Raw genomic sequence first — 227,500 nt, forward strand, 5'->3', positions numbered from 1 at the left:
TTGAGAAACCATTTTTTTAACGTTCATCTCTCAGTGCATTCAATCTTCAAAATGGTCTGTGGTGATCATACATACAATACAGATGCTGAAGAGATTATAGGGATTAAGTTGAAAACCACTGAAGTATTCTTTTAATGGATTGCTCATGTAGCTTAATTAGTTTCACTTGTGGAATTGCAATAGATAACAAACCCTATGTGAGAATCTATACCGTGTTATAGGTTAAGCACTACTTAAATTTGTGCGTCATGTGTGGTGAAAAATGATACACGAAACAATTAGGAATTTCAATCAGCACATTAAAATGTTATGACCTGTTTGTTCATTTAAATTTCTCTTTGTCCTTTTCTGTCATTATAGATAGGTCTGTTATGTGTGTGTATTTGTGTGTGTGTGTGTGTGATTGAATGTGTTGTATTATTGGGAATAGCTGAGGCTGCACTGAGGTGCTGCGGTGTAGAGTTGCAGCAATGTGTCCTCTCTCTGAGGGGATGACAGAGACAAGCTTTCCCCCCTGCCTCCACACGGCTGTGCTGTGGGCTGCTGTTAGCATCCTAGACAACTCAACTCCCCATCCTGCTGATTCAAGATCAGCTCCACACACCTATATGTCACTTTTTAACATTGTTAGCGGGAACTTATACTGAATCAACTCCAGGCAAAAAGGTATGAGAAGAAACTTGACATAGAAAGAGCTAAATAAATAAATAATTCATTAAATCTGATCAGAAAAAAATCTATGCAATGGACTGTGTTTGATTTCTATTTTAACCTCTGACTCATTACAAGTTACAGTACCTTCTAATTGTGTCAGCATGCTATAGATTCATGTAGAGATTTCACAATTTAGAAAAAAAATTCATTAAGAATTTTAACTCATACATTTACTGTGATTGTGGTTCACAAAAATTAAAGGAAGCATGAAGGGCATTAGTATATATATTGGTATAAGGTGTCAAGAGGTGAACTAGAGAGATGAACACCAAGATACTATTCCATCATTTCTTGCTTTGATAATCGCTGCTGTGATCGTTGTTCAAGCTCTGTGTAACACATCACTCCAGAATCTTCCTCAGGCATTCCATTAAAATCTGGTTACTGTGAATGCCATAGTAGATAATTGACATCAGTTACATCCTTATCAGTCTAGTCTGTTAGCCCTCGGGCACTGTGGGAAGGGGAGGAGTCATCCAGGAAGAGACCACTCCCATCAGGATAGAAATGTTTCATCATAGAATAATGGAGATTGTTCAGAAAATCTTGGAATTGATTTTCACCGTTGATTACCTTTAAGGGGACCAGGGGGCACAAACCATGCCAGCAAAATGCCCCCCACAGCATAACAGAGTCACTGCTTTTAACTTTAATTTGTCAGCCATCTCCAGCTAAATATTAGCCATGTCAATAAAACATTGCTATGGGTAAATAAATAAAGAAGAAACTTATAAAACAACTTATGAAAAATTATGATATTACTTTCTCTGGAGTTTTTTTTAAAGCTGATGTAATACACATGTTTATAGTTTCTGTCCATGTCAGTATAACAGTATACACTGAATAATATTCAGATGCATTTGAATACAATTGAATACAATTGTAAAATACAAAAGTAATTGGTCAGCTATATACTTAATTATATTTTCTATACCTTCTATGAAAATATTCTTTCTTTCTTTCTTTCTTTCTTTCTTTCTTTCTTTCTTTCTTTCTTTCTTTCTTTCTTTCTTTCATATTAATATTGCATACAACAGGGATTTTGCACTCTAAAAAAACATAGGACCATATGGTCTTAGGCTAAAATGATTCTTTTAGGGACACATACACATCTCATGAACCCCTCCTCCCAACTCTTCGGCTTTTAGCGCATTGATGACATGATGGATTTGGACTGAAAAGAGCACAGTTTGATTCATTTTACCTGCAAGGACCATGTCTCATCTGCAAATGCCTTTCATATCCAAATGCACACCATACATTTTTCAAATTGACATCAGAGGAGAAGCACACCATTTACATGACAGGTGGCAGATTTTTTATCCCGCATTCATTAAATATTATCAGATTTTTCTATTATCTATAGAATATATCATGTAATTTTTTTTAATCAGGAATTATTTTTAGATTTGATATAAAATGAATCAATTTCAAATGTATTAATAATAATAATAATAATAATAATAATAATAATAATAATAATAATAATAATAATAATAATAATTACATAAAATATATATGTATATTATACAAATACAAATTTACTATAAATACAATTTACTGTATAATCAATTCAATACCAACAACTGAGTAGGAAGATTTTACACCCAGAATAATATCTGATCTAATAGTTGCTGCAGACATTTAAACATGATGATTTCAAGTATTACAAATGTGTAGAAATCCCACTATATGTTGCATGCACTTTTTTATATGATCCAAACTGTTGACCTTCGGTCTGCTTTGATGTGTTTGTGGTTAATGTGTGGGTTCCTCCCACTAAAGCTGTACATGGTCAATAAATAAATGACGGTTTAAGCACGAAGAGTTACCCCAGACCTCTTTTGTTCTGTCTCTCTATTTCTTTAATTTTCACACATTTACTAGCTTATAAAAATTACTCTCTCTCTCCCTCTCTCTCTCTCTCTCTCTCTCTCTCTCTCTCTCTCTCTCTCCCTCCCTCCCCTCCTGTTGCTTTTTCTATCATTCAACAAGTTGCATCTTTTAATTCTGCTATTAATGTTGAATACAGTTAGTTCAGGACAATAAAAAATAGAACCGATAGACAAAAGTATCATCCGTGCAATGCTGCTATATTGTTAAACTTTAATAAACATTGTCATATTTTGAATAATAATAAATATTGTCAACTTGAATATTTGAATTTGGCTTTACACTGTATGATGTTTGGTCTTTTCTTGGTCATGAGAGATTAGTGGTATTATAATGATCTCATGGGTGAATAATTTAATGCCAACCAAAGATGGCTAATCACACACATTTCAGTTAAAATGTCAGCATGATTGCTTCTATAATACTTTTTCAAAACGCCACCAACAGACGGTAAAGACTGAAAGATGGTTTAAGACGGTAAAGATGAAACAAAACAACTGGATATCCCATAGTGGCAATGAAAAACATGGGAATAATATCCCTATTAGCTCACAAGCTCACTTTGAAGAATGCTTTTTTTCCTCTGTGTTTTCTGCATGAGCTCAGATTTCTGATTTATGACCTAACATGGGTGTCGTCATTTTAATCGCAGGTCAATCCTTAGTGTATCATCATAATATATTCTGACATGGAGAGCATATTTTGTTGTCTGTTATATATTTGTTCAGAACTTTTGATCCCTATGTCATAAGTATGACCGAATCGTGTCACATCATGGCCGATTGTCATGACAGTTTATATCCGTAATGACTTTGTCACTGTCAGCATTATCAGCATCAGAATTAGGAGGAATTTACACATATGTGGTATTTGTTTTAGTGATTGCATGTAACATTTAAATGTAAATAAGTTAAAGATATAGATATGGGAGTAAACTAAGCTAAAATATATATGATAAATAATTTATGCTGAAGAGGATGTATGTATAATGGATTACAGTTTCAGGCTAAACTGCTAAATTAATTTTCATGTGCTCACTTGTGTTAGCTTTGATGTTCTGAATCTTCTGTCAATAATTAGTATTGAGAGCTGTCATGTATTTTCTGAGAGTTTAGGTCACAAATGGTGAACAAAGAGTTTCTAAAACATTTGAAATCATATATTTGGCACTAATGGCACTCTAGTCAATATGTGTGCATGTAGGCTAACAAGACACTGTTATATCACTCAACATACTCTGTTAGGGCTGATGTCAGGACATGTTGATGGCATTATAATGATACTTTAAAGCTTAACAAAACATCTCATGACATGAGATGTAGCTCGAAAGCATTAGTCAGGATGTGTACTAAAATTGTAGTTAGCCAATTTGATGATTTAAGGTGGGTTAAATAGAAAATACTAAATAAATAAAAGAAATTAAACATTTAAAATGTACATTGTTGAAACAAAGAGTGATGATAATTAAGGCCTAGTTTTTATCTTCTAAGCAATGGTTACACAAATCTGATTTCATTTCTTTCCTCGCTGAAATGTTTGCACTGTTAAAGTTTAACTGAGCATTTAAAATCTAGCCTTATTAAATAACATCATAATTAGTATATAGCTGATTTCATATATGTGCTTCTACACACAAGTGATCCCTACAGCCTGCTTCATCCCTACCACACCATTGCTCATGTCTAAGGTTAATCTAAGCACCCAGCTGGATGCACTGCTGCCTTTGATGACCTTTCTTAAGAGACAGCTAAGTGCCATGGCATCCCTGTGTTTGTAACATCCCCAGTTTAAACCTTTGGTGTGGTTGGCGAGCGTCATTAGCAAGTGCAAATGGTTCGGGTGCCTGCAGAGTGTTCCACGCAAACTCGCACTGGTACGCATTTAGGTACATTCCCTTCTTCGTGCACTCATCATAGATGGAGGAAGAACGAGAAAGAGAGACTCAAAGACAGACAGACATGAGAAAGAGAGAAATAAAGAGAGAGAGAGTATGTCAGAAGCTAGAATCTTTGGCATTCATGCTTGCGTTCACTGTGGCAGCTCTGACATGCAGTCAGGCAACAGCTGGGGGGCAGTTACAGACACCATGGGTGTGTATGTGTGTGTGTGTCTGTCTGTGAGTCACACAGCTGCCTCTGTTGGCAATTCATACCAGAGAGATTCCTGCTACTGAACCGGCCCGAAAACAGTCTACTACAGTATTTAACCGCGGAACTTCTGTTGTAACTGTTACTTTCATAACTCTTATTATTGTTATTGGTGGTGATACCATTTTCCTCTTGTAACTTATCGTCACAACCAATTTTCTACATTTTTTTTTACTATACACTATAAAATATAAGTACAGCATGTCCTGGTAAAGACTGTATTAGCTATGGATAATGTCATTTTGGATATATATATATTTTTTTTCTATTTGAAATTAGCAGTTTATAATATGCCCCAGCCTTATCATTACTATGTATGTCCTTTAAAAAAGTTGCAGATTGGAGATTTTGTAATTTGGAAGGAACTTATTTCAGGGCCAGAAAATAAGTGTACAAGAGCCATAAATACACAAATTATCCAGATCCATTGCATGCCAATATTAAAATTCACCATTTATCTGATGTATTGTTAGACTTAGATGGTTATTTAAAAACAATTGGGAAATTACAAACCACACCTTTAAAGTTTTTTGTCCATTTGTTAGCACTGATGAAGCTGACCAGGTTCACTATGGCATTTGACCTCATGAATTAACATAGAGACAAGCTGACTGAGCACAGGATGCATGGCATTCCCAACATTGAGTACACTGTGTGTGTGTGTGTGTGTGTGTGTGTGTGTGTGTGTGTGTGTGTGTGTGTGTGTGTGTGTGTGTGTGTGTGTGTGTGTGCACGCATATATGGTGTCCATCTCAGCTTGGATAGAAATTCAACTCTCATAGCACCATTAATGTGCATTCAGTTAGCCATGTTCAAGTTCAGTGTTAGTTTTATTTATTTATTTTTTTAAATAAATAAATAAATAACCAGCAACACTATTTCCTGAACCTGGACCACATTACATCACAAAGCCTACTTAGAAATGAAATGTATGTCCTACATAATGTTATGTTTTAAATATGTTACATCACACACCATTCGATTTTAAAATACACCAGGGAAAATGTGACATTTACTTATCTTTCATTCATACATGAAACAAAGGAATGGCTTGGTGACTAAATTGGTCAACAATTTAGTCAACAAAAATAAAAGGTTTTGTGTGAGAGAAACTTTCCATACATGTTACATGTTGCATGGAACAATAGCATCACAACTCAAACATAAGACACCAATCATGTCTGAGCTGATAAATAGCGTGAACTGTTGAACCAGTCCTATAAGCTTTTGTGGTTGTTTGCTGTCTGGAAGAAAAATAAAATCAGCAAGAGGCTTCTGCATGTTCCTTTATTTTTGTCTGCATTTCTATAAAATCTTGTTCCCATGAGGCCAAGTGGGTGATTCTCTGATTCTCGTGTCTTGTGACAGGGACCCTTGGCCTTCCCCCTGCTGGCAAGATGTCACACATAAATGAAGAGCAGCACACAATTCATTATGAGGACACGTAGGTCAGCCTTACTATCTAATTATCATTCCATGGCAAAAAAAAAAGGCAGACAGCAAAAGAGAAAGAGAGGGAAAGAAAGTCTTCACTCTGTTCTTTCTCTTTTTGCAGAGGGCACATCGTTCTAACTCAGTGATCTTTCTGTTTGAATTCTGACCTAGTTCAGGTCATGACAGCAGGAGGTATCTCTAACCACTGTACTTTTACTCATTAACTTCCTCAAAATGCCTGTATAATCACACACACACACACACACACACACACACACACACACACACACACACACACACACACACACACACACACACACACACACACACACACACACACATCCTGTTCCTTGAGACTAGCCACTACAAAATAGAGAAGCTACAGATGGGCAGTAAAATGCAGGCCTCTTGGGCTCCTCATTAGACCAATACATATTATATTTTTCTTCCTCTCTGTAACTAAATCAGTTGAAGTTTCATTTGAAAAAAAGAAAACACAAACCCTTTACTCAGTGTTCCATTCAAAACCACACCCCCAAAACCATGCATTTGTGCTGCCAAGGCTAGTACACTAAAATACTAGTGTAACAGGTGTTGCTTTCAGAATTGACTAGTAAATTTATATAAATTAATAAATCTAAGAACAAAAATATCAAAACAATTCTCACATCAAAACAGAGTGAATTAGCAGTTTTTTTAATTGAATATTTGGTACAAACAGTACATAGTAAATATTAAGTCATTTTACACAAAGGTAAAGTGAGTGCACAACTCACTGTGCTGAGCAGGTATTATAGAGTGTTACATATACACCACACAAACACACCCCTACGCAAGCAGGCCCAAACAAACGCACAATAACTTCTGACCTTCTAACCTTGCACATGCAGTTTCCACTGTATTTGTTTTCTGTTTATGTTGAAACGCTTGGACAACCCTCTTGGATCCGTTTTCTTGTTTGGCGAAGTAAAAGGCTCCTGAATGCTCAGCAGTATAGAGATGGAGAGCGGACAGTGAAATTGAAGAGGCTAGCAACTCTTTATAAATAGGTCTCGCCCGTTATGATGCTTCTCACGGAGTAGAAACGCCGCTTCTGGATCAGTTCTGACTGTCATGCTGCTGTGAATGAGATTAGAGCTGACAATCTACAATCTGGGTTTCTTTAAGACCAATGCAGATCTCAGGTCTGCCTAGGAGACTGGAAATCAGTACACTGGAGAGTCACAGCTAACATTTACAAAAGTTTTAGAATGCATGAGCGAGCAGCAAATGAACCAAATGTACCATACTGGAACACTGATGATTATAATCGGATCCAAACAGAAGTTGAATCTGATCCTGGATCTGGGCTCAACCCTGGAATAGTTGTGATATCAGAGAAGGCAATACATGATCAGACATGAATGAGTTGCAAGACAGGAGGCCATGGGACACCTGTCTGGATGTCCTGCTATTTAAATGGCTGATTTCCTCTTTGCTATGTAAAATTGAAATAAAAAAAGATCTTTTAAGGGGGCTTTTAATAGTTAACAAGTCTACCATTTAAAAATGGTTTAAATTGGAACTTTTTCCTTAAATTGAAAATAACATTAACTTTTAAGTATACCCCCAAATGGACATGCCAAGCAACTATCAGGAATTAGTGTGTCATTAATTAACAATGAACAATCACAACCTTTTTCACTAACTTTACTAACTAATATTACAGTACATGTAAAAAGGAAAGCATGCATTATATTTGGAGGTAAACTGCCCAATCTGGCAACACTGTTGAAACGACAGTGGATTGAAAACAGGATATGAATTTGAATGTCTTTACACCTGACAGGCCAAATGATCATTTGAGTGCTGCATTAACCATCTGAATTAACCCCTGCTGCTGAATAAACATTCACAGTGTTAACTAGTAAAATGTGCACATTGTAGGTGTCGTAGCTGTATGTGTGTTGTTTGCCGTTTTTGTTTGTTTGCTTGTTTGTTTGTTTGTTTGTTTTTTGTTTAGGTTTGCTGAAAGGTTAAAATTTCTGACTATAGAATTTTTCTGGCTGTGAACATTTTGTGTAGAATTCAGTGCTTATCATTATTTTTAGTGCAACGAAATAATAGATTAGTCCCTACTCTGATTACTGCTGATTACTGACTTAACTGGATTATTATGAAAGGCTAAAAGAGATCATGGTAAACTATGGTATGTTGATCTACATTTAGATACTTGATATTTAGTTTCTTATAATTAAGACTTCGACTGAGGACGTGACATTTTAAATACTCTGTTTCGGCCTACATTACCATGTCAGTCATTTCGAGAATACAACGCAATAGCACAAGCTAATGACTCATCTAGGAGGTAAAATGAAAGACAATATTTACCATATTTCAGGTTTAATTCAGTAATTGTAATGACTCATTACTCCAGTAATTGCTGCTGTTCTGTCTTTGGAGGTGTGGCTGAACATTGACTTTCAATTCAGGCTTAAAGACCATCAAAGCTACTTATACTGAAGAATATTGAAAAAGATATTTAATACTCTCATTTTATACTCTGTATATATCTAAATTTAAATAATGTCACATTTTGTTTGATACGCTGCAGTAGCTTATACACTCTGTTTTTATGTTTCAAGTTATTTTTAGTCTACGATTTCCCTTAAAAAATAACATTTCCTGCTTGTGTGTGCTACGATTTGAATCGACACAAAACACAAATAAACAAATGACTAAAAGAAAATGTTGAGCTGCAAAAGAGAAGTGACGCACAGCAGGACGTGTAAAATGCGCGTGGTGGTCTTTTACACTGTTCTGCAAACGAACAAGCTGAAAATTCTTTTCATTTAATTCAATTGAAGAAAAAATAACATCTTGGCGAAATACGATTTTAATAAATCCAAGTCGGACTTTTATTTATGTAGGGTAGAATTTTTTTTTAAATATCTAATACCTAAATATATTTTTCTCTCCTATTATTCACTTATTCCTGCAGAAGCATGCACATTTAGTTGTGTATATTTTTAATACACAAAATGCTGCGTGTTTATTTTTCTTATCGCATATTTATTCCGTTTGGCGTTTATCAATAATGTCATTGTATTAGAAAATTGACCCTGTTTTAGTTTTTTAAGACACTACAGGTATCAGACAGGCTTTTTTAATCTCCCTGAAACAGACGCACTTCCTGCGTCTCTATCCGTCTCGTTAAATAAATTAAGAAATTGCGCAAAATACCGTTTAAACGAATTTTTAAAGAAGTTTCTTAATATAGAGTTCAGAAAGAAAACAAACGATCTCCTGTCGGACCCTTTCCATTGTTTGTATTAACACCACACAGCCATGCAGCGTCTTGATTCTGTTGCTGTTTCAGGGTTTTATTGGTTAAAAAATACGACTGTGCGCATCGGAGGGGTGTCGGATTAACAGGCACCTCTGTTTGGATTTGGTGATTTCTGTTATGCAACAACTTTATTCTAAGTGCTTAAAATAATGTAATCTGGTTAGGTCCTGTGTTCGTCTTTTCGTTCGAACCTTTAACAACATCACTAATTTATAATAGGCAGCTTGGAATAGAAAAGGAACCCGGTGAAAAATGGATGTAACTCGAATCGGACAAATATTCGCATGTTTTTACACCCTGTAGATGATACAGATGATAGGATAATGCTGTTAAATGCACAGGAGGCATTAACAGAAAGGAGACGGGTAAAAAAAAAAAAAACAGTTCAGTCTCAGAAATAAACTGTATTTTTTCTTGTCGTTAGGGTTTTACCATCAAAAGTCTTTTTCATTCAGTTGTATTTAAATAAAAACGTATTTAAAATAAATTTTAGGTCAGTATTTGGACTTTCTATGGATGATGTTAAAGCTTTACTCTAAAGTACCACCACATGCATCCTCTTAGCTGAATGATACATATTAAAGATATACAGTTGAAGTTCCAAATATGAAAAAAGCATAATATAAACTATGTTTCAACTGTGCATTAAATTCATATCCGACAACTTCCTAACATTTGTGTCGGCTTGTCTAATACAGCATAAAAATAATTGATTGTTGTCCTGGACTGTGGCACTAGACTGGAAGTTCATGCGCGTTTCATGGTTTGCGTTATACATCCACACAAGAAGGCATTAATGGACTTGTCCTCCCCTTGGTGTTATAGAACATATACACCTATATGGACTGACAGGTGACACCAAAGCTCACAATGACCTCTACAAAGATGGGCTGTGTGGGTTTTATAGGCCTTCACCACCAGGGACCGATGCTTAACATTTTCAGTAGTGTTTGCTCTTGGGCTGCTCACTTCCTTTTAATTCTTAGTGCATGAAACTTTAATGAAAAAACTTTTCCCTTTCGCACATTCGGCTTCATGAGATGTAAACCTTTGATGTAAAATAGAATAAAGAAAAAAAATTAACTAAGCAATAAGTCTGTGGTTGATTTTAAGTTGTAAGGGTTTTTTTTTTCATCGATGTGTATTTTCATACTGTGAGTTCCACCAAGTTCCAAAGTCATGTTGAAACATCCATCATGAGAAATAATGCCTAGTGGAAAATCTCAACCACTTTGTCTGTTCTCCAGTTTGTCTTTTAGCACCAGACAACAAGCTTTTATTGGTCACGCACTTGATCTAAGATTAAATAGCTGCACTTAATACAGGGGGATTTTTGGGTGAACGACCTACATAGAACCGAAATGTTTCCTTAGATTGCATTCATCTAAACCCTATTTTTTTTTAAGAGGGAACATTTGTCCTATAACCCGTAAGTTCGAGCGCTTGACATGCACACAGCTTTCTGCATATAATGCTCTAAAAATAGTACCAGACAATAGAACCTAAAACATATAAAAAGCTTATTGAATACCCTCTAGAAATTACTGAAAATTCGGATGAACTACACACTGAACCCGTCCGGTTACCTGAGGGACAAGTGGCAGCATTTATTGGTGGTCGCGCGAAGCCAGGGGTGGGGAAAGGATTGACAGCAAAGCGGTAAGCAAACTTCGTGATGCAACTCGGCTGTAACAGCGAGCTATAGGGCAACCGAATGCGAGTACCATTTAAAACATGCTCTACCACTTGAAATAGCAAGTATAGGCATCACGAGAACGGAGGAAACGTTTTCTCTCCGTGCATTGATCCATCGGTTTCGCTTCGGCAGGGTGCGCGCGCTCTGTACTGACAGCCAACACATACCGGCTCAACCCCTCTCTCTCTCTCTCTCTCTCTCTCTCTCTCTCTCTCTCTCTCTCTCTCTCTCTCTCTTTCACTCTCACACACTCACACATACACACGCAGGCACGCACGCACGCGCTTGCATTCACCACGTTCAGTTTTTCCATCACGGAGCCCAGTGGTGAAGAATTGCCGGGCCACTTGGTCTACCCACCTCCCGCGATCCGTCTACACCAAACCTTTAATGCTGCGCGCTAACTTGGCCGTAATGAGGGTGCGAGCGCTGGAGCACGTGACCTGAGCTGATCCGCCGGTTTTGTTAGGGTGGAGGATTTCTGGGTTTGTGTACATAAGGTCGTGTGGTTGTGTTTCTCTCTCTCTCTCTCTCTCTCTCTCTCTCTCTCTCTCTCTCTCTCTCTCTCTCGTTACTCCAAGTGCCACCGCTCCGCCTCCTCTTTTCGCAACATTGACGCAATGTATAAATGCTGGAACAAAAGGACAACTTCCTTGAAGCTTGGCGTATAATTGCAAAAAAAGAGAGCGAAAGACAGAGAGAGAGAGAGAGAGAGAGAGAGAGAGAGAGAGAGAGAGAGAGATACAGCCGAATTGACTGGCGCGCGCTAACCGGATCCCGGTGTTCCAGTTTGCTGGAATATTATTTCAGATTTTCGGCTCTCCGCTCCGTGCACGTTACGATGTGATGCCTAAGCTTATACGCGCTGCTTTCCAGGTTTCCACCACTGAAGTAAGTATCATTATACAATCGTAAATCTCTTTCCCCCCCTCCCCCCTGTGCCCCCCCCCCCCAAATAGCCTATATATCTGTGTAGCTGCGCGTTTGTCGCGAAAAGAAAAATGCAAACCTTAACGCGCTTTTGTTGTCGGGCTTCCTTTACAAATCCACCGTACATGTAGGTGTGTTTTCATGCACTGTGTTAATATCTGAGGATGAAGTTGCAAGCCTTGTTTCCCGGGCAAACCCGACGGCTCTTTATACGATCTGTAGCTGATCAGAATTCCTCCAGGAGCGGAGGAGGAGGAGGTAAACAACATTACGGAGCGCATTACAGTTGTTGTGCGTAAAAATAAAAAGAACGGCGCTATTTTTTATTTGTGTGTGTGTGTGTGTGTGTGTGTGTGTGTGTGTGTGTGTGTGTGTGTGTGTGTTAGGGTCTGGTGGCTGGTTTCGGGTACGATTTGACACAAAAGAATTGAGAAAATGAAGTATAGCTTCCGTGGTGTAAATGGTATAAATGTGAAATGTTACATATTTTGACTGTTTTATTCTGTGCGCGGTTTGAGTTCAATCCCCAGGCGGAGGCTTTTTTTCTGCGTAAAACCGGTGCCGGTTTTTTTAATAGAGCTCATATTGAAACTAAGGACAACGGCGAGAGGTCGAAATTTTTACGTATTTTCACACATGTTGCTCATTTCCAGAGCTTTGTGTTACACATAGAGGTTTATTTATGAATAATCCGGGCAGTTTTTTTTTTTAATCTCCACCGGCTGACTTTGCGAAACAAAGAAGCGAGGAGATTTTTTTCGCTCAGTGGAGAGCTTCGGTAAAGAAACGGCTAGACTGTTTACAATAATAACAGGATAGTGGTGACGTCGGGTAACGGACAGCGCTCTCAGCCAGAGGAAAAACTTCTGAGGCATCAACAACGTGCTAAATTTGGACAGGGGGGTTACATCATCGTGGTAGAGCTCGAAAGGCGGGACTTCCGGTCGGGTTTGAGTTCGTACCGCTGCCGCTGGAGAGAGCTGAGAGAGCAGGCAAGGCTCGTTCGTCAGCATCTCAGCTAGAATGTCTCTAACACGCATGGATTTCCAGATAAATGAATGCGTAAAAGATTTTTACTTGCTGGAAAAATGATGCATTCATATATAGTGTGTTTAGAGTTGGATCTCTAGAGTGTGTTTATTCTCGACTTGACTGGTGTCCATGCAGCCTGAGACATTTTAACATTAATGTCCCAGAAAAAAACATATAGAACCTTTATTTTATTAAGCAGAACATTTCAGATTTTGTGTGTGTGTGTGTGTGTGTGTGTGTGTGTGTGTGTGTGTGTGTGTGTGTGTGTCCACTCAATACACACATAATATATCATGGTACACAGACCATAATAATAATGTCCATAATAACTATAGCACTCTTTAAAACAGTGTAAGAAACAGATTGAAATAGCTTTGAGTCAAGATATCTCAATATCGTTCATAATTTCACATGTATTGGAAACACAAAGTGTACATTGGTTACAATTTTCTTCAACCCTGTAATTAAGCCTGTGTTATAAGTGTATTGACATCCTTTTAATATTCTTCTGACCGGTTCGAGGCCTTAAATCCTTTGAAATCCTAAAGCTTTAATATGTCTTCCATATAAACTGATCACCAAGTTTAAGAGTTCTGAAGTACACAAAGCACTGTGTATTTTGGTATGCAACTAAAACATCAGCAAGAAAAATCACGACAGATTTTACACTGTCACATTATTGTTTAAGTACACAGACATTAATGATCACAATAACACATAATTTCAAGGTCAATGTCCTTGCAAATTACCGCACTGAAAAAGAACTATATCAAGCACAGTGTGCACAGTGATATAAAGAAGCATTTTCCCATGTTACGACTGTCTTCCTGTCAGGACTGTGCACAGAATACCCTACGTTTCTTGAACACTTAGTGGAACATAATTGTAGTGGTAGATAATTAGTACGTAAGAAGCTTTGTTAGTGCTTTTGCCAACACATTTTTATCTCTCCAATACCTATTTTTGACAGTATTTGTGTGATGTATCAGTTAAATGTTAGTTTACTGTGAACATCAACAGTGTAATAAGGTACTCGTTCTGCTATGAACCTCGGCTTACTAGGCTAGGTGTACTATTTTCCTGACCAGACCTGGTAGTAAAAAGGTTTTGGTTGAGTAGATATAACACATTGTGTAATCCACATTCTAATGTTGTTGTAACACTATGTATTTAGAGATCAAGACATATACAGTATATATGTAATGGCTTCAACATTTTGGGGAGCATTATGATCAATTTACAAAATTCAGCATCAGATTTTAAAGAACGTCAGTAAACACTGATAACTTTTTAAGATGCATTTGTGTCTTGAGGGTTAGGAGATGTAATCAATGAGACTCACTTCAAGCTTGAACATATTATAAATGCTCATAAAGACTTTTTTGTTCATGTCATGTAATCAGAACGGTGTCACATTTGTAATCCACACCAGGACTCTAATTGGTGAAATAAACCAAATAAACCAGCGTGAGTCAGCGGTCATGTCTTGTTAGGCCAGCTCACTTAACAGGGGTCAGAGGTCGCTGTTGTGTTCTCAGGCTTGACCTGCAGGCGTCTATTGGCTTTTGATGGATGTTGTCGCTTAAGTGTGCAGCTTTGGCCTCTATAAAAGGGGAGGGTGTGTGTTGGGGGGTGACGTGTACCCACACTTGCCCCCTCCCACACTGTTTAAGGGAGATCATGGGGTGCAGCTGTGACAGACAACTTTAGTCTGGGGAGGGGAGATGGCTGAGCCTCCTCAATGAGAACAAAACCTTTTCTCTCTCTTTTACACACACACACACGCACACACACGCTTGCCCCTTACAACTACGCCTATTCTTGCACAATAAAGCGGAGTCTGACGAGTGACGGGGTGCATGAAAGTTCACTTGACATGCAGCAGACTTGGCTGTGTTTCTGGTGGTGAGAGAGCAAAGTTAGTGCAGTTCTGCAGATGCATTGTTACCTTAATTGTTTAAATCTAAAATAACTGGATCACTATACCAGTGCATCCAAATCAGAAATAATTGTATTTATTAAATATACCTGGTTTACAAAGGGTTGTTGTCATACTGCAGCTAATGTACAGCAAAGGACCGTCTAAACTTCTAAACCTCATTTCTATAGCTAACAGCTGCTGTTTAACAGTGATATACAACAGTTGTTGTTAAGATCCACCTTCCATGATTGAGAGGGCCTTCAAACACAGCTGTAATGAATTTCCATGAGTCACTGATGACAACGACATCTCAGAAGTGACAGCCATGTGGATCTCCAATATCCATTACAATTAGTGGTGCTAAACATGTGGTGGGATTTATGCCACATGTTGTTGCTGGTGGTCTGAATTGATGTTTTTTTTGTTATATCAAATAAACTAGAATTGACGCTACCAAAATAACAAACAAGAAACCATTATTAGGCCATTGCAATGCTGACCTTGCTTAACCACGCAGTATATGAACATAGCCCTCACCTGTCCACAGCATACAACAAGCATTCAGATAATAATAAAAAAAAATCCTTGTGGACTTTTTTATGTAAGGGCATGTAAATAAAACATCTGCACACATGTACTGGAAAACATTTTATTGTACTGTAAGGAGTGTTTACAGCCAATTAGATTGGGGTAGGAAGTGAATTATACATTATGCTATGAAGCAATTTATTTTGACCTTTTAAAGATATAAACAGAGGTCTAAAGGAATTGTAGCACCAAGATCACAGATTATGGCACAGGCCCCTTTAGACATTGGCATGTTGTGTGAGGTAATTATCAAAAATATAATGAAATATAACGTATAATAATAAAGTTTTTGTATAAGTGAATATAGTTTATTTAGCAGGAGACTGTTAGCAGTAGACAGGTAGATCCAAACATAGATCAAATTATATATCAATATATTGATGAAATATATGTGACAGAATACTGCTGTGTATGTTTAAGCTGTGATTTCATTGAATAAATTGTGACTAACTTTGGGCACCACTCAGTCCTACTCATTGTTCACACTCCAGTGCAGATCTCAGCTATGTCAAACCAAGTGGAAAAATTTGGATGTGTTCTTATAACCGGCATTTCTTTTTAAACAGGTCTCCTTTGTCACTATGCCATGCTTGATGAGCCTGGTCACAATTTAAGGTCACCAGAATATGTGTTGCACTATGGCTGATTTTGCAAATCAGTTGATAATGTATTGTGATTCAGATTTTCAGATAATATATCATGAATCATAGTTTCATATCATTTTGAACAGATATATTATTGTTGTTCATAGACATAAACAGTCAGGAGGTGCTGGGCACATCACCTACACTTTGTAAAAAAAAGTATATAAACTTAAAATTAGGCCGTAATTTGATATGCTCTGCCAAAGTGATCAATTAAATGAATAGAAGAATTAGTGATGGAAAACAAAAAGGTGTGAATAAGAATTAAGTTCTTTCTTTGCTTATAAAGAATACTGGTTTCCAATCCATTTGTGATATTTAATTTGAATTTATTTTATTTAATTGTTTTAATTTTTCACTATAAAATTTACATTCCAAGAAATATCTATGGTTTAGGGTATGGATGAATATTTAGTGCTTATAAAAATCATGAATCTACATAGTCCATGTTATATAATAGCATAATATAACATAATAATGTACCATAAATTCATTCATGATTAGTATGTAGTTCTGACTATTTTTGACAAAGTTTAAGAAATTCATGTACATTTTTTTAATAAGAATGCATGTAGAAAAAAGACTGCTTGAATAAAAGATATTATTATGTAGATGTCGCTGTTGTATGTATATCACTAAAACACACATACAGAATACACATTTCCTTTAAAATTAAAAAACAAGTCAAAATAGAATTAGAATTAGTTGTACTGTGTTTATTTATAAATTATAGACCGTATTTATTGTCTATTGCATGTTATTCATGTATCATATTGCATATAGATATGTATATGTTTGGTCATATGACAGTCACAAAGCAGAGTTTACAGTTGAACAAAGGTGTATACCAGAATATGAAGAAAGAGAGCTGTGGTTTGATGGTGCCTTAATGTTCAATGTAAAACCAGGCCTGCAAGTCTGGAGCCTCGGCTAGTTATGACAAAAGTTAAAAGGCTATTTAACATTGACACTGTTGCTGCAGATTATTTCGCAAAAATAATAAGAATTAGTAACTATATGCCAGCAAAATGAAATGTATAATCTGCCATCCAAGTGTGTCTCAGGTCATTTTTTTCTTTTAGATAGATAGATAGATAGATAGATAGATAGATAGATAGATAGATAGATAGATAGATAGATAGACCTTTATCGTCATTGCATAGTACAGGAACACAGCAATGATATGCAGTTTCGCATCTACCATAAGGACATAATATAATATACAGTATATACAATAACAAAAATGTATAAAAAGAGTAGTGGTTACACTGAAGACATATTGCACATAGGTAATATTGCACACTTTTCAAAATTTCTGTTATTGCACATGTTTAAAATACTTTGTTATTGTTTATTATTGCAGTTAAACAGTAATAACAATGTATATTATGGTGACTGGTTCACTTGGAGCAGCTTTGAGTGTAATATATATAGGTATATACGTAAACATATGTACAGTGTGTAATACATATAGGTATATATGCAAACATGTACAGCATGTAATATATATAGGTATATATGCAAACATGTACAGTGTGTAATACATATAGGTATATATGCAAACATATGTACAGCATGTAATATATATATAGGTATATATGTAAACATATGTACAGTAAATAAATGTAAAGGCTATAGCAGTGCAGAGACTTGTGGACATTGTTGAAATGTAGAAGTAAATGGTTCTGGGTTATGGCATTGAAAATATGTGCAGACATTGTAAAGGAACAACAAGTAGAAGGTTATAAGGTTATGGCATTAACTATACTGCACACTATATAAAACTATACTATATAAAAGCTGAATATACAGGTCAGATATATATATATATATATATATATATATATATATATATATATATATATATATATATATATATCAATTTCCATTTATTCATTCATTTACAGCATTTGGCAGAATATATGAATGTATATACAGAATACAGAATGTATATACAGAATGTATATATAGATACACTTAAATAAAATAGTGCAGATGTACTATTTTCTCAGGAGATCAGAAGTCCTTGAACCTCACACCAATACAACATTTAACTGACTGTATATTACAATCACACCCCCAGTGTCACCCATATGAGGATGGGTTCCCCCTTGAGTCCGGTTCCTCTCAAGGTTTCTTCCTTTACCATTTCAAGGGAGTTTTTCCTTGCCACTGCTGCCTGAGTCATCTCAGACTTGCTCATAGGGGAATAAATACATACACACTGTGAACTATATACATCTAATAATAATCTAGAATTTTTATTCTGTTAATTCTTATTTCTTTTATTATTCGTTAATTCCTTTATCATTAATTATGTTTACCTTCTGCTCTGTGTTTATGTTCTGTAAAGCTGCTTTGAGACAATGTCTATTGTAAAAAGCGCTATACAAAAATACAAAATAAACTTGAATTGAATGTTTGTAAGGCACAATATGTGAAGAGAATGTGGAGTATAATAAATACAGTATGTAATATGTACATTGTATGTATAATTGTACAGAGGTTATATACAGTATTTTTACAGTGTTCTAACAGTTTAGCATAGAGTTCAGTAGTGTGATAGTGGATGGAAAAGAAGCTGTCTCTGAACCTGCTGGTTCTGGTGCAGATGTTAAAGAACATAAAGGATATTTTACACAGATGACCATTAGTGAGAAGGGATACATTTATTTACATTAGTCCATAAAGATATGTCCTGATGGTTTTAGCCTAATTAACCTCAGTGCTACATGAGATTACAGGCTGCTTTCATGATCCTTTATGTTCTTTTCACTTCATCGACGCTTGTGATTGAGGCGACTTTGGAGTGAAAAGAACTCTGTCAAAGACGCACAGACAGTAAAAACGACTCCATTCGAGTGAAAGTGTGTTAGTTGCCAGAAGGAAGAAGAAGAAAAAACAGAAAAGTCTGCCACCTTCAAAGCACTTAAAGTCAGCCCATGTTCCCGGCATGCACATGCGGGTTTGGGGGCGGCTCCTCTCGATTTGAATGAACAGTCAGTTTCGGCGCCATTTTCGAGTGAGCCGCGATAACATCAACATTGACTACGCAACAGAACTCCTTCCCGACACTGCGCATAATGGAGAACAAAAAAAACCCTACGATTTACCTACGAGCAGAAAAGAAAAAACGGACACTTTGGGTTGTTTTTTTTCCGCGCGCGTATTTACGCACAGTCATCGACGGCCCAACAGATCAAGCTGCTGTGAACTGATAGGAGGAAAATACTTTTTTTCGAGCTGCGTTATGGAAAAGGAGCTGCATTTATATATAGGGAAAAAAATCTTAAAATTATCAAGCGATGCTTGGAAAAATCTGGAAAAATTCTGGAAAATGCAGCAGCGCTTTAAGGTTCGGTTTTGCCGTCGGTTTACTGAAGAAACGGTCGTTTTGGGTGTTTTTTCCAGCTTCGATTTTGAGCGGGAGTAACGGATGTGCTGGTGCAGTCCGCTCGCCTTGATGCATTCAACACACACACACACACACACTCTCTCTCTCCACTGACAGCCGAGCCGCATAAACTACTACACCACACTCACCCAAACCGGGCTGGTAAGGCTTTCCAACCTCATTTACTAACTAACCTACATGTTTGTGTCGAGTTTGTAGACAACGCAAAAACAAAAAAGAGCGGGATGTGAATCTAAAACCGTGTCGAAGCATAAATTAGTGTTCAGGGGGAGTTTCTTTAAGGCTATTTTGCGCCATTTTACGTCCAGCCACGCAGCGTCTGGGGAAGTTGCAACAAAGTCGCGTTGGAGCTCCAATGTACCGTGTTTACGCAGCTCTCCATATAGTCAGTCATTACTACCAAGGTCTCGTTAACGTGACATGATTGTTTCAGTGTGACACATTGACGTGTAACTTTTCATCCAGGAGACTCTGAAATGAAGGGGAAACAAAAAAACACTGCTTTATTGAAATGATGTATCCAGCTTATAGCTTGTGTGTGTGTGTGTGTGTGTGTGTCTTGGTTGGTTGGTTGGTGTAAAGGAGGCAAATGTGTTTCTATGATCTGTGATGGCTTTGTTACTTTTAGTGTGTGTAGATTTGTTTAAGCTGCTTTTAGTTTGTGACCTGATCTTAAGTCTTTGGATTAATTTTTGTTTTCTGTCATAAAATAGAGTTGGGTCAGTTTAAAGCTAATCTATCTGTTATATATTTGATCTTTGGATTTTATATTACTGTATGTGGACTGATTATACTGATTATTGGGAAAAATGGGAAAACACTCTTGTGGGTTTTTGTGTGTTTTTTTTTTTTTTTTTTTTTTTTACCACATTACAAGATCAAGGAGTCTGATATATATATATATATATATATATATATATATATATATATATATATATATATATATATATATTAGTTGTGTAGCTTATAATGTGTAGGAGTGGTTAATTGAGAAAGTGCTAGAAAAAGAAGTTTCAGACTTGGCAGAGAGGTGTGTGTGTGTGTATGTGTTCCATTAACCGTTCAGCTCGGGCCCTGCTTGCCCCGGGTGTGTGTTGCGCACCTGGAGACTCCCCATGTGCCTTCAAAGTGCAGAAATATTGCAGAAATATATTTAAATAATGAACTTTTTTTCCCCACTTATGTGTAACCTGGCTTGTCTATTCTTATCCTGCTTGTATATAAGACTTAAATGGATTCACACCACCTAATGTATACACAGGAATAACTAGTATTGAACTGTAAAAATAATTATTATTAATAATATTAACTTTTGGCAAGAATTCTTTTGGTTGTATTAAGACCTTAATAGGGAGGGACTGTATTTATTTATTTATTTATTTATTGATTGATTGTACTTTAACCTTTAACCTCTAACTATATATAATGATACTGTAGAGGTTTAGGGGAAAGTCATTTTTTGAACCAGGTCAGATGGTTTCAGTTGTAATATAGTTTACTAGCATTCAAAAAAACAAGTTTCCAGTTGTTATTCTATTGTTGGCCTGTGGTCTACACACACATACACATAGTTTCAGGCCTGACGTTCTACACTTCTTTTTTTTTTTCTTTTTTTTTTTACCATAATTAGTGTTTCTTGGATGTCCATGTAACTTTTAAAAATTTGTCTCCTTAGTGAATATAAATTCTCTTGACTAATTATGTTGGAAACATAAAGTTAAAATTTTTTTTTGTCTTTTGTTAAAAAAAAATTGTAATCAACACAAGTTTAGATGCTAAAGTGAAATATTACCACAAGCTGAATGTTGGCCAAGTTATTGCGTGTCCATTTGTTGTTATTGACAAGAGGGTGATTGAAATATTTGCTTTTGAAATTGCATGAAAAACAACATGGTGTGTGGATCCTATTTCCTTGTGACAGATCATAAATAATACATGTAGCCACACATAATTACTAGGTGAGTGTATTACACCCTAATACTCATGTAGTAAAAGTTAGATATCTTTAGTGTGTGGGGGTGTTGTCACAAAATAAAAAGAAAAAAATTCATTTGGTTCTCAAATTAGAAGTGACTAGAAAAAAAGTCACCTGGCATGTGTCCCATCTCGATTTAAATAATAATTATACATTAAAAATAGTAACACATGCTTTCTATTTTATTCATTTCTATTTGTTAACAGTTTTACTTTAAGCTTATTGTTACTGTCGGTTGTTTGAGGAAGTCCTGTGTAACTAAATATACTCACACGGGTTACACACCCTTTAAAACTTGTGTGCACACACACCAACACACTTTCAGTGATCACATTAACATCTGTGTATAAGATTCTTAATTTCTATTAGACAAAAATGTTATCTCTATTGACACAGTAGGACATATTAGTAAGAAAAAAAAAATAAGTGTCAATAAGAAAGCACTCACCTTAAGGCCTTATTAAATAAGAATATGATAGGTGTTAAACTGATATTACCATGGTAACAATTACTTTTGTTTATGTGTTACTTGTTAAGCTAAACGATGACAGTTTTCTGGGCTTAATACTGACTTGTTCAAATTTTGGACGAGTTTTATGTAGCTACCCTTCTGTTCTCCCTAAAGTGTAGCCCTGATCTTGGACTTAAACCAAAAGTGTAACCTAGAAAGTAAAATGTGCTGTGTCCAGATATTATTCTATTGCACAATTGTTGTGCTGTTTTTGCTGGAAATATAATATTAATAATAATAATAATTATTATTTTTTATAAATTATTTGGTTTTGGGTCTGGACCAAATTTTGGAGATAAAAATACACACACACACACACACACACACACACACACACAATGTTTCAATATTTAAGCTCAGGAGTGACTTTTTTGTGATTTGTCTTACAAACCTTACAAAATATATGTTTAATAATCTTGTTTAAAACCAACATCATTCTAAGCTATTTGGTATTTGCCACAAAAAAAAAAGTGTTTGTTGTATTTGTCTTATTGTCCATGACACAGGCTTCATAATGTAGGCCTTAATCAGAACAGCCATTTTCTTCACTGAAGTTAAATGTTTCTTGCTGTTAAGTGCAGCTTTACACAAGGTTAACCCCAAGCTAACAAACATTTCAAAGCAATTTGTTATATTATACAAAACATATATAAAATATTTCAATTATGAATTTAGGCAATATTTAAACCTAGTACTTGATTACACTTATAGAAAACACCAACCAATGCATTTATCATATATAATAATAGACAGAGATGCATTAAATGCAGGTGCACAATGTGATGTAGTAAGAGTTGACGATTTGAGACCCAGGTGTCCCTCGTCTGTCCTTCTCCCTCCTCGCAATCAGGATGGCTGTGAAAGAGAAGTCCTCAGTGACTGTATGCTATAAATAAAAATAAAAATCTTAATTAGATCAAAGCCTAGCAGTAAACAATTAAAAACGAATAATTTATTTCTAATTGTTTTGTTTGTGTGCATATTTTTAATTTGTATTATTTATTTAATTATTTATTATTATTATTATTATTATTATTATTATTATTATTATTATTATTATTATTATTATTATTTCACTTTGCTTACCATGCAAAATAGTTACAGCACAAAGTGATGACATTCGGTTTCACCTATAATTTTACTCATCAGGTTGACACCGGTTTTGGATATTTTTTCAGAATTATTGTGAAGACATGGGGAAAAAGATTACATTTTCCCACTAAGTTCTTTTATGGACATCCACCCTTCACATGCAGCCTTGTTGCAGCACAGCCACTGTGACCAATTAGTAGAAATAATGATCACCAACGATGACTATTGGTGCAGTGAAATACCACACAATTCTGTTCCCCTCAGATTAGTCAGGCTTCAGATAGACTTGTAACCTCCTGGCAAACGTCCAGAACGATACCCTTAAAGTGGCTAATACAGGCCCATCCTGCTTCATAAAGCCCAAATGTCAGTTCATATTAGCTAGAATGATATGACTAAAGTTTTCACCGCTCATTTACGTATAAGCTATACAATATTGGGTTTTGACTCAAGTGTCTCTCTAAATTACAGAGAGGCTATTAATGTTTGACAGATTTGTTGTTTAGGTCACAAGCATCACTTTTTTGCTGCAGTTCATAGTCATCTCTGTAAATCTGACTCAAAAAATTCTGTGACCTTAAATCTTGGAATTGTACTTCTATTCGTAGGTGTTTTTTTTTTGTTTTTTTTTTGTTTTTTATAAGCATGAGTGAGTAAATTGACAACATTAATAGTGTGACATAAATTGACTGAAATATTTTTCTGAAATTTGGACACTCGTGTTGAATAAAATGGAGATTATGTAGGACAATGATATACTTTTGTTTTATATATATATATATATATATGTGTGTGTGTGTGTGTGTACAGTATATACACACACACACACATATATCAAGCTATATCCATTTACACCCATCGTAACAAATATTTGTAATAGAAAAGATTTGCTGTTAGTAAAGCGCCGCTTACAAAATGTATACAGCTCTCTGGATTGTGACGTGGGGTTCAAGTTCTAAGGGCTGTGTTCACTTCAAAGGGATCACGTTATAATCTCCCTTTGAGAGGAAGCTTCTCTTGTAAATAATACAGACTGTTCAAGCAAGCCTTTTGATTTGAGTCTATCATTGCCTTTTTTATTATTATTATTTTTATTAAGTGTCCATAAACTGTTTATATCTATACCCATTTTTGTTTACTCTTTATCACTAGTCAAATCTGTAAAAAATAAAGAAAATTTCACTCTCTAATTTAAAAAGTATTTTTCATGTAAGCATGCGTGTAAAATTCAAGGAAGTTGGTTAAAAGTAGTTTGAACATTAAAAAGATTTGCATGTTATTTTTAAGGCCATAAAGTGTTGAGAGTAGGAAGCCTTTGAAGGTCAGCAGTGTGGGGGTGGGGCTCAGTTGCACAAGTTGGTTGTCTGTGAACTCATCATTTGCTTCAGAGGTTTTGGCCCTTCAAGTGTGTTTTCGGCGAGTGAAGTGCAGGAGTGAAAGTCTCGACGTGATTGCCAATTACAGAGCTGCGTGTGCTCTGAGGAACATGTGGCTCTGATGTAAGCATGCTGCGTTAGAGCAAGTCCTCAGTACAGCACGTGCTGTCTGTCAGGACTCCCCCTCTTCTCTGATGTTATTAAGGTAAACGGTACTTGGTACTTAGACTGGCTTTACCTTTGAGGAGTGAGTGTGTGTGTGTGTGTGTGTGTGTGTGTGTGTGTGTGTGTGTGTGTGTGTGTGTGTGTGTGTGTGTGTGTGTCTGATGACTGCTGGGACTGAAAGCTCCAGAGAGGCCTGTATGTACCCTCTAATTCCTGATTTACACCCTTTTTAATGCTAATACAAGTAATTCATTTTATTTTATTTTTTAGACCTAATAGTAGTTTCATTTGAGTTTAATGTGTCCTTGCCCTTTTTTTTTTTTTTTTTAACTGAAGGGTTTCTGGTGTTGTGTGATAAAGTGGAAGTGGTGCAGTTTGAGAAATGATCAGAATAAATAGGAAGTTGCAGAAACGTTTGTGGATGGTGTGTTTGGACATTATGGTGCACTACAGTCTGATCATTGTTAATACTTTGATATAAAAAATGTAATAAAAAAAAAGCTCTGATGCCACACACACACTCATACACATCATGCAAAAGTTACACTTTGACACACTCGGTACTTTGTAACATGTCGTCCCCCTTGCTTATGACTTTAGTAAAAAAAAAAAATACTGTAGCAACTTCCCTTTTTGTGGTAGGAAGTAAAATGTTTTTTGTTGTTTTTTTTGGTCTGTAAGCTTTGACATACACAGTTACAAACCCGAACACACTCACACACTACTCTCTCAGCACCCAAAAGGTTACACTGCAGCATGATGTAAGAAAAAAAAAATTTAATTTTATACAATCCACCCAAATTGCAAAAGGATTTTAGCTTGACTAATTTAATTACATTTTATTTTATTTTATTTATCTTTTTTTTTGTACTCTGGTTGCGGATTACTTTGATATGGTGGTGAAATACCTCGCAACACATTTTCGCACCCTGATGTTTGTCTTAATGGTTGGGTTTCACTGCTGCTGGTTAATAAATGCACGAACACAGCATTTAATTCACATGAGTATAACTAAATTGCTTAAAACTAGTAGTTTTTAACCAGGGTCATGTTAAAAGTGCTGCTGTTAAGGTCAGAATGATGACTTGTCGATTTTCTAGAATAATAGAAATAGATTTCTAGAAATAGATAAAAAAGAACAGAAGTTTGTTTCGGTGCATCCGCATTTACCAGATTTGTATTATTTTTGCTCATTGAGTGAAAGTCAAATAAATCTTCTGTTCAAAGTTAGTCTGTTTAAAGTTTCTCCAGCCATCGATATGGCTGTGTCACCTTAAGAGTTTTGACTAAAATAAATCTGAAAATTTTAGGATTTTTACATTTTTTTTATTTTATTTCTACTAAACCAACCTAACACACATACTCACTCACACACACACACACACACACACACACAAAAAGGAACGTTTTTCAAGTGCAGAAAAAACTTTCTATACACACACACAGAGGCACATAGAAACTATAAAACCATGAATAATCTTAATCGGTGCATGCCACAATTGTTGAAACCATTTACCTCATGTGTTATTGCCACGTGTAGCTGTGAAAGTAGCTAAAACAGATATAAACCAGTCACTGAATGGTAGCAGAAAGACAGGCCAGTGATGTGAGTCCATACATACCAGTAATGTGTTGTTTTTTTTTGTTGTTGTTTTTTTTTTCCACAGAACTATTAAAGTGCACAGTTAAACACACAATGCCAGCCAAAGGCAGCGGCATCTCTGAACCATGCCATGGTAAGATTATTTAATTTCTCTAAATCATATGTTGGTGTGTGTGTGAGAGAGAGAGAGAGAGAGAGAGAGAGAGAGAGAGGCTCCTGAGCAGCTACACATTGTTCAAGGGTTTATGTCTGGGATGCCCCACGTTCAAGAATAGTGTGTACAAAAATATACTTAAACAATACATCAACAGCTATCCATGAACAGCGAGTGAGATTGGATATCTGATGTATGTTGGAGTATAAAGAAAATCCACAAAACAGATTATGTAATAGTAATTGCTGCTGTCTCAAGGAGGCAGGGGGGGAAAGCAAGTCAGGGTAAATGCTGTAATTTATCTGTATCGTAGAGCGGCACCTAAAACCGACCACATTAGCCCCTTTTTTTGTCCTCTTTATACAGTTGACAGTGCATTTCCCTGTCTGAATTCACTCCACAACCACATGTCTGTATTACACAACTGTCACACAAAGAAACAGATGCGAGATTGATCAGATCACTCAGAGCATGAGCAATAATACAGGCAATATTGCTTTGATATTAAGATTCTGTTAAATTTTAGAAATTTTCCATTAGTAATTAAAGTTGATAGTTTTCAACACTGTGACACCACAGTGTGGGGAAACCTGTCAGTCTTGTTTAGTTAGTTTGGTGAGTTAGTGAGGCAAAAAAAAAAACAACATTTAAATACAGGTGTGCTCTTGTGTGCTTTTGTTATTTCTATGGAAGTGAACAGTTGGTAAGCTGTAAGGTGTTGTGTACAATAGGCTTGCTGAGGAGAGGGAAATGCCTTTAGGCAAAAAGGCTGTGTGTGTGTGTGTGTGTGTGTGTGTGTGTGTGTGTGTGTGTGTGTGTGTGTGTGTGTGTGTGTGTGTGTGTGTGTGTTTATCAGTTATTTACATGACATGTGAAGGCAGTACTGATAAATAGAGAGTCACCATTTTAGAGTTGTGCCTGATATAAAGCACTAACTTATTCGCTGTAACTAACCGGTTATAAAAATATGAATATTATTGTTTTAAACATGGGTCTAATTGTGAAAGGGTTTTAATAGGCTTACTTTATCCTTTTTAGGTAAAGAAGAGCTTTTATTTTCCGATTTAGTCATTTACAGAGAGATCCATCATTTTTTTTAATTCCACTTTCTAACCTGTACAGGAGTTGGTTAGAGTTTATTTCACTTTCAGTACAGTTCGAGTGGGTAGAAGGTGGTGAGGACTAATACACAGATTTAAAACGGGTTCAGATCAAGTCTAGTGATCAAGGGTTTGTTATATTACTTGCACGAGCTCCGGCTCATTCTGACTCATGTACATGCACACAAAAATATTAAAAGCAGTGGATGAATTTTAAAGTCATTTCTTTTGTGATTTTGAAAGTGATTTTTTTTCTTTTACCATATGATGTACAGACCACACCTTTATATTTCAATACAGTGTTTTAAAAAAGTATGAAATAGTCAAAGATAGTAAAAAGGTAGTGAATTAACCTTATAATTGTGTGTGTGTGTGTGTGTGTGTGTGTGTGTGTGTGTGTGTGTGTGTGTGTGTGTGTGTGTGTGTGTGTAAGTGTAAAAGATGATCTTAATATATAAATGTGCTTGTGGTGTTTAACTTTAAGAGGTGTTGTAAAAGCAGCATCACCACCATGATAACACAGTGCTGTATTTTGTCTTGATGGTCTTATGTTTGGTCTCCGGTATCTTCAGGCGCAAATTCTGTTGTTCCATGTCATTATTATTATTATTATTATTATTATTATTATTATTATTATTATTATTATTATCTTCACCCTGACATCGGCGATTTAAAAAAAAAGTTCTCTCTTTGGTCTTTGTGCTTGCAGGGTTGGAATCCTGTCCGGTTGCGCGCGCGCTTTCGGGTTTCGGTCGCGCGCGAGTGCGTTTGCGCTTGCGCGCGCTCGCACGGGGGGCCTGGCGGTGCCGTAGCAGCACAGAATGGTTTGTGAGTTTTTTTAAAGAGGGTGCAGGCCGTGCTGTGCTGCGGCAGCAACACCGGGACAAACGCGCTACGGGAATAAAAGGAAAGTGTATACAGAAACGGTAGTGCGTGTGTGTGGGGGTGTGCGGGGGGGTTCTCCTGACCATCGCCGCGACTGGCTGCCTGGCTGTAGCAGCACGTAAATATTGGAGTTAAACCAATAGTGAATCCTCCAGTATTGACCGTGCTGCTGAAGTTAGGCGGGCCGTTTACCGTCTCCGTTCTGCGTCTCCTCGCGCTGCTCAAGTCTCAGGCACGGAGAAGGGGAAGGTGAGGTGAGGTAGGTCATCTCTCACTACAGTCTGCCAACAACCCTGAAATATTAAGTCCGACCACCTCCTTCAGCACTCTGATCACTGCCGGGGTTTTAAAGCATGTAGTAGTTCTACTTCACATAACATTTCTTTCTACAATGACCCTTGGTTCAAAATTGATTGGAAGTAATTGCATATATGTATACATGCATGTCTATAACCTTTTTATGTGTCAGAAAAGATTACTGTGGGTTTATAATTCAATGACAGATTGCAAGGAATTTATACAGATGATTTATTGTGTACAAAAAGAAAGTTACATCCAAATAAAGATGAAGATATTTAGAATTGGTTGTTTTACTGTGTAGATTATATAATACACTACAATGGTATTACAAACATATATATACTATGCTGTATGCTATCATTCATATTAACAGAAGAATAAATGGTCAAAAAAAAGCAGACATTTAAAAGCCTTTCTGGACATGAACATAATTGGTCTGAGCAATCAATCTTAGCAAATAACATCAATAATGTTTTAAATATACATCGCTGTTGATTGTTTAACACATGACATTATTGTCTCAAATAATATATATATATATATATATATATATATATATATATATATATATATATATATATATATATATATATATATATATATATATATATATATATATATATATATAACAAATGCATCATGCCCTAAATAACACAGCATCGCCATCTTCTGGGAAACCTGAAATTGCCTCAGGTTCTCACTTTGCTGATTATTTATTTATTTATTTATTTATTTATTATTATTTGTTTTTGTTTTTTTTAATTGGGGATTTTTCCACATGCATGTGAAATTTTGGTTTAATCACTTCTGTGATTTGCCATTTTTTGTACTTTTCTCTGTTTGTTTTGATACATGCGATCCATCTGCTTTACAGAGGTCGTTGATAAGAATATTTTGAGTCTCCCTTCTCTCAAAAGTGTAACACTCAATTTTCTCTTCCGGAGAAACTGTGCGTGTGCTGATCAGGTGAAAGCCATCCCTCAGAATCGTGTCCACCAGCAGGCCAAGAACATTTGTGGCATTGAGTAGTTTTCGTTCATCTGGTTCGATGGTGACATATCTGTAAAGAAAAGAAATTAACAACAAAAACGAGATGGGAAAACAGATGTGCTTGCACATGCTATCTGTCACCAGCGTACATCGACTTGGTTAACTTTATTGAGATATCAAATAAACATAAATAAGATGATGACTTCTATCATATATTCATTTAATTAAAATATAGTAAAGTGCATCATAACACTTATAGTAGATTTGTATGCAATGCTAGTTTATATTTTCTCGCCTCACCTTGCAGACAACTGTTTTCCATCAGAACAATCAGCACCGCACTGAAAAACGAGGTCATGGTGCGAGGGTCGACGCACTGGAAGAGGTTCCATCAAATTCTGAGTGAGATTTTTGGGTTGTTCAATGAACACCGATATTCTTGAAGCCAGCGCATCAAGAGTTGTGCTCTTGGAACTGAACACCTTAAAAAAACTTTGAGCATCTTGAATGACAAAGCGAAGCTCAAGGATTTCGCTCTTTGCATAGCAGTTGTTGCTGCGCAGAAAATCAGAAAGAGCGCTGATGTTGTAAAATTCAGCTTCACGCAACAGTCCATCAGTCTCAAATTCACCTGATAAAGTGATCCGGCCGGTCCGCAGATACTCCATTATAAATCGAAACAGCCCCCAGTCTCTGTCAATGAACACTTGGCTATTTACAACTTTAAACTCGGGATCTGTTTCATCTAGCATGTGTGCAAATCTTGACTGTGGATGTCTTCTAATCGTTGACACCTTTGTGATGAAAATTTGACCTCCAACGTTAAATGTAATAAAATCCTGGCCTTTCATTTTTACAGAGCATTTGATTTTTGAGCACTACCAGCCTGCCATAAGCTAATATACTGGGTAAGTGTCGTATTGTTTATCCATTACCTAGCAACAGTACGGACAGGATAAACACCGTATCAACAGCAGTGACGAATGAGGATCGAGTTATTGCGATCATTAATTACCCTGATTTTTAGGTACACTCTCCCACTACATATAGTACATTTACTATGGATCTTTTACCTAGAAGGTGCAGGTAGTCTACGTATTGATGTTTTACATTGCAAAGTTCATTTTGCTGAAATATTGTCCAGATAAACTTTTGTATAGATTTAACATACCTTAGAGATACAAAGAATAAGTGCATTGCACCAAAAACAAGTAAAGGTGCAGTTTTTTACTCTGTAAAACTGTACAAATCAAACATTATTGGATTAGTCAATGGATTAATGCATCCTTTTTAAATGCTGTCACATTGATTAGACTCAGACCTGTTTAAGTGACAGGACAATACTCAGGAATGTGTGTACAACTTTGTCGTGTCCAGGATGGAAACTGTTAAGACTTAGTGCTTATTCTAATAATATCCAAAGATATTGCTGTGTGTATGTCTTATAACCTCATGCACTCTCAGAAATAAAAGTACTGAATTACTGGATTTTCTTGTTTTTGATTAAGTAGCATCCTCCTTTACACATCATTTACCTAGAAAGATACCAGCTTTAGCTTTCAATGTTTACTGCAACCGCTGCAAAAAAATCTTCCATGTGAAAGCTATATTAATGATATAAAATATAAGGAACCACCTTAGCGACCAGGAAAAGTATAGTTCAGTATCCAGATTGTTTTTTTGAGAATCCCGTGATTTTAATTCTGAGCTGATTGTAAAGCTTTTTATGTGATGAGATGCTTTTTTGTGTCAAGAAAATTAATAATGGTTGCAGAGGGGAAAATGACATGTCCTCGTTCCAGAGATGATGACTCAGCTCACACACACACACACACACACACACACACACACACACACACACACACACACACACACACACAGCAAGAGAGAAGAAATGCGCGCGCAAGAGATTCTGATTGCGCGCGCGTTTTAATTCAGTACTTGGATACCGATACACTAAATATATATATAAATATATACACACACACACAAAAGTCGGTGCATATATTTGTGCCATGTCCCTGCCTGCAACTTTTAGGACAGGAACACTGGATAGTTGTGTGCACTCTCACTCCATACCTGCAAAATGCATACTGTCATGTTCCCATAGTTATCGGTATTTACAGCAAACAGCAAGAAATACAGCTGTTAAAAGTATATAGCTCATAAAAAGATGTTTTGGTCTGTAAAGGTCTGTGACTGTGCATTGGGTAAAGGGCAAAGAAGTGCATCTGCAGCCCAGCCTTAGGGTATTTACAGATGCGACATCTAGATAGTAATCTTCAAACACGACAGCAGCTCGACTACAATTCAAAAGAGAAAGCTTCTTAGCAAATCAGTGTTTTTTTTTGTTTTTTTTTCCAAATCGACTTTCTCGATCGTTTGAAGAAGCCGCCTCGTCTGACATCAAAGTAAAGACTTCACAACATCCCACAGCTGCATTTTGCCTCCTGCATCATCACCTAAACATTGGTGCAAAAAAGTTGTCTTAAGTTATTCCAAATCTCTGACCAAAATGCTGCTATAAAGAAGCAAAGATCAGCCCTGGAACAAAGGCACAACCTGGAAATAGATGAAACTCTTAAGACCAGACACATCATCACAATCACACAGCATCAACCTACTGTACCTTTTTTCTTGTCCGTTTACCTTGTCTTCTGTTTACTGCTAGCCCGAAATGATATATGCATGGAACCGTGGGTTAAAACTATAAAAAAAAATGCTGAAAGAATTGGTGTAAAAACAGCACTGCTTCCAGTTTGAGGCTCGGTGTGCGCGCGGGGTGAAGCGCAGCGCGCTGCTATTGGACAGAAACGGCGCGCGCCAGTTACTAAGGCGCTTCACGAGCGTCATCATGGCGACTGTTGCTGTGCAGATTTCAAACATATTATTGAGTGAAGTTCGTCCAAACTATTGCTTTAAAATACTCCAAACACTCGGATACGACACAAACAAGTAAGTGAGCTCTAAAGCTGCGCATTAAACAGGTCTAAAAACGTTCTGGTTTTTCTCCGCGGTTCAATAAGAGGTGTTGTTGCTATGCAAAACTTAGAATTCCGAGTCAAATAATGTGACGTCACAGATTTTAATGTGAATTTGATTCATTATTTGATTAATTTGATTAATTTTCAGTGTATCTCCAACTGATATAACAGTTTAGTCAAATAAAAACTATTTCTAATATATCTACCAATGTTTACACTTCTGGAAGGATTTATTTGAGTTTTCTGCACATAAATAATGACATTAATTAATAATAATAATAATAATAATAATAATAATAACAGCAGAAGCACAAAACAAGAACAAGAATAAAAATAAATATGATTCCAACAATCACAATGGACACTAGAGGTCGCTGTTTGTCTTCTCGTGACTTAGCACCGCATTGACGTCATTTCCGGGTATTTACAAGTACGGATATGAATCCGGGGGCAAAATGACCTCCGTTAGAGCGATAAGCAAATAGATTTTTGTTTATATATTTCAAGTGCCGCAGATTAAGGACGAATCCACGTGGTATTAACAGGCGAGGGCTTTTAAAATCATCATGGCGGGTTTGTTTTCGTGTTGTTTTGATTGCTGTGATGGCGGAAGCTCTGGACACGTCGCCCTGAAAGAAATGCCAACGGTTCAGCTGGACACCAGTCACATGGGTAAGACATGTGTTGAGTGACAGAACATTATACAGGAGAAATCACACATGAGACATAAACATCACACAGAGATGCCTGGCCTGTAAGTGCACTTTGTAGGTAGATTTGTACCCAGTACGTTTTTCCTCTCAGGTTTTATTTATATGTATATTCTTATTTCCGTCTATACATGTCTGATTATACCGCAGGCACCGATGTTGTTATTGTAAAAAGTGGGAGGAGAATATGTGGCACAGGGGCCTGTCTCGCAAACGCCCCTCTTCATCAAAACAAGAGCTACTTTGAGTTTAAGATTCAGTCCACAGGTAAGTTTAAAGTGCACACGTTACACCTGTTTACACCTGTTACACCTGTTTACACACACGTTACACCTGTTTACACACACGTTACACCTGTTTACACACACGTTACACCTGTTTACACACACGTTACACCTGTTTACACACACGTTACACCTGTTTACACACACGTTACACCTGTTACACCTGTTTACATGTTACACCTGTTACACCTGTTTACATGTTACACCTGTTACACCTGTTTTCACGTTACACCTTTTACATGTGTTACACTTATTACAAATGTTACATCTGGTATATGTGCTAGATGTATTATAAGTGTTAATCCTGTTACACTTGTTACACGTTACACCTGTTACACATGTTACACTTATTACACATGTTACTCCTGTTATATGTGCTAGATGTGTTACACGTGTTACTCCTGTTACACTTATTACACGTTACACCTGTTACACGTGTTACACATGTTACACATGTTACACCTGTTGCATGTGCTAGATGTGTTACACGTTACACTTATTACATGTTACATGTGCTAGATGTGTTACACATGTTACACCTGTTACACTTATTACATGTTACACCTGTTGCATGTGCTAGATGTGTTACACCTGTTACACTTATTACATGTTACATGTGCTAGATGTGTTACACATGTTACACCTGTTACACTTATTACATGTTACACCTGTTGCATGTGCTAGATGTGTTACACCTGTTACACTTATTACATGTTACATGTGCTAGATGTGTTACACATGTTACACCTGTTACACTTATTACACGTTACACATGTTACACCTGTTACACTTATTACACGTTACACCTGTTACACGTGTTACACTTATTACACGTTACACCTGTTGCATGTGCTAGATGTGTTACACATGTTACACTTATTACATGTTACATGTGCTAGATGTGTTACACATGTTACACCTGTTACACTTATTACACGTTACACCTGTTACATGTGTTACACGTGTTACACGTTACACCTGTTGCATGTGCTAGATGTGTTACACATGTTACACTTATTACATGTTACATGTACTAGACGTGTTACACATGTTACACCTGTTACACTTATTACATGTTACACCTGTTACATGTGCTAGATGTGTTACACGTGTTACTCCTGTTACACTTATTACATGTTACACCTGTTACACGTGTTACACTTATTACATGTTACACCTGTTACATGTGCTAGATGTGTTACAAGTGCAACTCCTGTTACACTTATTACACGTTAGACCTGTTACATGTGCTAGATGTGTTATACATGTTACACATTTTACATGTGACAAACAATTAAATTTAAAATGTTAAATGTTTAATATAAAATAATAGATATTATAATAAAATAATAGAGATGACATTGGCCATGAAATTTCATGACTCAACCATAGAATGAGAAAATTCCGTACCAGTGTGTATTGGACAAATAATCTTTTTGACAGTGATACATAATTGTTAATAGTCTCAATTATTTCAAATGTTATTAAGTCATCTGCTAGTTTGGTGGTAATTATTTCACCTTTGGTTCCTTCAGGTGTTTGGGGTGTAGGGGTGGCTACACAGAAAGTTAACCTTAACCAGGTCCCAATGGGCAGAGACGCACACAGCCTGGTGCTTCGGCAAGACGGAACCGTGTATCATAATAACGAGGAGAAGAATCGGTTACCGGCTAACAGCTTGCCACAGGAAGGAGATGTAGTGGTGAGTTTCTAAGGCAACAAGGCTGGTACGAGATAATTAAAGCTGACTGCAGTGATGTCATGTGCCTAATTCTCTATGAACATTTACGGCAACCGTTATTTTATAACTTAATATAACAGACAATTCACTTCAGAACTGCAGAGTGAACAGAAATTCACTCAGACAATTGATTTCAGAACTTCAGGAGTATCAGTAAGAAATAAAACACAACAGGGTGTCCTGGGAGCGGAAATTAATCAGTGCAGCCCAGCATGAGGTTCCTGTTACTACTCTGAAGCTCACTATATTGCACATTATTCAGTGTATCCTCAGGTGTTTTTATTCCTCTTAGACCACAACAATTTGCTAATAATTTACTATAATTGTACATTTCTTTTTTTAAATGATGCCATGTTTTTCCCTCTACCTCATTTTTCTGTTTATTTGCAGGGCGTTTCATATGACCATGTAGAGATGAATTTATACCTGAACGGGAAGAACATGAACTGTCCAGCAGTAGGCATTCGAGGAACTGTTTTCCCAATAGTATATGGTGAGGCAGCATGTTGTAGAAGCAGATGGTTTTTCTATGAAATGTAGTTTGCCAAATATGCATTAGTAATCTTTTTCACGCATACATTGGAGCATGAATTCATTTAACAAGTGTTTTATTTTATTTCGGTGCTCTGAAAGAGAGGTGACCAGTTTATTCGTTATTGCTCAATATTTACTGAATAAGCAAATCAGTTCTTACACTGGAGAACGCTTCCATAAATGTTCAATAAACTAGTCTTTTTCCAGAAATCATTATCATGTCAACAATTATATTTTTCTTTGTTAATTAGCACCACATGTTTGAATCTTATTTATATTAGCATATATTATTTGCGTCCCACTATAAAAGTCCACGTGAATGATCTGTTACTATAGAAATGATGACAGATTACAATGAGTACATTAAGTATTATAAGATGTCTGTCACTGTCAGTTATCAGAGCTGCTGTTAAAGAAAATGACTCAACACCATCTGTCCAATCAGAATTAAGAATTGGTATAAGACTGTATGAACCCTCTATTACTCTATATATATGTTAATTCAGTAGCATGAATGATGTGTTGATGTGATTTTGTAAATTATTTCATTTTGTGTTTCTGCTCCCCCGTCATGCAGTGGACGACAGTGCAATTTTGGATTGTCAGTTTAGTGACTTCTACCATCCTCCTCCTCAAGGCTACCAAAAAATTCTTTTTGAGCAGCAGATCTTCTGATCATCAGGCGACTCTGTGCACATCAGCTTTCCAGACAGCAGTCATCGTGTCTACTCCCACTACTGCGTCTCTGGGGAAGTCCAGTGGTGAAAATGACGTGCTCCTACGATTATGCAGATGATTCTTTACTCTTGCAGTTTCAAAAGTGGAACTGAACAGTGTTATATCTTCAGTAATTTCTTTGGTGATGTAAAATCTATCCATATTGGCGGTCAGAACAATCCAACTTTGCCCTAATTTATGTATTTAATTATTATTAGGACTCCAATTACGTATCTGCACAAAATCTTCCAAATTCTTCCCACTTTGTTTTGCATTACAAATAATGTGCTGCTTTAAAAGAAAATGGAGCAAGTTGAACACTAAGCTAATCTGGTTTTACTATAATTTTGTCAACTGACATGAGACATTAAAACTAACCGGAAGTCAAATGTGAATTGTATTCGCAATATTAGGAAAGTTTCCAAATGTGGAATCATACGTTGTGCCTATTTATGGATTATTTCATATTTTTGAACACAAATATTTGTACTGTGTTAGTACGAAACAAGCCATGACTTACGTCTTCTTGAATAGTACATATGTGTGAGTCACATGGTTTCACCAAATGTCATAAGATGGTAGTATCGGTTAATTCAATACATATTGTCCATTATTAAACCTTTTTTCTTCTTGTCAAATGCTTGACTAATTAATGCACCTAACAATGTAATAAGGAAATTTTTGCAGGAAAAAAAACCTGTGCCTATATATTATATTGTCTACTATATTTGGTTTTAAGTTATTTTAAAGTCTATATTGTGTGCACTGATTAGTCAGATGATGCTTGTGATTATGTTTGTTGGGACAGTAATAAAAAATATTAATGTTTGTTAGTGTTTGCAAATCATTTTTTAAATACACACGCATCAGTTAAACTTATCATTTGCATATCACTTGTTAGATCAAGATTTTAAACTAATACATTTATCTTTGATTTTGCCATGTGCAGGATATTGAACTATTGATATTGCGTTTTGACGCATACTCTTCCACATTTTTGGCGCATCAACACAACACTGGATAAACGAGTCATCCTGTAGAACATGCGCAACATCTACGCAGGACTGACGTAAACGATGTCCTGTACGCTTTTAGCATCGTTGCTAACCTCTAACGTTTATCTATCGTGGCATAACTTTGACTATACGTACGCTACAGAGTATAATAGTAACTGTGTGTATATTATCCTGACATAACTCATTAAAAAGGGAGTTATTTATTATTCTGAAAAAGTTTCACGGTTTCAGCGCTTTGCTCCTCCTCTTTACTCCTCTGCTCCAGCCCCATAACGTTGTTACGTCGAGTTATTTTCTTTTCCCAATTCCTTCCGACTAATCCCGCCTCCTAAACCAGGATTGGAGTTGCTATTCCACTTCCTGCGTTTTAATTGGCTACCGGTTTATACATCTGCGCACGAACGTAAACGGTCCAATCGAATTCAAGCTTGGTGCACCCAATTAACGTGGAAGAAGGCGGGACTTCACTGAAAAGCGGTGGGAAGAAAAAAATAACGCTGTCACGTCTATTCGCCCGTGGTTCACTTCTCGAGTTGGGTGTCTGAGCGGAGCTCCGCCAGTCGGACTTACACACGGAGAAGACGCACACAGCCATGGCAGAAAACGCCGGCTTGGAAAATCATCGCATCAAGAGCTTTAAAAACAAGGGCCGAGATGTCGAGGTGAGTCAGAAACCGTGTTGTTGCTGCTGCTAGCTGATCTGATTCACCGCAGTACTGATTAGCATTAGCTTTTTTTTTACTCCGATTCTGAGGTGATTTTTTGAGCTTGAATCCGGAATCTGCTTGAGTGTAACACGCGGCCTACACGGAAAGGCCTCATTTACACTAATCATACATCTCTAGACGTGCACAAGCAGGACTATTTGCTGTTAAACAAGGTTAATAAAACGGAATAAGTTGTTATTTTGTCGATTTGTGTGTGACCGTTGAGCTCGAGCTGCGTTCGCAGTGACCGTTGAGACCGAGTTTAGCTTAAAGCGGCTAACGCAGATTAGCTAGTTTACCTCGTAGCCGGTTACGTGGTTAGTGAGAAAGAGAGAGTTAGTGTGAGTGATTTAGAAACCGTGTAGTTATTCTACATGTCGAGGTTTTCATAATAACACCGAAGCAGATATGAAAAGGAAAGCGTTTGAGCCGGTGAGCTTAGTAGCTAACCTGTTAGCAGTTACTAACTAGTACCGTTAGCTTAATGAAATGAGCGGCTTGGGGAAGTTATTGGTTCAGCTGTAATGATTCAGTGCTAGTCATCAAAAGCTTAAGAGTCTCGACACTGCCAGAAAGCCACGGTCACAATCTCCTCGGTGCTTAGATCGTGTTCTCTCGTAAGTCGCTCCGAATGAAACCTAACCGTCTGCCAAATGAATAAATATCAAGGCTTTTACCGATGAGTCGATTCTGATTCGAAGGAACCGAGCGACTCTTTGAAAGCTTCTGTTGTCAAGATATGGAAAATAAGAGCCGCGATGGACGGTATGCTTTCAGATGAGTTGTATTTTGTGTCCGTGTATTTAGAAACAATCAAACTGGTGTTATTGATGGTTTAAAGACTCGATATGATCCAGCTTTGCTTTGCAGCTCAACCGTGCTTCTGTAGTAGAACAGATTACATATTTAGCTGGTTAACATCGTAATTACACCAAATCCTACATTTACACTAACGCGTGACAGGTTCGTTTTTCACTGTATGAACTGTAATAAACAAGGATTTGAATTGATGTAACAGTTCCATCTAAATGACACAGTAAATCAACCAATCTGAGAGAATGACTCAAATGATTCATCAGACCAATCCTGTGCCATGTGGTCCGACGTTTCTTTAGTTCACCCAGACAGAGCTTAGTAAAAAAAAAAAAAGAAGTATTAGACATTTAAATGGGATTGAAAACATACAACCCATGGGTTATATATTATCCAAGATGTCCTATATAGAATCATTCTGAAGAAAAATAAAGCTTTAAAAGAAGTAGCAGAGCTGGTTAGTTATGTAACATGTTTATCAAACAACTAAATTTCGCTCTACATTCGTAGTCTCTACACACCTGTGAGAGAGACCACAAACAACTTGTCTTTTGTACGAAGGATGTAGATTAAGGAGATTTGAACCTGATGTAATGTCCTTGTTTTCTATTTTTAGTATTTTTAGGTTAGTTCTACTGAGCATCTTGAATATTGGTGGCTCTACATGCTACATAACGTGGACACTGTTTCCACAGGAAGTAAACATCATCATTCGTGTGTACAACCTCAGCAAGCATCGGTACAGCTTACATGCAAGAAGGCGTGGAATTACAATTCCTGTCTATTGTATAGCAAGTTTAAATGTGACTACAAAAGTGCAATAATTTCTTCCCATTTCTCAACAATGTGTGTGAGAGAGAGAGAGAGAGAGCATGGAACCTGTTATAAGTTGTTTGAGTGTCTATACATTGGCTGTATAGTCAGTTATCCGTAATAGTTTGAAATATCTTATCTTTCAGCAATGGAGTGAAATCTGGTTCATAATTGTTTCTAAAAGATTTTATAGTATCTGTACATCATGAAGCTCTTCACGTAGGTCGGTAACATAAACACATTCCCGTCTGTAATAATTTATTCCTCATAAAGATGCATACGTACACTGTAGAGCTTAAGTTACAAATACATTCTGTATTCATGAAGAGTTTATAAACTTGTTCTGCACAACGGAATATTTTGCATGAATTCCCTTCATTATTAAGTAAATTGTGAGAAGGTTTTTTTTCTCATCACCATGTCGGGGTTCTTGCTGGTAGCAATCACACAAGCTACAAATGCGCTAAAAGAAGACTAGATGTATTCTGTGTATCTGTATGTGTATCTGTGTATTGTTTCTGTCTGCAGTAACAAACGAGAGGTTTGTTTTTTGATGTGTACAAGCTACTATGCACTATGAAGCAAAAAAAAAAAAATCGCTCTTCCTCTTGTTTCAGCTACAGTATTTCAGGAATTCAAGTTGCAGTCCAGTTCTCACACAAGTCACATCAAGATGCTTGAGGAAATTTCTCTGTGAAAGCTCATTATTAGTTTGCTCTTTAATCTGAGCACCCGGAGTTCACAAGCTAGCATTTTCACCGTGTGTGCAGCCTTGTTGAGATCACGTTGACAGCCTGGTTGAGAATCGCTTACATAATTATGAAATAAAGCTTTAGCTGAACAAACAATAATTAACTGATGATTGACAGTATGTGGAGACTTGTTTCGAATTAGGAAGTAGCATTGTAATATTTTATTTATCGAACAATATATTCAGAAGGCTGCATATATTTCACAAGCCAGTATAGTAGCATCCTTACGTACTAGTTCCTCGGTTGAAAAACAAACAGGATGCCTTGTGAACCAAACCCTTACAGCCTGTCAAATATTTTTAAGCGGAACAATACAACAATTTAACATTAGGCTGGTAACAGAAATGCATGAGAAACTGGTGCTTTTTTATTTTGCTAATTATATTTTAATTATATATTAAAATTATATATATATAATATTTTAATTATATATATTATATAAAACTTTAAAAAAAAAAAATGCTCCCGTTGCACCCACATTGGTGTGAATTAATTGATGACCGAAACTTTTTCAAATTGAATCAAATCAAGCAAATCATGGCTCAAATGGATTTACAGTCAGCTAAGTCAGTTTACAGTCAACTCTTCTGCAATATTGGATAGACTGCCCTGTATTTATTGCTGTTGTGTTGCTAACAAGGTGAAAATAATCACAACAGAGCACCACCCTTAGTGCTTGTAATGGCCGGGGTTACGAAGGACCCATAAGGTGATGTTCAGGAGCAGAGAAAGCTTTAATGTATAAGCCATAAGCAAACGATACAAGATTCAAATCTTGATTAGCACATCAGGCGTGTGTTCACAAACGATCAGCAGTCTCAAACACTCACGTTCATTCTCTCAAACACGCACAGATATGCACACTGTGCCATTATGTACAGCTCAGCAGTGCCAAGCTGTCATGTCACTAGGGGAAGCTTCAGGCTTCTGGCTTATGGAGTGTTTCCCAAATGCTTTGCCCTGCTTTCAGCCCACTTCTCAGTCTGACTCATCTCACTCGCGCACACGCGGCTATATACAGTATTTAAACGTTATGCCAGGCTGAAGGGTTGCACTGATGCTTTGTGCACGTGATTAATGTGTTAACATGCAGCTCTCTAAATAAGCTCTGCTAAATATTATTTAGTAATAATTATTAGTAGTAATTATTATTAAACATTATATTCATGGTCTGTATTTACTTCATTTCCATAAATGAGCAAATCAGTTGGTTGGAGCTATGGACTGTAATCACGTGACGTCTCTTCAAGCTAATACACATCTCTGTTGTAGTGACCCTAGTCATGACTGGGAGTTATGTGTGGAATTCTCAGTAAACATGTTCTGTTTTTTACTCTGACTTCTTAACAATCTGCTTTCCTTTTGTTTTTTTGTTGTTGAATTTTTTTTTAATAACAGATGAATATATATCACTGCATTGCAAATGATTTCCTTAAATGTTCTGGTATCTCTGAAGCTGATGTCGATATATGAAAGCTCAGATTATGGTTGATTTCAATATACATTTTTAACAGCAATTCTGACATCAGAGCTCAGGTTGACTTGTATCTAAAGGAAGAAACTTTTATTCAATTTAATATTATTTCTATAGCAATTGCTACAATGGATATTATTAGCTTTAATAGCAATAAAGAAATTCAGAATATAAATAATAATGTCTTTACAGGATCAAAGATGTGCTAGCTAGCTACATCAGTAATCAGTCATTAGCTAGCCTTAGCCCCTGGGTTCACGTTTCTCAGTTGCCTAGCAACCGTGTTCTCACAACTTTTAACCACTTGACCAGCGAGTTTGTTTTTCATTTCTACTTCGAAAACACAAATTCCATTTAGCGTTTTTCTTTTTTTTGTGGTTGTTGAAAGGCTGCAGTTTGTGATTAATGAACCGAGCGAATGGCCGTTCTGTGCTTTTTACCACAACACAGATTAATGCTAACACACTTCTCCTCAGGCGGCTGGACATTTCATTGTGATGCTCCTAAAGATGTCCAGATTCTACTTTTCTTTCTGTCTGTCTCTTTCTTTCTATTACTTTGTCTTTCTGCCTTTCTTTCTATTACTTTCTTTCTTTCTGTCTTTTTCTCTCTCTTTCTGTCTTTATTTCTTGTCTTTCAGCCTTTCTTTGATTTTTTTTTTTCCCCCTCTCTTCTGGTCTGTTCTTTCTGTGTTCATGGCATTTGGATTGCTTAAGTCAGTGCTTAGGCTGCAGTGCTGTAACCTGAACTAAGATGCCCAGTCATAAGACCAAAACCCGATCTCTCCCTCTGTCCCCCTTGTGTGGAATCTCCACGTGTTCATTCCCGTGTTCTCCCCCCTGAACCAGCACCTAATACCCGCCGCCACCTCTTTTGCTCTTTTCTCTTCAGTTCTAAACAACTGTACATTGTTGATAAGCTCATACACTAGGTTGTCATCAGCCACCTTGTCTTTGCCAAATGGAGCTTTAAAATAAATAAAGAAACATTTTAAATGTGTAGTGAAGTGCTTAGTTTGCCCCCGGGTCATGTGAATTGAAGCTGACAGGAGATATTATTCATTTCCTGCAATGCAGAGCTGTCATTCCAGCAATACTGTGACGGGCTACATTAGAATTTAGAACTAGTCTTAAGTCAAAACTCTCTAGAGAAGGATTGAGGACTGTCATAAGACATGCATTCACCAGACAAAGCCACATTTTACCCCAGAGCCATATCAGCAAACACGGACTGATATTGTTTATTCGCCACTAAAACGTGCTGCTCAATTTTCATGATTAATTCATATAAATGCCATTCATCTATCCATCCCTACATACATACATACATACATCTATACATACAGTATATACATACATACATCCCTACATACATACATGCATACATCTATACATACAGTATATACATACATACATCCCTACATACATACATACATACAGTATATACAAACACATCCCTATATATATATATATATATATATATTTATATATATATATAAATAAATAAAGTGGGTCAAGGTAAACCGGCAGCTTTATCATTGACCGAGCCTTTGAGTAAAGAAAGGTGTTACTATAACTTGGGGTTGTTACAGGTTTAAAAAGCCAGCTGACCAACTGTATGTAAATTATATTTCTACGTCAATTCACTAGTCAATTGTAATTTCTGACCCCGGCTCTTTTGACCGTTGACTCCACGTTTTTTTTCACGATGTCCCTGTGCTCATAATTTGTTAGCAACAAGCTTGGCTGCTCTCTCAGATGAATGATGTGTGCTTTCTTTTTCAAACAGCAAACTGTACAGTCAAGTGTTTTTAACATAAACAAATATGTCAGTGTTCTAAGTCATAACTTAAAGATCATGCTTGTGTATACAGAAAAACTAGGAAGTTTTGTTTGTATCGGATGCTGTGCCGATTTGACGTCACGCCTTAAAAGAGGAAGGAAATGGAATAGTTTGAGAAGAGCACTTCATGATAGACTTCTCTGATGTAGTGGCATGTCGTGATATGACCGAGAGCTACGGCCCCTATTTGCTCTGTCGAGAAAGAAGGATTCGCCAAGTTGTGCAAAAGCAGCAATGACGCCATTTGTAACAGAGTGCAAGCAATGTGGTGTTTTTTTTGATAAATATCTCTTCTTGGTTTATGCTTTATTTAGAAAAATCTGTTTGCACTTTTTGCAGTAGATGGTGCTGTTACCATTTTTGCACGTCTATTTCCAAATACATGTCTAATGAACAACTTTTAGAAATAAATGAATAAATAATCTTTCAGTTCAATTCAATTGAAGCATACATAGTGCACTCGCACTACCAAACGACTTTTAAGTACATAATGCTGTAAAGCTTTCTGTGATTTGTGCATGAACAAGTTGCATAAAGAAGTGCAGAATCATCAAGTTTACAATGAAGCTTGATGCCAAAAAAAACGTAGAAAAGATCGGACGCTGCCATCAGATGGTGAGGAAGACACTGTATGCAGACTGACATTTGAATTTCATGCGCACAGGTTTCATCAACTTTCTTTTTTTTTTTTTTAAGAAAAGAGGTGTGCGTGTGTGTGTGTGTACAAGTCCAGTAGGCACTGTGCAGTTTGCTGCTTTCCAGTTCTTATAGGAAATGTGTAAAAGTAATACTCGCTATGTGAGCATGAATACTGAGTGAACCGAGCAAATCACTAGTGTGAATGTGAGGATTCTGAGCGGTTGTGCTCAACATGCGTTTGGTGCAATAGTAGCTGCTCGGTTTATCCAGACTTGCGCGACTGTGGGGCTTCTCGGGTTGCTATGACTACGGCTGCCGGTTGCCTCTTTGTTCTGTGAAGTAGCCAGTCTGGGACTTGTTTTTCATCTCATTGTGGATGCAGCTTTACACCTCATTTGTTATAAGCCTCTCTTGCCCCGGCCTGGACTGGTTTTAGTGATTCATGCATATTATGAAAGCGCTGCTCTGTAAAATTCTCTCCATCTCGAATAGCAAAGCTTTCCCTGGGCACTTCATTTACTAAGTCATAATTGTACGACTGTGCGTTTTATCCCCTCTTCAACTCTGAACAGTCTATAATGTGTTTTGTTTTTGTTTGTTTTTTTCCCCGTTTGTTTTTCCATATTGATTTTAGTTCTTTTTAGTTCAGTTTAGTTCATTGATTAGATGAACATCATGTTAGAATATCACCGTACGCTCTGCTGTAAATAAATGATGCACTATCAGGAGAAAGTAAACAGACAAACTTCCAGGTTTGTAGGAAGGGGAACCTGCTAGAAACGTGTCTCGTTGATTTACAGACTGGACAGTTTTATGGCGGAGTAGAAGTGTTGATTATTTTATATCATGAATCACTCTGAAAAATAAGTAATTCCCTCTTCTTCGCTTTTCCTCTCTGCTCTTCTCTTATCTGCTAAATGAAGCACAGATTTATGTAAGGAATTCCATGTAGAAATTAAGCTTCTGGTTTTTTTTTTTTTTTTTTTTTTTTGAAGTTTTAGCATTAACACTCTGCTGTTTCTTCTCTTTCAGACTATGCGAAGACATCGTAACGAAGTAACAGTCGAACTAAGAAAGGTAAGTAAACCTTGCAGCTTCCTCAACAAGGTTCAGAAAGGATTCATTAGTCTTACTATCGAGCACAAGCGTAAACTCCTGATATTCTTGCTATGGGTATTTCTTTTCTCATAAATGTCAGGCTCATCCGAGTGCACCGAAGTCTGTTTTATGCTAGTTGCCCCACGACTCTGGGTAAAAATAGAGCATGTTGTGACCTCCCCTTGTTGATGTAAAAGCAGTGAATCATTAACTGTTTCTGAGAGAAAAAAATGACCTCGGATGTTATTGGAGAGCCTGAAGTTGGGAACCTGAGGCTGATCACAATTTAAATCCTATTCACCTTTTCACTAGTGTATATACACCCTTGGATTTTTCTTTCTTTTGCTAAAATCCTTCCATGTGTTTAATTAGTTAGCTTAATTAAACCGACGTAGGTTTGAAGGGATTTTTTTTTTTGAAGGCTGATCAGAAAATTTATGATTCAGTTCCGCTCCATTTGGGTGGAGGCGTATGTGGGTGGATGTGTAGGTGGGTGAAACAGGAGAGACCACATAGGGTCCTTTTAATCTGAGCTCGGCATGAGTCTCCTCAGGTATCTCGTACACTTCGGTTTGTGACAACAGACTGTGTGGTGTTGTCTGGAGTTTGTGCTTTATTTCAGGCTTACAATAAAAGGTTATTAGGTTGGTTTTCATTATTTTAGCAAAAGTCTGCGAAGCGAGTACACGTCTGACATTAAAGGGGCTATAAGTAGTTTTGAAGCGGCAGTCTCGGGTCTTAACTTTGCCTGAGAGATATTACAAAACCACACAGGATTGTTCCATTTGGGAGGCTTCATTGCTATTGATTATTGGCTTGTTTTTATTAAGTAAGAGAAAAGACGAGTATTTAAGCAGATTTCTTGATATAATTTCTGGAGGCTACAGTAAAGACGGCCGATGTTCAGACGCAGCTTTCAGGGCCGCTGCGATTGTCCATGACTTCTAAGAAGCCGATGAGAGAACGATGAGTACTGTGGAAAAGAAAAGGGTCCAGGAAAGAAAATGGCCAAAATGGGTTCTGGAGACAACGAAAAGATGTAAAGGGTTAAGATTTCTCTGTGAAGAGTTCTTTTGCACAGTAGGGTTTGTTGATTTGATATCATTATGTTAATATGTTGTGCTTATCATGGTATCGTGTTGTGAGCTGTGCTGTTTGTTGGTTATATGACTCCAAATCCTTCCCCAGAGTGTAGTTTTAATTCAGATAAACAGGTTTACACCAAGCTAGTGCTACAATTTGTGATCCAGACTCTTGGTGTAACTTTAGGTCTGCACTTCTCACTAAATTTTAATGCATCAGCTTATTACAATGTAATAGACCATTAGTTTGTAGGTGTAAGATTTGGCATGTTCAGGAGGACATAGAATTTTATTTATTTATTTTTATCCTTTTGCCTCAAATTATTCTCAACCTCGAGTGATCTGGAATTTTTTTTTCTTTCTTTTTCATTAAGATGTTTTGTGTAAATTTTTTCTGTCATTGAATTCAGACCCAGCGCAGCGGGAGATCACGTCAGAAAGATGACAAGACCAAACTCAGTTAATTACTAAAAATAATTATAACACACTGTGGCAAGAAACATAACTAGACTGGCGTAAAAACTTAATTCTCATTCATCCATGTGCTGTAACTGGTCTCAGGACGTGGAGTTTGATCAGAGGCCGCATGATTTATCAGCGTCTACCTTTAATCGCAATCACAGTTCACCTCAGACCGCTCCTTTAATCAGACTGCAATAAAATGATTAGACATCTTACTTTTGTGTGTTTTGAAACAAGGCAATTGTTTCAAGATCTTGAAGGTTTTCAAGGTCTCTTCAGTTCTTTCTTTTTGTTTACTGCAGCGTTGTTTTACAGCACTTTTTTTTTTTACTATTTGTATTAAGCTGTAGTGACACAGTTCAGTTCAGTGCAGTGCATCCATGATAAATACGGATAGATTACAGATCTGAAAACTTGAGTTTCAATTTTAAAACGCTCTCTCTGCACAATAGCATATTGAAAGGTTTTGAAATTTAGTTTTTAAAGTTCTGGCTGCTTTGTTTCTGTCAACATTTAATCTCTGAACACGTGCAGCAATGTTGAGAAAAAGCAGAGTTTTTAAAACAAATACCGAGCTGGAGATCTTGCTGAAGGTAAACAAGGCTATAAAGTTGTTTTGAGTCGAATGTCTGCATCACATGGTTAACAATGCATCTTTGTTTTGGAAATATCTGTTATCTAAGTCCACACTACGATGCAAATGCTGCATTTACAACTTTGTCTACTTGGGAGAGTTTTTGGTGGACAAAAAAGCTGCAGCCTTGTGGTTGGAAGGTCAGTCAGGTTAACGTTAACTTTAATCATTCAGATTGATGTGGGCATGGCCTGAGTCTGGAAAACTTGTTTTGAATTAAACCAGATTTGTTGAGGCTTACTGAAATAAAGCGTTTTCTTATTCCGAACGTTTATATCCTTATAGCGGGCATTTTACATCTTTCTGTGTCTGGTACCTTCTGGAGTTCTCCTGTTCTCCTTCTACTGTGAATGTTTTTCTCCTTGATGTATTCCCTTCCCAGCCTGGACCTCTTTAGCACTGTTGCTATTGGAGCCTCATCCCAATACTTAGGTACTTGTTTTGGCCCAAAGCCAGAATGAGGACCCTTTGCAATGCTTCATGGGGGTATTTGATCCTCTCTATTGTTCACTTCAATACAAATTTGTTATTATACCACTACAATGTAATGAACAGCCTCCTTGCTGCTCTCTTTGGTGCAGAATGCATCTTAAACTCAAACAGCACATGATATCCTGGATGCATTACTGTAGTGCAACAAGTGCAATACCAGACCATGACATCAGTGCATAACTATGCATGAATATTTAAAAAGTGCAAGTATATTGTGTATTCAGAAGGAGGTGGAGGTAATACTGTTGCGTGACATATGGTTGGGTTAGTCAGGCATGATCGTCGCTTACAGCACCGATTGCATGAATGACAAACATGTTGCACAATATTGGCTAAGTGGATGACAATATTGCAACAGTTCTAATTCTGACCAGCAGCTTGACATCTTAAAAAGCAGTGTCTGTAAATGTTCTTTATGGTTGGTAGAGCTTACCAGATGATGCAGCAGGCTACGCAGTGCAGAGCATTGTGGTTAGAGACAGTGGAGTTGCTGTGCAGTTCTGTTGTAGTTGGTCACTGTGTTCTCCACATCAAAAGAAATTGGTGAGGATGTGGTCTGTAGTTTGATCTTCCATATCCCCCTGAGGAAATGATGCCATTGGTGAAGATGAGGACAGGCCATGAGAAGCCTTGAGTTGCAACCTTAAGCAGGAAGCTGTTTCGTCTCTGTGCTTCACACACTCACTGATCAACACCTAAAATCTTGCTGAGCTGGATTTAGGTTGCAAGTTATTCTCAGCGCACAGGTTTACTAGAAAGTTTACTTCCTGCCTGTAGGTGGGCTCGTCACAGGACATTAGTGAACAGAGTACACAGCCCAAGAATTCAGGATGAGTGTTGGATGTGTGGTCAGCCATCATGACCGACTGAGTGCAGCCACTGAATATGTTCAAGATCCAGAATACATCAAGGCATAAACGTTTTTGCATAAACATTACACTTGTAAAATGGTTGAGTTTTTGCTGAGGTTGTCTTCTGTCAGACAAACTGAAGTGAGCCAGGTATGCTGACGATGATGTGTGCCATGACTAATCTCTTCGCTTCATGTGATTTGAGTGCTAGTCATTCAGACAGCAGACTCGTTTGATGGGAACAGTAGCTTCGGCCATATAGATGTTTATCATCACAGCCTTCTAGCTGTTCTGTGCTTGTTCCAGCCTTCCGTGTGCTCACTGTCCTCAGGCTCATCTTATATGTGGACAGTGGAAACATCAGAGGATCTTATGGCTGTTGGAATCAAAGTCCGCCTAAAATGTTTTGAGTTAATTCAGCCATGAGCCATGAATCAGACTTGAAGGAGTCTCCAAGCTGCAGCTCTTTGCAGACCTTGTTTTCGATGTTTGCTGTTTCAAGCTCTTTTTCATTGCCAGTGCTGTGAAGCTCCAATGATTTATCCAGACTTCACTTTTCTTCCAGTCAGTAAAATTGTTATACACATTTGTCTACGAAGCCAGTAAGCAGTAAAGTATACTTGATAAAGTTAATGCATCCCTGGCTAGCAGCCTCTTTGAACGATTTCCATTCCTCAAGGACAGGTTCAGGTCCAAGCCTTCACAGTCTTGCCTGTAGACTACAAGTGATGGAGCTGCAAAAACAGAGGTGTCCTGATTGATCAAAGTTGGGGTGGGGGATTTCTTTGTGGCAACATAGGCCTAACCAGGGCATACAGACAAGAGAAAAATGACAGCCGGTTCATTGAACTCACCCGCTGTGAGTACAGTAGTGTCCTGAATCTGCAGCCCACAGAACCGTTCCAATCTCGCAGCTGTTTCAGATGTTGGACTAATCGTTGCTGGAGCATGTTTTGACAGGAAGCAGGATTTTGAACAGCAACCAGGCAGTGTTGAGGCTAATAGCAGATCTGTGAAGCAGTGGTTTCTGGCTATAAAAGGCTGTTTGGATGAAAGAAAGGGAATGTGGATGCTTTGCGTGTGTAGTACAGAGGAAGAACTCTCCTCTAAGCTCAGATTCCCATCAGCAGTAAGATCACGTACCATACAGTAGACCCAACAACGCACCCTGAAAGAATGGCGAATAAAGTAATTACGTTATTGGCCAATAAAATCAACCCATACTAAGGATTAATCTGCATCAGTGTCTTTTATGCCAATAAACCAGTTAATGTTTTGTTTTTTTAAATAAATATATTTTTTTTAATTGTGCTGGGTTTGCCTTTATTTTTAATTAAGAAAGCTGTAATAGGAAACCCCGTTATGATCAATGGATCAGTGTTGGAAGTTCATTCCATTTATACCAGTGAGGTTTGACTGCTTAATTGTTCCAGTGGATCAGTGACCATATAAATGTGCACACATTTGAGCAGCATTGTAAGTATCCCATAAATAATCACCTGTGTTCTACCGTTCTCCTCTACAGAACAAGAGAGATGAGCACCTACTGAAGAAACGCAACGTTCCCCAGGACGAAAGTCTCGAGGACTCGGACGTAGACGCAGACTTCAAGGGGGTGAGGATCTCCTCCTGTCTTTTCTCACACTCGACTCTTTCCTTACACTTTCTGCAATTTTATCCTCTCGTCACTGGTTTCCTCTCCCTGTCCGTTTTCTGTCTGCAAGCTGATGGCAGTAAAGGTTACATTAATCTTGTGGTGTATAATCTTTTTGTGACCCTAGATGTTTGTCTGAAATCATTATACCTAATCATAATATTTCTCCCTGTTTTGTTTTTCTCCTTTTTTGTATTTTAGCAAAATGTAACACTAGATGCCATCTTACAGGTAGGTGCTTCAAGAGTTTTGTCTGGTTGAGAAAGTTGATGGATGGTGGAACATGATAAATGCAGCACAGTCTGTACTCTCTACCTCTATAGCTCAACCTTTTGCTCTCTTTCTGCCTCACCTGGTTTCCCTCTTTCTTTTAGAATGCCACCAGTGACAACGCAGTGGTACAGCTCAGCGCTGTACAAGCAGCCAGGTTAGAATTGTGTGTTTGTTTGTTTGAAGAACCTTGCTAATTGGAGGATCAAATACTGATGTGAATGTCACAAGCGGGCTGTTTTATTGCCTATACCATGTTCTGAAGAATGTGATCTTTCTGTGAGCAGAAAACTACTCTCGAGCGACAGAAACCCTCCCATCGATGACTTGATAAAATCTGGGATCCTACCCATCCTCGTCAAATGCCTGGAGAGGGACGACAAGTAAGTTTCCCAAATACACCACTCCAACATATCAGGCTGATTGGATAAATGAGATGGATGGATGGATAGGTGGAAGAATGGGCAAGTAAAACAGTGGATAGTGTAAGAGAGTGTGTATTTGGAGCGTGACGAGATTGAGTGTTCGTCATTCTATAGTGCTTTTCAGGCTTTTCTCTCCCCTCCCCCAGCTCTCTCTCTCTCTCTCTCTCTCTCTCTCTCTCTCTCTCTCTCTCTATGTTTCAATGTCTCTTGTTTTGAATAGGTATCATAGTATATATGTATGTTCTCTATCACCAGTTTGACAGTTTATTGAAGAAACAGTACGTTATCATAAATACAGCATTATGCTAATTTGTATTGTCCTACCAGACCATTGTTTAGCAGAGGAACCAGTCGTTTCCTCTGTAGCCAGACGTATGTGGACATCTGTCCCTCACACCCATATGCAGGTCTTCCCTTAACTGGTTCCACAAGGTTCGAAGCACACTATTGTATATGATGTCTTTGTATAATTTAGTATCACAGTTTGCCTTCAGTGGAACTAAGAAACCCAAATATGGAGGAGTCCAGCATGACAATGCCTCGTGCACAGCTCTCAACCTACTACTGCTACTTCCTGTACGGTGGCTTGTGTGAACACCAAGCATTAATTAGCATCTATAATAAGATCCTCATTATGTCTAGTATCAGAAGACGATTACATCACCATTACAAAACCGTGATGGCGAATAGGTTTTCTGTTAGATTCTAGGATTAAGTGAATTTAGTAAAAGGTATTCTCGATCCTCATATTGTTTTTGGGTCTGTAGGGAGTCTGGAGCTGCTCCTGATCTTTTGATCTCTTTCACTGGGTCATTTCTCAAACTGTCTACGCTTTCTTTTTTCTCATATCTCTCTCCAGTCCTTCGTTGCAGTTTGAGGCTGCCTGGGCTTTGACTAACATCGCGTCAGGGACCTCGGCACAGACGCAGGCTGTAGTCAAATCCAGTAAGATGGCTGCTTTCCAGGCTCTGAGCGTTTCACTCAACTATGTGAACTTTCATTTCAGCTGACCTCTCATGCTTGCTTTTTTCATTGTGTGTGTGTGTGTTTAGATGCTGTCCCCTTGTTTTTGAGACTGCTGCATTCCCCTCATCAGAATGTGTGTGAGCAGGCAGTGTGGGCTCTGGGCAACATCATTGGTAAGTTATCACCTCTCGGATGCCTTGTACTTTAGGGGACTGACAGTAGATTAAAGATTCAGCTAGCTAGTAGATCATTTGTTCGTATGAAGAATCTAACAGCACAGGGACAAGAAGACAGACCTGAGTAATACGTCGCAGTCTGGGAATTTAAAGGTTTATTTAAAATAATTAACAAACTAAAGTTACGAATGTCTTCAGAAACATGGTGAAACTACTCCTTTTATTTATTTTACTTTTTTTTTATTTTTGGGCATGGTTTGAGTCTAGTAGAGTATATTTGTCCTTTTTTAAATTGTGTTAAACAAATTAATTAGTTTACATAAAACCAGACTTGGGAACCAAATGAAAAGAGTGCAAATTTGTGCACGTGTGTTTGACCTGTATAGGTGATGGGCCACAGTGTCGAGACTATGTCATTTCACTGGGCGTGGTCAAACCCCTCTTGTCGTTCATCAATCCCTCCATCCCCATCACTTTCCTGAGGAACGTCACCTGGGTCATTGTCAACCTGTGCCGAAACAAAGACCCGCCCCCACCCATGGAAACAGTACAGGAGGTGTGTGTGTGTGAGAGAGAGAGTCTGTTTGGTCTTTAATATTTATTGTAATATGGGTCGTGCTCTGCGTTATCACACACTGTTATCCTCTTTAGAGACGAGACGAGCGTTATCAAACCACTTCCTGTTTAGAACTCGTTAGGTGTCAATCTATAAAGACTAGTCAGATTAATACATCAGTCTTTCTCTTGAACAGATCCTTCCTGCCCTTTGTGTCCTCATATACCACACAGATATAAATGTAAGTACGTTCATTGGTTAAAAAAAAAAATGACCGAGGTTTGGACCAGACTAAGTGAATACTGAGGTTTTTGTTAAATTCACTTTCTTTTTCTGTTCAGATTCTTGTAGATACAGTATGGGCTTTATCATACCTAACAGACGGAGGGAACGAGCAGATACAAATGGTCATAGACTCAGGTGTCGTCCCCTTCCTTGTCCCCCTGCTCAGCCACCAAGAGGTCAAAGTTCAGGTAAATAAACAGAAAAATGATCTGTAGTATGACAATTAAAAAAAAAATGCCTTCACATTTCCATATAGATCATTTTAGTAACTCCTTTTATTCAAGAGCAACTTAAAGAAGTGCAAAGTCTATGTTGTGAAACAGATCCTCAAGTTTGATTCTTACTCAAAACTGTGAGATTAAATCCCTTACATAGGAGTGTCTTTGAGTATCAATACAGCGAAAAAGAAAATTGCATTTATTTCTCATTTGAATAGCGGTTACAGATTTTTAATTGAGATTAATGTCAATGATTTCCTCACATACAGTGATGTAATTTCTCCAATATTTCTGGTGCCCAAGACTCTGTAAATAGTGGATTTGGGTCCCTAACATCAGATCATGTTGCCTGTTATTTCAGAAACTCCACCTTGCTGTAGCGTTTAGAGCTTTTAGCCTGAGCTGTGTCAGGGTCAAACGAGTGGCGAACTCCCGGTATAGACAGCCGTTTTCCCTGATACAAGTGCAGCTTTCTATTTCCACTGATTGTTTTTTTCCTGTGAAATTAAATAATGGAATCTGTAACTTTTATATTTATTTTGTATAAACAGTTCTACAGTAATGTCACGCATACAAATACGACTCTGGGTGGTAAAGGAATGTGTAATTATGTCACCGTGTAATGTAAACATGCTAGAAAGACGCTTTGTAACAAAAATGAGTAAAGGGATTGTTTCTTTGTTTTGTTGTTTAAAGAAATTGCACCGTGATACTTATCTGCATGCTTAGGATATATTGTTCTCTCCCTCAGACGGCTGCACTGAGGGCAGTGGGTAACATTGTGACAGGGACGGACGAGCAGACTCAGGTGGTGCTCAACTGTGACGTGCTCTCTCACTTCCCCAATCTGCTCACACACCCCAAAGAGAAGATCAACAAGGTGCTTACAGTACGAGCACGACGTATATATACTTGCAATATAACCTGCAGTAGGAGATAACCCTTCTTTCATCTAGCCTATGAATTCTCATATTTGAACACTGGCTTTCTTTCCTCCAACTTTATTATTGGACTAAGACATCTGCAGGTCACTCTCCAGAGACACGTCCAGTAATTAGCCAGCATTTGAAATATGGTTTTATTTTCATTTATTTTTTCTGAATATTATTCTAATACTTTAAAAACATGGACTACGATTAGGATTTTTGGCCCCGTGTGTTTTAAAGATCTCCTCTAAGGATGCAAATGATCTGACTGCGTCTCTTTACACTCTGGTATTCTCCAACAGGAGGCTGTGTGGTTCCTGTCCAACATCACTGCAGGGAACCAGCAGCAGGTGCAGGCAGTGATAGATGCAGGGCTCATCCCCATGATCATCCACCAGCTGGCCAAAGTAAGAGACATAATTATCCTTCACCGAATCTACAACCGTGCCGTTCTCGTAATAATCTAACATCAGATGCTAGAAAGGTGCAGTTTGTATTCCATGATCCCGATGAATAATAAACCGATCACGTTTTTCTTTCCAGGGAGATTTTGGCACACAGAAAGAGGCCGCGTGGGCCATCAGCAACTTAACAATAAGTGGAAGGAAGGATCAGGTTTGTGTTAACTTAATGCACAGTGATTTATAAAGCACGGTATATCAGAACGAACACTAGATCAGTTCCTGTTCCTGTGTGCCCTGATTAACAGGTGGAGTATTTGGTGCAGCAGAATGTGATCCCGCCTTTCTGCAGTCTGCTCTCGGTGAAGGATTCACAGGTGGTACAGGTGGTCCTAGACGGGCTGAAGAACATCCTGATCATGGCCGGTGAGGAGGCGAGCACCATCGCTGAGATCATTGAGGAATGTGGAGGTAAATGGAGCACAGACGAGCTCACCTACAGGCTGGTTTAAGGGTTAAAGCCCTTGAACACAATATTTTATATTTCAAGAAGCTTTCAATAAGGCATCAGAAGGCATGTTAGTTCTTGGATCCTAGTTTAAGGAGTTTTTTTGTTTGTTTTTTAATAAATCAGGAATAATTGTGGCAGTGTTTGTTTCATTAAACATCACCTATTGGTCAACCCCAGTCTTTTTTTCGTTTAAATATTCATTTTAGCCAGTAAGTAAAATGTTAAACACCACATCCTGATTCTCAGCCTTCATGTATGCTGTGGTACACCTGCTGGACCAGGATGTTCCTTAAAATGTTCCTGAAGCTTAATGAAATTTCTCCTACTGTCTGCTGCCATGTGTAAAACTCATGCAAGGTTTAAACCTTATCTCTGTTCGTCAGGACTGGAAAAGATTGAAAACCTGCAGCAGCATGAAAATGAGGACATTTACAAACTAGCGTTCGAAATCATCGATCAGTACTTTTCAGGGGACGACGTGAGTATCTCGATGTGGCATTTTATTTAAACAAATCTTTATTTTCTTTGATGACGAGTCGGATATATGACCAGATTTCCATTCCATTCTCATAAGACAAAAATATTCCTCTTCCTCTTTTTATTCGATTAGATTGACGAGGATCCGAGTCTGATCCCTGAAGCCACACAAGGAGGCACGTTCAACTTCGACCCGACATCCAACCTCCAAACCAAGGAGTTTAAGTTCTAATCGAGCCAAGTTAGAACTCTAATCAGGCGGGATCTCCTGCTGCTGTCCTTCCCCGCCACCCCTCACCACGATCCAACCATCACCTATCAACCTGCAACTCACTAACCTGACAAAACAAATCACGATGCATAAAAAAACTACAGGTGTAATTTGCACTGAAGGATACGAATATCTCTCTTGAGCGTCACCCGAAGTCAGAGTGAAGTCTACACATTTCGCAAGAAGAGCGAGGAGACGACCTCTTTTAGTCACACTGCAATTGCCAAAAGGAAAAAAAAAAAAAATCTGCTGTTTTGCTCACTCGCACATACACAAAAACAGACTTGAGTCATATGTGTATCAACATTACTAGAACTTTCTATTGTTCTTCTACCAGCCATCATATCAACCGATTTGAAAAATGAGAGGGGAAAAGAAAAAAAAAGACAAAATAATTTTTTTTCCATCAGTAATTATTTCTCTCCTTCCAGCAAATTTCACATCACAGCCCTGATGTCGCAGTCGATGTTAATTCCAGAGCACTAGGACAGACACCCCACATTAAGACATCCAGCCTCTGCTCTGCTTAGCCATGTGGAACATGCGTCCCCTCCTTCTGAGGCGTCTATGGACTAGTCTGTGGTGCAGTTCTTTCAGCAAGCAGGGGTCAAGATATATATATATATATATATATATATTTTCTTCTTTTGTTAAATTGTGTGCAAATAGCATGTACGCTAGCACTGATCTGTCTTTTTCTTTTATGAAGTCATCATGAAACGATGCGTGATGGAAAGTGAAAATAACAAAATCAAGAAATCGCACACAACAATGTACATATTTTAGTTTACCCCAAGCGGATTAACTTAAAATATAAACGTCCCAACAAATTTTTTTTTTTTTTTTTTTTTTTTTTTTAATAATTAAATCATGGCATGGTAAACAGTGCCATGTGAAAAGAGGAACTGGTGGCAGGTGGAGTCAACATTAAACTTAGCAATTCTGAGGGATGCTACAGTCCCTGTTCAAAGTGTTTGTGGACTTTTACAACCGTGATGAGGTTCTGGATTTTTGAGTATCGCTCTCTTGACGATTCAGGATTAATTCTTCAATTTTTCTGCTTCAGAAACCAACAGATGTTTATAATAAGGACAAATGCCAAACGATCGACATGTTCACGCGCAATTTTAACAATTCTCCCCTTCATCACACATGGAGAGTATATATTATCTCTGTTTAAAAATAAAACACCACCATGGGCTTAAATCATCAGCAAAGCGAATCTTTGCAGAAGTGATTGAACTGTGATTATTCTTTCGTTTTCTGTGGTGGAGCTTCCACGTTTGCAGCTTTGATTCTGTCTTATATGCACATTTTTGTCATCCTTATATGAATATTATTATTAATATTATTTTGGCTAAATGTACTTGGAAAGCGACATTCGCTTAATATGTATACACAAGCAAAGGAAAGTGGAGCTCCACGGCAGTGCAGTTTCTGTTTGCTAGATTTATTTGCTACAAAACATAACTGTACAAACTTAAAAAAAAAAAAAGTATCTTGTGTAAAGTATCACAGAAAAAGCTGCCACACGTTTGACGTAAACGTTTGATGGGACACGTGAGAACAATAATAACATTGTGTTACTCATTCACAGTTAATTGGGGACTTTTGTATTCTTTTTTTTTTTTTTTTTTTTTTTTTTTTTTGTCTTTTTGTTTTAAGATTCAGTTTGTTTGTGAGGGCAAACATTTTTGTGTTGGAATGGGCTTTTTAACTTTTGTGACTGGACAGTTGTGTGTTTTTGTCCCTTAGCATGTAATTGTAAAGGGATGTATGGAAAAACAAACATTTACATTTGGACTAATGTAGTTGTGGTTTGGCTGCAGACTACTGAAGAGGATATGAGGACAAATAGCAGCCCTGGTGGGTGTTCTTTTTTTTTCTTCTTTTTTTTGGGGGGGGGGGGACTTATTCATTTATTATTGATGAACAAAGGCCTGCATAGGTGTGAAATTCATGAACTTATGTAGACACTTATTTAAAACAAAAAAAAACGAGCCACTTTAAAGATTTTTTTTGTCTTGTATCAGAAATGAATACAAGCTTATTGCTGGTTGCAAGATTTTTACTTGCTTAAGAAAATATGGGGAAAAAACTCTGAAAAAAAACTGCGACAGATCGCATTTTGGCCTCCGATTGTTTGTATCTTTTTATAAATTTTAGCATTGAAACACTCTTTAAGGTGGCTCATCGTATTTTTTTTCAACTCCTGTGCATATTAAAGATGAACGAGTTGAAATTCATTGTGCCTTTTTCTTTCATTTTGACTAAAAGGACTAAAAGCAGAGCAAATCTTAGTGCTAAGCAGTGGAGGTGTTTTTAAAAAATGGGGTTTGTCGGGTGTCATCTTTCTGCCTTTTTTTTTTTTCTTCTCCTTTTCCTCTTCCTTTTTTTTTTTCCATTGAGCCATTTTACAGCGAGGCTCTTTGCTGTGCTCTGGACTATACAGAAATTCTATTTCAATTCTATGCTGATTCTCCTGGCTGACTTGTAATTGTTCCCTTTCACTCTCCGCCTTCATTCACACGTTTTCCCCTATGCACTACCACGGCCCACAATTCCACTGCTATCCACCACTTTTACAAATCTCCATGGCAACACGACATCTTTCACTCCTCACTCCCTCAGGACGTGCTTTATGTATCGATTATTCTAACCAAAATAAACTTGCTGTTAGCCATCTGTTCTTTATTGCGCTGTCCTGTTTGATATGTTCAGTAGTTGCACTGCACTTTTTCTCTCTCCTGTGTTTGCATGTGGAGCTTTTAACTGTGTCTTAACAATCGGTTACCACTGTACACAATGTGGAACCTCTCAAAGTAGGAAATGTTTTTTCTTGCTCTAGTCCTTCAGCGTTTGTTGCATTTAATGATGCAATTTTATGGGGTGACATGGCTGCTGTCCAGGGTCCTGACCTATATTTTCCTCTCAAACAATATGGCCCATGAGTGTTACAATTGGTGTATCGATATATTCCCCAAAAGACCCAAGTCTATAAATATCTACAGGTTTTTGACTAAAGGATATGGTGCGTTAATGGTGCTGTACATTGTGACAAGCTCCATCTTGTAGCCTGAGTGTGTGTTTGCCCCTTTGACAGGTTATTAACTGTGCCGTGAGCCCCAGATAATTTCATTTTCTAGTTCCTTTTGGGTCACTTCGGTGGTACCAGGAATGTGTGTGGATGATTGACCAAGGAATAAAGATAGTCAAAGAGAATGTGTAGAGGAAATAGTGTAGAGGGACCAAAATTCTTGCTACAACCAACGCAACGAACCTCCGGCTTCTCAATCACCCGTCCACAGTCAAATTCAGGAGGTTTTGGTTTGAGGCAGGAATACAACAGAGGATGATGGCAGTTCATCACAGGTCCCTGTCCACACATCTACGCACTCTCGTGTGTATGAGCAGTTTACAACTAGATTTGTAAAATTCGTCGCGACAAACGATGTTGGCTTTGATGAGGCAAGTATTCGCAAAGGCCCGTGCTTTTTGGAGGTGAGTGGACATAAGGGTCAGTGTTACTTTTGGAGGCAAGTGGACAGAAAGATAGGGTGAAAAACATTTGGAGGCAAGTGGAGACGAGCATGTGACATCCGAATACTCCTGAGGAAGTTCCCCTCATTGGGCTGAGTGTTTTTGTGTCGCATGCCGATGTTGTGCATATTTTGGGGGTGGGGCTGCAGCACAACTGGAAGGCCAGTCAGTAAACCAATTTAAACTTTTGTTCAGTGTCACCCTAAAGGAGCTGGCCGAGTTCGGTGTAGATAGTTCTAAAGCTTGCCGAGTTATAAACCTCAAGTTTATAATGGGAGTCTATGGGGAAAAAAGGCCAATTTGAGACACGGTACCGGAATTACCAGTACTCGGATCGCTTAGAAAAATAATAGCAACAAACTTCAGACCAGGGTCTACAACATATAGCCCTAGGCCGCATTAAACTTTATAAATTTTTGTCTAAGCTTAAATAGGAAAACAGAATGTTGGCTTCTACAAAGCCAACATAATAACTGGTCTACGTAACCGTATATTTTATGAGGTGAGAGGAAACCCTGGCTGTGAGCTCAGGATTGAAACTGGGATCCTGAAGCCGACATCACCCCGTACTGGGAAGCTGGATATAAAAGGTCCTTGGTAATAAAGATCGTCCAGGAAAATAAATGGTTGTTTACTCAGGACCTTTTGGACTCATCTCTGATTTGAACAAATCCAAAATAAACAATGATAACCTATTTTTGCGTTTCGCTCTAAAATATTCTCTGGGGGAAAAAAATCCATACCAAATATGTCTTTTGGTTCAACGTTTTTCACTTCTACCTTCAGATTTTGCACATTATCATCTAGTACTTGCTAATATTATGAACAGCAGCTATGTTAATCCCTGTCCACTTCTTCTCTCTTTCTACCGATCCTGGGGCATCCAAAAATTGTACCAGCTCCAATTGTCTTCCGTGCGATGAAGATGTTGGACCTCCACTGAGATGAGGGTGACTCTGTGAGGATCCTGAGGCATCTAGAGATCTTACAGCTCCAGTTAGACTCTGCTATACTAAAGAGGAGACATCAACTTCATGTGGTCTTTTGCATCAGTACAACATTGATGAGACTGTATATTTATAATCACACCCTTCAGTGTCACCCATATGATGATGAGGTTCCCCTTTGTGTCTGGTTCCTCTCAAGGTTTCTTCCTTCATTTCCAGGGAGTTTTTCTTCACCAGTCACCTGAGTCACCTCAGACTTGCTCATTGGTGATAAATACAAACAAATTTAAATATATCTAACATTAACCTTGAATATTTGTATTATATTAATCTTTATATTATTCTTTATAATAACCGTTTGTTCTATGTTTATGTTCTGTAAAAGCTGCATTGAGACATTTTCAATTAGAAATGAATTGAATTTTGGACTCTGACCATCTTTTTTTTGGGAGGAGCTAAAAGTCGAAAGATGGTTGAACCAACCAAGAAGAGAGAAGAAAGTTCATTCGTTGATTCCTCATATCACGTCCTTGCAACTTCTGCTTAAGTTCTGTTTGATGTAAAACGCCTGGAGCCGGGATGAAGGAGGATCCTGCACTTTTTACCCCAGTCACAGTCGTTTCTCTTCTCGCTTGCACCGCACAGTTTGGCGTCGGTTTGATTTTGGCGCAAATCTGCGGCAAAAAATGTTCAGCAACCGATAGGTGGGTCCTGGTCTGGTTGTTCTACGATGCCATCGTCCACTTCACTCTGGTAAGTAAGTGTGTGTAGTGTTTAGATCAGGAATTAGAGAGGACGTCAGTCACATGTTTTGTTTTTGGGGTTTTTTCAGGAGGGTTCGTTTGTTTACATGTCACTGGTCGGAACCGTTGCAACATCAGATGGTATTTTTGCCGAGTTGTGTAAGTGTTATATCGCATGCTTTTTATAAAAAATGTGCAAGGTCTGTTTTTATTGTCTTAAGTTTAAATAAACCTGTTCGGGTGAAGCTATAGTAGTTTAGTCCACGTGTTAAAATAAGAAAAGTGCTTTGGGCGCTATCTAGTGGTGAATAATGGTAGTGTGCGAGTGGGTAAAAGGCTTTATAGAATCTTTCCAAAAAAGAGTGTTTCTGTGGCTTTAGGACATGATTCATGCTAGAAGAAATGAGACGTAGGCTTTGAAGACCATGGAAGAGATTAGATTTAAAGTGAAAATACAGATACAGTGAGTCAAAATTGTAATGAAATGTTTGGAGATACTGGTATTCACACCTAAATCTGAACAAACCTTTTTGAAAATTTTGAAGAAAAAAAAAAAGAAACAAACAAATCCATAAAACATTTAAAACTTTAGATAGTAAAACTACATGGTAATCGTTTAACAGGAGAAAGTGAAGGATTTTACTTTAATAAATGCAGTCCTCCATCCCTCCACACTCCACCCTCATGTACACAAGCTGTAGAGAGGTCCATTAAAACGACGTCCAATAATAAAACCTAGTCTGTACACCTACATAGTCTGTGTGTCATTACTAAATAATTTTTAGTTAGAGCTACAAAAACTATAAAAAAAATATATACTGTATGTATGTGTGGGTGTATATTTTATATATATATATATATATACACACATGTATATGAATATGAAGGCATATTGTAATTACCAAGGTTAAAGTTTTTCCTGTACATTTGGTATTGTCCAAATATAGCAGATGGGCTGATTATTATCGCAAGAAAAATCTGTTAATATTCGGTGAAAGAGCTTTGTGTTTGAGTGTGTATTTTATATGTAAGCTAAATTAACTTTGACTGGAATCCTGTGTGTTGCTCTTTAGTGTGTCATTTTAAGCCAGAAACAGCAGATGCTTTTGCAGACACACACAAAAAAGACATTTTAACAAAGAACACATTGATAGCTTTATCTGTGCCTCACTGACCAGGTACCCTTGATTATCACCTTTCTTGAAGAGTGATGACCTGTTTAAGGTGGCTTTAGTGTTGGTACAGAATAGGATATGGACTGTCTGGGACTCCCTGAATGCAGGAATGAGAGTGTTTGCTGTGTATCATATCTTGTAGGGAAAGAATACGGGAAGGCAGATCAGCGCTGGCTTCATTCAGACCCAACCATCGTATCCTTGGAGCTGCTGACTGTCGTCTTGGACGGGTTTCTAGCACTGGTTTTGGTCTACGCTATTATTAAAGACAAGTATTACAGGTACAAATGGCAGCAGAATTTCTAATACAAACCTTACACAAAATTCGGCCTTAAGATAAAATTCAGCACAAAAGTTAGCATCCTCTTCTAGAAGAAAACAATTTTATTTTTTAAAATGTTTTTCTCTTTTTGGCTATCATATAAATATTCTCAAATAGTATTGCTGTCCCTTTTTTCCACATTCTCTGTACTGTTTGTTTTTTGTTTTTTTTTTAACTCAAGATCATTCGTAAAATATTGGTATGTTTATTAAATTATTTTCTTTGAAAGAAACTTTAAAATTTTTTGATTTATTGAAATCAGATTCAGGTATCTGTGTTAGTTTTGTTTGTTATTAAATTTAGTTAGTAAATTGCACACTCTTGTAGAAAGACTGATGTGCACTTAAACTGAATTCTTTACAAAAATAACAAAACTATGGAGTAAAATCCCAGTCATCTCTATGGGTGAAAAAAAGTAAGACACAAAGTGAGCCTTCTTGTGTCATCACCATACACCTGTGTAATCTTTAACACCATCACCGTCTGCTCTTTCTATACTTAAGGCACTTTGTTCAAATCAGCCTGTGTGTGTGTGAGCTATATGGAGGCTGGATGACCTTCTGCCCAGACTGGCTTATAGGAAGTCCCAACCTGAATACCAAGAATTGGCTCTACCTATGGGTCTACCTGGTCTTCTTTAATGGAGTGTGGGTTGTGGTGCCTGGACTCTTGCTTTGGCAGTCATGGAAAGATCTACAGAAATCACATCAATATATGAAGAAGAATAAGAAGACGTAGATATGCAGGTTTGTCTGTTTGTTTAGACAGAAACATTGAGAGACAGAACAGTGACAGTGAGCAGATTCTGAAATGTGATTCCTTATATTGTCCTTATATATAACTCATCTGTTTAGTTTAGCTTATTCTACATCATGATTTGTAATGTTGGTCCAATTTGTATTTCTATGTAACTATTTTATAACTATATATATATATATATTTTCATCTTCTTTTGTATGGTGACCTTGAGTGTTCAGAAAGGCACCTTTTAAATAAAATGTATTATTATTATTATTGTTAATTTTTGTGACTTTGTCAGATATTAATGCTTTTTATCAATTGTAAGTGTACCACACAGTGATTTTTGCCCTAATTACCCAATCCTAACAGTAAGTGGATTATTTGTCGGTTCGGTTAATGGATCTTAACAATTGTGGGGGGTTTTTTTTTGTTTGTTTGTGTTTTTTTTTTTTTTTAAATTATTGCACAGATTTGCTGTCACACATGAACTCATTATGAACTTGATTACATTTTAATAAATAGTTGTTTAATAAATTCTTTGGTGAACAAAAGACAAAGCATATGACTAAGTAAATGATAAGGTGTACCTGAAACACACCCATGAAGTTACCTCTACCTCTTAAACACACACAACACAGCAACATGTTAACTTTAAAAAAAAATTAACATGTTAATTTTTTTATATTATGATCTTTGTATTGCTACAGTCTATAATAATTTACTTAAACCACCTAGTCAGTATAATGCATTAATATGTACATCAGTTTATCCTAAGCTATTCACATAAATAAATCAGACATTGCTTTATTACACATCTTTGGTGCCATTTCTCTACCATTTTTTTTTTTTTTTTGGTATTCAGAATTCTGGTTATTCTAACACTTCATATTTAATATTGGACATGTTTATTGAAGCTATATTCCTTCACTGTTTCTGAATCAGTTTAGCCACAGACAGGAAAGCCTGGTGCAGTCCCAGTCCTTTCAAAGCACTACATGCCTGGATTTCCCAAATCCTTTTGGTGTAGCTCTCTAAATCCAGCTGTTGGCACACCTCATTTAACTCCATTGAGTCTGGTAGGTCTGTTTTATTAGCCAAGACCATCAATGGAACATCTTCCAGGTGCTGGTCACTTAAAATGCTCTTCAAAGCCATTTTTGCTTCCTCCATGCGTGTCCTGTCACTGGAATCTACCACGAACACCAGCGCCTTGCATCCTTCCAGATAGTACCTCCAGTTAGACCTCAGACTACCCTGTCCACCTACGTCCCAAACAGTCAGCATTGTCTTCTTGTTCAGCTCTAAAGTGACCACGTTGAAGCCAATGGTAGGTGATGTTTCCATGATGACCCCTCGGTGGAGCTTGTAGAGCAGAGTGGATTTCCCAGCAGAGTCCAGGCCCATTAAGACCACATGGGGCACCTTTTTGAAGTTTTTGTCCTTGGACTGCTTCTGAAGATTGGGCCCCATTGTATGTATTCCTTGATACGATGTCAATAACCTGTTTTGTTTGAGAGGAACACCTACCTTTTGCCCACAGGAGAAATATGTCAACAGTCTTCAGAAAGGAGTTGTTCAGAGGAAACCAAACACGAGTAAAGAGCTGCACTGAAAAGCCACAGTCTGTTGTCATATATATACACGGCAGTTATTGCAACATACCACGTGACTTCAAGTTAGTCAGCATTCCTCTGGACAAAGGGTGGAACCTTTCCTATGTACAATGCACATTTAAAATGACGGGAATCGCTCGATAAATTATCTGAATCTTCACTTTGCATTAAATGATTTTTATATTGAAATAAACAATCGCTTGATGATCGAGTAAACAAAACATTAAAGCTCTTTAGTTTGGTATTGTAAACAATGTAGAATAAACTATACCATCAATGCAAATTAATTAAAACTATTAAATTAGTTTACAGGGTAAATAATTAAATATTTAAGGTGTTGGGCTACCCATCAGAAGGTTGTAAGTTTGAATCCCAGGTCCACTGTTGGGCCCCTGAGCAAGGCCCTTAACCCTCAATTGCTCAGTTGTATAGAGAAAAGAATTAGATAACTGGATATAAGAGTGTCTGCTGTAAATGTACATACTTTTTATAAAGCAAAACGCTAGTTTGTTTGTTTAGATTATTCAGCTTCAAATATAAATTTTACATTTCTCTTGTTTTGTTTTTGTTCATTAAATGCACTTCATGGTCTTTTCTTTTGTACAGTCAGACTGAGTGGGATGAATGGGATTACTGACTGACGACACACACACACACACACACACACAGAGAGAGAGAGAGAGAGAGAGAGAGAGAGAGAGAGAGAGAACTGGTAACATTAGAACGCTGAAAACTGTAGAAGCCGCAGTCGGTAATATTATCTGAAACAATCAGCTTTCGTTGTTTGGTAGGTCTCTCTCTCTCTCTCTCTCTCTCTCTCTCTCTCTCTCTCTCTCTCTCTCTCTCTCTCTCTCTCTCAGTTCTATCCAGTTTGCTGATGGAGCGATGCTGTAGGTCAGTACCTCAGTACTATACGGGTTATGATAGCTAATAGCTGTCTTAGCTAACAGTTGTCTTTCTGGCTAGTTATAAAGCTGGCTAGCTAATGAGCTAATGTAGTAGCTAATACGTTTGCTAATGCTAACGTACACAGCGCAAGCTAACTCTGTTATTCAGTTAGCTAGTAGCTTGTGTTAGCTGTTGACATATTTGTCGCATTATTGTTGTTTTTCGGTTGTATCCTCACTTCCATCACTAGCTCATCGCATATGGACTTCTAGACTTTTCAGTAATAAGCTTTCAGTGTTTTCTAGTATCGTCAGGTCAGAAAGCTAACAGGATTACATGACATTTATATTACTGTTCTCTAAACAAAGGCTTATAGATAAGAGATAATACTGCACTTTGGTGTCTATTCATCTTTGCGTAGATTTCCATGGATATTGGACAATGTGTTTATTGTGTAAGAGTTCAGTTGCTGTACTGCGTAGAAATCTAATGTAAAAGTGACCAGAACAAAAACATGATCACAGTAACATTACTATAAATATACCTTCAGTTATGTTGTATTTGATTGACAAAAGTCAGAATGTGTCATTGTGCTTGTGTCAGTGTCACAGATGTAGAGATTTAAAACTAGCATCAGTTTAGTTTGGAGGGAAATTTTCCAGTATCTATGAAAGAAACTGGAAGAAATTTGCCAACCAGCGAAAACAACCACTGCATCTTATGGAATTGCTGCTCAGGCAATATCACAGGGCAAACAAACACATCCAGAGGAAAGCTATCTGCCCTCTAAATAACCACCCCTCGTTGTCACAGCTACGTACAGGTTTTGAACCCATGATCTCCCAGCTATAGGCACAATTTCTATATTAATGTGCTCTGGCAATCATCTTTCTGTGGTTGACCCTTTAACAAAAAAATCCACCAGAGCTATTGGCAGCCATTAACATGAAAAAACATGTAATGATGTGGGATGTACTGACTGGAATGTATGTTATTTTGTAAATGTCTGGTTATGATTGTAGTTCTGCTGTTCTGTCTGTACTTACATGTAACTTTTGTGTGTTTAGTGTTAGCAGTGGCGGTAGCCACAGTGCCTCTTCTAGTGTTGTATCTGCTTCTGCCCCACCCAAACCTGTTTCCCCTTTACCCTGGAGCTTCAACTGTACAGCAATGGTGGATGTAAGCAAATGGCCCCTGTTTAGCATTCTGAGTGCACAGGACGCTGCGTCAATACGTCAGGCGTGCGTGTTTGGAACATCTGCCAATGAGGCGATCTACATCACCCATGATAACGAGGTGAGTGTGATGTGATGTGAAGTAGGATTCATAACCCAGTCAGTTAGAAGGAGGCTAAGCAGTACCAGATTAGAATCAGGTTTATTGGCCAAGTGTGTTGAGATACACAAGGAATCTGGTTCCAGCTGTTGGTGATTCTGAAAAATACAGACATAAATAACACTATACTATACATTTAGCTTGGACTGTACATCAATCAAATCAATTAATTACAATCATATTATTGACCTGCATATGAGTTTCATTGTATTTACCCAGTTCATTCTAGTTATTAATGTAAAATAAAGTCTCAAACTACATTCAATTCTTTTGATATTGTGCTTATATGGAGGAATCCTGTGTATTATTGTTGTTTTATTGTACAGGTCTATGTCTTTGGGCTGAACTGCAGCAACTGCCTGGGCACAGGGGACAGCACAAGCACCATCGTCCCTAAAAAGCTAAACTGTCTGAGTGGGAAGAAGGTGGTCAGTGTAAGCTATGGCAGTGGGCCACATGTGCTGCTCACAACAGAGGGTAAGTTACTAACACTGTTACTAAGATTCTCGCTAAGCAATTAGGTTACACCAGCAACTACATTAAAGACACAATTGTGTATTGCATAAAGAGAATGTGTACTACTTGCGGTTCTCATCACTATGGAATGTTTTCCAAGGGACAAAACAAGCTGTCCAAAAAGTCTGGGAACCAATTCTCATAAATTTACATATACTAAGTTATATTTATTATCTATAAAATAAGCTTTACCTTCTCTGCTCATCATGATTTCGTTGCTATTCTGAATATACTGAATATATTTGCTCAATCTATTCACATTTTCCTGATTTACAATACAATACAGTATGTAATGTCAACTGTAAAGCAAACTGTTGTGAAACTTTAGGGCTGTTTTGTAATTTGGGGCTAGACTTAGTTTCAGGAAATGAAAGAAAAAAGAGTTACGTTTACCTCATTTTATCACATGTGGATCAATCATGAAAATGTCTGTATAAAGATATTTATATCACCCAAGCACATCCAAAATTGTGAAATATTCTAGTGCCAGTATTTTGTCTTTTCTGATCAGTGCATCGTTTGGCTCTGCAGAAGGCCAGCTGTACGCATGGGGACATAACGGATACAGTCAGCTAGGGAACGGTACCACCAATCAGGGAGTGTCTCCTGTGCTTGTATCTACTAACCTCCAGAACAAGAGGGTGATCGAGGTGGCTTGTGGATCACACCATTCAGTCGCCCTCACCCATGATGGAGAGGTGAGAGTCTGAAGTCTGAGCTGCTGCCTTTAATATTAATAGTGATTTCTTTATTTATTTTTTTACATGGGTGGTAAATCCAGGTTGTCCAATAAACCCACATGATCTTAGTGTTCATTTCATGCAGTACAATTTTTCGCAAGCATCATAGGTCAATGCATGTTAAAAAACATAATAATAATATATTGTGATAATAAATTACTTAAACTGCTTCAGCCTCACGTCAGATATCTGTCAGCTTGGCTGTTTAGTGACATTGTGCTTACTGTAAGTGGGAACTTGTGATACACGACTAAAAACTTTTAAAACTTAATAAAACAAGTATTTAATAGTTGTTTGTTATTTATTGGTTTGTACATCACTTATCATTTCAAATGGTTGGTCACCCAGGTGTTTGCTTGGGGCTATAATAACTGCGGTCAAGTAGGATCAGGTTCCACGTCCAACCAGCCCACACCACGCAGGGTCTCCAGCTGCCTCCTTAACAAAGTAGTGGTCAGCATAGCCTGTGGTCAGACTTCTTCCATGGCGGTAACGGACAACGGAGAGGTAAAAGCGAACATGCCATAGTTTTAATTCTTCACTTAGTCCAAAGAGATGTACATATTTTCATTTGTCAGATTTTGAGCAGTATCTGGTACAATCATAATCTCAGTGACAGACCACATCATCATCAACTTTTTGTGAAGTCATTCTTACAATTCTATCATGTCTGTTTTGTTTATGTTTATATTTTTTGTATGTTTGGCTGTGTGTGCCTGTGTGTTTTAGGTGTATGGTTGGGGATATAATGGTAATGGACAGCTTGGTTTGGGGAACAATGGAAATCAGCTGACACCATGCCGTCTAGCAGCGCTGCAGGGTGTTTGCATCATGCAGGTCATTTTTTAGTTAAAATTTTAACTAAAAAATAACTAAATTTTAGTTAATTGGTTAGTATATTGTAATGAAACCGTTGTATGTTGATGCAAAGATAAATCTCATTTAGCTTATTGTATTGAGATAATGGTTTTGCCATGTGTTTCAGATAGCCTGTGGTTATGCCCACTCACTTGCACTAACAGACGAGGGACTGTTATATGCATGGGGAGCCAACACTTATGGTCAGCTTGGCACAGGCAACAAGAGCAATCAGCTTAGCCCTGTTCAGGTCATGGCTGAAAAAGAGAGGTATGACGGTGGATTTGTAGTTTTGTAGTACTTTTTTGCTTGCAGTTATTTTTGTTTTCTATTTTTCTAAGTGCACAAGTCAGGCTATTATGACTAAATGCTGGGTGTGGCACACTGAGATAATGACAGTGTGTCTGTGTGTGTGTGGATGGTCAGCATGCCAGTACTTCACATTGTTGTGTCTTGGATCCCTTTCCTGTCAGCTTGCTCTTGTTTTCCTCTTCCCACAATTGCAGGAAGATAGCATTTTATATAAAGAAAAATTTACTGAGAGGAATTTTGGACCTAAAGTCTGTTCAGGAATGCTTTAATATGGTTCCTCGGCTGGTTTTTAGCCTCTGATGAGTTTCCTTATCTATTCCCTCCCTTTCCTCTGATTATTCTTTAGGATTGTGGAGGTAGCAGCCTGTCACTCCACACACACCTCGGCAGCGAAGACGCAGAGTGGCCGGGTGTATGTGTGGGGCCAGTGCAGAGGCCAGTCCATTGTCTTACCCCACCAAACTCATTTCAGCTGCACCGACGACGTCTTCGCCTGCTTTGCAACACCGTCTGTCATGTGGAGACTCCTGTCCATTGGTGAGTCTGGAGAAGCTTAATATTACTGTGAGATTGTTGAATAGCTTTTCATGGTCCAAATGTAAGAGGATCAGAGATTTATTCCAGAAGCATATCAGTTCATGATCCTGTACAGTATGATGACGGTGATGCATTTTTTTAATATTTTTTTCAAAACACATTTTCAGCTTCTCTCCAGGTCACAGTTGAGCCCTGTATTGTGTGCCTATGTGTCATCTTGCTAAAGTGTATTAACATATCTTTTACTCTGCTTGTAGAGCACGATGATTTCCTGACCGTGGCCGAGTCTCTGAAGAAAGAGTTTGACAGCCCTGAGACTTCAGACCTGAAATTCAGCATAGAGGGCAAATTCATTCATGTCCACAAAGCAGTGCTTAAAATTAGGTGCATGCTTCACTCCATTACACTCAATGTGGGAAGTGAGATTAGTTCACTGGCACTAAAAAGTGTACAGTGTTTGTTTTTGCCATGCAGAGGTTGACATTATCAGAGAATTTGATGTCAGCTTGGACATAGAGTCATGGTCTGACTTGAGCTTCACATCATGTGAAGAATAGTTTTGCATAATATTATTCCAGTTGCACTTCATGTTTTTATTATTTACACTTCTTTGATGTTTTTTGAAAGGACAATAGAGAAGATTTAGTACAAAGGTTTAGCAAGCGTTTTGCATATAAAATTATTACTGAAATGGTTACAAGAAGCCCTCGTTTCCAGCTACAACAACTCATTTAACTTTTTTAACACAACAACACAGAACTTTATACACACAAAACACATTTCCGATTTGCTACCACACTGCGATCATGTCTTTATTTGGTTCTTGTATGTTTGATTTGATCCAAGTTTGAATGAACTGTTCAGCTGTGACACCTGACATACAAACACACCATGATTTGCTTTCTCAGATGTGAATACTTCAGATCCATGTTTCAATCCCATTGGAATGAAAATATGAAAGAGGTGATTGAGATCGATCAGTTCTCCTACCCAGTGTACAGGTCCTTCCTCAAGTTCCTCTACACAGACACAGTAGATCTTCCTCCAGAGGATGCCATTGGTGAGTGCAACATGGAGCATGAGAAGTTTCTAGTCCATCTACACACAATTCATATGTACATGGAAAAAAAAACAAATGTTAGAATAATTATCAGTGTACAATATTTCTGTGTCCTTAACTGGCTATAACCAGCAAATAAAAAAATTGATTAAGCATTGATCATTACATCACTGTTCACCGGTCATTTTTTGCCCCTTTTGTTTATTTTCTGTGCAGGACTATTGGATCTGGCAACTTCGTACTGTGAGAACAGGCTAAAGCGGCTATGTCAGCACATCATAAAGCGGGGCATCACTGTAGAAAATGCTTTCTCCCTGCTTTCTGCTGCAGTCAGATACGACGCTGAGGTACAAATGACCCACCTGCTCTTACAGGACACACAAAACTTCTGGCTCATGACAAGTTTAACTTTCTTTGTCTGGGTTGTCTAAAGCTTTAAAAATGCACAGGTAGAACTGTTATCTGTGTGGAAATGTGAGTGAGCCATTAAATAAGCACTGGGTTTCATTTTGATGATGATAAGAAAAACATTTGCCCAGCTCTTGTTCCTTTCACCCTGTGATGATAGATTTTCACTGTTGCCCTAGAGATTTATTCTAAATTGGGTCGCTGTATTAGCTCTAGAATAAAAACAAAGCTTTTTATTCGGTATGTTTAAGCACATAAGAGACTTTAATATTGTTTGTTATGAATTCCATCGTGTACTGTACTGCACACATCAGACTGAGGGGAAACTATGATCTTTCCACAATGTGGAGCACGCAGATTTGTGGGAACAACGACAACTTCTGCTGCTATCATGACAGCTATCTTACAGTCACCTCACATTTGGAGAGAAAATAAAGACACTAGCCACTCACATGTCTGTTATGTGCAACCTGAGGGTAGAGCACCACGTCAAAGCTGAGATTAAATTTAGTTCAAAGAGAAAAATAATCGTAAACTTGTTCACTACCACTTTTTACCAGGGTTCCAGGTAATGGAGAACTAGTTTTGAGTGTAGGCGATTTCAGTATTCATTTTACTGTAAGTCCACTAATCAGTCTATTTCGGGCAGTGGTGTTTAAACTATATGTAAAGGCTCTGGGTTACTGATCAGAAGGTCAGGGGTTCAAGGCCTTCTACAGTGGTGCTATATCATGTCTGTCTCTCTCTCTGCACTGACCCCAACTTTCTAACAAGGGGATATGCAAATAAATAATCTCACTGTACTGTAATATATATGTGATAAATAAAGGCTTTTACTTCTTATAATCAGTCATGATCTCTCTCTCTCTCTCTCTCTCTCTCTCTCTCTCTCTCTCTCTCTCTCTCTCTCTCTCTCTCTCTCCCCTTCTCAAATAGGATCTTGAAGAATTCTGCTTTAAGTTCTGTGTGGACCATCTGACCGAAGTGACTCAGACTGCAGCATTCTGGCAGTTTGACGGGAACATGCTGAAGGAGTTTATCTGTAGAGCCAGCCGCTGTGGAGCTTTTAAAAACTAAATAACCAGCTAAATTTTCCCATGAGTGCATCTGTTACTACAAACTCATCCGCACCACTAGAGGGCACTCGACTGTTACAGCCTGCACTTTGAGCCCTTTTGCTTTATTACAGATATCCCGAGAAGGAGAATTTTTATTTTAGTTCTATTTAAATGCACAGCTCCCGATAGTTAATGACTGCACAGACATTATTTTTATTTTGTATGACTTAACTTGTGTTTGTTTATGGTAAATGCTTGTGAATGTGTAAAAAAGGAAAAAAGTCTTTTTTTTGTCAAATGTATATATTGTACAGGTTTTGCAATAAATTTAAAATGAAGTGATTTATCCAGGCTGCAGTGATGTAAGTTATTAACTGTTATTAAAATTGAAAACAATTAAACGAGGACTGAGTTTTGTTAAACATTGTGTGTTTGCATGGAGTTTTCTTTTCCATGTTTACGGTAATGTCAATTTGTTAACGTTTTTTTGTGTAAGTCAGGAAAAATATTGCGTTTAAAGTCACTTAGTCTAGGAAAATATCGACTTTTAGAAACTATTTTAGGAAACGAATCTGAATTTATAATGTCATAATAGTAACATAAACTCAAGACTTCATTGGGATGTAAATTTATTCATTTAACATGTTCTGCACTAATATAGCTTAAGTCATTTGTTTTGGTCAGTGAAGCAGCTGATATCCTTTAAGAATAAATTCCAATTAAAAACATGGCGATGCTATTACAGGAAAAAAACGTATATTCCCCACGAGCTAAGAAGGAGATGATGGGGGAACTGTGCTGGGGCTCTGTGTTGGACTAAAAGGAGACTTTACAGACCAACTCTCCCTTCTATTATGGGAAATGTGAGATCTTCACCTAACAAGATGGATGAGGTAGTGGCTCTTACCCGGCATCAGAGGGAATTACGGGAGTGTAGCATCATGCTGTTCATGGATTCATGGCTAAGTGGTGCTTCAGAGGCTTTTACAGAACGAATTATACGTTAAATCTGAAAAATGTGAGTTCCATGTTACAAAAAACACCTTCTTGGGCTTTATTTTGGCAGCAGGGAACTTTCCGATGGATCCAGACAGAATCAAGGCTGTTAGGCATTGACCTCACCCCAAGACATGTAGGCACCTCCAGCAGTTCTTGGGATTTGGCAACTTTTATCGTCGATCCTTGGCTATAATTCAGTCACAGCACACCTGCACCAGCTAACTTCCCCCCTTCAACTCTACTCTTGGAGACCTCAAGCTGAGCAAGCTTTCAAACAACTTAAGCAGCTCTTCACCTCTGCCCCCATCCTCACCTTGCCGGATTCCACTCAACAATTTGTGGTGGAGGTTGATGTGTTAGATAGCAGTGTTGGGGCTGTTTTGTCTCAGAGGGACCCCAAGGACAATAAACTTCACACTTGTGCATTCTTTTCTCGTCATCTTTCCCCATCCGAACGGAACTAGACCATTGGCAAACGTGAGTTACTGGCTGTCAAACCCGCCGTGGAGGAATGGCTTCACTGGTTGAAGGAGGCTGAACAACCTTTTTTGGTCTGTACGGACCACGAGAACCCTGAGTACCTTCGGACAGCCAAGAGGCTGAAGCCCCGACAGGCTCGTTGGGTCCTCTTCTTTGGGAGGTTCAACTTTGCGCTGACCTACAGGCTGGGAGCGTAGGACGGAAAGCCGGATGCTCTCTCTCGTCAGTTATCCCACGATTCTGTCGAGGCCGCCGCTTAACACATTCTTCCTCACTCCATCGCCATTTGGCCCTTTGACTGGGGAATTAAATTAAACATTTAAAAATTAAAAATTAAAAAATTAAATCTTCACAAATTAAAAACCGCGACCCGGCTTCGGATAAGCGGTAGAAAATGGATGGATGGATGGATGGATGGATGGATTCTCCTGCCTCCTGAACAGACCTAGAAGTTTCATCATACTACTTATGTGCTCTGCTTCTACATTTAAGGCATTTAGCAGACACCCTTATCCAGAGTGAATTACATTTTATTTCAATTTAAACAACTGAGGGTTAAGGGCCCTGCTCAGGGGCCCAGCAGTGGCAGCTTGGTGGACCTAGGAATCAAACTCACAACCTTCAGGTATTTGGCAGGCCAAATGTGTGCCAAATACTGATCCCCTCTATATCCACATCCTGCCAAAAACGGATCCTTTTTATATCCACATCCTGCTAAATACTGATCCCCAATATATCCACACGATGCCAAATACTGATCCTTTTTATATCCACATCCTGCCAAATACCGATCCCATATATATCCACATCCTGCCAAATACTGATCCCCTATATATCCACATCCTGCCAAATACTGATCCCCTATATATCCACACCTCGCCAAATACTGATCCCCTATATATCCACATCCTGCCAAATACTTATCCCCTATATATCCACATCCTGCCAAATACTGATCCCCTATATATCCACATCCTGCCAAATACCGATCCCCTATATATCCACATCCTGCCAAAACGGATCCTTTTTATATCCACATCCTGCCATATACTGATCCTTTTTATATCCACACCCTGCCAAATACTGATCCCCTATATATCCACATCCTGCCAAATACGGATCCCCTATATATCCACACCCTGCCAAATACTGATCCCTATCCACACCCTGCCAAATACTGATCCCCTATATATCCACATCCTGCCAAATACTGATCCTTTTTATATCTACACCCTGCCAAATACTGATCCTTTTTATATCCACATCCTGCCAAATACTCATCCCCTATATATCCACACCCTGCCAAATACTGATCCTTTATGTATCCACATCCTGCCAAATACTGATCCTTTACGTATCCACATCCTGCCAAATACTGATCCTTTTTATATACACACACTGCCAAATACTGATCCCCTATATATCCACATCCTGCCAAATACTGATCCTTTTTATATCCACATCCTGCCAAATACTGATCCTTTTTATATCCACACCCTGCCAAATACTGATCCCCTATATATCCACATCCTGCCAAATACGGATCCCCTATATATCCACACCCTGCCAAATACTGATCCTTTTTATATCCACACCCTGCCAAATACTGATCCCCTATATATCCACATCCTGCCAAAAACGGATCCTTTTTATATCCACATCCTGCCAAATACTGATCCCCTATATATCCACATCCTGCCAAAAACGGATCCTTTTTATATCCACATCCTGCTAAATACTGATCCCCAATATATCCACACGATGCCAAATACTGATCCTTTTTATATCCACATCCTGCCAAATACCGATCCCCTATATATCCACATCCTGCCAAATACTGATCCCCTATATATCCACATCCTGCCAAATACTGATCCCCTATATATCCACACCTCGCCAAATACTGATCCCCTATATATCCACATCCTGCCAAATACTTATCCCCTATATATCCACATCCTGCCAAATACTGATCCCCTATATATCCACATCCTGCCAAATACCGATCCCCTATATATCCACATCCTGCCAAAACGGATCCTTTTTATATCCACATCCTGCCATATACTGATCCCCTATATATCCACATCCTGCCAAATACTGATCCCCTATATATCCACATCCTGCCAAATACTGATCCCCTATATATCCACATTTTGCCAAAAACGGATCCTTTTTATATCCACATCCTGCCAAATACTGATCCCTATATATCCACACCCTGCCAAATTCTGATCCCCTATATATCCACACCCTGCCAAATACTGATCCCTATCCACACCTCGCCAAATACTGATCCCCTATATATCCACATCCTGCCAAATACTGATCCTTTTTATATCCACATCCTGCCAAATACTGATCCTTTTTATATCCACACCCTGCCAAATACTGATCCCCTATATATCCACATCCTGCCAAATACGGATCCCCTATATATCCACACCCTGCCAAATACTGATCCTTTTTATATCCACACCCTGCCAAATACTGATCCCCTATATATCCACATCCTGCCAAAAACGGATCCTTTTTATATCCACATCCTGCCAAATACTGATCCCCTATATATCCACATCCTGCCAAAAACGGATCCTTTTAATATCCACATCCTGCTAAATACTGATCCCCAATATATCTACACCCTGCCAAATACTGATCCCCTATATATCTACACCCTGCCAAATACTGATCCCCTATATATCCACATCCTGCCAAATACTGATCCCCTATATATCCACACCCTGCCAAATACTGATCCCCTATATATCCACACCCTGCCAAATACTGATCCTTTTTATATCCACACCCTGCCAAATACTGATCCTTTTTATATCCACACCCTGCCAAATACTGATCCCCTATATATCCACATCCTGCCAAAAACGGATCCTTTTTATATCCACATCCTGCCAAATACTGATCCCCTATATATCCACACCCTGCCAAATACTGATCCCCTATATACCCACATCCTGCCAAATATTGATCCCCTATATATCCACATCCTGCCAAAAACGGATCCTTTTTATATCCACATCCTGCCATATACTGATCCCCTATATATCCACATCCTGCCAAATACTGATCCCCTATATATCCACATCCTGCAAAATACTGATCCCCTATATATCCACATCCTGCCAAATACTGATCCTTTTTATATCCACATCCTGCCAAATACTGATCCCCTACACATCCACACGATGCCAAATACTGATCCTTTTTATATCCACATCCTGCCAAATACTGATCCCCTATATATCCACATCCTGCCAGATACTGATCCTTTTTATATCCACATCCTGCCAAATACTGATCCCCTATATATCCACATCCTGCCAAATACTGATCCCCTATATATACACATCCCGCCAAATACTGATCCTTTTTATATCCACATCCTGCCAAATACTGATCCCCTATATATCCACATCCTGCCAAATACTGATCCCCTATATATCCACATCCTGCCAAATACTGATCCTTTTTACATCCACATCCTGCCAAATACTGATCCCCTATATATCCACATCCTGCCAAATACTGATCCTTTTTATATCCACATCCTGCCAAATACTGATCCCCTATATATACACATCCTGCCAAATACTGATCCTTTTTATATCCACATCCTGCCAAATACTGATCCTTTTTATATCCACATCCTGCCAAATACTGATCCCCTATATATCCACATCCTGCCAAATACTGATCCTTTTTATATCCACATCCTGCCAAATACTGATCCCCTATATATCCACATCCTGCCAAATACTGATCCCCTATATATCCACATCCTGCCAAATACTGATCCTTTTTACATCCACATCCTGCCAAATACTGATCCCCTATATATCCACATCCTGCCAAAAACGGATCCTTTTAATATCCACATCCTGCTAAATACTGATCCCCAATATATCTACACCCTGCCAAATACTGATCCCCTATATATCCACATCCTGCCAAAAACGGATCCTTTTTATATCCACATCCTGCCAAATACTGATCCCCTATATATCCACACCCTGCCAAATACTGATCCCCTATATACCCACATCCTGCCAAATATTGATCCCCTATATATCCACATCCTGCCAAAAACGGATCCTTTTTATATCCACATCCTGCCATATACTGATCCCCTATATATCCACATCCTGCCAAATACTGATCCCCTATATATCCACATCCTGCCAAAAACTGATCCCCTATATATCCACATCCTGCAAAATACTGATCCCCTATATATCCACATCCTGCCAAATACTGATCCTTTTTATATCCACATCCTGCCAAATACTGATCCCCTACACATCCACACGATGCCAAATACTGATCCTTTTTATATCCACATCCTGCCAAATACTGATCCCCTATATATCCACATCCTGCCAGATACTGATCCTTTTTATATCCACATCCTGCCAAATACTGATCCCCTATATATCCACATCCTGCCAAATACTGATCCCCTATATATACACATCCCGCCAAATACTGATCCTTTTTATATCCACATCCTGCCAAATACTGATCCCCTATATATCCACATCCTGCCAAATACTGATCCCCTATATATCCACATCCTGCCAAATACTGATCCTTTTTACATCCACATCCTGCCAAATACTGATCCCCTATATATCCACATCCTGCCAAATACTGATCCTTTTTATATCCACATCCTGCCAAATACTGATCCCCTATATATACACATCCTGCCAAATACTGATCCTTTTTATATCCACATCCTGCCAAATACTGATCCTTTTTATATCCACATCCTGCCAAATACTGATCCCCTATATATCCACATCCTGCCAAATACTGATCCTTTTTACATCCACATCCTGCCAAATACTGATCCCCTATATATCCACATCCTGCCAAATACTGATCCTTTTTATATCCACATCCTGCCAAATACTGATCCTTTTTATATCCACATCCTGCCAAATACTGATCCCCTATATATACACATCCTGCCAAATACTGATCCTTTTTATATCCACATCCTGCCAAATACTGATCCCCTATATATCCACATCCTGCCAAATACTGATCCTTTTTATATCCACATCCTGCCAAATACTGATCCCCTATATATCCACATCCTGCCAAATACTGATCCTTTTTATATCCACATCCTGCCAAATACTGATCCCCTATATATCCACATCCTGCCAAATACTGATCCTTTTTATATCCACATCCTGCCAAATACTGATCCCCTATATATCCACATCCTGCCAAATACTGATCCTTTTTATATCCACATCCTGCCAAATACTGATCCCCTATATATCCACACCCTGCCAAATACTGATCCCCTATATATCCACATCCTGCCAAATACTGATCCCCTATATATCCACATCCTGCCAAATACTGATCCCTTTTATATCCACACCCTGCCAAATACTGATCCCCTATATATCCACATCCTGCCAAATACTGATCCTTTTTATATCCACATCCTGCCAAATACTGATCCTTTTTATATCCACATCCTGCCAAATACTGATCCTTTTTACATCCACATCCTGCCAAATACTGATCCCCTATATATCCACATCCTGCCAAATACTGATCCCCTATATATCCACATCCTGCCAAATACTGATCCCCTATATATACACATCCTGCCAAATACTGATCCTTTTTATATCCACATCCTGCCAAATACTGATCCCCTATATATCCACATCCTGCCAAATACTGATCCTTTTTACATCCACATCCTGCCAAATACTGATCCCCTATATATCCACATCCTGCCAAATACTGATCCTTTTTATATCCACATCCTGCCAAATACTGATCCTTTTTATATCCACATCCTGCCAAATACTGATCCCCTATATATACACATCCTGCCAAATACTGATCCTTTTTATATCCACATCCTGCCAAATACTGATCCCCTATATATCCACATCCTGCCAAATACTGATCCTTTTTATATCCACATCCTGCCAAATACTGATCCCCTATATATCCACACCCTGCCAAATACTGATCCCCTATATATCCACATCCTGCCAAATACTGATCCCCTATATATCCACATCCTGCCAAATACTGATCCCTTTTATATCCACACCCTGCCAAATACTGATCCCCTATATATCCACATCCTGCCAAATACTGATCCTTTTTATATCCACATCCTGCCAAATACTGATCCTTTTTATATCCACATCCTGCCAAATACTGATCCCCTATATATTCACATCCTGCCAAATACTGATCCCCTATATATCCACATCCTGCCAAAAACGGATCCTTTTTATATCCACATCCTGCTAAATACTGATCACCTATATATCCACACCCTGCCAAATACTGATCCTCTATATACCCACATCCTGCCAAATACTGATCCCCTATATATCCACATCCTGCCAAAAACGGATCCTTTTTATATCCACATCCTGCCATATACTGATCCCCTATATATCCACATCCTGCCAAAAACTGATCCCCTATATATCCACACCCTGCCAAATACCGATCCCCTATATATCCACATCCTGCCAAATACTGATCCTCTATATATCCACACGATGCCAAATACTGATCTTTTTTATATCCACATCCTGCCAAATACTGATCCCCTATATATCCACTTCCTGCCAAATACTTATCCCCTATATACCCACATCCTGCCAAATACTGATCCCCTATATATCCACACCCTGCCAAATACTGATCCCCTATATATCCACACCTCGCCAAATACTGATCCCCTATATATCCACATCCTGCCAAATACTGATCCCCTATATATCCACACCCTGCCAAATACTGATCCCTATCCACACCTCGCCAAATACTGATCCCCTATATATCCACATCCTGCCAAATACTGATCCTTTTTATATCCACATCCTGCCAAATACTGATCCCCTATATATACACACCCTGCCAAATACTGATCCCCTATATATCCACATCCTGCCAAATACTGATCCCCTATATATCCACATCCTGCCAGATACTGATCCTTTTTATATCCACATCCTGCCAAATACTGATCCCCTATATATCCACATCCTGCCAAATACTGATCCTTTTTATATCCACATCCTGCCAAATACTGATCCCCTATATATCCACATCCTGCCAAATACTGATCCTTTTTACATCCACATCCTGCCAAATACTGATCCCCTATATATCCACACCCTGCCAAATAATGATCCCCTATATATCCACACCTCACCAAATACTGATCCCCTATATATCCACATCCTGCCAAATACTGATCCCCTATATATCCACATCCTGCCAAATACTGATCCTTTTTATATCCACATCCTGCCAAATACTGATCCCCTACACATCCACACGATGCCAAATACTGATCCTTTTTATATCCACATCCTGCCAAATACTGATCCCCTATATATCCACATCCTGCCAGATACTGATCCTTTTTATATCCACATCCTGCCAAATACTGATCCCCTATATATCCACATCCTGCCAAATACTGATCCTTTTTATATCCACATCCTGCCAAATACTGATCCCCTATATATCCACATCCTGCCAAATACTGATCCTTTTTACATCCACATCCTGCCAAATACTGATCCCATATATATCCACACCCTGCCAAATACTGATCCCCTATATATCCACATCCTGCCAAATACTGATCCCCTATATATCCACATCCTGCCAAATACTGATCCCTTTTATATCCACACCCTGCCAAATACTGATCCCCTATATATCCACATCCTGCCAAATACTGATCCTTTTTATATCCACATCCTGCCAAATACTGATCCCCTATATATTCACATCCTGCCAAATACTGATCCCCTATATATCCACATCCTGCCAAAAACGGATCCTTTTTATATCCACATCCTGCTAAATACTGATCACCTATATATCCACACCCTGCCAAATACTGATCCTCTATATACCCACATCCTGCCAAATACTGATCCCCTATATATCCACATCCTGCCAAAAACGGATCCTTTTTATATCCACATCCTGCCATATACTGATCCCCTATATATCCACATCCTGCCAAATACTGATCCTCTATATATCCACACGATGCCAAATACTGATCCTTTTTATATCCACATCCTGCCAAATACTGATCCCCTATATATCCACTTCCTGCCAAATACTTATCCCCTATATACCCACATCCTGCCAAATGCTGATCCCCTATATATCCACATCCTGCCAAATACTGATCCCCTATATATCCACACCCTGCCAAATACTGATCCCCTATATATCCACACCTCGCCAAATACTGATCCCCTATATATCCACATCCTGCCAAATACTGATCCCCTATATATCCACATCCTGCCAAATACTGATCCCCTATATATCCACATCCTGCCAAATACCGATCCCCTATATATCCACATCCTGCCAAAACGGATCCTTTTTATATCCACATCCTGCCAAATACTGATCCCCTATATATCCACACCCTGCCAAATTCTGATCCCCTATATATCCACACCCTGCCAAATACTGATCCCTATCCACACCTCGCCAAATACTGATCCCCTATATATCCACATCCTGCCAAATACTGATCCTTTTTATATCCACATCCTGCCAAATACTGATCCTTTTTATATCCACACCCTGCCAAATACTGATCCCCTATATATCCACATCCTGCCAAATACGGATCCTCTATATATCCACACCCTGCCAAATACTGATCCTTTTTATATCCACACCCTGCCAAATACTGATCCCCTATATATCCACATCCTGCCAAAAACGGATCCTTTTTATATCCACATCCTGCCAAATACTGATCCTTTTTATATCCACATCCTGCCAAATACTGATCCTTTTTATATCCACATCCTGCCAAATACTGATCCCCTATATATACACATCCTGCCAAATACTGATCCTTTTTATATCCACATCCTGCCAAATACTGATCCTTTTTATATCCACATCCTGCCAAATACTGATCCCCTATATATCCACATCCTGCCAAATACTGATCCTTTTTATATCCACATCCTGCCAAATACTGATCCCCTATATATCCACACCCTGCCAAATACTGATCCCCTATATATCCACATCCTGCCAAATACTGATCCTTTTTATATCCACATCCTGCCAAATACTGATCCCTTTTATATCCACACCCTGCCAAATACTGATCCCCTATATATCCACATCCTGCCAAATACTGATCCTTTTTATATCCACATCCTGCCAAATACTGATCCTTTTTATATCCACATCCTGCCAAATACTGATCCCCTATATATTCACATCCTGCCAAATACTGATCCCCTATATATCCACATCCTGCCAAAAACGGATCCTTTTTATATCCACATCCTGCTAAATACTGATCACCTATATATCCACACCCTGCCAAATACTGATCCTCTATATACCCACATCCTGCCAAATACTGATCCCCTATATATCCACATCCTGCCAAAAACGGATCCTTTTTATATCCACATCCTGCCATATACTGATCCCCTATATATCCACATCCTGCCAAAAACTGATCCCCTATATATCCACACCCTGCCAAATACCGATCCCCTATATATCCACATCCTGCCAAATACTGATCCTCTATATATCCACACGATGCCAAATACTGATCTTTTTTATATCCACATCCTGCCAAATACTGATCCCCTATATATCCACTTCCTGCCAAATACTTATCCCCTATATACCCACATCCTGCCAAATACTGATCCCCTATATACCCACATCCTGCCAAATACTGATCCCCTATATATCCACACCTCGCCAAATACTGATCCCCTATATATCCACATCCTGCCACATACTGATCCCCTATATATCCACATCCTGCCAAATACTGATCCCCTATATATCCACATCCTGCCAAATACCGATCCCCTATATATCCACATCCTGCTAAAACGGATCCTTTTTATATCCACATCCTGCCATATACTGATCCCCTATATATCCACATCCTGCCAAATACTGATCCCCTATATATCCACATCCTGCCAAATACTGATCCCCTATATATCCACATTTTGCCAAAAACGGATCCTTTTTATATCCACATCCTGCCAAATACTGATCCCCTATATATCCACACCCTGCCAAATTCTGATCCCCTATATATCCACACCCTGCCAAATACTGATCCCTATCCACACCTCGCCAAATACTGATCCCCTATATATCCACATCCTGCCAAATACTGATCCTTTTTATATCCACATCCTGCCAAATACTGATCCCCTATATATACACACCCTGCCAAATACTGATCCCCTATATATCCACATCCTGCCAAATACTGATCCCCTATATATCCACATCCTGCCAGATACTGATCCTTTTTATATCCACATCCTGCCAAATACTGATCCCCTATATATCCACATCCTGCCAAATACTGATCCCTTTTATATCCACATCCTGCCAAATACTGATCCCCTATATATCCACATCCTGCCAAATACTGATCCTTTTTACATCCACATCCTGCCAAATACTGATCCCCTATATATCCACACCCTGCCAAATAATGATCCCCTATATATCCACACCTCACCAAATACTGATCCCCTATATATCCACATCCTGCCAAATACTGATCCCCTATATATCCACATCCTGCCAAATACTGATCCTTTTTATATCCACATCCTGCCAAATACTGATCCCCTACACATCCACACGATGCCAAATACTGATCCTTTTTATATCCACATCCTGCCAAATACTGATCCCCTATATATCCACATCCTGCCAGATACTGATCCCCTATATATCCACATCCTGCCAAAAACTGATCCCCTATATATCCACACCCTGCCAAATACCGATCCCCTATATATCCACATCCTGCCAAATACTGATCCTCTATATATCCACATCCTGCCAAAAACTGATCCCCTATATATCCACATCCTGCCAAATACTGATCCCCTATATATCCACATCCTGCAAATACTGATCCCCTATATATCCACATCCTGCCAAATACTGATCCTTTTTATATCCACATCCTGCCAAATACTGATCCTTTTTATATCCACATCCTGCCAAATACTGATCCCCTACACATCCACACGATGCCAAATACTGATCCTTTTTATATCCACATCCTGCCAAATACTGATCCCCTATATATCCACATCCTGCCAGATACTGATCCTTTTTATATCCACATCCTGCCAAATACTGATCCCCTATATATCCACATCCTGCCAAATACTGATCCCCTATATATACACATCCTGCCAAATACTGATCCTTTTTATATCCACATCCTGCCAAATACTGATCCCCTATATATCCACATCCTGCCAAATACTGATCCCCTATATATCCACATCCTGCCAAATACTGATCCTTTTTACATCCACATCCTGCCAAATACTGATCCCCTATATATCCACATCCTGCCAAATACTGATCCCCTATATATCCACATCCTGCCAAATACTGATCCCCTATATATCCACACCCTGCCAAATACTGATCCCCTATATATCCACATCCTGCCAAATACTGATCCCCTATATATCCACATCCTGCCAAATACTGATCCCTTTTATATCCACACCCTGCCAAATACTGATCCCCTATATATCCACATCCTGCCAAATACTGATCCTTTTTAAATCCACATCCTGCCAAATACTGATCCTTTTTATATCCACATCCTGCCAAATACTGATCCCCTATATATTCACATCCTGCCATATACTGATCCCCTATATATCCACATCCTGCCAAAAACGGATCCTTTTTATATCCACATCCTGCTAAATACTGATCACCTATATATCCACACCCTGCCAAATACTGATCCTCTATATACCCACATCCTGCCAAATACTGATCCCCTATATATCCACATCCTGCCAAAAACGGATCCTTTTTATATCCACATCCTGCCATATACTGATCCCCTATATATCCACATCCTGCCAAAAACTGATCCCCTATATATCCACACCCTGCCAAATACCGATCCCCTATATATCCACATCCTGCCAAATACTGATCCTCTATATATCCACACGATGCCAAATACTGATCCTTTTTATATCCACATCCTGCCAAATACTGATCCCCTATATATCCACTTCTTGCCAAATACTTATCCCCTATATACCCACATCCTGCCAAATGCTGATCCGATATATATCCACATCCCTGCCAAAAACGGATCCTTTTTATATCCACACCCTGCCAAATACTGATCCCCTATATATCCACACCCTGCCAAATACCGATCCCCTATATATCCACATCCTGCCAAATACCGATCCCCTATATATCCACATCCTGCCAAATACTGATCCTTTTTATATCCACACCCTGCCAAATACTGATCCTTTTTATATCCACATCCTGCCAAATACTGATCCCCTATATATCCACATCCTGCCAAATACTGATCCCATATATCCACATCCTGCCAAATACTGATCCCCTATATATCCAAACGATGCCAAATACTGATCCCCTATATATCCACATCCTACCAAAAACGGATCCTTTTTATATCCACATCCTGCTCCCCTATATATCCACACCCTGCCAAATACTGATCCCCTATATATCCACATCCTGCCAACAACGGATCCTCTATATATACACACCTCGCCAAATACTGATCCCCTATATATATCCACATCCTGCCAAAAACTGATCCCCTATATATCCACACCCTGACAAATACTGATCCCCCATATATCCACATCCTGCCAAATACTGATCCCCCATATATCCACATCCTGCCAAATACTGATCCCCTATATATCCACATCCTGCCAAATACTGATCCTCTATATATCCACACGATGCCAAATACTGATCTTTTTTATATCCACATCCTGCCAAATACTGATCCCCTATATATCCACTTCCTGCCAAATACTTATCCCCTATATACCCACATCCTGCCAAATACTGATCCCCTATATATCCACACCCTGCCAAATACTGATCCCCTATATATCCACACCTCGCCAAATACTGATCCCCTATATATCCACATCCTGCCAAATACTGATCCCCTATATATCCACATCCTGCCAAATACTGATCCCCTATATATCCACATCCTGCCAAATACCGATCCCCTATATATCCACATCCTGCTAAAACGGATCCTTTTTATATCCACATCCTGCCATATACTGATCCCCTATATATCCACATCCTGCCAAATACTGATCCCCTATATATCCACATCCTGCCAAATACTGATCCCCTATATATCCACATTTTGCCAAAAACGGATCCTTTTTATATCCACATCCTGCCAAATACTGATCCCCTATATATCCACACCCTGCCAAATTCTGATCCCCTATATATCCACACCCTGCCAAATACTGATCCCTATCCACACCTCGCCAAATACTGATCCCCTATATATCCACATCCTGCCAAATACTGATCCTTTTTATATCCACATCCTGCCAAATACTGATCCCCTATATATACACACCCTGCCAAATACTGATCCCCTATATATCCACATCCTGCCAAATACTGATCCCCTATATATCCACATCCTGCCAGATACTGATCCTTTTTATATCCACATCCTGCCAAATACTGATCCCCTATATATCCACATCCTGCCAAATACTGATCCTTTTTATATCCACATCCTGCCAAATACTGATCCCCTATATATCCACATCCTGCCAAATACTGATCCTTTTTACATCCACATCCTGCCAAAAACTGATCCCCTATATATCCACATCCTGCCAAATACTGATCCCCTATATATCCACATCCTGCAAATACTGATCCCCCTATATATCCACATCCTGCCAAATACTGATCCTTTTTATATCCACATCCTGCCAAATACTGATCCTTTTTATATCCACATCCTGCCAAATACTGATCCCCTACACATCCACACGATGCCAAATACTGATCCTTTTTATATCCACATCCTGCCAAATACTGATCCCCTATATATCCACATCCTGCCAGATACTGATCCTTTTTATATCCACATCCTGCCAAATACTGATCCCCTATATATCCACATCCTGCCAAATACTGATCCCCTATATATACACATCCTGCCAAATACTGATCCTTTTTATATCCACATCCTGCCAAATACTGATCCCCTATATATCCACATCCTGCCAAATACTGATCCTTTTTACATCCACATCCTGCCAAATACTGATCCCCTATATATCCACATCCTGCCAAATACTGATCCCCTATATATCCACATCCTGCCAAATACTGATCCCCTATATATCCACACCCTGCCAAATACTGATCCCCTATATATCCACATCCTGCCAAATACTGATCCCCTATATATCCACATCCTGCCAAATACTGATCCCTTTTATATCCACACCCTGCCAAATACTGATCCCCTATATATCCACATCCTGCCAAATACTGATCCTTTTTAAATCCACATCCTGCCAAATACTGATCCTTTTTATATCCACATCCTGCCAAATACTGATCCCCTATATATTCACATCCTGCCATATACTGATCCCCTATATATCCACATCCTGCCAAAAACGGATCCTTTTTATATCCACATCCTGCTAAATACTGATCACCTATATATCCACACCCTGCCAAATACTGATCCTCTATATACCCACATCCTGCCAAATACTGATCCCCTATATATCCACATCCTGCCAAAAACGGATCCTTTTTATATCCACATCCTGCCATATACTGATCCCCTATATATCCACATCCTGCCAAAAACTGATCCCCTATATATCCACACCCTGCCAAATACCGATCCCCTATATATCCACATCCTGCCAAATACTGATCCTCTATATATCCACACGATGCCAAATACTGATCCTTTTTATATCCACATCCTGCCAAATACTGATCCCCTATATATCCACTTCTTGCCAAATACTTATCCCCTATATACCCACATCCTGCCAAATGCTGATCCCCTATATATCCACATCCTGCCAAAAACGGATCCTTTTTATATCCACACCCTGCCAAATACTGATCCCCTATATATCCACACCCTGCCAAATACCGATCCCCTATATATCCACATCCTGCCAAATACCGATCCCCTATATATCCACATCCTGCCAAATACTGATCCTGTTTATATCCACATCCTGCCAAATACTGATCCTTTTTATATCCACATCCTGCCAAATACTGATCCCCTATATATCCACATCCTGCCAAATACTGATCCCATATATATCCACATCCTGCCAAATACTGATCCCCTATATATCCAAACGATGCCAAATACTGATCCCCTATATATCCACATCCTACCAAAAACGGATCCTTTTTATATCCACATCCTGCTCCCCTATATATCCACACCCTGCCAAATACTGATCCCCTATATATCCACATCCTGCCAACAACGGATCCTCTATATATACACACCTCGCCAAATACTGATCCCCTATATATATCCACATCCTGCCAAAAACTGATCCCCTATATATCCACACCCTGACAAATACTGATCCCCCATATATCCACATCCTGCCAAATACTGATCCCCCATATATCCACATCCTGCCAAATACTGATCCCCTATATATCCACATCCTGCCAAAAACTGATCCCCTATATATCCACATCCTGCCAAATACTGATCCCCTATATATCCACATCCTGCCAAATACTGATCCCCTATATATCCACACCCTGCCAAATACTGATCCTTTTTATATCCACATCCTGCCAAATACTGATCCTTTTTATATCCACATCCTGCCAAATACTGATCCCCTATATATCCACATCCTGCCAAATACTGATCCCCTATATATCCACATCCTGCCAAATACTGATCCCCTATATATCCACACCTCGCCAAATACTGATCCTTTTTACATCCACATCCTGCCAAAAACGGATCCTTTTTATATCCACATCCTGCCATATACTGATCCCTTATATATCCACATCCTGCCAAAAACGGATCCCCTATATATCCACATCCTGCCAAATACTGATCCTTTTTATATCCACACCCTGCCAAATACTGATCCCCTATATATCCACATCCTGCCAAATACTGATCCTTTTTATATCCACATCCTGCCAAATACTGATCATTTTTATATCCACATCCTGCCAAATACTGATCCCCTATATATCCACATCCTGCCAAATACTGATCCCCTATATATCCACATCCTGCCAAAAACGGATCCTTTTTATATCCACATCCTGCTAAATACTGATCCCCTATATATCCACACGATGCCAAATACTGATCCTTTTTATATCCACTTCCTGCCAAATACTGATCCCCTATATATCCACACCCTGCCAAATACTGATCCCCTATATATCCACATCCTGCCAAATACTGATCCTTTTTATATCCACACCCTGCCAAATACTGATCCCCTATATATCCACATCCTGCCAAATACTGATCCCCTATATATCCACACCCTGCCAAATACTGATCCTTTTTATATCCACATCCTGCCAAATACTGATCCTTTTTATATCCACATCCTGCCAAATACTGATCCCCTATATATCCACATCCTGCCAAATACTGATCCTTTTTATATCCACATCCTGCCAAATACTGATCCCCTATATATACACACCCTGCCAAATACTGATCCCCTATATATCCACATCCTGCCAAATACTGATCCCCTATATATCCACATCCTGCCAGATACTGATCCTTTTTATATCCACATCCTGCCAAATACTGATCCCCTATATATCCACATCCTGCCAAATACTGATCCTTTTTATATCCACATCCTGCCAAATACTGATCCCCTATATATCCACATCCTGCCAAATACTGATCCTTTTTACATCCACATCCTGCCAAAAACTGATCCCCTATATATCCACATCCTGCCAAATACTGATCCCCTATATATCCACATCCTGCAAATACTGATCCCCTATATATCCACATCCTGCCAAATACTGATCCTTTTTATATCCACATCCTGCCAAATACTGATCCTTTTTATATCCACATCCTGCCAAATACTGATCCCCTACACATCCACACGATGCCAAATACTGATCCTTTTTATATCCACATCCTGCCAAATACTGATCCCCTATATATCCACATCCTGCCAGATACTGATCCTTTTTATATCCACATCCTGCCAAATACTGATCCCCTATATATCCACATCCTGCCAAATACTGATCCCCTATATATACACATCCTGCCAAATACTGATCCTTTTTATATCCACATCCTGCCAAATACTGATCCCCTATATATCCACATCCTGCCAAATACTGATCCTTTTTACATCCACATCCTGCCAAATACTGATCCCCTATATATCCACATCCTGCCAAATACTGATCCCCTATATATCCACATCCTGCCAAATACTGATCCCCTATATATCCACACCCTGCCAAATACTGATCCCCTATATATCCACATCCTGCCAAATACTGATCCCCTATATATCCACATCCTGCCAAATACTGATCCCTTTTATATCCACACCCTGCCAAATACTGATCCCCTATATATCCACATCCTGCCAAATACTGATCCTTTTTAAATCCACATCCTGCCAAATACTGATCCTTTTTATATCCACATCCTGCCAAATACTGATCCCCTATATATTCACATCCTGCCATATACTGATCCCCTATATATCCACATCCTGCCAAAAACGGATCCTTTTTATATCCACATCCTGCTAAATACTGATCACCTATATATCCACACCCTGCCAAATACTGATCCTCTATATACCCACATCCTGCCAAATACTGATCCCCTATATATCCACATCCTGCCAAAAACGGATCCTTTTTATATCCACATCCTGCCATATACTGATCCCCTATATATCCACATCCTGCCAAAAACTGATCCCCTATATATCCACACCCTGCCAAATACCGATCCCCTATATATCCACATCCTGCCAAATACTGATCCTCTATATATCCACACGATGCCAAATACTGATCCTTTTTATATCCACATCCTGCCAAATACTGATCCCCTATATATCCACTTCTTGCCAAATACTTATCCCCTATATACCCACATCCTGCCAAATGCTGATCCCCTATATATCCACATCCTGCCAAAAACGGATCCTTTTTATATCCACACCCTGCCAAATACTGATCCCCTATATATCCACACCCTGCCAAATACCGATCCCCTATATATCCACATCCTGCCAAATACCGATCCCCTATATATCCACATCCTGCCAAATACTGATCCTTTTTATATCCACACCCTGCCAAATACTGATCCTTTTTATATCCACATCCTGCCAAATACTGATCCCCTATATATCCACATCCTGCCAAATACTGATCCCATATATATCCACATCCTGCCAAATACTGATCCCCTATATATCCAAACGATGCCAAATACTGATCCCCTATATATCCACATCCTACCAAAAACGGATCCTTTTTATATCCACATCCTGCTCCCCTATATATCCACACCCTGCCAAATACTGATCCCCTATATATCCACATCCTGCCAACAACGGATCCTCTATATATACACACCTCGCCAAATACTGATCCCCTATATATATCCACATCCTGCCAAAAAACTGATCCCCTATATATCCACACCCTGACAAATACTGATCCCCCATATATCCACATCCTGCCAAATACTGATCCCCCATATATCCACATCCTGCCAAATACTGATCCCCTATATATCCACATCCTGCCAAAAACTGATCCCCTATATATCCACATCCTGCCAAATACTGATCCCCTATATATCCACATCCTGCCAAATACTGATCCCCTATATATCCACACCCTGCCAAATACTGATCCTTTTTATATCCACATCCTGCCAAATACTGATCCTTTTTATATCCACATCCTGCCAAATACTGATCCCCTATATATCCACATCCTGCCAAATACTGATCCCCTATATATCCACATCCTGCCAAATACTGATCCCCTATATATCCACACCTCGCCAAATACTGATCCTTTTTACATCCACATCCTGCCAAAAACGGATCCTTTTTATATCCACATCCTGCCATATACTGATCCCTTATATATCCACATCCTGCCAAAAACGGATCCCCTATATATCCACATCCTGCCAAATACTGATCCTTTTTATATCCACACCCTGCCAAATACTGATCCCCTATATATCCACATCCTGCCAAATACTGATCCTTTTTATATCCACATCCTGCCAAATACTGATCATTTTTATATCCACATCCTGCCAAATACTGATCCCCTATATATCCACATCCTGCCAAATACTGATCCCCTATATCCACATCCTGCCAAAAACGGATCCTTTTTATATCCACATCCTGCTAAATACTGATCCCCTATATATCCACACGATGCCAAATACTGATCCTTTTTATATCCACTTCCTGCCAAATACTGATCCCCTATATATCCACACCCTGCCAAATACTGATCCCCTATATATCCACATCCTGCCAAATACTGATCCTTTTTATATCCACACCCTGCCAAATACTGATCCCCTATATATCCACATCCTGCCAAATACTGATCCCCTATATATCCACACCCTGCCAAATACTGATCCTTTTTATATCCACATCCTGCCAAATACTGATCCTTTTTATATCCACATCCTGCCAAATACTGATCCCCTATATATCCACATCCTGCCAAATACTGATCCCCTATATATCCACATCCTGCCAAATACTGATCCCCTATATATCCACATCCTGCCAAATACTGATCCCCTATATATCCACACCTCGCCAAATACTGATCCTTTTTACATCCACATCCTGCCAAAAACGGATCCTTTTTATATCCACATCCTGCCATATACTGATCCCTTATATATCCACATCCTGCCAAAAACGGATCCCCTATATATCCACATCCTGCCAAATACTGATCCTTTTTATATCCACACCCTGCCAAATACTGATCCCCTATATATCCACATCCTGCCAAATACTGATCCTTTTTATATCCACATCCTGCCAAATACTGATCATTTTTATATCCACATCCTGCCAAATACTGATCCCCTATATATCCACATCCTGCCAAATACTGATCCCCTATATATCCACATCCTGCCAAAAACGGATCCTTTTTATATCCACATCCTGCTAAATACTGATCCCCTATATATCCACACGATGCCAAATACTGATCCTTTTTATATCCACTTCCTGCCAAATACTGATCCCCTATATATCCACACCCTGCCAAATACTGATCCCCTATATACCCACATCCTGCCAAAAATGGATCCTTTTTATATCCACATCCTGCCATATACTGATCCCCTATATATCCACATCCTGCCAAAAACTGATCCCCTATATATCCACACCCTGCCAAATACTGATCCCCTATATATCCACATCCTGCCAAATACTGATCCCCTATATATCCACATCCTGCCAAATACTGATCCTTTTTATATCCACACCCTGCCAAATACTGATCCTTTTTATATCCACATCCTGCCAAATACTGATCCCATATATATCCACATCCTGCCAAATACTGATCCCCTATATATCCAAACGATGCCAAATACTGATCCCCTATATATCCACATCCTACCAAAAACGGATCCTTTTTATATCCACATCCTGCTCCCCTATATATCCACACCCTGCCAAATACTGATCCCCTATATATCCACATCCTGCCAACAACGGATCCTCTATATATCCACACCTCGCCAAATACTGATCCCCTATATATATCCACATCCTGCCAAAAACTGATCCCCTATATATCCACATCCTGCCAAATACTGATCCCCCATATATCCACATCCTGCCAAATACTGATCCCCTATATATCCACATCCTGCCAAAAACTGATCCCCTATATATCCACATCCTGCCAAATACTGATCCCCTATATATCCACATCCTGCCAAATACTGATCCCCTATATATCCACATCCTGCCAAATACTGATCCTTTTTATATCCACATCCTGCCAAATACTGATCCTTTTTATATCCACATCCTGCCAAATACTGATCCCCTACACATCCACACGATGCCAAATACTGATCCTTTTTATATCCACATCCTGCCAAATACTGATCCCCTATATATCCACATCCTGCCAGATACTGATCCTTTTTATATCCACATCCTGCCAAATACTGATCCCCTATATATCCACATCCTGCCAAATACTGATCCCCTATATATACACATCCTGCCAAATACTGATCCCTTTTATATCCACACCCTGCCAAATACTGATCCCCTATATATCCACATCCTGCCAAATACTGATCCTTTTTAAATCCACATCCTGCCAAATACTGATCCTTTTTATATCCACATCCTGCCAAATACTGATCCCCTATATATTCACATCCTGCCAAATACTGATCCCCTATATATCCACATCCTGCCAAAAACGGATCCTTTTTATATCCACATCCTGCTAAATACTGATCACCTATATATCCACACCCTGCCAAATACTGATCCTCTATATACCCACATCCTGCCAAATACTGATCCCCTATATATCCACATCCTGCCAAAAACGGATCCTTTTTATATCCACATCCTGCCATATACTGATCCCCTATATATCCACATCCTGCCAAAAACTGATCCCCTATATATCCACACCCTGCCAAATACCGATCCCCTATATATCCACATCCTGCCAAATACTGATCCTCTATATATCCACACGATGCCAAATACTGATCCTTTTTATATCCACATCCTGCCAAATACTGATCCCCTATATATCCACTTCCTGCCAAATACTTATCCCCTATATACCCACATCCTGCCAAATGCTGATCCCCTATATATCCACATCCTGCCAAAAACGGATCCTTTTTATATCCACACCCTGCCAAATACTGATCCCCTATATATCCACACCCTGCCAAATACTGATCCCCTATATATCCACACCCTGCCAAATACCGATCCCCTATATATCCACATCCTGCCAAATACTGATCCCCTATATATCCACATCCTGCCAAATACTGATCCTTTTTATATCCACACCCTGCCAAATACTGATCCTTTTTATATCCACATCCTGCCAAATACTGATCCCCTATATATCCACATCCTGCCAAATACTGATCCCATATATATCCACATCCTGCCAAATACTGATCCCCTATATATCCAAACGATGCCAAATACTGATCCCCTATATATCCACATCCTACCAAAAACGGATCCTTTTTATATCCACATCCTGCTCCCCTATATATCCACACCCTGCCAAATACTGATCCCCTATATATCCACATCCTGCCAAATACTGATCCCATATATATCCACATCCTGCCAAATACTGATCCCCTATATATCCACATCCTACCAAAAACGGATCCTTTTTATATCCACATCCTGCTCCCCTATATATCCACACCCTGCCAAATACTGATCCCCTATATATCCACATCCTGCCAACAACGGATCCTCTATATATCCACACCTCGCCAAATACTGATCCCCTATATATATCCACATCCTGCCAAAAACTGATCCCCTATATATCCACACCCTGACAAATACTGATCCCCCATATATCCACATCCTGCCAAATACTGATCCCCCATATATCCACATCCTGCCAAATACTGATCCCCTATATATCCACATCCTGCCAAAAACTGATCCCCTATATATCCACATCCTGCCAAATACTGATCCCCTATATATCCACATCCTGCCAAATACTGATCCCCTATATATCCACATCCTGCCAAATACTGATCCTTTTTATATCCACATCCTGCCAAATACTGATCCTTTTTATATCCACATCCTGCCAAATACTGATCCCCTATATATCCACATCCTGCCAAATACTGATCCCCTATATATCCACATCCTGCCAAATACTGATCCCCTATATATCCACACCCTGCCAAATACTGATCCCCTATATATCCACATCCTGCCAAATACTGATCCTTTTTATATCCACATCCTGCCAAATACTGATCCCCTATATATCCACATCCTGCCAAATACTGATCCCCTATATATCCACATCCTGCCAAATACTGATCCCCTATATATCCACACCTCGCCAAATACTGATCCTTTTTACATCCACATCCTGCCAAAAACGGATCCTTTTTATATCCACATCCTGCCATATACTGATCCCTTATATATCCACATCCTGCCAAAAACGGATCCCCTATATATCCACATCCTGCCAAATACTGATCCTTTTTATATCCACACCCTGCCAAATACTGATCCCCTATATATCCACATCCTGCCAAATACTGATCCTTTTTATATCCACATCCTGCCAAATACTGATCATTTTTATATCCACATCCTGCCAAATACTGATCCCCTATATATCCACATCCTGCCAAATACTGATCCCCTATATATCCACATCCTGCCAAAAACGGATCCTTTTTATATCCACATCCTGCTAAATACTGATCCCCTATATATCCACACGATGCCAAATACTGATCCTTTTTATATCCACTTCCTGCCAAATACTGATCCCCTATATATCCACACCCTGCCAAATACTGATCCCCTATATACCCACATCCTGCCAAAAATGGATCCTTTTTATATCCACATCCTGCCATATACTGATCCCCTATATATCCACATCCTGCCAAAAACTGATCCCCTATATATCCACACCCTGCCAAATACTGATCCCCTATATATCCACATCCTGCCAAATACCGATCCCCTATATATCCACATCCTGCCACATACTGATCCCCTATATATCCACATCCTGCCAAATACTGATCCCCTATATACCCACATCCTGCCAAATACTGATCCCCTATATATCCACATCCTGCCAAAAACGGATCCTTTTTATAATAATAATAATAATAATACATTTTATTTAAAGGCGCCTTTCTAACACTCAAGGTCACCGTACAAAAGAAGAAGAAAAACAACAAAAAATATAGTTATACAATACTTACATTAAAAATTGGACCAACATTACAAATCATGATCTATAATATGCTAAACTAAACAGATGAGTTTTAAGCTGAGATTTAAATGATGAAAGAGAATCAATATTACGGAGCTCAGATGGAAGTGAGTTCCAGAGCTGAGGTGCAGAGTAACTGAAAGCTCTGTTCCCCATCGTTAAAAGACGGACAGAGGGAACAATGAAATGAGTGGAAGAAGAAGACCTAAGAGTGCGAGTTGGTTTTGGAGTATGAAGAAGATCAAGAAGATATGAAGGTGCAAGATTGTGGATAGCTTTAAATGTTAGAAGAAGAATTTTATACTTGATACGAAAATTAATGGGAAGCCAGTGTAGCTGTTCCAGAACAGGTGTAATATGATGGATAGAGGGAGTACGAGTGATAATACGGGCAGAAGAGTTTTGAACGAGTTGCAGCTTATGAAGGGTTTTGTGAGGAAGCCCAATAAGAAGAGAATTACAGTAGTCAAGCCGGGAGGTAACTAGACTGTGAATAAGAGTGGTGGTAGATTGAGTGGTGAGAAAGGAACGAAGCCTATTGATATTTCGAAGGTGAAAGTATGCAGCCCGAGTAACATTATTTACATGTGAGGAAAAAGAAAGGGTACTATCAAAGATGACACCAAGACTCTTAACCTGAGATGAGGGAGCTATGAGAGATTCATCAATGGAAATAAGAAAATTCGAAAATTTGTTAAGCACAGTTTTTGTGCCTATAAGGAGAAATTCTGTTTTATTGCTATTTAGTTTAAGAAAATTTGCTGAAAACCATGATTTTATGTCAATGAGACAATCAGAAAGAGCAGATGGAGGGAGTTTGGAATGTGGTTTTGTGGAAAGGTAGAGCTGGGTGTCATCCGCATAGCAATGAAACTTAACCTGATGTTTATGAAAAATATGACCAAGGGGTAAAAGGTAAGTAATAAATAACAAAGGGCCAAGAACAGAGCCCTGGGGAACACCAGAGGTAACGGAAACTACAGAAGAGGTGAATGATTTTAGTTGAACAAACTGTGTGCGATCAGAGAGATATGAATGAAACCATTTCAGAGGCGTGTTGGTGATGCCAATAGTGGAAAGCCTGTCTAAAAGAATATCGTGGGAAATTGTATCAAAAGCTGCACTCAGATCAAGGAGAAGGAGGATGGATAGTAAACCAGAATCAGCTGCTATAAGCAAATCGTTTGTGACTTTTAATAGAGCTGTTTCAGTGCTATGAAATGGGCGAAAACCAGATTGGAATTGTTCATATAGATTATTGCCAGACAAGTGGATATGAAGTTGAGCAGCAACAACTTTTTCCAAAATTTTAGAAATGAAAGGAAGATTAGAAATAGGACGAAAATGATTAAGGTTGTTGGTGTCCAAACCTGGTTTCTTTAGAATTGGAGTTACAGCAGCTGTTTTGAAAAGAGAAGGAACAGCCCCAGTGGTAATGGAAGAATAAATAATATCCATAATAAACTGGGACAGAGAGGAAGCAGTAGCCTTAACAAGGACAGTTGGTAAAGGATCAAGAACACAGGTTGAAGATTTAGATTGATGAATAAGTTTTAAGATATCATCAATTGTGGGCAGAATAAACTCAGAGAACAATTGTGTAGGAACAGGTAGAACTGAGACACATGGAGTAGAAACAGGAGTGGCCATAAGTTGACGATGAATGCCTTCAATTTTTGAGGTAAAGAATGATGCTAAAGTATTGCAGAAATCAGATGAGTACAAATGAGAGGGAAGTGAGTCGGTGGGTGTTGTAAAATTTTTCATTAAGGAAAAAAGAAGCTTTGAATATCTACATCCTGCCATATACTGATCCCCTATATATCCACATCCTGCCAAATACTGATCCTTTTTATATCCACATCCTGCCAAATACTGATCCCCTATATATCCACACCCTGCCAAATACTGATCCCCTATATATCCACATCCTGCCAAATACTGATCCCCTATATATCCACATCCTGCCAAATACTGATCCTTTTTATATCCACATCCTGCCAAATACTGATCCCCTATATATCCACACCCTGCCAAATACTGATCCTCTATATATCCACATCCTGCCAAATACATCCTGCCCCTCCTTGAACCACCACCTTATTGTGGTGGAGGGGTTTGCGTGCCTGAATGATCCTAGGAACTATGTTGTCTGGGGCTTTCTGCCCCTGGTAGGGTCTCCCAAGGCAAACAGGTCCTAGGTGACATGCCAGACAAAGAGCGGTTCAAAAACCTCTTATGAAGAATATTAAAGCAAGGACCGTGACGTCGCCCGGTATGGCGCAACCGGGGCCCCACCCTGGAGCCAGGCTTGGGGTTGGGGCTTGCTTGCGTGCGCCTGGTGGCCGGGTCTTACCCCACGGGGCCCGGCCGGGCTCAGCCCGAATGAGTGACATGGGGCCGATCTCCTGTGGGCCCACCACCTGGGGGACATGGAATGTCACCTCGCTGGGGGGGAAGGAGCCTGAGCTGGTGCGGGAGGTTGAGAGATACCGACTAGAGATAGTTGGGCTCACCTCCACGCACAGCTTGGGCTCTGCAACCCAACTCCTCGAGAGAGCCCAACCCTCTCTACTACTCTGGAGTTTCCCGCGGTGAGAGGCGGCAACCTGGTTTGGGCTTGCTCATAGCCCCCCAGCTCAGCAGCCATGTGTTGGAGTTTACCCCGGTGAAAGAGAGGGTCGTTTCCCTGCGCCTTCGGGTTGGGGAGAGGTCTCTCACTGTTATTTGTGCTTATGGGCCAAATGGCAGTGTGGAGTACCCGACCTTCTTGGCGGCTCTGGGAGGGGTGCTAGAAAGTGCCCCAACCGGGGACTCCATTCTTCTACTGGGGGACTTCAATGCTCACATGGGCATCGACAGTGACACCTGGAGGGGCGTGATTGGGAGGAACGGCCCCCCCAACCTGAACCCGAGTGGTGTTCTGTTATTGGACTTCTGTGCTAGTCACAGTTTGTCCATAACGAACACTATGTTCAAGCATAAGGGTGTCCATCAGTACACATGGCACCAGGACACCCTAGGTCGGAAGTCAATGATCGACTCTGTGGTTGTTTCATCTGACCTCCGGCCGTATGTCTTGGACACTCGGGTAAAGAGAGGGGCAGGGCTGTCAACTGATCACCACCTGGTGGTTAGTTGGGTTTGATGGCAGGGGAGGAAGTTGGACAGACTTGGCAGACCCAAACGTACTGTGAGGGTTCGCTGGGAACGTTTGGCAGTCTCCTGGCAGAGAGATCTTCAACTCTCACCTCCGGCAGAGCTTCAACCAGATCCCGAGGGAGGCTAAAAATATTGAGTCCGAGTGGACCCTGTTCTCCACCTCCATTGTCGACGCAGCCGCACGGAGCTGCGGCCGTAAGGTCTCTGGTGCCTGTCGTGGCAGCAATCCCCAAACCCGGTGGTGGACCCCGGAAGTAAGGGATGCCGTCAAGCTGAAGAAGGAGTCCTATCAAGCCTGGTTGTCTTCCAGTGAGGAAGCAGAGGCAGAGGGCTCGGTTGTGGACTCGTCGATCCCCCAAGCTGAGGTCACTGAGGTAGTTGAGAAGCTCCTTGGTGGCAAGGCACCGGGGGTGGATGAGATCCGCCCTGAGTACCTTAAGTCTCTGGATGTTGTGGGGCTGTCTTAGTTGACACGACTCTGCAACATCGTGTGGCGGTTGGGGACAGTGCCTCTGGACTGGCAGACTGGGGTGGTGGTCCCTCTGTTTAAGAAGGGGGACCAGAGGGTGTGTTCCAACTACCGGGGGATCACACTCCTCAGCCTCCCCGGAAAAGTCTATGCCAGGGTACTGGAGAGGAGAATTCGGCCGATAGTCGAACCTCGGATTCAGGAGGAACAATGCGGATTTCGTCCTGGTCGTGGAACACTGGACCATCTCTATACCCTCACCAGGTTGCTGGAGGGTTCATGGGAGTTTGCTCAAGCAATCCACATGTGTTTTGTGGATCTGGAGAAGGCATTCGACTGTGTCCCTCATGGTGACCTGTGGGGGGTGCTCTGGGAGTATGGGGTCCGTGGCTCTCTGCTAAGGGCTGTATCCACACCCTATATGACCGGAGCAGGAGTTTGGTTCGCATTGTCGGCAGTAAGTCAGACTTGTTCCCAGTGCATGTTGGACTCCGACAGGGCTGCCCTTTGTCACAGGTCCTGTTCGCAGTCGGGGGCCGGAGGGAGTCCGGTTTGGGGACCACAGGATTTCGTCTCTGCTTTTTGCAGATGATGTTGTCCTGTTGGCTTCTTCAAATCAGGACCTTCAGCGTGCACTGGGACAGTTTGCAGCTGAGTGTGAAGCGGCGGGGATGAGAATCAGCCCCTCCAAGTCCGAGGCCATGGTTCTCAGTCGGAAAAGGATGGCTTGCCCCCTTCAGGTTGGTGGAGAGCTCCTGCCTCAAGTGGAGGAGTTTAAGTATCTTGGGGTCCTGTTCACAAGTGAGGGAAGGATGGAGCAGGAGATCGACAGGTGGATCGGTGGATCTTCTGCAGTGATGCAGTCGATATACCGATCTGTTGTGGTGAAGAGAGAGCTGAGCCGTAAGGCGAAGCTCTCTATTTACCAGTTAATCTACGTTCCTACCCTCACCTATGGTCATGAGCTTTGGGTCATGACTGAAAGGACAAGATCCCGCATACAGGCGGCTGAAATGAGTTTCCTCCGCAGGGTGGCTGGGCACTCCCTTAGAGATAGGGTGAGGAGCTCAGTCACTCGGGAGGAGCTCAGAGTAGAGCCGCTGCTCCTCCACATCGAGAGTGGTCAGCTGAGGTGGCTCGGGCATCTGTTTCGGATGCCTCCTGGACGCCTCCCCGGGGAGGTGTTCTGGGCATGTCCAACTGGGAGGAGGCCCCGGGAAGACCTAGGACACGCTGGAGGGGCTATGTCTCTCGGCTGGCCTGGGAACGCCTTGGTATTCCCCCAGAAGAGCTGGAGGAAGTGTCTGGGGAGAGGGGAGTCTGGGTGTCCCTGCTTAGACTGCTGCCCCCGTGACCCGGCCCCGGATAAGCGGTAGAAAATGGATGGATGGATGGATCCTGCCAAATACTGATCCCCTATTTATCCACATCCTGCCAAATAATGATCCCTATCCACACTCTGCCAAATACTGATCCCCTATATATACACACCCTGCCAAATACTGATCCCCTATATATCCACACCCTGCCAAATACTGATCCCCTATTTATCCACACCCTGCCAAATACTGATCCCTATCCACACCCTGCCAAATACTGATCCCCTATATATCCACACCCTGCCAAATAATGATCCCTGTCCACACTCTGCCAAATACTGATCCCCTATATATCCACACCCTGACAAATACTGATCCCCTATATATCCACACTCTGCCAAATACTGATCCCTATCCACACCTTGCCAAATACTGATCCTTTTTATATCCACACCCTGCCAAACACCGATCCTTTATTCATCCACACCCTGCCAAATACTGATACCCTTATATATCCACACCCTGTCTGTGTGTGTGTGTGTGTGTGTGTGTGTGTGTGTGTGTGTGTGTGTGTGTGTGTGTGTATGGTCAGCATTCCAGTACTTCTCCACATTGTTGTGTTTTCCTGTCAGCTTGCTCTTGGTTTTCCTCCACTTCCTGCAATTGCAGGTAGATAGTATTTTATAAAAAGAAACATTTACTGAGATTCAGTCAGTCGCAGCAGAATGTGCAAATGGGAGTCTTGATTCAGAGAGATGACAATTCACAATCTTTTATTCACTAGTAGACAAGGATTTAGGCTTCAGGGGCGGACAAGGCCATAATAAACAAAACAAGCTTCCTCAGAATACCTCTAACAAACCAAAATGAAAGAAAATAAAATACAATCATTACTTACCTAACTCCCTCTCAAAAAAACAATATAATAAAGATTTTCAAAATAAATGGCGTCGATCCCCCTACATACCTTGTCACAATATGTTGGTATGTGTTGAATAAAAGTGTATTATAAAATTATCTGGCCAACAAGTCAAAATCAGAGTCCGTAACCATAGACAATATCAGGCATGGGTCAAGCACAAACAAATCTATCAATTGAAATAATAAACAAAACAAAAACTCACAGGTTCAACACACTGAACACAAACTTACAATCTTTCTCTCTGATATCACAATCAACAATAAACGAAATGGATTAACACTTAAAGGATATAAAAGTAAAAATAAAAATGAGGTTTAGCTTCTCTCCAAGTCACAGCTGAGGCCTATATTGTGTGCCTATGTGTCATCTTGCTAAACTGTATTAACATATCTGTTACACCGCTTGTAGAGCACGATGATTTCCTGACAGTAGCCGAGTCTGTACACTTTTAAACACTGTACACTTTTTAGTTCACTGGCACTAAAAAGTGTACAGTGTTTTTTTTGTGCCATGCAGAGGTTGATATCATCAGAGAATTTGAAGTCTACTTAGATGTCAGCTTGGACATAGAGTCATGGTCTGACTTGAGTTTCAAATTACATGAAGAATAGTTTTGCATAATATTATTCCAGTTGCACTTCATGTTTTTATTATTTACACTTCTTTGATGTTTTTTGAAAGGACAATGGAGAAGATTTAGTACAAAGGTTTAGCAAGCATTTTGCATATAAAATTATTACTGAAATGGTTACAAGAAACCCTCATTTCCAGCTACAACAACTCATTTAACTTTTTTAACACCACAACACAGAACTTTATACACATGAAACACATTTCCGATTTGCTACCACAGTTGTCACACCTGACATACAAACACACCATGATTTAAAGTAACCAAACCAAATGATGTTGTCAGGATCCAGCCCAGACTTTGGCCATGTGTTTCTGTTTATATTCACTAGTCTGCCCCGCCCTTGTCTAATCCTCCCCGCCTCTGCACACCTGTTCCTCATGTGTTAATTGTCTTGTGTATTTAACCGTGCTGCATTGCCTATTGCAGTTGAGACAAATTAGAGGGATTCACACTTTGATCAATCCACATCTGGATCAGGCAGCATTCAGCAGCATTCAGCATCATAATGGTTGCAGTTGTTTTGGTGCAACTTCAGTCTACCTCAAAAGTGCTCCAATGGAGTCAGATCTGATGACTGAGAAAACCACTGAAGGACACTGCACTGAAGGACACTGCATTATTATACTGGATTTATAGCCATTAGAAAATGTGAACTTTACCGGAAGCTGCTGGATCAGATCTGCATCAGATTATTCTGTACATTGCTGCCACATGATTGGCTGATTAGATGAATTTATTAATGAGTAGGTCTACAGGTGTTCCTAATAAAGTGCTCAGTGTGTGTGTGTGTGTGTGTGTGTGTGTGTGTGTGTGTGTGTGTGTGTGTGTGTGTGTGTGTGTTTTATATAAATTTATTACACAAATATTTTATAAAAACAAAAGTTTTGGTTGGTGTGAATTTTGGTTGTGATTTTATGAACATCACAATTTTCTTATTTAGTTTTTATATATTTCTATTATAACAAGGTTTACGCAGTTAAGGTTAAGACATTTTTCTTTCTACAAAATCTATGGAGATTAAAAACTGGAGTTAGATTTTCTTATCTGTAATCTTTAGAGATTATTCTGGATAAACACTAACCTTAAACTCATGTCATCTGCTTTTTATTATATTTTGGTTCATTTTTGTGGAAGCTGTTCTACATGTTTTATACATGTTTTTAAGCAATTTACACTTAATGCTGTATTCACCATCAGTATCATGCCAATAAACAGTTATTTGATGAAACACTTTGGAATGTGCTGAACTGAAAATAAAGAAAACCTTAAACTCACCAAGGAACTCATTCATCACAACACTAATTCTCTCTGAACCTTTTGTTAGAGATATACCTACCATAGATATCTGTACATGTAAACCACGTCACATTAGCATTAAGCTAATGCTAAAACACGTCGTTAACATTCACTCGGAATGACAGGGACATACGAGTAAACGTAGCACTTCTTCTTGTTTAACACTAATCTCTACATAATCGACGTATACATGTTTTTAGAGACTTTATAAATCATCCTTACGTTACTTTTTTCCGGGTTCGAGGACTGAATCTCCGGGATAGCGAGAAGTCCGTCTGCATCAGAGGTTATGGAGAGAACGGAAAGATCTCGAAAGTGCGGGATCCGAATATTGCCGCGAGGGCGTCGATTTAGTGACGTCAGCGCGATCTCATTGGATACCTCATAATGTGAGAACATTATAATTTACATATTATAATTTTCATATATTATATTCATATAAAAAGAAAATAGACAATGTAAGTCGCTCTGGATTTAAGGGTGTGTGCTGAAATGTGAGTACTTTTTTTAATGCAAAACACTATTTGGTTTGTTTAGATTATTCAGCTTCAAATCTCTCTCTCTCTCTCTCTCTCTCTCTCTCTCTCTCTCTCTCTCTCTCTCTCTCTCTCTGTCTCTCTCTCTCAGTTCTATCCAGTTTGCTGATGGAGCGATGCTGTAGGTCAGTACCTCAGTACTATACGGGTTATAATAGCTAATAGCTGTCTTAGCTAACAGTTGTCTTCTGGCTAGTTATAAAGCTGGCTAGCTAATGAGCTAATGTAGTAGCTAATACGTTTGCTAATGCTAACGTACACAGCGCAAGCTCATTCTGTTATTCAGTTAGCTAGTAGCTTGTGTTAGCTGTTGACATATTTGACGCATTATTGTTGTTTTTCGGTTGTATCCTCACTTCCATCACTAGCTCATCGCATATGGACTTTGTTTGTGATAAAGACCTGTGCTGTGAGCCCTTTTTATCACATGTGGATCATGTGCCATTATCAATCTTGAAAATCTCTATATAAAGATATTTATATCACCCAAGCACATCCAAAATTGTGAAATATTCTAGTGCCAGTATTTTGTCTTTTCTGATCAGTGCATCGTTTGCCTTTGCAGAAGGCCAGCTGTACGCATGGGGACATAACGGATACAGTCAGCTAGGGAACGGTACCACCAATCAGGGAGTGTCTCCTGTGCTTGTATCTACTAACCTCCAGAACAAGAGGGTGATCGAGGTGGCTTGTGGATCACACCATTCAGTCGCCCTCACCCATGATGGAGAGGTGAGAGTCTGAAGTCTGAGCTGCTGCCTTTAATATTAATAGTGATTTCTTTATTTATTTTTTTACATGGGTGGTAAATCCAGGTTGTCCAATAAACCCACATGATCTTAGTGTTCATTTCATGCAGTACAATTTTTCGCAAGCATCATAGGTCAATGATGTTAAAAAATCATTAGATAGTAATGAATTGCAACTGCTTCAGCCTCACATCAGATATCTGTCAGCTTGGCTGTTTAGCGACATTGTGTTTACTGTAAGCGGGAACTTGTGATACACGACTGTAAGCTTGAAGGGTCATTGTTCCCCTTTAGGCTCCAGCTAAACCAGGTAGTGTAAGTTTGAATATGTTTGAATATGCTTGTTTTTAAATCAATAGTTCTTAGTTTATTTGAAAACATTGTGTGTGGTTTTTGTCTGTAATTTGTGTCAACAGAAGGAAATTCATGCTAGAGTCTGTAAAGTTTATCACTTTAGTTCAGTTTATAAATAAGGCCAATATTATAGCTGTTTGCAATTTTTTTTATTGCAACTAATACGTTTACTTTGCAATAGAAATGTATTAATAAAGCAGTTTTTTAGCCAAAATGCTGCAATGTTTGAAATGTTTTTGGTTTAAATATGTAAATGACCTTTTTTTTTTAAATTTCAAAGCACTTAATAAAACAAGTATTTAATAGTTGTTGGTTATTTATTGGTTTGTACATCACTTATCATTTCAAATGGTTGGTCATTCAGGTGTTTGCTTGAGGCTATATTTACTGCGGTCAAGTAGGATCAGGTTCCACGTCCAACCAGCCCACACCACGCAGGGTCTCCAGCTGCCTCCTTAACAAAGTAGTGGTCAGCATAGCCTGTAGTCAGACTTCTTCCATGACGGTTACTGTATGCTGATAAGCCTTTTGTTGCTGTTTTTCCCAGATACAGTAAAGCAACCCCGAGTGACCATCCACCTGATCTCTGAGTGAAATTATTACAGCCAGACACACAGTCTGTGTGGATGGTCAGCATGCCAGTACTTCTCCACATTGTTGTGTCTTGGATCCCTTTCCTGCCAGCTTGCTCTTGTTTTTGCTCCTCTTACTGCAATTGCAGAAATATAGCATTTTATAAAAAGAAAAAAAATTACTGAGATGAATCTTGGACCTAAAGTCTGTTCAGGAATGCTTTAATATGGTTCCTCAGCTGGTTTTTAGCCTCTGACGAGTTTCCTTATCTATACCCTCCCTGTCGTCTGATTATTCTTTAAGATTGTGGAGATAGCATCCGGTCACTCCACACACACCTCGGCAGCGAAGATACAGAGTGGCCGGGTGTATGTGTGGGGCCAGTGCAGAGGCCAGTCCATTGTCTTACCCCACCTCAACTCGTTTCAGCTGCACAGACGACATCTTCGCCTGCTTTGCAACACCGTCTGTCATGTGAGGCCCCTGTCCAGTTTCAGGACAGAGACTGGTACTGATGTTCAGAAGTGAGTCCTTGATTTCTTTATTTTTTATTTATGTTCAGAAATTATTCCTTTATTTATATGTTCAGAAATGAGTTATTTATTTGTATGTTCAGAACTGAATCAATTATATGTTCGTGAGTCATTTATTGATTTGTTCAGATGTGAGTCATTTACCATAAAGGATTTATGGCTAATGACTTAGCAGGACTAGACATTATATGAAATGATAAAATACATGTTGACCTTTTTTCTGAAGGAGTTACATGATCAGAGACAGTGATCACGCCACGTCAACATTAATATTGTGTAAATCACAGCCTAGCAGGCTCTAACCTTGCACTTTGCTCTCTGTCTGTGTGCTGCTCTCCTTCACGTTAATGATGTCATCCTCGCCGTTGACGATGAACCCGTTTCTTCTAACCCAGCTTTTAAACTATTAAACTCTTCCATCATCAGCAGCACTTTTTATATTTCTCTTTTAGTCTGGACATGTGGATAGTGTACATTAAAAAAAAAAGATACTACTACAATTATAATTTTAGGTAAAAGACAGGACTTATACAATAAGGTACAATATTGATAAGGAATAGAATTATTATAGAGTTACAGATTATAGATTATTTTATTCTGAGTGGAAAGCCTGGGATCAAGATTGAACAAATGTGCAGTCTTTGGTCAGTCCATTTGGCTGTTTTAAATATGGACAGTGAAAACTTCCAGAAATTGCCTACCAAATTTTGCAACCAAAAAAGATTTCAATTGGAATTTATTCTTAAAGGATATCAGTTGCTTCACTGACCGAAACAAATGACTTAAGCTGTATTAGTGCAGAACATGTTAAATGACTAAATTTACATCCCAATGAAGTCTCGAGTTTATGTTACTATTATGACATTCTAAATTCACATTCGTTTCCTAAAATAGTTTCTAAAAGACGATATTTTCCAAGTAACTTTAAATGCAATATTTTTCCTGACTTACACAAAAAAGTTAACAAATCTACATTACCGTAAACAGGGAAAAAGAAAACTCCATGCAAACACACAATGTTTAACAAAACTCGGTCCTTGATTTATGTTTACTTTATTCAATTTTAACAACAGTTAATAACTTACATCACTGCTTTATTTTAAATCACCCTAATTTTAAATTTATTTCAAAACCTATACAATATATACATTTCACAAAAAATAAACTTTTTTCCTTTTTTTTTTTTTACATATTCACAAGCATTTACCATAAACAAACACAAAGCAAGTCATACAAAATGAAAATGTCTGTGCAGTCATTAACTATAGGGAACGGTGCATTTAAATGTGCAGCTTTGTGTCCAGCTGGTTGTTTGCCTAAAATTCTCAGCCAATAGGTCTTGTAAATTAAGCACTGAAACTTCAACTGAGCATCCATGGAATTTCTGATTAAAAAAAGAGGTTTCCTCAAGTGGACATGCGTAGTGATGTATGTCTCTACATACGGAATGCAGTGAATTAAAGACTTTGCTAAAGTGTCATGATCAACACTGGAGCAGCGAACATGAAGACGTGCTCCAACTGAAATGAATAATAACTGAAAGAAAACTCCCATTAATCTCTCTTGTTGCTTTAACTCTGGCTCTGCCTATTGGAATGTGATGTCATTGAGGTAAGGATTGGGGTTTAGTGTTGTTGGGGGCAAAAATATTGCACAATAATGCATTGCATAGCAACATGATTTAAATACCATTTAGTGTTATTACAGTAAGTGTTATTCAGTTCCCACTACAGTCCAAACAAGCCCAATAAGGCCAGCAGGCATGTTAAGACATTACCGTGACTCTACACTGTCAATTGTAAATTAAACACAGATTCCAGCAAGGATTATAGTGTTAAACACTGACAGGTTACACATCTCTGTAACAGAAGTGAAGATGACCTAACTGCCATTGTCAAACCAAGTGCTGTAAAGTCTAATGGACAAACCGTGTCTATTACTCTGTATTAAAGGTGGGGTGCATGATGTTTGAAAGCCAATGTTGACATTTGAAATCACCTAAACAAACACGCCCCTAACCCAAATGGGTCCCACCCCTGTTTTGATAGCACATGCACCAGACAAGTATAACCCAAGTATAACCCAGACAAGTATATAACCTGCTGGGGCAGCTGGCCGAGGGGTTATTTTTTATCAATAAATGAGCTTGATGAGTAATACTATGGTAATACAAATGTGTTTTTGTAGAACTGTGTGTTATACCATGAAAGGTTTAGCTCCATTTCACGCAGAAGATGTTCAGTTCTCTCCAGCGCTGGAAAGCTGCTTCTTGCCTTACCGTAAGCCTTTTTTCACTTTTATCAGCCATGTCAATGTTTCAATCGATTTCTGCTAATGTGAGACATGCGCACTGAGCACTCTCTCCGCCGCATATTGACAAGACGCGCCCCTTTCTGCGAGACGATGGCCCGACTCAGTTTTCTGAAGCATTTCTCAAACATTGTGCACCCCACCTTTAATACAGTATCTACGGTGAAACAAAAAACTCCCCATAAAGAAAAATCTATTTCTTGTAGAAAGCAGCTATTAAAATAATTTCAACAACCCTTCATAAAAAAAATTGTTCACACCATGGGGATAAACAAAAATTCTCCTTGGATATTTGTAATAAAGCAAAAGGGCTCAAAGTGCAGGCTGTAACAGTTGAGCAGAGTGACCTCTAGTGGTGCGGATGAATTTGTAGTAACAGTTGCACTCATGGGAAAATTTAGCTGATTATTTAGTTTTTAAAAGCTCCACAGCGGCTGGCTCTACAGATAAACTCCTTCAGCATGTTCCCATCAAACTGCCAGAATGCTGCAGTCTGAGTCACTTCGGTCAGATGGTCCACACTAAACTTAAAGCAGAATTCTTCAAGATCCTAATTGAGAAGGAGACAGAGGGAGAGATCATGACTGATGAGTACAGTGCATTGCAAAAGTATTCATACTCACTGAACTTTTTCACATTTTGACACGTTACAACCACAAACTATGTATTTTATTAGGATTTTATGTGATAGACCAACACAAAGTGGCACATAATTGTGAAGTGGAAGGCAAAAGATAAATGATGTCCAAATTTTTTTTTTTTTTTACAAATAAATATCTGAAAAGTGTGGCATGCATTTGTATTCAGCCCCACTGAGTCAATACTTTGTAGTACCACCTTTTGCTGCAATTACAGCTGCAAGTCTGTTGGGGGTATGTCTCTACCAGCTTTGCACATCTAGAGAGTGAAATTTTTGCACATTCTTCTTTGCAAAATAGCTCAAGCTCAGTCAGATTGGATGGCGAACGTCTGTGAATAGTAATTTTCAAGTCTTGTCACAGATTCTCAATTGGATTTAGGTCTGGACTTTGACTGGGCCATTCTAAACAAATGCATATGCTTTGATCTAAACCACTCCATTGTAGCTCTGGCTGTATGTTTAGGGTCATTGTCTTGCTGGAAGGTGAACCTCCGTCCCAGTCTCAAGTCTTTTGCAGACTCTAACAGGTTTTCATCTAAGATTGCCCTGTATTTGGCTCCATCCATCTTCCCATCAACTTTGGCCAGCTTCCCTGTCCCTGCTGAAGAAAAGCATCCTCACAACATGACACTGCCACCACCATGTTTCACAGTGGGGATGGTGTGTTCACGGTGATTTGCAGTGTTAAGTTTCCGCCACACATAACGTTTTGAATTTCAAAATGTCCCATATGGGATTTCTTATGGCTTGAGTGCACGACTAATAGTTGTCCTGTGAACAGATTCGCCCACCTGAGAACCAGCTCCTCCAGAGTTACCATGGGCCTCTTCTCTGATTAATGCTCTCCTTGCACGGCCTGTCAGTTTAGGTGGACAGCCATGTCTTGGTAGGCTTGCAGTTGTGCCTCACTCTTTCCATTTCTGGGTGATGGATTGTACAGTGCTCTGTGAGATGTTCAAGGCTTGGGATATCAATTTTTAACCTAACCCTGCTTTAAACCTCTCCACCACTTTATCCCTGACCTTTCTGGTGTGTTCTTTGGTCTTCATGATGCGGTTTGTTCACTAATGTTCTCGAACACACTTCTGAGGTCTTCACAGAGCAGCTGTAATTATACTGAGATTAAATTACACACAGGTGCACTCTATTTACTAATTAGGTGACTCCTTAAGGCAGTTGGTTTTACTGGATTTTAGTTAGGGGTATCAGAGTAAAGGGGGCTGAATACAAATGCACACCACACTTTTCAGATATCTGCGTGCTCCCCATTGTGGAAAGATCATAGTTTCCCCTCAGTCTGATGTGTGCAGTACAGCACATGACTGAATTCATAACAAACAATATTAAAGTCTCTTATGTGCTTAAATAAACATACCGAATTAAAAGCTTTGTTTTTATTCTAGAGCTAATACAGCGACCCAATTTAGAATAAATTTCTAGGGCAACAGTGATCATCACAGCGTGAAAGGAACAAGAGCTGGGCAAATGTTATTCATATCATCATCAAAATGAAACCCATTGCTTATTTAATGGCTCACTCACATTTCCACACAGATAACAGTTCTACCTGTGCATTTTTTAAAGCTTTAGACAACCCAGACAAAGAAAGTTAAACTTGTCATGAGCCAGAAGTTTTGTGTGTCCTGTAAGAGCAGGTGGGTCATTTGTACCTCAGCGTCGTATCTGACTGCAGCAGAAAGCAGGGAGAAAGCATTTTCTACAGTGATGCCCCGCTTTATGATGTGCTGACATAGCCGCTTTAGCCTGTTCTCACAGTACGAAGTTGCCAGATCCAATAGTCCTGCACAGACAATAAACAAAAGGGGCAAAAAATGTAATGATCAATGCTTAATCTTTTTTTTTTTATTTGCTGGTTATAGCCAGTTAAGGAAACAGAAATATTGTACACTGATAATTATTCTAACATTTATTTTTTTCCATGTACATATGAATTGTGTGTAGATGGACTAGAACCTTCTCGTGCTCCATGTTGCACTCACCAATGGCATCCTCTGGAGGAAGATCTACTGTGTCTGTGTAGAGGAACTTGAGGAAGGACCTGTACACTGGGTAGGAGAACTGATCGATCTCGATCACCTCTTTCATATTTTCATTCCAATGGGATTGAAACATGGATCTGAAGTGTTCACATCTGTGAAAGAAATGACATAGTACACATTTTAAATAATAACGAACACGAGTCTGATAAGTGTTTTCTGTACTCTACATCTGTACTATGTATATTGTATTAGATATTTAAGAGATATTAAACCTACATCATTTGGTTTGGTTACTTTAAATCATGGTGTTTGTATGTCAGGTGTGACAGCTGAGCAGTTCATTCAAACTCGGATCAAATCAAACATACAAGAATCGCAGTGTGGTAGCAAATCGGAAATGTGTTTCGCATGTATAAAGTTCTGTGTTGTTGTGTTAAAAAAGTTAAATGAGTTGTAGCTGGAAACGAGGGCTTCTTGTAACCATTTCAGTAATAATTTTATATGCAAAACGCTTGCTAAACCTTTGTACTAAATCTTCTCTATTGTCCTTTAAAAAAACATCAAAGAAGTGTAAATAATAAAAACATGAAGTGCAACTGGAATAATATTATGCAAAACTATTCTTCACATGATGTGAAGCTCAAGTCAGACCATGACTCTATGTCCAAGCTGACATCTATGTAGACTTCAAATTCTCTGATAATGTCAACCTCTGCATGGCAAAAACAAACACTGTACACTTTTTAGTGCCAGTGAACTAATCTCACTTCCCACATTGAGTGTAATGGAGTGAAGCATGCACCTAATTTTAAGCACTGCTTTGTGGACATGAATGAATTTGCCCTCAACGCTGAATTTCAGGTCTGAAGTCTCAGGGCTGTCAAACTCTTTCTTCAGAGACTCGGCCACGGTCAGGAAATCATCGTGCTCTACAAGCAGAGTAAAAGATATGTTAATACACTTTAGCAAGAGGACTTGTAGGCACACAATACAGGGCTCAGCTGTGACCTGGAGAGAACTTCAACCAGAAAAAAAAAACAGTTCAATGTATTTTGAAAAAGAAAAAAAAAATCACCGTCATCATACTGTACAGGATCATGAACTGATATGCTTCTGAAATAAATCTCTGATCCTCTTACATTTGGACCATGAAAAACTATTCAACAATCTCACAGTAATATTAAGCTTCTCCAGACTCACCAATGGACAGGAGTCTCCACATGACAGACGGTGTTGCAAAGCAGGCGAAGACGTCGTCGGTGCAGCTGAAATGAGTTTGGTGGGGTAAGACAATGGACTGGCCTCTGCACTGGCCCCACATATACACCTGGCCACTCTGCGTCTTCGCTGCCGAGGTGTGTGTGGAGTGACAGGCTGCTACCTCCACAATCCTAAAGAATAATCAGAGGAAAGGGAGGGAATAGATAAGGAAACTCATCAGAGGCTAAAAACCAGCTGAGGAACCATATTAAAGCATTCCTGAACAGACTAGAGGTCCAAAATTCATCTCAGTAAATTTTTCTTTTTATAAAATGCTATCTTCCTGCAATAGCCTGACTTGTGCACTTAGAAAAATAGAAAACAAAAGTAAGTGCAAGCAAAAAAGTACTACAAAACTACAAATCCAGTCATACCTCTCTTTTTCAGCCATGACCTGAACAGGGCTAAGCTGATTGCTCTTGTTGCCTGTGCCAAGCTGACCATAAGTGTTGGCTCCCCATGCATATAACAGTCCCTCGTCTGTTAGTGCAAGTGAGTGGGCATAACCACAGGCTATCTGAAACACATGGCAAAACCATTGTCTCAATACAATAAGCTAAATGAGATTTATCTTTACATCAACATACAACGGTTTTATTACAATAAACTAACCAATTAACTAAAAATTTCAATAAATTTGTGGATTTTGGATAGTGGCTGGTATAAAATGAACAAAAATGACCTGCATGATGCAGACACTCTGCAGCGCTGCTAGACGGCATGGTGTCAGCTGATTTCCATTGTTCCCCAAACCAAGCTGTCCATTACCATTATATCCCCAACCGTACACCTAAAACACACAGGCACACACTTAAGGAGCCAAACGTACAAAGAATATAAACATAAACAAAACAGACATGATAGAATTGTAAGAATGACTTCACAAAAAGTTGATGATGATGTGGTCTGTCACTGAGATTATGATTGTACCAGATACTGCTCAAAATCTGACAAATGAAAATATGTACATCACATTGGACTAAGCGAAGGAGTAAAGCTATGGCATGTTCGCTTTTACCTCTCCGTTGTCCGTTACCGCCATGGAAGAAGTCTGACCACAGGCTATGCTGACCACTACTTTGTTAAGGAGGCAGCTGGAGACCCTGCGTGGTGTGGGCTGGTTGGACGTGGAACCTGATCCTACTTGACCGCAGTTATTATAGCCCCAAGCAAACACCTGGGTGACCAACCATTTGAAATGATAAGTGATGTACAAACCAATAAATAACCAACAACTATTAAATACTTGTTTTATTAAGTATTGCTTTGAAATTTAAAAAAAAATGGTAATTTTCATACTTAAACCAAAAACATTTCAAGACATTGCAGCATTTAGGCTAAAAAACCTGCTTTATTAATAAATTTCTATTGCAAAGTAAACGTATTCATTGCAATAAAGAAACTGCAAACGGCTATAATATTGGCCTTATTTATAAACTGAACTAAAGCGATAACCTTTACAGACTCTAGCATGAATTTCCTTCTGTTGACAAAAATTACAGACAAAAACCACACACAATGTTTTCAAATAAACTAAGAACTATTGATTTAAAAACAAGCATATTCAAACATATTCAAACTTACACTACCTGGTTTAGCTGGAGCCTAAAGGGGAACAATGACCCTTCAAGCTTACAGTCGTGTATCACAAGTTCCCGCTTACAGTAAGCACAATGTCGCTAAACAGCCAAGCTGACAGATATCTGATGTGAGGCTGAAGCAGTTAAGTAATTCATTACTATCTAATGTTTTTTTAACATGCATTGACCTATGATGCTTGCGAAAAATTGTACTGCATGAAATGAACACTAAGATCATGTGGGTTTATTGGACAACCTGGATTTACCACCCATGTAAAAAAATAAATAAAGAAATCACTATTAATATTAAAGGCAGCAGCTCAGACTTCAGACTCTCACCTCTCCATCATGGGTGAGGGCGACTGAATGGTGTGATCCACAAGCCACCTCGATCACCCTCTTGTTCTGGAGGTTAGTAGATACAAGCACAGGAGACACTCCCTGATTGGTGGTACCGTTCCCTAGCTGACTGTATCCGTTATGTCCCCATGCGTACAGCTGGCCTTCTGCAAAGGCAAACGATGCACTGATCAGAAAAGACAAAATACTGGCACTAGAATATTTCACAATTTTGGATGTGCTTAGGTGATATAAATATCTTTATATAGACATTTTCATGATTGATCCACATGTGATAAAATGAGGTAAAAGTAACTCTTTTTACAGATTTGTACTCTTCCTTCTTTCAAGTCTAGCCCCAAATTACAAAACAGCCCTAAAGTTTCACAACAGTTTGCTTTACAGTTGACATTACATACTGTATTGTATTGTAAATCAGGAAAATGTGAATAGATTGAGCAAATATATTCAGTATATTCAGAATAACAATGAAATCATGATGAGCAGAGAAGGTAAAGCTTATTTTATAGATAATAAATATAACTTAGTATATGTCAATTTATGAGAATTGGTTCCCAGACTTTTTGGACAGCTTGTTTTGTCCCTTGGAAAACATTCCATAGTGATGAGAACCGCAAGTAGTACACATTCTCTTTATGCAATACACAATTGTGTCTTTAATGTAGTTTTTGGTGTAACCTGATTGCTTAGCGAGAATCTTAGTAACAGTGTTAGTAACTTACCCTCTGTTGTGAGCAGCACATGTGGCCCACTGCCATAGCTTACACTGACCACCTTCTTCCCACTCAGACAGTTTAGCTTTTTAGGGACGATGGTGCTTGTGCTGTCCCCTGTGCCCAGGCAGTTGCTGCAGTTCAGCCCAAAGACGTAGACCTGTACAATAAAACAACAATAATACACAGGATTCCTCCATATAAGCACAATATCAACAGAATTGTATGTAGTTTGAGACTTTATTTTACATTAAGAACTAGAATGAACTGGGTAAATACAATGAAACCCATATGCAGGTCAATAATTTGATTGTAATTTTTCAGTACAGTCTGGACGTATTTTGGTACTATTATTGTAAACCACATACAATGAAAGGCTGTTGTTAGACCTTAAGACATTTCTTTTAAGTCATTATTACATCTGGCGCTATGGATGGCAGCCTCGGCACGACTCTCTTAACATCGGGCAGTTCACTCCAGACCCTTTTTCACCAGTTTTTATAAACCCGGAAAGTTTTTATTTTAGAGCTCTTAGTTGGAGGAGCAGCTGAGACCGCGCTGGCGCGCTACAACATAGTGGATTTAGAACTGCGCTCCCTGCGTTCACCTGGCAAACCTATGCTCATTGGCGAACAAAATATATGAACTGATTCTTTTTAACAAAACAAACAAAGACCTTCTCTCTGTTTTACCAAAACTTGGCTCAGTCATTCAATCCCGACAGTGGATTACTTCTCTCGGGCCTCCACTTACACCGAGTGGATCGCATAACAGAGCAACAGTCAACATGGGGCTGCACTACATTCCGCAACACCTTGACTGCCCGGAGACATATGCCCGGATTCTGTTTGTCGACTTCAGTTCAGCTTTTAATACAATAATTCCGGAAATTCTCCACTCCAAACTCCTAAAGCTCACTATACCCCCTGTCATCTGTCAGTGGATCACCAGCTGACAACAAACAACAGGTGAGACTGGGAGGTATTACCTCCAGTATTCAGGCAGTCAGCACTGGTTCTCCTCAGGGATGTGTCCTCTCCCCACTGCTATTCTCCCTCTTATACTAATGACGTCATTTCTAGCAGGTGCTACAGAACCAAAACTGGCAGACAGTTTATTTCCCCAGTTTATTTTACTGTCTATGTTCTGCCATATATCTCGTACTGTCTATATTGTCTCACATTGCCTGTATTGTCTTGTATAGTCTGTTTTGTCTTGTACAGTCCAAGCTGAATGTATAGTATAGTGTTATTTATATCTGTATTTTATTTAGAATCACCAACAGCTGGAACCAAATTCCTTGTGTATGTCAACACACTTGGCCAATAAACCTGATTCTGATTCTTATGCTTAGCCTCCTTCTAACTGACTGGGTTGTGAATCCTACTTCACATCACATCACACTCACCTCGTTATCATGGGTGATGTAGATCGCCTCATTCGCAGATGTTCCAAACACACACGCTTGACGTATTGACGCAGCGTCCTGTGCACTCAAGAGGCTAAACAGGGGCCATTTGATTACATCCACCATTGCTGTACAGTTGAAGCTCCAGGGTAAAGGGGAAACAGGTTTCGGTGGGGCAGAAGCAGATACAACACTAGAAGAGGCAAAAGGGTCAACCCCTTTTAGTTGAAGGGTCAACCACAGAAAGATGATTGCCAGAGCACATTAATATAGGAGATCATGGTTTCAAAACCTGTACATATCTGTGACAACGAGGGGTGGTTATTTGGAGGGCAGATAGCTTTCCTCTGGATGCCCTGTGATATTGCCTGAGCAGCAATTCCATAAGATGCAGTGGTTGTTTTCGCTGGTTGGCAAATTTCTTCCAGTTTCTTTCATAGATACTGGAAAATTTCCCTCCAAACTAAACTGATGCTAGTTTTAAATCTCTACATCTGTGACACTGACACAAGCACAATGACACATTCTGACTTTTGTCAATCAAATACAACATAACTGAAGGTATATTTATAGTAATGTTACTGTGATCATGTTTTTGTTCTGGTCACTTTTACATTAGATTTCTACGCAGTACAGCAACTGAACTCTTACACAATAAACACATTGTCCAATATCCATGGAAATCTACGCAAAGATGAATAGACACCAAAGTGCAGTATTATCTCTTATCTATAAGCCTTTGTTTAGAGAACAGTAATATAAATGTCATGTAATCCTGTTAGCTTTCTGACCTGACGATACTAGAAAACACTGAAAGCTTATTACTGAAAAGTCTAGAAGTCCATATGCGATGAGCTAGTGATGGAAGTGAGGATACAACCGAAAAACAACAATAATGCGTCAAATATGTCAACAGCTAACACAAGCTACTAGCTAACTGAATAACAGAGTTAGCTTGCGCTGTGCACGTTAGCATTAGCAAACGTATTAGCTACTACATTAGCTCATTAGCTAGCCAGCTTTATAATTAGCCAGAAAGACAACTGTTAGCTAAGACAGCTATTAGCTATTATAACCCGTATAGTACTGAGGTACTGACCTACAGCATCGCTCCATCAGCAAACTGGATAGAACTGAGAGAGAGAGAGAGAGAGAGAGAGAGAGAGAGAGAGAGAGAGAGAGAGAGAGAGAGAGAGAGAGAGAGAGAGAGAGAGAGACAGAGAGAGAGACAGAGAGAGAGAGAGACCTACCAAACAACGAAAGCAGATTGTCTCAGAAAATATTACCGACTGCAGCTTCTACAGTTTTCAGCGTTCTAATGTTATCAGTTCTCTCTCTCTCCGTGTGCGTGTGCGTGTGCGCGTGCGTGTTGTATTGAGTTGGGTATATTGTATGTGATGGCCTCTAGAGGGCAATATCAATACACGGTAACAGGATAAATGATTAAAAATGATGAATTCCATCCGTTCGAAATAATGTTTACAGGAAATATAAATGAAAACTGGAAAGCTTTCAAGCTAAGTTTTAAACTTTATGCCCTCGTGATGGCATTTCTGCTAAAAGGTGGCTGGACGAGGCGCACTGGATGTGTTTAACACGTTTGTCTAGGGATTGTAAAGGGAGAAGAAAAAGACGTATGATGCAGGGATTGAGAAATTTAGAAAAAATAAAAAATAAAAATAAAAAAATACTTAAAGAGTGTTCCAAAAAGAAAAGGATTCAAAAGTTCTATACATCCGTTTCGCTTTTTTATTTCTTACATCTTTTAAGGCCTCAATATAATGCTTCAGTTCAATTTTAAATAATATAATGTTAGGTTTATTATTAACATTACAGGATTTTTCCAAAACACATTATTACATTTTTGTTTGTGTATGTGATATTTTCCACACATAATTATTCAAATCAAATCAAAGTTTATTTATAGAGCACCTTTTAAAAACAGCAGTTGTTCAAAGTGCTGTACAAACGATATAAAATAAACAATAGAACTAAAAAGCATAAAAATAAATAATAATAACAATAATAATAATAATAATAATAAAAATGCAATAAATACAATAATAATTAGTAACACACACTTACACATTCAAAAAATAAGTGTTTTCTTTTTCTGAATGACAAAAGACGCATGTAGTCTCCATGTCTCTGAAAAATATTGAGTCTCGCTGGATAAATCAAATGAATAACCTTATATGTCATTTCTTTAACTTTATTGGTGAGGCAGCATTTACGAGGTAAACTCCAGACCTCTTTCCATTCAATCTGATTATACATATTATATATATCGAGTTCCAAAAAAGGTTTGCATTTAGGCAATAATGTACTTCTACATATTTTTTATATAAAAGTTATTATTAAATATTTTTTTATCTATAATTTATAATTTTCACACCATTAATACTTAATTGATCTGTATATAAGGGAATAGGCTGAGAAGATATATTGCCTGATAAAAGTTGAATAAGACCACTAGAAATGACATCAGATACTCACAATCATACTCACAGATACATACAAAATCCTTAGCAGTTACAGGGATCTTATAATGATTCAGGAATTCACAGTAATTAAAAAGCTGTCCGTTATTCTTAAATAGCTGCCTAACCAAAATTATACCATTATTGTACCAATTTCTGTAAAATAAAGATTTATTTTTAAACTTAATATATTTGTTGTTCCAAATCACAGAGTTGTGTGGAGAAAGGTTATGCTTAAAAATGAGCATCCATAATACAAAAACCTGTTTATAAAAAGAAGAAAGCTTTATTGGAACCTTGTTTACATCAAAATTACTCCTAAAAAAATTCTAAACCCCCCAGTTTATCAAAATTGAATTCAGGGATGATATTCCATATCTTGTCTTTAGAGTTCAAGTAGATTTTTATCCATTTGTTTTTAAATACATGGTTAGCAGTATTAAAGTCAAGTACATTTAAACCACCATTTTCAATTGGGTTACATATAACTGTTCTTTTGAAATAATGTGGTCTGTTCTTCCAGCTGAAATTGAACAAAATAGTATCTACCTCTTTTATAACAGATTATGGAACATCTAATGCAAGAGATGTATACACTAAGCATGACAACCCTTAAGTTTTAGATAATAATATTCTTCCTTTTAATGATAGATCTCTCATTAGCCAGGAGTTTAATTTTTGTTTATAACTTTCCTAACAATTGGTGTAAAATTTTAATTATTTCTCTCCTTTTGGTGTTTATTTGTTATTATGAATATGTTTTCAAAGGAAATAACACACATTTTTAAATGTGTAAACATAAACCGGAAACGGACGAGAAAATATTACGGCACTCAATAGCTTTTTTTAATTTCAGATTCTTTTTTAAAAAAAATGACAGTGTCTCTTTCTCCATTCTCCCCTCTTTCTCAATTCTAATACCATAAAGTGTATTAATATATGCCTCTGGCCAGGTTTAAGTTATGCCTTCACTTAAACCTAGACTACCTCTGATCATCCTTTATGAAATCTATCCTTATAATTTAAGACTAAGGAAAATCTGAGACTATTATAAACCATGTCTGAGAAATGCTTTTTCAGTTAATCCAGGTTAAATGTGCATTTAATTCTAAGATTAGTGTTAATCCCTGTCAGGGAACCCGCCCCTTAATTTTGAATTTATTGAAAAACCTATAAAATATATACATTTTACAAAAAAGGAAACTTTTTTCTTTTTTTTAAAACATTCACAAGCATTTACCATAAACAAACACAAAGCAAGTCATAAAAAATGAAAATGATGTCTGTGCAGTCATTAACTATAAGGAACAGAGCATTTAAATGTGCAGCTTTGTGTCCAGCTGGTTGTTTGCCTAAAATTCTCAGCCAATAGGTCTTGTAAATTAAGCACTGAAACTTCAACTGAGCATCCATGGAATTTCTGATTAAAAAAGAGGTTTCCTCAAGTGGACGTGCGTAGTGATGTATGTCTCTACATACGGAATGCAGTGAATTAAAGACTTTGCTAAAGTGTCATGATCAACACTGGAGCAGCGAACATGAAGACGTGCTCCAACTGAAATGAATAATAACTGAGCCGCACCAGATTAGGAAAAAAAACTCCCATTAATCTCTCTTGTTGCTTTAACCCTGGCTCTGCCAATTGGAATGTAATGTCATTGAGGTAAGGATTGGGGTTTAGTGTTGTTGGGGGCAAAAATATTGTACAATGATGCATAGCATAGCAACATGATTGAAATACCATTAAAAAAAAAGAAAAAAACGTGTTATTCAGTTCCCACTATTTGATTTGGTTAAAAACAAACACTGTACACTTTTTAGTGCCAGTGAACTAATCTCACTTCCCACACTGAGTGTAATGGAGTGAAGCATGTAATTTTAAGCACTGCTTTGTGGACATGAATAAATTTGCCCTCTATGCTGAATTTCAGGTCTGAAGTCTCAGGGCTGTCAAACTCTTTCTTCAGAGACTCGGCCACGGTCAGGTTGAAGGGTAGTAAGATTGAAGGCTGTAAGCTTGAAGGGTCATTGTTCTCCTTTAGGCTCCAGCTAAACCAAGTAGTGTAAGTTTGTCTATGTGCTTGTTTGTAAATCAATAGTTCTTAGTTTATTTGAAAACATTGTGTGTGGTTTTTGTCTGTAATTTGTATCAACAGAAGGAAATTCAGACTAGAGTCTGTAAAGGTTATCGCTTTAGTTCAGTTTATAAATAAGGCCAATATTATTGTAATGACGCGTCGTAAGGCTGATGATCCATTTGCAGCATTGAACAATCTCGTAAACAACAGGCACAGGTCAATGACGGCAAACACGATAACGTAGGGGAGGCAGATATCGTAGTCAGGAATACAGGCAGAAGGTCAGGGCAGGCGGAAAACAATCAATAAACCAAAGACAGAAACAGAGTAGTAGCACAAACAGGTAAACGCACAGAATGATCGCAATGGCTGCTCGAGACTTCGCACTGGGGTCAAGTCCAAGTTCAGCTTATATAGCGTGGGAAATCGGAAACAGCTGGCGGCGTAATTAGCCCCGGTGCGGGGATTATGGGAACTGCAGTCCGGAAACGACTCCGGAGACGGTTCTCTGCGTTGGTGCTCGGGAGGCGAGGCAGGCGCTTCAACCGTGACAATTACAGCTGTTTGCAATTTCTTTATTGCAATGAATACGTTTACTTTGCAATAGAAATTTATTAATAAAGCAGGTTTTTTTTTAGCCTAAATGCTGCAATGTCTTGAAATGTTTTTGGTTTAAGTATGTAAAAGACAATTTTTTTTACATTCCAAAGCAATACTTAATAAAACATGTATTTAATAGTTGTTGGTTATTTATTGGTTTGTACATCACTTATCATTTCAAATGGTTGGTCACTCAGGTGTTTGCTTGGGGCTATAATAACTGCGGTCAAGTAGGATCAGGTTCCACGTCCAACCAGCCCACACCACGCAGGGTCTCCAGCTGCCTCCTTAACAAAGTAGTGGTCAGCATAGCCTGTGGTCAGACTTCTTCCATGGCGGTAACGGACAACGGAGAGGTAAAAGCGAACATGCCATAGTTTTAATTCTTCACTTAGTCCAAAGAGATGTACATATTTTCATTTGTCAGATTTTGAGCAGTATCTGGTACAATCATAATAATCTCAGTGACAGACCACATCATCATCAACTTTTTGTGAAGTCATTCTTACAATTCTATCATGTCTGTTTTGTTTATGTTTATATTCTTTGTACGTTTGGCTCCTTAAGTGTGTGCCTGTGTGTTTTAGGTGTATGGTTGGGGATATAATGGTAATGGACAGCTTGGTTTGGGGAACAATGGAAATCAGCTGACACCATGCCATCTAGCAGCGCTGCAGAGTGTCTGCATCATGCAGGTCATTTTTGTTCATTTTATACCAGCCATTATCCAAAATCCACAAATTTATTGAAATTTTTAGTTTAAACAACAATTCAATCTTTAGTTTATTGTAATGAAACAGTTGTAGGTTGATGCAAAGATAAATCTCATTTAGCTTATTGTATTGAGATAATGGTTTTGCCATGTGTTTCAGATAGCCTGTGGTTATGCCCACTCACTTGCACTAACAGATGAGGGACTGTTATATGCATGGGGAGCCAACACTTATGGTCAGCTTGGCACAGGCAACAAGAGCAATAAGCTTAGCCCTGTTCAGTGCATGGCTGAGAAAGAGAGGTATGACGGTGGATTTGTATAGGTATGACTGTGGACGTTTTTGCTTGCACTTATTTTTGTTTTCTATTTTTTCTAAGTGCACAAGTCAGGCTATTATGGCTAAATGCTAGGTGTGGCACACTGAGTTAATGACAAAGAGTCTGTGTCTGTGTGTGTCTGTGTGTGTGTCTGTGTGTGTGTCTGTGTGTGTGTGTGGATGGTCAGCATGCCAGTACTTCTCCACATTGTTGTGTCTTGGATCCCTTTCCTGTCAGGTTGCTCTTGTTTTTCCTCCTCTTCCTGCAATTGCAGGAATATAGCATTTTATAAAAAGAAAAATTTACTGAGATGAATTTTGGACCTCTAGTCTGTTCAGGAATGCTTTGATAGTGTTCCTCAACTGGTTTTTAGCCTCTGATGAGTTTCCTTATCTATTCCCTCCCTTTCCTCTGATTATTCTTTAGAATTGTGGAGGTAGCAGCCTGTCACTCCACACACACCTCGGCAGCGAAGACGCATAGTGGCCGGGTGCGTGGGGCCAGTGCCGTGGCCTTTCCATTGTCTTACCCCACCTCACTCGTTTCAGCTGCACCGACAACGTCTTCGCCTGCTTTGCAACACCGTCTGTCATGTAGAGACTTCTGTCCGTGGGTGATTCTGGAGAATCTTAATATTACTGCAAGATTGTTGAATAGTTTTTCATCGTCCCAAAAGTAATAAGATCAGAGATTTATTCCAGAAGCATATCAGTTCCTGATACTGTATAGTATGATTACGGTGATTTTTATTTCCTTTTCAAAATACATTGTACTGTGTTTTTTTTCTCTGGTTGAGGTTCAGCTTCTCTCCAGGTCACAGCTGAGCCCTGTATTGTGTGTCTACATGTCATCTTACTAAAGTGTATTAACATATCTGTTACCTCTGCTTAAATGTGTTTGTATTTATCACCAATGAGCAAGTCTGAGGTGACTCAGGTGACTGTGGGGAGGAACCTTGAGAGGAACCAGTCACAAAGGGGAACCTCATCCTCATATGGGTGACACTGGAGGGTGTGATTATAAATCAGTATGATAAATATCTCCACTTTAGTATAGCAGAGTCTAACTGGAGCTGTAAGATCTCTAGATGCCTCAGGATCCTCACACAGTCGCCCTCATCTCAGTGGAGGTCCAAAATCTTCATCGCATGGAAGACAATTGGAGCTGGTACAATTTTTGGATGCCTCAGGATGGGTAGAAAGAGAGAAGCAGTAGAGAGGGATTAACATAGCTACGGATTCAGTTTTCCTCTAATGCTTTGGCTTATTTGAAGGACATCACTGGATCCTTACTGGACCCTCTGTGAATGATGCAGTCAATATGGGACTGCATTATGTTCTGCAGCATCTGGACAGACCAGGGACTTATGTGAGGATCCTGTTTGTGGACTTCAGCTCTGCTTTTAACACCATCATCCCATCACTTCTCCAGTCCAAATTAACCCAGCTCTCCATGCCCTCCTCTGTCTGTCAGTGGATCACCAGCTTTCTGGCAGACAGGCAGCAGTTAGTGCGACTGGGAAAACTCAAATCCAGCACCCGCACAATCAGCACTGACGCCCCTCAGGGTTGTGTCCTCTCCCCACTGCTCTTCTCCCTGTACACAAATGACTGCACCTCTAATCTCTAATGACCCCTCTGTCAAGCTCCTGAAGTTTGCAGATGACACCACACTGATCGGCCTTATCCAGGATGGTGACGAGTCTGCTTACAGACTGGAGGTTGAACAGCTGGCTGTCTGGTGCAGTCTTAACAACCTGGAGCTAGACACGCTCAAGACAGTGGAGATGATCATGGACTTCAGGAGAAAGACATTCGCTCTGGACCCCTCACATCCAGCACACTCCCTCTTTAAGCTGTTGCCATTTGGTTGACGCTACAGAGCCGTGAGCACCTGAACAACCAGACATAGGAACAGTTTCTTCTCTCAGGCAATCCATCTGATGAACACTTAACATACACAGAACACACAACACTATTCTTACACATTATTTACTTAAAACACATACTATTTATTTTTCAATTGCACATTTCACACTTATTGTATATGTCATTCTGTTATACTGTGGAGCTTCTGCCACTAAAACAAATTCCTCATACGTGAAAACATACCTGGCAATAAAGCTCTTTCTGATTCTGATTCTGATTCAGCAATAAATTTAAAATTAAGTGATTTAATATAAACTGATTTATCAAGGCTGCAGTGATGTAAGTTATTAACTGTTATTAAAATATAATAAAGTAAACGTAAATTAAGGACAAAGCTGCACATTTAAATGCACCGTTCCCTATAGTTAACGACTGCACAGACATCATTTTCATTTTGTATGACTTGCTTTGTGTTTGTTTATGGTAAATGCTTGTGAATATGTAAAAAAAAAAAAAAGGCAAAAAGTTTATTTTTTGTGAAATGTATATATTGTATAGGTTTTGAAATAAATTTAAAATTAGGGTGATTTAAAATAAAGCAGTGATGTAAGTTATTAACTGTTAAAGTAAACGTAAATCAAAAATAAAGTAAACGTAAATCAAGGACTGAGTTTTGTTAAACATTGTGTGTTTGCATGGAGTTTTCTTTTTCATGTAGATTTGTTAACTTGTTTTGTGTAAGTCAGGAAAAATATTGCATTTAAAGTCACTTAGTCTGGCAAAATATTGACTTTTAGAAACTATTTTAGGAAACGAATGTTAATTTATAATAGTAACATAAACTCGAGACTTCATTGGGATGTAAATTTAGTCATTTAACATGTTCTGCACTAATACAGCTGTTTTCGGGCTGTTTTTTAAATTTGTTTCAGTCAGCAAAGCAGCTGATATCCTTTAAAAATAAATTCCAATTGAATTTTTTTTTTTTTTAAAAATGAATTTTTTTGCTTGCAAACATTAGTTATACATTTTTAGGCAATTTCTGGAGGTTTTCACTGTACATATTTAAAACAGCCAAATGGACTGTCCAAAGACTGCACATTTGTTCAATTTTGATCCCAGGCTTTCCACTCAGAATAAAATAATCTATAATCTGTAACTTTATAATAATTCTATTCCTTATCAATATTGTACCTTAAAGTCCTGTCTTTTACCTAGAAGTATAAATGTAGTGGTATCTTTTTTAATGTACACTTTATCCACATGTCCAGGCTGAAAGAGAAATATTAAAAAGTGCTGAAGATAGGAAGATTTAAGTTTAAAACCTGGATATTATCTGGCAACCCAGTCTTATCTGGCAACCCATATTTAAAGGTCAGTCACCAGCTCCTCCTGTTGTCTGACGTCGAACTAAATAGGAAGAGGATGTTGTAAAAGGTGGATTAAGCTCACACCGGTGGACTGTATCGCTGACAGGCGTCTTGTTGATGATCAGGACTGAATGGCAGAGTCACCCCGTGAGAACCGGCTACATCCGGGTACCGGAAGAAACGGGTTCATCGTCAACGGCGAGGATGACGTCATTAACGTGAAGGAGAGCAGCACACAGACGGAGGGCAAAGTGCAAGGTTAGAGCCTGCTAGGCTGTTATCCTACACCACAGGATGTGTCCCAAAGAGCTTCTAACGCACTAGGCATTGGGTAATCTTAAATAATAGATTTACACAATATTAATGGTGTTGACGTGGCGTGATCACGTCTCCGATCATGTAACCCCTTCAGCAAAAAAGGTCAACATGTATTCTGACATTTCATATAATGTCTAGTCCTTCTAAGTCATTAGCCATGAATCCTTTATGGTAAATGACTCACTTCTGAACATGTCAGTAACTGACTCACTTCTGAACACGTCAGTCAATGACGCACTTCTGAACTTATAAATAAATGATTCACTTCTGAACATATCAGTAAAGACTCACTTCTGAACATATCAGTAACTTACTCACTTCTGAACATATAAATAAAGGACCCACTTATGAACATACAAATAAATGACTTCTTTCTGAACATATAAATAAAGGACTCACTTCTGAACATATAAATAAATGACTCACTTCTGAACATAAATGACTCACTTCTGTCCTGAAACTGGATTTGGTTGAAGCAGCCGCCTTTCATTAAAAAAAAAAATCCTATTTATAATTTATTTCATTCTCTCTCCTTCAGGTCATGGACCAAGACTGTCCAAAGTTAACCTCTTCACATTACTGAGTCTTTGGATGGAGCTTTTCCCGAGGAAGGAATCTCAGAGACGAGACAATGCATCTGTAAGGACAACATTAATTCATTCATTCATTCATTTTCGACCATTTATCCGAACTTCTCGAACTTTCTACCATTATCCGAACTTCATCTCAGGCGTCATCGGGCATCAAGGCAGGATTGTAAGGACAACGTGATTATCTTAATTAGGAGTGATGCCTTCTTTTGTTTTACTCTCACACAACCTGTTTACTCACTGCCTTCATTAGAAATGAAACCAAGCAACCATTTGAAGAGTGATTTCCTGAAGAGCACATTTCCTTAAAATCCTTCTACTTGGTCGTTTTTCAAACAAATATTAATAGATATAAAAGAGTCCTGAAAGCCACCATTTTTAACTGCATCAAGAAACCCAGGAAGCATAAATATACAAATTAGAAGCTAAACTACACTTGCTCCTCCTCTTCCCCAGATAAACTTGCTGCATGACCTGAATTTGCATAATTCTGCTTTTACAACAATCTGGTAGTCTTTTCTCCATCTAGCCTTTGTTACTAAAATTGTGCATGAGACTTTGGAAGGAAACAACTGAACTGTAATGTGTCTGTTTCAGGTGCAAGTCACCGGGTTGGTGGTGGTCCATGAGCAAAGAATTCAGGGTCTTCATTGCTCTGGAGCAGAGCTTCATGCCGGTCAGGTGGCTGTAATCAGACATGGGCCCAGACTAAAGGGGTGTGAACTTTATTTCTCCAGAAAGCCTTGTTCTGTCTGCCTCAAGATGATTATCAATGGTAAGCAACCATTGTTTCTTCCTGTTTGTATAGATGGATATGTAAAGGTCTAAAGATTCTAGTTTAATCTCTCTGAGCCACATCAGCACATCCTGAGCAATTCCTGTCAACCATTGAAACAGAATCACTGAAACTGGACAGATTTGAAAAATACCTTTTAAATATGTATGTCTTTATTTGCTCCAGTGAAAATTCTGGACTTGATGGAATCCGATCTATCTATTCGTAATCTTGTCTCTGTAATGAATTTTCCTCACATTCTCTCAGCCGGAGTGAACAGGATCTCTTACTGGCCGGCTGATGCTGAGATCAGTCTGCTGTCTGACAGAAGCAGTGCAGTAGTTTCTCGTCTCCAGGAAGCTATGCTGGATGCAGCCGCCACCGAAAAGCTCAAATCCAGCAGCAGGCCACACATTGGTGTGCTGCTCCAACCTCTACCCAACTCCATGCTTCAGTTTGTAGAGGAGACATCCCGCAACAGTGACTTTCTGGGCAGAATGGCAGCTGATGATCCCAATTTGGATGTCCACGAACTCTTTAACAAAGAGCGCTGGAGGAACTGGGAAAGTTTTTCTAAAAGGTTTGTGATTGAGAATGTGGAGGTGCACAGGGAGCTGCTCAGTAAAATGAAACTAGAAAACTTTTGCACAGAACCATATTTCAGTGAGCTGCGGCAGCACATGAGGGATCTGATCCGGATTATGGCTTCTGTGGCTGCTAGTGTTCCCGTACCTGAGCATGAATACGGGTTCTATGAGACAGAACAAACAACAAGTGGATATGGGACATTATCTCAGGATGTTGTGCGACACTGCATCATCCAGGCAGCAGTGCTGGCGTACAGAACAGGTGAGATGTTGATGCATACAGTATGTGAAGCCTTTCTCTAACGATTATTATGGAATACTCCATCTCTCTAGCACGTTTGATTTAGCATGGACCCGATTTTCCTTGAACTGACAAACTGTTGCTTTAAAACACACTTATGAAAGAAATTTCAGTGCCGTTACCGTCTAAAACTTTTGCAATTTTTTAATTTTTTTTGCCATGTTAGACTACATTGATCTTTTGTTTCAGCTATCAGGAAAATCTGGTTGTGAATTCTTATTCTCCTGAAAAAATCCTGTTGCCTAACATGTACTAAGTGCCATAGCAACCCTATCGCTGAAGATTCATACCCTGCATAAAGCAGTATAGAGCCTGGACAGGCTGCCAGTCTATCACAGTAGCAACCATCAGCATTTTTATTGCATGCTCTGAAGACTTAATCAGCATGTTCACTCATTACTCCCATGCTGCACTTCAGCTGTTTAAAGCAGAGTTATAACACTTAAATAATCAAGATGACAAACCAACTTAGCAACTAAAATAATATTATTAATAAAAAGTAAACTTTAGAACAGCTCTGTAGAACAGCTTCCTCAAAGATGGACCGAAATATAATAAAAAGCAGATGACATGAGTTTAAGGTTAGTGTTTATCCAGAATAATCTCTAAAGATTACAGATAAGAAAATATAACTCCAGTTTTTAATCTCCATAGATTTTGTAGAATTAAACATCTTAACCTAAACTGCGTAAACCTTGTTATAATAGAAATATATAAAAACTAAATAAGAAAATTGTGATGTTGATAAAATCACAACCAAAATTCACACCAACCAAAACTTTTGTTTTTATAAAATATTTGTATAATAAAATTATATAAAATACACACACACACACACACACACACACACACACACACACACACACACACACACACACACACACACTGAGCACTTTATTATGAACACCTGTAGACCTACTCATTAATAAATTCATCTAATCAGCCAATCATGTGGCAGCAATGTACAGAATAATCTGATGCAGATCTGAACCAACAGCTTCAGGTAAAGTTCACATTTTCTAATGGCTATAAATCCAGTATAATAATGCACCATGTCCTAAAACACTGAGTTCAGTGTCCTTCAGTGGTTTTCTCAGTCACCAGATCTGACTCCATTGGAGCACATTTGAGGTAGAATAGGAGACTGGCACAATGAAATTGCACCAGAAAAATTGCAGACATTATGATATATACATCATAACCATGTTACATAAACATGTACCAGAATTTCAATCTCCTGAGCAAAGGGAAACCCTACCGATTATTAGTATAGTGTTCCTAATAAGTGCACAGTGGGTACATACACGCACAACCAATTTAATCTAAAAAACTACATTTTAAATATAAATTTGCATTGCAACCGAAAATGAGATTTTTAATTATACAAAAATAAACATAAAAGCTAAAAATATAAAAATTAAATAAATAACTAAATAAATAGAAACAAAGCTACAAACACTATAAACTGTATTTTAAATAATAATATGAAATCTATCTAATTTATTAAGATATAAAAGATATATAAGATAAAATTTATTTGATTTAAAATCTGAAATTTACAATAATATTTAGAAAGATTCAGACTGTATCATTTGATGTGTCTAACATGGCTTTATTCCTGTTTTTGTGGTATTTTAGAAGATCCTAAAGTGGGAGTAGGTACAGTGATTTGGGCAGAAGGCAAACTGGTAGGTAAAAAGTTCAGATTTTATAAAAGCTTTAAATTTTACAGAATATTAATGAAATAATTCCAAAGCATGAATTTGACTGATCCAGTACGGCTCTTATTATTATTATTATTATTATTATTATTATTATTATTATTAATAAATATTATTTGCTGTAAAATGTCCATGCTCAGCCTCATTGCGATGGCACTGGGAACATGTACCTGGTGGGATGTGGTTATAACGCCTATCCTGTGGGATCTGAGTACGCCGAGTTTCCTCAGATGGACGACAAGCAGGAAGAGAGACAGCGACGTAAATACCGCTACATCATCCACGCTGAGCAGAACGCGCTCACGTTCAGGTTTGTGACGTTTATATGAGAGTATATACAGAGAATATATTAATTCGTCATGCTATATTAACGCGCTTATTCTATTATGTAATCGTTTCTATGGTAACAGCTCTTTAACATGGACTAATCTAACACTAATTTTAAAGAGATTTAAAACATCTAGTCTTTGACATGGTGAATCTTTCTATAAAGAAACATTAATCATTCTTTTCAGAACAGAGAACTTTGTGCTTCTTGTTTCTTGATCACATGGTTGATTGAAAAAAATAAAATTCCAGTTTAAATAATAGAAATGGATAACGAATATGAAATTGTAAACGATGGCAAATGGGTGTGATATGTTAAGACATGAACACTTCTAGATATGCTCTTCTTCTTCTTCTTCTTCTTCTACTTTCAGCTTTTACCTAACTCTATCCTCCACATACTCTACTCTCACACAGTTACCTTCATGTCCTTATGTAACACATCCATATATCTCCTCTTTGTCCTTCCTCTTGACCTCTTACCTGGCTGATCCATCTCCACCATCCTTCTACCAATATAACCATCTCCCTGCTCTGTACATGTCCAAACAATCTCAATCTTGTCTCTGACCATCCACATCACTCCTAAAGTGAACCTCAACATCCTCATCTCTGCTACCTCCATCTCTGTCTCATGTCTTTTCCTCACTGCTACAGGCTCTCACTACTGTCTTCCTCACCTTTCCTTTGATTCTTGCTGAGACTTTTAAATATGCTGTTATGGGACATTAATCTGCCTCTTATTTTCGCAAGAGAACTTTCCAGAACACAGACATTTCTGAATTGTTCATGCAAAACTCTGGCTTTTCATCCATGTTCAGGAGTGCAGATGTGAAGGAGGAAGAGAACACAATGCTCTTTGTCACTAAATGCCCGTGTGATGAATGTGTGCCTCTGATCCAAGGCGCCGGCATCAAACAAATCTACACTACGGACCTGGACAGTGGGAAAGACAAACACGACATCTCTTACATCAACTTCAACCGGCTCCGCGGCACCCGCAGGTTCATCGTACGTTTGTGCCGATTTCCAATATAAAACATTGGCATATAATATAGAAGTTTTGTTTTTAAACTGAAGGATGCCTTTAATTGTAATTAGCAAACATTTGCTTAAAGGCAGGGTCTCCGATTTTTGAGAAATTCTTCAGAAAACTGAGTCGGGCTAAATAATAAACAAAAATCAAAACAAACGTGTAGCCAATGAGCAGAAAGGGGCGGGGCTTGTCAATATGGGCAGAGAGAGTGTTCAGTGCGCATGTGTGACATTAGCAGAAAGCGGTTTTAACATTGATATGGAGGATAAAAACAAAGAAAGAAAGCGAAGAAAGGCTTACGATAAGGCAAGAAGTAGGACGTGTTAATATAGGATCAGCTTTCCAGCGCTGGAGAGAACTGAAGGAGCAGGAAGTTGGCCACATATTCACAGATTGGAGTTTCCCGAGTCAATAACTCCTGAGCTAAACGCTGTTACTACACAAATAACACCTCTTTTCTATCGTAGTAATGTAGAGAGGCAGCTACAACCGCGTTTTGTGTGTAACAGCGTTTAGCTCAGGAGTTATTGACTCTGGAAATATAACTTTTCTTAAGACGCAGAGGCGCTGTTTTCCTTCTCGATAGGTGAGTAACGTTGGTTTTGCTTTGTTTCACAGAACTAATGTATGCCTTTCTCCTTTGCATGATTATGCTTGTGTGTCATTTTTGCTTGTTTGTTTATCTGCAATCGTATCGTTCTTCCCTTCAGCTGTGATAAAGACACATTTCTTTTCATTAGTTGCCTGGGTTACGTATGTATGTGTGGGCAGAGCTATCAATACAGGGGTGGGACCCATTAGGGTTAGGGGCGTGTTTGTTTTGTTGATTTCAAATGTTGACATTGGCTTTCAAAAATCGGAGACCCCACCTTTAATCATCCGTTTGTATTAAAGAAAGATCCAGAGTTTGTCCATCACATTTGTAGTGTTTCTGAGATTTATTCAGAAAAGTCCAGAGCAAGTGCTGTTATGGAGTTTTACCATCTTTTCAACACTGATACAATCTAATGCATAAAACTACTCTAGTATAGTTTAACCAAGAGTCTCATATCTGAAAGGATGGATTTTTATACATTTAAATGAGTTTTGCGTAAACAGATTTTAGTTCTATTTCTCAAGACAGGGAAATAAGTTCTTGTAATACTTGTTTGTTGTAATCCCACATCTATTACAGATGTGAGCGAGAGATAAGAGGTTGTAGAATGTTTGGGGGGGGGGGTGACACATTCGCACTTTTCACACTGTCTTTTGTTTTTATATTTTTAAGTGGCAGAAGTCGGGTGTGGTCAGAAGTGCTTCTGAACAAACTGGTCCGGCTTTATCAAGTAAGCTTTTACTCATGCTAATCATTTTACTACAACTGAGTATTACTAGTATGAGCACTTTTTTGCAACTTGTCAGTAAGGACATGGGCAGAGCCGTAAGTAGATGCCACCGTTTCATATTCTCATGTTATTTTAAAAAGACAACCACTTTTGGCAGTGGTGGCTCAAGTGGTTAAGTCTTAGGGTTGTTGATTGAAGGATCGGGGTTCAAGCCCCGGCACTGCCGAGCTGCCACTATTACGGCCCTAAACCCTCCCTGCTCCAGGGTCCTGTATCATAGCTGCCCATGTGCTCTGACCCCAACCTCCTCAGTTGTGATATGCAAAGAAAAGAATTCCACTGTACTATAATGTATATGTGGTGATAATAAAGGCTTCCATTCCATTAAAGTATGTGCGCTGTTTCTCGTTATTAATTGCAGATGGCTGCATGAAGAACAGAAGAGAGGAAGCTGCGGACTGTCAGTACAATAAGAGGCTGAAAAAGTGAGGAATCACTAAGACTGAGGGATGAAACTGAAGCTCAGGGTTTTTTAACTTTAATCCTGGCTTACAGTTTAAGGTTTTTCTTACTACAACACGTGTCATCCTTCTGACTGAACAATTATTAAGACGTTATTGAGGTGGACTGGAGTGATGAGAGAAGTGAAACTATAACATTAAAATGGCAGTTACGTATTAACAACACATCATATGAAAAACATTTTTAGATACTTAACATAATATTTCCATTTGCTTGTTGAGTGGATTTATTTTTCTAGATTTAATTATGCACTAAGAAAAAAGATCCATTTTGTACATGAAGCCCCAAAAGCATGCACTTGCTCATGAATCATTTCATTTGCACAGCAGTCAGATTTGAACAATTATTAGTATTGTTTTAATTTCATTTTTAAATAGAACTTTTGATTGTGATGTCATTTATTAACCGTGTGTGTGTTTCTCTTGTTTGTAAAAGGTAAATAGAACAGATATTACCATCATTTTTCTGTTACTTCTGATTGCTTAAGAAACTTGAAATCCAATAAACAGAGTATTTGGCTTTGTTTTTGGCCTGATTTCAACACGCCACTAAACCTTTAATGCACCGTGTTTATTTCACGTAAAACCTTACATTTCAGGGTTTTTTTTGTTGTTGTTAAACTTTAAACGCTGACTGTGACACAAGAATGTATCTACTCAGTGCATTATATAGCAATTCATCAAGCAGGAATCTCGCTCAACAGCCGTACGACAGGAAGGAGCCATGTTTCTAATTGATAATTACTGTGACAGTATTTTAGTGTGAAATTAATTGAGGAATTACACTGATTTCTGTCACGCAGAATATAATCTTCTGGTCCGAATGCAAAAGGAATTGAGAGCAATGCTAAGGTTTTGCTTTTCAGTGTGTAAAGTTTGGTATATTTCAGAATTTAAACGGATTCTCACAATGTTTTACTATGTAGCGGTTGTGGATTGATATTAAAGTCTTCAAAAGAGATCAAATGATGTAAGAGTAACGTGTGTGCGGTGAAAAAAAAAACCCTAACAATTCTCGATGTGTGTTGATGTCTTGTGAACAATTTACCACACAGACGAGGTGTAATCTGTTGAGACCTGGGTAAGCTGTAGGAGAAACACGTTCTTTCTCTCTCTCTCTCTCTCTCTCTCACACACACACACACACTCTCTCTCTCTCACACACACACACACAGTCTCACTCTCTCACACACACACACACACAAAAGAGAATAACTAATAATGCTTGAATTTTGCTTTATTGGTGATATGGTACAATTAGCACTGAAGAAGAAAGAATGCGATGTGGGTGGCATTGGGAAAGATTTCAGACTTGAAGTCTCAGGGTTTTTTTTCCCATTCATTGTAACACGTATGTAAGGATGAGAAGATATTGAATAAACTTGGCTCAAGTGGCTAATATAGTTGAACAAACCCTTCAGCAGGGGAACCAATGTTCTATGATTCACTTTACATGACACAGTACTGAGCAGCCTGATGCCCACCTGAGCTCTGAGTGCTAATTCAGACTGGGAGGAGCAGAAGCAGTGTCAGTAGTGTGTGATGTATTTGTTCCACATTTGGGCATTATAACCAATGTATTTTGATCCAGGTTGGCTTCTTATAACGATAGTAAAATATTAGAGAGAAAAAAGGGAAAGGATGAAGAAAAACAAAATAATAATAATTCAGTATGTATAATGGACATCTAGAACAAATTTCACATAATTGGCAAACAACATTGGGTCAAGTCCACCTCAGCATATAAACTCCGCTTAATCTAATGATACAATCATACAAGTGAATCAATCAACCAAGTGCAGCGACTGAAAGCAAAGAATGAAAAAGGGTTTTCATCAGAGTAACTCAAATATAGTGAGTTAAGAGGTTCACTGCTTAATCGATTCAAAATATGTTCCACTAGAACATATTTAAAATGAACAACAAAATTAAATTAAGCTCCCCCTAGAAAGATCTGTTTAAAAATACAAAAAGCATGAGGAAAAAAACCCAAAAACAAACAGGAATACATTTAAAACAACAACAAAAGGCACCTGTTTTGAATGATCGTGTCCTCGACTGTTACGTTTAAGTTTGAGCTAAACGTTCAAAAATCACTATGAAGAGCTAACATACCAGCTAATGAAGAGAAGAGAGAGAAATACATTGGAGTACTGCAGAAATACAGCACAGAACCGCCCCACTGCAACATAATAAACGTGTACAAGAAAGAGTATTAGTGGGATTAAACTACGTGACTCCTACAGCAGGTCCTATAGGAAGATTAGAGCTCTGGATACACTACAGTACTAGCACAGAACTCTAAGCTTTAGTACTATAGTACAAATCGAATTCCAGCCTCGCTGCAAAACATCACACAAAGTGCCGATAGATGTTTACTAGGTTTTATAAAAGGGCACTCGCTTACAGACTAAAACCAGCTTTAAACATGTGACAGGTAAACATGTTGTCAAGTAGGAACTGAAAAGTTACACAGCCCTGTTTCACGAGCAGAAATTTGATAACTAAAAAAATAAATTTATAAAGCATACAGACAGATAAACTGCGCCACTGATCAATGGCTGAAACCCGACAAGTAAAATACTGAAAAAACCCCAGCAAACAGGGATAACATGACTGTTTATTTTGGTAAATTTAACCCCATCCGAAGTTGGCAGTAAGCCATACAGGTGTGTGAAAAGTATGAAAGTTCAGCGTATACCAACAGTACCAGGAGGTGCTAGAGAAGAAAGAAAGAATAAAAAAAAAAAATAATATACAGGAATGCAAGAATGAAGTTACTAATGTGTGAAAATCAGCTTTATAAATAACTGGGGAATGCATCCTCCTTTCCTACAACTCCATGACTACAGCTACAAACTGTACAAGAGCTAGGCCAAACTGCTGCTGTGTGAACTGCACTCGGATCGGGTGTGTGTGTGTGTGTGAGAAAATATGAGCTTATCAGAATGTAAAAACCAAAAAAAGTGTCGATCGTTCTCATAGGTCCTCGTGACTCGCCCACGTCTCTCGAGGCTGCTACCAGCTTTGGTTCTTCCTGAAACTAAATCGTTTGCCTTTAAGTTTCATTATGTTGGTTTTTTTTTAATCACATCCTATTGTGGCACATAACTCGATGATAAAACTAACAACTGTCTTATGAAAGAAAGTTAAAAAAACAAAACAAAAAAAAACAAAGAAAAAGGAAATAAAAAAAGGAAGAAAATAACTGAACATCAGTGATTGAAAACTATCACTTGCGAGCCTCATGACTAAGAAAAGACAAATGTTTAAGATCTTAAATAGAATTATTATTGTTAATAGATTTTTGTGATTTTTTTTCTGTTTATTTTTCCTCAGTAAAAAGATGAGGTGCTTAATAACACGATCGCTAGCTAAGGTTTAGGAGGTGGGTTTCTTTAAGTCTCGTATCTGTTTAATGAGGTACGTCTTTTCGTCGTTAAACTGCTCGTCGTCTGTGCGGTCCTTCTGGAAGTTGTTAAGAAAGTCGATGAGCTTCGTCTGGTTCTTCAGTAGGATGTCTATGATGGGCTGCGTTTTGTTAGGGTTCGCCACAAACACCTGAGAGAGGGAACAAAACGTTTGTATAAACAATGTCCAGCATAACAGCAAATTCTTCTCAAATTCTTTCCCAGCATTTAATCTCATCTAATCTCAGCAATCTCTATTCCTCGTGTGTGTGAATGCCTCAGACAAGAATGAACACATTTTCCTAAAGTGAAAAAAACAAAACAAATAAAAACTGAAAAGAATGGAAGATAATGAAGAGCTTCAGTGTTGATCTGTAGCTTAGAATCTGAACCTGCCTGATCTGACTGCTGCAGGAGAGCAAACACTGCATTTATTCACTGTCTGATTATCAGTCCTATTATTTGTGTTACAGTAGCTGTTTATCGTAGGCCTCTCATCTTTTCTTTTAAACCTTCTTTTGGCTACATTTGCGGATCCACAACAGAAAGTGGTTACCAACAAAGCCCCAGACATCCATGACCTGGTGCAGAGGCCGTGATAACAGCCATGCTATTTTAGTGGGAGGGGATAGCATGCTCGCTCTCTCTCTCTCTCTCTCTCTCTCTCTCTCTCTCTCTCTCTTCTCTTCTCTTCTCTTCTCTTCTCTTCATGCACACGCAGACCCACAATAAACAGAGATTGTCCTTTCGGGATAAAGAAATACTCGGATGTCTTTCAACCTAAGCATGACATTACCTTGAAGACGTGGAATGCCTCAAACTGGATATTGGGACTTTTGTCTCTCAACAGGTTCATCATGAGTTTGAGGTTCTCCGGCTTGCTGATGTACCTCGTCATCACAGTGAAGTTGTGTCTGTCCAGCAGGAGCTCGCCCAACAGCTGTCACGCAGCAGAAACACACACACATCAGAGGCAAGGACAGAAAAGACAACAGGCTGTAGTTTCTTACAGGGCACTACACTACACACACCTTCAGCGACTGCCTCTTTGTCACATAGTTTTCAGAGTGCAGCAGCTTCTCATAGTTCTCAAAGACCTGTAAAAAAGGAAGGGTTCAAATAATTAGGGAAGACTTAAATAACTAGTATATTATAATAAATAAATAACCAACAAGCCTTTAAAAAAAAAAAAAGGCTATACTGCCTTTCTGGTTCATTAAAAATGAATAAAAACTTGTTTTCAAGACATTTCTTTGGTATAGTTAATAACGTGCTGCATGGAGTCCAGGTCCACCAAGCTGCCACTGCTGGGCCCCTGAGCAAGGTCCTTAAACCTCAATTGCTCAGTTGTATAAATTGAAATAAAAATGTAAGTCACTCTGGATAAGTGTGTCTGCTAAATGTAAATGTCATAAAACGAGAAATCATCCATGCTTTTTACCCTTAAGAAATTCTGCAGAAATTTCCATACTGGCTGGATTAGTAATAATCTTACCAACATGTACATGCATGTAAAGGTCACTTACTGCGTCGTAGTTCTGTTCTAAAAACTCTGCCACTAGAACCTTGTGCCTTGTAAGAAGGTCCTGCAGAATGACAGCAAGAAAATCTGATTAACTCAGGAACTCCAGTCAAGGATGAGTTTAGACAGTTGTGTCAGTACTCTGTTCTTGCCTTGAAGGTGGCGAAGGCATCAGAGGCGATGTCGAACGTTGACATTTCCACATAGCTGAAAAAGTCGTTGAAATGCTCTGAGTGCAGGATGATTTTGGCGAGCGGTTCATGCCGGATGCACTCGCGCAGCATGATGCCACAGTTCAGTGCCACCTGAGGAGTCTCATACCTGTGGAGGCAACGCAAAAGATCAATGAAACAGCAAACAAAATCCTAAACAAATGTCAGACACATTTGTGCCACATAAATATTCTGTGTAATTAAAAACTTAATTCATAGAACAGATCTTGAATATGTTATTAAGCTGAAATAAAGTCGATGGGTGAAGCTATGGTGAGTGATATCTCGTCTCGTCTTACCCTTTGAGCAGAATAAAGAGCACTTCCTGATGGGAGCAGAAATATTCCACTGTGGGACTGCGGGTGCCAATCTGCCTGCGTAGGATGTTGTTGAAGATCTGACACACATCCTTCTTCCCCTGCACACAAAGATTGGCAAAAGATTACATTAAAACACGTACATGAGATGAGCATCAGATAAACGTTTGTCCATGTAAACACAGTAATATAGTATTGGAGGTGTGTAACAGTTCCTGATTCCCTCTATCAATGTTCAACTTTGTGATCTTCCTCTTTTTATGTCAAGTCAGGTCTAAGTGTACTCTTATAAAGTTCATCATTAACGGAATTGAGGGAACAGAGAACCAAGTTCTCGGACACTCTCACGGATAGAAAGTCATTTGGCAACTATTTTGTTTGACACAACTCCCTCACTCCTGTCTGCTCCTCTAAATCGCTCCAGTCTCTTTGTCTACACCTCTTTCAATCCTCTCCCCATCTCGCGATCCTCCGTTCATATCCCCACAAAGATGAAAATACGGCATGCTGTTTCCTCACAAAGAATTCATTGGTTTTTTTTTTATTATATTAACCATGGGCTGAATCAGCATGTGTTTTATTGAAATGATTTACCTCTACTCTCAATTAACTGCCTATTCTCAACTAACTGCCCACTCTCAACTAACTGCCTACTACACAGCAACAAGCAGATTATTAACCCTGTGGGTTTGTTGGTTTTTCTGGTGAATCTCAGCAAGATTACTTCAACTGTTCTGTAGATTTTGGTTAATAACTTTGTGGGAGTTATTACTATTTTATACAAACAATAAAACTTTAAATAATGTAAAAGACAAGTACTCACATTATAACCGAAATACAACTAGGTAAAAAAAACAAAAAAAAAAAAACATACTTCAGACTATACAGTTTTAATATATATGATGATAATAATCCATGCTGCGATGCTGCATCACAATACGCAGTTCTGCACCCCTAAACAACACGCTGTACATTTTACGGTTTAGTAATAAACTTAAAGCCGAAACTCCTCTGTGTTCCAGTGCGGACACATGATCCTCCTTCCACAAATGTTGAATAAATTTCATAACAAAAACGTCAGCACATAAATGATTATGTTCTTTGTTCAGCTGCACTGTGGTGTAAAGAATAGCAAAATGGTAAACATTCTATACAATTGCAGTTTCACTTACGCTCAGGCATAAACAGGCTGGGAGAACAGAAAAGAGGGGAGTTTTTAGTGCTTTGTTTAAAACTGAGTAAGCAGATTTAATTCTGATTGGTGCTTCTGTAAACCTGTGATCAGCTCTACAGAATGAAATCCAACTGAACTTTAGCAGAAATTAAGATATTAAGCAGAAGGAAAAACTAGGAGTAAATATTAGAAATCCCTTTAAATAATAAAGAAGCTATAGTTCTAGACATAGCTAACGATGAAAATAAATGCATAACTGTGATAACGTGCAGTGACTCACCTCAAAGTCGATGACCTGCAGGTTCTCCACCAGGGAGATGAGCAGGCCGCTGTTGTACAGCTCTTGGGCCAGCTGGGCCACCGTTTCCGTGTGTGGCTCCTTGTCGTTGGTGCCGTACAGTATCTCCTTCATTGCCACCAGACATTTAGACACCTCCTCGGAGGCCTACACACACACATGCACGTATAACTGAAAGGAGCAACTAACACTGAACAAACAATAAAATGCTTCTCCATCACAGGAAGAACCCAGGAGCAGGCAGTCATCTGTGCATCCGTCCTTCTGCTGTCTACACAAAGTCTGATGAAACAGGATGACCGGTCTTGTTTGCACCAGGTACTTTAAAATCACACCAACCAGGTTGCTCAGAGATTCACAGACCTGTACTTTAGCAAGGAGCTGAAGGAAACTGGCTTAGCGAGCGGCTGCAAATGACCACGAGGTAAAGCGGCACAGTGGCATCGTCACCTTGGTGTCACCTCAGCCTTCTCGCACATTCTCAGCACTCCTGTTTATTAAATGTTCTTTTTTCCCCTCAGCTCTATCAATTCTCCGTTTCTATATTTTATACTATTTCTATTCGTTTATCTTTTAATTATTTTCCATATAACGTTTAATTTAACCACCTGCTGAGGAATCTTATTTATATTATGTTGCACAGACAAAACTATGTCTAGAACTACAAAAGGTAAAAAAAATAAACAATTAAATAAATAAAAACACGTCTTTTGAGAGACGGCCGAATAATTACATACTGAAATAAGTTATTAAAGAACAAAGCATTACAGAAACACATTCATGCTGCTTAGTCTTTGGCTGAGCACTCGTTCAATCAATCTTACTAAGAAAGGTTTTTCAACAGAACTATTTATCCCAGGGCTAAGGAGTGTTTTCATATCATCTACAGCACCAACACGCCACCCTTCATGCTTCTCATACTCAAGCTGCATTATCAGATGGATTTTTGAGTAGTAGCTGAAGTGCTGTTCTCTGAATTCAACGCTTCCTAGCAAGACAGCAGCTTCTTCACTTCAGACTGGCTAGTTGGTGACAAGTCTGTTAAAAGTACAAGCAAAAAAACAAACAAACAAACAAACAAACAAAAAAAAACAGCACCACAGCCAAGAAAGAAGGAAGGTTCTGGAATAAAGCCTGGTTTTGAGCACATGGCAATTTGATGAAGTAGCTTCACCTTATGATGTTAGTCACGCTCCAAGATGGAGGGCAAAAAAAGGGGCTTTGTTTCCCAATTAAATATAGTGATAGAATAGAAAATGCGGAAACGTGCAATAACACAGAAGTCAGAACATATTTTATGAAGTACTGTTATATAAAAAAGATTCATTTTTGACATAACTAAAATAAAGAGCAGCATCTTACACTTAAGTATGAGCTCACCTTCTCTGTCTTCTTGTCCTGCTTGACCAGGATGGACAGGTTGTCCTTAAGAGCCTTCACAATATCTGTGGGACTCTTGTGAGATTTACCAAACAGTGGCATGGTTGGAGCCCAGTGTCTCTCTTACTCAGTCTCACTCTCTCTGTCTGTCTCTCTCCTTCCTCAGAACCTGAATAGAAGAAGGAAGAAGATTAGAGAGGAAGTGTAACTGTTTCTTTGTGCTCTTTCTTTAAACTTAAAAAAAAAAAAAAAACACCCCAGAGTTGGAACTTTCAAAACAAAATGTATATCTTACAATAGTCATCTTATTAGAGAGCTTTTTGTGCATACAAGAGAATAGAAAGGATCCTCTACAAATGTCTATAACCTTGTTACACTTTACAGAAAGGGTCTCAGGGCTTTTTACCCTGCAGTGTTTTTGAACACTAGTATAAAAACAAATGTACATGATAATTTTAAGCTAAAAATAATTAGAAATACATGGCAGAATAATATTTGCTCCATCATCAGGCCAGTAGACGTTCGAATCATGACGATACCTCGGGTATCTGTGGCCAGGAAAGGCAACACTGGCCCTGATTTCCTGCAAGTGAGCTCATGTATGTGGAAGAGGGTAGACTGGGCTTTCCTTTGATTCTGTTACATTGTCGTGTGATGCTGCACAAGTAGAGGTTTCAGAGGAAGCTTGCTTTGGCCTTTACCATCCTGGCTGGCAGCTGTCACGGTGACCAAATTGGGAAGATATTCTCACTTAATTTTAAAAAAAACAGCCGTACCAAACGGAACAGGTTAGTGAAAGCAGACATGGCCTCGCTTGTGAGTGGTAATCTAGTGAACCCAGAGAAGCCCAGGACATCACTGTGAGATCACTGCCCTGTAAGGCCACCCCTGTCTTTCTGAGAATATCCTGTGCTTGCCAAGAGCTTGTCACTTCAATCATGTGACCGGACCAGAACTTTCTTAACACCCTCTCGACAGGTGGACATTTATTTCTTCCTGGTTTGGGCTATTAAAATACTGTTCACACACTTAACACAAGAGGCTAAGCACATGCAATGCAAATCGACTCGAAGACAATCCTGTATATTTTTAGTGCTACTACAAACAATTAAGCGTGTCCATTCTGTGATGACATACGATCTTGATATTATTCATTCATAAGTCCATGGAAAATAAAAATCAGCTTCATTTACTTAAGTGTATAACACAATGAAAAACATAACGCTCAACATAAGATACCCAAGTGCTTTAAATAAATGGTCATAGGGTAGGCGGGTAAATGAAGATGAACAACTATCACCTGTTTTATTGGGGTAATCAAGCAAACATGACCAGGCTAGTTTGTAAACTAGTTCAATTCAAACCCATAATCCACTTGCACCAGTTAAAAGTTAGGCCATCCATCAGGGCGTGAAACTAGCTTTCTTTGTACCACACTTGTAAGGTGAATAAAGTGACATTTTTTTTCAAAAACAGGAAACGCAACGTGCAAGATCATGGCATGTAACAAACACTACATTCTCACTTCCAATATGTCGGTCAAATGTCATGTAAGATCCTGAGAGATGAATGAGCACATTCAAGAGATACGTCTTTACAATAAAGCAGTCACTCAGAACTTTTCACCTCCTCTATTTGAACTTGGCATGTGGTTGTTTTCACCTCTCCTGTTCTGGCAAGTAAAAATTTGAGTAACCGGCATGCGTAAGATTTTATTAATAACCTATGCTGAAACTGACAGCTTGGTGTCTTGGCTTACTCTCCAGTCCTGGACTCCACAGATCAGTTAAGACAAATAAGCCATTAAGCATAAGCAAGCTGCCACCAAACAGTAATAGATCTAATTAACAAACCAACATGACAAACTAAACCCTTACAGGGACCCAAATGATACAGGATTTTCACACATATTGTTGGACAACTGGTTAGAGAGAAACCATTTATAAATATTTTCACAGCTAAAATAAATATGCACCTCTCTGTGTATGCTGATTGGAGATAAATCAATAACATTTTAACCTGGATTGTCAAACACTGCAATATATCGCTGGTGTGATTATCAGCCTGTTGTTCTGTTATTTATAATGCTGCCTTAAAGCAATACTCTACAAACATAACAGCATAATCTCCACCTATTGCAGATGTAGTGGATTTATGGTTTGACGAGTTTCCGTGTAGTGAGAAATAAACAAAAATCCTGCTCATGTGTTATGGAAGATTAAGGGCAGCTGATATGGAGGTCAGGTTGAAAACATTTGTCACGGCACCATATCGATCCTAAGAAAAGTGTCATTAATTAAAACAAATTCTTATAGTATTGACTCAAGATTTGAAATTTGGACACCAAAAAAAGCAAAAAAAAAAAAAAAACAGCTTTCTTGAATACCCAGCTCATTGTATGACATTTAACCCAACAGCTGCCCCTAGACTTTAATTCTGTCTGGACTAAACAGATTTCCAGCTCTATTCTCTGTACAAGGAAACTGAAAATCTTGGGATTAGGTTGATAAGGAATATTCTACCGGTTTTAATTCCTCCATAGTTTGATCAAACAAGGCTGATGCTCATTAACCATGGTCAATGTGATCATGGGTCAGAGATAACAGTGCTGGTCTTATCTTTGTAGGAGTGTGATCTCTAGCTTATAAAAGAAAATCAGATCCTATAGTCAACACTGGTCATCTATCCATCCATCTCTCTCTCTCTCTCTCTCTCTCTCTCTCTCTCTCTCTCTCTCTCACACACACACACACACACACACACTCAGTGTTGTAGCTGATCATCTGTTCCACCTTTGACAAACAAATGCTGCAAAAGACTTAAAACAACTCTAGCAAAACCAATGCAAAAAATGTTGGCAAAAGGAGGAAATAAATAAAGTAAACTTGCTCAGAAAAACATACACACAGAGATCTGCAGGTACTTTAACCTGATCATAAGAGATCACAGTGTGACTCAAGAATACAGGTAAGATTAGCTATTAGTCAGCAAACCACCTTTTTTTCTCCATAACCTCATTTTACCTCATGAATATCCTCCTACTTAAGGCTTTACTGATCCAAACTTCACCTTACTGATTAGCTGTAGATTCAGGTGACTAGCTAACGGATATAAAACCTGCCAGAAATCACGATGATCCCAAAGCCAGTGCTGTAAGCTAGTTAGCAACAACATTAGCAAACAACAATGAGCGTAAAAACACAAAATGTTTTAACCCAAACTTCAACACTGAGTTCGTTTGACTTGTAATAAAAACCTACCTTCGATCTAGTTAGTTATTTTCTTCACTTATTTCCTTAAACTGCCCGTTCGGATATAAAAACAAACACACGAATGGTGCTACATCCAGGCTAGCTAGCGTTCAGGCCCGCATACTCGCGTACTAAGTAGGACGTCGCAACCGACGCCTGCGTGCTATAGTTCGGTAGTATGCGGTTTTAGACGCGACCATTGACGGGACACACAGACACAGATACAGATACACAGACCACACCACTTTCAATGCAGGCGAGACATAACCTGTCTATAACCTGTGTATTAAACTGATTAGATCTAAATAAACCTAAACAACATGGCCCTGACACTGAGCAATGGTTAAGACGTAAAAATGGCAGGTAAAAACAAAACAGGCTACACGGTGCTACAGCTAACACTAACACTAACACTAACACACACACACACACACACACACACACACACACACACACACACACACACACACACACACACACACACACACAAATCCACTCGCTTTAAGTTTTTAACAATGTCAAGGGCGACGTTCGGTTCATACACCGACCTCCAGCGACTCCTCTCCGCATTTAAACGCCACTAAACCCGTCTAAAGATGTAAACACTCACCGCGTCCACGGCCTTGTTTAGTCTGTTCTCGTCTCCTGCTGCTGTTTCTTTTGCTTCTCTGTTACCGAGCAGCCCTTTTTCTGGTCACGCTAGCACACTGTGTGTCTGAGAGTGTGTGTGTGTGTGTGTGTGTGTGTGTGTGTGTGTGTGTGTTGCTGAGAGAAACGTCAGCGGAAAGTGCGTATGAGCAAATTAAAGCCGTGCGTGATTTCAATCGAAACCAATGGACTCGATATCAGCACGATTCGTGATTCATGTTGCTTTACATACAACACGCACTCCAGATGAGTCGACTCGGTAAAAAAAAAAAAACAACCCACTTATGATCTAGAGTCGGTTCTCATAAATAATTCAGTGGATTTCTCTATTATGGCAAACGCGTTAAGACTGATCTCGGATCAGATCCGCTCTGGTCAAACGTTAGAAACAAAGATGGGCGGGTCGATATCGAGGTCCCGATACTATCGATAATGTTTATTTATTTATCTATTAAGTAATTTATTTATTTATTAATTTATTTATTTATCATTTAAAAAGTGAGAAAGAAGCTGTTCTCATTCTCTTATTCTTTAAATCATTCTCATTCTCGAATGATTTACATTTTCCCTATTTTAAATACACAAGACTTTTTAAAGTATCAGTATCACGATACCGGTCTCGGTAACAGTGACACCACTTCCTATAGGTGTGGTCTGTAAAATACCCGGATGTAGATGCGTTCAGACTCGATAATGAGGAGCTTTTGTAGTGCCAAAAAAAAAAAAAAACTCAGGGTTGCCATGTTTGCATAAACTATCCCAAAGCATTTTAAAAAAAAAAAAAATAAAAAAAAAAAAAAAGGTGCAGCATCATGACAGTGTTTGCCAAAACGATGTTGTAATTTACGGTATACATTTTAATGAAGCATAACAATAAACAAAGTGAAATTGTGATGCAGTCTTGCCTCAGGTCTCCAAGGTCTCGAGGTCGAGTCTGTGTTTGGGTTAACTCTGGATTTCCTCTAAATGTCAGTAGGTGAACTGGCTGTATGATAAATTGCTAAGTGTGAACATGTTTGTGCATGGTTGACCTGTCATGGACTGGCATCTCATTTACAGTCTATTCCTGTGTTCCTGGGACTGGCATCTCATTCACAGTGTGTTTCTTTGAATTGCATCTCATTCACAGTGTGTTTCTGGGACTGGCATCTCATTCATAGTGTAAACCCGTGTTCCTGGGACTGGCATCTCATTCACAGTGTATTCCCGTGTTCCTGGGACTGACATCTTATTCACAGTGTATTCTCGTGTTCCTGGGACTGGCATCTCATTCACAGTGTATTCCCATGTTCCTGGGACCGGCATCTCAATTACAGTGTATTACCGTGTTCTTGGTAGTGGCATCTCATTCACAGTGTGTTCCTGGGACTGGCATCTCATTCACAGTGTATTCCTATGTTCCTGGGACTGGCATCTCATTCACAGTGTGTTTCTGGGACTGGCATCACATTCACGAGTATAAGTATAAAAAATAAATATAGGTGATTTCATAGGGGTTACCCATAACTGTTAAAACTGCTATATAGATAATATGTATAGATCAAACAAGTATGTATATCAGTTAAAATATCTTCCAAAATGTTAGTTTTTTAAAAACTCCTAATTAAATTAGTTATTAATTTGAATTAGACTCCCATTATCTGTCTATCACAGCACTTCTTATTCAAAAGATTTATATAACCTGCTTTTGTGCATGTGTTGTTCCTGAACATAAAATTGTTTAAAAAAAGAAAAGTGCAAATCATTTTTGCAAAATGCTTTAATTATTTGGGGTATTGTTTTTAATTATTTAAATAGCTGTACCTCCAAATTAAAAGCTTGACCTGGAGAACTAGTTTTTAAGTATAACATTATTTTAAGTGTACGTTAAAACAAAGTGTACTGCACAACAGAACTCATTGAATGACGACATAAATACAATCCTGGGTATTAACATTTAATATAATACAGAAATATGTTTAACCTGAGAATGACAGCAAGTAAGACAATTTAGTGCATAAAAGGTGTATCTGACAGTTCGGGACGTCGCCCATGAGTCATAAGTATGACTCAAAATCCTCAAAATATCAAGTCAGATGTTTCTCATCATGCTGGACAGCAGTGAGACAGTTATATCCTCGTGAATGAATGCAGAAGTGAATATTCAGGCTGGTTGACTTTCCTTATCATAAACAGATCTGCAGCTCTATTGTCTGTATACTGCAGTGACAAAAGGAACAGGGAGTTGACTCTATGACCCTATAGGTAGTTTCAGTCCAATAATTCACAGTCTCTCCACCCTCTTTTTGTTTACACCATTTAAATTTCACAATGTGTTCATTTAAAATGATCCAGGCTTCTCAAAATAGCCATAAGACCCGTAACAAAGCATGTTATACAGTATATTGCAGGTTACAAAGATGATGATGATGATCGCCAGCTATCATAAAAGTTGTTACATCATTGTTATAATGGTTGCTCTTATAAGTTATATTATAATCGCAAGACTTATTTGTTTATACTGTGACTATTATATTCTTAAAATTCTTATATTTAAAAAATGTATCCCATTCTCTGTACATGTCGGTCAACTTTTGTTGTTTTAGGTGTGCTTTTTAACATTAGTTAACTACTAATTGCCTTGTAATTGCATGAATTAAGTTGGTTAAGCTGAAAACCTACACAAGCAAATACACAACAGATAAAGAATAAAAACATCTCAGGATGTGCTGTTTTATGAAATCATCAGCAATGTAGTGAGTAGTGTGAGCCAGAGGTCTGTCATCATCCATTCATCCCATTTTCTAATTTATTGAAGGATAGATTAATGATATTAATGATGATATTTATTATTCATCTATATTCTTTACACAGTTTCATGGGGAAACCTGGAGACTCAAGGCACTATCTTACACACTCATCCACTTGAGGAAATGCTAGCACGGGGAGAGCGTGCAAACTCTCCCGCTGGTGTGACACCAATGTGCTAACCACTAAGCCACTGTGCTTTGTTATTCATTATGCAATTTCATTTTAGTTACATGAATGTTATGGAACGTCCAAAAAAAAAAACATTTCATGTATTACATTTTATGTATATGAACCATGTATACCAATCATTTCTATTTTTTTTTTATAACTTGAAATTCTGGACAATTTCTGAACACTTGATACTCCTTCCATACATTTTGGATAAACTTCTCTTTACGGAAAACATCAAGGATTACACATTGTTCTTTGTTAATCTGTGTATATATGCAGACTCTCCACTGGTGTCCCACAGGGCTCAGTACTTGGTCCTCTTCTTTTCAACCCTGTATACTCACTCTCTTGGTGAAGTTATTTCCTCACATGGGTTCTCTTACCACTGCTATGCTGATGATACACAACTTATCTTCTCTTTCCCACCCTCAGATGCCACAGCTTCTGATCGGATCTCAGCATGTCTGGCAGAAATTTCATCATGGATGACTACTCATCAGTTAAAGCTCAATCCTAGCAAAACTGAACTGCTGTTCATCCCAGGTGATTCATCCCCGGTTCATGATCTTGCTATCTCCTTGCACAACGATCTGATCTCCCCTTCAGCCACAGTTTGAAACCTTGGGGTAACCATGGACAATCAACTGTCCTTTTCCTCTCATGTTGCTAATGTGACTCGCTCATGTCGGTTTCTTCTCTACAACATTAGAAGGATTCAGCCATTTTTGTCCACACAGACTGCTCAGGAACTTGTTCAGTCTCTTGTCATTTCTAGACTGGATTACTACAACGCACTGCTGGCAGGTCTACCTATGAACGCAATCCGTCCTCTGCAAATGATCCAAAATGCAGCTGCTCGGCTTGTCTTCAACCTGCCAAAGTTCTCGCATACCACCCGGTCCCTCCACTGGCTACCGGTAGCTGCACGCATCAGATTCAAAACACTGATGCTGGCCTACAAAGCCAAAAATGGGCCAGCTCCCTCTTACCTCAAAGCCCTCATCACTCCTCGCACTGCACTCCGCACCCTCCGATTTACCAGCAATGCTCGACTGGTTCCACCATCTCTCAGGGTAAGAGGCAAGTATACTACAAGACTCTTCTCTGTTCTGGCACCAAGGTGATGGAATGAACTTCCCCCAGAGGTCCGGACAGCTGAGTCACTGGCTATTTTCAAGCGGCAGTTGAAGACCTACAGTACAGTACTTATTCAGGAAACACTTCAACTAGCACTTCTTTCCTTATCGTTTGCATTTAAAAAAACAAAACAAAAAACACAACCTTTGACACTTTTTCATTGTAACTTTGAACAAATGTTTTAAACTCATAGTATCTTAAGTATGTAACCTAGTGAGCCAGCATTAATGTATCCAATGTTAGATATTTAAGCAATTAAGGGCATCTGGATAAGGGCATCTGCCAAATGCTGTAAATGTAAATAAATAAATAAATAAATAAATAAATAAATAAATAAAAAAATACAATACAATACAATTTTGTCATTAGTGGAAAATATTTTGACGTTCTGATCTGTAGGAATCGCATATACACTATAGATGAATTGCACAGAGATTAAAGTAAGAGCATCATGGAGTTCTCCATTAATAACAAGTTGTAGACTCATTCTACACACAGATCAGTTAAAATCCTGAAAATACCAACATGCTGCTTGTTCAAGACAGACCGGAGGCACAATGAAGGCAAAATGTTTCAGTGAACTTTATTCAAGCTTAATCTCTCTTAATTCATACATACTCTTAAATACATATTTACACTTTACACATATACATACAAAGCAGACAAATACCTTTATTACAAATATGAAAATAGAGAAATACAAAGGCAATGTGCCACGAGACCGAAATACAGCAGACTGAAGTCAAGGTGTAAAACAATATATGTGCAGTTTATAGAGAAATAAGATACAATAATAAATGGGACAAGATGATAAATGTATAAATAAAGGACCTGCTGTATCATTACCAGCCTTTTGTTTAAGCCTTGCTTAAAACCGGTATATAGATGTGCAATAAAAATAACGTGACCTAATTTCAGATACTGTTTGGGAAAAATTTGTACAAAAATAAAATAAAATAATAATTTAAAAAAAAAATAACGTAATGCCCATAAAATAGCAATAGTGCAGATGACAAGCTCCAGATATGACGAGACCATACATAATCATTAATATACAATATATATACTGTCATTTCATAGGGAAAAAAAAGGTCAAGTTATAATGTGATAATATGTACAAATATTATACAGGAAATAATCTAAAATATACAGCTGTTTCTGATTAATACATACAGTAAATAAGACAGGACGATTCACAGTTAGGAAACTGGACACGACTCCAACAATCTGTATCCACATCATGTAATGCTCAAGTCCTACAATGTTGGCAAAGTAGAAAACTAATGTTCCTGAAAATATTCCAAAACCGATTTTGAGCCTCTGAGTACAAGACTAAAGGTCACAGCTTTCAGTTTAGTGGATAAAGTATGTTGCTTTTGTAATCGCAGACTATTGCACTAATAAATGATATAAATAGCTTATTTTTGAGGAGGAGTGCAGTTTCTTCTGTCTCTCCTTATAACACGAGCAGAAAAAATAGCTGAGAGTGAAGGTGTGCGTAACTGCTGATAAAGACATGCATGGAGGAGGAGGAGGAAGTGTCTCAGCAGAAAGTGCAGTGTGTAGGAGCTGCCACGAGGCAGTGCTATAGAGGCAGGATGGAGTCTCAGGCCTCAGGGTTTGATGTCGGAGAAGCTGGTGTACGTCTCACTGCAGCTGGATGACGTGCTCAGATTGCCCGAGCCACTGCCTTCTATTTAGACAAAATACACAAATATTCAGTCAAAGTGACTTTTAATATATTATCATTTATATTTTTATACTGTCGGTGCACACGCGTGCGCGTGTGTGTGTGTGCGCGTAATTGAAGTTTGAATTGGATGCTGCTTGTACCTGAGCTCGTGAGAGACTGCGAAGACTTTGACTCTCCGATCAGAGTGAGCAGGTTAGCAGCCGGCAGCCAGCCCTCTTTACTGTTATTCAGGTTACGCACAAACCTGTAAAACACACACACACACACACACACACACACACACACACACACACACACACACACACACACACACACACACACACACACACACACACGAACATCAGATCCTGTAATTCTCATATTCTGATTTTAAATATATCCATATAGATGCTTCTAATGATTCAATCATTACCAATTAGTTCATTAATAATAATTATAACAATACAATAATAAACATATTAATATAATAATAATAATCATCATCATCATCATCAATCAATCATATAATAATAATCATTAGTCATTAATTACCATATGCAAAATTTGAAAAAATGCTATTCAGTTCATGTTAGCGCTACAAATACAGAATGAAAACCAGCAGCGACGTTCTGTTCGGTGCAACAGTTTGTAAACCCACAGCACAAAATAAATGCTTTCTGATGTAAGAAAAATGGCCAAATATTGTGTTTTAATATAACAGTTTTGAATATGACAGTTCTTCAGTTATATAAGTATTTGAAAAGACATTTGAATCTAAATACTAAAAACCTCCAAGCATAGGCCGTTGTCTTTCTAACAAGCTCAGGTATATTTCACATGTTCTGAGCAGCTTGTGGATCCTCTCACTTGTCTTTCTCAGTCCTGTCTTGATTTAGAACACACCCATGTTTCATAATTCAAAACCATTTGAAATTCTCTTCTCATTTTATTATTTTTGTTATTCAGAAAGTTAAGGTGTGTAAACTTTTGCTGTTTCCTGTAGGCTTCTTTATATACATTTGGTCAATAATAAACCTTAAGCAGCTTACCACTGGCCGTCCGCGCCCTCTCGGACCAGCTGCACCATGTCTCCACTCTTTACTGTGAGGTCCTGAGTTCCTTTATCATAGTCGGCTACCACATTGTACTTGCCTGGAGACTGCACACACACACACACACACACACACACACACACACGCACGCACACATTATGATTGTGTGTATTATATATAGCAGGGCTCAGAAATCATGAAACCTGGAGACATTTTTAAGGCACATGATTTTCATCACAATATATAATTTAAATTTTAGGCAACAGATGAAAAAATTAGCTGTTAAACTGAGTTTTATGAATATTTTAATTATTATTTTAATATATTTGATTTTAATCACAAAAGCTACATTCTAACACAGAAAAGGAGGAAACAGTATGTATAGAATTTAGCATTTTTAAAAATAAAATTTGTATTAATTTTTAATTAATTTTTAAAATCAGCAGTTTCCATTCAGTTTCATTACAAAAAGACAACACTTAAAATAAACAAGCAAACAAACAAACAAACAAATAAATAAATCTAATCACAGCTTACTGTGACCTAATGTATCATGAGATCACTATTATATTGTCATATCATCTAGCACTAATATGGAGTGAAGCTGATTAAAAAGTTGTAGTAGTGATGACAAAAGAGTCTGTTTTTGGAAAGTAATTTTAAAGGAGCAGTTTGTCATATTTTAGTAGTCCTTTGCCAAGGAGAATTGTAGTAGCAATGAAATCACTGCTTACTTCTCTATGAAATCACAAATGTAAATGTGAGTTGAAATTTAAGGCCAAAGTTCAAAGCAAAGATGCTTCTAGCACATTTCTGGGCCAGAAAAAGATAAAGGCGGAAATGAAGAAATGAAGAAAATGAGATTATTGTGAACAACAGTTTTCTTTCAAATGCCTCTTTCTAACTAGATGATTATTACAAGTCTGGAAACTTACAGAAAAATAATAAACTGCATCTTTAAAGCCAATTAAGTCCTTTAGTTGAAATAAGAGATTTCAGTGAAATGCACTCCTTGCATATTATTACAATATTCAACAAAACAAATGAGAGATCGAATTCAAAAATATAATAAAAATAAAATAAGTAATACGCCACTGGACCTACCAGTTTCTCCCCCTCGTCCTCAGGGTCAGAGTTTAAGGGGTCCTCGGCGCTAGAGTACCCGTCGTTCTCCTCCGAGGCGTCCATGGAGAAAGAGGCCTTACTGAAGCCTGTAGGAAGAGGAGTGACGGAGGGGAAAAAAATATCAAATGACTGAACGGGCAGTCCAGTTACTCTGACTTAAACTATGTAACAAGATGGAAAGATGATGAAAAAGAAAACAAGAGTGGGAAATTAATCAACAGGATTTGTCTTTCTGTGACTAGAAATCAGTTGATGAGAACAAAACACAAACAGAGACAAAAACAGAACAAACTTCAAGAAAGCAGCTCTGGATGCCATATTTATAATCTTCTTCTTCTTCTTTTACCTTCAGCTTTTCCCGTTAGGGGTCACCACAGAAAATCATCTGTTTCCACCTAACTCCTATCCTCCACATCCTCTACTCTCACACAGTTACCTTCATGTCCTCATTTAACACATCCATACATCTCCTCTTGGTTCTTCCTCTTGACCTCTTACCTGGCAGCTCCATCTCCAACATCCTTCTACCAATATAACCATCTCCCTGCTCTGTATATGTCCAAACCATCGCAATCTAGTCTCTCTGACCTTGTCCCCAAAACAGCCAACCTGATCCGTCTCTCTGATGTGCTCGTTCCTAATCCTGTCCATCCTCGTCACTCCTAAAGAGAACCTCAACATCCTCATCTCTGCTACCTCCATCTCTGTCTCATGTCTTTTTCTAAATGATCTCTTTTAATAAGTTATAAAATTCACCTCCAATTCAAGTCCAGTTAGTGTGTATGGTTGAACTCTTTCATTTGACCAATAAAACTGATGTAAACAAGCACTAACCACAAAGGAATATGTAGAGATACAAAATAATCTAACTTGGGAAACAATAAAATGTGTTTAAATGCACTTAAGAAATCTGATCATGGGAAAACTCATGTTTCACAAAACAGTGATCAGATTTCTCTCAAAATGAATCCTCTTGTAAACCCACAGAAACAAAGATGTGATGTAAAGCACCATTGAGCCTTTTTTGATTTACACATTACAAATATGCCTAGATTTTAAATGTCATACTAAACTTTGATACAAAGATGTAGACAAGCTTGTTAGAGATCAGATTTACAGAATATATTTACTGAACAGAGGCTGAACGCTACTAAAGCTGTTGGTTTTAATTCAGATTATTCGGTTTACATGAGGATTTGGATAAAGTGATAAAATCAGATTCAGATCGTAGTTTGATATCAATGTGCATGTAAACACAGGTAGTGTTTCACTCCTCATACAGTGCCATTAAATTTGGTAACACCAGCCAGTAAGATCTTTAATCTCTGACAGAGACAGTACAGGTGACATACAGGCATGCATAATTTCAGAATAGATTTTTTTTTTTTTTTTTTACAATAAAGACACAATTGTGTAAATACTGTAAATAGTACGTGGATTAATAATGTACAAGTGTACAGTGGTGAAATATTCTATAACCTTCTAAAGCACACTTTTGTGTCTTAGTGATTTTGATTTCGGCAAGTAAGGCAGTCAGAGGTCACCCCACACCAGGCAGCTGGATTTACCTCTGCGCTTAGCCTGTACAAGGTTAGAAGTGCTCAGCCATTTGTTCCGGCTGAGGGAGATGGGAGGACCTGCGTCCGAGGGAGAGGCAACCAGTCAGAGCCTGATAGCAACCAAAGTGTCAAAATTTACTGACTTATTAACCAGGTAACTATTATTATTATTATTTTTAATTATTATTATGTGGATACATGTTATTTTTATTCCATAAACACAATAAAGGTTTGTAAAGAGCAGAGTAGTCTCAGTGAAATTTTACTGATTGGATACTAGTCCAATTTTAGGCTTAATGAATCTGAAGTAAAACAAAACCCTTCAAATTTAGTTGCAAAACAAGTCCCAAAAGTGACATAATAGGTAACTTCTTGCTTCCTTTGACTGAATTTAAAAATATAGTATGAAGTCAGTGCAAAGTTATTACTGTACTATGTAGTGAGCACATACCGTAAACAAGAAGCCATTTGAAATCAGTGTGAATTCAGAAAAAGGAAACAAGCTTCAAATGTATTTGATAGAACACCTTCTTTTCCCCTTCTAAACCCAGTGTAGTTCTGTATATATATATCTATGTGTATATTAAATACCATTCACAATGACGGCATGTTGGAGTGATGGAAATACAACAATGAGAAAATATGGAATGTCTATTTAAAAAAAAAATTCAGACAAGAAAATATCCAAAGTACATGAACATCACTGGTGGGAAATAAAAAAACAACTGTTGGTTAAAGGTACATGAGCAGTGGGTGGACTCTTAGGGACGTAATAGACTCGTGAAGTACTAGTGAAGTACCAGTGTACCTTTGAAGCCAAATGGCGTGGGATCACTCTTAATCTCATGCCGCTTAGTTTTGTGGTCAGGACTAGGGGGATATCCTGTCAGCCAGGCAGCGAAAGGGTAAAAGACAGCAAAGAAAAAAATGAGAGAGAAAAGATAAGACAGTCCAGGGAGGACAGGAAAAAGCAGAACATAGTCATAAATGAGAACTAAAGCAACGCCTATTAAATGTTTAAAACCTGGCACTGAGAAGCAGGAAGTTTCTACAATCTTACACTAGTAATAAGAGACACTAGGAACACTGTAGAGAGGCACAGACATGAACACTTCTACTGGATAATGATTCTACTCTAACACACATGACTAAAGGCATACGACTATATAACAGTGCTCATAACTCCACGAACATTCAGGGGACTTCTAGTTAGAGTGCTAGGTCTGATGAATATTTTCCTAATCTACATACACACTGAGGGGAAATAAATACTCTTACACTCTGTTATTTGACCTGCGTTCAGTGCATATATCCACTTCAAATTTACACATTTAATGTCTTTTAGTATTTGTAATAATAAATCTGAAAAAAAAGGAAAAGTTTTTTGTTGTTTTTTTTAGTATTTTGCAACAAATGTGTTCTATAAACTTTTGCAACAAATGTGACAGTAAGAAATGTTGAGAAATACTTTCAATGCATTTCATTGCTTATCGTTTTTCTGTTCATATTCATGCAGCTGTTGTTCCTACTGCTTTCAGGTCATCCTGCAACTCTTTTTTTTTTTTTTTTTTTTTTTGACTTCTGGTTTCTTTCTCGGCTTCCTAAGCATTAGTCTGAGGTGTGTGTGTGTATACTGTGTCCATGTTTAGCACTGAATTTGTTGAATGTCACTCCAATTAAAAGTCAGTGATGATTAATGGCTCTTATATAAATACGTTTCTTCATCTTTAAAGTAAATATAAAGATGATTAAAGTCAATATAGTTTATCGTATCTTATCTTATAAATACATACGTTTTTTTGTATAAAAGTACAAAGTCAAAATAATAATAATAATTACGCATGTCAATTCGAAGTGACTATGCACTGGAAGTATGGTGTAATAAAAAAACTAAATCCAAATACATATTTCCCTTCACTGTATCTGGATTCATTCATACACAATGACAAACTAACTATGTCTAGTGGTTTATAACTGCACTGTACCTGGTGTGCAGTGTGTAACCAGTGGTAACGTAAGGCTTTTAGCACCAGCTGCTGTTAGCAACTCTGCATCGAGAATCACAAAATGTCAGCTATCAGTTAATCTGTATTTCTCAATCAGTGCATAGTCAAGAGTCAGTGCAAATCCCTGGCCACGATTAGCTTGTGGATTTTCAGGAAGAGCTGGAATCCTGTTATACCTTTCTGACTCTTGAGGTTGCTGAAGCCCTGCAGCGTGAAACGTTTTTTAGCAACCGTGGCCCTGTCAGTGGTGGGACTGGTTACTGCGTCGTCTACCAAGCACGAAGAGATGCAAAGGAAGAAAGAGATCAGGAAAAAGCAATAAAAGATAGGAAGCTTGGAGACGGGGAGAGGAGGAGAAATAAAGGATTAGTCCATCAAGAAAATTTAAGAAAAAAGGAAGGAATCACTAAAGGTTTTAGATGATTACCCGAATCCTGCGAAGCAAGTATGTTAATTTGATATACAATATAGCTTCTGTTCTATTACCATAACGGAGCATTAGCTAGTAAGTGTCTGAAGACGACGGCTTTCATACCAGCAACATCAACAGCTCAGATTGTTTCCAGTTAATGTCCTGGATTTAAGTAAAAAAAAAAAAAACTCACCTTTGACCTTGTCTGAGTTCATCATTGCAGGCACTAAACTGAGCTCAGGAAGCGCAGGCTCGGTTTTCTTCTCCTCTCCTTTCTTCTGATTCTTCTGGCTGGTTTTAAAGGGGCTCAGGCTGATGGAGTTGGGAAGTGGAGAAAGCTGCTCGGACGTCTTCTGCTGAATCGCTTCTGTGGTGCGGAGCGACACAGTAACAGGGTTTGTTAATAAATTTACTGCAATAGTTTATATACGAGTCAGATTTGTATTATTTCCTGAAAACCTGCCAGCATTTTGTTGTTTGGTAATACTGTTAATTCTGATGTAATGCAGATATACTTTAGGCATATTTGCTGAATCGGCTGAAACTTTGCGATATTTTTTGTCAAAATCAGTAAGAAATATAGGAAAGGGGATGAAACATTGTACAAATTTGATATTAGCCAAGTTAGGACCAGGACAGCATGATGATGCAAGAGCAATATTGTGATCATCGTAACAGTATGTGAGAACATCAGTACACATCTGTCTGGACTGAGCGACATTCATTTTTCTCTCTCTCTCTCTTCCTCCCTCCCTCCTGATCCCTCTCTCTCTGTCCCCCTCTTTCTCTCTCACTCTCTCTCTGCCCCCTCTCTCTCTTTCTCTCTTCCTCCCTCCTGCTCTCTCCCTTCTTCCCTCCTGCTCTCTCTCTTTCTCTCACTCTCCCTCCCTCGCTCCTTCTCACCCCTCCCCCCTGTCTCACCCCTGCAGGCTTTCAGCTGACCGGTCAGAACTTTCCGGATCTCGTTCACCCATGCCATTTTTATCTCCGCTGTTGGTGCCTGGAAAAAGAAAGAAAAAAAAATTCAGATTATTTTAATGTGAATTAACACGCTAGGCTTCAGTGTGCTGAATAATACAAGAATATTTGTATTATGAGTGCTGACCTGGACGATGTAGACCTCTTCTCTAGAGTTGCACCAGATCTCAAATTTCTTGCTGTCTCCTTTAACATTCTCTGTGATGCCCACGACACTCATCTGATGCACAAGGAAACAAAAGTTCAAGAAAAGGACAGTGACATCATAATCACAGATTATGAGAAAGTAACACATATCCATTAGAGAAAGTAAAATTTAGGTGGAGAAAATTTCGTTTTCCACCTTTACAAAAAAAGATCTATAATCCGAGGCATTGTACTGATATGTAATTTCTTGTGAAATGATGTATATTCCCCAGTAGTCTCACATTGATGAAGTGTTTGAAGCTATAAGAAGGTGCTTTCTCGTAGCCCTCGCCGTTCTCCTCTCGTCTCTTACAGAACAGCAGAGCTTTCTCATGCAGGAACAGGTGCCGCTGCATCGGCTTGAAGCGTGCCAGGTCCTTCACCTTGGCGTGACCTTTCTTGTGTTCGGTCCAGACACTGAAGGAGCCCTGCATCAGCAGCCTGCCCAGCTCATTCAGGTTCCCCTGGTAACAACAGGACAGCAAGTTCAGCTCGAGTCTCAGTGATTTATTTAACAGCAGTCATGGCTGTCCAAATCTACCAGAACAATTACACTTTTACGATATGTTGTACATCACATCGCAAGCTAGCTACATGTCTGATTATCATCTTTACATTGTCTAATAATTGGCAGCCCAAAAACGTCACGTTATTAAACACTCACTCACTCATTTTCTACCACTTAACCAAACTACTAGTCACGGGGAGCCTGTTCCTATCTCAGGCGTCATCGGGCATCAAGGCAGGATACACCGTGGACAGAGTGCCAACCCATCGCAGGGCACACACACACACACACACTCATTCACTCACACACACACACACACTACGGACAATTTTCCAGAGATGCCAATCAACCTACCATGCATGTCTTTGGACCAGTGGAGGAAACCGGAGTACCCTGAGGAAACCCCCGAGGCACGGCGAGAACATGCAAACTCCACACACACAAGGCGGAGGCGGAAATCGAACCCCCAACCCTGGAGGTGTGAGGCGAACGTGCTAACCACTAAGCCACCGTGCCCTGGTGTTATTAAACACCATTAATAACAAACAAAACTTGATCTGTGTGTGTGTTTGTGAGTAGAAACAAGCCACTCGGGCCCCTGTACCTCATATCCTGTAATGGCGATGAGGTGCATGGAGTCGTTGACGGCTTTGAGGATGCCGAGGATGGACGAGAGCGCCTCCTGGAGATCCTCCGAGCCTTCGCAACCTTTACTGTACTTTAATAACTCCTGCACACACGAGAGCCAGCATGCACTCAAGGGTTAGTGAAGTGAAACATTTCTGACTAAAAGCCAAGCTAAACTAAATCTATGAAACACTAAATAAAGCATCTTATATAAGGTGAGTGTAAAAGGATCCATGAAAACATTTACACCGTCACTGAAAGATTGTAATAAACCATTAATAACATGACGTCTACTAAAAGCTAAACCGATATCACTCATCAGCCTAAAGGGGAACGTGCAAATATTTGTGGTTCTGCACTTTTACGGGAAGCCTGAAGTGTGACGTGTGTGCTGTCAGGAATCTGCTGAGGGAGGATTGTACCTTGAGGAGGAGCTGGTATTTGGTGATGCGCTGTACAGGTTTCAGCAGGTACGAGTCCAAGCCCAGCTTGTGCTCAAGTTTCTTCTGGCACTCCTATAACACACACACACACATACACACACACCTGGATTATTGCCCTATTCCTAGAAATTCCCACACCCCCTGTGTGTAATTCATGTCATAAATTAAGCACACATTCCCTGCAGAGACACACCCAGCGCTTACAGTAATGTCCCTGCACACTTTATTATTTTATTTCCTAACCTTACTTTAGTGTTTTCTTTTCCCCAACACACCCATTCAAGATGTACTGTAAAATTCTCGTCTTTGTGCTCGCAGCTTATAAACACTCAGTTGCCAGTTCACTGCACAATAACACGGTCACCCAACAAGCTTTCTACGGGGATCCTTAAGATAAAAGCAGTATTTATTCAGACTACTCAAAGCTACTAGAAGTGTAACTGAACAGCACAAAAATAAAACCAGATCAAAATGACTCACAATAAGGAATGAAGTCACTTTCAACATCCTCATTTCGGTTACATGAAGGTTCCCGGCAAAATCAAGTAATTACCAACAGAATAAATATGAAAACCCCAACGGTCATCCAGGCGTTTGTGTTAAGAAAGTAACTTTATGCAATACGTAGAATTTCGGCAGCAACGTCTTGTAACAATTATCGATTAATTTTATATTCAGAATGCTTTCAGGTAAATTCCAGATAAAGTGATGATCTGTGGAGAGTCCCTGTGATTAACACATAATAGCATCACAAAGTTTACCTGGAAGAAAGCGCAGTCTGAGCACTGTCGCCATAGCGACTCGGAGCGTGGTTTATTTTGACAGTACTTCTCATAAATCTGTAGGTCCGTCATCTGAAGCGGGAAAGGAAATTAAAAAAAAAAGTAAGTGATTAGTTTACTGATCTGATCTAATACGAACAACAAAATCTGTTTTCATATTCTACAGTTAAAGTAGAGTGTGTGTATACTCTATATGATGCACTGGATAGATTTTTTTTTAGATAGATTACTCTTTGTAATTTTTAATAAACATACCCTTTCTAAAAAACACCGGCCCACGAGCTCGGGGCAGTCTGTGTACGCCTCCAGCTCTCGGAGGAAAGTTCTGGAACAAACATAACCCATAAAAACTCAGATAGAATGTTATCTATTAGTTAAAACACAGAGATGTAATTAATAATAAAGACAAAGCCTCACTTGTTGTGGAAGTGGTAGATCTCGGCCATGTTGCCGAACAGAATGTCCTTCTTGTTGTGAAGGGTGACGGGGATGAGGTGCGCCATGCTGGGGTTGTCCATCTCATCAGCGTAACCCTGGAACACACACACGGCAGCTCAAAACTTCAAACCGATCACAAGGTCTTTTTCTCCTCCTTTCCAACACTGCAGCTTGGATTAGAAGTTAACATGGGGGTATTCTTTATGATTATACAAGAGCTGCACTTACCTGCAGTACACACAGCAACTCCTCTACATAAGCCCTCTCTGTCTCCAACAGCTCGTTCATTACATGCCTATAGACACAGACACACACACACACACACACACACACACACACACACACACACACACACACACACACACAATATATCATGTATCCATAACTAGGTTTGTCAAATTTAATATATCTTTATTGTTCATGATCATTTAAGGGTCTTTATTAAACATCTGATTGATTCCACATTTATAGATAAATATCAATCTATCTATCTATCTATCTATCTATCTATCTATCTATCTATCTATCTATCTATCTATCTATCTATCTATCCTGACAGTTTTTCCACACAGAATTTCATATTGTTATTATTTAGTTGTTTATTCAATTAAATATTAAACTTATGTCATATTTTCCTAGTGTTAATTCATGTTAATGTTTTTTTTTACACATGCACAGGGTGCTAATAATTATGGACTTTAACTTTAACAACACTAATAAGTTTTCCTTCTTATGCCATACTAAAAGAACAGTGTGTGTGGTATCAGTACATCACAATGCCACTGGGGATTAGTTTTAAACTTTGACTTCTGTTCTCTACTGACCGCCTAAGTACAGCCAGGTTCTCCTCCTCTTCTGAGAGACATCTGCCATTCTGCAGGAGTGTATCACCCTGGTACACACACACACACACACACACACACACACACACACACACACACACACACACACACACACACACACACACACACACAATATTAATCACATAAATACATCACCATCACAGAAGCCCCATAAGTGCTAAGTTCAAGTAAAATTCTTACTTTCTTGTTGTTGATTAGGTCAGATGATAAACTCCTCTCTTTATGTGCTGCAAGAAGAAAAAGCAAAAATAACGAGCGTTTAACATTCAGTCTCACAGACACTCAAACTAACATAAAATCAGTAAACATTAGAGAAACAGTCAGCACTCTTTAAGACTAGGGAGATTCAAATACAGAATATTTCCAAACATTCTTCATAGTGCTTAAAAAAAGCATGTGTGTGTGTGTGTGTGTGTGTGTGTGTGTGTGTGTGTGTGTGTGTGTGTGTGTGTGTGTGTGTGTGTGTGTGTGTGTGTGTGTGTGTGTTTAAATCATAGTTTGTAAATGCTACATAAATTTTTACTATGCAAGTACTTTAAATTTGAAAGCAACACAACACACGTCTGGAATTCCTTTTGCAATTTCAAAACAGGCCTCAAGATGGCAGCAGAGATAACAGACCTCCTCACTATGCACTGCTGAGCAACATAATATCTGACCTGAGTGCATGATGGAGACAGACAGACAATATTAACAACACTCTTTAACTAGTTATTTCTAATTGCCAATTTTTACAAGTTCCCACATTCTTTACTCAAATAAAATAGCATAGCTTTTCAGATAAACAAAAAAAAAATGCAGTAAAGCTTAAAATTTCTTGATTCGAGTTACGATTGAAAATGATATACTCTTAAAATTTACCAAAAAATTCATGTCAATTTCTATCAAGTACCTGAGGACCATCAGAGACCATTAGCTAAAGCTACCTAACAACAGTTTTATTCCTAATCTTACAGACGTTAGCTAGCATGAGAACTCTGATGATATCAACTAGCTGAATGCTAATAACGAGTTAATAGCTGTGTTGTCTGATGCTAAAATGTCACTATTACCATATATAAAATCTGGCTACAATGAAACGTGTGAGAAATGGTAGTGAATAGAACATTACGAAATGTACAAAGTAAAAAAACAAGAAGTCTTTCATTTATCATTTGTTCTCAAAGTTGAGCATTTCTGAGTCCTGGTGAAGCACCGAGCCAAGCGGAAAGAATCAGATAGTGATTAAATGATGATGGTGACACACCAGGAGAGGACATGGGGGATTTGATGATGGCTTCGGGTCGAGGGGCGACCGGTTGGACGGGCCGTGTCTGCTTAGCTGCTAACTTCTTCAGGCTAACTCTTCTTTTCTCAAACATGTCCTCCATAGAGAGCTGCTTCTGGAAGGCGCGCTCCACCTGGTCCTGTAACACGAACCATCACAGCAAACAGGGATGCTGAAACACTATCATGCCTGCATCTAGTGTTGTATTTTATTATATTCAAACTAAGCAGGTGGTTACGGTGATATCGTTTCTCATCGTCTAAACGAACAGATACATGTTTGAAGATATAACAAGGGATTGACACGGAGGTCATCGACATCATTAAAGGAACAATTGCTTTGAGCTACTCACTCGAAAATCTGCCGTCAGCACGGATTCGTACTCCCTCCAGATGCCAGTTAAGTCTGTCAGTTTGTGTTGATTGGCTGTTTCCAGGTAAGACTCGATCTCCTGCAGCGCTGCCTCTGCCCCATCCTGTGACTGACACTTGTCAACAGGCTGAGAAGCTAGAAGGTAAATTCCATCATCACACCATCTGGTAGCCTGATGGAGAGAAGCGAGAGAAAGAGAAATGTATTAAAAACTAATGATGGAACCTTCGCAATGAAAAATGTAACAGGAGAAAGAAAAAGAAAAGACACAAAAGACTCCATTGTTTTTCAAGCAAATCCACATTCACTCGATCTGCAGCATGGATGCAAATAAAAAACAACCACCCAAATCTATAAAGAAAGTGTTTACAAGAAACTCACATATTATGGAAGTGAATCGTGCAAAATACTTTTGTATAATGTTTCCATGACACCTTCATTCTGGAGGATCTTTAAATTGACAATCTGTCCTCTAAGTCATAGGACTACAATGTACCACAATGACAGTCTGTATCTTTTTAGTGTTTCAATATTCATATCTGCATCTGGAGTTAAAAGTGAAGTGAATGAGTTCCATCCCTATAAACACTGAACAGATGACAGTCTCAACAATGAACATGTTTGTGGGACTGTTTTTGAATTATTTTTGTTTGTACCTGCCTGCGATATGTTCAGATTTTTTTTTGGTTTCATTTCCCAAAATACAAACCAACTAATAGCCTTATTTACCCCACCAGGACCCTGACGAGGCAGTTACTAAGGACCTACAGTAGTAAAACAATGCATGTTAATGAAATTGAAGTGAAATCCTCACAACTGTTTTTTTTTTTCCATTTGGAACTAACTTGAAATGAACTGTTCATGCCAAATAATGTATTTGTATTTAGTTACATCTACATTTTTGGAAAATGGATAAAACCTTCTTTGCTGCAGTTTATAGAGATAAAAGAGTTCATTCATTTTGTATTATATATTTATATTCTATATTCAAAGCAATTTTTGCAGAATCAGGTCACTTGCCTTTTCAAGACTGGCATGGAGCTCCATGGCTTTGAGCAGGTGGGTTTTTTTGGCCTTGAGGACAGCTCCAACCTCCTCACACACGACTCTGAGCTCAGAGCATTTGGGAAAGATCGAGTCAACTGCATAGTGAGAGTTCTCAATCAGTGTGTCTCCTTCAGCGGCCAGCGCCAGAGCCTGGTCCAGCACCTCCTGCAGAGAGAGAGAGAGAGAGAGAGAGAGAGAGAGGGAGAGAGAGAGAGAGAGAGAGAGAGAGAGAGAGAGAGAGAGACAGACAGACAGACAGACAGACAGACAGAGAGAGAGACAGACAGACAGACAGACAGACAGACAGAGAGAGAGAGAAGGAGACAGACAGAGAGAGAGAGAGAGAGAGAGACAGAGAGAGAGAGAGAGAGAGAGAGAGAGAGAGAGGAGAGAGAGAATGGGAGAAAGGCAAGGCAGAAAGAGAGAAGGAGAGAAGGAGAGAAAGAGTGAGAAAATGGGAGGGAGAGGGAGAGAGAGACAGAGAAAATGGGAGAGAGAGTGAGAGACAGAGAGAGAGAGAAAGAAAGACAGACAGACAGACAGACAGACAGAGAGAGAGAGAGAGAGAGAGAGAGAAGGGGAAAGAGAGAGAGACAGGGAGAGAGAAAGAAAGACGGACAGACAGAGAAAGAGAGGGAGGGAGAAAGAGAGAGAGAGACAAAACTGTAAAAATCTGTACTATGTTTATGAACAGTTCCTATTAGGCGTATTGTTTCATTCAGAAATATTTTTTTCTCCTCCAGACGTCCTGTATTAGATTTACATAACGATCAACTTTGAATCCTGAACTGCATCATCAGTTCAATCAGTTTCAGTCAGTAAGTGTAAGTGCCAGACCTGTCACAAGTCGAACATAATCCTCTTATCAGGATTAGTTGAGCTGATCAGGATTAATCATTAGATTGCTGAACACTTCCATGCTTCCTTATTAAATACTGATACTAAATAGAAATCAAACACAATATATGCTATTAGTGCTGCCTTTGATTTTAAACGACTGCACCACCGTATTTAAATGCTTTTCTCTTTAAAAGCATCATCCCTAGACATTCAGGATAAAAAAGCTAAATGAATTTAAAATAAGAGTTTCAATGCAAAGGTAAATATTTATTAAATTATATCATGTCATTTCTAGAACTGCCTTAAAACTGTTTTATCACAGTGTTTGCCAAAGAAACAACCCCGAGCAAACCAATTTATCTTTATTTTATTTTTTACTTTTTGTGTCACTTCATTTATCTTAAAATGAAAAAACAGAAATACTTCTACATTTATATTGCAGCACTTCTTAATATATAGAATAAGAGCAACAAAAATGCCAGAGCTCTAGTGTGTGTGTGTGTGTGTGTGTGTGTGTGTGTGTGTGTGTGTGTGTGTGTGTGTGTGTGTGTGTGTGTGTGTGTGTGTGTGTGGAACCTGCAGTGACTGCAAAGGAACCGTTTTCACTCCTCCCCCTCTTGAGCTCATAGCATCAACGCTGCAGAATTACTAGACACACACACAACCTCACGCTAGCATTTAAAACTAATGGCACCCCTGCAGTTCAGCAAGGACATCTCTGTTCTGCAGTTTAGTACTATGCTAACGTAACCAAGCCAACCAGGATGCACATGATTTCATTTATTCTTTGCAATATTGGTATTTGGGTAAAAGATATGATTTTGCTCAAAACAATGTTAATAAACAAAATATAAACAAGCAGAGGAGCTGATGGAGAGTTGATGATTGCTGTATCAGCAAATGAAAGCTTTCTTCTTGATTAATAACATCTGCCTGGTTAATAATGACAGGATAGATGTAGATCTAACTAGGGACTATAGAGGAGTATCTCGCTCATACACACATGGCATAGTGTCACTATGATGGATGAGCTTTAAAAGCCTGGGTTTGTGTGTGTGTGTTTGTGTGTGTGTGTGCGCGCGCGTGTGTGTGTGTGTGTGGCATGTTTTTATAAATTTGGTAGGAACTAAATGACTCCACAAGAATAGGAATATTTGTTGGTGCTCACAAGAAAAAAACAAATAATAATAAATAAAATAAAAGATTCAAAAGGTTTCTCACTCAGATTAAGTTTAGGGTTACATTTATTTTTAAATTATTTAATCATTGGAAGGTTCTCACATGTATAGAAAGACAAACATATGTGTGTGTGTGTGTGTGTGTGTGTGTGTGTGTGTGTTTGTGTGTGTGTTCCCACTTTAAAGGTAACACTGCTCGTTTATGTGATTATCCAATCAGCCAATCATCAGTCGGTTTGTGTGCTGGTCTGTGCTTTCTTCTTCATCTTCATGATTCTCTGCTTGTCTCTGAGTTACTGTAGTCTCTCTCTCTCTCTCTCTCTCTCTCTCTCTCTCTCATCAGCAAGATGATTCAGTAGAATTGTCGCTTCCTGCAGCACTCAGTATAAACTCTAGAGACTGTTGTGCAGGAAAACTCCAGATCAGCAGCTTCTAAAATGCTCAAACCAGAATGTCTGGCAACAACAGTAATGCCATGCTATGCTCAAAGTCACATGTTTGATGTGAACTGTACCTGAAGCTTTTAACATGTGACTGTAGGATTTTATGCCCTGGGCTGCCGCCACACGATTGGCTGATTGCACGTGTGAGCATGTGGACAGGAGTTCCTATGATGAAAATGACTACTTGTAGTTTTAGTAGCTGACGTTTACTGCGGCAACTCTAAAGCACTTCTAGCCTCATGAATTTGCATACGTACACAGGTTCTCTCTTCGTGACTGGTCAGGTCCTTCAGGATGTGCTCGCCATGGGCGGGGCTTATTCCCACCTCTGAGAAAGTGGATAATTTATTAGCCACCTGATCCAAATGGGCTCGGACCTAAAACCCAGATCATAAAAGATCAGAATATATAACGCAATATGCTGAGCGTTTTTATCTTTATCTCTCACACACGAGATCCCGTACCTCCCTGAAGTTCTGTTCAAAATAGCGCAGCTGAAGACACTGTTCCAGTTTGGTCTGATGCCTTTCCCAGAAGTCATCAAACGCGGTTTCGGTCTCATCGAGCTGCCCCAGGAGCCTGGAGAGACACAGAGACAGATTTAAATATAGTGAGAGATGATGAACTAGTGGGTGCCACTATTTCATATTAATATTTATGATGTTCTTAAGAGATAACTGCTTCATTTTTCTAGTCTTATGAAGACATAAGCACACAGATTTCATTGAGAAGATAAGAACACAGAGCAATCCGCCCCCGGAGGGAAGCAAGCTCACACAAGCACAAAGCTGCCGCTGGAGTTTTCTGAGAGTCCTAAAATAAACCAGCCTCAGCCTCCACTTGCTCTGTAAGATTATATAATATAGGCCATGCCTGAGTTATAAAACACTCTCCAGAGCTGTTCCCTATTCAACAGCTACACACAACTGCAACGGCTTTACCGGGAGAACACACAATTTAAACACACACACGTACTGTACAGACACACGCACGTACACACACACGTACAGTATACACACACACACACACACACACACACACACACGTGTAAGTACAGACACATGCACATACTTGTACACACACACGCGTATACACACATACACACACGTGTAAACACACACCCACACGTGCGTACACACACATACTTGTACACACACACTTGTACACACACACACACACACACACTTGCACACACACACACGTGCGCACGTATACACATACACACACACACACACACACACACTCAAATGTACACACATGAGCGTACATATATAGAAGTACACACACACGTTTATACACATACATGTATATACACACACACACATTTATATAGATACATGTATAGAAGTGTACACACACACCTCTGCACAGTAGCCAAGTTCTCCAGCTCATCGTGCTTCATGTTGTAGTCAGGATCTGACGCCAGCGGCTCATTAATGCTGTCCAGCAGACGTCCACCCTGACCCAGAGCTACCTTCAGATCCTCCTGCACTCAGAAATACACAGATTGAAGAAAAAGGAGGAAGAGCAACAGAAAAGAATATACAAAAGAAAGGTAACAAAAGAGGAAATGGGATATATAAAGAGAGGAGAGAAGGAAGACCAAAAGGGATAGAAAAAGAAGAAAAAATGAAGAAAGAAAGAAAGAAAGAAAGAAAGAAAGAAAGAAAGAAAGAAAGAAAGAAAGAAAGAAAGAAAGAAAGAAAGAAAGAAAAAGAAATAGTAAAGAAGGCAGAAAAAAGTAAAAAAGAAATAGATGAAAAATTGAGATGATTGAGTCTCTTTGAACTAATACACAGAGACAGTGGTTAGGTTCAGTCCTGTACAATAATGTGACATTGATCCTCCTCTTCCTCACCTTCATCTTGTCCTTCTTTTCAGTGTGAGTGCTCAGCAGGGTAGACGTGGCCTCAACATCGTTGGGCAGCTCCGTCTCGGCCAGCTCCGTCCCAAACGCCTGCAGCGTCTGAGCCGTCTTCTTCACCATCAGCGCAAAGCCCTCGATGGCCTACAGGAGCGTGTCCCAAACCACACGGCACTGAGTGCACTTACAGGCTAAAGTATGCACTAATTACCTAACTGCAATTAGTAAACACCGCCTTCCTCAAAACAGTGATGCAGCTGGGTACGAGGGTTATAAAAACACGACTAAAACCTACTGAACCTCCCACAGTGTACATTAAACCACTAAATAAACACTTCACGACCGCGTGATCAAGAAATTTCCGGCAGTGCTACATGGATGGTTAATTAAAGCGATATTTTATGCTAGAACTATAAACATAGATGCACCTCTGGGTACTGAAGACGATGTCAGGAGTTTCATGGTTTAGTTACTGATTCAGTTCCACAATATAAAGAAGTGAAAATTATTTATTTACCATGATATTAGCATGATGTTAGCACAAAATACTTCTAAACCAATTATTCACAGCACGAACAAACTCGTGCATTAATACGGCACATTTTTATATAAACGTTGGCTAAATAAAGAATGAAGACCTGCTTTAACTAATGTTTATTTCATCTGTGACTGAATAAGTTCACATCAACGAGTGTAAATGAAATTATGAGCAATGTGATCCTCACTTATCGACTCCTGACACTGACTGTTAAGGCAGAAGGAAGGAAGGAGTCTCCAGTGTCAGTGCTTTGTAGACAGACAGTATGTGTTCCTGTTTCTATTCGTTTGAACGTAAAGTAACGTAAAGGTAACTATAAATGGACAAAATGTACAAAGTGTCGCTGTCAGTACTTACAGTGCGGTGTGAGATCCACTTCTCATGGCAATACTCCTGAGTGCCCCCTAACTCCTGGGTCAACTGGGAGCGGTCTATGTAGCTGTGTAGCTCAGTCACAGAACTAAGCATGATCACCTGCAACACACACACACACACACACACACACACACACAATTTTATGTATTAACATACAACATGCTCTAGGGAAGAGTGTCAGCAATTCATATGTAATTAGTGTAGTAATGAAGCACACTGAACCAGCAAGTGTGTATGTGTGTGTGTGTGTGTGTGTGTGTGCGTGCGTTCATGCAATTAATGAAAAGGCTGATATGAAGCTTAATGACAATGCTGACGCAGAGAAAAAGCAGAGACTATTTTAGACTATTTTATTGAAACCCAATACAATAAAAAGACATTTACTTTATATAATGTTTTTAACAAGGAAAAGCTGGATATGATTTCTATCCCTCTGGCTTATGTGTAATCAGGTTAGTGTTATTGTCCCCTCAGTCCAGACTAGACTGTTCGTGTGTGTGTGTGTGTGTGTGTGTGTGTGTGTGTGTGTGTGTGTGTGTTTTATGGTAAAATCTGTAGTTTCCAGACTGTTCTATGAACCATACAACGTGTGACTGTATTAAATAAATGAGCAATAGAAGGACATTTTCTGGTCTTGCTTTGTTAGGGAACGTGAGCATGAACACTCACCGGCACTTTCATTTTAAATTCATCCTTATTGAATCTAAAGAGGAAGTCTGAGAGTGTACGCTGTAACAGGGTGGTCGGCCGTAACACCAATACCGACTGCAGGTTTCCAGGGAATGAGCCCTGTGAAAAACAAGTACACACACACACACACATTACATCATCAACAACCAAGCAAGCGAGCAAGCCGTGCTGCATTATGACATTACTACACTATTAACCATTTCTTCTTGGTCTGGTGATCCCCGCTTCCTTACTTCTTTCCACACACACACACACACACACACACACACACACAATTACAGTTGCTATGACAACAGCGCCCGAAGAACTGGTAGCCCATGCAACAATGGTCTTGCGTCTCTGCTGCCTCCTCCTCCTCTTGTGTGTGTGTCTGAGCGAATGTGTGAGCACATGGCACCTCTCAAAGACTCCCCATGCTCACCGACTGTTCATTAAATCCCCTCTCACGGGGCGCCGTGTCTCCTTAAATATTTATTAGCTAATCAATACGCAGCAGCGGCAGCCCTCGAACAGAGCCAGAGAGAGAGAGAGAGAGAGGCAAAGAGAGAGAGATGCTGTCTGCTGAAAGAGGCTCTCCATGTTGACTTGATGCTCCGTACACATCAGCTGATCCGCCAAGTAGCTGTTATTAATGACAGCATTAAACACTGATCTGGGAACAGCATCAATGACGTCCAGCTACATCTGTTATTTGATGGCAAACACTAGGGACGAGTGTTAAAAAGGCTGTCTGCTGTTATGGAGGATGGGCTGAGGAACACATGGTTGGTCCAAAAGATACCCCCCGCACACGCACACACACACACACACACACACACACACACACACACGAGAGAGTTCAGTGCAGTCTGCCAGGCTGAAAAGACTCCAGCTCTTGGTTTGGGTGAATGTGCACCCTGTGTGTGTTTCTGGGTGTTATTGTTTGTTGTGATTCTCATCAAGTCATAAGCATGAGGCTGGTGCGAGGGCTAACGAGTGTAAGTGGTGTGTTAATCATCTGACTCAGGTTGGTGTGTGTGTGTGTGTGTGTGTGTGAGAGAGAGAGAGAGAGAGAGAGAGAGAGAGAGAGAGAGAGAGGAGCAGTGCAAGTGCATACATAAGGACAGTAATTAACCCCAAATCTCTCCTCTAGACTCATCACAAGGAGGAGCTCGACTCTCTCTCCAGCTGTTTATTCTCTCTGCTCTCTTCATTATTACCCATTATTACTCTGAGCTCTCTTTGTTTGCCCTCCTCTCATCCTGCCCCCCATCTTCCCCCTTGTCCTTTAGTTTTGCTCTTGCTTTAATTTTCATATTTGTAAATATTTCATATTTTCCCCCTTTTCTGTTTTCCCTTTCCTTTCTTGCCTTCTTTTCTCCCTTTATCCTCACCTTCATTATACATTTGTCTTTTTTCTTTCTTCCTATTTTTTGCTCTTATTTCCCGTTTCTTGTTTTTTTTCCTCTCTCTTCCTTCCCATTTTTCATGTTCATTCTCTTCATCCCTTCTTTCCTGCCTTATTTACCTTTCTAATTGTCAGTTTTCTTTCCTTTCCTTTCGGCTTGTCGATTCTTTTCTGTTCTTCCTTCAGCTTCAACATCTCTCTCAATCATACTGTTCTTTACTTGTTCATTCTTTACTACTTTCTTTTTTTTCTTTCATCTATTCCTTCTTCAGTTTCCTGCTTACTCTTAGCTTTCACACTTCATCCCACCTAATTTACTTCACATCCTTCTTTGCCTCCGTTTTGCATTTCCGTTTATTTTTACGTTTAACAGCATTTTCAACAGATGTCCCCTCATGCCACATATTTCTATTCCTTTACCTTCATTTCCATTGTTTTCTTTCATTTTTCATCGCACTCATTATGTACAGTGCCTTGTGCTCTTCATTAATCTACACTTGCTGGCATTACTGCTTTAAAAAAATAATTATTCTTCACACTTAGAATAATTCACCCGGCATGTAACACAGGCAGTGTCCTGACCCCTGACCTCTGATTACCATGACAATGGTGTGTTCCATTTGAAGCGATTGGCCACGCTTGCCCCGAACAAGGCATCAGTAACAGCCGAGCTGCACGTGTCGCCTCTGTACACAACAGGAATCTCAAGACCGAGTCAGACTCTATTACTGCTTGTAATGTGAACCGTTATTGGAACACATGCTGCTGATATGACTCTGGTGTGTGTGTGTGTGTGTGTGTGTGTGTGTGTGTGTGTGTGTGTGTGTGTGTGTGTGTGTGTGTGTTTATGGATGGAGGAGACATAGAGAAAGGAACTTAAGAGTATGAAGATTCTTAGAGCCACATTTTCAATCATACTGCCAATTTCTCTCTCTCTCTCTTTCTCTCTCACACAGACATATACACACACACACACACACACACACACACACACACACACACACACACACACACACACAAAAACCTGCGAGACAGGGGTGAAAGGCTTAGATGGATGACTGGTGACTATAAAAGTGAATGAAAACAAGATGGAAATGGTACACACAGAGCTCTGTGTGTGTGTGTGTGTGTGTGTGTGTGTTTATGGATGGATGAGACCTAAAGAAAGAGACTCAAGAGTATGATCCTTCTTAGAGTCACATTTTCAATCATACTGCTAATGTCTCTCTCTCTTTCTCTCTCTCTCACACACACACACACACACACACACACACACACACACACACACACACACACACACACACACATACCAACCTGCGAGACAAGGGTGAAAGGCTTAGATGGATGATTGGTGACCATGAAAGTGAATGAAAACAAGATGGAAATGGTACACACAGAGCTGTGTGTGTGTGTGTGTGTGTGTGTGTGTGTGTGTGTGTGTGTGTGTTGTGTCTCCAGGGAGCAGCTGCCATCACACTGATACACCAGCACTCTAATCAGCAGAAAGACACCGACACACAAGAATGCAGAATTCAATTAACACACCAGCTTACACACACACACACACACACACACACACACACACACACACACACAAAATTAGGCTGCAGTCCTAATACCTGCATCCCTACTATATACAGTATGTCTACTTTCATCTCCTCTGAATAAACCTTGTCATGGCAAATAAATATACTGACCTGAAGCCTATTATTGACCTTTCCCCTTTCACCCTTGAGCCTAAGACGCTGCCCTGTGACCTGCCCCAGTCCTCACTGTTAAATATTACCTAGCTAGCAGCAACAGCCGTCCTCACTCTGCTCTCGTGTCTTTGTGTACTAAAGCTGATGACCTGAGGCCAGTCATTATGAGCACGCTTACTGTTCAGTAAAAAAGCGACAGTGATGGAGCGAGTGTGGCTGCAGACTTCAGCGTCTTAACGATGGAGAGCAACAGAGAACGCAACCCTGCTTGTGATTTGTGGTGTCTGGGGAATGAAACTGCTAACAGCACGATGACAAGGAAGTTAAAGTGATTTATCTGGGGCAGGATGAAGCGAGGAAGAGGAAGAGGAAGAATGTTTCTGGAGAAACAGACGGATGATTATTGGTCAGATTGCGTAAATTAATTAATTAATAAAGACATTTTAGACATTAAAGGTTAACTAAACTGTAGTCACTGCATAGCCATGTCATTTTTTTCTTCTTTTATTGTTCTCTTCATCTTCTTTCATGACAAGGTCTGTTCCATTATTGGTACATACCATTTCGCTTTATATTCTCTTTTTCACTTTCTTCTTTGCCTTTTTTCCCTCCATTTCTTCCTCCAAAGTTAGAATTTTAAACATTTATAAGAACTTTTTAAAAAAAAAAATCTGTTTATAGTTATTTTTCTTGCCACTAATGTCAGAGATTCTGTTACAACACACATTCCGACCAATCAGAATGGAGAATTCAGTAGAGTTTAGGTATAAAAGATAATAATTTAAGCTACAGTTAGCAATGAAGCTCACTGCATTTAAAGCGCTCCTCTTGCATATCATCACACAGCCTTTATAGCTTTAGTGCACTTCTTTACGAGGACACTTCGGACATTTCCAACAAGGCACATCAAGCTATCTTTAAAAGGTGGGCTGTTGTTGCCCTAATAATCTCCCCAGGGATGGAGTGAAAGGGAAAGATGGCTAACAAGCACTTTTAGGACCTGAAAGGAAAGGAGTGTCATACGAGAGTCATGCAGCAGGTTACCACATAAAAAGTCTCGTCATCATAAACAACCACCAGATAATAGAGAGGGGTGTGCAGTAGCTGCTTGTTATGTTGACTTCACACATATTTCATTTAGTGAAGCATAGCAATGGTTCTGATCATGAAGTCTGGGAATTACATACAGTTATGGAACTCACAACCCACCACTATTATTTTATATCACACAATTAAAGTTACTGTATTAAAGGGTCCAAGCACCAAAGTCTGCTGAGAAAGCTCAATGACTTGAACAGCTCCAAAAAAATAATATTTTTCATTTTCAAATGGCTCAGTGGTTAGCACATTTGCCCCGGACCTGCAGGTTGGGAGTTCGACTCACACCTCCTCCCTGTGTGTGCAGATTCTATATGTTGTCCCATCAGGGGTTTCCTCTGGGTACACCGGTCTCCTCCCAAGTCCAAAAAGGCATGCGTTATAGACTGACTGGCATCTCTAAATTGCATGTAGTGTGTGAATGGTTAAGTGTGCATGTGTGTGTGAGATGCGTAGGCACCTGTCCACTGTGACCCCCAACCTGTTCCCTGAGTCTCCTGGGATAGACTGTACAGTAGGTTCCCCAAGGCCTTGTGTAAGATAAACGCTCCAGATAATGAACGAAACCTTTACCCAGGAAGATGTGTGGAATTTATTTTAGAGCTAAAGACCTGTGGAACCTCTCAATAAAAGTGTCATTTTCTTAAACCTTCTCACCCATTGAGTATTCACATTAGGAACGTACAGACAATTCCTCAAAGAGTTATGTGTTTAAGAGTGTAATACTACCTCCTGAGCTCAAATTGATAGAAACTGTCCACCAGAAGTTGTCAAAAAAGAGGGAAAAAAGATAGGAGTTTGTAAAACTGGAAAGCTTTGGATTAAAGCCATTATTTCAGTTCTGGTATCGATCTTAAGGGTTCTGATTTCACTGAGGAGATTTACATGCTAACTGATGCTATCTGATATATCACCAGTTCTTAACATCAACACAGTTAGCTACAAATATTGAAAGCCTAAATGATGGCGCTCTAACAAGATCTGTGGGTAAAAAGATATGTTGGCCTGCATTATCCAGTAAAAGCTAACAATAAATCATTTAGATTTGCATTTATAATCTTCAAAGATTACTTCAATATTTAATCACATTATGTATTATGCATTAACTACGAACTGCCTACTACTGCTCCAGGTACTGAATATACCTGTTTTCTTTGTTGTTGTTTTTTAAAGGGGTTTACTGTCTCTAGCTTTTTACAGGATTCTGTCTAAGATCTCTCACTCCCTAAGAAACTTGGTGATTTAATAAAAATGCATGGATTTTAATATAAATAAATATAAAGTGTTTTGCATTCATTAGTACTGACGGAAACAAATGTTGATATTCAACAAACTGATATTCGGAAACAAATGTTGAATCAAATGTCTTGAATTCAACATTATACTTTTAGTCACCTTATAAAAGTCTATCAAAAGACATGACCTTTTCAGGTTCACAGCACTCATGATGTTTATGTTGTATGTTAGTTTTTTATATTATATGTAAGCAGCTTAACTCATGTTTACTGGCACTGAATCTTAAAACAGTGGCATACTGAGGAAGCAAACCTTAATACATGGATGATGGTGTGAAGTCGAGACAAACGTGAAGGCGATTCCAATATGGCAGAGTTCTAACATTCACAGCATGGGGGAAGACGTTAATCTGGGGACAATTAGCATACATTAGCATACATTTGCATGAAGTAAAATTCCTTAAAAAAAAAGGGATCTAAAAGGGGTTGTTTTGGTGACTGTATGAATTATAGAAGGGTATAATAAAGGCTGTCCTGTGACCTGTGGGGGTAAAAGCTCAGGATCAGAGGACAAGCTTGCAGTCAGACCACTGTGATATAAACAGCTCATGAACCTCTTGAACTCTATCTGCATAGTTGCATGGATTGCACCACTGCCACATATCTATCTTGTTAAATAATTGCATAAATTATTTCAAAAAATGCCAATTCAACACAATATGCATTTCTTTACTCCATCCTGAGCATCATATCCACTGCTACATGATGTACGATGAATATTCATTTACACGTTCAAATAGAATGACAAACTCTGACAACGTTGTCAGGACTGAACTTCCCGGTCAGCTGTACGGAGAACCTTGCTTGTTTTTCCAGCAGCAGCTGCACAGCTGACAATTGACCACAGCTGACAAAGAGATAAAAGTGAAGTATAAATGTCTGGGATAAATTATTATGTAATGGTGAATGTTTTTTCTCTGTGAGCAACAAAATAAGCAACATGGGATACTGTTGTTTTTTCCATGCAAACTTTAATTACCAAAAAAAAAAAAAAACAGGTGTGAAACTGCAGAAATAATGTCAACCATAATAACTAGGAATCGCTGTAGGCTCAGAAAAAGACAAACAAACAAACAAAAAAAAAGGTGTGTGACGGGGAATAAAGTGGCATTTCTAAAGAAGTAGGCTAGTAGGGTACAAAAAAATAAAACACCTGACTTAACTGTTACACACTCAGTATAAACATGTGTTAACACAAAGAAAAAGCATCACTCTTTTATTCATACTTGCTTCACTCAGCAAAGAAAAGTGCTTAAAATGCAGATTTAATCCAGGCAGCCTGATGTTTTCAATTTAAGGTAATGAAATAATTAAATTAAATCCAACCCTAAATGCATTTAGCCCTAAACACAGACAGCAGCAGTTTTTTTGTTTCGTTTCAATTTGCACTAGCTAGCTAATTTAATAAGCTAAATATACAAAACATGACTAGCTAGCTAATTTAATAAGCTAAATATACAAAACATGACTAGATAGCAAATATAACAAGCTAATGTACAAAATAATGACTAGCTCGGTCATTCAACAAAACATGTACAAAACATGACTAGCATGACTTGTTAATTTAATAAGCTAATATACACAAATTTTAAACGCTAGCTACTGTAAAAAGCTAATGTACACAATTTAACAAGTAACAAACAAAAGTAGTTCATTCACAACTTTTCTTACATCCACATAATTCTTTCCAGGTACTGTATATATTTCATGTTTACATGGACGGGTGGAAGGTTAATGGAGTGTTATTCATTTGAAATATATTTTTCAAAAATTAGCATGTAGGTTAGCGTCAGTGTAGCCTGTGTACTGTAACACTGTACTCTGTGTACTGTACACTGAAATGAGAAGCATAACTGACGTTTCTCAACACTGTTAATCTAATTAGCCTGATAACCTCCTCCCTACTGACCGAGTAAACTCGCTCTCTCTCTCTCACACACACACACACACACACCTACACATCCCCCAGTTTACACCTCCTGTGGTTTCTAATCTTGTTGACGACTGAACAGGTCCACTGAGAGTAATCCCACTAAACCTATAATGAGGGCCATCTATATTATCCTCACTCATCAGTTCACCGAGCACTTTACCAAACATTCGCCCTCCATCCCCGTGATTTTTGCTCCGATATTCCAGCCTGTGCCTTCATTTGTCCTTGGGGCTAACATTTCCATTGCTTTTATATTTACACATTTGCTAGATCCTTTTATTCACACCAACTTACCACATCACCACGTCAGTGGCAGCTTGGTACTGAGATTCAAACTCATAATCTGCTGATGAGTATTTCAGTATTTTTCCCTCATGTTACCTAGTTTGTTTAGCTGCCAGCTCTCACTCAAACGAACATACAACAGCTACTGACAGGACGGTAACAAAGCAGCTAACATGTGTGAAGCCACATGAAACCAGCTAACTGCATCTTATTAAACAACACACTGGATGAACGTGCTATCTGCCATTTGATCAGCTAATTGATCAGCTATCAGCTAATTGATAAGAACGGCTACGGCACCGTCGATCTCGCACGCTTTCTGTTGTGCCACTTGTGAATCGGGGCAGCCATTTTTTTTGTGATTATCCATGTTGTGTTAATAGATATTTCATCATTGACATGCGTACCGCTGGAATTGTGCTGCTGCTTCATGTCAAATAACTACAAGCTGGCATTTCTTTAAGAATGATGAGATTACTTCTAGCATCTCAATCCAGCTTCCACCTTGTACCCAACGTTCCCTAGATAAGATCAGGAGAACTTACACAAGATGGATGAATTAAAGAATTACAAACAATAAGGTCAAATAAAACGAGCACTGCTTAAACTATCGAAATATACATTTGAAATGTTTCAGCCAGGGCTGATTGTGATTGGCTCCTATTTTTGGAAACTAGCTAAATACAGCCGCTAAATCAAACCCCTTCGTTTTTATTTTCCTCTCCTCGTGTAAATACAGCAAACACATCATGCACACATCAGCTCGACTCTTTAAACCCTTCACACTTTGTTACCCAGCTCAGAAGGAGTGAGAAGCGTTTGAAGTTAAGTGAAGGCTCTCAGTTGGCCGTATACTTTAGTGCAAATCTGGACTTGAGCTGTGACGGGAATATTGTCCCTCAGTGCATTGGACTGAGCACAGCAATAAATATAACATATAAAGACATAAGCAGTAATAAGGTGGAAATGCTGAGAACTGAACACACACACATACACACACGCACACACACACACACGCACACACACACACGCACACACACAGTGCCTAAAGCTATAGCTACTGTTTTGACCACCTGAATGTTTATAGACATGTACACAATCATGATCCAATAAAACATCAACATAGACTCAAAATGTTACAAAAGTGACCCATATTTCTTGCTGAAATCTACAATGTTCAGGAAGTCGATAAAAACAATGCTACAGGATTTTATGAAGCAAGAAGAAAACATTACAGGAAGCAAAAACAATACCTATAGAGTATGACCAACACAATGTGAAGAGGATTACTCTTATCGCCTGAAGTTTATTTTCTAAGTGTTTCATTCCATATCACCTTTTCAATGATTCAAATATTTAGTTGTATCGATTTATAGTTTATTTACGTCCGCTCTCATTTCTGTAACAGCGGTTCTCTCACAACTTTTTTTTAAAAGACAAAAATTGATTGCTGATTGATTCCTGCATTGGAAAATTATGCCTTCACCATGTAAACATTTTGTTTTTGCTGTCTGTTTATTAATAGCCTTTGGTTATGTGAAGCGTCTGCTGTACAAGCCCTTGTGAGTTAGCCGTTCGTACAGACAACAATAACGTATTAGAACGAGACATCGATCCAGACAAAAATGTATTCGGAGCTGATTGTTCAAACCCTTCTGACTAATCAGATTTAAAACCTTAATGCTGTGGTATCATACGTAATATTATTATTAGGATAAAACACCTCTATACTGAGAACTTCCCCAACAATTTACTAGCATGTGGACTAGCATTAAAGGTAGCACTCTAACGAGAGTAAACTGTATGAATACAGCTGAAATTTCCATCAGCGAGCTCAAGGTCAAGTAAATTGTAAGATGGTAAACTCAGCTCATGCTTTTAGTTTTCACCTTCCAACTGGTTTAATTTAATCAAGCATTAGAGGTCATATGACTATGTCATTTACAATGTTCAAGTGTGCTCGATTAAAGTCTCATTATTACGGATTTATTATGGTGTCCAAACATGCAGAGTTCATTAAAGGTCTCATTTTTGGTAATGTTGTGTTTTCCGGTTCATTAACTCTAACATGATTCTGTTCTTGTCTTTTGTTACAACTATCCAGAGTGCAGTACAAATCTACCACATATTATAAATGCTGTCTAGGACACACAGCTATACAGATATCCATAATACATGAATGAGACACACACATACACACACTCACCGCGATGCGCAGTAGTGCTCCCTTCACCGATGCCCATCTGTCTTGCCTGCGGTCGATGATCAGGATGAAGCCAACTCCTGACGAGCTGAGGCTGTGGAGCAGAGAAGCACGGTCACCATGGCAGCACATACATCTCTCTCATCTTTCAATACATTCTCACACACAAGCACACAGATGTATCTATTTACCCAAAAGACCTGCAAACAACTGAATACACACCAGCTTCCAATATTTAAATCTCCAGCCTTTTTTCTTAATCAACATCAAAAATAAATACTTGCACTATAAATACTTCACATTCTTCAATAACCTCCATCACACGTACAGATAGTAACCGTAGAGACACGGCGGAGATGCTTAACTGCCTGCTATGTCCATCACCATGGAGAGAGGATGTTCACTATTTCACCAGCATCACACCGCTTCACCATGGTTACCAAAACGTCCATTTAAAAAAAAAAAAAAAAAAAGATTTTTGTGGCTTTTCAAGGCAAATGGATAAATGTCGGTCTGAGGAAAGTTTGTATTACTGTCCTTATCCAGAGGGTTGATGATAAAATCCACAAGCGTTTTTTTCTTCACTGAGTGTGTGTGTGAATGTGAGTGTGTGTCTGTATCTCTCCAAACCCTGTGTTTACGGCTGCAGTAGCACTGTATTGAAGCACCAGAAATGAAGGCAGTGCAGCCTGCTCCCCGCTCAATCCACCAGCCAATCTTAAATGATCAGGTGCTCCCTCAAAGCCAATCAGAGCACAGCATGGCTGTGACAGACAACCCAGCCTGCAGGCTCACAAGGCTGAATTGCTAATGAGAGAAGCAGGAAGGCAGGAGGGAGGGAGGAAGGGAGGGAGGGGTCTCAATGATAAAAAGGTGGCAAGAAAGGAAGGTACCGCTGATGCCCTTATATTCCTGCCGCCATGATAGCAACACACACACACACACACACACACACACACACACACACACACACACACACACACACACACACACACACCTGTCCACAAAAAGCTGTGCTTTTCATTTTCTTTGTTCTTAGCTACCATTTCGTTTGAGTCGGTGTTCCTTACACTCCAGTGCACTGCTAGAAGGAAAAACTAGGAAAAAAAAGAACAAAACAGAGGAGGAATGGAAGAAAAGATCCAATCTCTCATCAGTACGAGTAGCCATGCTCTCTGAAGGCACATCATGGCACAACCATCATGACTGATGGTGTGCTTCCAGAGCAACAAGATTTCACTGATTAGTATTCATTAACCTCTAATCAGAGACTGAAAGACTGATGTAAAGATCAATGGGATCCAGCTCCAGTCCTGCTGGCACAATATTTTGTTTTACTGTAAAAACAATATAGAATTTTTTTGTTCCATTTTGTTAAGCTGATAAAAAAAAATCTGCATTGTGATGTTTCTCTTGTGTTATCCTGTGGCATGGTTGCTGGTGTGGGGATGTAAGGAACTGCTGATCTCCAGGAATTTTCACACCTAACTGTCTCTAGAGTTTACACACTACGGTGAGAGAAACAAAAAACATGATGTTTGAACGTTAACAGAATCTCTTGCATTATTTTATAAACTACATGAACAAGCAGGCGTTGAGGTGTTCCTAATGAAGAGACTGTCATTTAAGTTGTAACCTTGAACAGTAAATAAGGGTAGCACAAGGCAGAATAACATTTAGCGCATGCAGACCTTTTGTTGAGCTGAATTTGATAGATTTCTAGGTAAATTTTGGACATCTGAGAAACCTCAAATTAAATGAAGTTAAATACCAGCGATAATTCAAAGTCACATTGTGAGTAAAAAATTAAATATGAATGATGTTTGACTTCTTTGACTAATCCCTGTCAATAATGCATGTGAACACGTTTGGATACCAATTTAAATTCTATTCAATTTACTTAATTACACTGTAATTCTAAAAAAAAAAAAAAAAAAAAAAAAAAAAAAAAAATCCTGTACCTGATTAATGAGATAATTATGAAGTGATCCGTAAGTGATCCGTGCATATTAAACAAAGGATCTCCTTTAGAGTAAATAAATCATTCCTTAGAATTTAGTGTCATAGTTAATTGCAGGGAAAATTTTCTGTTTTATTATTTTCTTTTTTTTTTAATATATTCTTTGTTCTTTGACTTGCTCACAGGACTCATTGATAAAAGCTCCACCAAATTAAATCCACATCAGTTTTCTATTTTAAACTCTATTTAAAACCTCCCTCTATCTCTGTGTGTTTCACCTTCACACCCTTTCTCCCTCCTTCTCCCTCTCTTCCTGCTTTCACTGGTCGCTATTCCCATGAGACAGCCGTGAGAGCCAGACAGAGGAAGGGGGAGAGGAAGAGAGAGAGAGAGAGAGAGAGAGAGAGAGAGAGAGAGAGAGAGAGAGAGAGAGAGAGAGACAAAGAGAGAGAGAGACAGACAGACAGAGAAAGAGAGAGAGAGACATACACATAAAATCACCATGCATCATCATATCTCGTTACACTGTCAGTACAGTGAAATACCGGATTATTACCAATACAGATGCTAAACATCTTCATCTTCACATTCTCTCACTGTCCAAGCGTTAACATTCTCAGTCTCGTGTCCTTCAGTAAGTTGTTGCGTGTTGATGATTGGATCCGAATGTAAAATATTTTAACCTAAACATCAGCGACCTCTGCTGGCAAGGTTTTTAAACATGGCTTAATAACGCACACTAGTGTACATTCAAACCATGAGAACACAATTTATACAAATATACACAGAGGAAACACTCAATGATCCACTTCCCTCATCCATGTAAGTGCAAATACACGGCTCCTGCTGGAGAAGAGATGAATTCTGTAGCACTTTATTCTGCAGAATGGTCAGTAGATGGTATTTAATAGGTCATTTTGTAGTACAGATCTACTGTACCTGGTATTTAATGGTTGCGTACACTCACCATGTACAATCATGGAACCAGCGAATCGTGTAGTAACATGTCAAGAGGTTTGGTAAACTTTTACATCGCTCATATGTGATCACTCATCACTGACTTTGACCGATAAACGAGTGTGTCTGAAAAATTGTGATCTCTTGGGATTTTCACACACAGCTGTGTCTAGAATGGTGCGGGGAAAATGAGCATCTAGAGAGAAGCCGTTCTGTTCTACAGATGTAAAATAACAACAGTGAATTTCCAGACTGACACGAAGGATACAGGTATTCAGATACCGACTCTGTACAGCAGCGGTGAACAGAAAAGCATGAAGGACTGGACAGATGACGATTACTAGCAAATGTTGCTCACTGTTTTTTTCACAGCCGCTATGACATCTTGTGTTTGATAAAAACATTGTGCGCTAATGTGGTAATAATAAAGGCTTCCATGCCCCCTAAATACAGCTCCAGCTTCCTCTGCAAGGTTTGAACTCAAAAGCTTCTGACAACTGGCGTAACCTTGGACCAGTGTTCATTAAACTGCTCATTGCTCACCTGTGATGCCTAAACCAAGCAAATAAAGAACTTCAAGTATCTGGTGTGAAAGCATCTATAGGCTGTACGAAGCACTCGGGACCAGAGGTGGGAGTAAGTCACACATGTGCAAGTCACAAGTAAGTCTCAAGTCATGAATGTCAAGTTCAAAGTCAAGTCGAGTCTTTTTTAATATTTGTCAAGCATGTCTCAAGTCTCGAATTTGCGACTTAAGTCTGACTCGAGTCAAGTCATGACTTGAGTCCCCCATCTCTGAGTCATTTAACTCAAGTCTGTGTCAAGTCTCAAGTCATGAATGTCAAGTCAAAGTCAAGTCTTTTTTTAATATTTGTCAAGCAAGTCTCGAATTTGCGCCTTAAGTCTGACTCAAGTCAAGTCATGTGGCTCGAGTCCCCCATCGCATATCTAACATTTATACACAAAGTTAAATGGGACTCTTTCAGGAAGTGAATGCACACCTTGGAACGCTGGTCAGGTACGTCAGCACATTGTGGAACTCCTCCTCCTGCAGCTCTGTGAATGTAGGGAACTCTGGGAAGATGATGATGGGGTTGCCATTCTTCCCTCGACCTCCTGTGGAAAAACATCAGGTATACAGAAAGCATTAGTAATTCCTTATGTGCTGCTTTAAACTGTTAATTCCGATGTTAGTGGATAGAGTAAGACATTTTTTTTGTGGTGTTGATCTGTAAAATGGCATCCTGCAGCAAGCTAAAGCTAAAACAACCACCAGGGGGCACTTGCACTTTTACTGTTCTGCCTCTGTTCAGCTGAACAGTATATGAGCTGTATACAGAATATATGGAGGGGACTGTAGAGATCAGTCTCACAATATCCACAACACACAGCAATACCTGATTACTCAGGTATTGCTGTGGAGGTGTGAGGAGTGTGGAGGACAACACACACACACACACACACACACACACACACACACACACACACACACACACACACACACACACACACACACTCTCTGTAATACGAGAATGAGTGATGACTGGGATCTCTCATGCTGTGTGTTCATCACAGAGTTAAAGCCTCACTCAAGGCAGTCACTTGGGATCATCACCATCATCCATCATGCTTACGTGAGTGTTGAGTGGCCCCATGATGGATTTGGGGAGCGTTCAGTTGGCTGCAGTGAACTGAGACTGGACTATACAACCTTCAAGCCTCAAAATCTGTGCTGTTTATCAAATATAGTAATCACCAGTCTTTATTTTAAAGCATTCAGACAAATCATACTATTATTCAAGGTCACTGGACTAGCTACATACCTATCAGTAGCATAAGTAATACTAGCTAGGATGCTAACGAACAATGTTGGTATTACACTAGTAAACATGTGGCATTGAAAAACACTAAATCAATACTGTGTAGAAACAGCCTTGCGGTCATAAATAGAAATAGAAAAGAAGAACAAGATGACAGTTTTAAATGTTTAGTAATCAGTTAGGAGGGTTTTTGGGAATACTTGATTCAATCTGGCAACCCTGTCAATAACGAGCATAAATCGACATATTCTGTGATTTTAACTCATAAGATATTTCGATATTTGACAATAAAAATAAATTTGCTATGATGTGATTTGTATCGCTTTGGAATATGAATCACATAAGGCCGGTTTTAGATGGGAAGCACATTTATTATACTGTAAGGAGACACACACACACACACACACACACACACACACATGCGCGCGCACACACACACACACACTTTCACATGCACAAACTGAGGACCTATTCTTGTCTCTCTGATTCTCCTCATGTTAAAACACCAGCCTTTGCCAAACTCATGATGTCCTTGTTAACAATGATGCGACTGCCCCATATATCACCAACTGTGCAGAACCAGGACATGTGCCCCATCTGCTGGAAGTGTGTGTGCATGTGTGTTTGTGCGCGTAAAGCAAACACAAGGTCACTTCTGCCCTCCCCCCCACATATACACACAGATGGACTGGCACACACAGTTCACCACTGAACAAATTGCTTCCTGTTATCAGAACAAGGCTGAAGTAAACTTCAGTTCTGAGATGAAATGCAGATCAAAGGAGTTTGGGGGAAATGAGCGAGAGCGAAACAGCTAAAACAGAAGTATGTTATATAAACACACAGTGAGACTGGCACTGGAAGTCTGTCATTTACTGTGGGTGGAGGAGCAAAGCACCATCAGTGGTCAGTCTCCTTCTCTCACAAATTTAAAAGAAATGGAGAAGTAAAAACAAGCCTGCAGAAACAATTAGTAACAGAGTGCAGGCCACAGTGGCTACAGTTATTTATAGCAGCTAAATAGAGGCACATCATTAAAAGAGAACTGAATGCAGATGATTTATCATAAAGCAGGAACAGACCGCAGCTGAAAATATAGAAAGCCTGAATTCCAAGGTACAAACATACACAGTATCTGGACTGTTGTTTCTGAGTCTCCATACTTCCACTCTTCCAATCTAATAGCCTGCAGCGTTGCTGTGTACAGTGTCATGGAATCCCTGAATTATTCAAGATGGCTGAACCTGAACCAGCCCCTAACTGGGACACATGTAGGTATCGAGTAGGTAAGCGTCGGTAACTTTGTGTATGTGGTAATGAGCAGGGACTCTTATTAAGGTCTGGGAGAAGGTTTTTCCAAAAATAAAAAAATAAAAAAATAAAAAAAAAGAAGAGGTGCACATACAGTATCCAGGGCTTCTGCTTCTTTTTGCAGTTAAGTTTACAGAATATATCTACGATATGTATGTTAGCTGTGCACGGAGCCTCTGGGACTGATGCTGAAACTGAGATTACAGACTGGTAACATTAAGCTGTCAGGTCATAAACCTTTACAGACCTTGTGTTTCTGTGCCTTCAACTGGCACAACAACAACACATCAACACTGCGTACATATTTAAGGTTCCAAAGTAAAAAGATGTTCTGAGAGAATAAGAAAATGCTCACTGATTTATAATATCGTTGTGATATCCTTTTCTTTGGCTATAGGAGGTAGTTCCATAAGGTTTTTTTTTCATCACCATATCAAGCTTCTAAAATCACAGAACCTTATTATTACTAAAACTTGTTTCGAGTGATTCTCATTTACAGAAAAATTCATTTCATTTTCTTAATTTCTGAAATCAGAGAATACAAAAGCAAACAAAGATCCTACGGGTTGTTCACAAGAAGCATTTGCAGTTGTTTGACTAAACACGATTAAAAGCCTGTTCTAACTGCTTAGTATCATGCATCATGATAAACAAGCATCTGTAACACAAAGAAAGAAATTTCCAGATTTTTTCCAGAAATATTCGTCCATATATATGTTTGTGCTGCATATGCTGTATATCGTTTTGTCTGTGCTCATGTTTGGAGTTTTGTATTTCTTCAGAGAGCGAGTTTCTCTCCTTCCCGACACACTGCTCAATTCATTGGTCAGAGTTTGGAGTCAGTATTAATGTTCACTATTATATTAGAAAATAATTTACACTTTCATTTTCTCGCTGCATGGAAACTAATTTGTAAAATTTCACACGGCGATGAAAACCTCTTCTAACATCTAACAGCTAAAGCCCTGCATGATGTCCAACAGTGTGCACTAAAATAAATAACACTGACTTCGGTCTTCTAAGCCCCAAGACAAGATACACAGCAAACTGAATTTGCAGTACTCGGTAGCAGCCAGCTCTATAAATACACTCATGTACGGCCGCTTAGTCATAAGCTGAAGCTGTTAAGTGCTCGGATTTCCTTCCTAAGGGCTCGTATTGATATGCAGTGTGCTGTACATAAACTGATCATGCGTGAAGTGTGAGGAAGGCACGATGTCCAGTGTTCAATTTCCATTTTTTTCTTCCCCTCCATTGACTCAGGATCACTCACTCTTAATCAAAGGAGAATCTTCAGCTTTACGAGAGAAACAGTACAACCATAAATATGTTTGCAAAGTGATCACAAGCAGCTGGGGGCATCAGGGGGCATCTGGGGGATTCGTCTCACCTGGCAGGAAGGCAAAGCATTTCCTGAGGTCTGGACTGATGTCCGCAGCGCACAGTAAACTCGTCTCCTGCTGCATGATCTCATCTGGGGGGAAGAGACAAAACGAGAGAGAGGGAGAGAGAATATTAGCACAGAAAATGTGATTCTATTAACAGTCATCCACAAGGCTTTTTCATGTATTAATTTTCGGCAATTTTCTGCCAATGAGAGACAGATCTGAGAAGTAGAATGAACAGGAGAGAGTGAAATATTGTGCTGAATACAGCACAATATATAGAAAAAGTATAAGAATGCAGAGAAAGAGGAAAAGAGAAGCGGCTTAAAAGTCTAAAAGCTGGAGGAAAGAGCAAGAGAGTGAGAAAGGAGTGAAACAATAGGGTTTATCTGTATGGGGAATGTGATGGATTAGTGTATAAGCAGATTCACAGAGTGTACTGCAGACTGCAATGTGGCAGTATGGCTGTGAAGGGGTGTGTGTGTGTGTGTGTGTGTGTGTGTGTGTGTGTAATATAGTTTTACTGCATTAAAGAATGGAAACACAGCAGATGCAGAATAAAAACACCCACAATACACTTCCAACACACAGCTAGTACACAACATCAAAAGGCAGGACTTTTTCTTTCACATTCACACACATGCTGCTACTAGTGTCATGTTTTTTTTATTACTGGACACTTCAAAAATATTGGTTGAAGCATGCAAAGAGAGGGATTACGGTTAAGCATAACGACATTCCGTAACAAACACTAAATGGGGAAAAACAAACAAACCAATATTTAAAAATTAAATAGATAATAAAAGAAACATTATAAATACATTATTAATAAATGTTATTTATTTGATTATTTATTTGTTTATTTTATTCTATCTATCTATTTATTTATTGAAAAATCTGACTTTTTTTCTGACTACAAACTGAAGTTTTGCTGTGTTAGTTTGCCACTGGGAATAATTATAATAAAATATTATTATTATTATTATTATTATTATTATTATTATAACAATAATAACAATAATAACAATAATCATCATCATTACTATTATTATTCTTATTATTGTAATTACTCAGTGACTTCTAGGTAACACCTCTGGTACTAAAGTAATATGTATCAATGCATTGGTTCTAATACATTATGGTTCTTGTGGTAACAGCTTATTCTAAGCAACAACAACAATAATAGTAATGACAATGGTAATAATGATAATTTGTTACAAGCAATGCTAGACCTGTGAAAGTGCTTCACATCGATAACATGCTGTATTCCATTTTCTTTTTTTAATATTTTTATTTTCACACTGGTTTTACTGGTTTTTCTGTGCAAAAACTAAGACTAAATTAAAAAACTAAATTCCAAACTCTCCCTCATGATGTTGCCTTAAATATCTAATAGCACTTTAACTATGGTGAAGACAGATTAGAAGAAAGTGCTTTGGAAGAAAAACAACCATTCCAGAGTTAAGGCTGAACATCATCTTCAAATGTGATTAATAAGCTTGTTGCTTTCCTGAGTATCCCTGAGGTAAAACATGCTTTGCTTTTCAACTTAGGATTTATGAGCTTCACTGGTTGTAGCCGTGCATTAAAGCTAGTATGACTAAGTCCTACACGACTAATCACACCAAGGCAAAATTTTGCGGCTAGTTTGCCCTTTGATTATTAGCCGGCTTCAGTCAGACTCTAAAGCCCCTGAGATAAAAGCAGTTTCTTGCTAACCTGCTATTAACAGTGTTTACAGGCAGAATAACAAAACTCCAGCTGATACTATATTATAAATGTGACATTTAGCTTCAGCGATCTCTCACGGAAACATTGTAAGCCCCGATTATAGACAAACACCAAGCCACTTTGTTCTCTAAGTACGTAAAGGCTGAATTAAGGCGGAACTACTAGAGCTGAAAATAAAAACAAAAGTAACAGAAAGGAAAACTTGTATGTGTCCTAATGCTAATAATCCATGTCAGAAAGCTAACAAAGCTAGAGAATTTTCAACAGGAACCATTACAGCACATATATAATTACTCAGACTGACAGGTGAGGTTAAAGAACGAAAATCTTGTGTGTGTTTGTTGAACTTAATTGTTCACTTCAGAAAGAGCATTTTGTTTAAGCTACAATAACATGTTTGTATCCCTGAGGTAACTTCCTCAGCCTAGAGATGTAAATAAAACATCTCTTGTGTGTGTAGCTCAGTGCTGAAAAAGCAGCATTTCTGCTTTCTGTCTCACATGAAGACTTATAACTGCTATGATATTTCCCAGCTGGTGCTAAAGCTAACAGAAATCTGGGATTCAGCAGATAATGTAGTATCAATTCTCTGTGGATTATATAGCTTTTATAACTCTCACAAGATATCCAAAAAATATCACAACAAATGTTTCTTTGGATGAATGAATGAGGACAGAATAAACAAGAGAGCATGTTTGGTACCATTATAGACAAAACTAGACATTTGGGATAAATCCTAGCAGGTAGAAATGCTTTATTTTTAAGATAGAAGAATTTCAAGTGCTGAAACTCAACCACAGACTGTTCCAATGGACAATTACAAAATTTGACAATATGATAACTGACTGACTGCCGTTTCTTTTTTGTGAAGTGTTCCATTTATGACAAAACTGAAAAAAGAAAAAAGACAACCATAGTAGCAAAAAAAAAAAAAAAATCCCAAAAAGCCTTTCAATACTAAAAAGCAGAGGAGTCTCAGAAACACTAAAACCGGGGACTTCTTACAAAACATGAAATAAACTACATGATAAAATTAAAGAATGACTGCATGACTTGCAGGCATGATTGACGTTCTGACCAATCAGGATAAGGTATTTCTACAGCACTGGTGTGAAAATATTATAATCAATTTATTACACACAGTATAATTAATATGCACATCCATATTTCAATCTTAGCATAATGCTGAATCCCAATCTAGCCTACATTATAAACTGAAAGACTCAAATATCCTTTACTGTAGTTGTATAAAATGCCTTGGAGTCAATTGGTAGGCAGCAGTCAGCGTAAGTCTTGCGTCAATGAAACAAAACCGTGACAAGAGTGTATTATTTTTGGCTTACGTCTTCTTTTAGTGTGGTCGTTTGGAGTTGTAGCCGTAGCCCAGGGCTACAGAACTGTAAACTGACAAAAGATCTAGCTAGGCAGATGCTGTTAAATGTCATTTAGCATGAGTGAGCGATTCTTTTATACAATCTCTTCCACTCTTTAAAGTGTAGTGCAGGCGTAGTAATACTTCATGTTGAAATATACCTTAGTCATGAGTCTTTGGCTACCGCAGTTACTCAACGGCTTATTTCATCGCCTTTCCATACAAAACGTTCTATACATTTCCAATACCAACGCTCTCACCTCTTTTGTGCCTCCTGACACAGGAGAAGAACCCTATCATCTGTTCCCCTTTCTGCTCTGTTTACCATCATGTCCACTGTGTGCTTTAATTACAGGTAAGTATTACTTAGAACTGCATCAGTCAAAATTACACAGCAAGTCTAAGAGAAATTGCAGGATGGAAGAGGTTCATTGTTTGGAACATTTCCGACTGGCTTGTCTTGGATCATGTCCTAACAAGCAGTCAAGGTTTTAACAAACATTCTCGTATCATTAAAGTTCTCTCCGGGTGGTTGTGTCACAACTTGTCTGGACTGTAAAGGCAAGCGATTACAGGTGTGTATGAGCGTGTGTGTGTGGGTCCTGACTAAATGGGCAGGTGAGCTATTTACAGGCCAGTAAAGCCACAGTGATCTTGAGTGTATGTAAAATACATAATACACATTTATCACACACAAACCAATTTGTGGCTTGTGAAAAACACACACACACACACACACAACACAAACACATGTAAACACACACGTATACAAATACCTATAAACTCAGCAGTGCACAGTTAGGATTAGTGAATAGGGTGTGTATGTGTGTGTCTATGTGCTGAAGCATGTGCAGGTCTGGAATGCACATACACACATGTGCTGTAGTAACAGCTGGCATTGGCATATGGGACCTCAGCTAAGATCAGCCTGTGCAACTGTTAGCAAAGTGGAAATCACTGGCAGTCGAGTATGTTGAGAAACACAGATCAATTAGTCCGAGTCTATTTATCCATCGGTCTGTTGCCTGCTTTAAGAAAATGTATTTACTAAAATGTATTTACTAAAACTTCAGAAGCAAAAAACAAACATACACTAGTGCAATATACATCACGTGTGTTAAAGTTAATTAAGTAATGCGTTATTCAGTCAGAATCTTTTTAAAAAAAATTCTCTCCTCACGTCACCCTCAAGCACTAAGATAAACATTTTATTACTGTCTCCTTGATCAGAAGAATCAGGAACAAAGAAAAAAAGGCTGTTTAAGGCTGACTTTCAGCCTTAAACAGAAATATCTGGTATGAAGAAAGGTGCAAAACATTTTCTTCTCCTTTATACCAGAGCAGTTTGCCAACAATTTAGGACAATTTGTAGTTTTTATCCATTTATGGTTACATTTAGCCAAGAAAACACCAAACTCAAAGTCATGAAGACTTTCTGTGTCGAAAAATGTAAAAGTTACACTTCCAAAAATGCTTTTTGTACACTAAACTTCTCATTAAAGAAAACACCACTATATCAACAATCACACATTTTAGATCCATCACTCCGTATACATTGTTTAGAAAACAACAATCTATAAGAATGCACCATTAATATAAACCTGTTTTTTTTTATGAAACTAATGCCTGTGCCATTTTATTCAAGAAAATCAACACCTTCTGACCAATCAGAAGCAAGAATAAGGGACAGAATAGCGGTTAAAGTGTTGAATCCCCGATCCACCGATCTGCCATTGCTGGGTCCCTCAGCAAGGCCCTTTAACCCTCAATTGTGTATCTAGATAAACTGAGATAAAATGTAAGTTTCTCTGAATAATGTCATAAATGTAAACTAATTCACTGATAAATGATGAATGTAGGTGCAGATGTTGGCAAGTGCATACAAACACACATCAAGTGAGAAGGTTATTGGCTGGGATTTTCACAAAAAGGCCAAATGTCTTAAATTCCACGTTTCATCTATGCCCATGATTGTTTAACAATATAAATCATACAATTACTTATTATAAAATTCGATTTTCGGTTTTTACTCAAGTGGTCTCCAATGTAATGTCTCTGCTCGTCTCTACTGTTAATGACGCATGATACACACACAACTTTGTATGGATTAAATAGAGTTAAGGCTCGATACGTCAGATTCAAAAACAGTGGCTCTCGGAGAGAGACGGGTGTGTGCTGTGATTTGCATGGCTGCACTGAGCACAGACGGAAATCTAACAACAGGTATCAGTTCTAAATGTGCTGCTTTGATTTTCTTATTTGGCAGCGAGAAGCTCAAGGACAGTGTAGTGTGATTCCACTGTATTTGGTGTGTAGCCTTTCATCCAGTACATTGTCTCAGCTTTAATCTAATTTTGTTATAGTTGTGTAAATCACACGTAATTATATTCCTAATTGAATTTGACTGGTCACTTAAATTGTTAGGAGATTAATCCAAACTCAAAAACAAGACCTAATAAAATTCTACACACTAATAACACTGCTGAATATTTGACTAGCTTGATTATGCACACAAAAGAAAATACAATTGAACAAACAAAAAATCCCCAAACTGCTGAAATCCAAACATTATCTCAGCCATGAAAGCATGCTGAGGGACATAATGTACAGCACAACGGATATAAAACGTCTACACACCCCTGTGAAAATGGAAGGTTTTTGTGGTATGTTGGAGCTATATAAAATTCCGCCTTGCCACCTTGTCCATGTCTCAATCATTTCTATTGAATACACAATTAATTTTAAAAGCAGGAGTGTGTCTGTGTGTGGCACAACATCTTCACGCTCCAGCAGTGGCACTGGTATGTTGGCTGCATCGCGACTGAATGTTAATCAGTTTGTGACAATGACATGAAGACGGCATGCTGCTGTTTCTTTTCACAGGTTAAGTGAATCTGAACACAGACTAAAAGTTACGCGCTGTCTTGAAACGAAACAAACCTAAGAATATTTTCGGTCATGATATCAAAAGTATATGGAACAGGGAGAGGCAAACATGTGTGATGCACTTGTTGATTAAAGTTTTAAGAACAATGTTGCTAGGCAACTGGGAAATATGAGGGCCGATCATAACATAGATAATGACAGGAGCTAATGATTTGGATAGTTAGTCTTATTGTGTAACATAGAAAGACAGAGTAAGTGGAAAGGAGACAAAACTATAGGAAACGTTAACATTTTCCTCTGATGTACTGAAAAATTCCTGAAAAAAGACTCCTGAAACGAGTATATTCACAGGATGAGCTCCAACGTCTGCACTGATCCCAGTTCAGTTCAGTTCAATACAATTAAACTGTGAAAGACCTCCAAACTACTAAGCACATCCACTTCTAAGCTAAATCATGCAAATTCCATCTGATGGGCCTCTGTTTGCCGGAACTGGGTCATTCTGCAACCATGGTGACCTCATGTTGCTTGGGCAGAGCCAAGGCCGTAGCCATGGCAACGTCTTGGAAGACTGACAGCTTGGCTCTGAAGCGTAAGCCTGGTCGGCCTGATGATGCCAACACAAAGTGTCTGTCGGAATTTAAACCCGAATTTGATGCCAAAGCTGGACTGAACACATGGTCATAGGAGAAAAAGGAGCTAACACATGCTAATAACGAACTAGAGAGAGAGAGAGAAAGAGAGAGAGAGAGAGAGAGAGAGAGAGAGAGAGAGAGAGAGAGAGAAAGAGAGAGAGATGGAGGGTGTTGAAGTTAGAGCAAAGAGTAAATTTGAAAGTAAACCACTAGTGTGTGTAAACAGAACTGAAAGCTGTACAGCGCGATAACCGACGAGGACGAGGTCAAGGCCACGACAACCTCCAAACAACAACCAACACAATTTCAACTGTGCTGTACAATTAAAAATAAACAGAAATTATTTTTGTTGTTATACACCAAAACTAAATGAGCAGTTTTTATAAATGCTATTAAAAGACAGGAGTATGTTAAACCTTATTGGGATATTTCTCAAAGAAATACAACATAAGTTTCAAATCTAATAAATATTATGAACAATATGAAGGGGCCAGGAAGCACACACACTCACACACAAACCTAACTTTAACCTTTAAAAAGATAAGATGTTCATTCACTTCTTTGACAAGGAAAGACTACAACCCAACTGCATCATAAATCTTTAAAAAAATAAATAAATAACTATGAAATAACTTATCAAACGTGTCAGAAATATAAAAATAGAAGAAGAGAAGCCGAAACAAAGTTCCGACCCACAGCGTACAAAGGGGTCATAAAACATAATATTGAAGGTAAAGCGGAAAAATTTTATCAAATATTGATTCATAAATCAGTTTAAATTTCAAATGTAAAGCAGTTATGAGCTTCTGAATTCACGGTGACCTTTAACCTCTAACAGGACAGGACACCATTCCATCTCACCATCAGTTAACTATGACAACAGAAAATACTTACATCTTAAAAGCCTTTGTTTCAAAGTTATAATAATAATAATAATAATAATAATAATAATAATAATAATAATAATAATAATAATAATAATAATTCTGTAATATTTAAATGTAATCTCTAATCACCAACTGTCTCCACATGCACATCTACCTTTAAGACTGAAAGAGACATGACATCTTTCCACCGTGTCCATTGACACTCCAAGCTACACCCTAACAAAACATACACTTAACAGATTGTAGTACTACATTAGTAGTATAAAGTTAGAGTTAGTTTTAAGTGAAGTGAGAGTTAGTTTGTGTTTATTGTGTATCAATAAACACAAGGCATTGCTTATTAAAAAGTAGGCCTGTGGAAGTCGTCGTCTCCTACCTGTGGTCACTTTGAGCTGGAGCCACAGGCGCGTGATGTCCTGGCAGAGCAGGGACACACGGTTCAGCGCCATCCTGCCTGTGCTGCACACTCCCTACTCCTCAATCCCTACCCAGGTTCTCTCTGTGGAACTCTGCTCGGCCGGCATACACAACGACCCACCAGTGAAGACAGACGATCTGTCTGTGAGCTTCACTCAACCCCATGTCTCACTCACACTCACTCACACACACATGTGGCTGGACCAACTCTGCCGGCTTCAGGTTACACCTCCTGCTCCTCACTCACACACACACACACACACACACACACACACACACACACACACACAGGTAGAGGGAAGAATGCCTCAAGGAGGTTGTGTCTATCGGTGCTAAGCTCTTAATGAATATTAACCCTCTCTCTCTCTTTCTTTCTCTCTCTCACACAGAGCAGTTACACACAGTAATTAGCACATCTATAGATTTTTGAAGAGGAAAGGAGGGACAGAGTGACACATAGAAAGAGAAAAGAGGCGGGACCCAAGGCTGAATCCTGCTGCATGTCACATCACTCTCCCCTCCTCCAGACGGGTTATAATAAGCAGCCAATGAGCACACAATGCAGGTTTGAAGGGGGCGGGACAAAGACGCCCTCTACAGGACAGAGACAATACTGTCACACAGCATCAGAGATGATATCATTTGTAAATGTTCGTTCGTTCATTCATTCATTCATTCATTCATTTTCTACCGGTTATCCGAACTACCTGAAGGCAATAAACAGATAAAAATTGAAATTTCACAAGTTTCCAGTTTTTTCCCATTTTTGACATAAAATACTCATGAACAGCAATGAGATATCATTTATCAGGCAAGAAACACTCGTCACCTCAATTTTTCGCTCTCAATTAGTAATTTAGTTTCACTAATCAATGTGCTAGTTTACAACAAATTAGTTTGTAATAGTGATTAGTTATAATAGTAACCCTAGTGATTGTCTTACCATTAAGCAAACAAGCTCCTTATATATAATAGCAGCTCATTTACTACGTTATCCAAACCTGCACTAATCTCAGTGTATAGTAACATAAACTAGCTAGCGTATTAGCTATATCTAGCTAGCTATTCCAGTGATAAGCCCTTAGTGTAACACAATGCAGCTAGCTGAACGGATCTAATTTAATATCGTGGGATGTGGTAGCCTAGTGGTTAAGGTGTTGGGCTACCAATCGGAAGGTTGTGAGTTTGATTCCTATATCCACCAAGCTGCCACTGCTGGGCCCTTGAGCAAGGCCCTTAACCCTCAAGTGCTCAGTTGTTTAAAAATGAGATAAAATATGTAAGTCGATCTGTATAAGGGCATCTGCTAAATGCTGTAAATGTAAAAAATGTTTTTAAGTATGTAACCTAGTGAACCAGCATTAATGTATTCAGTGTTAGAGATTTAAGCACTTATGTACGTCGCTCTGGATAAGGGCGTCTGCCAAATGCTGTAAATGTAAATGTAAATATCACAATTTTCTAGCTAGCTAATTATGTTCAGCTAATCACTGTTGGTTATATAATGCCTGTTGTAATGTCACCACAAGCAAGCTGTTTATAAGCGCAAATTCAATCCAACTTTAATGAGAGAACATTGCTATGGCTACAATAATAGAATATAAGGGAATTTTTGGTTTATGATTTGTGATGTACGCAAGAGCAGAATCTAGGTGTTCTTACACAGTTTAGGGGTGTAACCAGGTGTGTGTGCACGTGTTTAGAGGTTTTTAAAGATTTAGTACAATTTCAATGATTTCTGTTTATAGAAAAACAACTAAATATTTGGAGAGGGATATGTGGGCACATTGAGAACTGCAGGGTGCGCTCTCTCTCTCTCTCTCTCTCTCTCTCTCTCACAATCATAATGAAAGGCTTTTTTAAAACAGAGGCGTCCTTATAGCTGCAGGGGAAAACCCAAGAGTTCCCCACAACCAATGTGAATGGCCATGCAGTAGAGTATTCATAAAGTCTGGGAAAGACACACATACACACCACAACACACGGGACCACCTGTTTGTGGCTGGAGGCTGGATATTCAGCCTTGACCATAATGAATTAAACTGCTTTAAAACCTTTGATACTCATAACCCTGGGAGAGAAAAAGGCAAATGGATTTCTTGCCTCTAAATATCCAGCTGTAATCCTCTTCCATAAACACTCAGGATCATCTTCCTGGGATGACTTTTGCACTTGGGCTATTCTTAGACGGTGCCTTTCAAGCAAATGCACACAGATAGCGCTTATATTTTGTGTGGAGGCCCGAAATACTTTTTAAAAGCACACACTGATAGTAATGACTGTGAATTACAGCTGGAAATTTAGATGACTTGACTCTTGAACGAACACATTTTTACCAAAGAATGATGTTAAGGGAATTTAATTTCATTTAATTTAATGAGATCACAAGCAAAGACGCTTATAGACTATTTTCGATCACAGCACATCCGGAAGTGTTTTATTCCTTTTATAACTTCGATTTCCCTGTTTGTTCTTCCTGACAGAACAATACGGTACATTTTTATCAGGTTACAGTTACAATTCACGTAGTTTAACATCCCCAAAACTAAGCTACTTCCTGTTGTCAGTTGTTCCAGCAGCATTTCTAAGCATAGACAGAATCATAGCAACTGCAGACATATACATGGAAAAGCTTGGAGAAAGCTAGCACCTGCTAGACTGTTGCTGTCCTCGAGAGTGATATACTTCAACACATCAATATTCTTGACCATGAGTTGAAAGGTCACGTACGGCGGTAACCCGAGCCACCGGTCCTAACTAAAACAGAAAGTCCCCTGCTCCTCCATTTCCCACCCTTACATCTATTCTAACACCGCACCCAAACTCCCCTGTAGCACAACACACACAGTCACACAACACCAAGGATGAGAAAAGTTTAAAGAAGACACACACAATGGTCCTTCCTCTCCTATATCAATAAAGTTGTCCATGTGTGTGTCAGTTTCTCCAGGGCACTGTATCGATTACAACTGAGCCGTGTGTTATGGCGCAAAAACAAAGTCACCAGGAAAACATAGAGCGGTGAGAGAGTTAAAGGGAAAGTCCAGCAGTCCATCCAATGTTGTCAGTAATGTACTGTAACGTAACGTGAGGTGTGTTTCAGTGAAATTAAAATATGTTGATGTTTGAGTTTCTTCCACTAGTTTACACTGAAGTCTACACCAGTTAATGAATTATTAAAAGAATCGAGTGTAAATATTTGATTAGATATTAAACTCAACACCATGCTTGTGTATTTTGGTACTGTAGCTGAAAAAAATAAAGTGGACTGACTGATGTTTGAACTGACAACCACATCACATTCCCTTTATTTACAAAGTAGGTTTTGATGATCAGGTGACTCAGTGAATACTCACACACATGAGAGTCGAGTGATTCAATTCTAAACTACAACAGACCCCAAGTTCAATTTGTTGACAACAATATCAATATCAAACAATAAATTCAATTATGATCATTAAAACTAAGGAACACTGGATTTTCAACTTGAGCTTGAATAAAAATTTAAAGCAGAAAAAAGAGAAAATAAAGAATACCAGACTACATAACTAAGAGATCTTTCTGTTTAGAAAAAAGAAACAAATTTCTTTTGGTCAAAGATTTTTTTTTAATCATGTTTCCCATTGTTGAGTTTGACTAGAAATGATTAAAATGTTTAACAGCAAAAAGCAGATTTACAAATGATTGGTGTTAAGATTTTTTTTTACTGATACTGTTCTTGTCATTTCCGCCAAGATTCCAACAATGAATCAAGATGGTAAAAAGTATGTATGGAACAATATGTTAACCAGGGCTCTCAAGTGTGACGCATTGGGTTCTTTTGTCACGTTCTCCCGCCACACATTGTATTTGTCACGCAGAAAAACTTACTATTTATCATATATTTAATATGCTGCAGCGCCCAAAATGTATCTGTCCGCACCACTGTCTCTATGGAACCGGGCAGGAACCAAGTGCATCTCCCCTGAAGTTTTTAGTCGAGCCTGCCAATTATCAGCCGATCAAAAAAGAGGCTACACAATAGCCAATTAGAAAATAGCACTATTGTATCTGGGTACAATTTAACGCAACAACCAATGGGAAAAAAAAGTTCAAGAATTGTTCAGCATCATCCTCGTTCACCCACAGAGAAAAGCACTGGAGCTGCGAGCATCACTTTGAGAACAGAGTAAGTCATGATCTCCTGTTTTAATGTTACAACAAATTCGCAACTTGTTTGACATAAACAATGACATTTTGACTGCTGTTGTAGAATTAGCTGTAAAAATTTTGCCTTTGGATGAGAAATGCTGCGGTAATAGCTTTACACCAGTGTCTGTAAACATCAAGCTGTGCAGAGGTTCAGAGTTTAACAGCAGGCTTTGAACACCAACACTTCAACACCACTAAAAGCCTTGATTTGAATAAAGAAATATTTCACTGCATCACCAAATTAGTTCAAAAGCTGAAAGAGCTGATGTGTTTAAACCGCATTTTGTTTTGTTTGAAAGTTTTGAGAAAAGCATCAAAAAACATATTACAAGTTGAACAATATAAAAGCAAAGCGAAGCAGGACAAGTTGTAGTATTGGTCAGTAATAAGTGTGTCATCATCGCTACTTACCGCTCATAACTCAAATACCGCTGCTAAAAATGATTAGCTTTTGCACTTCTACTACGGCTCCTAAAGAGATGAAGCCATTACTTCAAACCATCTCTAGAAAAAAATAAAATGACAAAATAGAAAAGCAATAAAAAACAGCAAGTGAACAAGGAAGCGGTGACGACGAAGGCGATTCCAGCTCAGCCATAGCCAAGTGAAGGAAACTGTAAACAAAGCACTTAAGTCTTTCAAATAAAGAAACGCCTACTGTAGTGTATGTTTTACCTGGGGTCATTTGTTTTTACACATTTATCTCTGGAAACTTTCTAAACTTTTGACACTAATATAGTCCCCAAAACAAAAAAGATGCTTATTTCAAATACAATAAGACCAAAAAATATTGTGTGTACTGTATGCTGGTGCAACACCGTGATGGTGCAGGCGCTATACACGACACTAACTACTGTAGAGATGGCAAGATTAGTGTGTAAAATAACAATTCCAGCAAAACCGTGAAGAAACACTAAGGCCAGTACACGTCACATGACAGTACACACTAGGAGCTGTGGTGTACGAGTCATTGTGCTGGTCTAGCCAAGCAAAGCTGAGCCAAATTACTAGTGTCATAAACACAAGATTGTCAGTTTTTTTAAATGGACCACATTCAAGGAACACACCTTTAATGATTATTTTCCTAAAACTTTTTAAAATCATGTTATATTCCATGTTAAACATAAGACACAGATGTCGTCACATACAGATGACAAACTCGTGTTTATTTTGTGACACTGCAAAAGAGGAAACGGTCGTCTGTTTTCGTCCTTTTACTGTTGTAGGATTTGTATTGCCCTGCTAAAAATCTACCATTTAATTGTAATTCCCCAAATAACCCATTTCCTATAAGCTGGGAAATTTCAAAATCAAGCAATCTTATCTAAAATATACAAGCTTCTGTGGTTCGATGAGATCACGTACATCACGCTGGGTTACAGAGACATGTTGGCATTTCCGAGAGATTCTGTGATACCGGCTAAACATAAGACTGCTTAGATGAATACAAACAAATTCAAACAATTCAAATAATTGGAGCTGCTTTGCATTGCAAATGTGTCTATAACTGGTTCTTTTTTGTGGCTATTCACTGTTAGTTGATGTAGAGTGACGTCCTCAGCTTTTACAAAATAAAAATTTAAAAAAAGGATGTTTTTTCAGGCTTTCCTGTGAACTGCACGTTCAGGACTTTTCCTCGTCTACAGCAAATTAAAGTGAAACTTAAAAAGTACAATTTGGAAGCATATGACTGAATTTAGTGCTGATGGAGCAAGACTGAAAACATCAGATATTTCTCAACTCATCACACTGGGACATTTGGTGTTTCCTGACTACCCTCAAAAAAACACCCTGCAAACTGCACCATGTTAAAAACCCCATCTAGAATCTTTCACTCTTTATCATAGTAAAATGATCTGATGTGTCTGAATCCTGTTTTACAAGCATTTGGTCACAGGGTTAAAAGCTTCTTCATCGTCTTGGCATTTTCCAACATTACCAAAATAAAGAATTTCCTGAAGATGAAGATAAAAGTATTAAGCCTTCATGTTGGTTTATAATCCATTTTGTTGTCATCTCAAATCTCCCACATCAGGAAGAATCACCAAATGGGCCTTTGTTAATATTTGGAGCAAACCAAATGCATAGCAGTGATTGTGATCAGATTCAAAAATGTTTGTCTTACTGCAAGAACGAAACACGATGATTGATGCCACGGCCATAGCCAGTCAAAGTGAGCAAAATGAACCACGCTCTCTGGGTGGGAGTGTTTTGCTCTTGTCATTTTTCTGCTGTCAATCAAAGCACCGCTAGCCAACCCTGAAAAAAACTGGTGACCTTATGTATGAGGAAGATGTTAGATTTCCATTTCTTTTGCTCAGAATGTGTTCAGCTGCCTTGTGATGCATCATGAGTTCGAAAAGATGTGGGAGCTTCTTGTATCTTGGCAGAAGCATGTGTTTGTCTTTACCTTACGTGACAGTTAGATGTCATATGATAAGAAAATGCAGACTGATGGATGACCAAATTGGGGGGAAAAAACCTTGTTCTTTCGACTGCTCCGAAAGCAGAGGATCGGGATCCTGCCTCCGGACCACCAGGAGACAGGAAAAAATATTGGTAAAAAATACAAATGATTCAAAACCAAGCTACAGAGATTTTGTTTTAGATGCAGAAACCAAGAGCCAAGTTTGTGTCCAATGCATTAAAATACACAAATATCTGCCCACAATCAGCAAAACATTCAGATTTACATGAAATGCTAAAGGCCACAGAATGAGCACAGTGGTTAATTCACTTTAGTCAGCAAACAGCAGAGGGCAAATAAACAGGCAGTGGAAATTCAGTTGAGTCTGGGGGGAAAACGGATACCTGGCCACCTGTGTGTCGACCCCTAATGAAGACCCGGGAAACCCAGGAGACACACAACAGGACACTGTCTAGCACAGACATCCGAGAAGGAAAAAGCAGTGCTGAGACAATAAAATAATGACAAGTGCTAGAACAACAAAAACAGTCTCCTGGGTGGAGAAAAAGAGCAGTGAAGAACAAGTGAAGAGCTACAGACTGTAGAGCTTGAGTCCAGATGCGGTCTACCTCCACTGGCTTGTTCTCGCCATGCATTCAGGACTGTTAACCTCTCGATCACCACAAACACTTCTTTTTTTATTACTCGATTAATTGAATGATTTATTACTTAATCATTCTTTTGGATACTCTTGTACACTTTTATTTGATTTCACAGTTTTCGGTGACTGAGGATTTACTACAAGATCGTACAACACTCTGATCTCTACAAGTGCTCTCTATAAATAAAGATTTATTTTCCTGGTAAAATAAAACTGCCTTACCAGAGAAGTGATGACTGAATTAACACACAGTCCATACAGGAAACACAGTAATGCAAAGCGTACAAACTGGTAAGGCAAACAGGGTGCTGCTGTTTGTACAGGATCAGGATGTCTGATGACAATAAAGAGTGATGAATATCACCTGTTCGCAGATCAGCTTACTTTTATTGTCTTAAACCTGAACCATATCTCGGATGAGCCGTAAAGTTACATGTACATGTAATACTTCAGACTTTAAATTGTTTTAATATAGGACAAAATTACCAAGAGCTTCAAAAATCTTCACAAATGAATAGCCTGAGCTTTTAAAAAAAAAAAATTTTAATTTTAAAAATGTACCACATAAATTGCACTGTACAAGTTTTATTAAGTGTGTTTAACTATTTCTTTTTTTTTTTTTTTTAAAGGAAAGCCATGGCAAGAGCAAACAGTGGCTGTATGATAAGAATCTCATTAAAAATGATTGTTAACCAAATGCTGAATCGTTTACAAGTCAAACAATAAGGCAGGGATGTTTACAGATCGGATAAGGAAGGAGAATCAATTCTAATGAATTAATAGCAATATTACTAGATTGGTTAATAAAGTGAAAATGAATCCAGGATCACATGAATTCATACTAGTGATCTAGGGACACACTATGAAGAGGGGATACCATGTGTGTTTTTCATCTGGTAGTGGATGAAAGATCTGAGTAAGGAATGCTTTCACTACTGAATATACAAAAGCTGGGGTCACATAGCAGGCATGAACATATGTTAGAGAGAGAGAGAGAGAGAGAGAGAGAGAGAGAGAGAGAGAGAGAGAGAGAGAAAGACAATTCTTACCCATACTACACTGGTCATTTAGATTAGAACATTCAAAGAAAAATTTCTCAAACCCACCTGATCCAAACTGCATCTCCATCCAAAGGTTTCTATTACAAGAATTCTACAAAAGCTCAAAGATGACTTGAAATCACAAATGACAAATCTTTCACTCTTCCAGCTGAATCTACGTGATCCTTCAAGTCCGACTGCAAATCCTGAACTGTGCCTTCTGCTTTATTATTAAATGCTGAACAGATATAAAAAGGGGAACGACCAACCAAGTAAGAATAAAACAACATGATCTCAGACGTCCAGCTCCACCCAGTACATCTGACCACAACACTTGGGTAACGCAACATCGAACAAAAACAGAGAATGGGAAGCTGGTGCACATTCGTAGGCATATTAACACTTTCACAATCATTCTGTTTTTTATTGCTACATAGCCGTTATGTCATATGAAACAGGTAAACACTCACTGACACACACACACACACAGAAAACAGGGAGAGATCAGATCAGGAATTTAGGAAGCCAAGAGTAACGTGATAAACTAGTGTTTACAGTCATGGTGTGCAGAAAAGCATCTCCGGAAACACATCATGTCACACACTGAGGCAGATGAACTATAATAGCAAAAGACTTAATCACTTTCCAGTGCTGTCAGTCAAGAACAAGATCCTGCAGCTACACCTGGGAACAAATTGAACACTATTGGACAAAAACAACACCTGGTCTTTTTCAAGAAGTGTAGAATGGAACGATTTCAATCAATAAAAGAAGAACATTGTCAATGATAACACATTCACAAAAAGCGAAAGCCATTCATTTTCTACATGCGTGACACAGTTGCGTCAGCAACAGCGGCAAGCACCGAAGATACCGTGTAACTGCGGCAAGCGACGGAGTTATGAGCGATACTTAAATTGAGATTTAATTCGATAGAAATCAGGTGATATGATAAAAAGTAGGAAATCCAAACAACTGGCTCAAGTAGTTCTTCGAACCACTACTATAGAGCTTGTGTTTTTTTCAGCTCTCCACCTGATTTGCTAGTTTGAAACCTTGCACGATTATATATAAGATCAAACAAATATCTTGCAGTAACATAGAAGTGAGTGGTTAGTGCTTGGTTAGTATGAATGTAGAGTAAGATTACATACACTCTGGAAAACACTCTGGAAAAGTGTTGAGCCACAATAAGCTGCTGCAAGAGATTCAATGATTTTTCTAACTTTATTGTTTTTTTTTAGTGTATGTTTCACTTTCACCATAATCAAACCATTTGGTCGTTCCTTTTGCCTTGTTGATAAGGGCAGAGTTATCCTGAAAGAGACCATTGTAGAAACAATTATCTGGTCAGAACAATTTTTATTCATTTGCAGTTACTTTTTTATTTGTAACTGTAGACCTCTACAGTGTGCTGGTGCGTGCTTCCTGCTCCCGTGTGAAAAGACACATTAGTTTTGCTCCACATGATAATAAACAACACTAATGACTGCACCTGCATGAAAGACGTCAACAGTCAGGCCAAGATTACACTAATCATTACAACATAGTTGCTGTTATCGTATTTAGGCGGCGATTTATTGCGATCACAATATTCGATAGATTTTTATTTTTAAAGCGCTTTTGACAATTAAAGCAATTGTAAAATATAAAATGAGTGATTCGTCAGCTAACGAGCAAGCCAGTGGTGATGGCAGTGAGGAGAAACCTCTTGAGATGATCTGAGGAACCTGGAAACCTGGAGAGGAACCAGATTCAAAAGGGAAGCCATTCTCATCTGGGTGAAACCAGAGAGTGTGATTATAAAGCATTTACTTTCTCTTACTGTACTTATGAGTATGAGCGTCAGAGTAATTTCTAAAAGTCTAATCTAAAAGTTCTATTAGTCACATATACACATTAGTCATACGCAGTACGACAGGCAGTGAGATGTTTTTATGACTCAAAAACACATAAAACATTAATGGCTAATACAAATTGTTGGCCTTTCCCTCAGTCACAGAGTCTGCATGCTAATCTAACTAGCTAGCTGATTAAGGAGAACTGCTTTGATGTAAAGTCAAGAGTTTGTCAAAATTTCCTCCTGTTTAATAAAATGCTGAGAGTCATTCAATAGTAAACAAAACTTTAATATAAAAACAAATATCTCAATGAAATCACTGGTCACAGATGCGAGCTAGTTTACCTGCATTTATCCAGCTTACAAGCAGTTAGCTAATTTTTAGCTACCTTAAAGCAGATAGCGAGTTTTTAGCTAGCTTATGAGCAGTTAGCTAATTTACTAGCAGTTAGATAGCTGATTAGATTTACTGTATAAGTGTATAAGAAGAAACTCTTATGTGTGTTTATTATAAATCCTGACTTTTTTCATTTTAGAATTAAATTTCTCTTGTGGAAGTTTCTCAGGAACATTCTTTAGGTTTCGTTGATGTCCCATTGTGTCCCTGGTTTTAATGGTCATGTCTATACACAGGTACAGGGTCAGTGATATGTATCCTGTCATCGATACACGCTTCAACACCATAGGCAAATAATGACCTGCTGTATCTTTATCCTTGCCATAATGACAGATAGCTTATAGTCAAGCCTTGTCCTTGCTGTCTTTGTGTATTTAAGGCCAGTGAAGGGAGGGGATATGCAAAAGCTTCAGGCTGGAGAACCATGCTAAAAAGTCAAAACATCCACATTCAAAGCACTTTAACACAAAATGCTAAACTGTGTACCTAAAAATGCCAGAACCTTCTGTTTAGTTACATGGTTAGAGAAACAGGTAGATAATAGACACAGGATTTTTGTCTTTCAGGTCCGATGATTAAAACATGAGAACAAAAAACCATCTCAGTAAAACAGGTTCAGCACAGTTTCACCTGACATGATATGACTGACTGCTATACTTCAGTCAGCCTCGGGAAAATCAACCGTTAGCAAGAGATGAACCCAACAGTACACAACACACCAGGATGTTTCTCCAAAGAAAATATAAACAGTACTAAAACATTCAAAGAAGACTCACAGAGCAGCCAGTCACAGGAAACCGTAAACCTGTAGAAGCTCTCCACCTCCTCCAGAGGGATCTTCATATATCCTCCTCCTTCCACCATAGGCTGGAGGCAAACCTCACACTCGTCTTTCACCATCTCTTTCTCTCTCCTTCACCTGTTCACTAGTAGCAGCTCTCTTTACCGCTGCCTCATTCACTATCCGTCTTTCTTTTGTCTGTCTTTCCACTTCATGTTCTGCTTTTCCTTTCCATCACTCTCTCCCCGTCTCTCTCACTCTCTCTCTGGCACTGTCGTTCTCTTCCGTGCTCTCTTCCACACATGGACACACCCACACACAGCAAAAGTGTGAGAACTGAGACTCGTGTCCTTGCACATTTGGAGCACAGGTAAGACGGAGACTCATTCAAACTAGCACTGATTTTTCCAACACAAGTTGAAATATTTTTGTAATGAATGAAAGGAAAATACACTGTCCACTTTATTATTTATTTATTTATTAATAAATACTACATGCAGTTATCAGATCAACCGATCAGGTGACAGGAGCACAATGTATAAATGTATGCAGGCTGAAAGCTCCAATTAATTTTGATAGAATAATGAATAGTTTCTTAATTTCAAATAAAATGTGAGAAAGGGAGAAAACTGTGATCTCAGTGACCGTAGCATGGATAACCGTGAAGAACTGAAAAACAGATGGGAGGACGAACTACAAAAGAATCATGTGTCCTGGCACAAAACACAAGTCGTCTTAAAGCGTCTTCATGAACATGACGCTGAGGACACAGTTCTTCTGTCACCGGACCTGAACTTCTGTCACCGGACCTTTGGGATGTGGCACAACAGGATCAAGAGCACCTGAAAAATCTCCACTAATTATATGATGCAGTCATGTCCACATGGACCAATGCCATTAGACTATGAAAATCCTTCCATGAAGAACAGAAACTGTCTCATAAGAGGTGTGTAAAGGGAAAATGTACACATACGGGAACAGCAATCCTAAAAAAGCAAAAGGTGTAGAGGTGCAAAATAATTTCTCTCACAGTAAGGTGCGTCTAAGGTCTGTGGGTCTAATCTGATGCAGGAACATTTTAAATACAAAATATAAATGGACAAAATGTTTGCCAGCATATTAAATGAGGTCACTACACTAGGCAAATGAATTGAAGACTGATGAATAGAACACTGTTATACAAAATGAATGCCTACTGGACGGTTTGATGCTGCAGGATACAAACAGTGTGTAGCATCTACATCAGAGATTATAGGTTTAACTCGTTAAACACGTTTTTTAATCGGTTTATTATTAGTCTTGAGCTAACACAGGACAGACTGGATAAACAAAAATAATCCACAGTAGGGTAGTGTGATATGGCCAGATGCCCCAAACTGGATTATTTTTTAATAACACCAGGGTCTGGAGTGTGTTATGCAAGTCAATGATCACTGTCTATTTTATCGGTTAATTAAATGGTTATTAAATCAGTAAGGTCATGGTAACGATCTGCTTCTCTCTCATGTGCATGCTTTTTTCCCCTCTGTCTCTTTCTAAAAAAAAAATGCAGCTTATCATTTTCCAAGAATCTGCAAGTGCCCTGTGAAGACTTTGTACCATGAATGTTACACCTGAAACTCTGCAGTTTTTACAACTCTGGTTATTATTAGTCTTACTTAGATTCTAGTTATGATGTTTAATTATGTTATTATTATGTATCTGGCATCTGGCATCCAAGACCCTGTGAATGAACCAATCAGCTTTGAGAATTCAAGCGCGCCGTTAGGTTAATAATGATAATACGCCTCTTCTGCTCACAGCTCCTTCATATTTACTCAGTCTGGTGTTACATACCTTTGCCTGAGATCTGGGTGTTTTTGTGCTGCTTTTTTCTAGGCTTGGAGAAAAGACAAAAATCCATAATTCGAGATATTTGTTCAGATCGGAATTAGTTGACCAGTGAGTGTGTGTGTGTGCCTTCAACCATCAAGTACAAAGATCAACTCTACGTTACGTCTCGTCATATCCGCCAGTCACACTTTGATCCTCTTCTGCCTTTTGTCGAACTCTAGTTGCTCATTAATTTGCTGATTTCCGTTAATTATAAACTGAAGCTCAACTGAATGTCAGACTTTCCTCACTATGTGCATTACAATGTACTACATGAAATATTGCCAAACAGGTTCATTTTACATAATGCTGTACTGATACTGTATAGATTTATAAAATATCTGATGTGAGATTCTCAGTGAGTTAATGTCCCATAGCAACACCTTAGCATCCACTTCCTATATGGTTTAGTAGGACCTGTCAAGCCATCATTAACGTCTTTATTAATGGCTTGAATTGAAGCCTGGAAGCCTTGATCTTGTCACATATATATTGCAGCATAGTGAAATTCTTTCTTCACACATCCCAACATTGGAGGTTGGGGTCAGAGCGCAGGCTCAGTCATGATACAGCACCACTGGATCAGAGAGGGTTAACAGTGGCAGGGCTGGGGCTTCAACCCTGATCCTCTAATCAACAACCCAGAGCCTTAACCGCTTGAGCTACTGTACCACTGCCCCTAATGATGTCCTTTAACGATGGCTAAAAAAAATCAGAAGCAGGATTCTTCTTCACTTGTTAAACAACACTGATAAAGTCAATCATTAAAGTTGAGATTTAAGTTTATTTGTTGTTGTTTTTCTGAATCAGTAAGGACACAAATAATCCGTCTGAATCAATCGTTTGCAATGATCTGAAAGCTTCTACAGAGCAGAATGCAACATAAACAAAAGAAAAGGGTGCATTTTGTAGTCAGTGAGTCAGTGAATGTGTATAAGAGAAAGCTTAGTGGGACACAGGAGGAGGTCTGCATTGATGCAGGGAGAAATCTGCAAGCAAGAAATCTGATTACAAGCTGTTCAAGAAGAAACTAAAAAAGAGAAGAAATGGCTGTGTTGCTGATGCTGGCAAATGATCAGTCATTATAGCACCAGATATTACACACACAGAGAAATTTGACATTTAATTCACTCAGACACAGAAAGGACATCCACCCCATGTGCACTTAGTCCTGATCATCATTTCCCTTAAATTCTGAGCATGTGTCCAGTGAATCTGCTTGTTCAGCTCCTCCCTGTGTGTTTCTGTGTGTGTGTGTGTGTGTGTGTGTGTGTGTGTGTGTTTTGCAATTACTGCTCATGCTTTTAAAAAATGCACACTGTGGTGGCTGCGGCGCTTTTTTGCTAGGCGTGTGCGTGTGTGTGTGTAAGAACTCACAGGAAGGTGTGTGAACAAACCCATGCTTGACCTAAACAAATCATTCTGGCAGGAAACAATCTCAATCTCTCTCTCTCACACACACACACACACACACACACGATACTCCTCCCATGAAGGCTGGTCACCATCTCTTTTCCTCCATGACAAACTCTCTTCCCCTGAGGAAACAGCTATTTCATCAGACTATCCCAACAACTCACTCATTCACAGCCGCTGTTTAATTCTCTGTCCGTCTCTGTCTCTCTCTGGCAATGTTAGAATGTTGAAAGCTATTGTGTCATGTTTATGAGACACCATAAGTACTGAGAGCAGTTGATCCAGCTTAATGAAGCATCCTGCACAATCACTCAATTAATATCCATCACACGCAGATATATCTCATTCACTCTGATACAACAACAACAACAACAAAATAAAAAGACAATCTGACCTGGCACCGGATTAAGACTTTTTAAGACCGAAACTAGCAACATATAACAAATATTAAATGCATTGCTTTATTCAAGTTTATTGCTAATACATAAGTTTTCCAGTGACCTATCACACAAAGAAGAATTAGTTAAATATATAATAAACAAACTAAATAACCATATTTAGAAAAATAAAAAAAAGTCATGATTTTCAGAAATTTTACACACAGCAAGAGACGTACTGAAGAGAAAATTGCGGTTCAGGAGGGATTTGTATAAAAGTGGAACGAGCCTGTGAACAATCCGAGCTACGGATATGAACATTTGGGTCTTTGCTCATTTTAGTGTTAAGCAACAGAAATGTGCATTAACATCACAATACATTTTTCTGTACATTATCAAGTGGCACAAACAAAATTGAACTCGATGTTCCAAAAAAAAATAAAAAGGTTTCATTTTTTGACATATTGTGTATCATTAAAATGATAGTTTCCCATCACAATGTTGAGTCTCTAATCTCTAATCCATTCTCTCTCCTCACACACACACACACACACACACACACACACACACACACACACACACACCCTCACCGTTACTCTCCATAAAGGAGCTCCTGCGTGTGTAGGAGCTGGTCCCCTGCAGCAGTGCGAGTGTCAGGCTTTGCAGAAACTGTGAGAGCCTCGTCACAATCCACTGAGGAGTCTCCTGATTTCCACGCAGCAGCTCCTGCAGAGACATCCCACCTCTCTTGCACTTCACCCCAAAGCCAAGTCAACTCAAGCTACGATGTCAAGCGACTCCCAGTAGAACAGGAAACCTCACTCAGCTTTTTTCACTGAGAGAGAATCCAGAACGAAGTCAGTCACACTCTGGTTTGTTGAGACATACTCCCAGTTCTCATGCTCGCTCTCACTCTCTCTCTCCCTCTTCTTCTCTCTCGCTCTCTCCGTGCTTGCAGAGAGGAGCAGACCTGAGGAGAGGAAGAAAGGGACGGCTGATTCGCCAGAACGTTTCAGCACAAATCCCCATCTGCTCGGATAATTATACGGACGCGAGCAGCCGAGTAGGCAGCATACACACACATGCACACGTAGAGCTAATCTGAAGAGTTTCACTCGTGCCACTTGGGGGACAAACAACCAAACTTTCTAAACAAGGAGCCAGAGAAGGAAGCCAGAGTAGCAAATTATAGGCATCCTATTGGTGCTTTTAGCTTATTCTTAATAGCACAATGCACTAACATGGGTTAGGTTATATTTTATTTAAAGCAGGAAGAAGTTCTGTGGAAGAAGAAAATGTCTCTATGCATCAGATCAGCACATGCAGGTGACCTTAATGTCTATGCCAAAGAACGAGAGAGAGAGAGAGAGAGAGAGATAAGCCGGATTAAAGCACCTGTAAACCCTTCAGTCCACCAAACTCCCAACACCACCACTTTAACTCTGTCTGCTGACAATCTGTCAAACCTGATACCATGTCCTCACTCTGCTTCACACACACACTATACAAACAGAGGTTTTTAGACAACCGAACGTCACAATGAATGTTCTTATGAATTTTGTTCCAGATATGGTTCTGAATTTCTGGCAAGGCTTAACACTAGATTTTGAAAAGTACGCATTAGTGAGATCAGACACTGATGTTGATTGAGGAGGACTGGAGTGCAATCGGTGTTCCAGTTCATCCCAAAGTTGTTCAGAGGGGTTGAGTCAGAGTCAGGGCTCTGTGCAGGATACTCAAGTTTGCAACCACGTCTTCATGGAGCTCGCATTTCAATTCAATTCAGTTTTTTAATATAGCGCTTTAAAACGTATGACATTGTCTCAAAGCAGTTTAGAGAAGTATAGAAACAGAATAAGAGTTTGAAAGTTTAAATGAGCTTTCTATTCATCTCGAACATTTATACCTAAAGCTAAAGACTGAGGCGACGATGGCAAGGAAAAACTCCCCTCCTTTAAGTAAATCTGTTTGTGATGATGTCTATTGTCTATAATAGCAAATAAAATGGAATACAAGGGGACTAGTGTCGTCATAAAAAGTGCCTCAATGATAATAAAGGATTATATATATATATATGTTTTTTTAATGACTTTATTTACAAATGATCAGATGCAGGCATAAAATCATAAACCATTCATTAATGAGCGCTGAGCAATTTTATTTTTAAGCTCTTTTCACATAAAGACAATGGGAAAAGTAGAGCACACAAAGACAGTGACTGAGATGGAGAATCTTGGCAGTGTGTGGATACGGTGCCCCCAAGCACATCGTTTTTTTCCCTCTTAAATCCTATAAACAGTTCTGTGGCACTGAAGCCGAAATGCTCACACTCCTTTACACACACACACACACACACACACACACACACACACACACACACACACACACACACACACACTCCTTTTTCTCACATTCCCATACCAACAAGAGGAGGGGAAAAAAAATCCTCTTTATGGCACTGTAGCAACTCTGTTACCACAGCAACATGCATCCAAGCAACGGTGTGAGGGGTTAATGGAGTGAAACTAGTTACAGGATGACAAAATGAATGCTGTGTTTATTTACTGTTCATAAGCAAACACACACTGAAATGAGCTGCTTTAACCTCCTTTTGCAAAAAAGAACCTTTAGACACGAAGCTGAACCAGGACTCAGCGACTCACTGCTAGTTTCTCAGCTGTGTTTATTCATAACGTGATGCATGTGCTGTGAAATTCCTACATCTCAGACTGCTCTGCTTTTTTTTTTTAAACCACTTTCCCTAAAATAAAGGGATGGTATTTGAATTCATGTAGAAGCCCGACTACAGATGGGTCCCATGCAAACTCGCAGCCAAGGTTTCTACCAAATAATCTAAAAGCAATGGCGCTTTAAAGGAACAGTTTCACAATTACACAATTCTTTGATGGTTTTTTTTTTGCTCTTCTCTCTGCATGATGTATGTTGTCTATCTTTACAGGAGAGAATACAGTATGATGTACTAGATATAGAAGGCTAATGTTGCTAATAATTAAGAGAAACTTAGCCTCGGTTTCGCATCATGTTTATGATGTTTGAGTTACTGCAGGCTTAAAATTGAAGGCTAGTTTTTCATCTCCAAACTCCATCATCAGCAAAGTGTTTCCACCTGATCGTTTTTCCATCTTTGTCTTTCGCACCACGAACTGCCGTAAGACTGGGTTGCAACACCAGATGATCAGCAGTTTCACATTATTTCCTCCTTCTGATGTATGTAAAAGCTCTTGTGCTGTAGCTACATGACTATTTATTGAGCTGCTGTTATATTGCACAGTGCTGGTTCGCTTGGCATACAAATTTAGTTTCAGCTACAGAAATAATGCAACAAATCTGTGGATAGTGAACATACCCTGATGTCTTGGTGTACAGTAATGCTACATTCGTGGGCATCCTTTGATGCTAATTTTTTAAGGTACACTTATAAATAAATAGCAGTGAGATGAAAAAAACAACTTGTGATTTAAAAAAAACAAAAAATTTTTCTAATTTTCCAAAAAAAAATTTACAGATCGGGGACAAAAGACTTGGTGTGACGTCATTGCAACACACACATTGAGCCAAAAGCCTTCTTGGATTAACATGGGAGCAGCTAACAAATTGTCTCAGATCATCGCTGAGGCAGAAAATACATTTGTCTTCATTAGTAGGAGTTTAAAAGAAGAATCATGTGCCCGCAATTTCACCATTTTCTACAAATCATGACGAATTTCTTGAATCTGATTGAGTTTGTGCTTTTGACAAGAAAAAAAACAACTTAAATTTCCATTTGACATTTTTATATTTACATTTATAAACGTGTGGCTGATCATGAAGCTGTAAACTTATTATTGTGCTACTTTTGACGGAAAGTGTTTCCTGCATAAACTACGAGCTGAAAAAGCCACAGAAAATGGAAACTTCTCAACTACAAGTTCCTACTCCGTTTACAGTGTGAGGTCAAATCAACAAGGCAGCGCACGTGGTGCAGCTAGCGAACAACTAAAAAGGTTTGATGGAAACATGTTATTATAAATATTGATTATTCGGGGGGGGGGGACCGACTTATCTGACATGTAACGCAACAGATCACAGTTTCAGAGTTCCTTACAAAAACACACAGAAGTGCAAACCACGGATTGTTCATTTAATTAAGTCATCCATGAACATCACAACATTTGGAAAATTCAGAGTGTAGCTGATCCTCAAAAGTGCTCATTATCACAGTATAAACACGATGATTTCCATCTTCCATGAGGGAAGTCTTAGTTTTCCAGGAGGACTGAAAGAAACACGACACACGTCGTTTAGTTCACACAGTTTCCGATTTTGTCTGCGTCAGATATTCATCCAACCAGCAGACGTTGTAATTGTAAAGTTCTAAAAGTTTGCAACTGACAGCTACAAAATATTAACAGATGCAAACTGACGATGATGAATAAGATTATTGAATCACACAGAGTCATGAAGACTTATGAATCAGGAAATGGCATTGTGTTCATCTACAGGCTTCGACAAAAAAACAGCTCCACAAGCTCAAACCCTTTCAGATGACTTCACTCAGTCAATCAACCAAAGCTTGCTGATGTTCTAACTATTGATGCACACTGAATGGAAAAAAAAACCCTAGAACAGCAGCTCTCCTGCTGCACGTTTCACGTTAATCAGAACAGAAAAGACGTGGGCTGGATGATGGATTGCGAGGAGCCGGTGTGCCACCGCAGCATGAAGAGGAGAGATATTACAAACAGTCTGTAACTCCATCTGAGGAAATATGTTTTTGTATCTATAACTCGATTGCCACATTTTCAGCAGTAAAAAAACAACAACAACAGTGCAAACACAAAGGAGGGTGAGAGGATACAACAATCCAGGAGACAGAGGACAAGAAGAGTGTGACCTTAGAACTGTGTATTTTTGGACATAGCCACCTCAGGCAGTGTGTTGAGTAGAAGTGAAAGGTTTAAACACATGCTGACCCACTTAGTCCAGTGAGTTAGCATTCAGAAACACTGCACTTGTCCTGTGCTGTCTTTCTATATAGAACCTTAAAACTGTATGTTAGGAAGTAGAACAGTGAAAAAACAGCAAGAGAGAATACGTCTGACTGTAAAGTGGCGTGTATGGGGCTTTGTGTTGGTGTACACCTGGAAGTGTAAACATGAAAAATGAGAAATTGCACAGACAATGTGCATAAAATGTGCAACAAAACTGTCGTTTCTTCTTTACTCGTTCTATCCGGTGACACCCACATGGTTCCTCGTGAGATTTCTTCTTCATCATTACGTCAACTGAATTTACAAATTTCTGTAAAGCTGCTTTGTGTCAATTTCCAGTGTTAAAATCAACGCAAACAAAAACTGTATAAAAACTGAATCAAGTCTCAAGCAAATTGTTAAATTAAGCTTAATCCCTAAAAGTAGTTGACTAGCAATCATGTTGCATGTGCAATGCCTTTGCTTTCATGGCGCTGAGATAAGAAACAACGGAGTCTTTTCTCACTTAAAACTGTCTATATGTAACGTATCTGAAATATGAATAGAATATGATCTATAATATGAAAGTGCAAGCAGTTATTTCTTCTATTATAAGGTAACTGTTGTAGCTGTTTCTGCCTTCAAACCGCTCATAGTTCATCGACATGTTATTGCTTAAGTGAAACCAAACCAAGCCAAACAGCAGCTTAGCAGCACAAAATCGAGGTAGATGATATGACAAGAATATCGCACCACGATACATGAAGAAGTTTGATCATAGATTTGAGTGAAAAACGAGTGTTCCTTTGTAAAATAAACGACACATGGTACGACATCACTATGACAAAAAGCAGTCGTTTGACACTTAAAAAAAAATGAAGGGGAAATATTGTAATGTCTAAACAGCTGCTTTTAACCACAGCTTGTGTTTAAGAATGACAGATGAGATCCACAGCACCTCAGAAAAATGTATTGTGTCATAACTTTCTCTGATTCAGACTCACATTTGTAGGCAGTTTTGTGTTGACTCCAGTTCTGCAGATAGTGATATTAAAATGTCATGACAGAATTCCACAAATACAAACAAAACACTGCTTTCTGCAAAGAGCATGAACTCATTTATCTACTAATACCACTCGCAGGCTTGTATGAGTATCATGTTCACCAGTCGAGTTCACCCAGCTGCCACAGCGATGAAAAACGAATCAGTTTGTGGAAGCCAGTTAAACGCCGACTACGAGTGAAATACACCAAGGCGATTAGTGATGCCGTCGATGTCGCTTTAATTCAAAGAAAGAAACCATATATCAGAAATTGCATGAAGACAATAATGAAGAGGTGTGCAGAAAACAAAGGGTTTTTTTAGTGTTAGCGTGTGTAGCGTGAAAGCTCTTCACATCAGCTGCTGATGCTAGGCTTCCTCATGCTAGAAATGTAGAACTACATAGATATGTGTCGCGAGATATTTTACTGTTACCAAAGAGCCTTACATTATTTTTAAAGATCAAGGACAAAATGAAAGAAGTAGCTCTGAAAGTTCAGGTATGAGGAAGAGGGCAGACTGCACTGAATATGTTACACCGTCATGTAACACAGCAGGAGGAGTTTGTGCAGGAAAGCTAGCTAGCTGGTGTGTGGGAAGTGGCATATGATCAATTAGCTAAAGTGGTGTTTAGGCGTTTTAAAAATCAGAAAGCTTTCAATTATTGTTTCTCTACACGGTTGCATGTGGAAGCAAATAACAAAACTTTAAGCATGAATGAGATACTGTTTCATGCAAATACTTGCAACTGCACACACTCACACACACACATGCATAAACACATCCAATGCAAGCAACCCTGAGCCAGAGCAAACCCTTTTTACGTTCTAATTTTCAAATGTAACCCAGCACAGAACTGACTGCACATACACACGCATGCAAATACACACAAACACACGCGCATACACACACACACCCTCTGCAGTTCCTCCTACCAATGCTGTGTAGGACAGCATCAAGCCTCCTCGAGAGCTCCTGCAGACCCACTTCGCTCATCTTCACCCACAGAATCATGGCGGGATGGAAGAGAAGAGAGAGAAAGAGAGGGAGAGCGCTGAAATAGGATACTTGATTCTGCTGGCGGGAGAACATGCAGAGGAGGAGAGAAGAGCTGAGTGAAGGACACAGAGGATGGGGAAGAAAGAGAGAGAGAGAGAGAGAGAGAGAGAGAGAGAGAGAGAGAAAAGGGGGGCTGGGACGAGGACACAGAGACACACACCTCTGCAAAGTCACTGTGCACACATACTAGTGCTCTTTCACACCACACACACACCTCTGTGTTTCTGCCTCCTCATCCCAGTCTCTACACATACACACACACACACACACACACCAAGCACCTGGTTAGCCTTCTACTGTAAGATCAATTGTGCATAAACTGCTTTGCTGTAATGCAGACAGACAGACTTTTCTTTTCTGCATAGTTATGATGTAATCACCACACTAGGGCTATCACAGTAACAGCATGTCACAATCATACACCACAATATGTCACTTCACACAATGCCACAGTATTTAGAATGATGTTCAGTTAGTGGTGCAGATAAAATGCCATTTCTTCCCGAATGCACATTAATACTCAGTAGGAGTGCAGTATTCAGTAGGATGTATATCATACTAAATACAGACTGCTGTAAAATATTAAAAATAATAAGGATTTCCCTTATAAAGAGATCTTGAACAGAACAGATCTATTCTAAGAGATCTTGAACAGATCTATTCAGAAATCTTGAACCATGTCTTCTACATAAGGTCACATGGAACTGGAGTCCATCCCAGGAGATCTTGGATCCATCACAAGAAACACACACACTCACACACACACCCACACCCCAATTCACACACTAACGACAATTTGAGGAAAACCCTGAATCACAGGGAGAATACACACACACACAAATTCACACACTACAGACAACTTGAGGAAACCCCTGAATCACAGGGAGAACACACACACACACACACACACACACACACACACACACACACACACAACAGACAACTTGAAGAAATAACTGAATCACAAGGAGAACCCCCACACACACTCTCTCTCATACCAATTCACACACTACAATTTGAGGAACTCTCCGACTCGAACAACATGCTAATTAGATAACAATTTCACTTTATATACTTTTTCTATAAAATTTCTTTAAGCTTTTGTTCTTGAGTGGGTTGGCTTAAAGGGATTTTCAGTACCATTTTAAAACAGCATTTAATAGGCTAGTATACAGGTTTTACCCATCATTAGGTGTTTAGGTCAGACAACCAGAACTTTAAGTCATACTAATTGTGATCATGGCAAATAAATACATAAATAAATAAATGTTTGGCTGCTGCTTCCTTCCTACTTACTTACTCAGCTGAGTGCAGCACGTGGACCCAAATGTTAGGTTTTGGTGCCACCATGTGGTCAATCAGTATATCATATCGTTGTAATTAAAAGCTAAACAGACAGTGCATGAATATTACACCTATCTACAAACTCATCTTTACTAATGCATTAGAACTCCAGCCAATGTCAAATATTTATTTTAGACAATTAACAATTATTTTGCACAGATTTTGCGCAATAATGATGTTCACGAAGCGTCAACGAAGTCGCGTTTCATTGGCCCTAGGATTTTAGGCTTAATTTGAAATCCCAAGTGGTTGGAAAGGATTAGCCAATCAGAATCGTGTATTTGTCATCACCCACTCACCCATTATTTTATATAAAGTGTTCAGGTGACAAATTGAAATATTTGATACATTATGAAAATAAATAAATAATTCTGCTTCTGATTGGCAAAATACGATTCACTTCAAAGAATCGTTTAAAAGAGTCGGGTTTAGTAAAATGAGTGTTGTGACGTCATAAGAACGCTTTTTCCAATTAATGAATAATTTATTTATTAGGCTGCGCAATGAAATCTGTAATGTCACGTTCTCACTTTGTAGCGTCTGAGTGTAGAGTTTGTGGGAGAAAAAGACAAGACACCTTTATGTAGAAAGTTTATTTATTAAAGAAATGAATGGCGATGACTTTCCCCACCATTGTATAATATATTTATACATACGTATATAACAGACTCCACTGACGAGGAGAAGGAAGATTTAAGGACAAAATCCGGACGTAAACCACTTCCTTTTTCCTCGAGACAGAATTACAAACCTTAAAATACTAGAGCAACACAGTGACAACTGTTAGTTGCCTGTTACTCGGATGTCTGATTTAGTCCAGAGTGATCCTTATGAAATCTGAGTGCAATTTAAGAGTGGATCGTCTTCACTCTACAAGGCGACAGGATCACTAGCATCGTAGTGGATAAATGAAATGGAGTCGTGTCTGTTGATAATGTGGTGCCATTTAAAAAAGGTCCAATCTGAATACTTCTGGACCAGGAGTGAATATCAGGTGAAAGTGAGTTTTTAATTCTGCAATACCAAAGTCAGAGTCTTTTGAAAAACAAAGAAATATGAAAAAGCAAAACGGAAACAAAAGTCGAACAGTTTTGGACTGATCTAGAAACAGCTTATTTAAAAAAAAAAAAAAAAAAAAAAAAAAAAAGGCATGAGAGGAAGCTTTTTTTTTTTCCTTCCTTCTTTTTAATATACACCGTGCTGTCTGATATGAAGCTTATTGGGTCAAAAAAGAGAATGTGCAGTGTTTACTGTGCTAGAGGACATATTTACCAGATTCGTGCACTTTATCTTCCTTCGTTACTCGTTTCATCCTGCATTAAATGTGCTACTCAGTGTTACAGTGATTTTATCAAAGTGGTTCTGAGGCATGACTCGAAGCAGTGTGATAGAATCACTGTAATGCACACACTAAACTTAAAAATTCATCGATAAAATCTAACGTTTGAAATAAAATTGAACGTTATGTTATGTCTTAACGATGAGCTGTGGTTGCTGGGTAAAGATTCGGATATTCCGCAGACAAATCGGTTTTTCCCAGTATTATCACTTTAAAACCTGCCACATTTACACAGAATTCGACGGTCGAAGCTGCGTGTATATCGGATTTGACGGCGGCTTTGAACAAGGCACAGAACATCAGATTGCAGAATCAAAACGATCCGTTTTATAATCGTAAATAATCACTGCAGGATTTGTGGCTTTCAAACAACATCCCAGAATCAGCTGATCCCAGATCATAGACTTTACATTAAGACTGGTTTAATTTCAGGTGCAGATTTTCTGCAGCAAGACCACTGTACTGTAATGGAAAAATAAAGAGAGGAAACAAGTAGAAACTAAAACATCAAACAGTAACAGGATTTGAAGAGCTGTGGTTGCTGGGTAAAGATTCCGATATTCCACAGAGACTTAAAACAAAAAAAAACAAAAAAAGGCCCCACGCTTCTAACATCCATGTAATATTTTCAGGACTTTCGGTGATGACAAATAAGTTAAATTGATTAATTTTTTTGTTCTTTTATTCACATCTGTAGTAAGCGCTATACACTGACCATTTCTCGATATCAGCGTCCGATATAAAAACACATTAACCCTATACGCAGAAGATGGATGGGTTAAATATTAGAGCTGCGGCGCCCCCTGGTGGCCCCCAGCGATGGACGCAGGCGAGGATCCCGGGCCTTGTAGTGCTCGTTGAAGTCCAGCCTGAAGCTGAGGAACTGCAGACTCTCATCCGAGCTGGTCATCAACAGCCGCAAGAACTCCTGAACGATGCCCTGTGGGAAGAAGTGTGAGACAGATTAAAGAAAGATGAAAAGTAATACTAATTAGTCTCAACTAAAACTTTACTTGAAACTGTATCAAATAAATAAATAAATAAATAAATAAATAAATAAATAAATAAATAAATAAATAAATAAATACTTTTTTTTTTTTTTTAAATCGGGGGAGCTAAAGATAAACTCTTAAATTTTGAACAATTATAATAATATTAATAAAATGAAAAGAACATTAAAATTTTAAAATTAAATGAATTAATTAAATGATCGTCAATGAATCATTTATGCAACCTTTTTTTTTTTTACTACTGTTTTTTGGTACTAATAGGTGCAAAACCAATAACTCTACTACAACCATAACAATAACAATAAAATGTAAATCTGTAACAGTATAACACTAAAAAATAACAGTAAAACAAATGAGGTTATAGCTAATTCTATTGTAGTTAACTATTGATGAACAATTTGAATAGATGGTTGCTTATAAAGCTCCTTTCACACATTAAACCACTGAGCAATAAATATATATTTAAGATATTTCAATATTAAAAAGTTACAAATAAAAATTCACTTATCTGAAACTTAGTGGATGGAAAGATTTAATAATAGTATGTAGTAAGTGAAGCGGTGTGTGTGTGTGTGTGTGTGTGTGAAGTCTAAGCTGGTACCTGGTAGAAGTGTGTGAGCAGTCTAAGCTGAGAGCACAGTTTTGGTATGGTGTCCTTAAACTCCTGCACTCGTTTGTTCTCTGCCGCTTCCTGCTCCGCCGTCACACCCCACTGGCCCTATACAGAAAACACACACACACACACACACACACACACACACAGACACAGACACACACAGACACACACACAGACACACACACAGACACACACACAGACACACACACAGACACACACACAGACACACACACAGACACACAGACACTCAATAAAAAAACTAAAACATTATCTTGTTCCTAAAACTACAAGCTATACAAGCACCACATGAATAAAAGGACAGTGTGTGACATCTTCATGTCAGCTTAAATAAACCTACTGAAACATTTAAAATGCTAACAGGCATCAGACGAAGTAAAGACGGCATGACCATTTCGATGAATCTGATCCAACACGGAGTCAAGTGTCGGATCATTTTGCTGTTATAAGATCTGGACTTATGTGGAAAGAACAGCATGACTGATGACCTTAAAGGTCTGCTATTGCAAAGTCACAGGTATAAGTGAGTATTAGATAAAAAAAAATAGTTAGAGGGAGACTAAAAGAGTGTATAATAGGACACAAATACACCACAGGTTGTATGAGAAGTTATTTGAAATAAAAAGGGTGTAAACAGATGTCTGTATTCTAGGCTATAAATATCTGTTTTTTGCAGGTGATTAATGATAAACTCACTCCAGAAGGTCAAATATTCCCAAACTATAATTAATGTAAACTTTCCATGTTCTAGATTACACTGGATAATTAAAAAAGAAAGAAAGAAAGAAAGAAAGAAAGAAAGAAAGAAAGAAAGAAAGAAAGAAAGAAAAAAAAAAGGATAAATGGCTCGAATTTTAAAGGGTAGTTAGACTAAGACTCAAAGGGTTCGGGAACGACCTTGGCGAGAAATGAAAAAATGGAGACACCCTTACACAGCACTTTAAAGTGGGTCCACAATGTCCCTCGTCCGCGTCATGCTTTTCTTCCCCCATCGACTGCCTCATAAATTAGCCTTCACTTTGGCCTTTCAGCTCGGAACTACTCATTACCCGTACGACCTCGCCATCACACTTACCTGAAAACCTTTTACTGTTATGCTCTCTCAATCTCTTTTTCTATCTCGCTCACACACACACACACACACACACACACACACACACACACACACACACACACACACACACACACACACACACACACACACACTCTAAAAAAAAACAAAGAAAAGCAGACTCTTCGCTTGTTTGTTTTTATAGCGCTCTTTACTGAAGCGCTAAAAATCGATTTCTACTGAAAACTGACACCCGAGCTTGTAAAAAGGGCTTTTTTTAATCCGCTGACCTTACAGACAGGGCCAAAAGAACCAGTCGATCTGAGCCGAGCACTCTGGAGCTCTTTGTACCTCTCTCTCCTGAGAAGACAAAGATGGCCTTGGTGTGTGTGGGTGTGTGTGTGTGTGTGTTCGTAACAATTTTAGCAAACATATCGATTTCCTATTGACGAGATCATTCACCGTAACTACGACTCCGAGTCACATCCTGACCTTAATTTCTAAAGCGTAAGGGTCACTGAGTTTAAAGGTTTAAGATTAAA

The 227,500-nt window shown here is 38.8% G+C and overlaps 11 protein-coding genes, 1 long non-coding RNA gene and 1 pseudogene across 37 annotated transcripts in view; 7 read left to right on the forward strand and 6 right to left on the reverse strand.

Annotated features, from left to right (window-relative positions):
• Nucleotides 1–11,468: 11,468 nt before the first annotated feature.
• On the forward strand, nt 11,469–28,522 carry LOC113648780. Its single transcript, XR_003442015.2, has 3 exons — nt 11,469–12,103; nt 26,529–26,597; nt 28,428–28,522. It is a non-coding gene; the product is annotated as an uncharacterized LOC113648780 (long non-coding RNA).
• Nucleotides 28,523–29,612: 1,090 nt separating this feature from the next.
• LOC113648776 (putative potassium channel regulatory protein) lies at nt 29,613–32,924 on the reverse strand. 3 transcript variants are annotated; one of them, XM_047803144.1, is made up of 3 exons: nt 32,543–32,924; nt 30,194–32,355; nt 29,613–29,963 (listed from the first exon to the last, which is right to left on the reverse strand). In XM_047803144.1, exons 2-3 carry the CDS (start codon nt 30,742–30,744, stop codon nt 29,705–29,707), a joined length of 810 nt encoding a protein of 269 aa, XP_047659100.1. In that variant the 5' UTR covers nt 30,745–32,355; nt 32,543–32,924; the 3' UTR covers nt 29,613–29,704. The 3 variants fall into 3 exon arrangements, with proteins under 3 accessions (XP_047659100.1, XP_047659099.1, XP_027011932.1); XM_047803143.1 differs by having other exon boundaries at nt 32,523–32,924; XM_027156131.2 differs by having other exon boundaries at nt 30,194–32,924.
• Nucleotides 32,925–33,206: 282 nt separating this feature from the next.
• On the forward strand, nt 33,207–37,691 carry spryd7a (SPRY domain containing 7a). Of its 2 annotated transcripts, XM_027156133.2 has the most exons (5): nt 33,239–33,549; nt 33,738–33,854; nt 35,407–35,573; nt 36,003–36,105; nt 36,724–37,691. In XM_027156133.2, exons 1-5 carry the CDS (start codon nt 33,444–33,446, stop codon nt 36,819–36,821), a joined length of 591 nt encoding a protein of 196 aa, XP_027011934.1. In that variant the 5' UTR covers nt 33,239–33,443; the 3' UTR covers nt 36,822–37,691. The 2 variants fall into 2 exon arrangements, with proteins under 2 accessions (XP_047659102.1, XP_027011934.1); XM_047803146.1 differs by lacking the exon at nt 36,003–36,105 and having other exon boundaries at nt 33,207–33,549.
• Nucleotides 37,692–38,372: 681 nt separating this feature from the next.
• kpna3 (karyopherin alpha 3 (importin alpha 4)) lies at nt 38,373–58,920 on the forward strand. The gene is made up of 17 exons (XM_027156128.2): nt 38,373–38,541; nt 45,952–45,996; nt 51,064–51,153; nt 51,394–51,423; nt 51,567–51,619; nt 51,750–51,845; nt 52,747–52,832; nt 52,940–53,026; nt 53,416–53,585; nt 53,782–53,826; nt 53,927–54,058; nt 54,840–54,968; nt 55,317–55,421; nt 55,558–55,629; nt 55,724–55,886; nt 56,310–56,404; nt 56,537–58,920. The coding sequence occupies exons 1-17, from the start codon at nt 38,473–38,475 to the stop codon at nt 56,633–56,635; spliced, it is 1,566 nt and encodes a 521-aa protein (XP_027011929.1). The 5' UTR covers nt 38,373–38,472; the 3' UTR covers nt 56,636–58,920.
• A 2,693-nt stretch (nt 58,921–61,613) lies between these two features.
• Nucleotides 61,614–64,956, forward strand: ebpl (EBP like). Its single transcript, XM_027156132.2, has 4 exons — nt 61,614–61,914; nt 61,994–62,063; nt 63,222–63,360; nt 63,905–64,956. The coding sequence occupies exons 1-4, from the start codon at nt 61,741–61,743 to the stop codon at nt 64,137–64,139; spliced, it is 618 nt and encodes a 205-aa protein (XP_027011933.2). The 5' UTR covers nt 61,614–61,740; the 3' UTR covers nt 64,140–64,956.
• arl11 (ADP-ribosylation factor-like 11) lies at nt 64,634–65,778 on the reverse strand. Its single transcript, XM_027156135.2, has one exon. It carries the CDS (start codon nt 65,610–65,612, stop codon nt 65,067–65,069), a length of 546 nt encoding a protein of 181 aa, XP_027011936.1. The 5' UTR covers nt 65,613–65,778; the 3' UTR covers nt 64,634–65,066.
• A 635-nt stretch (nt 65,779–66,413) lies between these two features.
• On the forward strand, nt 66,414–73,868 carry LOC113648771 (RCC1 and BTB domain-containing protein 1). Of its 5 annotated transcripts, none has more exons than XM_027156120.2 (12): nt 66,414–66,542; nt 67,711–67,939; nt 68,305–68,455; nt 69,026–69,192; nt 69,583–69,741; nt 69,964–70,071; nt 70,220–70,362; nt 70,751–70,941; nt 71,199–71,325; nt 71,850–72,001; nt 72,218–72,348; nt 73,346–73,868. In XM_027156120.2, exons 2-12 carry the CDS (start codon nt 67,814–67,816, stop codon nt 73,484–73,486), a joined length of 1,596 nt encoding a protein of 531 aa, XP_027011921.2. In that variant the 5' UTR covers nt 66,414–66,542; nt 67,711–67,813; the 3' UTR covers nt 73,487–73,868. The 5 variants fall into 5 exon arrangements, with proteins under 5 accessions (XP_027011921.2, XP_027011919.2, XP_027011924.2 ...); XM_027156118.2 differs by having other exon boundaries at nt 66,493–66,649; XM_027156123.2 differs by lacking the exon at nt 66,414–66,542 and adding an exon at nt 66,685–66,923.
• Nucleotides 73,869–74,351: 483 nt separating this feature from the next.
• Nucleotides 74,352–126,953, forward strand: LOC113648774 (annotated as a pseudogene).
• On the reverse strand, nt 110,528–121,150 carry LOC113648772 (RCC1 and BTB domain-containing protein 1-like). Of its 4 annotated transcripts, none has more exons than XM_047803141.1 (12): nt 121,012–121,150; nt 119,762–119,979; nt 118,363–118,513; nt 117,620–117,786; nt 116,719–116,877; nt 116,383–116,490; nt 116,075–116,217; nt 115,641–115,831; nt 115,243–115,369; nt 114,441–114,592; nt 114,111–114,241; nt 110,528–112,350 (listed from the first exon to the last, which is right to left on the reverse strand). In XM_047803141.1, the coding sequence occupies exons 2-12, from the start codon at nt 119,885–119,887 to the stop codon at nt 112,210–112,212; spliced, it is 1,596 nt and encodes a 531-aa protein (XP_047659097.1). In that variant the 5' UTR covers nt 119,888–119,979; nt 121,012–121,150; the 3' UTR covers nt 110,528–112,209. The 4 variants fall into 4 exon arrangements, with proteins under 4 accessions (XP_047659097.1, XP_027011928.2, XP_047659096.1 ...); XM_027156127.2 differs by having other exon boundaries at nt 119,762–119,954; nt 120,861–121,126; XM_047803140.1 differs by having other exon boundaries at nt 120,861–121,126.
• Nucleotides 126,954–129,194: 2,241 nt separating the features above from the next.
• cdadc1 (cytidine and dCMP deaminase domain containing 1) lies at nt 129,195–137,214 on the forward strand. 2 transcript variants are annotated; one of them, XM_027156101.2, is made up of 9 exons: nt 129,308–129,447; nt 130,046–130,146; nt 130,695–130,872; nt 131,140–131,721; nt 133,399–133,448; nt 133,622–133,791; nt 134,630–134,819; nt 136,112–136,169; nt 136,591–137,214. In XM_027156101.2, exons 1-9 carry the CDS (start codon nt 129,321–129,323, stop codon nt 136,656–136,658), a joined length of 1,524 nt encoding a protein of 507 aa, XP_027011902.1. In that variant the 5' UTR covers nt 129,308–129,320; the 3' UTR covers nt 136,659–137,214. The 2 variants fall into 2 exon arrangements, with proteins under 2 accessions (XP_047659221.1, XP_027011902.1); XM_047803265.1 differs by lacking the exon at nt 134,630–134,819 and having other exon boundaries at nt 129,195–129,447.
• A 695-nt stretch (nt 137,215–137,909) lies between these two features.
• Nucleotides 137,910–149,241, reverse strand: cab39l (calcium binding protein 39-like). 4 transcript variants are annotated; one of them, XM_047803266.1, is made up of 10 exons: nt 148,865–149,241; nt 145,004–145,172; nt 143,606–143,770; nt 142,975–142,992; nt 142,134–142,252; nt 141,775–141,943; nt 141,627–141,686; nt 141,132–141,197; nt 140,897–141,040; nt 137,910–140,251 (listed from the first exon to the last, which is right to left on the reverse strand). In XM_047803266.1, the coding sequence occupies exons 2-10, from the start codon at nt 145,103–145,105 to the stop codon at nt 140,072–140,074; spliced, it is 1,023 nt and encodes a 340-aa protein (XP_047659222.1). In that variant the 5' UTR covers nt 145,106–145,172; nt 148,865–149,241; the 3' UTR covers nt 137,910–140,071. The 4 variants fall into 4 exon arrangements, with proteins under 4 accessions (XP_047659222.1, XP_047659223.1, XP_047659224.1 ...); XM_047803267.1 differs by lacking the exon at nt 148,865–149,241 and adding an exon at nt 148,264–148,659; XM_047803268.1 differs by lacking the exon at nt 148,865–149,241 and adding an exon at nt 145,543–145,563.
• Nucleotides 149,242–153,558: 4,317 nt separating this feature from the next.
• On the reverse strand, nt 153,559–221,593 carry mcf2la (mcf.2 cell line derived transforming sequence-like a). Of its 12 annotated transcripts, none has more exons than XM_047803258.1 (32): nt 221,457–221,593; nt 191,605–191,688; nt 188,085–188,199; nt 184,170–184,260; nt 174,245–174,364; nt 173,558–173,674; nt 172,657–172,806; nt 172,160–172,284; nt 171,263–171,377; nt 171,056–171,175; nt 168,311–168,502; nt 167,271–167,462; nt 166,898–167,057; nt 165,832–165,878; nt 165,613–165,680; nt 165,017–165,083; nt 164,768–164,883; nt 164,606–164,675; nt 164,330–164,422; nt 163,548–163,640; nt 163,103–163,228; nt 162,233–162,454; nt 161,932–162,024; nt 161,748–161,826; nt 161,020–161,193; nt 160,591–160,683; nt 159,217–159,291; nt 158,418–158,486; nt 156,829–156,935; nt 155,722–155,831; nt 154,834–154,937; nt 153,559–154,693 (listed from the first exon to the last, which is right to left on the reverse strand). In XM_047803258.1, the coding sequence occupies exons 1-32, from the start codon at nt 221,533–221,535 to the stop codon at nt 154,614–154,616; spliced, it is 3,546 nt and encodes a 1,181-aa protein (XP_047659214.1). In that variant the 5' UTR covers nt 221,536–221,593; the 3' UTR covers nt 153,559–154,613. The 12 variants fall into 12 exon arrangements, with proteins under 12 accessions (XP_047659214.1, XP_047659215.1, XP_047659218.1 ...); XM_047803259.1 differs by lacking the exon at nt 221,457–221,593 and adding an exon at nt 215,100–215,452; XM_047803262.1 differs by lacking the exon at nt 221,457–221,593 and adding an exon at nt 212,681–212,829.
• A 2,428-nt stretch (nt 221,594–224,021) lies between these two features.
• tubgcp3 (tubulin, gamma complex associated protein 3) overlaps nt 224,022–227,500 on the reverse strand; it is a 22,650-nt gene continuing 19,171 nt past the window's right edge. The window contains exons 21-22 of the mRNA XM_027156407.2: nt 225,875–225,991; nt 224,022–225,203 (exon numbers count right to left, since the gene is read on the reverse strand). Of these exons, the coding sequence (XP_027012208.2) occupies nt 225,042–225,203; nt 225,875–225,991 (279 nt within the window). The 3' untranslated portion in view covers nt 224,022–225,041. The remainder of the gene's footprint in view (nt 225,204–225,874; nt 225,992–227,500) is intronic.

This window comes from Tachysurus fulvidraco, chromosome 18, assembly GCF_022655615.1.
Source record: "Tachysurus fulvidraco isolate hzauxx_2018 chromosome 18, HZAU_PFXX_2.0, whole genome shotgun sequence".
NCBI classification, from domain to species: domain Eukaryota; kingdom Metazoa; phylum Chordata; class Actinopteri; order Siluriformes; family Bagridae; genus Tachysurus; species Tachysurus fulvidraco.

Bases quoted from the DNA above. Each gene is read 5' to 3' on its own strand.
- spryd7a (XM_047803146.1), top strand. From the start codon at position 33,444: ATGGCGGGTTTGTTTTCGTGTTGTTTTGATTGCTGTGATGGCGGAAGC. The intron at 33,550-33,737 runs GTAAGACATGTG...ATTATACCGCAG, and splicing joins GCTGGACACCAGTCACATGG to GCACCGATGTTGTTATTGTA. The intron at 35,574-36,723 runs GTGAGTTTCTAA...CCCGTCATGCAG, and splicing joins CACAGGAAGGAGATGTAGTG to TGGACGACAGTGCAATTTTG.
- LOC113648772 (XM_027156127.2), bottom strand. The intron at 117,787-118,362 runs GTAAGTTACTAA...TTGCCTTTGCAG, and splicing joins TGTGCTGCTCACAACAGAGG to AAGGCCAGCTGTACGCATGG. The intron at 116,878-117,619 runs GTGAGAGTCTGA...TTGGTCACCCAG, and splicing joins CCCTCACCCATGATGGAGAG to GTGTTTGCTTGGGGCTATAA.
- kpna3 (XM_027156128.2), top strand. From the start codon at position 38,473: ATGGCAGAAAACGCCGGCTTGGAAAATCATCGCATCAAGAGCTTTAAA. The intron at 45,997-51,063 runs GTAAGTAAACCT...TCTCCTCTACAG, and splicing joins TAACAGTCGAACTAAGAAAG to AACAAGAGAGATGAGCACCT. The intron at 51,154-51,393 runs GTGAGGATCTCC...TTTGTATTTTAG, and splicing joins TAGACGCAGACTTCAAGGGG to CAAAATGTAACACTAGATGC.
- arl11 (XM_027156135.2), bottom strand. From the start codon at position 65,612: ATGGGGCCCAATCTTCAGAAGCAGTCCAAGGACAAAAACTTCAAAAAG.
- ebpl (XM_027156132.2), top strand. From the start codon at position 61,741: ATGAAGGAGGATCCTGCACTTTTTACCCCAGTCACAGTCGTTTCTCTT. The intron at 61,915-61,993 runs GTAAGTAAGTGT...GGGTTTTTTCAG, and splicing joins CCATCGTCCACTTCACTCTG to GAGGGTTCGTTTGTTTACAT. The intron at 62,064-63,221 runs GTAAGTGTTATA...CATATCTTGTAG, and splicing joins TGGTATTTTTGCCGAGTTGT to GGAAAGAATACGGGAAGGCA.
- LOC113648771 (XM_027156118.2), top strand. The intron at 67,940-68,304 runs GTGAGTGTGATG...TTTATTGTACAG, and splicing joins ACATCACCCATGATAACGAG to GTCTATGTCTTTGGGCTGAA. The intron at 70,363-70,750 runs GTATGACGGTGG...ATTATTCTTTAG, and splicing joins GTCATGGCTGAAAAAGAGAG to GATTGTGGAGGTAGCAGCCT.
- cab39l (XM_047803266.1), bottom strand. From the start codon at position 145,105: ATGCCACTGTTTGGTAAATCTCACAAGAGTCCCACAGATATTGTGAAG. The intron at 143,771-145,003 runs GTGAGCTCATAC...GTGTGTGTGTAG, and splicing joins AGGACAAGAAGACAGAGAAG to GCCTCCGAGGAGGTGTCTAA. The intron at 141,198-141,626 runs GTAAGTGACCTT...CCTTTTTTACAG, and splicing joins TAGAACAGAACTACGACGCA to GTCTTTGAGAACTATGAGAA.
- LOC113648776 (XM_047803144.1), bottom strand. From the start codon at position 30,744: ATGAAAGGCCAGGATTTTATTACATTTAACGTTGGAGGTCAAATTTTC. The intron at 29,964-30,193 runs GTGAGGCGAGAA...TTTTCTTTACAG, and splicing joins GGAAAACAGTTGTCTGCAAG to ATATGTCACCATCGAACCAG.
- cdadc1 (XM_027156101.2), top strand. From the start codon at position 129,321: ATGGCAGAGTCACCCCGTGAGAACCGGCTACATCCGGGTACCGGAAGA. The intron at 133,792-134,629 runs GTTTGTGACGTT...ATCCATGTTCAG, and splicing joins CAGAACGCGCTCACGTTCAG to GAGTGCAGATGTGAAGGAGG. The intron at 134,820-136,111 runs GTACGTTTGTGC...TATATTTTTAAG, and splicing joins GCGGCACCCGCAGGTTCATC to TGGCAGAAGTCGGGTGTGGT.
- mcf2la (XM_047803259.1), bottom strand. From the start codon at position 215,247: ATGTCTCTGCAGGAGCTGCTGCGTGGAAATCAGGAGACTCCTCAGTGG. The intron at 184,261-188,084 runs GTGTGCATTCAC...TCTGCTCCACAG, and splicing joins TACCTGACCAGCGTTCCAAG to CCTCAGCTCGTCAGGAGTTG. The intron at 165,879-166,897 runs GTGTGTCACCAT...TTCTTCTTGCAG, and splicing joins ATCCCCCATGTCCTCTCCTG to CACATAAAGAGAGGAGTTTA.